Source organism: Lagenorhynchus albirostris, chromosome 18 (assembly GCF_949774975.1).
Source record: "Lagenorhynchus albirostris chromosome 18, mLagAlb1.1, whole genome shotgun sequence".
In the NCBI taxonomy this organism is placed as follows: Eukaryota; Metazoa; Chordata; class Mammalia; order Artiodactyla; family Delphinidae; genus Lagenorhynchus; species Lagenorhynchus albirostris.
The window spans coordinates 18,735,910-19,021,214 of record NC_083112.1 but is presented as its reverse complement, the minus strand read 5'-3'; the positions used below and the strand labels follow the sequence as shown (position 1 = coordinate 19,021,214).

At 38.3% G+C, this 285,305-nt stretch overlaps 4 protein-coding genes, 1 long non-coding RNA gene and 1 other non-coding gene across 18 annotated transcripts in view; 2 read left to right on the top strand and 4 right to left on the bottom strand.

Annotated features, from left to right (window-relative positions):
- ITM2B (integral membrane protein 2B) overlaps positions 1–10,267 on the top strand; it is a 24,532-nt gene extending 14,265 nt beyond the window's left edge. The window contains exons 2-6 of the mRNA XM_060129572.1: positions 5,040–5,168; positions 6,649–6,855; positions 7,649–7,759; positions 8,246–8,396; positions 9,533–10,267. Of these exons, the coding sequence (XP_059985555.1) occupies positions 5,040–5,168; positions 6,649–6,855; positions 7,649–7,759; positions 8,246–8,396; positions 9,533–9,618 (684 nt within the window). The 3' untranslated portion in view covers positions 9,619–10,267. The remainder of the gene's footprint in view (positions 1–5,039; positions 5,169–6,648; positions 6,856–7,648; positions 7,760–8,245; positions 8,397–9,532) is intronic.
- Positions 10,268–47,856: 37,589 nt separating this feature from the next.
- On the bottom strand, positions 47,857–50,066 carry LOC132508906 (uncharacterized). Its single transcript, XR_009536814.1, has 3 exons — positions 49,506–50,066; positions 48,500–48,555; positions 47,857–48,018 (listed from the first exon to the last, which is right to left on the bottom strand). It is a non-coding gene; the product is annotated as an uncharacterized LOC132508906 (long non-coding RNA).
- TRNAD-GUC (transfer RNA aspartic acid (anticodon GUC)) lies at positions 47,942–48,013 on the bottom strand. Its single transcript has one exon. It is a non-coding gene; the product is annotated as a tRNA-Asp (tRNA).
- Positions 50,067–52,081: 2,015 nt separating the features above from the next.
- RB1 (RB transcriptional corepressor 1) lies at positions 52,082–198,974 on the top strand. 7 transcript variants are annotated; one of them, XM_060129348.1, is made up of 28 exons: positions 52,082–52,396; positions 55,167–55,293; positions 82,761–82,876; positions 86,754–86,873; positions 93,850–93,888; positions 94,890–94,957; positions 97,704–97,814; positions 100,181–100,323; positions 102,495–102,572; positions 105,133–105,242; positions 106,185–106,262; positions 110,062–110,149; positions 116,027–116,143; positions 117,465–117,521; positions 117,606–117,637; positions 117,717–117,793; positions 118,844–119,040; positions 165,224–165,342; positions 168,266–168,411; positions 171,208–171,353; positions 174,193–174,297; positions 175,127–175,240; positions 175,339–175,502; positions 177,410–177,440; positions 179,942–180,084; positions 180,587–180,636; positions 185,781–185,998; positions 198,634–198,974. In XM_060129348.1, the coding sequence occupies exons 1-27, from the start codon at positions 52,266–52,268 to the stop codon at positions 185,954–185,956; spliced, it is 2,883 nt and encodes a 960-aa protein (XP_059985331.1). In that variant the 5' UTR covers positions 52,082–52,265; the 3' UTR covers positions 185,957–185,998; positions 198,634–198,974. The 7 variants fall into 7 exon arrangements, 6 of the variants coding, with proteins under 6 accessions (XP_059985331.1, XP_059985330.1, XP_059985334.1 ...); XM_060129347.1 differs by lacking the exon at positions 198,634–198,974 and adding an exon at positions 187,023–187,561; XM_060129350.1 differs by lacking the exon at positions 198,634–198,974 and adding an exon at positions 182,745–182,834 and having other exon boundaries at positions 52,085–52,396; positions 185,781–185,911.
- On the bottom strand, positions 141,404–143,289 carry LPAR6 (lysophosphatidic acid receptor 6). The gene has a single exon (XM_060128790.1). The coding sequence runs from the start codon at positions 142,626–142,628 to the stop codon at positions 141,594–141,596; it is 1,035 nt and encodes a 344-aa protein (XP_059984773.1). The 5' UTR covers positions 142,629–143,289; the 3' UTR covers positions 141,404–141,593.
- On the bottom strand, positions 189,570–226,875 carry RCBTB2 (RCC1 and BTB domain containing protein 2). 7 transcript variants are annotated; one of them, XM_060129352.1, is made up of 16 exons: positions 226,725–226,875; positions 219,022–219,121; positions 216,002–216,069; positions 214,702–214,752; positions 210,187–210,342; positions 209,811–209,961; positions 207,417–207,583; positions 206,479–206,637; positions 206,254–206,361; positions 205,055–205,197; positions 202,210–202,272; positions 200,544–200,734; positions 199,902–200,028; positions 198,789–198,928; positions 194,384–194,514; positions 189,570–190,831 (listed from the first exon to the last, which is right to left on the bottom strand). In XM_060129352.1, the coding sequence occupies exons 3-16, from the start codon at positions 216,053–216,055 to the stop codon at positions 190,691–190,693; spliced, it is 1,782 nt and encodes a 593-aa protein (XP_059985335.1). In that variant the 5' UTR covers positions 216,056–216,069; positions 219,022–219,121; positions 226,725–226,875; the 3' UTR covers positions 189,570–190,690. The 7 variants fall into 7 exon arrangements, with proteins under 7 accessions (XP_059985335.1, XP_059985337.1, XP_059985336.1 ...); XM_060129354.1 differs by lacking the exon at positions 226,725–226,875 and adding an exon at positions 226,589–226,652; XM_060129353.1 differs by lacking the exon at positions 226,725–226,875 and adding an exon at positions 223,407–223,436.
- Positions 226,876–285,305: the final 58,430 nt, after the last annotated feature.

Genomic DNA, 285,305 nt, shown 5'->3' with positions numbered 1-285,305 from the left:
AGTGTGTGCTTCAGCGTGTTCATTTATAAACTGGGGTAAAAACTTGAGGTTTTAGGAAGATTAATGAGGTGATAATTGTACAGCACCTGTGGGAGTTCTTTTACCTTATCAGCATCATTTAAGGTGCACCAGTTTTATTGCAGTACAAGGGGAGGAAATGTCTATGACTTGTTTTAAATTAGGCCAAGTAAAGTTTTATGTCCCAGTGAAGTTGCTCTTGTTCAGGAGTGGTTTTCCTTTTTCTTATGATTTTTATGATTTTTGTTGTTAATTATGAAATAATCCAAGCATATAAAAACAAAGAATTTATAGTAACATTTATATGTTTTTTAAGTCTTCAATATATGGTGTTTTTTTAAAATTTTTTTTGCATTAGCATTATGTTTCTGAGATTAATCTCAAAATCAATAGTGCTAGTTGGTTTCATTTAGACTTTAATTATATGAACCCATAATACTTTATTCTTTACTTGTGGACATTAGGTTATTTCCAATTTTTTTCCTTAATGACCATTCTGCAGTAATCATTATTGAGCCTCTTTTTGTGTACAAAAGTGTTTATCTAGGGTTATGTTATTAGGAATGGAATTACTGGGTCATAAGATATATGTATCTTTAATTGTATTAGGTACTGCCAAATTGTTATTCAAAACATTTGTACCAGCTCCTGTCTACTGTGCAAAAGTCCTCAATTCCCATTGTTCCACACTTTCTCCAGCACTTGGTGTTGTTAGACTTTCTTTTATTGCCTGGTATATAGGAACTCAGTTGGTATTTTTTTCTCTCATTCCCCATATTAAAATAAAATTTACATGCAGTAAAATGCACCTATTTTATGTGTACAGTTTGATTGAATTTATGGTCATTGTATAAAGTCATGTATCCACCACCATAATCAAGATATGGAACATTTCCGCCACCCTGAAATATTTCCTCATACTTCTTCCATCTTCCTTTCACCGTGACAGCCACTAAGCTGTTTTTTGTCATTATAGTTTTTCCTTTTCGTAGGTAGTCTTCTGCGTTGGAGTTTTTTTTTTTCACTATAGTGTTTTTGAGATTCAGTATGAATATACCACACTTTATCCATTCATCAGTTAGTGGATAGTTGTGTTGTTTCTGGTTTGGGGCTATTATGAATAATGATGCTAGGACTATTTATGTGTAAATCTTTGACTCAGTTGATTTTTAATTACTGATCTTCAGCAATTTTGCTGAACTCTTAATTAGTTTGAATAATGTGACTTTCTCAGATTTTCTACATAGACAGTTATATCATTTGACATAATCACAGCTTTATATTCTTTTTTCTAATCTTTTAATCAGTTCATGTTCTATCATTTGTGTACTACCTAGGATCTCTAGTACAATGTTGAATGAAAACAAAGAATCAGTTTTAGTGGGCATTCTCATATTCCTGACTTGAAAGGGTATGGTTTAATTCTGAAGTTTCACCATTACATATGAGGTTTGCTGTAGATTTTTGATTATTAGCCTTTTTCATGTTAAAGAATTTCACCTCTTCTGGTTTGCAAAGAGATTTTATTATGAATGGGAGTTACAATTTATCAGATGCATTTTCTACATATTTTGAGATGGTCATGTGGGGTTTTTCTTAAATCTTAACATGTGGCCTTTTTCTCTAAGTATACTCTTTCAAGTTTTAAAATTTAATCATTTAAAATGCATTTTTAAATCACTTAGGTTAACAACATTTCTATCTTGAATATACTTTAATCCCTTCTCTGTGACTCAGACTGTAACAAGGAACGTCATTTATTTGTCATGCATACTATTAATTTTGACTGTAAATTGCTTAAGATTTCAACCATGTCTTAGTCACGTTTGAATATCCCACAGGATCTAGCACAGTACATTGCAAATAACAGGCCCTTAATGTTGAACTGGGCTGCGTGCTTAGGGCTACTATTCTTCACTAAAAAGCCACAGTCTCCTGTGCGTCATAAATTCTTATGTTGCCCCCACCTTTCCTTGTCACGCTGGCTGCTGATGTGTAACTTTGGGGTCATTAAAAAAATAAATAACCAAGCTTTTAAAAACTTTTTCTACATTCTACTCCCTCATCAAATATTAGTTGAGTGCCAACTAAGTGCCACGGTTGGCTTGGTGCTACCATACTAACCTTATAGAAATTTAGAGAAAAAAAGAGATTAGACAGACTTTGAAGACCTGTTACCTCTTTTATGAAATAGATGATTGTGGTGCATGGACTTTGGGTCTGTAATTTGGAGATTCAGACTCTTATTTCCTGATTCTTAAGCCATGGTTTCACGTGGTTGAGGTGCTGAACAAATGACCTGTGAGTACATGAGGTATTTTATAAGTTAGATTCTCTTGAGAAATTTAAAATTTTTGTTTTATTGTCATAGTCCTGAGATGTGATTTTTGAATGAACATGAGAATTCAGACTCCATAGCCTGTTACACAAAGTCCCTCTGTGACCTGCCCCAGTAACCTCTCCATTCTCACCCCTGTACCCTTCACCACCATACTGGGCACTCCAGCCGTACCACGTGTGACCCGTGGAATGTCATACATTCTGGCCCCATGATTTTATTCATTCTTTGCCCTACACATAATGCCCTTTCACTCTGTCTTTTGCATGGGTAATAAGTATTCGTCCTTCATTCTTCTCCAGTATTTTCTCCCCTGGGAAGTCTTCTCCCAATCAGCCCTTCTTCTGTGCTTTCTACATTCTCCTGTTAGAGCCTATGGCATATTCATGTTTTTTGTATATTTGTTTTCCAGGCTGATCTGAGCGATCTCTTTCTTGGCAGAGGCTACATGCCCAGTCCTAGCACAGCTCTTGGCACATAGTAGATGTTTATAATTTATTCTTGAAAATATTGTTTGTTGACCTGCTAAAAATGGTAGAGCAAAAGGCCTGGACACTGTTAATCAGTTTAACCTTCAGGCTGCATATTCTTTTACGAGTGTCTGCCCATATGCTCTTTGGCTATCCCTTTAAGTGCGGCTAGTGAAGAGAGCCTGCCAAACAGGGGCGTGTTGTACACACATTTGACTGTCTCAGCAGCTGATACCAAATGTTTAGAAATGACTATTTCCATTTGTCATTCTCGTCTCCCCACCCTGCCTCCTCCCTGAAATTAATTATGCTAGGAACTGTTTCTCATCTCAGACAAGGGCTCAAGCAAAACACTACATGTACTTTATCATTCAGGTTTCATAATACCTTATGACTCCTGTGGAATTCTTGTAACTTTCTGTTCACAGATGGGTATCTTGTATGGCTTGATAAATTCCTCTAGGTTTATTCTCAGTACACACTACTTCCTTGCAGTGTACTTGTTGTCTTGAGTATACATACCATACACTGACAGGTATGCCTAGCAAAGTGTGATGCTCTCACAGTGTTTGAGCCAATCCTTAGATTGAATGGCATTTTTTCTACAGTGTTAAATTCTGTGTTGAAACGTCAACCAACCCAAGCGCCTTAAATTGTTTTTGGTTGGCTGAGACATCTGGGCTTGGGCTTTACCCCTGTAGTATCAAGTTAAAATTCCTTATCTTAGAATTGAAAACATAACCTTAGCTTTCATTCTTTCCTCACTGAATTCTTGCTTCAACCGTATCCAGCATTGTTCATACAGCTTTTCTTCCTAACTTTTAAGTTATATCCTATTTATCTATGGAGGTGTAGGTCAAGTCTACTTTCTCCCTTAATCCATCCCATATTGAGTTTTCCAAGCAAAGGATAGAGTTATATACTTGAAGGGCTCTACACACATACTACTTACTAGATCATCTTTTATTATGTTGGTTTCAAGTCAACTGGAGCCTTTCTTTTGCTGCCTGTACTATTTCTTGAGCCACTGGTTATATAATACCAGCAGCTAATCTCATTTGTTTGTCAGCTCTTTGCACATGAACATGGGCACAAATAAGAAATTAGCTATAACTCTGAAGCGACAGTAGAGGGCCTGAGTTAGAAGGGCAAGGAGTGTATCTGACTGAATATCCTGACCCTAGATGATGTTCCAGTGCTAAATTATTTCCTTGAGGGGGGTCAAAATCAGAAGTCTAAAATTGTGTGCTAGTTGTATTGTCTCTTGACTTAATAAGTTTTTCTTACTAAATCTTTCCTCAGTTTTCTACTGATATCTTAAAAATGAAGAACTTTGGGCTTCCCTGGTGGCGCAGTGGTTGAGAGTCCGCCTGTCGATGCAGGGGACACGGGTTCGTGCCCCGGTCTGGGAAGATCCCACATGCCGCGGAGCGGCTGGGCCCGTGAGCCATGGCCGCTGAGCCTGCGCATCCGGAGCCTGTGCTCTGCAACGGGAGAGGCCACAACAGTGAGAGGCCCGTGTACCGCAAAAAAAAAAAAAAAAAAAAATGAAGAACTTCGTTAAACTGGGATTCTTTAGGGTAGAGCAGTGGAATTACAGGATTATTTTAAATACATTTGTCCTACTTTTTTGAGATTCTAATTGTTTAAAGAATCTGTTTAATATTATTTGGTTTGTCCCCAGTTTTCGTGTAAATTTTTATTATGTTTGGTTAGGAATGGCTTTGTACCTAGTATGAAATACTAATTACCTGCAGCAGGCTAACACATAATTTTATAAATAATCTCATATACCCCAACATTGTAATACACAAGACTCAGCACCAGAATTTTGCACGACAAAGTTGTATTGTAGCCTCTTCTGAATTTTTAAATATTAGAAGATATTTTAATCACTAAAAGTTAGGCACAGAAAATAGAAATTGTGGAGTATGTAATTTATTGCTCTAGAGATATGGGTGGCAGGTGGGGTATTGAAAGTTAGAAGAAAGAACTCTCCCAAAAGACTGGTGTCCCAGCTCAGGAGGCATTAGGCTGGGTCCTGGTACCACCACTTAATCATTCCTGGGTAGATTTTGATTAGAGACCTGACTCCTTTGGTCTTTATATCTTTGTTTATAAAATGATAATTATTAAGGTTTCTTTCAAGCTTGACATTTCTGTGATTCTGACTGCAGATAAGATATTGATCATCAGTCTTTTTCATATTTTAGGACCCAGATGAAGTGGTACCAGTTGGCCAAAGAAGAGCCTGGTGTTGGTGCATGTGCTTTGGACTAGCATTTATGCTTGCAGGTGTCATTCTAGGAGGAGCATACCTGTACAAATACTTTGCACTTCAAGTAAGTGGGAAAATGCTAGGGACATTTTTGCCTTTCCTTCACGTGTATTAGAAAATTGACCCAAACCTGTTCTAAGCCTGTGCTTTTTTGTCTGTGGCCTTTAGTCAGAGTGGTGGTCCTATTTTACAGTTATGTTAAAAAATCTCCTGAGCATAAGTTTGCTGAACCTATTAGACAGTCACTAAAAGCAGAATAACATTGTTTTGCTGACTAAAGGGTATAGATTGCTGGATGATTTTTAAAAATTGACTAACCCTCAATTTTCCTACCATAATTAATAGCTAAGTTACAGTATTTTCAATTGCCAGTTGAATAGATACACCAGCCTCAAATGTCATATTGATAAACTATAATTTGATAGACATTTTGGGCTTCCCCACAATAGCCTTTTGCTCCTGGGCCCAGAGTATAGTGGTTCCACTTCTCTTTGCCTCTTCCCCAGTCATTGGTTTCTCTTAAGAATGTGATTTCAGCAATAATGATGAAGTAATTTAGGATAAAAGTTGTTTATAATTTATTACAGGATAGTAATCCCAGTGGATTAAGACATTGTTTTCTTCTGATTACAATGATTATGATTTATGATCTCTGTTTTGTGATATATTTCTCTGACAGTAATTCAGTATGTGTACTTCTTTTAACATACCAGAGTTTGGAGAAACTGTTGACAAATAGATTTTATTTAGAAAGTGAAATATTCTACATAGGATGTGTAAATTTTGTGCTCATTTTCTATATTTTTTGAGATAATGGCATGTTGATAGATATTAGTGAAATACTAGTCATCTTTCTAATGCAGTTTTTTACAAGAAATGTATTTTTATATAAAAGAAATCATTTGCGATTCCACTGTCCAGAGATATTTGTTGACCTAACATTTTGTTATATGCTCCTAATCTTTATTGTATACGCATACTTTTAAAAAAAATCTTTATAATGATTTGCTATAATCTGATATTTTCCACTTACTTGTGATATATTTTAAGGCAAAATCAGAACTACTTGTATGCCTGTGGAAATTTCAGAAGAACTATCCCTTTTGGCTAATGAGAGAAAAATCATGTAATCAGTGAATCACATCAAAAAGTTTTAGAAGTATGTTCTTTCAGAAAAACATTACTGGTTTCTGAATATATTCTTTTATAAAAATAAGGCTTACAGGTAGAAATAGGCCTGTGTGTTTCTTCAGATTTACTTGTCACCAGATGGATAATTGCTTTTATATTCTGTTTTTGTCGAACACAAAAAGTAAAGGAGAAATCAGCTGCTTTTCTCCTTCTGAAACCGGTTTTTTACAGTACTTTAAAACCTGATCTTAAAGAATGTGTTAACGCTGTAATTAAACTGTCTGACTTGTCATCTAAAAGTAAGAGTTTGCAAGCAAAATGCTATGTAGGTAAAGGTGGCAGCTTAAGTAATACTTACATTTAAAAACCTGTCTTCCACTGAATTGCTGAAATAGTGTTTAAACTCTCTGTAGCCAGATGACGTCTACTACTGTGGAATAAAGTACATCAAAGATGATGTCATCTTAAATGAGCCTTCTGCAGATGCCCCAGCTGCTCGCTACCAGACCATTGAGGAAAATATTAAGATCTTTGAGGAAGATGAGGTTGAATTCATCAGCGTGCCTATCCCAGAGTTTGCAGACAGTGATCCTGCCAACATTGTTCATGATTTTAACAAGGTGAGCCAGGTGCCCTGAACTGTAAAAGAATGCAAGTTCCTTAATTGATGCTTTTGTAGTTTCATTTTCAGTATTTGCTAATTTATTCTATTTATGGTTTACTTTTTACTTTTTAAAAAAATGGCCTTGGGTTTCTTCTGCCCTGCAAGATAAACTCCAACATTTGATGGGCTTTCTGTCTGAAGCAGACCCTCAGTGAACCTACCTTTCTTCCCCTTGCCTTGTCTGTCTTAATACACACCATATGCTGTTCTTCCTTTGCTGCTAAATTGCTTTTAGAAATCTAAATGTTTACATGGTTTAGTTTAACTCATTTTAATCCTCAGAACCATCCTATGAGATGGTCTTTCTCAATCAGGTTTCTCATCTGAACCGTAAGAACACAAAATCATTTAATTGACTTAGTTCTCTATGGATGGTAGTAACTAGTTAGTACTATTCTAGATGCATAGGAGAGAAGTTAATTTTTATATACAATAGATGGATGCCTTGGAGGGCATTAGGGTTTATAAGTGAGGGGACTGGGGACTAAGTGTCTTAATCAGGTGATAGTTTATTTGAGTTAATTTTAATAGTTTGTTGTTACCTGATAAGAGCTGTATTTACTAGTAGCAGAATTTCCTCTCCCATTACTATTTCTATTCCTACCCCACCAAATTCTTGATTTGTGGAAATGCAAGTGATTTACACATTCTAATAGTACAAGTTATTCTTAAAAATCCAGTTGCTGCCTGTCTGTATATTGGTAATATTTGTACATTAATCTAATGAAAATATATCTTTTTCTTCCCAGAAATTCACAGCCTATTTAGATCTTAAACTGGATAAATGCTATGTGATTCCTCTGAACACTTCCATTGTTATGCCACCCAGGAACCTATTGGAGTTACTTATTAACATAAAGGTATAAAACTTTCAAATACTTCTTATTATTGATGCTGTTACAGCTCTTGGAATTCCTTGTTGAGAAATTAGCCCTATAGGAGCCCATCTTACTGACAGTATGGCTAATAAGCATTTTACAACGAGGAACTAAGACTTGCAGTTTCAGGTTTTTTCCTTGTCTCTTTTCTTTTAATACTTTATATTTTGAAATTAAAATGTAATTTCTAAAATTATATTTAAGTTTTCCTAAAGGGCCAGAGAATAAATCGTAGGCTTTTAAAAAATAAGATCTGTGTTGCAACTAATCAATTTTGATACCATAGACAATATGTAAACAAATGGGCACAACTATATTCCAATAAAACTTTATTTATAGAAACAGATGGTGGGTAGTAGTTTGCCAATCTCTGTCTGTACTATAATCTCTAAGAATTTTGTCTGCTTTCCTTGTCTGTTCAATGTATGTTTTGAGATATCTGTGTAATATATTCTTTTCCAAATGTAGGCTGGGACATACTTGCCTCAGTCATATCTGATTCATGAACACATGGTCATCACTGATCGCATTGAAAACATTGATCACCTGGGTTTCTATATTTATCGACTGTGCCATGACAAGGAAACTTACAAACTGCAACGCAGAGAAACCATTAAAGGTAATACGTTCTAATGTTAAAATGTTGGCGAAAAAGTTTGTTTTACTTCATTGTGTTAAATTAGATTTAGATGTAAGCTAGTCATTGTTACCAATACACTTGCCGTGAGTGAGAAAATAAAACTATATTGTACCTTGTATAGTATTTCTAGATTTCTGAAGAGTCATCTTAATTCTAAATCTACTCTTTTCAGATAGAATAGGTGAATGTGAAATGTCATTCCCTTGAGGTGCTCTTACCTCACTTTGCATATGGCCACCCAGTCCACCTTTCCATCCTACCCCTTCGGTTGAGCTGTACTGCGCAAGGGTTCTGCTTATCCGGAGGGTCTCTGAAGTAGCTCTTCATTTGTATGCTCAGGGATCTAGGTTCTAAGCAGAGTTTGCCTTTTGGATCACATTGAAGATAACCACAGTCAGGTTAGTTCGAAAGGAATTTGGTTGAAGAATTAAGAGCATTGACACAACTAATGTAGCTTTGCCAAATCACTTCACCTTTGTTTTCTCACGTGATGACATTATCTCCCCATTTTTTTTCAAGATCATTGTAAAAATAAAATGAAAGTACACGTGACAGAGCTTTAGAAAGTAAGGAGTGCCATGCAGATACACTATGGTGTGATTTCTTTGAAATTGTGGCACCTAGTTAAAGTGCATTCCTGGCTTTCTGTTAGCACTTTTGATAATACTGTTCTCCCACATCGGGCTGGTGAGTCACCTGAAGCCTGCTGCTTGATTTCTTTCATTTTAAAATGATCTTATGGTTCATAGTTTTTTTTAAAGTCATAGTTTTACATATAATACAATTCACCCTTTTTAGTGTGTAGTTCTGAGTTTCAGCAAATCACCGCCACAGTCAAGACATAGAACATTTCCACTACCTTCAGGGTCATAAATTTATATGTATGGCATTATTATTGTTACTAGCGTCTGTTAAGATACTTAGTTTAGAAAAGAGAGGGAAATTATTTTCTGCAGTGTTAAATCTACTTCTGCAGTGTTAAAAAAAGTCAAACTATAGAAGTTAATGGAATATAGAGTAAAATATTTTTTATGTCTAAATAATAACTGTGAAAATTAACATGAATATTTATTACTGAAGAATCAGAAATTAAAAAAATTTTCCCTTCCAAACAGGTATTCAGAAACGCGAAGTCAGCAATTGTGCTATGATTCGGCATTTTGAAAACAAATTTGCTGTGGAAACTTTAATTTGTTCTTGAACAGTCAAGAAAAACGTTATGGAGAAAAATTTAACACCACAGCATAACCCCACCCTTTGTATTTTGTGCAGTGATTATTTTTTAAAATCTTCTTTCATGTAAGTAGAACACAGGGCTTCACTGTTTTTCATCTCATTAACTCAATTAAAACCATTATCTTTAAAAAAAAAATCTTTTTTTCTTTCCAGGTGTGGTGTCTTTTATCTTGAATTAGTAGTTGTATGAAGTCATAAGTAATAGTACACTTCACCGTAGATCTTAGGAAGAGTTTAAATTTCATTAATTCATTTATCCAGATTTTTATGTTTTAATTATGCATTTTCAAGAGGAGGGGTTATCTAATAATCATATATATGCATACGTAAAAATGGACCACAGTGACTTATTTGTAGTTGTTGCCCTGCAACTTAGTTTGTTAGAGCATTTGAGCACACATTTTAATTTTCCTCTAATTAAAATGTGTAGTATATTCAGTGTCATATTTAACTATTTAGAGTATGATTTCCACCTTGATGTTTTAATATCCTAGGTATCTGGTATAATAATATTTTAGAAAATGTTTGGAATTTAAGAAATAACTTGTATTACTAATTTGTATAATCTATACCTGTGCAATGGAATATAAATATCACAAAGTTGTTTGACTAAAGGACTGTGTGTTGTTTTTCCCACATAATAAAACCAAAGAGTAATTTGGTTCTTCATATCTTGAGATAATCCATGTTAAAGAAGAAACTATTTCTTAAAAATCCAGTTCTCTGTATACAGTGGGTAAAGTCAAAGTTTTTTTAAAAAATAAAAAACTTTTAAAGTAACTACATTCTTCATGGATGCTATTAAAGTAACATCTAAGACTCAACCTTGAAAGATGCTGTTTAAACATTGTAGAATAATGCTTTTGTATTTAATGGAAGGGCTGTCATTAAACCTGAACTTTCCAAGGAACATAAAGTACTTTCTTGAGAATGTCTTCTCACAAATGGAGCATTTTGAGTTATAGTGGTGATTCTTATATTTCTAAGGTAGTTTCCTATCTGAAATAATTTAGAATCCACCCCTATTTAAAATATCTAAGAGTAATTTCACTGTAAATTCCTGAGACAAATTCCAATTCTGAATTTAAGAAGTCAGAATTTTTAAAGCATCACAAACCCATAAAGGATTTAGTCTAGGAACCAGTTCTGGTCTAACAAGAATATTATTTGATTCCTGGCTCTTGGTTTCTTTTCAGTAATACTGTAAAAGCTTCAGCCTGGCTAGTCAGGCATTCAGAGATTGAGGATTTGTTTTAGAAGAGAATTTATTCTAATAAAATGAGAATTGCTTTTCCTTACCTTCAGGGCTCTGAAATTTCATAGTTTTTATGGGCTATGAACATTAGGAGCACATTATTAATTCATTCAGCAGATACTTAACTGAGCATCCTTTATATGCCCGGGACATGGCATGAAGCACTGAAGGTATACCTGTGAAGAAGAAAGACAACTGCTGCCTTAGTGGAAACTCACAGTCTAGTGAAAGGGACTGATGAATAACCAACTAATTACAATACAGTTGTGATTGGTACTGTAATGGGGAAGAACGGGTCCAGGAGCTTTGGGAGCCTTTATGAGGGACAGTGAGATTTTTGGAATGTGAAGTACATGGGACCAGGTAATAGAGGACCTTTTATGCCATCTTGAGGACTTCCTTCAATAGATCATGGGCTGCTGTTGAAGGTTTATATTTTGGAAGGTTGTATTTTAGTTTCTGTTTTCCTACGGATAATAGTAATGCTCTATTCGTTAGGACAGATGAACTGCTGTAACAATCCTAACATCTCAGTGACTTCAAACAGAAGGATTTTGTCTGTTTTCATCATTACTTCAATGTGGCAAGAAGTCTCCCAGGGACTCACACTTGCTCATCTTGTAACAATGCCAGCTTTGAATCCTCAAACTTGCCCTGGAAGGGGAGGAGCTAGAGTGCTAAATCCTGCAGGGGTTTATAGGCAGGCCTGAAAGGCACACATCGCTTTTCCCCATTTTCGTTGGCCAGAAGCTTCTCAGCCATATGACCCCAGGCCATATGGGAGATGGGGAAATGTAGTCATTGGGTGTGTCCAGGAGGAGAACCAAAATAATCTGCTGAACACAAAACATTGTCTTTACCACAAATGGACAATTTGAATGAAATGAATGAATGAAAAAAACTCACGAGAAAATAAAGATCATCCATAATTCCATCACCCAGAAATAATCATAATAAGAAATTGAGTGTGTTTTTAAAACTGTATTATCTTACTACAATAGCACACTCTTGACAGATTTGGAAAATATATAGAAACACAGGGAAAATAGAAATTATTCCACCTACCAAGAGCTCACTGGATTTTTCGTTTTTGTTGTTATTTTGGTCTATGCACTTGACTTCTGTGTCTTTACTGTTTTACAGTCTTTTCCTCCACTTAATATAAGCACTTTACAGATCGTTGAAAATTCTACATTTTAAAGGCTGCATTATATTTATCGTGGATGTGCTGTAATTTTCTAATAAGTTCTGTCTTGTTGGACGTTTCAGTAATGTATGACATTTTTGCCATTAAAAATGCTGAGATGTATCCCTTATATAGAGTCAGTTGAATAGGGGTGCCCCTCTCACCCAAGCTTGGTCAGTCAGATGGTGCCCAGGAGTTTTGGAACTCCAACTGAGATTCTGGGTTATACCCTTTGAACTCATGTGCCATGCCTGAGACTGCAGTCTTGGTGTGGGCATGGGCTTGGGAAAATCAGAAGGCAAAGGAAGTGAGTGAGAAGATGACATCATCAGGCAGGCACAGAGGACTGCCTGGTTTCCCGGTGGCTTAGGCGAGACTCAGCTGTACATGCGTCCCTGCCCTTGAGTTCTGTGCGGCACTCCATCTTGTGTATGTGCGTATTTACCTAAGATTGCTCTAACCCAGCTCCTTTCCAGGAACATTGTATCCCTATTGCGTGGTTGAAAGAAGAGCACACAAGTCAGAAGATTAAAATCTTTGCAAGTTGTTAGGACTCTGATCGTGATCATTCATCGGTGACACAGCAGTAAGACTCTGGCTTAAAAGGTGGAAGAAAATGAAACAATAAATGTGAGAGTGCTTTGTACAGGTCTGTACAGTTGTTGGCAGTTATGCTTTTTGTGAACCCTGATCTTATTTTTTAGTGCCTATTTTTTAAATTTCTGCTTTTCCTGTATCCATTTTAGATTCTCAACACACGTTAATAAGTGGGATGCAAAAACAAAACAAAACACAGTGTTCTAAATGGTATTTATCTCAAGTAGTACAAGTGGGGTGTAGAATATAAAGAAACTTAAAGGCAGTTTAATAATGCTGTTAACGAAAAGGAAATGGATTATGGGGAGGAACAGGTCCAGATTCCACGTTTGAATGCGGTTATGTCATACTGGCTGAATCTATAACATTCCTCGAAGGGCACATTTAATAGTTTACTAGACACCCCCTCTCCACCTAGTGAAGAGTGTTGCCCAGAATTATGTAAATCCTACTCTGATGGACAGCAGTCTTTGCACATTTAACTCCTTGAGACTCAGTAAGGGCTTCATATGTATATTTATAAAAAGGACACGGGACATGTCCTTTTTTTATAAGGACATGTTGTTGAATGTCTCGTCCAAAGCCAATGTTTGCTTTCCTCTCTCTGGGTCTTTCTCATTCATGTATTACATGAGGAAGAAGCATGGTTTAGTCTCAGCTCTCTCACTATTTATCACTGTTAGGCTTTTATCTTATTGAGAAAATATTAATCACAATTTAAGATTTATAAATATATATATACTGTAGCCTTTACTCAGAGTGGACTCTTAATCCTTCCAGCCTTCTATTGCAGATTAGTCCTGAGAAGCAGATGGGTGGGAGTGGGCTCTTGGGAGCTCAAAATCCATTTCTAAGTGGCATAAAACAAGAGCGTCCTAACTCTCTCACATATATTTGTAAATAATTTGATGGGATTTCTATATTCAGTTTTAAGCTTATATTTGTATTCACATTTTTATTGTCGAAGTCATATAGAAATGTTGATGGTAAAAAGTGCCCCCTTTTTTCTACCATCCTCTTCTCCAGTCCCATTCCCACCATTGTTAACAGTTCAACCTGTAGGGTAATTTTTAGATGACCTTATTCTTGCCCTAGTCAGTAAGAAGATGAAAACACCTTCCATCTGGTCAGATGATGATGAGGTCTTACGTGTGTTCAACTGGGAGTGTGTTCAAGAAGCCCAAGCCAGAAACCCCATCCTCTCCCCAGTCGCCAAGTCCTCCACCTTCCAGCATCTTCCTGCTCTTCTGCAAACATGGCTTAACATCCACTTCACCCCTGCAATCCACTCTTCATACTGCAGCCACAACAATCTCTTCAAAACACAAATTTGATGTTTTCTTTATAACACCCACGGCTTTAAAACACTCTCACAGCTTTCCCTGGCTCTTAGGATAAAGAGCAAATTACTTAATGCTGCATAATACAGCCCTAACCCACCTCTGCAGCCTCATCCTAACCATACTCCCCTTTGCTCTTTGCAGCCTGTCACACTGGCTCCCTTACAGTTTCTTGGTAAATGCTATTTTCCCTCTCTTGAAAATTATTCCCATTCATTCTTCACCATGCCCTTTCATTAGCTTCTAGGCAACCTTCAGAATTTAGTTCCCTTTCTCAAAGGAAACCTTTCCTGAAGCATTAGGAAAATTCTGTTTCATGATTTCACAGCATCACGTATTTCTCCTTCATGGCAATGAAAGTGATTAAAATTTTATATTTTGTCATTGTTGCTTATTTGATTAATTCCCCCACTAGACTCCTCAATATCTTGATAGGGTGCCTGGCACGTAGTTGGAGCTCTTAATTATTTGTTCAGTGAATTAATCATTCCTCCCCATTCCACCTTCATTCCCTAGTCTTGACCACCATCACCTTTATTATGGATAATATAACATTTCCCAGTTGTCTAGATGTCTCTTCCAAAATCTACGTTGGCTTTCTCAAATCTGTCCACTCTGGATCTTTGTGAGTTGGATCAAATATAAATTTGATCATGTCTTTCTTTCATAAAGCTGCATTTAGGAAAAAGTCCAAACTCTTTCCAAGCCCTAAAATTCTGCCCTCAGGAAATTTCTCTTCACCACTTTTATGTTTTCATCCTAACCTCTTCTTTCTGTTCTGGCCTTTATATAAGCTGGTGGCCCTGCCTAAAGTAATTTTCTCTCTCCCTGCACCCCTTCCTCCCCACAAACAAAACATTTAGTTAATTCCTACTCATCCTTTATACCTCGGATTAAAAATTTTCTCAGAAAAAGCCACTATACCTCTTTAATTCCAATAACTTCCATGTTATTTTACTATGTCTCCCCGAAACCTTCCATTAGACTATTAGCAAAGCTTACCACTGTGTCCTCTCTAGTTGGTGTGTAATAGGTCTTAACATTAAATGAAGGAATAAACTAAATTCTTGGTCAACTAGCTAGAAAAAAAAAAGTTTAACATCAACTTTATTAAAACCAAATTATTTTTGGCAGACAATCTTCATCATTTGAATGGACAATTCAATTAACATTTATTGAATGAATGAGCTACATTTTGTGGATCAGCTAATTCAGCTGGTGAGGGTTTTACTTGGAGGCTGTTTCATCCTGGCAGGCTCATTGTGCAAAGACATAGCCTCATTCTAAGTAAAATGTTCTGTGAGAGTCATATTAAAGTTTTTGCATGACAGAAGTGGATGACTGATATATATCCCCTAATGTTTCAAACCAAACTTACATCTTTGTCCATACTATGTCATTCCACTGAATTTGGGATCAGATGCTCTTCCACATTCAAAAGGATACCGACATTCTTTAGAGTCCCAGTGATTGCCAAAAGGGGGTGATACTAACTTTAGAGACGTAGGAGGACTATTTGGTTGTCACAAGGATTGGGGATGCTATTTATATTTCCTAGGTGAAGCCAAGGATGCTAAATGTCTTAAAAGCTGGGAGTCCTCCACAACAAAGTATTGCCCTGCCTAATTTGTCAATTATACCGCCGCTGGGACGCATGGAAGGAGCCGCAGAAGAGGTTCCTGAATGCCAGAGATAAAGTTATCCATTAACACCTGACTAGATAGACCCACGCATGGTTTTCCATTTGGGCATGAATACGGCAGCTTCTTAGAACATTTCTTATAACAAACATATAATTAACCAAATACAAGTTTAGTAGCTGAACCCCACATATCTAGTTCTAACCAACTCCAGAGAACATGACACTTTAGTTAACCCTTAATTATCTGATACCCAACTCCTGTCACAAACCCAGCTGAGGCATCCAGGAAGGTGAGCTTATGAAATCTGAGAAGCAGTTATTTCTCAGGAATGAGTCTCTAGATTCTATCCTTGCAGCTAGTTGCCACTCTAGAAAGCTACCTTGAATGCCTCCTTAACTCCCCATAGAAATGCCTTCATAGAACCGTAACGATATTCTCTTGACTTTTGTTGAGGATCGATAGAAATAAAAATGAGCCAAAAATGTCTCTTCAACTTTTATAAAGGTTTTATTGAAAAAAATTGTAATATTTTAAATCTAAATATTCTTTAATGTTAGGAAAAAATTTTTCTCATACTTGCTGATATTAGATAATAGGGCTAAATTAATTATTTATTTGCCTTTTGCCTTGATTGCTGGGAAACTCAGAGCTCCCATTGTGCTCAATTAGATTAATTGCTTTTAGCCTAGGTTCTCCTGTAGTATATAACCCTTTCAGTAGTTGGCTCATGCTCTGTTGTGTATTTTATTTTTTTATATTCTATTTTTTAACATTTTTATTGGAGTATAGTTGCTTTACCTGTTGTGTATTTTAGATCAAATTTCCATGCAATAAAATGTACATGTGTTTAATACAGTGAATTTTGACAATTTTGTATGTCTGGCTTAACAATCATCAGAGCAACTTCATTCCCCCAGAGAGTTCCCTTGTACCCCTTTCCAGTCAATTTTTCCTCCATCGGCTGCAACTACTTTCTGATTTCTATGACCATAGATTAGTTTTTGGCTGTTCTTGAACTTTACTTGAATGGAATCAGAATTTGTAATCTTTCAGTCTGGCTTTTTTCACTCAACGTTTATGATATCCACATTGTTGCATGAATCAGTACTTCTTTTTAATTGCTGAGTAGTATTTTACTTTTAAAAATATACTGTAATTTGTTTATTTCTTCTGTATATGGATATTTTTGTTGTTTCCAGTACTCGCTATTATGGATAAAGTTGGTATGAATATTCATATACAGTTCTTTGTATATGAATATTCATATACAGTTCTTTTTAAAATCTTTGTTTAATGATTTCATTATGAAAGTATCTTTATTGTAAACCTCACCTCTGGATGGGGGGCGGGAGTGAAAATATAGCAGTGCCAGTATGATTAGATTTACAGTCATAACTTAAACACTAAAAACAACTTATAAGTTTTAGTTTCCCATTGTTTTAAAATTGAAGGCCAAGCCAAATATGTAACTTATCCCTTCAGATAAACTTCTGCAGTTTGAATAGCTTCTCTTTTAAATTCACTTTAAGCTATAGGTTGCTATCTTTTCACATCTTCATTTTACTTGTCCAATAGGCATACCAGATTTAACATATTCAAAGCCAAACTTAATCCCCCACCCCTGCCCAAAAAAAAAAAAAAAATCTAGCCCTTCCATATTCTCACCTCAATTCTCTTCCCAGTTGCTCAGGCTAAAAATGTGGCGTCATCTTTGATTCCTCTCTTTTTCATAAACCTCGCACCTAAGTCGATTAGCAAACCTGGTGTGCCCTACCTTCAAAATACAGATAATCAGGAATTCATCCACTTGTCACTCTCTCTACTGCTAACATACTAGTCAAAGCCACTGTCATCTCTTGCTTGGATTAGTGAAATTTCAAGCCTCCTAACCAGTCTTCCTGCTTCTATTATTTGTTCCTAGAGCCTGTTCTAAACAGAGCAGCTAGAGTGGTCTTTCTCCATCTCAGTTACGTCAGTCACTCCTCTGCTCCAATCCCAACATTTTCATTCAGAATAAAAGCCAAAGTTCTTATGATGGTCTACAAGGCCATAAGTAATCTGGCCTCCCAGGACCTTTCCTTACATCACCTACCTCTCCGCTTTCTCATTCCTCTCCAGTCTCATGGCTGCCTCACTTTCCTTTGAACTCCCAAGAGCAGTCCTGCCTCAGAGCTTTTACACTGGCTGTTTCTGGGCCAGGAATTCCGCTCCTCCCACCACCAGCCCCTACCTATAGCCCAAGGCTCACTGCCTTACTTTATCCATGTCTCTACTCAGCTGTCACTTCATTAGATAGGTCTTGCCTGATCACCTTTTCTAAAGAGAATCCCACCTCCACCCTCAATGCCAGCAATGTCTATTTGTATTGTATTCTTAGCCCGACGCAGGCCAGACCACAAAGACTGCTTCAAGTTTGAGGATGGGCAAAAATGATGACAAGAGCTTGACTGAAGATTCCTGAAACAGCTAATAAGCAATGCAAAGAATAACTAAGAAAGTGACTGGGGACAATTTCCCACAGCCTCTCTCATTTTCTCATGGAGGCTCCTCTGGGATTTGGTGGTCTCCACAGCCCACTTGGAGTGAGAGGTCCACCAGGGGGAGAAGCACAGAACTGTGGGCTTTGCCTCACCCACCTCCTTTCACCCCCCAGCCATTCAACAACCAGAAGCAACCTATACTACCTTATTCTGCTGCGAAGTGAGACAGATCATCAAGGCTTTGTGCCTGGGTGTCCTTGTGGCTTTGACAGTCTTGCCTTATCTATGCCTGCACTCCAGTAGGATCTAAGAGTTTTCTAGCCTGCCCTGTTAGGAGCCATGAATTACCACAATGCCTCACTTTCTCCATGATTCTTATTATCACCCAACCTATTATATATTTATTCTGTGCCTATTTGTTGCTTGTCTCCCCAAGTAAATGTAAGTTCATGAGAACAGAGATTTGACTCTTTTTGTTCACGCTGTATGCCCTCCCCAGTACCTAGAATAGCACCTGACACATAATAATAAATATTTACTGAATGAATTTTGTTCAGTGTATTTAACGTGGTTCTATGTAGTCTCCTAAATAATTGGCATCACTGTATACACTTCAGTGGCTGTTGATATCAAACAAAACCTCTCTTGGCTTTTTTCTTTCCTTTGAGTTTCAGAATGTTACTTAGGGGTTGGAATGGCCATGGGAATGTAAGTTGCATACACCTCACACTGGGCACTGGTTTTGCTGCCATGTTAGGAAAGAGAGCTGGGCACTGGGTCTTCAGTAGCCAGAGTATAAGAAAATTTATTTTCTTATTTAATATCTAAAAGTTCAAATTACCTCTAATCTAGGGACTTCTTGAATAAGATCATGCTGATTCACACTGGAGAATAAAAGATGGCAAAGAATGTACTGAGATTCAGACTGATTCACAAGTAAAAGGCCTCTTGGAAGCAACATTCTGGGAAAGGTCCCGCTTGCTCAAAAATCTGAATGTTTTGGGGTCCGAATGAGTGTGAATGGTACGGAGACTCAAGCTAGAAACTCTAGCTTCTCATTGATTCAGTCCAACAAATAATTCTAGTATATCAGATACTCCCTTCAAATATGTAATCCTGACTGTGATCTATTTTTTTTTTAAGTCAACATCGTCTCTATAGTAAAATATTTTCTACTAGATGACCCAGAAAATCCAGCTCCCTGGTGGTCAGTAGGTAGCATTCATTGAGCACCCATGTGTGTAGATTACAGCACTAAACTCTGACCTAAGGGAGTCTGCAATTTCTATCTGCCTGTGGGTATTGGTTGAAAGGAAAATAATAAGCTTACCTCTCTTTCCCTGTAAGTCTCATTGCTTCCAGTGCAAGAAAAGATGTTGACTAATACAACTGTTTTATAGATCATCTCTTTTTGTAATACAGAAACAGCTAAATTTCTTTTGCAGATTTTGATAGAGTATTTGATATTGACCTAATACCAGTTTGATATTACATCAGCTCATTTTGGAGCCAAGGGTGGATCTCATGCCTGGGAGGGTAGTGAATCTTGTATATCTGACTTATCTTCCCCAAATACTCAAAGACCATGGTCAGGAAGATGGTTACTGTGGCTCTCGTAAGAAAAGGGCATTCCACACCAAATTCTGGTCAGAAATAATAAACATGGAAAACGGAATAATGAGCTTTTTAAGAAGCCATGTATAGGGACTTCTCTGGTGGTCCAGTGGTTAAGAATCCGCCTTCCAATGCGTGGGACATGGGTTTGATCCCTGGTTGGGGAACTAGGATCCCACATGCCGTGGAGCAACTAAGCCCGTGGACCACAACTACTGAGCCCGTGTGCTTTAGAGCCCTGCGCCACAACTAGAGAGAGGCCTGTAGGCCGCAACGAAAGATCCCACGTGCCGCAGCTAAGACCCCATGCAGCCAAATAAATAAATAAATAATAAAAAAAAAGAAGCCATGACACATAAAAACTGAATGTTCAAAGTCAGATATTCATGTGGCTCCTGTGAAGGGCTTTGCTAAATTAAACAAGTCTGGAATAGATTAACTCTAGGCAGAGGGGTTTGGCCAAGGATGAGGAGGCCCATCTCTGGTTGATCACAGAGCCACACAAACAAGGCAGGTAAGGAGAATTTTTTTTTAAATATTTATTTATTTATTTATTTATTTATTTAGGCTGTGCCGGGTCTTAGTTGAGGCATGCAGGATCTTTGTTGCGGCATGCAGACTTCTTAGTTGCAGCATGCATGCGGGATCTAGTTCCCTGACCAGGGATCAAACCCAGGTCCCCTGCACTGGGAGCGTGGAGTCTTACCCACTGGGCCCAGTAAGGAGAATTTAAACCAGCACAGAAAAGTCACAGATAGAGTTCAAACCAGAAAAACCCTAAACAACACAACAAAACATACAAACAAAAAAAACCACAAGTTAATTGGCAGAAACTTACTTACTTCAACTTTGATGACTGTCAATGCAGTTCACTTAGAACGATGAACTTCAGACCAGGTACGACCCCTTGACTAGTTATTTCACAAAGAATCAATCCTTAGAAGATGGAAGGTCCTTTCTTCTGTAAGTCATGCCTTACCCAGAAGTCACAGGCTTCTTGGAATGCCTATTAAAAATCCAAGATCTCCTGGAAATGACTTTGAAACACAATTTTCAATACTATTGACCCACCCAGCCATTCCTAGATGTAGAGATTGTACGGTCACATGCTGTGTGACTGGAACAGAGGACCAGGAGGAGAGAGCAGGAACAGAAGAGACACTTTTGCTGTTGACCACTACTTTTTGTCTTTAAAGGTCACATACGTCTTTGACTTTTAATTATGGAAAATTTCTAATACAGACACAAAAGTAGAAACAATAGTATAATAAATTATCATGAGCTCATTACTCAGCTTTACCTGTTAGCAATATTTTCTTTTCCATTTCATCCATCTCTCCCTTATTTTATTTTTATTTCTGTAGGAGTATTTTAGCAACTCTCAAACATTATATCATTTCACCCATAAATACTATATCTCTTTTCTTATTTTAGCAAAAGTCACAATACTGTTATCCCCATCCTCAACAAAATTAACATTAAATATTTTTATCATCTAATATATATCTAGATCTATGTTCAGATTTCCTCAGTTGGCTTAAAAATGGCTTTTGATAGTTGGTTTGTTTGAATTGGGATTCAAGGAAGGTCCACACTTTGCATTTGATTGCTATATCCTTTAAATCTATTTTTTAAATTTATTTTAACATCTTTATTGGAGTATAATTGCTTTACAGTGGTGTGTTATAAATCTATTTTAATGAGTTCATCTCCCCTTCTCTACCGTCCTGACGTTCATTGATTGAAAATTTGGGCCAAGTGTCCTGTAGTATCTCCTAAATTCTGGATTTTTCTGATTGTGTTTCCATGGTGTCATTTAAAACTTTCCCATATCCCCTATATTTTTTGTAAACTGAGTTAGATCTGGAGAAAGAATTAAATTCAGGTTACTTACTTATTTTGGCAAGAACACTTCATTAACTGTGCTGTAATCTTCCTATTGCATCATGTTAGTAGGAAGTGATAGCTTGATCGATGGGTTAAAGTACGTTTCTATAATTTTATTTAAAACTCTTAATTATAATATACTACATTCACTGTGGAAAAACTAGAAAATGCAGATAGCAATAAATAAGGAAATAAAAAGCAAGCATATTCCCACAATTCAAAAAAGACTACCATTTACATTTGGTATATGTCTTTCCAGGTTTTTTGTTTTGATTGATTAATCTTGAAACTTTCTCCTTTCTCTCCCTTATTAGACTAATGCTGCCCTTTTAAATATCATCCAATAAATCCTTCAGTTAACGAATATTTGGGGGTGCCTATTATTATTATTATTATTAATGATACTAGAAAGAAGAAAGGATGGGAGGAAGAGTGCAGTTTGAGCACCTGTATGTAGCAGTGCTTTTACGTTATGTTTTACTTATCTTCACATGACCTTCTCAGAGAGGAATTATAGTCCCATTTTATAAAAGAGGAAATTGACACTCAGGCCTCCTGGAGTCTTTAACTCTGAGTCCAGAGTCCTGAAGACTTCTGATTCAAATCCAAAGTCCTAACATTCATTTCCTTCCTGAATTTTGTGATACTGATAACAAACAGGACCATTCTATCTAGTCAGTTAAAAATGTACTTGATGGGCATGGAAAAACGTAATCGTTGCTTAAAATGCTTGAGAGATTTTATTTGATCTTTAATTTAGCAAGGTAAACTCATTTAGGCATGAAAACAAAGTGCAGAAAGTTCTCTATTTTTCAGAGATTTAAAAAAAAGTTTTGCATGTTTTCAATTTTCTACTTCATCTTTACTGTTTATATCTTTTCTTGTGGTAGTGATAGTTAAGAGTCTTTAACTTAAAGTAGGTAAAAGAACGGAAAAGTGGATAAAAATCTATGATGGAGGAGATTGGGTTTGGTGCTATCTATAAATCCTGAGTCATACCAATATCTTACATGAGTTAATTCAAAGAAGCACAGAATTTTAGAACTGGAGGGTATTTTAAAGCTCATGTTCTGGAACATTCTTAATATATAACAAAGAGACTAAAACCCCAATGGGTTCAGTGATTTTCCTCAGGTCACTCAACTGCTTTGATGTCAAGACATGACTTGAACTCAACATCTTTGACCTTCAGTTGTATGTTGCCACTGTGTGAGTTTAACGCATTTTGAGAATTTTTCCCTCTATGAACAGAAGGAAATGCTTAAACAATCTTTTCATTACACTTAGGGAGGGCACTGGGGTTACCGGATTCAGAAGCATGTCCTACAGTTGTAAAACATGTGCCAAGAATGTTTTCCTACTATTGTGAAAGCTGAGGGCCAAAGGATACAAAGAGGGACTTCAGACAGGGAGAGAAAACATTTAAATAAGGCTACAATTATATTTTTTCTAATTTCTTTAATCCTCTGCAGGAAAAGTTTAAATAAATGTGCCTTTTAGAACCACTTTAATTCCAAAATAAAAGTAGAAGAATATAAGCTGGTTTGTAATATTATATACCATACTTTTAAAAATAGAAATACTTGAATATAGAAAAGTACAAAAATGTAAAACTCACTAGGGAAAATTGAAGCAAAATCTTTTAGTATGCTAGACTTTAAAATGCAAACATGAAAGTTAAAAATAAATGACAGGAAACAGCTAATTGTTCACTCAGTAACAAGCTCTTGGGACAATGGTTTGAAGCAGCTAGATGATGTGTTTCATATCCAGTTTCCTACCATTTTGTATAAACATTGCCTCTCTGTTTCCTTCATGGATAAATTTAACCTAAAAATCAGTCTCAGTGTCTCCAGTGCTGTCCTGTTTGTAGGGCAATAATCAGTCCACAGGTTTTTGACACTTTGTGGCTCACAGGATATCCTTCAGCAGACATGCATTACTTACCCATTTTCTAATGATATTTCTGGACTGTGAACAGGGACTGATGATGCCATGTAGTATATGGCTATTTATTCTGGCTTCTAAGCAACTGGAATGCGAGGAACTATTTAGTTCCACCGCATTTGACAGAAGGGAACAGATTTGCTAGATGAGGTTGAAAACAAGCATGTCATAGTAGGCTGAGAATAAATTGGCATAAATGTAGTATCCTTCCTATATGTGTACCTAGTAGTAAAGAATAATATCAAATACCGCCAACTTTCAACCCAAAGAAATATTTTTAAAAATACATAATGGGGGAGAAGGAACACTGATGTACCTAACAACTAACTTCAACAATTATCAGCTCATAGCTAATCTATTTTGCCCCCACCTATTCCCCTGCCCTGACTATATTAAAGCAAATTCTAGACATCAAATTATTTTATCCATAAATATTTTAGTACTTATCTCTACATGACAGGGACTCTTTTTTTAAAAAGGCAAACACAAAACTATATCTCACCTAAAAATTGGACAATAAAAATTTAATTCATTAAACATACAGTTACTATTGAAATTTCTTGACTGTGTAGCTTGTGGAATCTTAGTTCTCCGACCAGGGATCGAACCCAGGGCCCCAGCAGTAAAAGCACAGAGTCCTAACCACTGGACCACCAGGGAATTCCCCTTCCTTTGTTTTCTTTTAACTTTGTATGTATGAATCAGTTTCCAAGTAAGATCCATAAATTGCAATTGGCCATTTCCTAAATATTTTTTAAATTAAAATTAAAAAAATTTTAATTGTGGTAAAATACACATAACGTAAAATTTACCATCTTAGCCAATTTTAAGTGTTCAGTTCTGTAGTGTAGTACATTCACATCGTCATGCCACCTTCGCCACCATCCACCTCCAGGACTCTTTTCATCTTGCAAAACTGAAACTCTATGTCCATTAAACAACCACTCCCCACTCCCCCATTCCCTAGCCCCTTGGCAACCACCATTCTACTTTCTGTCTCTATGAATTTGACTACTCTAGAGGCCTCAGATAAGTGCAATCATACAGTATTTGTTTTTTTGTGACTGGCTTACTGCACTTAGCATAATGGTCCCACGGTTCATCCATGTTGTAGTATTCAGAATTTCATTCCTTTTCAAGGCTGAATACCATTCTATTGTATGTATATACCACATTTTGTTTATTCATCTGTTGATGAATCTGTTGATGAACACTTGGGTTGCTTCCACCTCTTGGCTATTGAGTAATGCTTCTATGAGCATGGGTGTACAAATTATCTTCGAGACCCTGCTTTAAATTCTTTTGGATATACACCCAGAGGCAGAATTACTGGATCTTATTGGAATTCTATTTTTTTTTCTTTTCAGGGACCATCATTTTCCTTAGTGGGTGCACCCTTTTACATTCCAGAAATAGTGCACAAGTGTTCCAAGTTCTCTACATCCTTGCCAAGTCTTGTTATTTTCTGATTTGGGGGGCCTTTCTTGTTTTTGTTTTTTTTAAACAGTATCCATCCTAATGGTTGTGAAGTGGTATACCATTGTGGTTTTGATTTGTATTTCCATAATGATTAATGATGAGCATCTTTTCATTTGCTTGTTGGCCTTTTGTACATCTTTGGAGAAATGTCTATTCAAGTCCTTTGCCCATTTTTCAAACAGTTTGGTTTTTGTTGTTAAGTTGTAGGAGTTCTTTATATATTCTGAATATTAACCCCTTATCAGATACATGATTTGCAAATATTTTTTCCCATTCCATAGGCTAAATTTTCAATCTAATTGTGTCTTTTGGTGTGTAGAAATTTTAAATTTTGATGTATTCCAATTTATCATAATTTTCACTTGTGTTGCCTTTGTTTTTGGTGTCATATCCAACAAACCATTGACAAATCCAGTGTCATGAAGCTTTTCCCCCTATGTTTTCCTCAAAGAGTTTTTATAGTTTAAGATTTACATTTAGGTCTTTGATCCATTTTTAGTTAATTTTTGTATTTGGTGTAAAGTAAGAGTCTTAAATCTCTTTTAATCTATAGATCTCTCACTTTCTTCTTTTTCTCTCTTCTGCCTACTGCTCTCATTTTCCTCCCTGCAATTTATTTGTTGAAAAAACTCGGTTGTTTGACCTGCAGACTGGGTTTTGTTGACCGCATTCTTGTGGTTTCCTTTAACAGGTTCCCCTGTTTCAGTTCACTGCATTTCCCTATAAGCTGGTAGCTGGCTCTAAAGGTGTGATTTGATTCTAGTTTTTTTGCTTTTGTTTTTGTTTTTGCAAGAATACTTCATAGGTGATATAAGCACGTCAGGAGGCACATAGTATCTGCTTGCCTTTGCTGTTATGATGTTAACCACCACTGAAAAATAATTACTAGAATCTATTCGTTCATAAAGTTTACAAAAAAAGTGATATTTTAATTCTCTCATTCCCTTTTCACTTATTTATTGGGAAACTTCTATACAGAGAAACTTCTCATCAACTAATTAATTACCTTTGTTTAGAGGTCATATAAGAAATAAGATAAACATTTGATTCTTTCCTTTAACAATTTTCAAAATAATGAGTTGCTTCCCTAGTAGCCTCCAAAAGTGAGAAATGTATTTTCTTTTTTGTTTTATTATAAGCACATCATGAACTCATGAAAAATGTTTGACGTATCTCAATTCATTTTAGTTATTAATCTTATTTGTGCTCAAGTTGCCCCATCTTTTTCAGTGGAAGCCTCCTCAATTTGACTCTTGACTCTTTTTTGAAATAGTTATATTAATCTTTGATAGCTTTCTTCCTTTCTGTAATGATAAGCTGTTCCAGGCTTTTTAAAAATATTTTCTTCTCCAGATCAAGAATCAGCCAATTTCTGAGGATCCCTGATTCCTTTTACTGAGAAATTTAGAGATGAAAACTTGGGGTATAAAACCTGCTCATTGCTACTGAATTGGCCATTACTTCTAGACCTTTTCAATGGACTTATAGTGTGTGTGTATATATATGTATGTTTACGTATACATAATATAAAATACAATATATTACATATATATAGTATAAAAGATAACAAAACATTATTAATTCAGCCTGATACTGCCAATACAGGAAAAGCTTTAACTGATCTTACATCTGTAGTCCTTTCTCTCATACTTCACTTTATTCTCATAATGCACACACACAAGCCTCAACATCACAATAGAAACATTACCATCAGTAATAAGATTATTTAGGACTTCCCTGGTGGTCCAGCGGTTAAGATTCTGCACTCCCAGTGCAGGGGGACTGGGTTCAATCCCTGGTCATGGAACTAGATCCCACATGCTGCAACTAAAGATCCCACATGCTGCAACTAAGACCTGGTGCAGCCAAGTAAATAAAAATAAAACAAATAAAAAGATTTTAAAAATTATTAAAAGAATAATAAGGTTATTTAAAACAGTTTATAAAATATTTTCTTCGTTCCCTTGTCCTTAAAGTATATCTCACTAGGAATGTACAAGTAGATTGCTATACATACCTAACTTTTAAATAACACCTTTGTTGAGATATATGGATAATTCATACGTCATACAATTCACACATTTCAAGTGTAAAATTCAGTGGTTTTTGGCATATTCACAGAGTTGTGCAACCATTGCCACAATCCATTTTAGAACATTTTCATTATGCCAGAAAGAAACCCTGTACACATTAGCAGTCAGTCCTCATTTTCCCCCAACTGCCCTCCCAGCCCTAGGCAAACACTAACCTACTTTCCATCTTTGGGAATTTGTCTAATCTGGATATTTTACATAAAAGGAATCATATGTGATGTTTTGTGTCTGGCTTCTTTCACTTAGCATAATATTTTCAAAGTTCATCCATGTTGTAGTATATATTAGTACTTCATTCCTTTTTATTACAAAATAGTATTTCATTGAATGGTTATACTGGATTTCATTTGCCATTCATCAGTTGATGGACATTTGGATGGTTTCCACTTTTGCCTATTAGGAATAATGCTTCTATGAACATTTGTGTACAGTTTTTGCATGAACATATGTTTTTATTTCCCTTGGGTATATACCTAGAAGTGGAATTGACGAGCCATAGAGTAACTCTATGTTTAACTTTTAAGGAACCACTAGACTGTTTTCCAAAGTGGCTGCACCATTTTACGTTCCCACCTGCATTGTATGAGTGTTCCAAATTTCTCCACATCCTCTTCAACACTTGTTATTATTTGACTTTTTGATTACAGCCATCCTAGTGATAGCTCATTATGGTTTTGACTTGTATTTCCCTCATGTCTAATGCTTGCTTTACGCTTAATTTCCTCTCTTTTTCCAGTGTGTTAAAGTGGAAGTTTAAGTTTTAATTTCAGATCTTTCTTCTTTTTTAATATAGGCATTTACAGCTGCAAATGTCCCTTTAATCACAGCTTTTGCTGCATCCCAGAAATTTTGGTATGTTGTGTCTTCATTTGCATTAATTTCAAAGTATTTTCTAATTTTTCTTCTGATTTCTTCTTTTACTGGTGATATAGGAGTATGCTGTTTAATTTTCACATAATTTTTAGTATCCCAAATTTCTTTCTATATTGATTTCTATTTTCATTCAGTTGTGGTTGGAGAACATACTTTGTGTGATGTCAATCATTTTAAATTTATTGAGTTTGATTTAAGGCCTAGCATATGGTCTGTTCTGGAGAATGTTCCATGTGTACTTGAGAAGAATGAAGTGCATTCTGTTTTTGTTGGGTAGAGTTGTTCTACAGATGTCTGGTTAAGACTAGTTGGTTTATAGAGTTCTTCAAGTCTTCTATTTTCATGCTGATCTTCTATCTAGCTATTCTATCCTTATTGAAAGGGGTGTATTAAAGTCTCCAACTATTATTGTTGAATTGACTATTTCTCCCTTCAATTCTGTTGGGTTTTGCTTCATGCATTTCGGGGCTCTGTTGTTAGAAGCATACGTGTTTATAATCATTATATCTTCCTAATATTGATACTTTAGTCATTACAAAATTCTTCTTTTTATCAATAGTAAATAATTTTAAAGCCTCTTTTGCCTAATACTAATATAGCCACACCGGCTTTCTTATGGTTGTTTATATATCTTTTTCCATATTTTTCCTTTCAACCTATTTGTATCTTGAATCAAAAATGTCTTGTAGATAGTATATAGTTGAATCCTGCTTCAGTTGGGAATTGGGAGAATGGGAGCTCCAATTCGTTGGCCACAGTTGCTCAGAGTGGAGTTTTCTTTTTGCTGAACTAGAGAGGGGGGAAGAGGGGAATGGGTTGTGGCTCAAGTGCCATAGACTGACAGTTCTTACTGAGATGTAGTAGATTTTCTTGAGTAAACATTTCATTTGCTGTATGAGTTTAGGACAATTTACAGATTTTAAATGTTTTTTAAAAATAATTTTCACCATTTATGGTTGTTTCACTGGAGAGCAGGTCTGTAGAACTCCTCACCCTGCCATTCAGATCATCTCCTTATTTAAGTTTTGATTGTAAAAAATTTTAAACATATGAAAAAGAGAGAAACCAATATAGTAGACCTTCATAAGCTAAATATTCATTTTAAGCTATCATGAAACATGTGGTCATGTCTTACCTTCTTTTCCTTCCTCCTTTAGATTATTTTTGAAGCAAATCTTTAATATCATATAATTTATTCTATAAACATTGCTTTTAAAAGTCAGTTAGTCTCTCTCTCTTTCTCTCTCTCTCTCTCCCTCTCTCTCTCTCTCTCACACACACACCTCCCTCCCTCATTGCTCAGCAGTCCCACCTCTGTCACATATCAAATATCCATACATGTTTGGATCTGTTTCTAGGCTCTCTATTCTGTTCCATTAGTCTTTTTTTTTTTTTTTTTTTTTTGCGGTACACGGGCCTCTCACTGTCGTGGCCTCTCCCGTTGCGGAGCACAGGCTCCAGACGCGCAGGCTCAGCGGCCACGGCTCACGGGCCCAGCCGCTTCGCGGCATGTGGGATCTTCCCGGACCGGGGCATGAACCCGTGTCCCCTGCATCAGCAGGCGGACTCCCAACCACTCTGCCACCAGGGAAGCCCCCATTAGTCTTTTTATTTATTCCTGTGCCAATACCACACTGCTTAAATTATTTTAGCTTTGTAAACTTTAACACCTAGTAGATCAAGTCTTTCCACCTTTGCCTTCTTCGAAAGTGTCTGAACAAATCTTGGCCCTTTTCATTTCCATATAAATTTTATAAACAGTTTGTCATATAGCTTTGAAGATTAGGAAAATTTGGCTAAATTTTATCAAATTCAAAAACAAAAGAATGTATGGTATTATTTTAATTCTACTAAGATTTATTTTAAATAACAGATGTGTAATCTAAAAATTAAACTCATAAATATAGACTTGGTAAGTGTCTCCTACTATAGTACATGTACTTATTTATGCTATTTGTCCAGACAGTCATTGAAATCAGAAGGCATATAGCTGCAAGTCAATCTATGGTCTTTGTGGAAGGGAAAATTTAAAGGTCCTTTATCTTCCTCTAGCCTCTAATTAAAAATTTGCAGGCTAGGACTTCCCTGGCGGCACAGTGGTTAGGAATCCGCCTGCCAATGCAGGGGACATGGGTTCGACCTTGGTCTGGAAGAATCCCACCTGCCGCGGAGCAACTGAGCTCGTGCACCACAACTACTGAACTCACGCTCTAGAGCCCGCGAGCCACAACTACTGAGCCCACAAGCCACAACTACTGAAGCCTACACGCCTAGAGCCTGGCTGCACAACAAGAGAAGCCGCTGCAACACAACAAAGAGTAGCCCCTGCTCGCCGCAACTAGAGAAAGCCCACGCACAGCAGTGAAGACCCAACGCAGCCAAAAATAAATAAATTAATTAATTAAAAAAAAATGTGCAGGCTAGACATTTGTCACAAAAAGCAATTAGAATCTTAAAATTTAGCACTGCCTTATGGGATAGCTGAATGAAGGGCCATATAAATACATAGGTATAGAAGCTGAGTCAAATATGGTGCATATTAAGGGATACTTAAAGAACCCCTGAAGGAGCCCAGAGAAGGATATTGGAAATAAGCATTCATTGCCTGTCTATTCCACCCCTCCTTCTTAGTTTTAAATCTGATTGAGCCCCTAGTAACAAAGTAACAAGTGGGATGTTAGAAAGGTGTTGATCTCTTGTCTAGATTTTGGGTTTTATCCAAATACCCACTAAATAGATCTACTTTATTTTTCAAAATGCCTGGTGTTAAGGTGCTTAATTCAGTTGAACCTAGAAGGTGGGCTGTGGAGAAGTGGAGTAGCTTTGCGTCAAGTATTGACCTTGACCTCTGAGCAGAGCATTCTGTAGTACCTATCTTTTCTGCTTCTTGGACAACAGACTGAACTTGCTACTTGCCTCTGTCTATGATACCTGCCTTCCATGCTGCCAGCTCCTATTTCTTCCTAGGACTTATGCTATCTGCCAACTCCTAGGTTTCTCCTGGGTAAAATTATGGAGAAGCTAATCATATACCTAACTAGTGTACATGCTAGAAAAATTCCATGTTGGCCCAAAGAAAGGACTTGTCCACAGGCCCCACAGTTCTGATGCAAGGTTTCCTGGCACATCTGCCAACAGCCACACCTTATGTAGAGTCCTGAGCAGTTTGATACTCCCAGATTCCTTTATTTAGCTAACAGGTGGCCCTGGATCCTACAGCTGTGACCAAAGTCTCACAGACAATCAGCCTTTTGTTGGAGTGAAATGAAGACGGTTGGCTTCCTATGAATAACTAGAGTCCCCGATAGAGCCCTTTACATAGGGTTTTTAGGAGTTCAGTGATCCACCAGAGCTGGTAAACAGTCCATGGTTCCATTCACTGCAATTCTATAACGTTCGTTTCCTGGACCCCAAAAGAGATTGGCACAAACTTTACTATGTGACTAATTTCAAGAGTAATTCATGCTACATTTAAAAGAGTGAAAGGGATGGGTAGAACTAGTTTGAATAAGGTATTTTATTTAGTCACTGTATCCAAAATATTATCGTTTCATCATGTAATAAATCTAAAAATTATTAATGAAAAAATAAAAAGAGTAATTCAGGGATCCCAGCCACAACAGTGACAGCAGCTCCCCCAATTGAACCAGGCAATAAAACCAGCTGGAGCGAAAGTTTGACATCAGTTCAAGTTTCCTTTATCCAGCTCTCAAGTACTCAAGACTGACATCCCTACCCCTCCATCTCTAAGGATTCTATCCCCCAAACCTAACATCCAGGAGTGAGTGAATGCAGCCTGGCGCCATTAGCCCAGAGGAGGCTCAGCTCTGTCTCTATCAAATGGCCTCTCCACAGGCAGAGATCCCTGTCTCTCTTACTTCTAGCCATTCTGTCTTAGGCACTGTGTTTCCTGCAATCGGTATGCAGAACTCTTGCCCCACACAGTTCATCAGAGGTTTGGGTGCACCAGGGGACTTCATTGTCCTGAAAGACTGGTTGCCAATGAGCACAAGGACTGACCTGGTGACAGACGGATCTCCTGAAGGGCTTCTCCTCTATTATTTAGAACTTGGGCTTGGAGATCCAGATGAAAGAACAGGAGGATGGTCTTATCACAACAGGCAGTAATGAAATGGCTTCCTAAATGGTCTCCTCGTGTCCATTCTTTTCCTCTTTTCAACTCTCCACACAGCAGTCAGGAAATCGACTGTGTCCTTCCTTTATTTAAAATCCTTTCCTGTCTCCCACGATGTGGCCTGCAAGGCCCTGTACACCCTTTTCGACCTCTCTGATCCTATCCCATGCCACCTTCTTCCTGTGATGTGCTCTAATTTTCTTTTAGTTCCTCAAATGCCATGCTCCCTCCTGCTTTGAGGCCTCTCCACATGCCATTCTCTTTGATTCTTCGATTTATTGATTCCCACTCATCTTTCAGAGCTCAGTTCAAATGTCACTTCCTTAGGGAAGCTGTCCTTGAGTCCCCAGAGCAGATGAACTCCTCATTATACCCTTTATAGCTCTACATCCCATTCCTTCATACTCTGTAATTATAAAGCTGAGTAATTTTTAATGTCTTCCTCCCAATCAGCTTGTAAGATTCATGAGGGCAGAATCTCAGTCTATAAAGGCTCCCCGCTGGATCCTGAGTACCCACGTGGTAGGGGCTTGGTAAATATTTACTGGATGAATAAATTAACAAAAATAAATATGCAAGTTACTGTTGTAGGCTTCACCAGCTGGTGAGTACAGGTGTAGTGCTGTAAGTTCATGCACTTTCAATAGTTCCGTCACATTTGTGACAGCTATGAATTTTTTCCTTCCATGTGACATTCAGATATTAGACAGCTGCAGGAGTGGGTGACTGGCTTCTCCTCTAGTTCATTCTCCTGAGTCTCTCTCTTTTTCCCTCTGGTCCACCCAAAATACCAAGGCAAATGTGGGGACACACACACACAGCTTTTACACAGTATACAAAGGGCAAAGGTAGGTTTAGAACTCTGGCTTCTTGAATTCTACAAAAATATTTTTCCTCCTTATTTCTTTATTTAGTGAGATCTGTTAATTGGCCTCATTCTGTTAGAAAATAATGTCAATCAAAAAATAATATAATCCTTCTTTAAGAACCACAAATTTCTCAAAATTCTAGTTTCCTAGAGATCCTAATAAAAACTCAGACAACTTGGAATAATTTTCTAACAGCACATTTTGCGCTCACATCCTTATCTTGCCCTTTAACTTTTCATTTATGTCTAGATTTTGTTTCCTAAAAAGATCATAAGCTGCTTGAGGAGAGAGTTTATGGGTCTTCTACATTATACTTTCCCCATATTTGTGCATAAAAAGGGCTTAACAAATTTTCTCAGTTGTTTTCAGAAAGAGAAATTAAATTGAAAAGGGAAAGAAAATGAACTAACCCTTAGAACAAGTTATTACAAAATTGTACATTCTATAATTATATTTCATGTCCTATGACAAAGGAAAAGGAAGGCTGTAACAAGAAGGTAAACCTGTACTCTAGCTAGTTGAAATAAAAGCCATGTTAACTGTGAAGATAAAAGTTTCCATTCATAAGTGAAAGATGACAGATTCAGAAATTATATTTTTAATGGAAAATTATTTTCACAAACTTCTCTGGATTAAAAAGTCCTTGTGACTTAAACATTCTATTATGGCCAAATTTAACTCATTTTTTTTAAACCACTGGACCACCAGGTATGTCCCTTAACTCATTTAAAAAAAATTTTTTTTTTGCGGTACGCGGGCCTCTCACTGTTGTGGCCTCTTCCATTGCGGAGCACAGGCTCTGGACGCGCAGGCCCAGCGGCCATGGCTCACGGGCCCAGCCACTCCGCGGCATGTGGGATCTTCCCGGACCGGGGCACGAACCCGTGTCCCCTCCATCAGCAGGTGGACTCTCAACCACTCCGCCACTAGGGTAGCCCCCTTAACTCATTTTTGATTAACACTTTTTTAGATATCTCATTGAATCTTCATAAACCCTGTGAGGAGGACTCAGAGCATAAGCAATTATGTAAAAGAATGTAATGAGTCAGAGAAAAGCTTCCTGACTTCAGATCAAAGATCTTCTGGGTTGAGAGGAAAGGGAAAATCCAGATGGCAGTGGAACAAGGAAGAACTTGCCCTGTGGGTCACTGAAGAGGGGACTGATCTTGCCCCAGTGGGGAGGAGTGAAATGATAGAAACACCAGGTAAGTTTGTGGGAACCAAGAGGAGAGGTAATCTGGACGTGTTCTTAGAAAGAGGCCCAAAGAAACCCAAGATCTCAGAGACCGAAGGACTGTGTGGTGGGTATGAGTCTGAGACAGACCGAAGGACTGTGTGGTGGGTATGAGTCTGAGACAGAGTCCCATGTGTCACAGTGTAGCCTGGAAGCAGATGGATGGTTCTGTGGCCTGAGAGTGCCACAGGAGTGTATGGGGTTTTAGGTAGCACCCCACAGTTTCTGTGACTCAGCTTGGCAATGGCATGAGTTTTTTGCACCCCAGAGTCTGTAGAGAAGTTGAAAGGATAGTTGTCAAACCTGCACGGGCCTTTTAAATGGGATTGTGGCAATGTTGCCTGTATGTCCAGTAAACAAATATGAAACGAGATGATGGATGGCTACATAGAAGCCAAGGTGATAACAAACAGTCAAGGACCAGATGTCACAACTCCCAATGCTCTGACGCTCCACGTGCACCCCAGAAATTAGATATATCTCTTGGGTGTATATTGACTAAGTTTAAATTTTTGCCACTTAGAGGGTAGGGGCTCTAAATAGAAAATAATTTAGAGGAAAATAAGGTTACTATTTCTAACACAGCTGGTTTTGTGAGCTAAAAATGAATCCATTACTTTTATTAATAGCATCCCCTAACCTCGTTTTGCTGTTGAGAAGCAGATCTGAGTGGGATGTGGGCCTCCATTGAACTAGCAAAAGAATAAAAGGTGTTTGGGGGAAGAAAAAAGGAAGTAGGAGAGGCATTGTGAAAGGATCCTCTTTCTAACTGGAAGAGAAGGAAGAAAGAATCAAGAGGAAGAAGAAAGAAGAGAAAATAGATGAATACCCAACATCTCTTTTGTTTTCATTAAGATATTCATACTGACTTCATGGGATTTCCTGTTTTTCTAGCATATTCAGGAAGGAGACTTTACCCTAGACCACTGAAATTGGAATTTTATCTGAGGTGAGAAAAAGAGAATGTTAGATTTGAAATCACAATCCAGGTTGAATTTCTGGCTTTGCCATTTAGTAGATGTGTGACCTTGGACAACCTCTTCAAACTTCAGGTTCAAATCAATCGTAAAAAGGGTTTAATAAAATACATACCACTGAATTATTGAGAGAATTGAGTCAATATACATGAAAGAGCTTTGTAAACGGTAAAAACTGCACCATGTGGGGTACCATTTTGTGGTGGACATAACAAGGGGAACAAAGTGTACAGGTGTAGAAGGCACACGGGGGTGAAGGGTGCTATTTTGGAATTTCTGAACAGATAGTTCAACATGAAGAAGTCAGGCTTACTGGAAAATAGTGTTCCAGAAGAGGAGAAAAAGGAGAGAAGGACTTAAATGGGCAGCAGAGGTAAACCCAGGTATCCTGACTTGAAGTTTAGTAATTACGTCAAACTCTGTTTACTTATGCGTACCTATCAGAGTCTCTTGGTCATTTACCTTAGAGATCTACTGACAGTGGGAGGGAAAAAGAAATCTTGTATAAAGCTCCAGAGCCATCAAAGATGGGGCAGGACTGGGGAAAGAGTATTCAAGAGAGATCCCTGGTAGTGGGGAGCCAATTGTGCATTTTGGAGAACAGCTATACTGAAGGAGATTCCCACAAATGTTTTATTTTGAAAAATACCAAACTTTTAGAAAAGTTGCAAAAATAGTACAATGAACACTGGTATACCCATTACGTGTATAGAGACAGAGAAGGAGTACATTTTTATAGATGTGTGTGTATTCACATTTTGTATATAGATAAGCAGATAAAAAGTACATAGAAAAATTTAAGTACATATATATATATATATATATAGATACATGTATACTTTTCTGACCATTTGAAAATTGTAGGTAGACATCATGAAACTTCACCACTAAATACTTCAGTATGTGTCTCCTAAGAACAAGGCCATTCTCCTGTGTGACCACAATATAATTATCCTACTCAGTAACTTAAACTTGATGCAATACAATATCTAATATTCTGTATATATTAAAATTTCCCCCATTGTCCCAGTAACATCCTTATAAATCTCCAGTTTAAAGGGGATTTAAAAATTGTTGAAAAAATGTGTTCAACATAAATGTCTTCTCCATTTTCCCTACAAAATCATCAAAAATAACTACATTTCTTGTTAATATTTTTATGCCAGTAATTTGTTTGGGGGAACTTGTAGATGTCTCATGTCCAGATTGCCAGGGGGTGAAAACAGAAACAGTAGCACCTGCCAGAGGAGAGGTTGGTTGAAGCTGGCTACAAGCGAAGTAACAATTTGGAAGAAAGGAACTTTGTAGAGACAGTAACAGATTTAAACCACTGTTCTGTTCCTGGCGTGCTGCCCCTTTCCTTCTGACCCTATGATTTAAACCTGTCCTCTAGTCTTTTGTATGGGATAAGTCTCTTACAGTGCTTGTTTCCCAGATCCTACCTACCGTGATATAAAAGCTTGTTCTCATGGTCTTTTTTGTAAAAAATAGATTTTATTTTTTAGTGCAGTTTTATACTTACAGAAAAATTGAGAAAATAGTACAGAGATATCCCATATATCTTCTCACCCTTACACACAATTTCTCTTATTATTAACATCTTACATTAGTATAGGACATTTCCTACAATTAATGAACCAATATTTTCTGATTATTAATAAAGTCCATATTTTATTTAGGCTTCCTTGGTTGTTGTTGTTGTTTTAATCTTTTCACCACGCTGCACAGCATGTGGGATCTTACTCCCTGACCCAGGATCGAACCTGCACCCCCTTCATTGGAAGGACAAGGTCTTAACCACTGGACTGCTAGGGAAGTCTCTAGACTTCCTTGGTTTTTAACCGAATGTCCTCCTGTTCCAAGATCCCATCCAGGATATGAAATTACATTTAGTTGTTATTTCTCCTTAGGCTCCTTAGACGATGCCAGATTTTCAGACTTTTCTTGTTTTTGATGTCCTTGACAGTTTTTCACTCCTAGGTCTTTTGATAATTTAATCTCCATACATTGCTGGGCACAGCGCACAACAAATATTATTTTGAATTAAGTATTATCTCTGCTAATGGGTGAAAGTCAGATCTTGTTTGAAGTAACCACATGATAAGGATGATAAAGTTATTTCAGTAGCCTTGTTTGTGTATAGGTCATATTGTGACTACTTATTGATTAAATATGGGCTATAGAGTTCACAGCATTCATTGGGTGGAACAATCTTCTCTGGGTGGATTGAGTCCAGGCACAAAGCTCCAGGCACAAAGATCAACTGAGAGAGCAGAACCAATCAGAGGTGCCTTTTCCTCTGGAACCCTATGTTCTTACAGACTCCACATGGCAAATGGTCTATGCTTTTCTCTTTATCTTTACAAGCATCTTGGGATAATCTGGCTTGAGACATATGCACTAACATTTACCAAACAGGTATTTCCATTGTCCTTTGTTTTTTATTTTTTTCAAATTAAAGTACAATTTACATATAGTGATAAGCACAGCTCTTATGTGTACAGTTTAAAATGTTTTGACAAATGCATACACCTGCGTAATCCATCAAGCTAGGGAGCACGTTCATCACTGCAGAAGGTTATCTCGTGTCCTTTTCAAGTCAATGCCTGCCCTTGAATCCCCAGAGGCAGCTACTGGTTCAATTTCTTTCACCATAGATTAGGTTTGCCTGTTCTAGGACTTCACATAAATGGAATCATACAGTTTGTACCTCTTTTGTGTCTGGTTTCTTTAGCTTAGCATAATGTTTTTGAGATTCATTCATGTTCTGTGTCTATCAAAAGTTTATTCCATTTTATTGCTGAGTAGAATTCATTATATTGTATAAATATACCACAATTTCTTTATCTACTCTTGTATGGATGGAAATTTTTTTTCTGGTTTTTGGCTGTTATGAATGAAGTTGTTATGAATATTTATGTATGGGTCTTTTTTGTGGACTTATGTTTCTCAGGATTTTTTTTTGTTGGCCACACCGTGCGGCTTTCGGGATCTTAGTTCCCTGACCAGGGATTGAACCCAGGCCCTGGCAGTGAACGCACCAAGTCCTAACCACTGGACCACCAGGGAACTCCCGACTAATGTTTCTCTTGAGTATGGAATATCTGGGTCACATGGTTGGTGTATGTTTAATGTTTTAAGAAATTGTCAAACCATCTCCCAAAGTGGTTGTACCATTTTATAGTCTGTATTAGTTATCTATTGTTGCTTAATAATATTGCCACAAACTTAACAGCCTAAAGCAACACACATTTATTATCTCCCTGTTTCCGTGAGTCAGGAACAACTTAGCTTATCCTTTGCAAGGCTGAAATCAAGGCGTTGAACAAGACTGCTTTCTCATATGGAGGCTCACCTGGGAAAGGATCTGCTTCCAGATTCCTGTGGTTGTCAGCAGAATTCACGTCCTTTTGGATGTATCACCGAGGGCTCTAATTTCTTGCTGGCTGTTGGCTGGAGGTTGCCCTCAGCTTCTAGAGGCTACTTGTAGTTCCTTACCATGTGGGGTTCCTTAAATGGCCAGCTGCTTCCTCAAAGCCAGCAAAGGAGCAAGAGACCCCAGCAAGATGAGTGGTACAATCTTATAAAATGTAATCATGTAATCAAATACATTTAATCACGTACATCCCATCTCCTTTGCCACATTCTATTGCCATATTCTATTACAAGTTCCACCATATTCAAGGGGAGGGGAGCACATAGGGCATGAATACTAAGGGTCAGGGATCAAAGAGGGCCATCTTAAGAGCGTGTGTACTACATTCTCCCACCATAAATTGAATGAGAGTTTTGGTTGCTAAACATCCATACCATCATTTGGTGTTGCCATCTTTTTAATTTTAGGCACTTTATTTGTTGTAGAGTATGTCATTGTGGTTTTAATTTGCATTTCCCTAATGTCTAATGATACTAAACATTTCTCCATGTGCTACTGGCCACTCATATATCTTTCTTTGGGAAATGTCTTTTCATGTATTTTGCCCATTTAAAAAATTGGGTTGTTTGTCTTTTTATTATTGAGTTAGAGGAGTTCTTTATATATTCTGTTCATAAAGATTTTCACAAATAGTACTGAAATGACTGAGTATTTATATGGAAAAAAATGGACCGTAACTCCTACATCACACTGTATATAAAAATTAACCTAACTGATATTTACAGACTATTACAGTCAACAACTGCAGAATATACATCTTTTCAAAGGCACATAGAACATTCACCAAGATAGACCACAGGTTGGGCCATAAAACAAGAGTGAATAAATCTCAAATGACTGAAATCAGACAGAGTATGTTTTTTGAGCTTAGCAGATTGAAATTAGAGATCAATACAAAAACTCTGGAAAATTCTCAATTATTTTTGTGTACTTGTTTTATCAATTCCTGTGAAAGAAGTACTATTATCGCTAACTATAATTAAGGATTTGTCTACTACTCCCTTTAGTTTTGTCAATTCTTGCATCATGAATTTGAAGCTATATTTGACATATGCATATTTAAAACTGTTGTATCTTCTTGAGTGATCCTTTTATCAATATGAAATGTCCTTCTCATCTCTGGTAAAACTCCTTGTTCTGAAGTCCACTTTCTTTTATATTAAAATAGGCACTCTAACTTTCTTATGATTAAAGTTTTCATGGCATGTTTATGTCCATCACTTCAACCTAGTTGTGTCTTCATATTTAAAGTAAATCTCTTGTAAAAAGCATATCACCATATCTTCCTTTTTTATCCAGCCTGACATTTGCTACTTTTTAATTAGAGTATATTTGTTTTTTAGTTATGCCTTTTTTTCATTTTTTGGAGATTGGTTGCTCTAGTGATTATAATATGCAACTCTGATGAACTCATATTATAAAACTTTACATATAATGTAAGAATCTCACAATGGTGATCGTATATATTTTTAAATTAAAAACTATAGTTTTTTCTTATTATAAAACACAATACATGGAATTGTACAAATCTAAACTTACTGTATAAAAATAAAGTGAATGAGGATAGAAAGCCCAGAGATAAACCCACACACCTATGGTCAACTAATCTATGACAATGGAGGCAAGGATATACAATGGAGAAAAGACAGTCTCTTCAGTAAGTGGTGCTGGGAAAACTGGACGGCAACATGTCAAAGAATGAAATTAGAACACTCCCTAACATCATACACAAAAATAAACTCAAAATGGATTAAAGACCTAAATGTAAGACTAGACACTATAAAACCCTTAGAGGAAAACATAAGAAGAACACTCTTTGACATAAATCACAGCAAGATCCTTTTTGACCCACCTCCTACAGTCATGGAAATAAAAACAAAAAAACCAAATGGAACCTAATGAAACTTAAAAGCTTTTGCACAGCAAAGGAAACCACAAACAAGACAAAAAGACAACCATAAGAATGGGAGAAGATATTTGCAAACAAATCAGCGGACAAAGGATTAATCTCCAAAATATACAAATAGCTCATGCAGCTCAATATCCAAAAAAACCCAACACAATCAAAAAATGGGTGGAAGATCTAAATAGACATTTCTCCAAAGAAGACATACAGATGGTCAAGAGGCATGTGAAAAGCTGCTCAACATCACTAATTATTAGAGAAATGCAAATCAAAACTACAATGAGGTATCACCTCACATGTTAGAATGGGCATCATCAGAAAATCTGCAAACAATAAATGCTGGAGAGGGTGTAGAGAAAAGGGAACCCTCTTGCACTGTTGGTGGGAATGTAAATTGATATAGTCACTATGGAGAACAGTACGGAAGTTCTTTAAGAAACTAAAAATAGAATTACCACATGACCCAGCAATCCCACCACTGGGCATATACCTAGAGAAAACCATAATTCAAAAAGACACATGCACCCCAATGTTCATTGCAACACTATTTACAATAGCCAGGTCATGGAAGCAACATAAATGTCCATCAACAGACGAATGGATAAAGAAGATGTGTTACATGTATACAATGGAATATTGCTCAGCCATAAAAAGGAACAAAACTGGGTCATTTGTAGAGACATGGATGGACTTAGAGACTCTCATACAGAGTGAAGTAAGTCAGAAAGAGAAAAACAAGTATCGTATATCAACACATATATGTGGAATCTAGAAAAATGGTACAGATGAACTGGTTTACAAGGCAGAAATAGAGACACAGATGTAGAGAACAAACGTATGGATAGCAAGGGGGGAAAAGGGGGTGGGTAGGATGAATTGGGAGATTGGGATTGACATATATACACTAATACGTATAAAATGGATAGCTAATAAGAACCTGCTGTATAAAAAAATAAATAAAATTAAATTAAAAAATAAAATAAAATACATAACTAATGAGAACCTGCTGTATAGCACAGGGAACTCCTGTACAGTAGAAACTAACACAACATTGTAAAACAAGTATACCCCAATAAAAATAATAATAATAATAAAGTGAATGAAGAGAAATAACCTCTGTCTGTACATTGTTGTTCATCCTTTGAGACCTTTTCCTACATGTATATGCACTTCATTGCTCCTTCTATGAACTTGACGTCAGTAGGTATTATATACAACTAATTGCTCAGTCTTATGAGAGCATCTTTCGAAAGACAACGTAAATGACTCTAATCTCAGAACAAAGTTCTGGGAAGAAGATAAAGAATTTACCTGCTATATCCCCCTGTCAAACTTTTTCTTCTCAGACATTAAATCTCCCACATTTCTGGGTTGTGCATGTGTAGGTACTGCCTGGTCCTGCAGCATCTCATGCCTCACTGCCAAAAGAAAAACTCCAGGATAGGAGATGGGAGATATATCGTTTGGGTATAAGGTGAGCCACCGTTAGGTTGTGCTCATGTGAAGTCTGTTGCCATAGCAGTATACTCCACAGGAGTTGGTTGCCAGTGTTGCCTGGGACAAAACAAGTGGCTAATGGCCCTGCAGCCAGTGAGGCCAAGAGCATCTGACTTTAGTATAAGTGTTGCTGAAGCAAGCACAAGAGCATCCGAGTACATAAGCAGTGTTTGATAAAATACATCTCTTGCACCACTCATTTTCATTCATGCCTTCCCATTATATTCACCCCCATACTATAAGAAGGGCATCAGTTTTTGTGAGAAGCTCATGCCCTCGCTTCTTTCCTAAGGGGGAAGGAACAAGTCCATTTTGTCACAGAGTCCTATTCAAGATGGTGTCCAGCCACAACCTCTGAAAAGACTTACGGCAAGAAGGTTGAGTCAAGCTAAACCCCCTGCTGATAAAGATAACACCAAGGATGATAATCTTCATCTGTCTCTCCTCTACCCTTTTGTACCCTCATGTCAGTCAATCACTGGCTAAGGTTTGTTGGGGGTCGGGGAGTATAGATTTCATAGATGAGGCAACTCCTGTTTGGTTGAGGACAATTCTCAGTCAACACTCACGTTAGCTGGGGGATGAGTGTGCCAGGAGATCTAAGCAAAGCACTAACAGCATCCATCCACGACAAGGGGCTAATTCTATCTCCACTCTTTATTTCTTGCACCTTTATATTTTAGTTGTTGGGGGCCACAGCACCATATATTAGCTGTTGGTTTGTTGCTTGTATTGTATTTTGTAGGGCAGTGCCCAACCATGCACTAAGTCTGGAGTGTTTTGTTATGCAACAAGATCTAACTAATACAGATGAGTCACACAGCAAGACCATAGGGTCCTGTGGTCGTGTGTTCATTGTTTCTCTTCTTTTGTCATAAAATGGATCCTTTGATCTGAGCCATTGTTGTGAGAGAAATCATGTCAATATATCAGGCTTCCATAAATTCTTGAGTCGTGGTGCTGGCAGAGGCACTGAGGGCAAGGAAGGCAAATTCATAACCAGATGAGGTACTAGTCTGATAAGGATGAATCACTGCCTCCTCTAAGGTAGAACGGGTCCAATGTAATCAATCTGCCAACAAGTGGCTGACTGGTCTTCTCAAAGAGTAATGCCATATCAATGGCTCAGTTTTGGTCTCTGCAAATAGCAAGTTGGGAATTCTAGCTAGATCAGAATTGGTGAGGAGTCCATGCAAGACTTTCATCCTTGCCACCATGACCTCTCTATCATGGGATCTTTTTGCTAGCTGATGCCACAAGACCAGTCATCTTGTTCACCTGGTGCCTGAGAACCTCTTCTGTGATAGATGCTCTCGGGTGAAAATTAACATGAGACACAAAGATATAAACACCTTATCCTCACTCCCTTGGATCCATCCATATTCTGCTTTCCAGACCAAACTGTCCCTAACATTCTAATCATTTTTTTCCAGGTTCTGACCAACTAGCCAAGCCATTCATCTCTGCCCAGAAGTTCATGTAGATCCACATTTCAGGCCACTTCTTCCTCTTAAGAAGTAATCAGGTGTACTGCTCACAAGTCTGCCCAAGGGAGGATTTCTCATCATCACTGTACTTTGGGGCATTAAGCAGTGCATGTAAACTAGGTCCAAGATCTTTCCTCCTCCATCAGTTGGTCTTAGAGAGCCCCCTTAGGCCAAAGGACTGAACTGAGGGAGAGGTTTGAGATATAAGAGTTAGGATTATTTGTTCACATAACTTACTCATGCCTTGTTGGTCTCTGCTTGGGCCTGATCCTGAGTGTAGCATATCCATTGTACCACAGATTGATGCTGTGCCTGCCAGACCTTATAATTCAGTGGATCATAATAAGCTCATGAGCTATTCCTACTGCTTAGGCATTTGGTCTCCCATTCAGTCTGCACTCAGTCTGCATTTGGGCCCAGGAGCAAAAACAGCTGATTTTTCAAATAGAGAGTAATTCTCTGTTGTAGAAGACATTGCCTTGCTCCAGAAACTTAGGGCTATAACTGATACTAGGGCTTTCCAGAGACACTATACATCACTTATTCACATACCACAAATACCTCTCATCCCACTGGATCTGCTAGATTATACAGCTCAAGTAGCAGGGCATCTTGCACTGCAGCCTGGACCTGATCTAGAGATGTCTCTGGGCACCCACTAGCAATTATAAGTCATCTGATAAATGGGTTGTAGTTATATTCCCAGAGACAGTATATGCCACCCTCGAACTCCAAAGAGGTCCGCAAAGTGATGAGTCTTTCTCTTAATGGTAAGAGGTGAGAGGTGCAACAACTTGTTCTTTACATTAAAGGTGATATTCCTAGCATTCCCAGAACATTGGAATCCTAAAAACTTCATTGATGTGGCAAGCTCTTGGATTACCTTAGAGTCTATCTTGTGTTCTGCAACATGCATGTGTTTTACTAGGCCATTTAGACTGTGCTATTCAAAGTGCAGTCTACAGACTGGTGCTGGATGGTAAACTCTTGGTTACTGGCTCATGGTGAGATAAATTGAGAAATTTGAAAATCTAGGTTTAGAGTCTTTTATAGCAATTTGACATGGCTGTGACCTCCAAGAACATGATCAGAAGACTCATCTTATTGAACAGGGTACAGATCATCTTCGTTACTGTCAAACTCATGTGGTGATTAGCATGTGCAGTAAGTTATGTACCGGGTAAGTTCAGCAATTTCCAAAAGTACTACTTTAAGCATATTGAAAACAAACACACAAACGGTCCTTCACCACAGATAGCTTAAGAGGCATTGATCTAGATTACTTGCCCTTTCATGCTCACCAGGACAGAGGACAGAGTTAAAAGAGCTCTGAGGCTAGAAGGTAAATGTGTACTCCTATCCTTTCTATACAAAGGCAAAGTGGTTTTGATCCTTCCTACTGATGGAACTCAGGAAAATCACATTTACCAAGTAATACCTCTATACCAAATGCCAAAGTCCATGTTGATCTGCTCTAGTGAAGACACCACATGAAGCATGGCAACTTCTAATGGGGCTATCAACTGGTCAAGTTTATGGTAGCCTACTGTCATCTGCCATGATCCCATTTTTGCAGGGGTCAGACAGAAGAATTGGTTGAATGAGGATATAATGGAAATCATCAACTCTCCATCCTTTAAATCTTTGATAGTGATGTAAGTCTTCACAATTCTTTCTAAGATACTGTCCTCCTTCTAAATTACTCTCCTGGCTTGGGGGTATAAGTGCCAGTTTCAGGGACCTCTACGTGGCCCATCCTAAATAATGGCTAGTACTCCACAGGTCAGGGAGCCAATGTGAGGATTTTGCCACTTGTTAAGAGTTATCTGTCCTAATTATACATTCAGTGACTTAACCACAGAATGTGTTCATAGACCTACTGGACGTACTATAAGTTGGAGTTGAGCCAAAATTCCATTGGTCGCGATTCTAACTGGAGAATCAGGATGGTATCGTGTTAGCTCAGATGCTGTATCTAACAGTTCTTGAAGACTCTGGGCATTTCTTTTTTTCCAGTGCATAGTTACACTGGCAAATGGCTGCAAGTCCCTTTGGAGAGCCACTTGCTTCAGGAGTCACTGCATGATTTACAGGCAAGAGAAGAGATGATGTTTCTACCAGCCAGAGGGTTCAGGGCACTGGTGGGTTCGAGCTGGCTCCTATCAACTCTCAGGAGCCAATTGTGTGCATCTCTTCTCAACTCTGCTTAGGGACATTATGTTGGTAGTTTGAAATTGATTAAGTTGTGAGTGTTTATTCAAAAGAAATTGGCAAATGCTACAAATATGGCCCTTCCCTGCATCCCCCTCCTGAGAGCCGGTTGCTAATTTTTTTCCAGTGTCCCACAGGGGAGAATTGGGGGATTCAGTATTCTCAGGGTCACCCACTCAAATGTCCCATTCCTAGGTCTTAGCTCTCTTTTTCCTTTCAGGGACTAAATGTGGACATAGGAGACCCTTCAAGTCTATGCATTTAGTTGCTTTTTCAGCTCTGCTGCCCTTATAATCAGGTCCCAGGCCTGATTCTTAGTATAGTTTGCTTTAGGCTATAGGAAATCAGTCTTTTAAAACACTGCCAGGAGAGGCCCTCTCACTTGCTCAGGGTGCTTTAAGGTGACAGTTGGCTGCCCTGAGGTATCATTTTCTTTTGCAAGGTTTACAATTCCATCAACAGAATCCATTCTATCCCATTATCCCCATACTGTTCAAGCACCACAGCTATCACACGTTCCAGCGCCCCACTGTCTGTGTGCACTGCACCCCAATGGGCCACAGGTGGGAAGCTTAGTAATTATGATATCACTGTATGGTCCCACTTACCATGCCCTGGGTCTTTATCACCACAAAATCAGTGAGGAACTCAACTCCAATATCCCATCCCGATTGTCTGCAGGACACTCCTGATGCCGCATCTTTTAGCTTGGGTTCTCTAGAAAATAGAGCGTGAAGGCAATTTGAGAGAAACGGGAGTGAAAACAAAGGGGAGTGGGCAGGGAAGGTGGGGAAACTAATATAATAATATAGTACTAAATTAGCTGCCCTTTGGTATCAAGCCCAACTGACTATTCAGTGTGGTGGGTACATGCCAGGCATGGGGGCACCCTAGTTAGCAGAACAGACATAGATCTACCCTCACAGACAGACCTGGCTTTATAGGCACGTGAGCCATGCAGCTCTATAACACTCCATGTTAGACGGGCCTTGTGCTTGGTTTAGTGTTCTGCTGTCACCATCTTGAAAGTCTCAATAATTTTTGAACAAGAGGCTCTGCATTTTCATTTCCACTGGGCCCCACAAATTATGTTGTCTGATCCTGCTAGTATAAATTACAGTTTAGTAGGGAAATCAATCATATGCTCTCGCCTCATGAGTGTGAACTGATGGCATGGAGAGTAGGTCATTGTGGCAGGAGAACAGTACAAAGAGATGAAGAATAACAACATTCACATTGCCTGCTGTTGGATGGATGACAAGATACATGAATGCAGCAGCAGGGACTCTTTTTTTTTTTTTGTCTTTTTCACTTTTTTCCCCTAAACTAATCATAAACCCTGAATAATTCAGGTAAATTGAGTAGGTCTCTGTTTCCTGAAACCAGAAAGAATCTAAGAACACACATATGGGAGGTGATTTAAATCATGGAAATGAAATAGAGCAAGAAGAGAAGAGAGTTGAAGATCTCCTAGGCCAGTGCTATCTTACACTATCTGTGAAGGAATGAACTTTCCTTTCTTTTAATTTCCAATTTTTCATGAAAAATAAACTTTCGGAAAATAACATTTTGAAAAGTACTAGAAAAATCAAATGAAAACAAAAAAGGCATACCAAACACAAGCTCACGCTTTAAGTATTTTAAACAGACAAAAATTACATTTCAAAAAACAGAATTAAAACCAAAAATAACATAGAATAAAAGAAAAAGGTACAGAAACTGCACTTTGTTCACTGAAAGTGTACACGTAGGTGATTAATATAGAGAATTGCTAATACAACCTTAATTTCCTATCATTCCATGGTCATAACAACTAAACAAAAGGTTGGTACTGAATTGGCAATTTCTCATATTAAATACTATGAGAGTATTTAATATTTTAAGTTTGTCAATATTTAAAGTTTTTAACATGACAAATGAATGTGCTTCTTGCTTCTTAAATCCTCTAATCTAGGTTGGATTGCTGACAATGCCACTAGCAGGAGGTAATGTATATCTAAACTGTTTCTATGTTGTATTTGAGAACACTAATAGCAGAGAAATCAGTCTCTCAAAGGTATGTTTAAGGGAATGGAAGAAGAGATTTTATTTCATTTATTTATTTCTTTATTTATTTTGGCCATGCGGCTTGCGGGATCTTAGTTCCCCGACCAGGGATTGAACCCGGGCCCCAGCAGTGACAGTGCCGAGTCCTAACCACTGGACCGCCAGGGAATTCCCTGCAAGAAGAGATTTTAAAACAATTTCAGCAAGCTCAGATATTCACTTTTAATTTTTATCTCAAATGAAGCAAACGATGCTTTATTTTCAAAATTCATCTTCAATTCTTCATCAGTAGCCCATTCCAAAGACTTATCCTATTAAGTTATAGTTACATTTAAATTATCTTTCAATGAAAGAAATAGATTCTGGATCCATGAATTCCCTATGTGTGTTTATTTTCATGGAAAATAAAAATTCAAAATGTTTTATCACATTCATAGTTAGTTTCTTTATATTTTATATGTAAATGCCATTGAAATTTGATGGCTTTATTGCTTCATTAGTCAGTTCATGATTTTAGTACTTTACTATGAGTTATGGCTGTGAGCTCAGTAGATGGAGGATTATTTCTGAGTAAAATTCGTACAAACACTCAGATCTTTAACTCTTGGAATCACTTCTCTGGTTATTATTTGGTTTACTACTACTATTACTAACCCACTACTGATGTGTCTTTTCTTGATGAAACAGGACAGTGAGGCTTATTTCACCACCTACAATTTAGGGTTAAAAACAAATGACACAAATTTTACTTCCCAAGTTTGGCTATGAATTTCAAAAAATGGGCTTGATTAAAAATTAAAATGACTGTAAAAATAACAAGTTATAAAAGTAAATAAATATTTACATTTTCAAGATTTGTATTCACTTTTGGGTTACAGTTGACAAACTAACCTTAAAAATTTCACTCCTTCACTAATGTGGTCCTACGGCACATGACAAGGACACAATCATGCCACTGACTTGCAACTCACCACGCGGGTTGGAGAACATCTGAACCACTCTATACTCCGTTTAATGAGGGGTGTCCAATGATCACATGCTTGGATATTGCTTAAATGTGAAACTCCTATAAATGCTGCTAAGCATTTACTCTTAACCTCTGTACTTATCTCCTTGTGGACTAAACACGAGCAGTTTACAGACTGGCACTGGTCCAAGGACCACACTTTGAATAGCACTGCTGGGAGAACTAGTGGAGGAGCTTATGAAGTAACAGAAGAGAGGGGGTGAACAAGGAGATCATGGATTTGTGGAAGACTAGGGAAGTTTTAAGAAAGAGGAAGTGGTTAACTGTGTTAACTACAAGAAAGGTCAAGTAGGTCGAGGACCTAAAAGAAGCCATGAGTTGACAATTAGGACACCGGTGACCTTTGAAAGAGTGGTTTCAGTGGAGTGCTGGTGGTGACAGTCAAAGAGAGGCAGGCTGAGGAGTTGGGAGAGTGAGAGCACAAATGGGGACTACCCTTTCAAGAAGCTAGATGGGAAAGAAACGGAAACAGTGTGGTAGCTTACAAAAAAAGTCGAAGGAAGACTTCTTAGACTAGGGGAGACTAAAAAAAAAATTCTGATATCATTGAAGGGGCCTCATACTGAAGAGAGTTCTATCTCCAGGTATAAAATCTAAGAAAGACTTTTTTTTTCTGTCTTACAGTAATCTTACAAGTACTATGCAGGTAGAGGAAGATCAGGGGAAACTTCTTTGAAGAATCTGCAGAATTTCTAACACTTCTTTGGTGGTGCAACAGAAAGCTGTGGGGGAATATAAGGATGTTGATTGACTCAGTTCCCTCTGAGTTTGGTATGAGGACTTTATAGTAGGGAACATAGTTAAAGTAATCCATGGTAAAAATACACATCCTTTTATAAATTGAGAAATCTCTCTTGAGCTATCATAATTATAGTAAACCCAGGTGTCGATAAGTTGGGTTTAACAAAGCAAGTCATATCTATATATGAAGAGAGTTTACTTCAGTTCCTAGAACTTTCCTCTGCTTTCCTTCCCTCCCCAGTTTTAGCAAACAAGCAGTTACTGTGTGCCCAACACCGTGCTAGGTACTAAGGGCAACCTCAATGATGGCTGTCTATCCTGAAGGGGTTCACTGGAGCAATATTATCAGTTATGATGCTTTTTGGTGGAAACAACTGAAAACCCCAGCTCTGTTAAGGTCAGCTGCAGGGTTGGTCAAATCAGAGGCTCAGTTATGTCACCAAGGACCCAGATTTTCTGATTTTCCTACTGTGCCATCCTTAGTATTTCTGCCTCATCCTCAGGTCAGCTTGTCTTAAGTCACAATGGCTGCAGCAACTGCAAGTGTCACATCCTCCAAATAGTTAAGGGGTAGAAGAACTATGTCATCCTTGTATCTCTTTTCAGCAGGCTCCCAGCAGCCTCTCTTTGATCCTGCAAAGACCAAAACTGGATCCTGTGCTCCTGACTACCCTAATCCTGGGCAAGGTGAGTGGAATTACCACTGTGATGGTATGTGCTCTCTGTAGCCGGGCCTGGGCATGGACCCTACCACCAGATAAATTTTAGTCCCCGAGAGAGGGTTTCTGAACTTAGGCAGAACCAGCTGTTGAGCAGGCCAATGATTGCCACCCCTTTTTCACATTCTGGCATATACCATGGCATACACAGAAAGTGATAATCCATTGTACGACACACAGGGATAAACCCAAGAGCTACGACTTGCCTGGGGCTGCTGCCTCAGCCTTGCTCAGCTGTTCTAAGGATGGGGGGGGGGGTTCACACCGGAGCACAGCTGTATTTTATTCACAGCACCTCAGTTGAGAGGCTCTGAACCGGCAACCCACAGCATCTGCCAATGAGAGAAAAACATGTGCTCAAACTAGGCAATCTATTAGTATAAGCAAGTACCAAGAGACAAGAGACAGTTTCTAAGCCAATGCTTGATGGTGGTAGTTCCAGCAAGCTCTTCTCTGATGTCTTTGTGCCTTTGCACATGCCGTTTCCCTCTCTTGGTGTTTTCTTTAACACGATGTAATGGATAAGTGGAGTCAAATATACCTGGGTTCAAATCCTCTACCACCTGTAAACCCATTTAACATTGTTCAAAATAAGGTAACGTCTGTCAAGGGCCACTATCAAGTCTCTTTCAGACACCCAAGGACTGGAAAATTACTGAAGACAACAAGTCTATTCTCAGAAAAAACACATCCTATAGAAGCACAGCCAGCCTGGTGACAACTGCGGACCAGAATAGATATCAACCCATCCCCTCTTTCTTGCATCTTGCCCTTTAAGACTCAGTAAAAGACTCAAACGCCCACCCTTCAGGGCCAACGCCACTCTATGCTTTTGGCCCCTTTCCTCCCTAGGAAAGAGAATAAAAACTAACTTTTCTTCCCCTGTTAATATTTCGGTCAACTCATTCACAACACGCGTCGGCTCACCTAACATCACCCATCAGCTCTGTAATATTGGTTAAATTAACTCCTCCGAGCCTGTTTTCCCAGCTGGGAAGTGTAATAGGACTACGACTCATTTTAAAGGGTTGTTTCTGAGTATTAAGTAGGACAATTATGTAAAGTGGCCAGAACAGTCCCTTGTACACAAAGTCCTCCTTAAATGTTAGGTCCATCGGGCAAACTTCAAATGCCACTGCTCCTCTGAAGCTGTCCCTTATACATTTCGAGGGTGCTTCCTGATTTTACACCCCTGTTAAATCATTTAGCACCCTGTCATCAGTTCTTTGCCCAACCCCTTCCCCAAAAGAACTCTAAAAGGCCAGTCACTGTCCCATACTTGGTCTCTCCTAAGGGTTGGCAAAATTCAGCTCCTGAGAGGTGTTCCAGAAGTTTTTGTTTTTGTTTCGGACGACTTCGCTTAACGGATTGGGCGGTAGGACTGCGGGCGAGAGGGAGGGCACCGCCCACGGAGCAGAGGGGCGTGCCCGCCCCGGGTGCGCTCGCCAGATACTCCCGGCAGGGCCTCCGCCGTAGCTCCGGATCCACCCGCAGATAGTGATGGGACCTGCGCTCGCCCACCAGGCTGGGTAGCGTCCCGTTACCGGAACCCACGCCTGGAAGGGCGAGTTTCGGGAAGAGACAGGTTCAGGCGGCTGCAGCTGCCTCTGGGCGGGCGCCTGGGCCCAGGCCAGGGCTCCCCTCCCGACCGCGCCCCCGCCCCGCGCATCGCCCGGCACCCCGGTGCCCTCCCGACGCCGGCGGGCCCGGGAGCCTCGCGGACGTGACGCCGCTGGCGGAAGTGACGTTTTCCCGCGGTTGGACGCGGCGCTCGGTTGCCGGGCGGGGGAGGGCTCGTCCGGTTTTTCTCAGGGGACGTTCAAATTATTTTTGTAACGGGAGTCGGCAGAGGACGGGGCGTGCCCGACGTGCGCGCGTCCTCCCTCCCCGGCCCTCCTCCAGCGTCCGCCGGCGCCTGCCCTGCGAGGGCGTCATGCCGCCCAAAACCCCCCGTAGAGCAGCAGCCGCCGCTGCAGCCGCGGAGCCCCCGCCGCCTCCCCCGCCGCCTCCTCCTGAGGAGGACCCCGAGCAGGATAGCGGCCCCGAGGACCTGCCTCTGGCCAGGTGAGCGAGCCGAGCCGCCGCCGCCGGCGGCGCGCAGGAAGGGCGCCCGGAGGGTGCGTCGGCGGGCGCCGCGGCGTCTAGGCGGGGGCGCGTCTCCGCCGGGGACCGGGTCCCGGCAGGAGTAGGGACTCTCCCGGTGCCCCACCGCCGCGGAGCGCCCGGAGGAGGCTGACAGGAGTCTGGGTTCGGGAGCGAGGAGAGGGCGGCCGGGAGGGGTCTCGGCTCCAGCTTGACAGGTGTCGGGCGGATGGGGCTCGGGTCGCTGAGCGAAGTGACAGGTGCCGCCTTTCCTCCGCGAGACTGGAGTCTCGCAGGCGGCGGGTGATTTCGAGACCCCATCAAATGCAAAACGGAAAAAAAAAAAAAACCACTGGTGCCTGTTGGAGAGGTTTTTCTCATGTTGAGGTTTGTAGTCCTCCGGTGGTCATTTGATTTTCTGTTTTGGTCTCCTGCGATGCAGCAGTTGGAAAGTATTTTCCTCTGGGCGTGCAGCTGCATCTGAAGCCCAGTCCTGGGAGAGGCCAGCCAGAAAAGCCTTGGACGCTGCTGCAGAGATGCCATCGGACGTGAAGCGCAGGGTCCTGGGTGTCAGTTGCCCCCAGGAAACTCGGCTGAGGTGCTTTATGGCGTTCCTTTAGAAGAGTGCTTTCAGTACGTGAGGATTCACAGCCATCGGTAGTGACCGGTGGAACATAACTCTTTAGAGGAACTGGTGCATGGGCAAAAATATTGTGAGACATTTAGCCCAAGAGCTTGAAAGTTTCTAAACTTTTTCTTTTTTCTCGTTGCATAAAACTCTTCTTTCATGTTAGTCTGCTTCAGCGTGCCTCATTATTTCTTCCATTTTGCGTTTTGGCTTTGAGCCAGCGAGGATCCTGGTGTCCTCCTTTTTTGTTTTGTTTGTTTGAGTACAAAATTAGTGTTTTTGTGCTCATATGGAATTATTTTTTTTTCTCCTAAGTGGATTCTAAATTTAAGCAAGTCCATGATAATGCAGCAGAATATGACAAGGAGATATATATTGCAGCAGCTTATTTTTCTTGATTGTGATGCTTTATGGTTAGAACCCAAGATTGAACGAATACAGTTGTCATTATTATTGTCAGCACTAGCCCTACTTTGAGACTACACATTAGTTTCAAGGGAATGGGACACCTTTCTGTCCCTCAGTACTCCCTCCTGCAGTTCTAGTCTATCAGCAAGTCCTATTTCTCTTATCTCCCCAGACACTAACAGAATTCGGGACAAATTGTTAAAGATTGGAATGGGCTTTGGAAATGGCTTGTGAAAAGCTATTCGAAATGCATATATTTAGACTGTCTTATGTATTAATTAAAAATCATTCTCGCTAGTTTAAAAAAAAAAAGCCCAGGGATGTTCTGGGAGAAGACATTCGTTTCTGATTAGACTGATATATACAGTACTTTCCAGTTTCCCTTTGTAAAGTGCAGTGAAGTCTACTGTAAAGAACCCCATGTTATCCACAGAGCTTGGAAGCATTCTTGATTATTGTAGGGTAACCAGAAATATTGAAGTTCTGGCCATCACCTGGGAAAAGAGACTTTGTTTCTTTTATTTTGCAAAACTGTATTTTATATACCTTTAAATGATGGAACTATCAAAAATTCTCCTGTAAGTCAAAACCATGCAGTCTGTTCTTGATTATCCTTACCCATAAAATGTTTCCTTAGCATGGGCTATCAAACTCTACAGGTTAACTACTTAACAAGGATAGAACCACTGCCTGGCAATCTGAAGCGGAGAAACTTACTTGGGATGGATTCAGGGCCCAGTCCAACTGCATTTCCAGTGACAGAGCCCATGTCTACTTTGAGAGTTGAGGTCTTCCTGCTACTGTATTATCTCTGGCTTAAGTGATACAGTTGTAAGGGAAACCATCACTAGGAACAACATACCATCTTCATTCTTGAGATAACCAAAAGGTAATTATGTTTCGAAGTAGGGTTGGCAGTCTGGAATAGTGGTCAGGGGCATGGATTATAGAGTTAGGTTATTGGGTTTATATCAGGGTTTCCCATTTACTGGCTGTGATCTCAGGTGAGTACTTTTAACTTTTCTGATTTGGTACTTATCTGTAAAACAAGGATAATAAGAGTACTTACCTAATAGGGCTGATGTGGGGTTCCGTCTACCTTCATCCAGGGTACTTTGTATGGGGCCATAGCAAATACTAAAAAACTGTAAGCTATGCCTCGTACTACTATTATTATTATTAGATGTCAAATAGACGTTAAGTGAATGAAAAAGAATTAGGCAAGAAGAATTTTTTGACTGCTTGTCTTGGTTAAGAAAGATCAAGAAGAAAAGGCTGAATTTGGTCATGTAAGAAATACTAGTAGGTAGATTAAATGAAACATTGATTGTATTTTAGCAAAGTTACTGATATTGAATTGATTTTGTAATATTATCTAAGGCTTTCCTCTTGGCTAGTATCATCCCAGCTTTCCCAAACAGTTTTAGCTGTTGTACTTACTTTCCTTCACAAGGCTATTTTGCTGCTCTAAAGTATGTGATTCACCAGACCAGCAGACATTTTTCACTGTGTGGTATTCTTGTTTTGGAAAGACCGAAGAAGATAAACATATGTTTAAATTCTAAGTGTAATTTTTTTCAAAGATAAACAAGATCCTAAAGTATTTAGTGATGCTTTCTTTCAGGATAGTGCTATTATATGCAAAATATTGAAACAAATATTTAATTAATTTGATTGTAAGTATGTGCCTATTACATGTATATTTTCATTTGGTAGGCTTGAGTTTGAAGAAACTGAAGAACCTGATTTTACTGCATTATGTCAGAAATTAAGGATACCAGATCATGTCAGAGAAAGAGCTTGGTTAACTTGGGAGAAAGTTTCATCTGTGGATGGAGTCTTGGTAAGGATTGTCTTAAAATTTTTTGAAAACATTTTTCTAATTTTAAAAATAATTTTTAATCACTGTAGAAAATGGAAAATATAAAGCAAAGCTAGTAACAATTCTATTACCCAGGGGCAATTTACTTCTGATAACATTAAAAATTAAAAAGAACCCAAAACTCTCCATGTAGGCCCCCCACCAAAGTATTTTAAAGCAAATTTTAGGTATCATATTTTACTCATAAATACTTCTGTCTGCTATAAAGACTTTTTAAAAAACAAAAAATGCCTCATAAAATAATTTTATACCTCATAAAATAATTTTTTATATCTTATAAAATAATTTTTAGTATCTCATAATAGTGTTCAAATTTCCTGATTGCCTTAGAATTCAGGATATTTGGTAATATTTTGAAATATTTCTTCCATTTTTTCTTTGCATCTGTATGTGTATACCACCAGCAAATAATTATTGATGCTTTATATGTGCTGGGGAATATTATAAACACTTTTCAAAGAACCCATTTGACAATCCGTTAAGATGTGAAATATAAAATCTTTATTTTACATGTAAAATGTAAAACCTTCATTTTATAGATGAAGACACTGAAGTAGAGCAAGGTTAAGTAACTTAACCAAGGACCCTGACTAATAAGATCTAAAGCATACTGTATATAACTACATGTATGATCCCATACATGTAGTTATATGTAGGTACATGTAGTTACATATAGGTTTGTATCTTGTTTAAAAAATTTTTTTCTTAACATATGAGCATTTTCTTATGTTATTAAATATTTTTTGATATTTGATAATGTAGTTTCCAGTGGTAGTGTAATATTTTATTCATTATATGTATTTTAATTTGTTAACTCTTACTGTTATATGACATTTTTTCCTCCAACTTTGGAGCTGTAAAATAATGTGATTAAACATCCTTATTCGTAAGAGTGATGCCTGGCAGAAAGTAAGTCTGTGATAACTTGTTAAATAAATTCATGAACCAATCTCTGATTATTAGAATACATTCTTACAAGTTGAATTACTGAGTCAAAAGCTATGAACATGTATAAAACTCTTGGTAATTATTGCTAAATTGCACTCCAGACACTTTTCATGAGTTTACTTTCTCATCAGTATTGTAGTAGAGTACATGTATGTCTTTTTTTACTGATCAGATCAATGCAACAAAATGTGCTTATGTACATCCCATAAAAATAACTATTTAAAACCATTAAAAAAATCTATGATGTCTTAGTCTATTTGGACTATTATAACAAATACCATAAACTGGGTAGCTTATAAACAATAGAAATTTATTTCTCACAGTTCTGGAGGCTGGGAAGACCAAGATCATGGTGCTGGCAGATTCTGTGTCTGGTGAGGGCCCACTTACTTGTTCACAGATAGTGCGTTGTCACTGGCCTCACTTGGCAGAGTGGGTGGGAGCTTTTACTGGCTTCTTTTATAAGGGCACCAATGCCATTCATGAGGGCTCTGCCCTCCTGACCTAATCACTCCTGAAGGCCTCATCCCCTAATAACATCACATTGGGTATGAGGTTTTCAGCATATGAATTTTGGGGGGACACAAGCATTCAGTCCATAGCACCTGGTAACAAAAAAAAGGAGAAAACAAATCTCACAGTTCCAAAGATCTGGACATATTCAAGAACTCCATACTAAAAAGGAATACTTGAAGTATCTTGGATGAATGATATTATTGGTATCATCCCAAAGGACCTAATGTATATTTCCACTGATTTGGGTACTTCATGTACAGAGCTGTTTCTGTGCATGCCGTTAAAGAATCCTTCACTTCTCTCTCTTCCATAAATACTAGGCTTTTAGTTTTCAGAAAGTTGAGAAGGGGTATTTGATTGTAGAGAGTTTGGTGAGTATAGATAGTTTCCAACTTTTAAGCTGGTTGTGTTCCAAATCTCTTTGCAAGTACAATATGGTAGTTAGATTTCCGGGCTGGTTCACAGAAAACTTTTTTTTTTTTTTTTTTTAACTGAACTGTAGCAGTTAATAGTTTTGGGCTTCAGACTTGAATATATATATATACTATATATATATAAAAAAAATATATGTATATTTTATATATATAAAAGTAACATTTCATATATATGTGTATATATATGTGTATATATATACATATGTATGTGTATATATATGTGTGTATATATATATGAATAAATGTTACTGCTTTTGTATCCTACCCTTCTCTCCTCCTGGCTTTGTCCCTGCTTTCTACGGAAACTGGCACACTTTAAAACTCATCTCCTGATGGAGCTCATGATGGGGACTAGGACATGTGCAGTCATTCCTGGTTGTGTGCTGAGGAAGACAGGAAAGGAATTTCATGTTGCCTTTGGGATTTGGGGTACCTTTTTGTTGGGTACGACTGGATGATGTTGTGTTGTCCTGTTATAATTCACCAGACTTTTGCATAGAAATCTTATTTTAAGTGATAGTTAAGTTTTTGAGGGTTGACCTGATAATTTAACCTTCATTTATACAGTAATTTCTAAGGGAGAATATGAGCCAGTGTGTGCTGAGAAGCGAATGAATGACAAAATGAACCTGTTTCCTATGCAGCCATTCTAGTTGCGATTGGCTGTCTTCTTTGAAACAAGAAGAGGAATGTGGTAACTTAGGGCACTTTTTGGCAACTGAAAATAGATAATGTTTATTGAAATAGAGGATGGGTTAAGAGCAAGGATTTGTCATCAGACTGGACTGACTCAAGTCTCAGATCTACCATATACTGGCTCTGTGATCTCGAAAAGTTACCTAAAATCTCCAAGCCTCAGTTTTTTATTTGTAAAGGGAACTAACAATGATTTTTGGAACTTGGAGTTATTTTGTGGATTAAATAAATTCATGCATATAAAGCACTTACTAGTGTAAATGAGTGCCTATATTAGGTCATGCAAGAGGAATTATTTGACTTAAGAATTACTGCAGAAAATCTTACATTAATATTTTTTTAGGAAAATTTAAGAATCAGTTAAAATGGTTGAAGTTTTAAATGGATGTATAGTGATTCTGATGCAGTATTTTTGCTAAAATCCACATTTTTGAGTTCTTCAGAGTAAAAGAAGTTGTTTATGCATACATGAAAGCATACATTAATTCTTTTAAAGGAAAGGTTTGTGGTATTTTGTCTAGAAATTTCTCCTTGTATAAATGTTTAGTAAGTATGTAATAGGTGATTGCTGTTGTAAGATTAGATTGTGTTCGTGCTGCTTATAGCATATGAATAAAATAAGGAACTTTCCATCAAGAAATTGGCCAGGAATGCTTTTCATACTGTGACTTATGGTGAATCAGTTGTTGGAATTTTGGTTTTCTTTCTGTGTCTTGAATGACAGTGTGGTAGAATAGAAAAGACCTTGGACCTCAGAGCAAAAAACTTTGTAGTTGTAATGTAGCTATATGATTTTAGGCAAATTGTTTAATTCTCCAGTCTCTGTTTGCTCATCTGCAAAGCAGAAATGATGTCTGAATGTCAGTTTCTTTGGGCTTTGCATGTGTATGTGTGTGTGTGTATGTGTGTTTGTATATGTTTTTTGTGTGTATGTATTCAAGGGCTTTGAAATATATTGCCCTTGATAGAGGCATTTTTATAGGTCATTATATTTAGAAAGATAATTGAAAAAAATAGTTTGGAATTGGAGTAATACTAGGCATTCCAGTTAAGCTATACTGCAGAAATATGAAGGGGTTTGTTACTAACCTTAGAAAGCAGAATATCTATTTTAAAATTATGTGTAGTGAAACGTCCCTTTACCTGTAGTTTTCTAGTCCTTAGTAATATATGTACCCTTTCTGTTTGGCGATGGTGCTGGTATCCTGATTGTATGTGGATGTTGCTGAGCCAAGTGCACTTCAGAACATGTACGTGAACGTTATATTTGTATTACAGTTGTAGGATATTTGCAGCTTCTTTTATTTCTGTTTCCAGTCCTCAGATTAATTTTTTAAAACATTTTGTTACGGAGAATTGCAGATATTTATAAAAGTAGGTAGAGAAAATAGTATGACTTCTCATATACCTCTTAGCCAGCTTCAGCAGTTATCAGTCATAGCCAAACTCTATTTCTCCCTGACCCCAGATTATTTTAAAGTATCCCAGATATGATGTTTCATCTGTACATATTTCAGTATGTATGGGGAAAAAAATAAGAACTCTTAAAAAAATGACCACAGTTCATCACACCTGACAAAATTAATGAAAATTCCTTAATATCAAGTATCCAGCGTTCAAATTTTCTTGATTGTTTCATAAGTTCTTTTTTTTTTCAGTATGCTCTAATGAGGATTTAAATAAGGTCCATACAGTATGATTGGTTGACTTGTGTCTTAAATCTTTTAATCTGTTGGTTTCACGTCTTCCTTCCCTCCCCCTTTTCCTTTCTTTTCTTTTCTTTCTTTTTTTTTTTTCAATTTATTTGTTGAAGAAACTGGATTGTTTATCCTGTGGAATTTCTTACTGTGTGTATTTTACAGATTGTACCTCCTTCATTGTTTAACATATTTGCTAATTCTCTGTGTTTCCTAGAAATGGATCTAGAGGCCTGATCAGATCCTGGTTTGATATTTTCCAGAAGAAATACTTCAGAGATGTTGTTGTGTATGACTGTTAGTAGACACATAATGTCTTGCTATCTCTCTCTCTTTTTTTTTCTTTTTTTGATGTAAGCTATTATTGATGACCATTGACTAGATCCATCAGGGGTTGCTAAATGGTGAACTGATAACTTTATCATTCCGTTTTCAATTATTAGCTGTAATTCTTCTGTAAATGGAAACTTTCCTCCATCAATTATTCTTATTCTGAAGTACAGATTATTCAGGAAAGGTAGGATAAGTGCTTTATTCTTTGCTTTTATTGACTAGTTTTCAAGCTGATGAGTTTGTTTTGTAACATTCTGTAAAGGTGACCAATGATTATAATCATCTTTTCAAGTATTATCTTGACAGTACCAATAGCCCAGTTTGACTGTACATAGACATTTAATAAGATCTTTACTCAATGATATTATGACATACTGTTGACCCTTGAACAGTGTGCGGGTTAGGGGCGCCAACCCTCCACACAGTCAACAATCCGCATATGCAGTTCCTTCCTATACAAGGTTCCTCTGTTTCCGCAGTTTCACATCTGAAGGTTCAGCCAACCTTAGGTCACGTAGTAGTATAGTATTTACTACTGAAAAAAGTCTGCCTGTAAGTGGATGCACAGAGTTCATAGCCATGTTCTTCAAGGGTTAACTGTATTTTGTAACATCAAGAATGAATTGGATGTGAGGTCATATAGTATTTAACCTTTGGGATTGTCTTTTTTCATTCAGCTTAATTCCCTGGAGATACAGTGATGTTATATGTCAGTATATTAGTTTACTAAGGCTGCTGTAACAAAATACTACAGACTGGGTGGCTTAGACAGCAGAAATGTATTTTCTCACAGTTTTGGAGGCTGGAAATCCAAGATAAGAGCTGGGCAGCTTTGGTTTCTTCTGAGGTCTCTCTCCTTGGCTTGCAGATGGCTGCCTTCTCCTTATGTTCTGGAATGGTTTTCCTGTGCGCGTATCCCTGGCGCCTTTTTGTGTGTCAGATTTCCTGTTCATGTAAGGATGCTAGTCAGATTCAGTAAGGCCCACACTTCTGTCCTCATTTCAACTTACTGTACCTCTTTGAGACCCTGTCTCCAAATACAGTTACATTCTCAGGTACTTGGGGTTAGGGCTGCAACATAGGAATTTTGTGGGGGGAGCACAATTCAGCCCATTGCAAATAGTTTGTTCGTTGTTTTTTTTTTTTTGGTAGTATTCCATGGTATGGCTGGACCACAGTTTGTTTAATCATTCATTTACTGAAAGATGGATGTGCTGTTCATAGGTTTTAGCTATTATGAATAAAGCTGCTGTGAACATTCGTGTATAGGTTTTTGTGTGGACATCAGTTTTCCACTCTTTAAGTAAACACCAAGGAGTGTGATTGCTGGATCCTGTGGTAAGATCCTATGGTAAGAGTACGTTTATTTTTGTAAGAAACGTCCAGATTATATCCAGAGTGGCTGTATCATTAATGAAAGTTCTTATTGTTTCACATTCTTCCCAGCATTTGGTGTTGTCAGTGTTTTGAATTTTGACCATTCTAATAGGTGTGCTCTCTCATTGTTTTACTTTGCAATTCTCTAATGATATGTGATGCTGAACATCTTTTCATATGCTTACTTGCCATCTGTACATCTTCTTTGGAGCGGTGACTACACCTTGTGCCAATTTTTAAATCTGCTGTTTATTTTCTTATTGTTTTAGGAGGAGTTTTAGGAGGAGTTTATGTATTTTGGGTAACAGTCCTTTTCAGGTATATCTTTTGCCAATATTTTCTCCCATTCTGTGGCTTGACTTCTCATTATCTTGACAGTGTCTTTCACAGAGCAGAAATATTTAATTTTAATAAAGTCTGGTTTATAAATTCTTTTCTGAATCATGCCTTTGGTTGGTATTGTATCTAAGTATCATTGCTATCATACTTCCTGACTTCAAACTATATTACAAAGCTACATTAATCAGAATGGAATGGGATTAGCATTCAAACAGACACATAGATCAATGGAAAAGAATAGAGAGCCCAGAAATAAACCCACACACATATGTGGTCAATTAATTTGTGACAAAAGGAGCCAAGAATATACAACAGGGGTAAGACAGTGTCTTCAATAAAGGGTGCCGGGAAAACTGGACAGCCACATGCACAAAATGAAACTCACTGTCTCACACCATAGACAAAAACGAGCTTGAAGTGGATTAAAGACTTGAACATAAGAAACCGTAAACTCCTAGAAGAAAACAGGTGGTAAGCTCCTTGACATCAGTCTTGGCGATGATTTTTTGAATTTGACACCAAAAGCAAAGGCAACAAAAGCAAAAATAAACAGGTAGGACTACGTCAAAATAAAAAGCTTCTGTACAGGAAAGGAAAGCGTCAACGAAATGAAAAGGCAACCTACCAATTGGGAGAAAATATTTGCAAATCATATATCTGATAAGGGGTTAATATCCAAAATACATAAAGAACAAACAGTCCAGTTAAAAACTGGGCAGAGGAACAGAATAGACATATTTCCATAGAAGACATATGGATGACTTACAGGTACATGAAAAGGTGCTTAACATCTCTAATCATTGGGAAAATGCAAATCAAGCCATAATAAAATATCACTCACATCTGTTAGAATGGCTATTATCAAAAAGACAAGAAATAACAAGTGTTGGTGAGAATGTAGAGAAAAGGGAACCCTAGTACACTGTTGGTAAGAATGTATATTGGTGCAGCCGCTGTGAAAAACCGTACGGAGGGAGGAGAGAGAGATCAAGATGGAGTTAAAGGACACGGGCTCACCTTCACTCACTTGAACACATCAAAACCAGAACTACATACAGAGTGATGTTTGGTGAAATCGACCCGGGGACTAGCAAGATGACTCTTCTACAACCAAGGCTGTAAAGGAAGAACCACACGAAGGCTGGTAGGAAGGGAGGAGAAGCAATCTGGTCGGGACCTGTACCTGCTGTGGGGGACACAAGAGGAAGGGGATGTCACAGGCTTGGGAATCATCCCTGAGGGAGTGAGGGATTTGAGCCACATATTAGGCATCCTAGCCCAAGGGTCCAGTGCTGGGAAGATGACCCCCTTAACTGGTTTGAAAATCAGTGGGGCTTACTGGAGAGGTATAAGAAACCGAGACACCGCTTTTGAAGAGCATGCACAGACTTGCTTCCTCCCAGTCACAGCACAGAGGCAGCAGATGGAAAACTTCCTGGGGCTCTGGCCGGCTTCTCAGGACCGCCCCAGTGTACTCCCCAGCCTGCACAGGGCTCCTGCTCCAGCGCCTCTTGCTCTGGTGCTGCACCCGACTAAGGCGCAGGCTGTTGATGAGAGTGCGCACACGTGGAGGGATCCAAGCCTGCTTGGACCCAGCCCCTGTCTCTGACTGTGGAGGCAGCCATTACCAGCATGTGTGTCAGTGTGTACACTCGGCGGGGAGTGAAACCAGATCCCGGGCGGAGAATGTTGTCACTCAAGTGAGGCTTCCTTACACACACTCAAGAGGGAGCGAAAGTAGCTCTAGGGTGGAGCCCGCCATCGCAGGATTGTGTGCCCCTGCTCACACCTAGAAGGGAGCAAAACCAGGTCAGTGGCATGGCACCAGCCCCTCAAGCCCTGACCCAGCCTCTAACCAAGGCATGTGCACCAGAGGGTGGGGAGAGTGAAATCAGCACAGAAGTACAGCTCCATGCCCTCGAGCCCTGGATGAGCCCCAAACCAAGGCAGGGACTGCCACCCACCTAGCCGAAACCCAGTTCCCTCAGGACTCCTGTTCCAGCCCCTTGAGCCCCACCCCACCTCTCACAGGGCGGTGACAGCCATTGAGCAGAGAAGCCCCAGCTCTGACTAGCCACTCCAGCTTCAGCCCTACCTCCTACCAAAGTGTTGGCTGCCAGCACACCCTGAGGGAAGATCCAGACTGTGCTCACTTCAGATCCAGCAGCACTCCTACCAAAGCAACTGGACACATGCAGACTGCATAGAGACATTCCCACATGAGGACCTGCCTTCAAGACTGGGAGAGGTAACTGCTTCACCTAATTTCATGGCGACAGAGAAAGTTAAACAAAATGAGAAGACAGAGGAGTATGTTTCAAATGAAAGAGCAAGAAAAAAACCCTGGGGGGAAAAAAACAGACTCTAATGAAACAGAGGTAAATACCTGATAAAGAATTCAAAGCGATAGTAATAAGTATGCTAACAGAACTGGGGAAAAGAATAGATGAACACAGTGAGAATTTTAACAAGGAACTACACACACAAAAAAACCAGTCAGGGGGCTTTCCTGGTGGCACAGAGTCCACCTGCCGATGCAGGGGACACAGGTTCGTGCCCCGGTCCAGGAAGATCCCACATGCCGCGGAGTGGCTGGGCCCGTGAGCCATGGCCACTGAGCCTGCGCATCCGGAGCCTGTGCTCCGCAAGGGGAGAGGCCAGAACAGTGAGAGGCCCGTGTACCGCAAAAAAAAAAAAAAAAAAAAAAAAAAAAAAACTGAAGAACACAACAACTGAAATGAAAAACACACTAGAGAGAATTAACAGCAGGTTAGGTGATACAGGAGAATGTGTAAGGGATCTGAAAGAATAACAGAAATCACCCAGTCAGAACAGCAAAAAGAAAAACAGATTTTAAAAAATGAGAAGAATAAGGAACCTTTGGGACAATATCAGGTGCACTAAAATTCACAATATAGGGGTCCCAGAAGGAGAAGAGAGAGAGAAAGGATAGAAAATGTAATTGTTGGAATTATGGCTGAAAACTTCCCAAACTTAGACAATGAAACAGATATCCAGGTGCAGGAAACACCCAGAGTCCCAAACAATATGAACCCAAGACGTATCATAATTAAAATGGCAAAAGTTAAAGAGAGAAAAGGCAGCTAGAGAAAAACAGTCACATACATTTCTGTTATGAGTAATTTGTGTCTTCTCTTTCACTCTCTTTTTGTAGTTAATCTGACTGTAGGCTTATTGATTTTATTGATCTTTTTAAAGTAACAGATTTTGGTTTCCTTGGATTTTCTGTTGATTTTCTGTTTTCACTAATTCTTTTGTGTTTAGCTGGCTTTTTTATTGAAATGTTTAAATTCCTTTCTTATCTCCTTTTGTGTATATTCTTTCATTGTTTTCTTTGTAGTTAACATGGAAATTACATTTAACATCCTAAAGTTTTAACACTCTAATTTGAATTTATTCAAGCTTAACTTCAATAACATAGAAAATTATGCTTCTTCAACCGTCCTGTCCATACTCCTTTCAGTTGTTGATGTCACAAAATTATGTCTTTTTATATTGAGAGTCCAAAAACATAAACTAATAATTTTTAATGCATCAGTCTCTTAAATTATATAGAAAACAAAAAGTGAAGTTACACATTATTATTACAATAATAATATCTTTTGCAATTGTCCTTTTTTTTTTTTTTTTGCGGTACACGGGCCTCTCACTGTTGTGGCCTCTCCCATCGCGGAGCACAGGCTCCGGACGCGCAGGCTCAGCGGCCATGGCTCACGGGCCCAGCCGCTCCGCGGCATGTGGGATCTTCCTGGACCGGGGCACAAACCCGTGTCCCCTGCATTGGCAGGCGGACTCTCAACCACTGCGCCACCAGGGAAGCCCTGCAATTGCCTATTTTAAAAATTTATTTATTTTATTTATCTTTGGCTGCGGTGGGTCTTTGTTGCTGTGCACAGGCTTTCTCTAGTTGTGGCGAGTGGGGGCTACTTTTCGTTGCAGTGCGCAGGCTTCTCATCGCAGTGGCTTCTCTTGTTGCTGAGCATGGGCTCTAGGCACGCACGCTTCAGTAGTTGTGGCTTGCAGGCTCTAGAGCGCAGGTATTTGTAGAGCGCAGAGTATTTGTGGCTCACGGGTATAGTTGCTCTGAGGCATGTGGGATCTTTCTGGACCAGGGATTGAACCTGTGTCCCCTGCATTGGCAAGCAGATCCTTAACCACTGCACCACCCAGGAAGTCCTGCCCATGTATATACTTTTACTGAGATTTTTATTTCTTCATATGGCTTTGAGTTACTGACTTTAGTCCTTTAATTTCAACCTGCAGGACTCCTTTTAGCATTGCTCATAGGATATGTATAGTGGTAATGATAATTATCTTCCTCAACTTTTGTTTATCTAAGAATGTCTTAATTTTTTCCTCACTTTCGAAGGACAGTTTTGCTGCCTATTGCAATCCTGGCTGACAGTTTTTTTCTTTTAGCACATTGAATACATCAGCTCCTTCTGAATACTGCCTTCTGGCCTTCAGAGTTTCTGATGAGAAATCTGCAGATAATCTTATTGAAGATCCTTTATACATGATGGCTTTCTTCTTTCTTGCTGCTTTAAAAATTCTCCCTTTGTGGGCTTCCCTGGTGGTGCAGTGGTTGACAGTCCGCCTGCTGATGCAGGGGACACGGGTTTGTGCCCTGGTCCGGGAAGATCCCACATGCCGCGGAGTGGCTGGGCCCATGAGCCATGGCCACTGAGCCTGCGCATCCGGAGCCTGTGCTCTGCAACGAGAGAGGCCACAACAGTGAGAGGCCCGCATACCAAAAAAAAAAAAAAAAAAAAAAAAATTCTCCCTTTGTCCTTGGAACTGACAGCTTGCTTATAATATGTCTTGGAATGGGTCCCTTTGAGTTCATCCTACTTGGAGTTTAAGCTTCTTGGATGCTTATATTCATGTCTTTCATCACATTTTGGAAATTTTGGCCATTATTTTAAAAAATATTGTCCGTTTCTTTTTTCTCTCTCTTCTTCTGGAACTCCCATAATGCATATGTTGTTCCACTTAATGGTGTCTTACAGGTCCCTTAGTCTCTGTTCGCTTTTCTTCAGATTTTTTCTTTCTGTTTCTCAGACTCGGTACATTGTCCTGTCTTCAAGTTTGTTGTTTCTTGCTTCTGCTTTCTCAAATCTATCTCTGAATCTCTGTAGTGAATTTTTCATTTTGGTTATTATACTTTTCAGCTCCAGAATTTCTAGAGACTTCTTTTTTAGGTTCTATCTATTGATATTTCCATTTTGTTTGTACATCATTTTCTTGACATATCTTCCTTTAGTTCTTTGAGCATCTTTAAGACACTTGTTTTAAAATTTTCATCTAGTAAATCTGCCATGAAATCTTTTTCAAGGATACTTTCTTTTGGCCAACTTTTTTTTCCTTTAAATGAGCCATACTTTCTTGTTCTTTGTATGCATTGTCATTTTTTTGTTGAAAACTGGACATTTGAATCTAATAATGTGGTAAGTCTGATATCACATTCTCTCCACTTCCCTAGAGTTTGCTGTTTGTTTGTTTGTTTTCATTTTTGTTTGGTTTGGTTTTGATTGTTGTAGGCTATGTCTGTGCCAGGGATCAGCCTGAAGTATAAACTTAAGGTCTTCTCAGGCCTTTTCTGATTCTGTGCCTTTCTTGGGTGTGCAGTGTGACTTTCTAATTTCCTCCATTTATTTGGTTACTTTTGAATGTCTTAGTCCAATGTCTGACTCCCAAAAGAGGAAAAAGAGAAAAAAATGAAGAGTAGGGGGAAGGTGCCAACTTTTTAAATCTCCTGGCAGTCACTTCAACTAGAGGGAGAGGTGCTTACAACAATGGGAGAGGTGCAACAACAGTAGCCCCCACCTCTTTGCCTGCTCTTCCGTGATGAGCAGTGATAAGTGATCAGAGCACAGATCTGTGAAATTTGGAGGACTGGGTCCTTTCTGCACACCCTGGCTCCTGCAGATTCTGTGCAGGCTGTTCCAGGAACATGTGCATAGTTGCCTGCCATGTGGGTGACAGTTGGCTATGGGTACCTGTTACTGTGTTCAGAGCTGAAATTGACAGAAATTAACTATCATTCACCTTCTTTGCCTTCCCCTGGAAGTTGTAAGCCTTTAATAGACTCCAGAGTTCCAGAATAGTTATATCCGACAGATTCTGCCAGTGCAACTGTTGTCTGGGTGGGGAGACAGATTTCTAGTGCTTCCTACTCTGCCGTCTTCCCAGAATTCTCTCTTCATATGAGTTTTAGGATCAATTTGTCAGTTTCTTTCAGAAAGACAGTTGAGATTTCAGTAGAGGTTATACTGAATCTCTAGATTAATTTGGGGAGTATTGCCATCTTAACAATATTATCTTCAGATGCATGAGCATGAAATGTCTTTCCATTTATTGAGATATTCTTTAATTTTTCAACAGTATTTTTAGTTTTTAGAGTACAAGTCTTGCAATTAAAATATTATTCCTAAGTATTTTATTCTTACTGATTCTGTTATAAATGGAATTTGTTTTTGGTTTTTGGTTTATTCATTGCTGGTGTATAGAAATACAGTTGACTTTTGCATGTTGATTTTGTATGCTGCAAACTTGCTGAATTCATATTTTAATTCAAATAGTTTTTTAGTGTATTCCTTAGAATTTTCTGAATACAAGATCATATTGTCTGCAAATAGAGATAGTTTTACTTCTTCCTTTATAATCTGGATGCCTTTTATTTCTTTTTCTTCCCTAATTGCCCTGGCTGGAACCTTCAATACACTGTTGTCTTTTTCCTTATCTTAGGGGGGAAGAACATTCAGCCTTTTACCATTATTTATGATGTGGGCTTTTTGTCGATGCCTTTGTCAGGTTGAGGACGTTCCCTTTTATTCCTGTCGTATTGAGTGTTTTGTCAAATGATTTTGGATTTTGTCAAATGATTTTTCTGCATCTATTGAGATAATCATATGTTTTTTTCTCCTTATTGATATAATGTATTATATTATTTTAAGATTTTAAACAACATTGCATTTTTAGGATAAAGTGGGTCTTATCCTAAAAATCCCACTTGGTCATAGTCTGTAATTCTTTTTATATATTTGTAAATTTGGTTTCCTCGTATTTTGTTGAGGATTTTTTTTTTTTTGGCTGTGTTGGGTCTTTGTTGCTATGCGCGGGCTTTCTCTAGTTGTGGTGAGCGGGGACTACTCTTCATTGCAGTATGCGGGCTTCTCATTGTTGTGGCTTCTCTTGTTGCGGAGCACATGCTCTAGGTGCACAGGCTTCAGTAGTTGTGGCACGTGGGCTCAGTAGTTGTGGCTTGCGAGTTCTAGAGCTCAGGCTCAGTAGTCGTGGTGCACGGGCTTAGTTACTCCATGGCATGTGAGATCTTCCTGGGCCAGGGCATGAACCTGTGTCTCTGGAATTGGCAGGCAGATTCTTAATCACTGCACCACCAGGGAAGCCCTTTGTTGACAATTTTTATGCATATGTTCATAAGAAATTTTGGTCTCTATTTTCTTTCCTTGTAATGTCTTTGTATGATTTTAGTGTCAGGGTAGTACTGACCTCTCACAGAAGGAGTTGGGAAATGTTTCCTCCTCTTCAGTTTTTATGGAGCAATTTGGTGACTTGATATTAATTCTACTTTAAATATTTGGTAGAATTCACCAGTGAAACCATCTGAGCCTGGACTTTTCTCTGTGTAGAAGTTTTAAAATTACTAATCCAACCTCTTACCTTGTTGGAGGTCTTTTCAGATGTCAGTTTCTTTTTGAGTTGGTTTTGATCCAACTCTTTTGGAGTTGGATCTTTTTAGAAATTTGTCCATTTCATCTGTGTTATCTAATTTGTCAGCATGCAGTTGTTCATAGCATTCCTGTTATAATTCTTTTTTTATTTCTGTAATGTTGGTCTTAATGTCCTTATTTCATTCCTAATTTTAGCTAATTTGAGTCTTTCTTTTTTCTTGATCAATCTAACTAAAAGCTTCTCTATTTTGTTGGTTTTTTCAAAAAACCAGTCTTTGGTTTTATTGTTTTTTCTCTTCTATTCTCTAAAAAATTTAATCAAAACGTTTCCTTCCTATCCTTTTTACCATTTAATGTTTTAAACGTAATATAAATGTTGGATAACATTATTAAAGTTCATCATGAACTACTCAGATATATCTAACATATAATTATATATAATTGTTATAATAATATATAATTTGACTTCCTACTTTTAAAATTGCTTTTTCTTCATGAAAGTTTTTACTGTTGGCCAGTATTGTTTACTGCAGTATATTTTCTTCTTTCTGAGAATCCATGGAAGGAATTTTACTCTCATCTCTGAATGAAGACTAGCTAGGCTTCTTCTGAGAAGCTATTTTATTTTATTTTATTTTGTGGTCATTATGAATCTTATAACTTATTGTCTACTGTTTTGAATTCCACCTTTCAAGGTGTAGTATGTAGTTTTTCAGATACTAACATCTTGTCATTTTCTCCCACCATTTCTATATTTCCCTTTCAGCATTTCAAAAATATATATATTCATATATAAACACACACCCATATATATTCAAAACTCAAATGTACTTGTTTTAAAAAATTTTATAGTAATAGAGTGAAAAGTGAATATCCATTGCTCTCTTTGTATTCCCACTTCTGTAGAAATAACCACTGATAAATTTTTTGCTCATTCTATCCCTTCAACCCTTCCTCACTTCCCCTTTCACACCCACACACACAAAGGATTTTTATTTTACCTCACTGAGGTCTTATTATTTACTTACACTTTTTAGCCAATTTATTATCAGTGTGTTTGAAATAGGCAGTAGATTCAGATGGTTCAAGATTCAAAAGAAATAAAAATGTAAACAGTGAGAAGTCTCTCTCATTCTTTCCCCTAAGCTGCCTGCTTTTCCTCTGTAGGCAGCTAATAAAAGTTTCTAGCTTTTGCATTTTTCTGCACCTTGCTTTTTTCATGTAGTGATGTATCTTGAAGAGCACCTCTCCCTCTGTGTTTAGCTTAATCTTTTTAGTGGATGTATTTCCCATTGTATGGATGTGTAATTTATTTATATATTCCCCTGTTAGCAAACATTTAGTTTATTTTTGAACATTTGATACTACAAACTGCTGCAGTGAATAGCTTTTTATATACATTTAATGCACAAATGAGAGTACTGCTGTAGTGTAGATTCCTAGAAGTGAAACCACTGGGTCAGAAGACATTCACATTTTAAAAATTTAATAGATTATGTCTTTGCTCATAGAATAAAATCTTTGCTGATATCTCACTTTTCCAGTGAGGCCTAAGACTGTTTAATACTGTAATCTGCCCCTACTTCTCCCTCAAATTCTCTATTCACTTTACCCTGCTTTTTTTTAAATTGAAGTATAGTTGTTTACAATGTTGTGTTGGTTTCTAGTGTACAGCAAAGTGATTCAGTTACGCACGTGTGTGTGCGTGTGTGTATTGTTACAAGATACTGAATATAGTTCCCTGTGCTGTACAGTAGGACATTGTTGTTTACCTATTTTATAATTTTTTTTTTTTTTGGCTGCATTGGGTCTTTGTTGCTGCGTGTGGGCTTTCTCTAGCTGTGGCCAGCGCAGGCTACTCTTTGTTGCGGTGCTTCTCATTGAGGTGACTTCTCTTGTTGCAGAGCACGGGCTCTAGGCGCGTGGGCTTCTGTAGTTGTGGCCCGTGGGCTCAGTAATTGTGGCTCGCGAGTTCTAGAGCACAGGCTCAGTAGTTGTGGTGCATGGGCTTAGTTGCTCCGTGGCATGTGGGATCTTCCCAGACTAGGGATCGAACCTGTGTCCCCTGCATTGGCAGGTGGATTCATAACCACTGTGCCACCAGGGAAGTCCACCTATTTTGTAATTTATATATAGTAGTGTGTATCTGTTAATCCCAAGCTCTTTCCCCTTTGGTAACCATAAGTTTGTTTTCTGTGTCTGTGAATCTGTTTCTGTTTTGTCCATAAGATCATTTGTATCATTTTTTAGATTCCACATGTAAGTGATATCTTATGATACTTGCCTTTGTCTGTCTGACTTACTTCACTTAGTATGATAGTCTCTGGGTCCATCCATGTTGCTGCAGATGGGATTATTTCATTCTTTTTGATGGCTAAGTAATATTCAGTTGTGTATATATACCACATCTTCTTTATCCATTCATCTGTCGATGGACACTTGGCTGCTTCCATGTGTTGGCTATTGGTATGAACATTGGGGTGCATGTATCTTTTCAAATTAGAGTTTTATCCAGATTTATGCCCAGGAGTGGAATTGCAGGATCATATGGTAGCTCTATTTTTAGTTTTTTAAGGAACCTCCATACTGTTCTCCATAGTGTCTGCACCAGTTTACATTCCCACCAACAGTGTACGATACCCTGCTCTTTTTTCTCTCTTTCTTTTTTAAATTTTATTAATTTTATTTATTTTTGGCTGCACTGGGTCTTTGTTGCTGTGCATGGGCTTTCTCTAGTTGCAGCGAGTGGGGGCTACTCTTTGTTGCGGTGTGCGGGCTTCTCATTGCAGTTGCTTCTCTTGTTGCAGAGCACGGGCTCTAGAGTGCAGGCTCAGTAGTTGTGGCGCACGGGCTTAGTTGCTGCGCAGCATGTGGGATCTTCCTGGACCAGGGCTTGAACCCGTATCTCCTGCATTGGCTGGTGGATTCTTAACCACTGCGCCACCAGGGAAGGCCTCTTTTTCAAACATAGTATATAGTTTACTTATAGATACTGATTTTTGTTTATTATCGTTCTCTTCCCCCTAAAATGTCAGCTCCAGGAAACAGGAATGTTTATTTTGTTTACTGATGTATTCCCAGCAGTTATAATAGTGCTTACTGCTTGGTAGGCATTTAGTAAATATTTGCTGAATAAATTAAATGAATTAGAGAATAAGGTACAAAATTATCCTTCCTAAAAAGCCCAATTTCTTTACCCACATATTTTGGATTTTGGAGTCTTATTTTATATAGTTTTCTAAGATTAAAAAAAAATTCTTTTTAGTACATATTAGGATATAAATGACTGAAAACAGCTATAATGTATTTCTTTTAAAAAACTACCCCTCCCTCAATTCCCCACAAACATAGGGATGAACTCTAAGTTTTATTCTCCATATTAGAAGTAGATACCAGAAGGATACATCACACACTATATAGCATCTTCTTTTCCAAAGGATTGGAATGACTGTGGAGATTGTTATAGGCTTCCAGGTTTGCTAGGATATCTTCAATCTCAATTTAATAGGACTATTTGTTTTTCTGTACTTTAAACATCTTCATGCCCTATATAAATATAATTTAGATAAAACATATGTTGTTTTGAAATAAATGATTGTAAATGATCTATCAGTGAATTAATTAATGTTTTCCTTATTATGTGCATTATAGTTTTAGAGGCCTGATATTCATAATTATTGATGTTCAGATTGGTAGTTATTTCTGCCTGTTACATGTTCAGCTATAAACAGATAGTCAAGTTTATATGAGACCTAGATATTTAGGAGAGCTTTGAAGTAAATTATTTTATCAAAATTTCCTATTCCTCTTCCTGTTTTAATTTACCTCTTTTCAATATGTGCTCTGATTTTCTCATTCTACAAACTTTTTTTTAAGGTAAGTTGAATCAGAATTATCAATATATTGCAGTCAGAAACCACCAAATTTTCCCCACCTTGGATCTGTTTTAAGAAGTTTACCAAACTTAGTTTATTAAATAATAATTTTTCCTAGTTTTATTCAAGGCATACAAAGCTGCCAGCCAGTGTTTTTTATCAATGTAAAGGTAAATTGTGTTACCTTGCTGCATTGAATTCTAGCAAAAGTGAAGTATTTGGTACTTTAGTTACTGAGGCATTATTGAAAGTAAACATATGGGTTCTCTTAAGTTTTTAAAAATTTCAGCACATTTGCCAAAGATTATCATTTTATGATTTGGAACCCTAGAAACTCCCAGACCACAGGACTTGATGATCAATGATCCCTTTCATTTCCCTTCCAGTTGAGATTCTTTCATTTTAATGCCAACTCATTTATTCATTAGTTATGTTTTCATTTTTTTCAAGTATTATATGTGATACTGGTAGAAGGAGTTGACATGCAAACTTTGGAAGATACCTTTTATACATATAATTAAATCTGAGTTGTAGGAGTTGACTTCCTCAGTTTTTTTCATCTTTGTTTCTAAGAGTGGTAGACATCGATTTCATTGATCTTTTACAGAAAAACCAATTAATTAGTCGTTGTTTTAATATGGCGGCAGTTTTCTCTCCTCTGTGGCTATATCTTCTTGGGTGGGTCATCTTTTGGGCCTTTGACTCAATAAAGCAAGCAGAGAGCTTGACTAGAAACTAAATTCCAGGTCAGTTATGTATCACATGTTTAGGAAATGAGGTCTGTAGTATCATTTGTTTGTGTGAGTTAGTCCTGTTGATACTCACTAGGTTATCAATGTGTGATCAGGAGCTAAAGAAACTAGTAGAACCAATATTCTTACCTTATATTTTTTACTCATGATTCAGTTGCTGCTTGTTTCTCTGAGCATACTAGGAGGAAAAAGAGTAAAAAAAGTCATTCTATCCTATACGGGGGGATGACTGTTGCTACTGCTCTTTTAAAAAATGTGCATTTAACATCAAGTTAGTGCTGGACGTTGTACTAGGTTTTTGGGGGTATAACGGTGTATTAGATATAATTATGCCTTCAAAATGCTTACAGACTAGTTGAGATATGGACAATTGAGCAAGTAAGTAAGCTGAACTTAAGTTTACTTAAGTGCTTAAATTGGCCTATCCATTCAGTTCTGTAAGAGCTCTTAAAGGAGGGAGCCCCAGGTACTAAATTCTTGGGCAGAAGGCTAGATGAATCTCAACTTGCCAGGTACATATTTTTCTGGGAGTAGAGTCAACTGTCTCCCCACAAAGGCATTGTGTAACTGGATGGCTAATTCAGTTGGTGTTCACCCTTGAATATGGTATCAAAAATATGATTGAGTACAAATATGATTGAGCTTTCACATTCTTCTTGACTGTGCTACTCTTGCCTTTTGCTTCTGACCACATCAAAGAATTTCCTTAACACTAACTGCTGAGGGCTAATATTATGCAAGTGAGAGGAAGGATTTTCTGGCATATTAGCATGTTATCCCTTTTGCTCCTACATATAACCTTGGTAAGGAGGAAATCCAGGAGTGGAAGATAAAGGCAGCTCTTATCCCCTCTACTTCTCTAATACATTTAACTTGTAACTTTATGGCTAATCATGCATTACAGTCTCATGAATCTAGTGTAAGGATGTATCCTTTTGACCCTGAGATAAAGAGCATATTACTTATGGCTTATTTCCATCTTGGTCATGGCTGATATTTTAAAAAGGGAAGATAAGAGAGAGTAGTGTTTTTAACTTTTAAAATTTCAGTTTGAATTCATGTTGGTTATGATAGCATGACTAGTAAGATAACCTACTTTTCAGATGTTTCCAAGATGATTTATGTTACCACTTGGTGGAGCTCTTTTATAAGTTAGTGCTTGTGATAAAGCAAGTACAAGTCATCACTAATTCGGGGTTGTCAATTGGGTGGTTCAGGTGAACTAAATTAAACGACAGCTTAAGTAGGTAGCCTTTTAAGTGTTGATTGTAGATTTCTGTTTAAACTATAGTATATGTAATTACAGTTTTAATATTTTAAAGATTTTTCTCAAGAATATTCCTAATTTTTCTCTCTCCTGCTTTATATAAATTTAGTACTTTTAAATTGACTTACTTTCCCCCCATTTTATAGTTGTTAGGTAACTTAGAAAATGTATCTAGTGTTAATGAAGAAAATGAAAATCATTTGTAATCCTACCACCTAGAGATAATAGTTAACATTTTGATATATATTTGCCTTTCCTTCCTTTTAAAATTTTTTCACAAAATTGGAGTCAAAATATACACAGAATTTTGTATTCTGGTGTTTTTTTCTCTTAACATGTCTTTGGTATTTTCCCATGTCCTTATAATCTTTGAAATGTTTTGAGAGTTTTATGTTATTCCATGATATAGATCTATCATAATTTTTTAACCATTTTATTTAAAGATATTTAAGCTTTTCCCACTATTTTTACTCTTATAAATAATTCTTTGAACATATATTACACTAAATCTTGACTCAACACTCCAATTATTTTCATAGGATAAATTCTTAGAGATAAAACTGAACTCTTAAGGATCTTGATGCATATTTGCAAATTGTCCTTCAACTGACACTATTCTGAGGTTCAGTATTTTCAAAATATGTTTATTGGAAATTACTGTTTTTTCTTTTGCAAAATGCTTTTTCTTACCCTTTCCCCATTTTTTTCTTCTATTTATTTATTGGTCATTCTTTTGGCTGAGTAAAAATTACTTTTCCTCTGTTTTAACAATTTTTAAGGTGCTGTTCTGAGCCCATTTCGTAATTCTCAACTAAATTTTCAAGAAAACAAATCAGTTACAGATTTCAGGTTGTAAATTGCCATTGGAAAATAGGGCCTGGATCTTGAGAGAGCAGTGAGGGCTGGAAAGCAGGATGAGATATGAGAAACACCTGTATGGAGGTGATGAGGGTGCTATAGAAGTGGATGAGATTGTGGAGGAAAAGAGAAGGTTCTGGGAAAAAGTCCTTGGAATTAGGAAACACTGAAAAAGTTGGGAGAAATAAAGAGAATGCGGATGTTAGAGTGTCTAAAAAGCTAAGGGAAAAAGTTTCATTACAGTGGTGTTAGATGTTGTATACAGGACTTTGTGGATGAAACCAAAGAAAAGGCCATCCAGTTTAGAAAGAGAGCAGTCTTTGGAGACTTCGAGAATAGCGTCAGTAGAATAGTGCTTATATAGTAGATGTGTTCAGTGGATGCAGTAGGTGTGACTGTGAGAGTGTACATGATGAGTATGTATGTGAATAGTGAGAATAGTGAGAGGTTTAGATGTGTGGTTAGGCCAGTAGCTTGATAAAGTCCAGGGATAGGTTTTTTTCTTTTTTTAAGGTGGTGCAAGCTTATCTAAAGGGAAATAAGTGTTTAGAAAGAAGTGTTAGAGAAATTACAGAAGACAGAGGGAAGCATTAATAAACTAGGTGTTGAAGGAGATGAGAGGCAGTGTGATCCAAAGTGGGAGATACGGAGGGATTAGATATATTAATTTGAGAGTGGAGGAGAATGTCCATTTGTTAAAGTCAGAAGAGGAAGTTGAAGATGCAGAGACATTGGAGGAAGACTGAAGTTTATGGTGTTTAGAAATTATTTGATGTGGAGAAAAATGTTGAGGCTTTTGGTATTGTGATTCTCTAACCTTCTCAGTAAAATAGAAATGAAAAGTACAGAATAGTAAAGTAGTTAAGAGTATAGGACTCTTAGTGGGGTGATGAGATTAAGGATTTCAGTAGTGAAAATGTTAGGAACATCAATGTAGAAATGTAATTAAGGAAATATTCTTAAATAAATGGAACAATACTAAATTGAGTGTTCAGAAACTTGGGTTTTAGGTCTGTGGCATCGACTGGCTGTGTTGAGCAAATCTCAACACTCTAGTCTTTAATTTCTTAATCTGCACAATTAGAAGTAAATCAGATGTCCTTTACGGATTTAAAAATCTTGAATCAAACTGAACTAAAAAAGAACAAAACATAGCTACAGTAATCAAGACATTGTAGTACTAGTAAAAAGAAAGACAAGCAGGTCAGTGGAACAGAACAGAGAATCCAGAAATAGAATTCACACATATATAGTCAGTCTTTGCACACAGAGGTGCTAAGGTAATTCAGTGGAGGAAGGATATTCCTCTTAACAAACGATGCTGGAGCAATTGGACGTCCATATGCAAAAAAAGAACTTTAATCCCTATCTTGCACCATTTATAAAAGTTAATTCAAATGAATCGTAGATCTAAACTTGTAGAAGATGACATAGGAGAAAATCCTCGTGACCTTGAGTTAAGCAAAGATTTCATAGATAGCACCACCAAAAGCGTGATCTATAAAGCAAAGTAATAAATTGAGCTCCATCAAAATTAAAAACTTATGCTCTTTGGCATACAATATTTAAGAAAATGAAAAGCCACAGATTGGGTGAAGATTTTTGCAAAACACACATCTGTTAAGCGATTTGAATCCAGAATGTATAACTAATTCTTACAACTTAATAAGACAAACAACTGAATAGAAAATTGGCAAAAGATTTGAAAACACCCTTTACCAAAGAAGAGATATGGATGTTAAGTAAGATTTGAAAAAATACTCAATGTCATTAGTCCTTGGGAAAAGGTACCATTACATACCTACTAGGATGGCTAAAAAACAGGCAAGAACAGACAAACAAAAACTAAGTGCTAGTAAGGATGTGAAGCAGCTGGAACTCTCATTTGTTGCTGGTGGGAATGCAAAATGGTACAGCCACATTAGGAAACAGTTTACTAGTTTCTTATAAACTTAAACTTGTATTTAATATAGAACTTAGCATTCCTCAACTTAGATATTCACCCAAGAAAAATGAGAACATACATCCACCTAAAGATCTGTAGTTGAATATTTAAGGCTAGGGTTAGTAGCCTCATTCATAGCAGTGTATTCAGCTGTTGGAGTGGATAAATAAATTGTGGTATTCGTACAATGGAGTGCTACTCAGCAATTAAAAGGAATAAATACCAATATTATAGATACAACAATATGGATGAGTCCTCAGAAGCATTATGCTAAGTGAAAGAAGCCAGACGAAAAAGGCTACAGACTGTATAATTCCATTTGTATGATATTCTGGAAAAGGAATTGAAATCAGATCAGTGATTTCCAGGGGCTGGAGGTCAATAAACGTGATTTCTTACACTTACACACACACACACACACACACACACACACACACACACACACACACACACACACACACACACACACACACACACACACACACACACACACACACACACACACACACACACACACACACACACTCTCCTATAGCAAAAAACCTTAGCATTCCCAGGAATGGATGTTTTTGGTGTGGAGAAGGTTGGATTACGGATAGTATTGAGACAGATATGATACAGAGGAATGAGTGCTAGATTCACTGATAATAGTGCTGCTGCTGATGGTTGTAATTCAATGAGTATAATGCCGGTCACCATGCTGATTACTTAAGTGCATCCTCAGAGACTTCCCTGGCATTCCAGTGGTTAAGAATTTACACTTCCACTGCACAGGGCATAGGTTTGACCCTGGTTGGGGAACTAAGATCCTGCATGCCACCACGTGAGGCCCAAAAAATAAATAAATAAAAATAAAAAGTGTCCTTACTGTTAATTTTCATAGTGACTCTGATTAGATATTATCATCCCTATTTTAGTAGAAACTGAGGTCTAATTGGATTTAAGCACGTTGCTCAGTTATACCACTAGAGTATTCAAACTCTTGAATGTTTGACACCAAAAAGCATGTTCTTAACATAAATAAAAGTATAAGTGCCAGGGAGACAGGGAATTTTGTTTGTTTCTGTTTTCATCACTGTATCCCCAAAGTCATAAAACCATGGCAGTTGCATAATGAGTATTTCTTTCTTTCTTCTTTTTTTTTAATGAATATTTCTTTAAAAATTATTAGAGATATCAACTTTTGGAAGATATAAAAAAACAAACTGGAAGAGGCAAAGAAAACTATATGAAGATATATGATTTTTTTTTTTTTTTTTTTGCGGTACGCGGGCCTCTCGCTGTTGTGGCCTCTCCCGTTGCGGAGCACAGGCTCCGGTCACGCAGGCTCAGCGACCATGGCTCACGGACCCAGCCGCTCTGCGGCATGCGGGATCTTCCTGGACCGGAGCACGAATCCGTGTCCCCTGCATCGGCAGGCAGACTCTCAACCACTGCGCCACCAGGGAAGCCCTATGATTTTTAAATGATTGCAAATATGGTGGTTAGGCTGATGTTTTCCATTTAGGCATTTATTATATCAGATGACTTTGTGTTAAATTATGTTATTTGTGTTCCAGTATAATCTACTATTTTAAAAAGTGAACAGAATGATTATAGAGTAGGATCTTGTAGTTGATTCTCATCTTCATGGCTTTGTAAATTTTTTCCCTCTGGCAAATTTTGGTGGCATCCAGATATAAGATCAGACCAAGTGGATGTTATAGGTTACAACTAAAATGCAAGCCCTTTCCATATCTATCTCTATCTCTATATATAATTCTATATCTAGAATCTTAAATACTTTAATGTAGAAATTCTACTTCTAGGACTCTCTTAATTGGAAACTGATTATTTTCTTCACATAGATTAACAAAAATATTTGTGCATGAATCATTTGGTTTTATAACATTGATCTCATCTGTAATATGGTTCCCTCTAAAGAACTAAATCAAATGTAGGTGATTAAAATATTTAATATTCTCAAGTTTAGAAGGAACATTTATTTTTCTTCCATAGATAACTGTGTATGAAGAAGAAAGAACACTTTATCTATACATATAGTTAATTGGGATGCAGCTAGAACATCAACAATATCAACAACAAAAACAACAAGATTTATAAATCATCTGAAATAAAGGTCACACATTTTGCTTATAGGAAAGTTCCTCAGGTCCTTAAAAGTCAGAACCTATGTATACAACATTTTATTTAGGCATTTTATCATTTCAAATGAGCTTGTGTTGAATCGTATTTGCTATGTCCTAATAAAATTTGCTATGTCCTAATAAAATTTGCTATTTAAAAAAAATGAATAAAGTACATACTCAGTTTTAACAAGCTTAATACTTCATTTCCCAACTTTAAAAGAGTAAAAAAAAGATTGGAGTTGCTGAAAGAAGACACATTGAGAGAAGTTGGGTTCAACAGGTGATAGCCTGAGCAAAGAAGCAAACCAAAATCATGATAAGAATTAAGCATAAAAATTTAAAAATCATGGTAGTTTGGAAATTGTTTATTATAGAGACAACCAACCTTTTACATCTTAGTAGTTCCTGAGAAATTGACCATAGTAATGTAAATATTTATAAGTGTATATATATATATATAAAAGAGTTTATGTTCATTTTATTAAAACATACTTAATAGTCATTATAACAGTCAAGCAATATATACTTTGTTGTTCAGTTTCAGAAATAGTAAGTATGTAGTCTAGTTTCAATGTCAAATTTATTGAAGTATAATTTATATACACTAAATCAACCAGTTTTAAGTGAAGAGTTCAATAGGTTTTGGCAAATGTTATTTAACCATTGAGATCTAAAAATTTTTTATTACTCCAGAAAGTTGTCTCATTCTCTTTTGTCATCATTCCCCAACACACATCCACTCCTGTCCCCAGGCAGCCACTGATCTACTTTCTGACATTAAAGATTAGTTTTGCCTTTTCTAGAATTTTGTAGAAATCAAAGTGTACACAGCATGTACACTTCTGTATTTGGCTTTCTTTCCTCTGTGTAATAACTGAGATTTATCTATGTTGTGTGTATTTATACTTTTCCTTTTTATTGTTGAATAACATTCCATTGAATGGATATACCACAGTTTATCTCTTCACCTGTTTTTGGATATTGGGTTGTTTGAGTTTTTGGTTTTTATGAATGAAGCTGCTGTTAACATTCAGGTACCAAGTTTCCACTTCTCTTGGGTATAAATATCTAGGGGTGGAATTGCTAAGTGTTATGGCAGGTATATAACTTTATAAGAACTTGCCAAACTTCTTTTCAAAAATGGTTGTACCATTTTACGTTTTCATCAGTAATGTTTGAGTGTTCCATTGCTTTACATCCTTATCAACCTTTGATATTGTTAGTCTTTTTAATTTTAACAATTCTAGTGGGTGTATAGTTGTAATATAAGTTTTAAAATATTTATTTCCCAAGTAGCTAAAATTAAGGAAAAGTTTAGAGTTGGATAGTGATAAGCTTCATATTATCCATCAATTTTGATAATCTAGAATAATACTTTTTTCTAAAGCTTTTATATAATTGAGATTTCAGAACGATATAAAATTGCATCACATACTTTTCAGCTCCATTGTAATCTCCAGTTAAGAGTAATAAGCAGTTCCAGCTGTTTGATAGAACATCAGATTATTTGGTATTTCTTTTGTTTTCAATTTAATATAATCCAAATTTTACCTATAAAACTTACATATTTAAATAGGGATATGTGTTTTTCGGGATAAAAAGTATTCTAGTGATAATGAAAAAATATTCTAATGATAGTGGTAGCCATCATTCATTGAATATTAGTTATATGCCAGATCTAAGGACTTTATATATATAATCTCATTTAATTCTTACAAAGTGAAATATGTATTTCCATTTTACAAGGAAGGCAATTAGGGCACTGAGAGATATGAATTTCATAAGGTTAAAAAATACTTGAATCAGGACTTCCGTGGTGGCACAGTGGTTAAGAATCCACCTGCCAATGCAGGGGACACGGGTTCAAGCCCTGGTCCGGGAAGATCCCGCATGCTGCAGAGTAACTAAGCCCATGTGCCACAGCTGAAGCCTGCGTGCCCTAGAGCCCATGCTCCGCAACAAGAGAAGCCACTGCAATGAGAAGACCGAGCACCCCAACAAAGAGTAGCCCCCGCTCTCCGCAGCTAGAGAAAGCCCACGCGCAGCAACAAAGACCCAAGGCAGCCAAAAATAAAAATAATTTAAAAATTAAAAAAAAGACTTGAATCAATAGATTGATAAAAGAACAAGTGAATTAGAAGAAAAAAAATTTTGGAGTCCATTTTATGGAGCCTAAAATCTTTCAACTTGGCTTTGATGACATTGGAATACTAAAAAATGAAAATATTTACTTCAGAGAACTGACTGGCCCCTAGATTTTTTATAGAAAGTTGTAATTTAACTTTTTGACCTTTCTAGTAATTTTTTTGCCTTATAGTATAAAATTTAGTTACTAATTTTGTAACTAGTTTGTTTGTTACTAGTGTAGAATTAAATGCTCTCAAGTATATGACCTCATAAAGATTTAGTAACAAATTAATTTTGTTATGCTGAATAAGAAAAAAGTTGCATATAATACAGTTTTAGCACAGTATCCAGTGTGTGAATGATTTAATGAAATATTTGAACCTTTTTGTTTTGTTTTGTTTTGTCTTGTTTTGTTTCCAGGAAGGTTATGTTCAAAAGAAAAAGGAACTATGGGGAATCTGTATCTTTATTGCAGCAGTTGACCTAGATGAGATGCCGTTCACTTTCACTGAGCTGCAGAAAAACATTGAAACCAGGTAAAATTTCTTATATTAATATAGGCCTCTGCCATTAAAGAAAACTATTTCTGAACTATCATTTTAATAGACTTTAGGGAATTAGTGGAAAATGCTAAAATTAAATAAAACGTAGAAAACTTAGGTCAACCAGTAAACTCCTGTTCTCCATTAGAGCCCTTAATGAAGGTGTATTTTTGCCGCACTTTCTTAAAAATGTAGCAGTTTCTGTCCTGGGAAAATTTCCATTGTGTCTCTCACTATCTGTAAACTTTCTTAATTGTAGCTGTTGATAAAATGGACAAAAAAAGCAAAGATTTATGAAGTAGACTTATATATTAAAACCTTTGTAAAAGTAGTATGAGTCTATCTTAAAGGAATTTAGTTGATTTATTAAAGTTTAAGATTATTTAATATAATAGATATTATAATTATATATGTTTTGAGACTGTATGTTCAGTTGAGTATCTATTATAATACTTGTCCCTGTAATTACTTAATTAAAGTCTGTATTGAGTTTCTAAGCCTAATAAGAGGAGTTTACTGTTTCCAGTAAGTCAAGAGAAGCCTTCTGGGAATTCCAGTCATTTCTTTTGCAGTATATTTATGAAATGTAACAGTAAATAATTTTACCAAAAAGATAGTAGTATATGTTTTTTCTTGGATAAAACCGTCTAGAGTTAGACATAATTGGTATTTTGTGTAAATGAGATAAATTGTTGCATATTTTAGTAGCTTTTTCTTATTACCTCTAAATAAAATGTGGAAACAAAGGCCTTGTATGTTCATATTTAACTTATTGAATATGAATTGGTTTACCTCTCACAGATTTCACAGTTTAACTTTATTAACTAAAATCACTAAATCAAAATAGTTTTTATATAGCTGAAAAATAATCTAAATATAGAGGTAAAATTTTACGTTGATTTATTCATTTATTCAGCATATGTTTTCGTGACCTCTGAGGATCAGAAAGAGAATGAATGTTTGGGTTAAGATAGACTGGGTTTATTTTACAAGGTATATGACTTGGAGCAGATTGCTTATCCTTATTAAGTCTCGGGTTCCTTTCCTTTCCTGCGAAATAAAAATTATTAACTACTTGATAGAATTTTGAGAATTAAATAACTTATAACGAGCAGAGAAGTAAATAGTTCTCGAGTCAATGCCTGGAACACCATAGGTGCTGATGAGGTCTTGATCTCTTTTTTTCTGTAGATTCCTCCTATTACCCGCACCACCCCCCCAAACAAAAAGGGGGAAGGAAACAAAACTTACCAACTGCTAGGCGCTGTGTTACTCTACTAGGTTCTAATGATATAGAGGTGAGATATAGTCTCTGACCTCAAGAAACTCATCCAGTTTAAATTAAACAGATGACTGCAATACAGTGTTATATAGCTATCCATAGACTGCCAAATAAATATGACAGAGAAAGTCTATTACATCTTTTATCTATAAGGTGAAAGAATTTTCCCGGAAAAGATTTTCCTAAACTTTTTCTCTGAGTATTCATAGAGTAACTCTGATTTATAAAATGGGCATATCATAAATAATATCACTATAATAATTATAGTAATGTATTTGGTACAACTTTTTCTTAGGGCATCTCTCAGTGTTCTGATAACTATCCAGGAATGTTATCTAAACCACTGCTTCTTAAAAGTACTCTGGTGAAGGGCTAGTTTCTTTTCTTCCCAGTATGTCATAGACTGATGTTTTAAAAATAAGTAATATAAATTAATTACTAGAAAAATGAAACAAAAATCATACTAAACACAGGACTAAATTTTTTATTATTGGATTCAGCAGGCATTAAAATTAGTGTCAAATTGCCATAAAAGCTTTTAAGTGTTTACCCCCAATTTCTGTACTTAATTGTGGACTGGTAAACAGTTTATGGACCATTATCAATCCATGGAGCACTGCTCCTAGAATATGTAGTTATCTACAGATCTGTGTGTTTTAATTATGGCTTTTTATGTCTGTCTGCCTGCCTTCCTCTCACCTTCCTGCCTTCACTTCTTTCCTTCAGAGGAGGACTACAGAAGGAATAGAGACCCACTTAAGTTACCCCTAGAAAAAGAAGGCTTTTTAGTAACAATTCACAGTTTTCATGGTGCTCCATGGATAGGTATTGCCATATATCTCAAAACTGCAATTGAGAGTGGTTCCTGAATAAATGCCATTCTAAGTTTGATTTCTTTTTCTCAGCAGGTTAGCTCCATTCTTTTTCTTTTTTTAAAGGATCGATTTTTATTTATCTATTTATTTTTGGTTGCGCTGAGTCTTCATTGCTGCGTGTGGGCTTTCTCTAGTTGCATCTAGCAGGGGCTACTCTTCATTGCAGTGTGCGGGCGTCTCATTGCTGTGGCTTCTCTTGTTGTGGAGCACGGTCTCTAGATGTGCGGGCTTCAGTAGTTGTGGCGTGTGGGCTTGGTTGCTCCGTGGCGTGTGGGATCTTCCTGGACCGAGGCTTGAACCCGTGTCCCCTGCATTGGCAGGTGGATTCTTAAACCACTGCGCCACCAGGGAAGTCCCCATTCTTTTTCTTTTCTAAGCAGCATCATGATTATCTACTCTGTATCATTTCTATTCCTCCTTTATTTGCTTTCCCACAAAGCTTGTCATGGCTGCCCCAATCCCCTCTATATCAGTGGAACTTTTCATAACCTTCTTTTGTGTTCTGTGCCCTCTGCTGATTAGCTGAGGCTTTTATTTTTCCAGTTCCCAAGATAAATGTCTGAGTGGTACAGCCCTCTTTTTAGAATGAAGCCTGTAACTCACTGGTTGCTAGACAGCCTATGGATGGGTCTAGTGACTACCCTGTAGTTCAGTTAGCTGCTTTGGTATAACTCCTTAGACAAACTTGATTAGAAGTGAGTATGTGAGGTGCAGTTGATGATTGCTATCTGTAGCGCCCTATTTTTCAGAAGTCAAAAATGTATGTATTGATATTTCAAATAGGTTAATTTTTATAGAAAACAATAAACAATGATTTAAAGTTATTATTTAAACAACTTAAAATTTTTAATCAGTTTCCCTTTTCCCTTCCCCAACAATTCAGTCCTAAAACCGCTGGTGGGCTGAAGAAAGTAGGTGTGTGCATCTGTGGTGGGGAGCACTGTGGTGCCCAGAGGAGGATGCCAGAGCCACAGTGGGATGAGAAGGTCATCCACCAGGGGCCTGGGGCTTCTTGACATGGGCTGCTTGCTGTGCAATGTCAGAGACCAAGCAGGGTGTGCGGGCAGCTGGTATAGGGAGTCATGGCACATGTGGGGTAAGGGCAGTCTGGGGTGAGGAGTCAGAGCCCTACTAGGGTGAGGATGGTGTCCATGTGGAGGCGGGAGGGCAGTCCAGGATGGGGGGAGTCAGTCTGAGCAGGAGAAGAGGGTGCCCATGTGGAGGAGTGGGTAGCTTGGTACTTATATAGGGGGATTGATTAAATGAGTAAATTAAAGATAAGTGGGTCACAGGTTTCTCACTGTCAAAGAAGAGTTATGAATGTGGAAAGGGAAACACTGGAAGGAACCCTGTAGTTTTTGTGTTGGAATTGGGTAAATGGATGGGAACTTGTGATTTTAAAACATATAGATAGATATAGAAATAAATATATGTATATGTCTGTTATAACCCTTATGTTTTTTTTCTGTGTTCTTGATGATAAGTAGATGTAGGCATAGATGTATAGATATAGTGGTATAGGTTGAAGACTAGTTGATTTTTTTCCTCTTTAAATTCTAGTAAAATGCAAAATCTAAGTTCCTTCTAAAGGATATATAATAGTGATTTGGTGTAGAGCTAACGTGTTTTGAATTGAAATGTCTATGCTTTGAAAATGAAACAAAATGAATTTTTAAAGTTATGGATTCACTTTTTTCTATTCTTTCCTTTGTAGTGTCTATAAATTTTTTGACTTACTAAAAGAAATCGATACCAGTATCAAAGTTGATAATGTTATGTCAAGACTGTTGAAGAAGTATAATGTGTTGTGTGCACTCTACAGCAAATTAGAAAGGTAAAGTACAAATTTTATTAGGGTTACACCCTGCTTTTTCGTATCATTGTTCATGATTAGTTTCCATCTGGGAACTGTTACATTCTTAGTAAAGTTATTAAGTATTACACCTTAGATTTGTCCCCTTAATATTCTTTTTTTTTGCGGTACGCGGGCCTCTCACTGCTGTGGCCTCTCCCGTTGCGGAGCACAGGCTCGGGACGCGCAGGCTCAGCGGCCATGGCTCACGGGCCCAGCCGCTCCGCGGCATGTGGGACCCTCCCGGACCGGGGCACGAACCCGTGTTCCCTGCATCGGCAGGCGGACTCTCAACCACTGCGCCACCAGGGAAGCCCTGTCCCCTTAATATTCTTAACTTTCTTATTTGTCCAATCATATTCATTCTGAATGTTTCTTCCAAAATTACTTGTTTTACTCATGGTTCTCATTTTTTTTTTTAACAAACTTAAAGCTAGTTTCCACTTTGGCCTTCTCTGCCAGAAGACTTGTAGCTCTGAATGGAAAGGTGACCTAAATTTAGAATTCTTCCTAATGGTGATACTATGTTTAGAAAAAGAAAGCATGTTGGCACTGGAAGGTGTATGTGACTTATACTACTGAGCTATGACCTGTATTCTCCATGGTGGTTTAGAAGAAGTAGTTTTTTTGTGGAATATCCTTTAAGAAACTTCAGCCTATCAGCTGTTTTATTCCACATAAATTAAGAAACTACAACAAGCATTAATGAAGTGACTGTTAGTACCCGCTATGTGTTAGATGCTAGGGATGTAAAATCTTATGCTACTATGATCATCAATTAGCTTATAGTAAATAAATAAATTCTATCTTTTAATAAAAATAAGTGCAATAATCATTTGATGCGCTACTGTAGAGGATTATTTATAAGAAGTAGAAATTATGTAGTGGGCAAAATACTGTGTATATTTAAAGGTAAGAAGAATAATTATGGGGTGAAAAAACTATAGAAGAAGGCAATGTCTGAGTAGGGTTTAAAGGATAGATAGAAACTCAGCAAGCAAAATATGTGGAGACTGGGACTGAGTATCCTAGGCAGAGTGATTAGCATGTGTGCAAAGCCAGAGCAGTACTGTAAAGTATTTTGATATTGCTAATTGCTAAAAGGTAGGAGGGAATTAGACTGATAGTGAGCTTGGACTTTACCCAGCAGGAGATGGAAAGTTATTGATTTTAAGCTAGAGAGTGACATAGTCAGATTTGGCCTTTAAAAGGTCACTCAGGCCTTTGCAAAAGAGATTTGGAATTTTTATTGACTAGTTATATGAGATAATTTAGTGTATATTGGCCTTGAAGTAGATCAATAAGATTTCTTCTATCTTATATGTACCTTCTTTTGAAGAGCAGTTGGGAAGATTAACTGTGATACTAAAGCCTATTTATTTCAGGGTAGACTATATGTGTATATATGGCAATGTGCTGTAGTGATTATGATAACTTTTAAAAAGCTAAACAGATCTAGATATTAATAATTTTGTCATTCATTGACTGTGTGAGCTAGGGAAACATACTTAACGTCTTTAAACCTCAATTTGAATCTGTAAAATATAGCTAATAATGCTCTCCTTGCAGAGTAATTGTAAGATAATGTTACTGGTTAGCTCACCTCCTAGCACATACTAAATGCTAAATAAACAGTAGCTTTTAAAGTTATTATTAACTACATTAATGCTGTCACATAGAAATATAAAAATGCAAGCCATATATATATATATATTTATTATTTTTGGCTCTGTTGGGTCTTCATTGCTGCACGTGGGCTTTCTCTAGTTGCAGCGAGCAGCAGCTACTCTTAGTTGTGCTGCACGTGCTTCTCATTGCGGTGGCTTCTCTTGTTGCGGAGCACGGGCTCTAGGCACGTGGGCTTCAGTAGTTGTGGCTCGCGGGCTCTAGAGTGCAGGCTCAGTAGTTGTGGTGCACGGGCTTAGTTGCTCCGTGGCATGTGGGATCTTTCCAGAACAGGGCTCGAACCTGTCTCCCCTGCATTGGCAAGCAGATTCTTAACCACTGCGCCACCAGGGAAACCCAAGCCATATATTTTAAATATTCTAGTAGCTGCATGACAAGTAAAAAGAAACAAGTGAAATTAATTTTAACATTTTATTTAACTCATATATCCCAGAATATCAAATTTCAACACATAAATTTGTATACAGGTGTTCATGGCAGCATTATTTATAATAGCCAAAAAGTGGAAACACCCTGAATGTCCATCAGCTGATGAATGGATAAACAAAATGTGATCTATCCATATGGTAGAATATTGTTCAGCCATAAAAGGGAATAAAGTTCTGCTACATGCTACAATATGGATGAACCTTGAAAACATTAAGCTAAGTGAAAGATACCAGACACAAAAGGCCACATATTTCATTTTATGATATGTCCAGAACAGTCATATCCATGAGATGGAAGATAGGTTAGTGATTACTAGGGAATGGGAAGTGAAGGGAATGAGGGGTATCTGTTAAAAGATGTGGGGTTTCTTTTTGGGGTGATGGAAATTTTAGATAACGGTGATGATTACATAACAAAGTGAATATACTAAAAACTACTGAATTTATACAATTTAAAATGATGAATTTTATGTTAGGTAAATTATATTTCAACAGGAAAACATGAAACCAATAGAGAAGTTTTACATTCTTTTTCTCATACTAAGTATTTTTTTTAATACTTTGGTATGTAATTTACATTTACAGCACAACTTCATTTGTACCAACCAAAAACACTTCAGGTGTTCAGTAGCCATAGGAGCTTGTGGTTAACATATTAGACAGCATAGATTTATATTGTATGTTATTATCTTTACTGTATGATAACATTCTATTCTGAGTTACATTAAATTACAAAATGATATAAAACAACGCATCTGACATTAAACATATTTTCTATAATTATAAAAATTCCCTCTTGATTACCATCTGCTTTTTTTATATAAGATAGTAGTTTTCTCTGTGTAAATTTTTGATCTACATATTTTTTGTGACTGGCTTCTTTCGCTTAGCATGTTTTCATGGTTCATCCATGTTGTAGCATGTTTCAATACTTCATTACTATTTATTATGGAATAATATTCCATTGTATGCCTACATCACATTTTATTTATCCATTCATCTACTTATAGTCATTTGGGTTGTATGTCTTTTAAAGTAGTTGACAGTATAAAGGAGAGCAAGTGTATATAGAGTTTGTTATATTAACTTTATTATATATCATTTCGTCTTCTCTTCATTTGTTTCCATGGATTTGATTTATCATCTTGTGTCATGTGTTTGCTCCAATGCAGCTTTGCTCCTACCCACCTCTTTGTGCTGCTGTTGTCAAACACATTACATTTCATGTGTTAGAGGCCCAAGGATGCAATATATACATATTGTGTTATGCAATTATATTTTATATCAATTAGGAGAAGAAATATGTAATTATACCATCTTTCGTAATAACATAATTACCTTTACCAGTGCTCTTTGTTTATTCATGTGGATGTGAATTACTGTCTTGGGTCATTTGTTTTCAGCCTGAACTTCTTTTACTATTTTTTTATAAGATGAGTTTGCACATTCTCTGTTTTTGTTTGAGACTATCTATTTCACCATCACTTGTGAAAGGTAGTTTTGCTGTATATATGAGTCTTAGTTTACATTTTTTTCTTTCTTTGAGTATGTAATCCCACTGCCTTCTGATCTTCATTGCTTCTGTTGAGAAGTCACCTGTTAATGTTATTGTGTTCCCTTGGATATGATGGATCATTTTTCTCTTGCTGCTTTCAGGATTTTCTCTTTGTCTTTCAACATTTATCCTATGATATATCTAGGTGTGAATCTCTTTACATTTATTCAACTTGGAGGTGGTTCTGTTTCTTGGATGTGTAGACTTGGGAGTTTTCAGCCATTTACAAAATTTTTTTTTTCTCTCTCTCTCCATTCTTTTCTGGTACTCCCATTACACATATATTCGTGTATCTTTTGGTGTCCAAAAAATACACCAATATATTTTTTGGTGAGCCTCTTCTGTGAGCCTCTTCATTTTTCTTCTTCCTTTATCTCTTTGTTCTTTAAACCACATAATCTCTTTTGATCTGTCTTCAAGCTTAGTGCTTCTTTTGTTCTGCCAGCTCAGATCTACTTTTGAGTCCCTCTAGTGAATTTTTTATTTTGGTTATTATACTTTTCAACTCAAATTGCCCTTTGGTTCTTTTAAAGTAATTTCTGTCTTTTTATTGATAATCCTCTGTTGGTTGAGACATTGTCAGCGTACCTTTTTTTCTTCTTTAAGCATGATTTCCGTTAGTCCTTTGAACATATTTATAATTGCTGTTTTGAAGTCTTTGTTAAGTCTGACACTTCGATTCTCTTAAATAAAATTACTGTTATCTGCTTTTTTCCCTATGTAGAGGTCACATTTCCCTGCTTCTTTGCATATTTCATATTTATTTTTGAAAACCAGACATTTTTTATAACATCGTAGTAACGCTGGGAGCTGATTCTTTTCTCTCATGGGGCTTGCTGCTGTTGTTTTGTCTTTGTTATTTGTTTAGTGGCTTAGCTGTACTATCTCAATGAAGTCTTTTTCTCCCACAGTGTGTAGCCTCTAATCTTGCTCCTTAGTGTAGCCTTGGACAGGTGCATAGTCACTCAGAGCTGACAGTGGTTTTAGCTGGGTTCTCCTTGGCTATCCTTTCCCTGTTCTTAAGCTAACTGCCTCTGTTGATATCACACCTAGTTGCTACCTCTCACTATTTGCCGACTGATTGCTTTATTGTTTTTTTTTTAAATAAATGTATTTATTTATTTATTGGCTGCCTTGGGTCTTCGTGGCTGCATGCGGGCTTTTCTCTAGTTGCAGCGAGTGGGGTCTACTCTTTGCTGCAGTGCCTAGGCTTCTCATTGCGGTGGTTTCTCTTGTTGTGGAGCACAGGCTCTAGGTGCGCGGGCTTTCATAGTTGTGGCTTGCGGGCTCTAGAGCACAGGCTCCGTAGTGGTGGCGCACGGGCTTAGTTGCTCCGCGGCATGTGGGATCTTCCCGGACCAGGGCTCGAACCCATGTCCCCTGCATTGGCAAGGGGATTCGTAACCACTGCACCACCAGGGAAGTCCTGCTTAATTGTTTTTGACAATGCTCTGGGTCCCAAGTTGCTTTACAGTCTAATCCAATTAAATTTGGATCCCTCTGCAGGAGTAGTATTTGAGGCTAGCCTTGAGGCTTATTTTGATACTAGGAGAGCTATTCTTAGCTGTTTCTTTCTCTGGTTCTCTCCTAGATGATCTAAGATTTAGCTTTTTGCTCTCATAAGATCTGTTGGCTTTCTCTTACTTGCTTCCACCAAAGTCTGTATTGCTTTCAACAGTTCTCTTATTCTTGAGCATCCCCACACTCCATTCCAAATGAGTTCCCTTGGGGAGAGCTCAAGGCTCTGTGTTCTTAGGGCCTGCCTCTCCCCTAGGCACCACTTCTGTGCCACTGCTTGGGAGGTCAGGATGGGGGCAGTGGTCTCTTCTCTTGGAGTGATACCTCTGTTTTAAGAGTAGGGCACTGAGAAGAGGTGATAGCCCCTGGTCTTCCCAGATTGCCTTTCTTGGCTGGAACCTCTGTCCTATGAGCTGCTCGGCAAGAGAAGTCAGTATTTTTGATGTGCTCTGTGCCTGGAGTAAACCTTTACCCTATGAGTGGGGGCTAAGCGGAAGACAGGAGCCCCAGACCTCAGCTCCTCTTGCTTGGGATAGACTTTCTGCAACACAGATCTGGGGGCGATGAGAAATGCTGGGAGCCTACTCTTCCCAGAGAGATAGTTCTAGGCTGGGAGCTGGAGAGAGAAGAGCCCTGTGTCTTGGCTACACCTGCTGGGAGTAGAGCTTTGTTATGCTGAGCTGGAGAGGAGGAGGAAATGAGTTTTGCTTTGAATTCTATAGACTGTCATTGTTCTTACCAAGATTTAGTAGATTTTCTTGAAGAAATATTTCCTTTTTTTGTTGTATGCCCTTAGGAAAATTTCCAGAGACTTTAAATGGTTTTTTAAAAATAGTTTTACCAATTGTAGTTATTACATTAGGAAACAGGTCTGCAGAGAACCTTCTCCACTATTCCAGAAGTCATTGTCCTAAATAGGTAGGTTTTATACAGTAAGTCCCCTACATATGAATGAGTTCCATTCCGAGAGCATGTTCGTAAGTCCAATTTGTTCATAAAGTCCAGCAAAGTTAGCCTAGGTACCCAACTAACACAATTGGCTACATAGTACTGTACTGTAAAAGGTTTATAATACTTTTCACACAGATAATACATAAAAAATAAACAAACACAAAAAAATAAAGAAAACATTTTTAATCTTACAGTACAGTACCTTGAAAAGTACAGTAGTACCAGCTACGTCACTGCTACTTTTACGCTTGCTTCCAGACATCCTGGCCTTGAAATAAAGACACTGTACTACTGTACTCTATACAGTACTGTACAGTAAAGTACACAAAGCACAACCACTTGTAGAGGATGAACACAGGTGACAGTGTACGCCAGACACGTGAACTAACTTACATGATTGGACGTGTAAACTCACATTCACATCTTTGAAAGTTTGCAACTTGAAGGTTCGTGTATAGGGGACTTACTGTAGTACTTTCAGTTGTGTTATTTCAGTGACACTATTAGTTAAATAAGCTTTTATGACCTGATCTGAGATTCTAACCAGATCAAGGTTCAATTACAGAATGTATTCCAAGTTAGAAATGCACATATCGAATCCAGTCTTTTTGTAATTAGATATTACAGTGATATGTGAAATGTCATAAATTGGAAACATCTACTTTAACTTTGTTTTATAATGCTGTACTTGAGAAAAAATGTATCCTTCTTAAAATAAGATGAATAAAGCATGATAAAACTGATTTCTAAATTATGAAAAAAATTTAAAAGTAACTTTTAAAAAAGCCATAATGTTAACATAATTATTTCTTCCTTTCAGAACATGTGAACTTATATATTTGTCACAACCCAGCAGTTCGTAAGTACCTCAGAGTATGTTATTTTTCACTTTTGGGGTTTTTTTTTTTTTTTTAGAGATTTTTATGGAAAAATCCCAAACACGTTGATAGTTTCAGGGTTAGTTTGATTGACTGTTCTATGATACTTCATAAGTTAAGGTCATAGATTTAAGCCCTATACGGATTATTTATCTTTTCACAAAGAAAGTGGTATGAAATACATGCCTTTTACTACAAGGGAGAACTAATAAGGTCGAAGTTAATTCAGAGCAACATTTTACCAGCTCTGGGAAAAATGCCAATTCATTGACAAACTCTTTTTTCAGAGTATATTATAGACATTTTATTAACTAAGACTCAGAGCATAACTTTTGAGTAAGAATAAACATGAACGTCTATATTAAAATTTCTAAGTAGCCTTTTTAAATGCATGATACATGTTCCAACAGTATACCATTGTAAGAGCTCTAGAGTTTTTCTTCAGAAACAGAACGAGTATTATGTGAGATTTTCTGCCTCATTGAAGTAATGATACCGAAGATGATTGATACAAAGGGAAATTGTGTATTAATTAATTAACTCTATTAATTTCACTCGTTAATTCCAACAAGTGAATAACTTAACGTTTATGAAGACATAGTGTTAATTTGGTAGAGTCACCCAAACCTCTATTTTTCTGCTCACAGAAAATTGATTTTAATTAGAAAAGAGAGCAGAAAAGCATTAATTGGAAACCATGTATGTCATATTATACTACTTTCTGTGCATAGTTTTAGATTACAGTAGAAGATATTCAATATTTTCTTTAAGAAATGTATACTACTTTGGGAAAATATAAATAACATGGTGAAAACACTAACTGAATTGAGACAAATTGAATTCATGTGTAAATTGTGCATTTAAGACGGACTGTATTCTATTATGCGATCAACTCTGGTCTATAATTGTAAAAAATGAAAAAAAACGGTGTAGTTGGAAAACAGTGTGAGTTTTTTTTTTCTTCTTTCTATTTGTTTATTAGGATATCTACGGAAATAAATTCTATGTTGGTGCTAAAAGTTTCTTGGCTCACGTTTTTACTAGCTAAAGGTAAAGTCATTATGTTTGTTACATACTAATGTTTCAAATGTAGTAATTGATAATTCTTTCGAGTAAGCTCAAAATTTTAATTCTGGGCTTCCCTGGTGGCGCAGTGGTTGGGAGTCCGCCTGCCGGTGCAGGGGGCGCGGGTTCGTGCCCCGGTCCGGCCGTGGCCGCTGGGCCTGCGCGTCCGGAGCCTGTGCTCCGCGGCGGGAGAGGCCACAGCAGTGAGAGGCCCGCGTACCGCAAAAAAAAAAAAAAAATTTATTTCTATTTAATATTGTTCCTCCTTCCCCCTAGTTCTTTGTGTGACTTTTTAACTGTTAGCAAGTTCTTGTAATTCTGATACTGGAGGCAACCTTGAAAATGTCTCATTTCATTTCTTTTTCTAATATTTTTCATTCTTTCCTATTTTTAAGAATAATGTTACTGTTTTTATAAAAGTGATATATATTCATGATAAAGAATGCAAATAATACAGCAAAGCGCAAAGAAAAATGTAGAAAAATTACCCAAAACCCGCCTAGAAATAATCATCATTAAAATTATGTGGTTGTATGCACAAAAATGTATCTGGAGTAACATTCTGATTAAAAAAGGTGGGTGGATGAGTGCACTCACAAACATATATATAAGTTTCTAAAAATAATATATTGTCCTATGTTTAAAATATAAAAATTAATTTTACTCAAATTTTATAGAAGAAAATAAGAGAAATGGAAGGAATTGCTTAAATTTATGTTTTGTCACTTAAGCAGTGTTATTTCTTAAAATATTTCTCTAAGATTACGAAAACATTAAGAGGTTAGAATCTTTATTTAACTTTGTGTTTTGAGTTAAGGCAATATATATTAATCTGCTCTGAAGAAAAAGAATTCTCACTCTTCCTGTGACCTTCCTATTCCCTACTTTCAGATTTGCTTTTTTTTGTTATCATTACATTACCAAAGATTATAATATTTACATCCTGTTCTGTAATTATAATTATCACAGTTGTTTTGTCTCATTTATGTATTTAAAATGGATTCTAAGCTTATTGTCACTCCTGTATCATAGCTTCTCCATTTCTGAGTTCTTTATTTTGGTCTATCCTTAGCTGACTGGATTTTACCGTGAAGGAGTTTTTCAAAAAAGCCTTTTTGGCGCCATGTTTTCTATGTTTGACATGTTTATGAACCATGTCTGTAGTCTTTAGACTTGAAGGACAACTTGGTTGAGTATTCAGGGGTTTTTTGTGTGTGTGTAGTACGCGGGCCTCTCACTGCTGTGGCCTCTCCCGTTGCGGAGCACAGGCTCCGGACGCGCAGGCTCAGCGGCCATGGCTCACGGGCCCAGCCGCTCCGCGGCATGTGGGATCTTCGCGGACCGGGGCACGAACCCGTGTCCCCAGCATCGGCAGGCGGACTCTCAACCACTGTGCCACCAGGGAAGCCCGAGTATTCTGTTCTTGTATCATGTTTTTTTTTCTCAGGACACTATTTTCTGGAATTGAACATTGCTGTTGAGAAATCTGAGACTAGCTTAATTTACCACCCCCCCATTTTGTTCCTTGAATATTTGAAGAATTCCTTTTTTAAAATTTGAGATTTAATACATTAACCAGAAAGTTTCTATACCTTCAGTATTGGGATTATTAGTGGTTTAGCAGTCAGATACCAATAAGATAGAAAATTAATCAAATTAAACTTCTCTTTTAAAAATACTGCACAACATAGAGCCATAAGCAAATATGTCATAGCTATATCATTTGTATATTTTGTGTAGCTACACTATTTTTTTCTTAGGTGTTTATTATATGCATTAATTTCCTTATATACAGCTCTTTATAATAAATATACAGCTCTTTAGTTGTATGTTATATAAACTTTTAGGATTTTGTGCTAAATAATTGCTTTATAGATGACTTTACAATTATGTACTAATTTTATTATTTCCTAATGGCTTTGGTTATTTCTTAATATTTTGGAGTGAGTTGAAATTGAAAATATATGAGGTTTCATAAATAAATAGAACTGAAGACTAACGTGTATCATTCTTCAAAATGATTTTCAGAGGTAGTAAATTTTATAACTCTTACCAAAACTGGAAGTGAGTTTAAAGAAGGAAAAATCAAAATAAATTTAGACATAGGGACTGAATTATTATAATAATACCTAAATGTAAAATTCTCATGATAGACTTATACTTCATTCATAATTTTTTTTAGTAAATTTATTTATTTTATTTATTTATTTTTGGCTGCATTGAGTCTTTGTTGTGTGGGCTTTCTCTAGTTGCAGCGAGCAAGGGCTACTCTTCGTTGTGGTGTGCTGGCTTCTCATTGCAGTGGCTTCTCTTGTTGTGGAGCACAGGCTCTAGGCACATGGGCTTCAGTAGTTGTGGCAGGTGGGCTCAGTAGTTGTGGCTCACGGGCTCTAGAGCACAGGCTCTGTAGTTGTGGCGCACGGGCTTAGTTGCTCCACGGCATATGGGATCTTCCCAGGCCAGGGCTTGAACCTGTGTCCCCTGCATTGGCAGGCGGATTCTTAACCATTGTGCCACCAGGAAGTCCCCATTTATAATTTTATAACTTTATATATTTTTACATGTTGCAAATCTGACTGAATTTTTGCAAAAAAACAAACAAAAAAAGATCTTTAACATGCTTCTAGTGATTGTTGCATAAATGAGTATATGGATACAGCCATACCCACAATTTTCCCTGACTTAAAGACCTCAATCTCTACCTTAAGATGTGGACTTTCTTTGTTTTCAGGGCAAGTTTTACAAATGGAAGATGATCTGGTGATCTCATTTCAGTTAATGCTGTGTGTCCTTGACTATTTTATCAAACTCTCACCTCCCGCATTACTCAAAGAACCATACAGTAAGTATTTTAAGTAATTTATGCCCCTCCTGCTTCATCATTCAACATTTTTTTATGGACTTACACTAGATCCAAAACATGGTTCTAGAGCCAAGGGAATGATAAAAAAGAAATCAGACATGGGTTCTGCCCTTAAGTAGTATAAGATATAGGAGGAGAGATAAGTAAGCAAGTAATTAGAGTATGTGGTTGAAAATAGTCTGGGCCAAAATATAGCAAATACTATGGGAGTTGAGGAGATGAGAAAGTTTTCCCAGCTGGGAAAGACCAAGGAAGACCATAAAAAAGTGGTGGCATTTGAACTGAGTGTTGAAGGAGTAGTTAGGGTTTGAGTGTTGTGGTAAGTTGGGAGACTGCACTCCCAGTAAAGAGAAAATCAAGAGGCAAGGCATAGATATGAATGAGACTGCACAGGGAAGAGTAACGCATTCTATAGAAATGGATTAACTAAATTTTTATTATTGGAAGCTATAATGATTATGTGACTGGCTTTTTTTTTGCATATGAACTGTAATTGATCCACTTCAGTGGGTGATGAGATGGGAGGTGTATTTAAATAATAACTATTGCTGAAATAATTAGATAGCATTAAGCAAAGACAAGTATATTCCTCTTAGAATGGAATTGCTCCCTTTGGTGGCGTGTAGAGTAGGATTTAAAATCACTTAATACACTATAGAGAAATGTAAACTTAACTAAGGTTTAGCTGACTCCTTGCTCCTAAAATGTTGACAGTATTAGTAATACTAAAAATAATAGGGGAAAGATCAAAACATGGAAGTCTCAAAGTGTTGAAGTGGCTGAAAAGCTGAAGCCTAATTAATCTTCGTGAACAATAACTTCCTGGAAAAATGAAGCAGAATTTTGAAAAGATGTTGAACATGGCTTGACAGAAAAGGCAGGTCATTTAGCAGAAACCACATGCAACACAGAGGGGAAAAATATAAAACAATATATTTTTAAAATTTCTGAATCTTTAAAAATTTCCTTTATATGCCTTTTCCTCACTTTTTAAAAATGTTATAACTTTAATAAGTTGATATATAACTTTAGGTTGACAGCCTTTGTTCTTTTGGATAATTCAAATGTACATTTAATTCTGTAAGTGCCATCTTAAATAGAAAGCAGGATAAGGTGTTGAATTAACTGGCTATGATAAACTTGCAGTTAGCTTTTTATTATGAAGAATTTCAGTGAGCATAAAAGAAAGTCGTATAATAAGCTTCCATGTACTTATCACCTGCCCTCAGTGCATAACTTATGGTCAACCCATAGTCCTATCTACTGCTCAGTTCTACCAGCGATATTATTTTGAAGCACACTTTTGCATACCATTTCATCCCCATAAATTTCAGTATGTATCTGTGAAAGATAAAGTCTTTTAAAAAAGCATAATGACAGTACCATTCTCACACCTAAAAATCAATTAATAGTGATTCTTTAATTCCACCAAATATCTAGTAAGTATCCATATTTTCAATTGTTTTATAAAAGTAATTTTAAAAATTTTTACATGTTGACTAAATCAGAATTTAAATAAGATCTCTACTTTGTGATTGGTTGGTATGCTTTTAAGACTTAAAAAGTTCCTCCTCCATCTATCTTTCTCTTTTTTTCTTGTAATTTATTTATTAAATAATCAGGTGGTCTTGTTCTGTTGAGTTTTCCATGGTTTAATTTGTAGTGATTGCATCCTATGGTGTAGTCTTAACATGTTCCTCTATCCTGTCAGTTTCTTGTAAGTTGTTTGTTGGGCCTAGAGGCAGTTAATACTTTTTATACTTAGTCATCTGTAATCTCTTTAATAGCTATATTCACATTCAGTTTGAATTGAAAATGCTCAAAATAATCCAGGGTATTTTTTTAAAATTACAATTTAGTGTCACATGAGTATATTTGTATGCTTAATTTTTTAAAAGCATCGTAATTTATTTGCTAAAACTTCAAAAAATTTATTTTTTATCCTGTATCTACAAATTGAATCCATAAATATATGCTTATTATTTTTTAGACTCTTTTAAGATAGAAAACATTTTTTCCCCTTGCAGACTAGTAGGATACACTTAATATTAGTTTATAAGTTGGCTATTTCCCTTGCATTTTTCATATTTGTCTGTGGGGTTTTAAATTTCTTTTTGGGCTAGTTGGGGGCAGAAGAGAATAGGGATGGTAGCAACTATGACCAGTATATAACTTACAGTAGATATTCAATAAATAAAGCTGTTAGCTTTTTAATGAAGCCTAATAATAAAAGTAGCAGAATGTTACCAAGATTATTTCTGACCTTCCGAGTTATAATTAGAATACTTCATTATTTTATACAGTGGAATGTGCAATTGTTCTTATCTAATTTACCATTTTTACAGAAACAGCTGTAATACCTATTAATGGTTCACCTCGAACACCAAGGCGAGGTCAGAACAGGAGTGCACGGATAGCAAAACAACTAGAAAATGATACAAGAATTATTGAAGTTCTCTGTAAAGAACATGAATGTAATATAGATGAGGTAATTTAACTTCATGATTTCTTTAAAATAGTTAAAGTAGATTTAGATGTAAGTTCTTCCTAACAGTATTTAATTCTTTTATGATGAGCTTGCTTTTTGTAATTAGTGCCAACTCTTTTGCAGTAGCAAAATATTTAGAAAAAGTTTAATTTTCATATTCAGTTACTTTGATTTTAAAGAGAATAGCTCCCTCACTCTGGAATCATTGAAATGTACATGATTAAAGCAATAGTTTTCAAATGTATTTGTTCTTTGATTCCTCTGTGGTTACTGATACGCCTAATGTTTTCAAGTATCCTGCTCAGAAAACCCTAGTGTTTTGATTTAGTGCTAAGTGATACCAACATTAAGTTTCTGTTTAGCCTTCTGTAGTTACTCTTTTTCTAAATATCACACCAGATGTTAATGACTGGGAGGATACATGAACACCCAGGAATTGCTTATCTTGTCAATAAAATCTGGAATGTTAGAATTGGAAGGAATCTTACAAGTAATGTACTTGGCCTCCTTTTACTAATGAATAAACAAGCTTCTAGAGACTGATAGCTGATTACTAACAGAGTCTATGCTTTGGACCATCTGCTACCAGTGCTTCTTTCACTGTGCCATGCTCTTTCTCTCATAGACTGTTATATTGTCCAAAATTCACTACCACTAGATAGCTATGTGAAATGTTGCATCTTTGAAATTGCTCTGTCAACTCTGGGAAGGAATTGAGGGTATGATCTCAAAATCTAGTTTAAGAAGTGTTGGAATGATTTATCAAGATATCTGGGTTTTAGCACTGTGGCTTTTATTAATTTTAACAAATATATAGATATAGACATATAGCTGTATCAACTTTACACATGTAATATATTTACTTTTCTAGAATAACAAATTATCTTTGCTAATAAGCTGACAAATGTAGTTGAAATATTTTTTTTTACTCCAGTCTGTTGCTTACTCCCTCAAGGTAATGAATAGGAATAAATGTAGTTTTCTAGTTCCTGGTTGTTAGTTCTCTGTATTTTAGAACTACTTATAAAATTGCATTTCAAAAATCAGGAATAAATCATGTTTTTCCTTTTTATTTTAAATAATGCTTCTATAATTTAGAATGTAATAACGATTTGTAAAGTGTAGGTGATTAATAGCTTTTGGGGTAATTCATATTAATTTGACATTTGATTATTTACATGTAGCATTTATAGTTATATAACTATTGGTTAGTTATATTTATGGTTATATAATTATTGGTTAGTCACACTAATTGGTTAAATAGAACTACCCACCTTATAATTATTCCAGTTCAGTGGGAATTAATTAGAAAACAATACTAATATGTATTACAGAAGCTTAATTCTTAAAGCATTTTTGTGAAGCAGAAGATAGGAACTTATTAATAGGAAGATATTAAATTATTCTACCTTAATAAATGTAGACTGCAAATTGGAAAAGGAAGTTAAATGAAGAAAAGTAAGTTGTTTAAAATTCCATAACACTTTGCCCGTGTAAAATAGTTAGGGGTATAACTCCACGTTTTCCAAGGACGGTCTTTATTATCCATGTTAAATGTAGGGTTTTTTGTGTGAAACTGCATAATGACCAAAACATTTTCACTCGGTTTTGAATAGAATTGTTGGGTATTTGTATGTGAAATTATCTTCTTATAAAATCAGGTCATTTTCCTAAATTTATGCTGAAATAATTGACTCGATATTCCCTAAGCTAGGTATGTGTGTGAAGTGGCCCAAAAATATGCTTTGGGGAGAAATCAGAGGCAGTGTAGAGAAATTAAAAGAGTCTTGGCTTTGATGCTAGACAGATTGGGTTTCAATTCCAGCTCTGCCACTTCCTAGCTGTGTAACTTTGGTGAAGTCGCTTAATATTTTTGAGCCTCCCATGTTTTCACCATTTGTTAAATGTGGGATATTGAAGTTGGTTTCGATGGATTTTCTTCTTATAAATCCCATTTCATTAACAATTCCCCCCTGCACCTCCATTTTAGGACCTGAAATCTGCCTCACATGAATTAAAAAGTGAATAATTGAATTAATTATAAATAAGCATCACACTGGGTTGAATGTAACTCATTGATCAAAATGTCAGTTAACACTTTCATTCTATTGTTAATAGTGACAGATTTTTTAAAAAAAATTTTAATTATCATGTAACTTTATCTTTTTCAGGTGAAAAATGTTTATTTCAAAAATTTTATACCTTTTATGAATTCTCTTGGAATTGTAGCTTCTAACGGACTTCCAGAGGTAATCTGAAAGAAAACGTAATAAAAAATTAATGTGTTTCGGGACTTTAGCAAGGGAGGAATAGTTGCCTAAATTTCTTAAGATCACTTTACTGTATATTAAATGTTTTTTACTCAAGGAAAGAATCTAAGTAGAATTGTGGTGAATCAACTTTATATAGTAAGAAAAAACCCCTTTTGAACCCATTTATGCTCAAATGTATAAATAAGCAGCATTTAAAAGTTTGCACTAGAAGTTGGTTTGTACTAAAATTTTTCAAAAATCAGAATGTAGGCTTTTGAACTTCTAAATGCCATTAAATATTTAAATAGAAGTAAATATCTGTAATCAAATTTGATTCTAATTTACTTTGCTGCGCTTCTTTAAGCATAGGAGCCATGATTTGTGCCATCAACATTATTAGCATTACTGTACTTGGAGCAACTCTTTTGAGGCTTTTTTTTTTTGGCCACAGCGCGTGGCTTGCAGGATCTTAGTTCCTCCACCAGGATGGAGCCCAGGCCCCGGCAGTGAAAGCCAAGTCCTAACCACTGCACTGCCATGGAACTCACTCTTTGGAGTATTTTGAAAAAGCTGCTTAATTGGATGTAGCTTTGGTTGAAATGACTGTGATTATACGGTAGAAATGTTTTACCTTAGTGGTGTGCCATCCATCCATCTGTTGCTTTTCACATTTTTCCTCATATGTCTTGCTCTTCAGTGAGAACAGAACACCTGAGAACTTTGTGTGGTAATGTGTGGAGAAAAGAATGCTTAAATAAATGATGAAGAACAAGTACTCAGTGAGGAAGCAGCGTTTCAAACACACCTATTATCAGTCACCAAGACCAAAAGACATGAAATCAGAGAGCTAGATTGCTGATTTTATGGCCTGAGTTGGTAGCTAGTCCTCCTTGAATTAACTAACTTACTCATTCAGCAGTTATTTAGTGAGTGCTTAATATATGCCAGGCATTGTGCTGGATATCATCAATGCAGAGATTTAACTCACAGTCATTGTCATTAAGGTGCTAGTGGAAGAGACGGGCATAGAAGTAGAACATTAACAGGAGTCTACAAAAGTCTAATAGATGTGTACACAGGGTGTTGTGATATCTCAGAGGAGGACTCCCTAATCCAAAGTGGGCCAGATAGGTTTTGCGGAAAATTCTTTGGAGGTGATGTGGTTTCTGAGCTGAGTAAGATTTTTGAGAAGTGGCATTTCCAGGGGTTGGAAATTATAGATTTAAAGGCACAGTGATATGTGATAGTATGGTCTGTTCTGTAGAGTGAGTGGTAAGACATGGTACTAAAGAAACAAGAAGGGGCCAAAAGTTGTATTTCTGAGTTCTATTACCAACTTATATACCAAAAAATATGCTGTTTACAACTCTAAAGAATCTTGGACATTCATAATTTTTTTTCCCTCTGAAAGGATTACAGGGTTATTATTAGAAAATTCAAGATAAACTTTACATTATATAGCACTAATAGCTGCCAGTCAATAAATGATTGATAATTAATACCTAACTGACATAGGGCAGGAATGACGATTAAGCCTTAATCAAACATGAATGGCTGATCGGCCTAAAAAACTTATGCAAACAAACAAAAAGTTTACATTTAACTGGATTTTTTCCTACCACTCCTTTTAGAATGCAATTTTAACTCTCTCAGGTTGGAAACACTCTGGCTTTAAAAGTCACAGGAGGGCTTCCCTGGTGGCGCAGTGGTTGAGAGTCCGCCTGCCGATGCAGGGGACACGGGTTCGTGCCCCGGTCCGGGAAGATCCCAGATGCTGCGGAGCAGCTGGGTCCGTGAGCCATGGCCGCTGAGCCTGCGCGTCCGGAGCCTGTGCTCTGCAACGGGAGAGGCCCCAACAGTGAGAGGCCCGCGTACCACACACACACACACACACACACACAAAAGTCACAGGAGAAGGCTGCTAAATGGTTTTCTACTGGGCACTGGTTTTTATATTATGATTAGAATATTATGAATCAGAACTGATAAAAGAATTATAGTTTGTAGCATTTGGAAAAGTGCTAAGATTGGAAATAAATTGTGCAAGTATGTTAATTGGGCTAATTAATTGAGCTTATACTCTTGCCCAAGATACGTAACTGAAGGGAGTCAGAGTGAACCAAAGGATTTAGAAAAGATAGGAAGAATACATAATAAAGGTCTGTTACAGTGTTTGAAAAATTATTTTATATTGATAAGTGTAGTAGAAGATTAAAAGTGAGTGATGTGTAGGATGGAGGATCTCGGCAATTAAGTGGTTATAATAATGTCTTTTCATCTTACAGTTCCATTTCAGTACTGTTCTGTAGCATTGGTGATCCTTGTCTAGATAAAATGTGAGATATGTGCATAAAATAGGTTTAAAATTGAGTTGAAAAAAATCTGCAATTTTCTTTACTTCACTTTTAGATATGCCTTATTTATATTCCATGTGAAGTCTGTATAGTGTAAAATTAAGTGTATATTTTTATGAAGATTCTTTAATTAAATCTGTGTTTCTGTGTACTGAGAAGTAATGACATGAAAAGGATAATCATCAATATTTTTTGCCTTTGAGGTGGAAAGTCTCTCTAAACAATATGAAGAAATTTACCTTAAAAACAAAGATATAGATGCAAGATTATTTCTGGATCATGATAAAACTCTTCAGGCTGATCCTACAGACAGGTATTATACATGATATATTATTATTTGTTGATATGCTGGTTCATTTTTTAAAAAGTTAGTATAAAATTGTATTCTCTTGAATTGTCATATAGAATCCTAAAGTAGGAATGGTTGACGGTAACTACAGGCACCTGTGAGATATTGTGTTTTCCGTTCCAGGCCATTGCAATAAAGCAAATCACGCAAACTTTTTGGTTTCCGAGTGCATGTAAAAGTTATGTTTACAATGTACTATAGTCTGTTAAGTGTGCAATAGCATTATATCCAAAAAACAGTGTGCGTACCTTAATTTAGAAATACCTTATTTCTAAAAAATGATAACCATCATATGACAATGCAGAGTTTATAAACCTTCAATATGTAATAAAACACAGTATCTGTGAAGCACAGTAAAGCAAAGTGCAATAAAATGAGATACGCCCGTAAAAAATTTTTGAATGATTGTAAGTGTGGTTAATTTTAAGTCTTCAGCATGAAATCTTTTAATATTAACTAAAAAAATATGTATATATATAAAATTTGGAAGTTAAACACAAATAAAATGTTTCAGATTTTAAGTCAAAGTAAGTTTTTGGAAGGCGTAATGTTTGAAAAACTTGAGTTTTATTTTTTGATACTGAACAACCTTGCTAGTAATATCATCAACATCTAACATTCTAGAGAAAACAAACATCTAACTTTCACTTTCAAAAAAATTCTTAGTGATTGGTACACCGTTTGTTGTAAACCTAGTGGAAAGAAACCCAACTTAAAAATTATGATAAAAAAAAATTTTATTTATTTAAGCAGCTTCTGGATCATCTATTTCCTATCACTTCTATTATTTACTTAACCATTTTGTATGATGTTATGAGTCAACAGAAGGTACTTTACTGCTTTTTTGACTCATAAATCACAAATTGTAAGTTTTCAGTCTGAATGACTTTGTTTATCATTATTTAGTTTTGAAATGCAGAGAACACCACGAAAAAGTAACCCTGATGAAGAGGTAAATGTGATTCTTCCACAGACTCCAGTTCGGTATGAATTTTCTTACTTTTGATTTTCATTATAATTATTTATTCAGTACTTTATAGTGCTTCGGGTTTATTCATTTGTTTCATTATATATTTGTATATACATGCAGCAAATATATATTGAGTGCTCTTTGTATGCCAGACATGTTACTAGTTGCTGAGGATATGATTATTAGACGTAGTTCTGTCTGTCCTTAAGGTATATAACCCAGAATGAGAATGTGTTCCATTTCAGTATATAAAAAAGAGAAAAAAAAGTATCACCATTTGCTCTGTATATAACCTAGAAAGATTGGAGCCATTTTTTAGTGTCCTTTTCCTCACTTGCTTCCCACATCTAATCTGTTTTCAAGTCTTGCTGAGTCTGCCTCCTAAGTATTTGAGTTCATCTACTGTTCCCCATTCCTACTCTTCCCACCCTTGTCCAAGATATCTCTCTCCTTCTCTTGGAATTTTTGCAGTAGCCTACTAACTGATCTTGCTGTTTCTACTCTCATGACTATTCCTCTCTCCCTATCACCAAATATATTCTCCAGAGAGCCCCCAGAATAATATTCTAGAAATGTAAATCAGATCATGCTTTTTTTTTGGCTGCAATGCGTGGCTTGCAGGATCTTAGTTCCTCCACCAGGATGGAGTCCAGGCCCTGGCAGTGAAAGCCAGGTCCTAACCACTGCACTGCCATGGAATTCACTCTTTGGAGTATTTTGAAAAAGCTACTTAATTGGATGTAGCTTTGGTTGAAATGACTGTGATTATATGGTAGAAATGTTTTACCTTAGTGGTGTGCCATCCATCCATCTGTTGCTTTTCACATTTTTCCTCATATGTCTTGCTCTTCAGTGAGAACAGAACACCTGAGAACTTTGTGTGGTAATGTGTGGAGAAAAGAATGCTTAAATAAATGATGAAGAACAAGTACTCAGTGAGGAAGCAGCATTTCAGACACACCTAGTATCAGTCACCAAGACCAAAAGACATGAAATCAGAGAGCTAGATTGCTGTTAAGTTTGTGATTGCTTCCTACTGCAATTGAAATACAGTGCAAATCCCTTAACAGTGCCTACAAGACCTTATATGATCTAGCTTCTGTTACCTCTCCAACCTCATCTTGTTTTCCTGCTCATTATGTACTAGCCAGTTTTCTGAACTCTCCAAAATCTTCTTTTGTACTCAGTGACCTTCATATTTGCTTTTGTTTCTTCTGTTTTGTTTTTGTTTGTTTTTTTTTTGCGGTACACGGGCCTCTCACTGTTGTGGCCTCTTCCGTCGCGGAGCACAGGCTCTGGACGCGCAGGCTCAGCGGCCATGGCTCACGGGCCCAGCTGCTCCGTGGCACGTGGGATCTTCCCGGACCGGGGCACGAACCCGTGTCCCCTGCATCGGCAGGCGGACTCTCAACCACTGCGCCACCAGGGAAGCCCCACTTTTGTTTCTTCTGGAAACTCTTCCTTCTTTTCTATGAATTGCCAACTACTACCCTTCTTTTAGGTTCAGCACAAATACTACTTTTTTGAGGACTTATTTCTCTCTGAAGTATTTTCCTTTATTATTCTTTCTCACAGCATCCTGTTCTATTCCTTCAAAGTATGTATCACAATTTGTAATTATAAATTCATCTGTGTGTTTGCTTGTTTTTGTCAATACCCACAATAGTCTTTAAGTCCATACCACATGGACCATGACTTTCTTGTTCACCATTTAATCATTAGGAGCTAGGAGAATACTTGGTACATAGTAAAACAATCAGTAATCTTTTCAAATGACTACATAGATACATAAAAATACATTTTTGTTTAAATATGGTAAGAGACATAGGACAAGTTAATGAGATGGCACAGAAGGGACTTTATGAAGTGATATTTGAACTGAATTTTGAAACATGTAAGTTTGTGTCACAGGAGACTGACAGCATGTGCAAAGGCATGGAAGTATGAAACAACATGATGCATCTGGGGAACTATAAGCAGCTCTGTATTGATGGACTAAATGGGAAGATGAAATGGCAGGAGAGGAGGGTGGGTATTAGATCATGAAAGGCCTTATATTCCATACTCAGAAGTTTGGGCTTTAACTTGTGCAGGATATGGCCTGTTGCTATACCTGGGTGTTAAGCAGGGCTAGGATAAAATCAGACTTGATTTGTGAAAGTTTACATGGTAGTAGTTTGTGAAAAGATGGACTGAGGAGGGCGTGGTGAGAAATAGAGAGACCTGTCAGTCTGTCACAGTGGTTAGGCAAATTAGGATAACCTGAGGAGTTTTTTTTTGTTTTTCAAAGTACATATGCCTAGACCCTGCTGCCATAGACATAGTCAGAATCTCAAAATGCTCTATTGCAGTAATCCAGTTGAGAGATGCTGAAGATATGAACCAAGAGGTAGGCAGTTGGAGTGAAAGAGCAAGAACAGGTTTGATAAATAGTTGATGAATTCATATTTAGAATATTATTCTTAAGGCATTTATGGGATATGAAGAAGATAATGTAGTAAGTAGTAGGATATAACGATCTTATAGATTTGGGAATCATCAGGGAGAGTTAAATCAGAAAAACAGGGTCGGGGGGGGTGGTGTGATGAATTGGGAGATTGGGATTGACATGTATACACATACACTGATGTGTATAAAATGGGTGACTAATAAGAACCTGCAGTATAAAAAAATAAATAAAATTCAAAAAAAAACAAACAGAATGAGGTTGCCTGAAATGAGGGTGCATAATAGCAATAACGGTTGGCTAAAGGCCGAACCCTAAAGAATGCTAGCATTTAAGGATGAGATAGAAGTTAGATTAAAGAGAATGAGAGGTGTGATTGGGGAGGCCAGAGAATGAAGCCAAAGAAGCCAAGGGAGGAAGGGAGTTTCAGAAGAGAGCAAGTGTTTAAGAGTGTCAAATACCTCAAGAAAATCAAGTATCAGAACAAATAAAAAAGATATTTTGGTTTTAGCAGTTGGTCACTTATGGCTTTAGTCATTGTGGCTTAAGTAGATTAGTACATGTACACGTCACAGAAGCAATATATTTAAAAGTTGAGGAAGTGTAGATATCAGTTTAGAGAGGCTTGACTGAGAACACTGAACATGTTTTATTAAATAATATTTAAAGACCCTTTTGGCTATAAACATTCTACAGTTTTTTGCATCATTAAACAGTGCCTACAGAGTAGCAATGAACTGCTACTCCAAAATTGGAACATTAATATTTACCATATACCATACACAGACACGTGTGTGCGCACACACACACACACACACACACAAAATTATATAATTAAAGAGATCTCAAAGAGATTGACCTACTTTTATGTTTTTGTGATGATGACTTCTAAAATTATGTATCTTTTCATCTTGAAGGTCTCTGTAAAGGACAGTCACTTGGTTCTCTACTTGAGTTACTAAATATCTTACTGTCTTTATTTGAAAATTTTTAATATTTATTTGTAATAATGTTTTCTTAAAATATTACCATTTTGATGCCAGTTTATGTTTTATCCTTAAAATAATGTCATTACTTTTTCATCAATTGTTTTGTTGATATTTAGTTCTATTAGTAAATAAGCATATCAGTTCTTTAATTATAAACTTACTGATGATCGACATATGCTTTCTTAAAGATTTAAGTCAAATGTAATTCCTCATAAACAGCAGTACACTAAGGCTTTTATAAAGTCTTATTTCAGAGAACTTCTTAAAGATAAACAGGAGACAATGAGATTGAAGATATGTGTAACTTATGAAATAGATACTTATCATTTTTTCTTTTTATTCCTTCATTGCTTAACACTTCTTCCTATTTTTTTCTAGGACTGTCATGAATACTATCCAGCAATTAATGATGATCTTAAATTCAGCAAGTGATCAACCGTCAGAAAATCTGATTTCCTATTTTAATGTAAGCCATATATGAAACATTATTTATTATGATATTTTGGCAAATAAATTTGAAATTAGAAGTTAAAATACTGAGTGTTTTTTTAAACACCCATTTCCCAACCAACATGTAGTTGTCTATTATCTCATTTCTTGCTTTTTTTTTTTTAATTTTTTTTTTTGGCTGTGTTGGGTCCTTGTTGCTGCACGCGGGCTTTCCTCTGGTTGTGGCGAGCGGGGGCTACTCTTTGTTGCGGTGCGTGGGCTTCTCATTGCAGTGGCTTCTCTTGTTGCAGAGCACGGGCTCTAGGCGTGCGGGCTTCAGTAGTTGTGGCACGCGGGCTCAGTAGTCGTGGCTCGTGGGCTCTAGAGCGCAGGCTCAGTAGTTGTGGCACACGGGCTTCGTTGCTCCGTGGCGTGTGGGATCTTCCCAGACCAGGGCTCGAACCCGTGTCCCCTGCCTTGGCAGGCAGATTCTTAACCACTGCACCACCAGGGAAGCCCTCTTGCTTTTTTTAACTCTCCAAATTAGATATTATTAGTAGTATCATTTTATTTAGACAGTGTTGTTTTTAGATTTTCTCATATTTACTTTTTGTGTTGCTCACCATTCTTTTTTATAACTTAGACCTCACTTTCATAATTATTTTCTTCTTTCTTCAGATACATCTTCTAATCATTCCTTTAGTGGGGGTTAGTTTGGGATGAACTTACAAGCTTTTTGTTTTGTTTTTTGTCTTAAAATATCTTTACTCTTGGACTTCCTTGGTGGTCCAGTGATAAAGACTCTACTCTCCCACTGCGGGGGCCCGGGTTCGATCCCTGATCAGGGAACTAAGATCTCACATGCCACAACTAAGACCTGGCACAGCCAAATAAATAAATAAATAAATTACATACATATATACATACATAAATATTTTTTTAAAATATCTTCACTCTTATTTTTTGTAAGGTAGTTTACCTGGATCTTCAATTCTAGGCTGACCTTTACTTTCTCTTAGTAGTTTGAAGATATTACTTCACTATTTCCTGGCTCTCATTGCTACTAAGATGTTTTCTGTCAGTCCATCTGTTGTTCCTTTATAGTTTATCTTTTCTCTCTGGCTCTTTTAAGATATTTTCTTTGAATGTGACATTAGACAGGATTTAACATTTGCCATATCTCTACGGTCTTTTTTATTTAGCCCACTTTCATTTACATTTCTTGAGTGGCCCTGTGTGCATTGCAGTTGGCAACTCCTGATGGACCCTGAGTTTGATATCTGAAGGACCCCTGCTAGCCTCCCTCCCCTCAAAAAAGGGAGAGAGGAAGAGAGAGAATGAAAACTAGTGTCTATATTCCTTGTTTGCTCTTTTACTCCTTTAAAATCAAGTGAGGCTTGGGAGCCACTGAAATGCTCATCTGTGGCAGTTGGATGAGGCTAGGAGACTTACTAAAATTTGGCTTATCCGGTAAGTGCTTTGTGTGGTTAACATTCCATTTAATATCATAAGCTGCCTGTGGTTTTGTCATATTCTTTGTTGTCTTGTTTATATTTCCACCCCCCCAAGAATTAACAGAGTATTCTCTGTCATCATATTCATAATTGTGTTGGCTCAAAACTGATTTTGTTTGTCCAGTTTGCATAAAGTTGCTTTTATTTGTGGGTTATCTGTAGCACAAGAATATTTCCCAAACATAGCTACCCAGTTACTTAGAACTTTTAGAAGGGATAATGGTAGAAGTAAAAAGAATGATAATCTCTCTCTTCTTAAATATTGTTTTCAATATTTCCTCCAACATTTGGAGTATGTAGGAAGTCTTTTTTATTTTAAACTACTTCAGTTGGGTAGAAAATTCTGCCTCAAAGACATTTTCCAGAGCTCAGTTTAAAGCTTAACATTAAATGAAGCACAACAGTTTAACTGCAGAGTTTTATGTACACTACAAATGGCCTATCTCAGAGTGGGCATATCTTGAAGACCATTAAGTTTTTCTTTGAATTTGCTTCTTTATTAGTTCAGGTGTCTTCATTTTAAAAATTAATGGCATCTTTTCTTCTGTGTGTAAGTAAAATCTTAGAAGCTATAGACATTTTTTTCTTCCAGTTTTATTGAGATATGCTTGATGTACAGCTCTGTATAAGTTTAAGGTATACAGCATAATGGGTTGACCTACATACATCATGAAATTAGCATCACAATAAGTCGAGTGAACATCCATTATCTCATTTGGATACAAAGTAAAAGAAATAGAAAAAAAATTTTTTTCCTTGTGAAGAGAACCCTCAGGATTTACTCCCAACAACTTTCATGTATAACATACAGCAGTGTTAATTATATTAATCATGTTGTACATTACATCCCTAGTACTTATTTACCTTATAAATGGAAGTTTGTACCTTTTGACTGCCTTCATTCAGTTCCCCCTTCCCCTACCCACCCCCTGCCTCTAGTAACTACAAATTTGATCTTTTTTCTATGAGTTTGTTTCTTTTTGAAGTATAATTGACCTACAACACTGGGTTAGTTTCTGGTGCACAGTATAGTGATTCGATATTTCTGTACATCTCAAAATGATCACCACGGTAAGTCTAGTTACCATTTGTCTCTGTACAGAGATATTATATAATTATTGACTGTATTCCCTACACTGTACATTTCATACCTGTGACTCATTTATTTTGTAACTAGAAGTTGGTACCCCTTAATCTCCCTCATTTGTTTCTCTCTTTCCCCACATCCCTCGCTTCTGGCAACCATCTGTTTGTTCTCTATCTCTATGACTCTGTTTCTATTTTGTTGTGTTTGGTCATTTGTTTTTGTTTTTAGATTTCACATATAAGTGAAATCATACAGTATTTGCTTTCTTTGTCTGATCTACTTCACTTAGCATAATACTCTCTAGGTCCATTCTTGTTGTCACAAATGGCAAAATTTGTTTTTTCTTTATGGCCAAATAATATTCCATTGTATATATATACCACATCTTTATTATTCATCTATCAATGGGCACCTAGGTTGTTTCTATTCTTGGCTATTGTAAATAATGCTACAATGAACATAGGGGTGCATATCTTTTCAGATTAAGTGTTTTCATTTTCTTCAGATAAATACCCAAAAGTGGAATTGCTGGATTGTATGGTAGTTCTGGTTTTAACTTTTTGATGAGCCTCCAAACTGTTTTCCACAGTGGCTGCACCAATTTACATTCCCACCAACAGCGCATGAGGGTTCCCTTTTCTCCATAAACTCGCCAACACTTGTTATTTGTTCTCTTTTTGATAATAGCCGTTAGACAGACGTGAGGTGATATCTCATAATGGTTTTGATTTGCATTTCTCTGATGATTAGTGATGTTTAGCATCTCATGTGACTGCTAGCCATCTGTATGTCTTCTTTGGAAAGATGTGTATTCATTTCTTGTGCCCATTTTTTTAATCAGCTAGTTTGCTTTTTGGTGTTGAGTTGTATGCGTTCTTTGTATGTTTGGATATTAACCCTTTATCAGATATATCGTTTGCAAATATCTTCTCCCATCCAGCAGGTGGCCTTTTCTTTTTGTTGATAGTTTCCTTCACTGTGCAGAAACATTTTGGTTTGAAATAGTCCCACTTGTTTATTTTGCTTTTGCTGCCTTTTCTTCCAGAGTCAATTCCAAAATACCATCTCTAAGACTAATGACAAGGAGCTTACCACCCATGTTTTCTTCTAAGAGTTTCATGGTTTCAGGTCTTATGTTCAAGTCTTTAATCCATTTTGAGTTAATTTTCGTGTGTGGTGAAAGACAGTGGTATAATTTCATTTTTTTGAAACTGGCTTTCCAGTTTTACCAACACATTTATTGAAGAGACTGTCCTTTTCTTTCTTCTGTATATTCTTGGCTCTTTTGTGGTAAATTAATTGATCATATGCATGGGTTTATTTTTGGGCTCTCTATTCTGTTCCATTGATCTCTGTTTTTTTGTTTTTGTTTTTGTTTGCGGTACACGGGCCTCTCACTGTTGTGGCCTCTCCCGTTGTGGAGCACAGGCTCTGGATGCGCAGGCTCAGCTGCCATGGCTCACGGGCCCAGCCGCTCCGTGGCACGTGGGATCCTCCCGGACTGGGGCACGAACCCACGTCCCCTGCATCAGCAGGCGGACTCTCAACCACTGTGCCACCAGGGAAGCCCTGATCTCTGTTTTTATATCAATAACAAACTGTTTTGATTACTGTAGCTTTATAATATAGTTTGATGCCTCCAGCTTTGTTCTTCTTTCTCAGGATTGCTTTGGCTATTTGGGGTCTTTTGTGGTTCTGCACAATTTTGAATTGTTTGTTCTATTTCTGTGTAAATACCTTGGAATTTTGACAAGAAGTTTATTGAATTTGTATATTGCTTTGGGTAGTATGGGCATTTTAACAATATTAATTCTTCCACTCCATGAGCATGCAGTAGCTTTGCATTTACGTGTGTCTTTTAACGTTTCTTTCATTAGGGTCTTAAGTTTTCATTGTACACATCTTTCACCTTCTTGGTTAAATTTATTCTGGATACAACTGTACATGTGATTGTTTTCTTAATTTCTCTTTCTGAAAGTGTGTTATTAGTGTATAGAAATACAACTGATTTCTCTATGTTGATTTTGTATCCTACAACTTTACTGATTTTTTTTATTAGTTCTAACAGGTTTTTTGTGGAGTCTTTAAGGTTTTCTATATATAATATCATGTCATCTGAAAATAATGACAGTTTTACCTCCTTTCCAATTTGGATGCCTTTTATTTCTTTTTCTTGCCTAACTGCTCTAAGACTTCCAATACTATGGAATAAAAGTGGCAAGAGTGGGCATCCATGTGTTGTTCTTGACCTTAGAGGAAAAGCTTTCAGCTTTTCACTGTTGAGTATAATGTTAGCTGTGGGCTTGTCATGTATGGCCTTTATTATGTTGAGGTACATTCCCTCCATACTCACTTTGTTAAGAGTTTTTATCATAAATTGATGTTGAATTTTGTCCAATGCTTTTTCTGCATCTGTTGAGATGATCACATAATTTTAATCTTTTATTTTGTTAATATGGCATATCATTGATTGATTTGCAGATATGGAACCATCACTGGGATAAATCCCACTTGATCATGGTATAAAATCCTTTCAAGAATATTAATGTATTCTTGAATTGGGTTTGCTGATATTTTGTTAAGGATTTTTGCATTTGTATTCAGGAGGGATATTGGCCTATAATTTACTTTCCTTGTGGTGTCCTTGTTTTGGTATCAGGACAGTGCTGGCCTCATAAAATGAGTTTGGGAGTGTTTCCTCATCTTCTGTTTTTTTGGAATAGTTTGAGAAGGATTTGCAGTAATTCTTCTTTGAATGTTTGATAGAATTCACCAGTGAAACCATCTGGTTCTGGACTTCTATTTATTGGGAGGTTTTTGGTTACCTATTCTTTCTTCTTACTAGTAATTAGTCTTTTCAGATTTTCTATTCCTTATGATTCAACCTTAGAAGGTTGTATGTTTCTAGGAATTTATCCATTTGTTCAAGGTTGTCTAGTTTGTTGGCATTCAGTTGTTCATAGTAGTCTCTTATGATCATTTGTATTCCTGTGGTATCAATTGTAATATCTGTGAGGCTGTTTTTGATGGATAATGGAAAGGGCTAACAAATCTGTTCTTCCCTAACTTGCCAGCAGGAAATTTAGATAATAGTTTTTTAGTTGTACTCTAGTATTTTTGGTCACTATTATCCCAGAATGGAATCCTTTATGTTCCTCATATTTTCAGTAGTTGTATTTACCTAGTTTATTGTGGAAGTGTTTCCACAGTATAAACAATTGAGAGTGATAAGTCATGTAGTATAGAACAGAAAATGTTAATTCTCTGATTAAACAGTATCCTCAATGTTAATTCGTGTTTTTCCTTCTTAAAGAATTGCACAGTGAATCCAAAGGAAAGTATCCTGAAAAGAGTGAAGGATATTGGGTACATCTTTAAAGAGAAATTTGCTAAAGCTGTGGGACAGGGATGTATGGAAATTGGATCACAGGTAACTTGAGTTCATTTTGATTAGTGCCACTATATAGTAAATAATTTCAAATGCAACATCTGTCCCAGTTGTATAAATGCTGTAATAGTATCTGTCCAATAGTATAAAATATTGGAAGATACCATATCCCAGCTGCTTGTGTATGCTGCTGTTTATGGAAAGCTTTATGGGACAGCTCCTCTCACTCCATTACAGAAACCAAAAGTAAACATGCAGAAAATTTTAGAAGAACTGTAGAAAATTTAAAAAATACAGTAAGAAAAAAATCAAAATCTTGCTAACATTAAGTTTTTGGTGTATATTCTTTAACTTTTACATATATGAATATTCATGTGTGCATATACTTATACAAATGGAATCATATTATACATGCCATTTATCAGTGATGTTATTAAATGATGTTGTTTTTACTATTACTATTATTATTTCAGAAAATCTAAAACTAATATATGGTAAGCCAGTGGGCTCTGGATCAGAGCCCTGGGTTTATATCTGGTTCTATCATATATGAGCTGTCATCTAACTTCAGGTTTCTATATTTAGAAACCTGAAGTTAGATGACTTCTATATTATATAGAAACCTGAGATTCAGTTTTCTATATTTGCTCTGCTTTTCTCTGTGGCATTAATGAGGTAATATATAAAATATATTTGAAAACTGTAATCTACTATACACATTTATTTCGGTGTAGTAAGGTTATATTTTGATTCCGTCTGTGTTTTAAACCATTATATTTAAAAGTTCTTTTTGGTTATATATGAAATTTGTACTCATAATTTGGAATGAAGGATTTTGGTGTGTGTTTGTCTGTGTGTGTGTGTGTTTATCTAAAATTTGACTGTTCTTTGGACTAATGAAAACTAGTTGTTTGATAACTTTTTGCTTATAAGATCAGGTAGGTCTGATTTTTGCCTTTGACCAGTTTTATGGAAAGAGACTATTATCTTAATCCTGGAGAGCTATCTTGAAAATATGTGTTCTAGGTCACAAGAAGTATTACATTAGTATGTAAAATGGTTAAAATAGTACCAGGTACGTAATATATTCTTAGTACACATATATCTGTTGAATGATGTAGACTGAAGTGGAATGATAGAAAACCAACTACTGGACCCCTCCTCTTGAAAATTTATCAGGAATGTTAAAACCATCATTTTATACTTAAATCTTGAGTTTTAGACAAGCAAGCTTTTGTGATCTCTTGGTAGCCATATTCCTAAGAAGGGTCAGGAATGTGTCTCAAGAGAAAACTTTTAAAAAATCAGTAATTGTTATGGTTTTCTAAAATAGTGGGATCTAATTTTTTTTCTTTCTTTGTAGCGATACAAACTTGGAGTCCGATTGTATTACCGAGTAATGGAATCCATGCTTAAATCAGTAAGTTTAAAAGAATATAATAGAAAAAAAATTTAATGCTGACACAAAGAAGGCTTCAGTTAATTTTTTTTTAATCTGTTTTAGGAAGAAGAACGACTATCCATTCAAAATTTTAGGTAAATTTTTGTTTCAGTAAAACAATTTCTTCTTTTTTTAAAAGTAAATGTTACAAAATCATTCTTTTTTTTCCTTTAGCAAACTCCTGAATGACAACATCTTTCATATGTCTTTGTTGGCATGCGCTCTTGAGGTTGTAATGGCTACATATAGCAGTAAGTTAAATTTTAGTAAATAAACATTTTAGTTCAATTTAAAGTTAAAAAAAACTTACCTAATGTGTGGTATGGGTTTTTGTGGTGGGCGGAATGGAGAAGTTAAGGAGTTAAGGAGAAGAAATGCATATTTTAGATTAGTATATACTGAAGAATGTAATTGGTCACCGTAATGTGGTCACCATAAAGTGGTTTATTAACCTGAATTATTTCATGTCATCTTGGGAATAGTTTCACTAGACTCCTATTCTGGACTATCCTGAATCCAGGAAGTGTACCTATTGAAACCCCTTCAAAGACTTATGAGACTGTAAAATGCCTGAGGAGTACTACTGAGCAGATTCCACTGATATGGAAGCACTGCTACATATATATTCTGTGGTTATGAGACGAAAGGTTGGAGCTAGAATCCACCAGATAAACAGAACAGAGGTCATCAATAGTGTTTTTTTTTTTAAATATAATTTTAAACACATATTATTTTGCAAATAATGTTGCAAATGTCCAAAAAAAGTTTTGTTTGCAAAAAACAACAGAAGAAAATTTATCTAAGGATACAAATATATAATAAAAGAGGAACTTAAATTAGTAAACAAATATGGACAACTGTGAATCCTCATTTATAACCAAGAAATGCATAATTAAAACATATTTACTAACCAATCAAATTGTCAAAATCTTAAAGAATCACTTCCTCTCTTAATCGAGGATTAATGAGACAGTTAAAATGGATATGCTAATGCATTGCTGGTTAGATGTTAAACGTGTCCCGGATACAAGTTTAGGGTGTTTAAACCTTTGAAAATTTGATATAAGCTGTGAGCCTTCTATCCAGGAAAGACATATATATGCACATACACTCAAACTTTGGAAGCCTATTTCCTAGGAGTCTGTGGACCCCAGAATAAAAAATTATGTTCTAAATAAAAATTTTTGTTTAGCCTTTCTACTGTGTTTTAATTTTTTGTTTGATAAAACCTTCAAACCAAAAAATATGTCATTCAAGGCTTAACATTTCATACCTAAGTTACGTTTTTCTTTCATTTTTAGGAAGTACATCTCAGAATCTGGATACTGGAACAGATTTGTCCTTCCCTTGGATTCTGAATGTACTTAATTTAAAAGCTTTTGATTTTTACAAAGTGATTGAAAGTTTTATCAAAGCAGAAGCCAACTTGACCAGAGAAATGATTAAACATTTAGAACGATGTGAACATCGAATCATGGAATCCCTTGCATGGCTCTCAGTAAGTAACTAGCTAAAATAGTTAAAGATATTCATATGCATATGGATAACAGTTATCTGTTAGTGAGAGGTATTTGTTAACATTTACCTCAAGAACAAATATGAATTTTTTTTTTTTTACAAATATGAAATTTAATGAATAATGTTGTTTCAGTGTATAGCCCAAGAAACAAGTGGAATATTAGAATGGAGTTTTCTTTGAGCTCCCCAGACTGTCTGATACAGGGATTTATTTATGAATAGCTTTTCTTAAAGCTTGGCACTTCAAAACAAAGCAGAATTCTTTCAAGTATTTGGGAACTTTATTTAAAATAGAGGTGTCATGTATGAAAATTTAAATGTCTGCTCTTAAAATTTCAACAAAATGATGAAAAAAATTGAGATTATGCTATTGATATGATTTAAAAATACAGATTTTTAGTTCATTTTTATCTCATTTTTTTTGTCCCATTGTTAAAGGTAATCCAAAAATCTACACAATTATAGTTATTGTTTATAGCATTATAAGGGCACAAAGCATATTCTCTAGGTAGTCTATTTATAGCATATAACCTATTGATAAGGCTTTATTTTAGTAAAGATGACATTTCCTATGTAGTAATAGTAAAATATTTATATGAAGTTCTTCTGTTATGCTCTTTAAATCTTCATAGTTGGGTAATACTTTGTTAAGCATCAGGTTTTTAGATTAATATAGAGTTGGTTTCTTCTGAAATTGTTGCATATGCTAAGCATATATCTTTTCATTTTTATCAGTATGTAGAAATGGCAATAGAAAAATTAAGACTTTAGTTATATTAGAATCCTAATCTGTACATGTAAACCAAGTTTTACTTTTTTGATATTTTAAAAATGTAATGTCTAAGAGTAACTTGTTTCTTAGTGCTTTTCTTGTATTGCTGTATAGACAGAGTGGATAGAAAAGGAGAGAAGTATGGGAAGTTGATAGAAAGACACTATTGCTAAGATTGAATTGGGTAACTCCTTTATACAGGAGCTTCCGCTGTAGAAGAAAAGGAGTGGTTAGGAGAAAACTCTCAGAATCCGGGGGTTAAATGAAAGTAGCAAAAATAAATAAATAGATCAATAAATGAAACAAGCAGATAGAGTACTTTTCAGAGGCTGTTGTGCCCTCTCTTCCTAGAAATTGAAATCAAGACATCACTGTATTATCTGAAAGTGACTATTCTCATTCTTTTAGAGAACTACTTTTATTTCCATCAGTACACATCAGCTGTATGCCTTGCATTGAGATAGACATTGTGAGGATATAGAAAAGACATGAGCTCTGAAAGTTGTGGAGGAAATAGTAGAAATGTATGGTTTAACAACTGCTTGTGCTCAAGCCTGTTTAGTTCAGTTACTGGTGTTCTAGGATTCAAAACAATATTCCTTTATTTTTGGAGAAAAAGTGACATGCACAAAGTCTGGAAAAGGGTATAATTTTTTAATAATAGGATGATGTGGAAGTCATAATAAGCCTCTGAATTTAAATTCTAAGTGTGGTATTTCTAGGGGATGAAATTATAGATGATTTTTAATGTTTGGATTTTTAAAAAATCAACACATACTACTGTTTTAATTGTAAAGAATGGAGTGGTAGTGGGTAACTGTGAAGATAAGTCATCCTACACAAACACAATATGTGAATTTTTCCTGTGAGAATAATAGACATTTTAGAGAAGAGACATACTATAAATCTATTTCAGCTTTCACAGGCTTTAGGATTTTTTTCTTTATTGAAGTATAACATATATACAGAAAAGTATATATCACAAGTTGTAGTTCAAAGGATTTTTTACAAATTAAATATACCCACATTACCAACATATACAATAGATCAAGAATCAGAGCAATGGAACACATCCATGATAATCAAAATCCAGATCAAGAATCAGAGCAAACTTTCATGGTTTTTTGATTCTGTATTATAATGAATCTCTCATTAAACTGTAGTGATTTATAAGAACATATTCAGTGTTGTTTACCTAGGGAAACATCAAGTGATATTATTACTTACTTTTACCTGTTGATAATTTAATGAAAGAAAGAACATCATTGTATTTTTAATGGTTGCATAGGGAAAGGGTTCAGTATCTTTACTTCACAATCTTGAGAAATAATAAAGAATAGAATAACTATAAGAAGGAATAAGCACACTTCTGTTTATTTTGATCCCAGAGAGATTAACCGGCAATATATGAATGTAAAATGCTAAACAATCTATTGAAAAACCTAGTGAAATCTTGTTCTCTGGAAATTTGGAAGATTAGAGGTGGTTTAAAATGAACCATACCTAGGGCTTCCCTGGTGGTGCAGTGGTTGGGGGTCCGCCTGCCGATGCAGGGGATGTGGGTTCGTGCCCTGGTCCGGGAAGATCCCGCATGCCGCGGAGCCGCTGGGCCCGTGAGCCATGGCCGCTGAGCCTGCACGTCCAGAGCCTGTGCTCCACAACGGGAGAGGCCACAGCAGTGAGAGGCCCTGTACCACCAAAAAAAACAAAAACAAACAAAAAATGAACCATACCTAAGCGTTAGATTGAATGACCTCCGGATGTTTAGACCTCTTAAATCTGCTAAGCAGTTTATAATGCCAGCAGATGATGAGGTGAGATTTGGATATTTTACTTTCAGTATATTCAAACTGTATCCGATGTTTTTGGTAAAATCTTTGTAAACTGAAGTAGACCAGGTACTTTATTCTCTAAATGGTCTTTTTTGTGGGCGACTATGGACTTTCCCTGTTGATCTCCCCACATCTCTTGCTGCCTTAATACTATTTCTCTCACAGCCACCTGAGAAATTTTTTCATAAATGCAGAACAAATCTCATTATGCTAATTCCTCAAATAAAAACCTTTTGTAGGGGACCTATGCATCTGGTAATATTAAAGATAGAATCCTGGGGAGCTTCAACATTTAAGCGATAGACAGAAAAGAGAAGCCTATAAAAGAGATTGAGGCATCTGATATTCCTCCTCAGAGACGAGGAGTATCAGAAGTGGTGTCATACTCGCTCTCTGAAAGAGAGGGTACTGAAAGGTCTGAGTGAGCGCTTGCTGTTTCAGACACTGTAGGAGCAGTCAGTAAGAACTGAAGAGTGTTCATTAGTTTCAGCAATAAGGAAGCCACTGGTGAAGGTAGCGAGGACTGTTACAAGAAGTGGTGGGGGCAGGAGTAGATTGCAGTGGAATTTGGATGAGATGTGAGTGAGAGATAAAGTGGAGACAGTCATTATAGATAGCTTTCATCAGTCTCGTCTGAGAAGGGAAGTAAACGTATAGCTGGAGGTATGTGAGGTGGAGGGAAGATTAGTTTTTAAGATGGGAAAGGAAGGATTAAATGTTGACAGAAAAGAGCCATTAGAAATGTTATCTATTGCTGGATGACACATTAGTGGCTTAAAACAATCATTTTATTTTGCTCATGATTCTGTGGGTCAGGGATTTGGGAAGAGCTTGACTGTGCACTTCATCCCTGACCATGTAGTATCAGCTGGTGTCTGAGGCGGGATCCACTTCCAAGATGCTTCTTAACTCGCAAGTCTGGAACCTTGCTGCTTCTTGGTATGTGCTTACCTCTCCCTTCCTTTCTTTCTTTTTCCCTCCTCATCTCATCCTTCTGGGCTTCTCATGTGAGAAACTATGCATCTTATAGCATTTTGGTTTTAGAGTACTTGTGCTTCTTACACAGCAGCTCTTTATCACTGGTTTTAGGCAATTTGATTATGGTGTGCCTTGGTTTAATTTTCTTCATGTTTCTCTTGTTTGGAGTTCTGCTTCAAAAGGTGAGCTTATAGTTTTCATCAAATCTGGACATTTGGGGCCATTACTTCCTTAAAATGTTTTTGTTGACTCCCGCCACCCCTTCCCTCAGGGATTCCAGTCATACATGTATTAGGTCACTTGAAGTTGTCCCACAGCTCACATCATGATGCTCTGTTCTTCTTTTTTTTTGGTTCCAGATGTTTTTGTTTCTGTTTCGTTTGAAATAGTTTCTATAGCTATGTCTTCAAGTTCATTAATTTTTTCTGCTAAAATGTCTAATTTGCTATTCCATCTACTATATTTTTAATCTTAGGTATTCTGTTTTTCATCTCTAGAAGTTTGACTTGAATCCTTTTCTAAATCTTCCATATCTCTCTTTAACATATTTGTGCTTTCCTTTACTTTCTTAAACATATGGAATATAGTTATAATGATTGTTTTAAAGTTCCCGTTTACTAATTCTAACATCTATGTCTTTTTAGGACTGTTTCTGTTAACTGATACTTCTCCTTTCAAGGGTCATGTTTTTCTGGGTTTTGTTTGTTTGTTTGTTTGTTTGTTTTTGTCTGCTTGATGACTTCTTATTGGATGCCAGACATTGTGAATTTTACCTTGATGACTTCTTATTGGATGCCAGACATTGTGAATTTTATCCTGGATATTTTTATATTCCTTTCACTATTCTCGAGCTGTGTTTTGGGACTCAGTTTAGTTACTTGGAAACGGTTTGATCTTTTAAAGACTTTTGTTGTTGTTTATAGACAAAGCCAGGGCAGTCTTTAATCTATGGCTAATTTCTCCCCACTGTTGAGGCAGTCCCCTTCTGAGTACTCTACCTGATGTCCCATATATTACAAGGTTTTTCCACCCTGGCTGGTGGAAATCAAAACTCTTCTTGGCCCTATGTCAGCTCCTGGAATGGTTCTTTTTCTGGCTTTGGGTAGTTTTCCTGCACTGATCAGTACTAGGGTGAAAACTTGAGAGTAACCCTCTGCAGCCTCCTGGAGCTCTGTCTTTGCAGCTCTCTCCTTTCTGTGTAACTCTCTGCTCTGCTATTCTGTCCTGCTAATTTTAACTGCCTTAGCTTTCTTGAATTCTCAACTCTGTTTTCTCCAACCGGGCAGACCACTGGGATCTATTTCAGTTTTTCCTCCCTGTGTTGTAGCCTGGGAACTGTCTCCAGGCAAAGGTGGGGCTTACCATTTGCTTTCTTTCTCTCACAGATTACTGTCCTATACTGTTTGTTGTTCATTGTCTGAAAACTATTATTTCATTTATGTTGTTCGATTTTGTAGTTGAGACAAATCTGATCTCTGTTCCTTCATCACAGCCGAAAGAGTTATGTATAGTATTTAGTGATTGATAAAGTATTTTTAAATATGTATACTTAAAGGGTATCATTTCTATTTTCCTGTATTAAATGCATCATATCTTCTGAATAATATTGTTTCGGAGTGGTACTTACTATATGGAGAGCATAGAAGTACTAGTAATTAACTGTTGTATTTAATTTTAATAAGTCACAAGAAAACTGAGCCTCCTTTAAATGTTGTCAAATATAGCTGACTCATTAAATTGGGTTTTGTCGTACTGTTTTTTTTGTAGTCACTAAACATTAGCAGGTTTCTTCATTCAGTTGCACAAATGTTTGGCCAGAGCACTTTTACAAAAGAAAAGATTAAAACTGTTTCCATTTTATTATTTTTCCAAAATTTAAATGAAGACCAGTTTTACATGTCAGTACAGTTGTAATGAATAGCTTGTATTTTTAGAGTCCTGATTTGATGACAAACTTGTAAACAAATTTTTAAGCTTCTTTGGTATTCTTTGAAATGTCAGACTTGAGAGGAAATGAACACAAAAGGGAGAAAAGCCTGTGGCTCTGAAAAAGCCAGAAAGGATATCTGTTGTATATTTGGCTGGTAGATCATTAACCTCTGGTGCACTTTGCACAATGGTTTTAGTATTTACCATTAGACATTATTTTTTTCAAAAGTTATATTTTACTGAGAACTATGTCTCAGGAAGGTGAATGAAATGTAAGATAATGATTAAGCCATATTTAACACTTTTTAAAAATATGGGTAAGGATGGTGAAGTAATATACCATATACTATATTTATATAGCAACCATGCTACTATAATGAAAAATGTTTTATGTTGGGTTTTTAAAAGCTCCTCACGAGTTATTTTTTTTAAAAAACCATATATTTTATCTCTTTGCCAGCAAGAGAAAACATTTATTTTTAAAAAGTCTGATTCTCTCTGAAAATATCACTAAGGCTTTAACCTTTCACTCTGACCCAACATGTTCCTAATTTCTTGCCCTTAATTCCCGTAACTGACTAGTAGCTTCTCAAGTGATTTAGGAGATTTGACTTTACCTTTCAAAACTGAAATTATTTTATTTTGTTCTAAATACAACTTTGCTTCCCAATATCTATATTTTTATATTACTTTTCAAGTCATCCAGGCTTGAATACTGAGCATTTTTTCCTTCTTTTTCACTATAGTTAGATATAGTCTTGTAATTAAAAAAACAGAAACCAAACCCCAAAAAACTTTACCATGTCCTTTATATTTGTTTCATTATTATGTTAAAGATCTGTTTTCATTTACATTTCCCTAAATCAGATCATCACGTCCTTGCATTTAACATATTATTATAGACTCCTGCTTGGTCTCCCAGCTTAGGCACTACCCTCTATTTTATACTTTGGTGCTAAATTAATATTCCTAAATGCTTATTCATGCCATACTCCTGTTCAGGAACCTACAGTAGCTCTGCATTCCCATGTAGAAAAATGTAGCCTCTTTACTCTGGTTGTGATAATCTGGCCCTGCCTTACCTTGCTAGCCTTCCACTATTCCTCAGACACTTACTGTGTGCAGAGAGTTCTTTCATCTCTTGAGCAAACCACATTTATCTAGTGAGAGTGAGTATGGCCTAGTGTGGGACGTGGAATCAGAAGACCTGGCATTAGGGCCTAGCTCTTTCATGTACAAGTTAATGTCTTTGTCTTAGTTTCTTGCTTTGTAAATTGAGACAGACCAAAAGATTTGAATATTTCTAGCTCAAATATTTAATAAGTCTACAAAACTGTTTAAGTGTTGAGAATTATTTGCCACTGCTGAAGGTGGATCCATATTCTTTTAGATTGCTTCACAATTTATAACATTTTGAAGAAACATTTTTCAAAAAAAGGTAACGCAGAGGTCTCATTTCCGTATTCTCCTTTAGCTCAGTTTTTCTCAATTCTCTTTGGGCCATACCTGATATGTGTACACCAGATATTTTAAAGGAATTATACTTTCTCCTGTGAGGTATCTAAGGACATGGAAAATAGCCCCTATCCTTTAAGAGGCTTGGAACTTAGTAGAAAAGTAACTCACTGTAATATACTGTGAAATAAGATAAACCATGAGGGTCAAAGGAGGAAGTGATCAATCATATGCGGATGGGAAAAGACTTAACAACAGGTGTGGAAATGTGGACACAAGTAGGAAAGCCTAGCATGAGGTACTTTGGGGGAAAATTATGGCCCAGCATTGGCAGTGGTAGATGAGTACTGATTTAAGACTAGTAGTTTAGTCTTAAAAGTTAGAGTTTTTAGCCTTGTGAAAAGTGGAGAGCTAACTCTCTTGATAAATGAGATATTATAGAAAAATGAATGTACCAGATAATTTTATGTGCTAGTTGACAGTAAAATGTATGTGTATGTGTGTGTGTGTGGAGACACACACAACTTTTTTGAGGGAAATAATCTTGAAATAGAATACATGCTTTTGTCTTTGAAAGAGCGTGTTTAAAGTAATTTTACTTTTTCTTTTTGAGCCAGGGACATCATTATAAGCATTAATATATTATTCATGGGCTAGACTGCTCATTTGCCTGTGGAAAATATTGTGCTCTTTACCTAGTGTTTTAGTTTTTTCTGCCTTTCCCCTCCCTTTCCTTGTGAATTATTCTGTATTTCTCACTATTTCAAGTTCTACCAGACCATGATGCCTGCTGCCTCTAACTTGCTCTCCTAAGCTAATTAAATCAATATGCACTATTGTCAATGCCCTTTGTCCTTTTGGATTTTTGGCACAATGATATTGATAAAGTCCTTTTCTTACTTCCAGGCTGAGGGTTATTTTCTTAGTAGTAGTTTTCAAACTTCAATATCCATGGAGATCTTATTAAAATATACTTTCTTATCAAGTGGTTCTAGGGCAGGGCTTGCAATTCAGCATTTCTCACAGGCCCCCAGATGGTTCTGACGTTGCTAGCCCATGGGCCACTCTTTAGAAGAGCCAGATTCTAGATGCCCCTACGTTACTGGGCTTTAAAATGAAATACTCTGTTGGTTCTTTACACTAAATCCGCCAGGTAGGTGTAGGCATGAATCTAATTTCCCGTGTGAGGAAAGAGAAACACAGAATATTTGTGTCCCACCTGACAGCTAATTAGCAATGGATGGAAGACAGCTAATACTCCTTGACCGGTTGCAATGTGCTGTGCACCAAAAGTATTTGTCTAATTTAATTCTCATAATAATCTGTGATGTCACTAATACTATTTTCATTTTACAAAAGTGGAAACAGGCTCAGGAAGGTTAAGCAGTTTGTCTAAGGTCACACACTTGGCATTTGAACCCAGATTGGTTTGATTCCAAATTCCACATTGGTCTAGTAAAGTGCCCCTCTCATTGTACCACATCTTTTCTGTTTATTCATTCACACTTTTTATTACCACTGTAACATGTAGTCAAGCATATGAGACAGTATAAAATTTTATTCTAAGTGAAAATATATATAATACATTTTTTATCTTGAGTAACAAGGTGAGTGTTTTGCCCTAGAGCTAGTCAGTAATAGGAAGGAGGGAAGGTACTACCCTTTGTTGACCAGCTCCTTTGTGTAGTGCACACTCACTGTTGATCTACTGGATTCTTCAGGAAGAAAAGATTAGAAGACCTTACAAAAAGAGCAAACTATATTTTAAAAGGAGTTACTGCTGTGTCTATATGTTTCATTTAGGTAACTCTTAGAATGAGATTTTAATTTAATAATATAAGTATTTTTAGAATCCATGATAGTTTAGGGTTGATAAAATTAGGTATTTGGATCAACCCTCAAGGAGATTGAAGGGAAGGGTGGGAATGAGGTAAAATGGAAAACCAGGTCTCTTTTCATAGACTGAAATGTGAAAACTGAGTTTTTTCTGAGTTTTTAATGAAAGATTCCAGGTATGCCTAAAGTCTTCTATAAGAATGAAAAAATGTAAAGCCCAAGAAGGGAAAATAAAGGAAGGCAATATCTTAGAAATAAAATTTTTAATAGTGACCTTGTGTTCTCCAGTGGTCTAGAGAGAAATTAAAAAATATAGATATGCAGAAAAAGTACAAAAATAAGGATAGTAACTTACTTAGTTCATACGAATAATTATCCACTAAAATGTGAATAGATGGTTGCTTTATAAAGCGCTAAGACTCTAAGCTCAATTTAATAAAATAACTCTCTTTCTTCTTCATAATTAAGCCAGTGAAGAATCAATGAGGCATTAAATGTTTTTTTATGTTGTTCTTCATCTGTTAAAAAACAACAAACAGAAAACCCAAAGAAACTGAGATAGATAACTGTTATAAATTATTGCATGTCTTCTCCTGTATTGAATGTTTACGTGAGCCTGAGTTCTTGATCCAGATCTGTTTATGGTTTTAAGCTTAAAATTTTCTTCATATCTAAACCTTTGCTCAGGTGCCATCTTGTCTTGAACTCTGTGCTTGACCCCTCAGTCTATTCTTTTCTCTATGTACTTGTCTCCTTCTTTCTTTAGAACACTCTGACACACATGAGAAATTGCTAGAGTTCACTGTGGAGGACACAGTGAAGTATTCAAGACTTGTCTGTTCATGTCTCCCTTCCCCCTCCCCCACTGTCCATACTATACATTCTCCTTGTTCATGAATTGGCACAAGGGACTAAAGAAATTCAGGGATATAAAAAAAAAATCTCAAACTCAGAAATGTCCCTTAGGTAGCTCATAGAAACTTGCTTTAGAAAGCAGTGCTTATAAAAAGCTCATTACTAGCTTACATCTTTGGAATCTTTCCTAATCATCATACAGAGCTGCATCAAAATGACTCTCACTTATGCATATTACATTTCAGTGTAGAAGTCATAATAGGTAACATTTTTGCATGTATGCTGTTACAGGCACTATTAAAAGTGCTGAAATGTGTTAACTCATTTATTTTGCACAACTCTGTGAAGGAGATCACCACTTCATAGATGAAAAAACTGAGGTACAGAGAAATTGAGACTGTTTCCCTTACCCACAAAACTAAGTTGATAGCAGAGCTAGAATTTTAACTCAGACTATCTGGCGCCAGAGACTGTGCTCGTAACCTCTATGCTGTCTCACGGTGTGTATTAGTTTACTGCTGGGTATATGCACTATCGTGATTAGTTTCTTTATTCATGTTTTATCTGTGTTTGTGTCACTGTGCGGTAGCAGAAGGAGCCTGGGCTTTGGCGTCACCACATCTCATTTAATCTTCACAGAAGGTAAACATTGCTGTTCCTGTTTTATAGATAGGAAAAGCTGAGGTTCATTCAAAGATGCCAGGTAACTTGCTTTGGTGTGATTCTGAGCAAGTTATACCTCTGTATCTCAGATTTTCTCATCTGTAAAATGGGCATGATAATACTTATCAGAGTTGTTGTGAGGAATAAATGGACATTTATGAGAATGGTACATTTTAGAAACATCACAATTAATTGTTAGTTTCCTTCAGTTCATTGTCTTTACTCTACAGTGATGTCCTAAGAACAGAGAACTGAGAACACGGTTAAACAGTATTGGATCTGTTTATCCCAGCTTACTACAAGTATGTAGAACTCTTCTCTTCTCCCGAGGCACCTCCCCCTCCCTCACTGCCTTCTCAAAATGGAATAAGTTCAGGGAGAAAGAGGTGTAACTGAATTCCAGCATTGTTAAATGTGGGCAGTGTTCTCTGTTATACTGCAGTTGGAATTTGTTATGGTGCTTTTAGTTATGAATCATGTCAGTAATTACCCTGAGGGCAGTGTTCATTATTCAAGTACAGACAAGAAGGGAGATTGTAGCAGTTGTAGAAGAATAGCTTGGAAATATCCTCTGTACTTAACCTGTGGAAATGGAAGCATTTGTACTCTTGGTCAGAGAGTATCTTCTACAAGGTCATGATGTTAGAAAATTACCTGAATATAGTCTGAGAATTTTCAGTCTCTAAACTTGTATCATGTCATATCCTGACTGTAATAGTGAGGAAGGACTCTGGAATCTAGATGTGCAAGAAACAAAAAGTAGAAGAATCTTATGAGATCTCAGTTCTATTTAATGTATTTTCTGAATTCCTCCAGCCAAATCAGAGGCTGTTATTAATGGTGAGTTTAGTAAAATTTTAGAACCACTGTAGGGCAATTGTTCTTAAATCATCTAAGTTCAGTTACCTTTAATTATAAAATAGATCCAACTTTTTGGCATTTATCTTTTCCAGATATTTAGGTCATGTTTTTAAAATTAAACTGTCATAACCTAGTCTGTTTTAAAATGCATGTGAGTGACCTTTGCATTTGTGGTTTTATTAATTTACATGTTGATTCTTAGTATTTTCTGTTATTGTCAGAAATACCCAAATATCAAAAGTATTTTTGGTGTCTTCCTGTACTTGCTAGATTTAGAACATGATTAAAGAAAACTTACAATAGGAAACAGCTGTATTTGTGTCTCACTCTTTCAAAAAAACTTTTTATTATTCTTGCTCGGTTTCATTGTTTCTTGCCTCCATTAAATTATAACAGATAACTTCTCTTAGATTTTGATTATACTCTTTAAGAATTCTCAAAGGCTAACATTTGTCTTTTAGATTTTGATTATACTCTAAGAATTCTCAGGGACTAACGTAAGTCTATCTTGCTATCTTTTGTTTCATTTCCTTTTTAGAATTTAATATCTGGTCATTTTTATCCTCATTAATAAAGTAATAAAAAGTATTATTTTTATTACTATGTGGTCATTATACTTACCCTTTCCATGTTTTAAGATAATTTAATAGTCTAAAAGTTTTATTTACAGATTAAGTAATGCTAGTTTTTATAACTTAAGTTTTACCATTTTGATTTTTTTCTCTTAAACATTAAAATGAGAGAGGTAAAGTAAAATGACTTATCTTTTACTAATACATGAGTAATAAACAAAAATGAACATAGGATTCCCTAATCCAGTACTGAACTCGTGAAAATATAAACTTATTCTTGAAAATATAAGCTTTTGCATTATCTTTGTAATAGGCATACTGGACACTTTTAATACTGTGTACTTTTAGACCAGAACCTAACTCACGTATTCGAACAGGGTTGTCTGAACATAAACCTTTTCACAGTTCAGTTTCAAATAAAGAATGAATAGCCTGAGTAGATGGAGATGGGTAAAAATTACCATAATAATGCAAAAATGATATTCCTGACCTTTGTAATTATTTCTCTAGGAACAACTCTGTAATCTCTTGTAGACAAACTATTTATACATGGCCTTTTTTACTTTTTAGCACATGTCCATACTTTTTCCTTCGCTTAAGTAGCTAAGATTATATTATGTGTGTTTCAGTCTAAAGAAGTCTCATGAGACCACAACACAAAGTATAGCAATTTTTCCACAACAATTTTGAAACCAGTTATTTTGGCCATAGCAAAAATTACATATGTGACATATAAACCAAAAGGTGTAATTTTTTTAGCTCTGTGTTTTAAGTACTATTCATTTTTATTTAAATAAATGGCTGCTTCTGTTTTCATCAAATAGTATACATAAAATCCTTCTTCCTGAAAAGCCTAAATTTTAGTCCAGTGTAAATATTTTAAACTCATGTAATTAAATACATTTCTTTACTTTAAAATAAAGAATTATAATAAAATGATTCATAGATTTTTATGCCCTATTAAAATATGAGCTAACAATTAGTAATTGATTAAACAGTTGGAAAATTATCATTTTTTAAAGAAAATTAAATTGAAGATTATATCGTTCATAATATAAGAATTTGTTTTGTTTTGATGAAAAAGCCCTTTGCATGTTATTTGTTAGCAACAATGAAAGGGTTTAAGTAGTATAACTTTTTCTTGTGTAACTAAGACTGTGTAATTGCTTTTAAAAACAAGACTATCTCTGGTTTAAAATAGCAAAATGACCACACATTTTTACCTCCTTTCTCCCCCAAAACCCTACACAAGTGACAGAAAAGGGAAGAAACCACATGGCAGTGAATTTCAGCAGTACCAAGACTATGAAGTGGGAAGTTTAGAGGTTAATTCAATTTTGAGGATAAAAAGTAAAAGAGGTGTCTGTTTGATGGATACAACGAAGTAGAGAAAACTACTGAATACAGTAGGTGAAGACTCTCACAGTGGAAGTGGGATTCTTAGCCTCTAAGTTCAAAGTAATAATAGAAGGTACAGAGAGTGTGGCAGTAATCAGGAGAGTTTTTCTAAAGTGCTGTCTGCCACCGGCTCTCAAACTTTTGCATGTATCAAAAGGCTGGAGGGCTTGTTAAAAGACAGATAAAAGGGCTTCCCTGGTGGCGCAGTGGTTGCGAGTCCGCCTGCCGATGTAGGGGACGTGGGTTCATGCCCCGGTCCGGGAGAGGCCACAACAGTGAGAGGCCTGTGTACCGCAAAAAAAAAAAAAAAAAAGACAGATTGCAGGTTCCTGGGCCTAACCTCAAAGGTTCTAGGGTAGAATCCAAGAATTTGTATTTCTAACATGTTTCCAGGTGATGCTAATGCTGGTCTAGCCACCACATTTTGAGAACCACTGGTCCATGAAACATCTGGACCAATGCCTCACCCCAGGCCATGCCGGCTTATAGGAATCAGGAAAATGAACTGCCTCCCTCTGTACTAGTGAATTAGAAAAAGATGCCCCTCTGGATGCAACCACCCCTGGCTTGCTATGCAGAGTTTACAGTGAAGCCCCGTGCTTTCGTGTAGTGCACAAATTATATAGATGTATGCCTGGTCCTATCCCAGCTTCCGTGTACACATACAGGGCTGTGCTGTCCTGCTGGTGCCTGCAGGAGAAGCAGAGCAGAAATTGTGGTGAATCCAGACTTCTACAATAGACCTGAAGAAAAAAACAGAAATAGAAAGGTGATTCTGCCTAAAAGGAAAATATATAGAACTACTGTGCTGCTAGGGTATAGTTCCCTTATTTTGGTATTTTGGAGTACCTCAGTTCAGTATCTGTGTATTCATCTCTAAAAGAAAGACCAGAAAAAATGGAGGACACAAAATAATAATTTTTTAAAAATTAATGGGAGAGGGACTTCCCTGGTGGTGCAGTGGTTAAGAATCCGCCTGCCAGCGCAGGGGACATGGGTTCGAGCCCCGGACTGGGAAGATCCCACATGCCACGGTGCAACTAGGCCCGTGCACCGCAACTGAGCCTGTGCTCTAGAGCCCATGAGCCACAACTACCGAGCCTGCATGCTGCAACTACTGAAGCCCGCCTGCCTAGAGCCCGTGCTCCACAGCAAGAGAAGCCACTGCAGTGAGAAGCCCGCGCACCGCAACAAAGAGTAGCCCCCGCTCGCCTGAACTAGAGAAAGCCCGCGTGCAGCAACGAAGACCCAATGCAGCCAAAAAAAAAAAAAAATTAATGGAAGAAAAGTTTCTAAGCCAGTCAGAGATGGGAGGCATCAGATGGAGAGGGCTCATAGTACCAAGCAGGATGAATAAATACGGATACATCTTGGTGAAAATTCAGAATTCCATAGGCAATGAGAAAATTATAAAAAGGTTCTAGAGAGAAGAAGTAAATTATTTACAGTAGAATAAGATCCAGATCAGCATTGCAGTTCTTATCAGGAATACTGGATGTTTGATAAACTAGAATTCTGTAGCTGACCTACACGTCAAACGTGAGGGTAAAGTGAAACAGTTTTCAGACATGCAAGGACTTAGAAAGTTCATCTCTTAGAAATTTCATCTCTTAACATCCATTTTAAAATAAAATTACTAGAGAATATGCTTGAGCAAATGAAAAAAAGAAATCCTAGAAGGGAGAAATCATGAGACCTAAGAAAGAGTGAATCTGTCACAAGAGTGCAGAGAGGAAACAACTGGAAAATCCTAGGATGCAGCAGGCCTACAAAACAGTGATTCCAAAAGAGAAGTAAGATAATTCCATGAAGAATGTCTTCAAGACATAGTTTCTTTTAACAGCTGTATAACCTCATTTAAATGGTGGGGATTCAACAGATACAGTTTAAGATTCATAAATCGAGTAATAAGAGTTATGGTGATAACTGTAGTTATCAGAGTAGTTGTATCAGAGTACTATTGACAAAGGAAAATTTGCCTTTTTTTCCTTGGGTTTTTGAAGAATTGAATGAACTATAGGTTTGGTGAAATAAAAGTTTCTTTGCATTTTTGTGTGTGGGTACGTATGCGACATTTATTAGAACGACATTGATAAATACAGAGTAGGTACTGTGTAGGTAAATATTGGTTATTAAAAATGAATCTTCAGTCTGGCAGGCAAGTAACATCTAATTTGTTCTTAACTCTAAGCCCCTTCATTTCAATCTCTGATCCCTCTATTTTAATCCTATGTTATGTGCTATGGAAAATACAAAGTACAAAACATAATCCCTTTCCTCAAGGAGGTTGAGGTGTCTAGTTAGGAAAATAAGACATAGCCCATGTAAAAAGATAGCTAACAAAGGCAGTAAGAAGAAAAGATACCAAATAAGTGATAAAGACAATAAAAAACCTTCATTATCAAAGGTTTTGTTTAGGAGTTGAACTGGGCCTTGTAGGATGGAAAGGGTTTCATCAGAGAAGGGGGCAGACTGGGGTGGGGGAGGAGCAAGTAGTGTGTCATGTGTCTAAATATCTAGAGTCAGAAAAGTGAGAGTTATAAATACAGGACAAGTAGGGGACCAACCTGCAGTGGAAGAATCATGTTTGGAAGACAGAAACCAGAAAATTGAGTAGGTCAGGGCCATATTTTGGACAATCTGGTACTTTAAAGCTGGATTTTTCCTCTCAGTCAATGGAGAGTCTGACACCTTTTAAAATTGAACAGTAAGTGACCAGCATAAAGTGGTGATTTAATAGGTGAATCTGGTTGATCTGTCCTGGATGGGTTGAGGGAAGAAACTAGAAAGCAGGCTGAGCGAGGGAGCAACCGCAGTAGTCCCAGTGTTACATGGGAACAGTGGTGATAGTGGTTATTAAAAGGAAGGAATGGATGGACGTCTTAACTGACTAGAATGAGAAACAGTATGTGAGGCATGGCATGGACCTTACATGTTATCTAGTCCAAACCTCTTAGATGGGATGAAGGGGTCAACATAGTTATACTAGTTTGTAGCAAAGCCCTGACTAGAACTCCGGTCCATCTTTTAATAGAACTTTAAGGTTTATTCATTCAGCAGTGAATTGCAGAAACCTGTTATGTGCCAGGCACTAATAGAGGAGGAGTTCTAGGTATTTTCTCTTTCTCTCCCATCCGTGTTATCCTTAGTTTTCTGACTGTAGCACAGGAGGTGGCACACACAGCCCACAGGCCAGCCACTCGACTTCGCACATACAGTCTTATTGGAGCGCAGCCATGCTCGCTCATTTCTGTTGTCTGTGGCTGCTCTTACACTGTGATGCAGAGATGAGAAGTTGCAGCAGGATTGTGTAGCCTGCAGGCCTAAAATATTTATGTATAACCCTTGAAGAAAAGGTTTTCTGATTCCTGATGTACAATATTAACATGCTTCCCCAAATCTTACACATAGATAAGTGTCATAACCTTCCATATCTCTTCTATACTGTTTCCCATCCCGTTCCTTATTATTATTTTTTGTTTTGGTTTCTTGTGTTTCTTTTTGTAAAACAAGCAGATATATGTATGCTTTCTTATTTGGCCTTTTTCTTACAAAAAAGGTAGTATACTGTATGTACTCTTTTACACTTTACTTTTTTCATTTAACAACGCTTTCTGGAAATTACTCCTCCATATCAGTTCATAGAGCTCTTTTTAATTCCTTATTAAAGCTGCATAGTACTACACTGTGTACATGTGCAATAATTTATTCAACCAATTTTCTATGCTTGGACATCTAGGGAGTTTCCAGTGTTTTGCAGTTTCAAATAGTGCTGCACCTTGTACATATGTATTTTTATATTACTGAAAGTGTATCTTCAGGGTAAATACCTAGAAGTGGGATAAGTGTGTGTGTGTGTGTGTGTGTGTGTGTGTGTGTGTGTGTGTTAGGTATTGCCAGATTCCCATCCATTAGAGTTGTACCATTTTGTTTCCCACCAGCAGTATATGAATGTATCAATTTCTCCACAAGGGCTTCTCACTTAATTTTACCAAGTAACAACATTAAAATATTCTTCCCATCGTCATCTCCATCATTTCAAAAAGAAAGTCCATTTTAATAAGGGGGAAAGGATATAATCAAAATAAAGGATAAGAGAATCTCTTTAAATTTCAGTTGAATAAATATAGCTCTTATTGTGATTGTTTTTTTCTTTTTGCTGAAGACAGATGCATCTCTACCTTATAATCAGAGGGATGGGATTTTTTGAAATGCAAATGTAATCATGTCTGTCCTTCTACTTGAAATCCTTCAGGGCTTCCCACATCTCCTCAGATCTTAACGTGGCTATATCATGGCCTGTGTAAGATCTCAGCCCTAGATCTTCAGTCACTTTGGATTTGGTTTAATCCTTTCAATATACCATGTTCTCTCCAGCAGGGCCTTTGCATGTGCTACTCCCCTTACCACCATTAAAGGAATAGACAAGTCAGAAAAACCAGATTCTTACCTGGCTCTACCTTAACTTGTATGTGACCTTATGAAGTTACTTAGCCTTTTAGTTCTTCAGTTTCTTCTACCTAAGGTGAAGTAGTTGTATCAGATGACCTCCAGACTCTTTCAGTTTTAAATTATGAATTTACCAGAATTCATTTTGATAGGAAGATAATGGAACTCAGCACATTCACCCTATGGCTAATAACTGTAACTTTGCTGTAAAAACACATATTTGCTTCTCATTCTTTTTTTTTTTGTAGATATTCCTATTTTTATTTAGGTAAAATTGGTATATAATATTATATAAATTTCACATGTACAGCATTGTAATTTGATGGCTGGATACATTACAAAAAGATCATCACCAAAAATCTAGTGACCATTGATCACCATACAGTAAATCCCCTTCACCCAATTCACCCACCCCTTAGCCCTTTCTCTCTAGTAATCACCAGTCTGTTCTCTGTATCTATAAGTCTGTTTTTGTTTTGTTTGTTCATTTGTTTTGTTTTCTTAGATTCCACATGAGTAAAATCGTTTGGTATTTATCTTTCTCCATCTGACTTATTTCACTTAGCAGAATACCTCCTAGATCCATCCATGTTGTCGCAAATGGCAAGACTTTTTTTTTTTATGGCTGAGTACCATTTATTCAAACAAATATATAACAAATTCTTTATCCATTAATCCATTGATGGGCTTTTAGGTGGTTTCCATATCTTGGCTATTGTAAATAATGGTACAGTGACCATAGAGGTGTATGTATCTTTTCAAATGAGTGTTTTTGTATTCTTCAGATAAATACTCACAAGGGGAACAGCTAGATCATATAGTAGTTGTATTCTTAATTTTTTGAGGAATCTCCATACTGTTTTCCATAGTTGCTACACCAATTTACATTTCCACCAGCACTGCAGGAGGGTTCCCTTTTCTTCACATCCTCATCAACACGGTTTGAGAATAGTCATTCTGACAGGTGTGAAGTGATATTGTGGTTTTGATTTGCATTTCCCTAATAATTAGTGATGTTGAACATCTTTTCATGTTCCTGTTGGCCATAAATATTTATTTAACTTTAATTATTTTCAAAAGGTATCTGATTGGTTGAATCTATATGAGTAAAGCAAGTTTTGAGTTTGAAAACTGATTATTAAATTCATGAATTATCTCTACTTCTGCAGTCCTGCATCTTGAATTCTGTTTTGGCCACTGCTTCTAGCACTGATAATTTTGTACGCTTTTAAGGAGTTACTGGAATAAATCCTTTTTTTTTTTTAAATAAATTTGTTTATTTATTTATTTATTTTTGTCTGTCTTGGGTCTTTGTTGCTGGCTTTCTCTAGTTGCGGCGAGTGGGGGCTATTCTTCATTGCGCTGTGTGGGCTTCTTATTGCAGTGGCTTCTCTTGTTGCAGAGCACGGGCTCTAGGCGCATGAGCTTCAGTAGTTGTGGCTCACGGTCTCAGTAGTTGTGGCTCACGGGCTTTAGAGCGCAGGCTCAGTAGTTGTGGCGCACGGGTTAGTTGCTCCGCAGCATGTGGGATCTTCCTGGACCAGGGCTCGAACCTGTGTCCCCTGCATTGGCAGGTGGATTCTTAACCACTGCGCCACCAGGTAAGTCCCTGGAATAAATCTTTTTGAGAGATGGAGGAAGGGGAAAGACTTGCTAAAAAAGTTTGCCTGGAGTTAATTTCATACTCTTTAATTATCCCTGTCTGTTGCCCTGTTTAATTGATATTCTTTGTACTTTTATAAAATTGACTGTCAAAAAATGGGTAGCAGACATCAAGAAAAAAAGATGAAGAAAGAGATAAAATAGAAATTTGAGAATTAGTGATTTTTAGGACAGTGTATATGTTGATCTCTGGAAAATGCTATTTAAGAAATATTGTTGATCATTAAATAATCTTGTTGATTTAAATATATTCTGTGTCCTTAAATTTGTCCATTTGTTCTTTTTAATTTGGAATTTATTTCTTAGAAGTCATGTTATAAATGGATGATTTGGTTTTCAGGATAGCTCAAAAGAGCTTTTTAAAAACAATTTCCCTTAGGATTACCTTAAGATTCATCCACTAGGAAGCACTATTTATGAAATCTTATATATAAAAGTTCATTCACAACTAAGAGCACACAGGTCACATCTTCCCTCATTTGTGACATCTGCGGTTGGATTTGGCATGCAGACATTTAAAAAGTTTGGGTGTTGGGAGATAGTTAAGATTTTGCAAGGCATTGCAAGGCATTAATACATTGACAAAAGACCAAGTACCTCGTTCATCAGAGGTCCAAAATTGCAATTGCTTCAGATTCTTGCTAGCTGCATACCAGTCATAAATTAAATGTTTCTCAATTGGGTATATGAAATTTGCTGATGTTCAGTTTTCTATTTTATGTTCCTCAAATGAGTGACTGATTCTTTAAATACCAATTCTATAATTAAGATTTATACCTCAAATTTACTTTCGGTATTTCGAATGTAGAATATGAAGACAAAACGCCTTGATAAAGTAGTGTCTTAAGTTCCTTTTAATGTATGGATATAATACATATATTTTCATACATTGTTTTGGTAAACTAGCTACTTGGTTGATATTTTCTTAGAAAAGATCATTTCTAAGTTCAGAGCCCATCATTAGGATGCTGGAAAGCTGTTTTCCACACCTCGAAACTTTTTTCGTCTTACTTCTTTTACTTTGAGGGAAGTTAATATGGAAAGGAAGATTAGATAAATTATCTACTCTTTTATAAAGATGTTAAAAACAGTGGGCACAGTGTCTGCGGGGCGGGGTGGGGGGTTGTATTGTCACTCTAAGGAAACAAAAAGTGAATTCTCAGAGTTCCTTAAATACAGGTTTTCTGGGTAAAGGGGAAAGAGAAAACCTTCTAAATGTATAATTTACTTTAAAGTGCAGTGCTAACAGAGGAAAATAACTTTAGTACCCTTTCTGTCCCTGTAGTTAAGATTTACCCAGGATTTGAAGTTCTGGATAAGAAAACTAATATTTATCTGTTATATATTACTTTGTGAAGAATCTTATAAAACTTTTGATTCATCTTCCTGTTGACAAGCGGGCAACAAAAATTTCTCCAGTGAGCACAGTAACAACAACTATCTGATGACTATTTTGCTTGTATTTTAAAATAGCATCCATGCTTTGAGATCTTGCTTACAGATATTTAAGCCGAGGAAAGTTCTGAGAAATCTGTTACAAACTCACTGCCCCTTTCTTCCACATCGTTAAGTTGTTAGTTGCTTTCCAACTGAAAAATGTGTTTAGAGTGCTTAATGTATTTGTTTTATCTGAAGAATATCAAATAAAATCACTTCAGCATCAGTTGAAGAAAACATGTTTATAACATATATACTTCTATTGGGATATAAAGAACTATGCTTAATTTCTTCACTAGTTTTTTTTTTTTTTTAGGGATTTATTTTGCTTCAGGTTTATCTAAAGGAAGTTATAGCTCTGTAAAGAAAATCCCCCACTGTTATTTTTTTGAAAACAGGTTTGCTTATTTAGCTTACTTACTTACTATAATTTATTTGAAGTCATTGCAGCTCAAATCCAGAGAACAGCAAAAATCAAATTTAAATCTTTAAAACAAAGAGTGTTTGTCCAAAGTTGTATTCAGGACTTGGAAGATTGAAAATGTAAAAATCAGATACGTTGAATGCTAAATTTAATTATATGTCTTTCTTCTCAAGTAAAAAGAATATTTTTTTAGCTAACTTTGGAAAACTGCTTGAATTTGTAAAAAAAGATGTGTTGGAAAATGAAAAAGTTTCAGTGTAATTGGTGCTTTATATCTAAATTATAGCTCAAAGCAATACCTTTTTTATGTTTAGTGAAATGAAAATGTAATTGTACTTAGTTATTTGGCCCTGCAGTTTTGCTGCTTTTTATAGAAGGAACTATGTCCTTACTTCATAGATTATTTTGACATACAGTAACATTTTGCCTACTTGAAATAATATATTCAGCTATTCAGTGGCTTCAGTGGTCAAAAGATATATATTGATCACTTTCTAAGTGCCAAGTATTATAGCTCACTATCTAGGTTGCTTCTCATATCTAAAATACTTAAAATACAGGTTATTTATTGTGACATAAATATACCTTTAAAGTGTACCTGTAATAGTATTTTCTTTTAATTTACTTAGCAAAATAACATTTTGTTAGTTTCCTCCTTTCTCAGTTTTTGTGGCATATATCATTTTTAAATTGGCTGCTGTTAAATGCAGAAAATGGATCAAAAGAGTAATTTTAAAACATACTATACTGTGTGGATAGCATCTGCTTTTTACGAATTGCATACAAAGACAAAATCCTAAATATTATCTCTGAGCGTGACTGCTTGAGAGCCTCAAATAGTGTCAGTATGTCATTCTACAGAACACTACATTCTTTACTGTTTTTTGAAAAATGCTGTAAAAACGCTTACTGAATATTTCAAATTTCTCTTTCTCATTTATGTTGTTATAGTTTAAGAAACATGATTAGTAGTTTCAATTCAGATTGAAATCAAAATTAGATATATACTGAATAAAAGTATTAAACACTTAAATGAAACTTTTAATATTTGTTAATTATCCAGTATAAAATTACTAAGACATTCAAAGACCATACAGATGGTCACCACATGACTTACATCATAGTTTCTTTTAGAGTTTGAACAACTTTAGGGATTTTTTTTTTTTTAATGAAGAGGAAGGTACAAATCAAAATGGCTCAGAAAAATAAAATGGAGTATATACAAGAGTAGAATACGTTTTAATGCTTAACACATTGAATACATTTTTTTAAAATGAAAACTTTAAAATGTCCACATGTTTATTTTCTTTCAGAGGTGGAGAAATAGTTGTCCAAGAAAACACTTTTCACAGTTGAAGGAACTTGGAGGTTCTGTCCCAGTGAAGTCCCAGTGGTTTTATTTAAGGCAGCTTATATTGTAGATTCGTTGTCAAATATCTTATTTTTTAAGGTCTGTAGGTTATGTTGAATAAAGTTCTCTGTGCCTTGAACTTCAGAGAATCTGGAGTCGCTTCTCCTGGTAGACCAGTTTTTCATTTTTATTGAATTCTGAATCGTGTCTGACGTGAAGTAGTAAACTATAGGGTCAAAGCAACAGTTTAAAACAGCAATGCAGAGAGTGATTGGGTACATGGTCCTTACCGCTGTTGCTGCTGAGCAATTAACAAAGGTCTGTGTTCTCATAAGAGAATATAAAATAAGGTTGATGTTGTAAGGCACGAAACAGAAACAGAATATGACCAAATGTACAAAAATCATTCTTAAAACCTTAGTTTTGTTTATTTTGCTTCTACTTAATGTAAGAGGTTTATTTAAAGTTCTTAGCACCATACTAGAACAAGTTACGTTTAAAATTAGAGGAATAAAAAATCCCACTATTTCGATGAAAATTACAATCCTTGAGAGATATGTTTTCCATGTGGCTTCTGGGAAATTTTCAAAGCAGGCTTCTGAGGTATTGTTACCCTGAGAGTGGGTAGACTGAAAAAAAACTGCTGGTGCACTTCCTCCCATCACAGTTAACCATACAGCAATGCAAACGATTTTTGCATTTCGTTTGGTTCTTAGAGTCTTTGACTTAAATGGGTAGACGATTGCCAGAAATCGGTCGGCACTAATACAGGTTAAGAAAAGAATGCTTCCGTACATGTTGGTATAAAACAGCATCACTGAAATTTTACAAAGTAAATCTCCAAATGGCCAATTCCGTGTTGCAAAGTAAAATATCCTGAAGGGTAAAGTAAAAACGAAAAGCAAGTCTGACATTGCCAAGTTAATCATATATGTTGTTGTTTCATTTCGCACTTTGAGAGCGCAGACGAAAATGTGTATGGCAACACAGTTGGATATTAACCCAAGCACAAACACCATGCTAAACATGCACCCGTACAAAGTGTACTTAAAGGAATCATCATAGACGCAGTGGGAGCTGTTATTGCTTACCATTATAAAGTCACGTCCAGTTTACAGTGTTGAAGTCCTTTGGTCAGCTGCGGTCTCCTTTGGTATTCAGATTGTGACCCCTTTATAACCTCCAATGTATTTGCAAATCCTTTGGATCTTTGCGTGATTTTATAAATATTTCTTTTTCTTCCAAAAGAGACATGAAATTTGTTGCTGTAAAGTTTCCACTTGGTTCTTCAATAAGAAAATATTTTCATTTTCAAATCTCCAGAAAATCCGTGATTCCAGGGCTACGTTTAAAAAACGCAGTCAGTGAAGCCAATCCATTGGATTATAAATTTTAAATAAAAGCTGTGTTCTGAGATGGAAGAAAAGTATTCGTCTGGTAAACTTCAGTTTCAGTTGTTAAGATGAATATTCCAAAATGAAAGTTTCTTTATGCTCCAGAATGTTTAAGCTAAAGTTAGCAATCTTATTTTGCTTTTCAACACAAAGTTTCAGAGACTTAAACATTCCCAGTTCGGTGTCATTTACTTCTTTCTCCTTCCTTCTAAATGAGGTTTTCCTCTTCCGTATTCCTGCAGTGGATCCCAGATGGTGGTAAGCAGAGGAGTCTTTCAAAGGTTCCGAAATAAATTCCTAAGCGTGTTAGCTCTTGCTGAATCGAGGCCTTTTCCTCGGTTACCAGCTGTATTGTGAGATGGGCTTTCTCTGAAGAGAAAACGAAAGGCGTGCTAGATTTGTAGTATGACATCACAGGAAGAAGAGGCTGGACTTGGACAAAGAAAGGTTTCAGCCCAGTTTGTTTGCAGTTCCTTTAATCTGATAACGTGTCTGCTGGGAATACACCTAGGAGGCTTGCAAAGGGCCACTGACTGTTTAGCTGAGCAGTCTGCCCATTACCTCTTTTTATGCAGAAATGCCTCTGGAATGTTGGCCACCTCTCAGGGAGTTTTCTTTTCTTTTTTTTTTTTCTTTTTATTCTTTCTTTCTTTTTGGTAGTAGTAATTGAGAGAGGACAAAAATCAGTATGTGATTGCTTTTGTGTTTTGGATATGACTTTTTTTTGGAACTAAAATGTGTATGTGTATTTATAAACTGAAATTGTTAGTGATATCTTAATATGACATTTTAAAAATCTGTTTACTGACTGTATAAGAAAAATTGAATCGTTAGTTATAAAAAGGATTTGAGTTGAGAGACCAAGTTTTGCCACTCTTGGCTTCTGTTTTCCATAGTTGCTCCTCAAGATTTAATTTAATTCCCATGATTGTGAGTGGCTCCAATCCTGGATCTCTTTACTTTTTGATAAACAATTTTCTCACATTCTTACCTCTTTCCTATAAAATTAAACTAATATTTTATAGCACTTCCAATTTTTTAAATCACTTCCACCAAAGAATAAACTTTATTTTATTTTTTATAAATTTATTTATTTTTGGCTGTGTTGGGTCTTCATTGCTGTGCACAGGCTTTCTCTAGTTGCAGCGAGCGGGGGGGCTACTCTTCATCTTGGTGTGCGTGCTTCTCATTGCAGTGGCTTCTCTTGTTGCAGAGCACAGGCTCTAGGCACGCGGGCTTCAGTAGTTGCAGCATGCGGGCTCAGTAGTTGTGGCGCACGGGCTCAGTAGTTGTGGCTCACGGGCTCTAGAGCACAGACTCAGTGGTTGTGGCGCATGGGCTTAGTTGCTCTGCGGCATGTGGGATCTTCCCAGACCAGGGCTCGAACCCGTGTCTCCTGCATTGGCAGGCGGATCAAAGAATAAATTTTAAAATGTTTATGTTTGGTGTGGTATTAATCTTACAGAACAAAATTGTGTCTTTTAACAAAAAATTTTTTGCCTAAATTCATTGAAATAAATTTTGGAAAATAAAAGTTATACTACTTGGCTAAGTTTTAGGTTTGGAATTTTAATTCCCTCCAGCCCTCCCTTTACCCCTCTTAATATGACATTAACTATGTATTGGAATATGGGTCAGATTTTGTTTTCATTTAAAAGCTCATGTGAGTGGTTTCTCTCTATGTATTTAAAGTATACTCATTTTTTAAAGCCCAAAGAAATCAGAAGAAAGTATGTGTGGGAAAGGGGTAGTTGAATGTAGATGTTATTTCCTCAGGGATTGAGGATATCACAACCTGTGGACACATACATGTTTCTTTTATTTTAAATTACCATTTTTCAGAAAAGGCTATATCCAGTTGTGGTTTACTGTTATTATTTTTTAGTTTGGTTTCATTTGGGCTGAAGCCCTTCCTTTCGAGTATCAATTAAGGAAATTTGAGAAATTTAAGAGCAGTTTATTTTTCTTTCATAAATTACTTAGCTAATTTAAAACTAATATTTTTCAGTAACGTGTTTTGTGCTGATTTTGTACCTTTTTAATTTGGGCTTCACTCTCATGCTTAGCAACTTTTGTTGTTTGTTGATGAATCTCCCCCTGAATTATAATCTATTTTTGTTGTTTTGACTAGGAAATTTACCTATAATCAAGTGACACAAAAAAATATGAGTATTACTTACAACCAATAAACTTAAAACCTTAAGGGCTGAATTTCTTTGTATCATGTTGATATGGAAAAGAGGTAGTGTGTGTTCATATAAGAAGACAGGTGGATACCTAGAGTGAACAGTAATGAAGAGAGTAGTTAATGAGCTTGTGTTCTTACTGGAGAAAAATTTCTGTTATAGTTTCTCAGTAATCGACTTTCAGATTGATAATCTCTTCTCTAGTCATCATTAAATAATGAAATTTAAGCAGTTATATGCCCTGACTTTGTTTACTTTTACCTTCATTTTGAATATGGCATTGTCCCATAAAACGTACTAATTCTACATTGGAATATTCTTCCACATGTTGATGATGTCATTCACTTGACTTAATGCTCACTTAACTGTTCATTTGTAGTTTTTTCATGTTTGAGTTACTGGTGCTTAAAAATAGATCACTGTTCGTTGAATTAAACTTTTTTTTATTATCAGTATATTAGTATATGTTTGTATTTCCAGTTTTACACAATGCTTGACCCTTGGTGGATACTCACATGTTTGCTGAGGAATGAATTATACTGATAAACTGGAATTTTATTGAGAGTTGTTTCTACTGAGGAAGAGCAATAGCAGAAGGACTATATGTTTTAACAGGAAGAAGATCATTGAATGCTAGATTTTTCAAGACATTTAATTTGACTTCTAATTAAGGAGCCAAAGTGAAATTAGATACCTTTAAAATTCCTTAGGTTAAGATTTGAGAACCGTAGAGTAACTGCTTACAAAAGGGAGTTAAATGAATCCAAGGACTCGAGGATCTTTAATAGTTGCTTTTGTATGTGATAGAGACCAAACCAGTTTAGTGTGAGATTTGTATACTTCTAAAAGTTAAGTCTAGGAATCAGGTGGTTTCTTGAATGAGTTTTTTTAGGGGGTGAAATGACTACAGCTGATTTGAAATTTAATGAATCTCATTATATAACTCATCACTTTACAGATTTTTATTACATCAAGAAGCCAGGTCAATAACCAGCTAGCCTATAAAGTACATGTTTTATTCATCACTATAGTAATGGTATAGTTGTGTTTTAGTTGTGTAACTTATTTTTTGTTATCGGTTTGAGAGAGAGTACTCTGTTAACTATTATGAGTTTAAGGATATGAGTAACTTCTGAGTTCTTATCTAAATTTCTGCTACAACTGTGGCTTTGAGAAGGCAAGAAATCTGACTTTTTCATACCTGATTGAAAATAGGCTTTGGTCTGTCATACAGAGTGAAGTAAATCAGAAAGAGAAAAACATATACTGTATGCTAACACATATATATGGAATCTAAAAAAAAAAAAAGTGGTCCTGAAGAACCTAGGGGCAGGACAGGAATAAGGATGCAAACGTAGAGAATGGACTTGAGGATATGGGGAGGGGGAAGGGTAAGCTGGGACAAAGTGAGAGAGTGGCATGGACATATATACACTACCAAACGTAAAATAGATAGCTAGGGGGAAGCAGCCGCATAGCACAGGGAGATCAGCTCGGTGCTTTGTGACCACCTAGAGGGGTGGGATAGGGAGGGTGGGAGGGAGACACAAGACGGAAGAGATATGGGGACATATGTATATGTATAGCTGATTCACTTGGATATAAAGCAGCAACTAACACCATTGTAAAGCAATTATACTCCAATAAAGATGTTAAAAAAAATAAAATAAGACATGGGCAATTTTTCATCAAACAAAACAAAACAAAATAGGCTTTGTTGAACACCCGTTATAAACAAATAATGTGTAAAGTGGGCTCCTCAGCCATTCTTCCTTTCTGTTCTTTTTCATATTGGTTATTTCTAGCCTTGATAGTAATACCAGTTTTATGTTGTCCCTTTTTTATTTTCTCTGCTATCTTTTTAGACTAACCCTGTCACTCTTATCTATATAGTTGTTATGGTGTCTTATCTTGTCTTACTTCTAGTCCCACCAGTTTCCCCTGCCAGACAGACACAGATCAAGTCATGAATGAATCAACTATTTATTGATTTATACCCTTCTTGCTTCCAAAAAGGATTTAAAGCAGATTATAATTTTAAAACTGTCCAAACTGATGAAACTAAATATTTAAGATTTTTATTTTATAGAAATTATACCTACATTTAAGAAGTTTAAAAAGAAAGTCAGTGTGGAACAGTTAAAGTTTTTAAATGTGAGAAATGTGAGGAAAATTATTCTAAATATTAGTCATATCCATTATCCTAAAAATTATTCATTTTGAATGTAATAAATGTTTGCAAAAAGCAATAAATAAAAATCTTAAAACACAAATTCATTAACACATTAGTAAAAGAATAAAAGCCAGTACAACATGGGAAAGAGAAGGGTGGGAGGAGCAGTGTGAGAAGGGCAGAAAAATCTAGGCTAAGGGGAACTGCTGCATTTGACACAAGGCAGAAAAGGAAAATATAGTAGATTATGTAGTTTTCATTTAATGAAAGAAAATGTTCCAGGGTGTCAAGGAAAAAACTTTGCTTTATCTCAGAAATATATTGTGAATCTTTACACATGAACCATAGCAGATTGTGTTCTAATGGTAGAACGTGTGCCATTTCTTGTTGGCCCTCAATTTAGGAAAAGCACCCAATGTCAAATTGTGGTTCTGGGAGAATGTATTATTTGTTGGAAGATTAAGATAGTCCAAATATATGTGGTAGTGTGGTTTATGCTGAAGCAAATTTGACAATATAGTGCAAAGGATCTCACCTGATGACCTTAAAATCGCTGAAACCCCTGTTGTATACACTCTCCTGGGGACAGGTCTTGTGGCTTTGATTAGATTCTCAAACAAGATTATGACTAAGAACAGGTAAGAAACCACAGTCTAAAGAAATGAAGGATTAGCAAATCCTGTAGGCTATTCCACTGAAGTATCTGGAAGTTGAAATCTTTTGAAAGTCTTTTTCTATGGATAGCCTAAAAGGAATCTTAAACTGTTAGTTGCTAATGCAGATTCTTTATAAATGAAGTTAAGATGTGTGTATGTAGGCAATTAAATGTTAATCTGTGTATTTATTTATTTATTTATTTTTGGTTATTCTGTCCTTTTTACTTTTTCTTTTTAATTTATTTATTTATATTTGGGTGCGTTGGGTCTTCGTTGCTATGCGTGGTCTTTCTCTAGTTGCGGTGAGCGGGGGCTACTCTTCGTTGCAGTGCGCGGGCTTCTCATTGCAGTGGCTTCTCTTGTTGTGGAGCGCACAGGCTTCAATAGTTGTGACACGCAGGCTCAGTAGTTGTGGCTCGCAGGCTCTAGAGCGCAGGCTCAGTAGTTGTGGTGCACGGGCTTAGTTGCTCCGTAGCATGTGGGATCTTCCCAGACCAGGGCTTGAACCCGTGTCCCCTGCATTGGCAGACAGATTCTTAACCACTGCGCCACCAGGGAAGTCCTCTTTTTATTATAAATAGGAAAGTAAGAAAGTGTTGTGTTAAGAGCAGAAGCAGAGAATCAGAGAAACTTAATATGCATTCACTTGACCTTTCTAGGATTCTAGCTTCTTGGCTGTATAGTGAGGGAGTTGGACTGTTCAAAGGTGCTTTCCTGTTTGTATATCTGATTCCAGTTCTTTGAATGCTTAAGCTTTTAGGTTGGGTTTTTTCACTCTTAGGTATAACAAATCAAGAAGTCACTTTTCATTCTTTATGTTTAAGGATTTCTAATTTTGAAACCAGTTTGTATATGTACAAGAATTATTCTTTGCTTAAGCCAGGAGTCTCATTGTATGAGAAGAGTTTTGTTAATATCTTATCATGCTGTCAAGATTAAACATTTAAAAGAAAGCCCTTCCTTTATATTTCTATAACATTCTTCTCTAAAAGACCTTTCTTTTCCAAAACACAAACAAGATACTATGTTCTTTTACTATAAAATTGATCAAAGAGGAATTGTTCAAAACTTTAAAGTATTCTCTCATTAAAAGTTTTGATGGCCGTAATTGGAGTTGTACCTAAAATAACGTTGAGAATATGAGATACATAAAAAAAATGGATGAGAAAGTATGTGAAGTAAATATGTTCAAGTTTAAAAGAAAGTGTGGAACAGTGAAATTTTTAAATGTAAGAAAAATATTCTAAATTTATTTTATTCATTTTGAATGCAGCAAATGTTTGCCTTGATGAGAAGTGTTTCTTCAGGGCCTTTTTCCATCTCAAATTTGTACCTGTGAAAACAGTTTTCTCGTTTTGGATTTTTCTGAAGCCTGTTAATGATAAATTTTCTATTTAGATTTAGAAACAAAACTTTCTCAGCTTGAGAAAATATTTATAATTTATCTTGATAGAATATGTTTATTTTATATAAAAAGATCTTTTAGCCTAACAGGAAAATTTATTAAATTCTAGACAAACTTAGTATTACTATATTGATACCATTTGAAAATGATTTACCTTTCTGTCATTACTGCAAACACTTAACACTTTATGTTACTCTTTACTGGAGCATGAGTCATCTGCCCAAGTTCAAAGCGTTGAATCAGCTTGTAGGGTTGGGTAGGAGTAGAAGAAAGATTTAAAAGGTAATGGATAATGGTTTATAGCAAAGTAAAAGTGCACGGGAATGATGCTTGTAGCAGGTTCAAGCAAAGAGATAAAGGAAATTAAGAGAAGCAGGAATGCGGTATAAGACTTAAAACTTGAGCAAGCATGTTTATCACTGTCAGCACTTGAGTTGTCCCTTCCTCCTTTTTTCCTGTCTTCCTGTTCCCCATTCCTTCATTTTCCCCTCTTAAAATCTTATCCCATTTTTCTGTGGAGACCTTTCAATCTCATCAATTCCTTTTCTGTACTTCCACAGTACTTAGTTAAAATGTCTCACTTTTAAGACCTATTCATGCAATCACTTAGGGTTAAAAAACAAAGAAATAATTGCAGTACGGCTAACAACATATGTTTGTACAGCATGGAGATGAGAGTCAACCAAGTCAATTAAAAGGTCTTCAGAGCAGATGATGTCTAGAGAAGGCTAGCCTTTAAAGTTGAATAAAAGTTTCCAATTCCAAGTCTTAAAGACTAGAGCTGTGCCTGGTAATAATGTCGGTATAGTCCCACATACGTATAGTCATGTCTTTCTCAGCCAAAAACACAGAAAATGATTTGAGTGACTATCTCCTCAATTCTCTCAAGAATGCCTCATAACTAGTTTCACTCTAAATTCCTAGAAGAGGAAGAATATATAAATTTGATTAAATTTCTTTTTTTCCTTTTTTTTAATTTTTACAAGTGACAGATTTTTAAGATCTAGTTCCGTGAACACTATTGCAAATACATTTAAAAGCAGAAACACATCTGACTTTAAGCATTTATGTAGATGTTTTGCTTTTAACCCAGCCAGAATTCAAAGAAGAAGATTGACTCTTTGACAGATATTAATACCCAAAGGCATATGGAAGAATTAATCAGTAAGATTCTAAGCCACTAGTAATCCATTCCCAGAACAAAATTTCCATGATCACTTCTTTTTACTGGTTTTGCCAGTGTGTTCATTTTAATCAACTGATTTCACACTCTTGGAAATTTTGAGGATTTCCTGTCAGTGCCAGATGTTACCAGTGTTGCCTCAGAAAGGTTACAAACAAAGCCCGGAACGACTGACTCTACAAAAGGACCCCCTTTAAAGCCAAGCCTTTTGTTGTTCTAGTTTTTAGCTAAACAGAAGTGGACTGTTTCAGGCTGACCAAAAAAAAAAAAAAAAAGAAAGAAAAGAAGTTGCTGGCTTGTTGTCCTGGTTAAATGGATAGGTAAATAGGATAAGCACATTTAAGTTATTTTTCCTGCTTATGTTATCTTTATCTTTGGTATGCCGATATTTATTTGTTTATTCAAGAGCAAATATTTACTGAGTGCCAACTGTGTGCCAAGTGCTCTTCTCGGTGATAGATGTATAGCAGCAAATGAAACAGAATTCCTGAGCTTATATTTTATTTTGGAGAGACAGGCAATCAATAAACAAGCAGTTATACAGTTGGCCATATGGTGATAAGTTCTCTGAAGAAAAATACATTCAGGAGGAAAAAGGAGGTATTCTATATAGGGAGTTCTAGGAAGGGCCTGTTGATAAGGGGACACATGAAGAAAGACTTGAAAGAAGTGAAGGAATAAATCATGTGGGTATCTCAGAGAATTAACCTTTAACTGTTAAACAGTCTTATAAAAGGCTCTTCTCAATCTGTATTTCCAGCCTCATCTTCCATCACTTCACTCACCAGGTTCCTGTCCCCAAGATTTTCATGGCAATTGGAAATCTCTAAATAGTATTTCAATTTGATAAAATTCCGCATGTCTGTTTCTGACTTTTGTTTTGCATGACACATCATGAACTGGGAGTTTTGTTTTGTTTCGGTTTTGGCTACTTGACAGTGTTCTTCAAGCTGAATACTTCTAGGAAACTTACTATCTTAAATTAAAAGGATCCCCAGGTCAATAGCTGCATTTCAAGTCAGATCCCACCCTGACTTCTGTGTCCCTGGGCAATTATTAGGTTTGTCTTTTTCTCTTGATGTTTCGGCTAGTACCCTATTACCTCAAGGGACTGAATTTTCTTCTGCTGAGTTCAGTTTCCCAATAGCAGTGACATCTGACAGCCTATATTAACTTGTTGATACAACTGCCAGTTAAAAAATGTCACCCACCACCAGGTTCTACAAGAATTAAGTCCTTAGCCACTGTAGTTGTTGACCTTTAGCACCCCCTGAAAGGAGTTCAGGGCAGAATGAGGCACTCTGTGCTCTGGGAAAACTGGCAGAACAATCCTTCAGACAGTTAGATATTTTCAGGGGAAATTTTTTATGAACCTGGATTCTTGCATCTTTCCATACTTAGAAAAGCACGGAAACCATTAACTAAGATATGTGCTCCTCATGACTAGCAGCAACCTTCTACCAAAATGTGTGCTTGGTTGCAAGTACCACCTTTGCCAAAATCACATATATACTGACCTCTCCCCTTACCTCTTCAGAACAGTTTCTCAGAGCTGAGGGGTTATCTCCTGGGCTATAGTTGTCAGTAAGACACTGAATAAACTTGACTCACAGCTTTTACGTTGTACGTTTGTTTTTTTGTTTGTTGTGGGTTTTTTTGGTTTTATTTTGAAGTAGACACAACTAGGTCAGCTTTCTTTACTTTTGTTAATTATCTATCCTACATCTGGTTGAATGGACATCTAGGACCTTAAAGGTAGTTCTAGCCCACTTGTCTTTTTTCCTTGGTAACATGGTATCCTAAGTTTGGATCTACCTTCAGATTCTTGTCACCATGTCTGTCCTTCATAGAGCCAACTCTTGGCCTTACTCTCATTTTCTGACATATGACCATTATCCAGCCCTACTCGTGCCTGGAACCATGACCAGTTTTCTCTGACTCAACTCCGTTACTTTCTAAGCACATGTGACATCATTCCATGAGCTTTGTTTTTTAAAAATTTTTTTAGGAATATATTTTTTATTTATATTGTAGGAGAGATATTATTAAGGCTCTTAAAGAGTAATAATAAGAGAAATAGAATAAAATTAGCAGGAAAAAGATAATATAACTCTACTACTCTAATAAATCAACTGTTTATAATTTTCCAGACTAAAAAACTTTTAAAATTGAGATACAGTTGACATATAACATTATATTAGTTTTGGGTGTACAACATAATAATTCAATATTTGTATATATTGTGAAATGGTCACCACAATAAGTCTGATGAACATTCATCACCATACATAGTTATAATTTTTTTTCTTGTGATGAGAACATTTTTAATCTTTTAGCAACTTTCAAATATGCGCTACAGTGTTATTAACTGTAGTCACCGTGCTGTATCTTACATCCATGACTTATTTATTTTATAACTAGAAGTTTGTACTTTTTGACCCCCATCACCCTTTTTGCCCACCCTCCACCCCCTGCCTCTGGCAACCCTCAATCTATTCTCTGTGTCTACAAGCTCTTTTTCTTTTTTCTTTTTAACCCACATGTAAGTGAGGTTGTACTGTACGATCGTCCCTTGGTGTCTGCAGGGGATTGGCTCCAGGATCCCTGCAGATACCAAAATCTGTGGATGCTCAAGTCCCTTATATAAAATGGCATAACCCAATCAGCCGTTTATATCCATAGGTTCCACCTCCCACAATAGGGAAGGCCAACTCTATTTATCTTTGTCTGACTTATTTTACTTAGCATAGGGCCCTCAACTAAGAGACACCTGACAGCCTGACCTGGGGACAGTGTGCAGATTCACATAACCACCATCATAGACAAATATACTGAACAGTTGCCTCATAGAAGGAAATACACTCACATCTCTCCAGCCCCACTATGCATGTCCTAACCCCTGGCCACTATTATTCTGCCCTTTATTTCTAAAATTTCGTTATTTCAAAATATTATATAAATGAAATCAAATAGGATTATCTTTCTTCTCAGCCAAATTCTCTGGAGATTCATTTAAGGTACTACATGTATCGATAGTTCATACCTTTTTATTGCTGACTAATATTTCATAGTACGAACGTACTACAGTTTCTTTAACCATACACATATTGAAGAATATTTTTGACTATCACAAGTAAAGCTGCCATAAACATTTGTGTACATGTTTTATATAAGCATGAGTTTTCATTATTCTGGGATAAATGCCCAAAGAGTGCAATTGCAGAGTCGTGTGGTTATTGTGTTTTATTTTGTGAGACTGCCAGGTGTTTTCCAGAGTGGTTGTACCATTTTGAATTCCTATCAGCAATATATGGGTGATCCAGGTTCTCTGCATCCTTGCCATTGTTTGGGATTGCCACTATTTTTTCTTTTAGCCATTCTGATCATGTGAGGATAGTTCATTGAGGTTATAATTTACATTGCCCATCAGGATGATGGCTAATCGTATTGAATATCTTCTTCTGTTTACTTGTGATCTGTATTTCCTCTCTGGTGAAAAGTCTCTTTCATGTCTTTGCCCATTTTCTAATTGGATTGTTTGTGGGGTTTTTACCATTGAGTTTTGAGAGTTCTTTATATATTCTAGATACTAGTCTTTTGTTGGGTATGTGGCTTGTAAATAATTTCTCCTAGTCTCTAGCTTCTTTTTTCATCCTTTCCACATGTCTTTCTCATGGCAAAAGTTTTAAATTTTGATGAACTCCTGTTTATCAGTTTTTTATTGTATGGATCATGCTTTTGGTGTCAAGTCTAAGGACTCTAGATCCCCAAGATTTTCCCCCATGTTTTAAAAGTTTTATAGCTTCACATTTAATATTTAAGTCCATGATCCATTTCCAATTTATTTTTGTACAAAGTTTGAGATTTAGGTCAAGGTTAATTCTTTTTCCATTGATTTGCTTTTGCACCTTCATCAAAAGGGAATAAAGAACAGATGGAACAAATAGATGTAGGATTTAAAGTAACCATGTCAATAACTACATTAAAGGTAAATAGCCTAAACCCCAATTAAAAGACAGAGATTGTCTGAGTGGATAAAAAAGCAAGACCCAACTCTATGCTATCTACAAGAAACCAGTTTTAAATATAAAGGCATAAATATGTTAAAAGTAAAAGCATGAATCAAAAGTTTAGGTGCCTGGATGGAATTCTGAGGGTAATTCTAAGATTTGTACTGTGGGTGATTAGGTGATTGATAACAGTTAACCAAAGAGGATATTGAAGGAGTCATAGCTGATTGGTGATGAGGGTAATAAGTTCATGTTAATGTTTGAACATGTTAATATTTGAGATGTTTGCCGCATATACGTGTAGAGATCCAAGGTATCTAGTTGGAAATACTGGATCTGGAATTTGAAAGAATAGTTTTAGTCAGAAATGTAGATTTAGGGATAACTAGAAATATAACTAAAGCCATGACAGTGGCTCAGCCAGCATATATATTGGCAAAAGGATCCTGAGAAATATCAATATTAAAGAAGTAGTGAAGTTGAATGGGAAAGAACTGTCAGAAAAGTCAAGGCCTGCCCAAAACTTTATGTTTTGTATTCTAGTTTCCTTTTGCAAGGTAGAATGGTCTTATCGTGATTTGGCTTAGGATAGTACAAAAACATTTCCTGTAATGTAAGGCCAATAATATTTCTTAAAATACCCAGAAAACAATAGCAATTCCTGTCTTCCACTTCCCCTATTGTTAATTTTTCTACTAGCACTGGAGAACTTGTACGTACTTGGATAATCAGAATCTCTTTTAGGGACACCTTGACCTGATAGCCTTTAAGTCCTTTACTCTCTGGAGAAGTTCACATTTGCTTTAGATGTATGTTAATATGAAAGATCATGTAGAGTAGACTTATAGCTTTTTCTATCCATATTACTTGCTGACAGAGAGAGTCTGATTTCCTTCACATGATTAAGTGGCAAAATAGAGTGGAATGTCCAGAGAGTGATTATGCTGAGAGTTAATTTAAGTAGATAAGTAATGACATAAGACAGCTTGCCTGAGACCAAGAGTAAACTTCTGAGTCCTGAATGCGAACAGTGCTATAGATATAAATGCATAAATTTTCAGAAGTCAAATAATCCATTAAATACTTTCTTTAGATTAAAAAAAAATCAGATTCTGTATTAGTTATCTATTGCTATGTAAGAAATTACCCCAAACCTTAACAGTTTAGTAAAACAACTAATGTTTTACTTCGCACATAATTTCTGAAGGTTGGGAATCTGGGAGTGGTTTAGCTGTGTGGTTTTGGCTCCAGTTCTCTCAGGAAAGTTCCTCAAGTTGTCAACAAAGGCTGCAGTCAGCTTAAATATTTCCTGGAATTCGAGAATCCGCTACTAAGTTCACTCACACGGTTGTTGGCAGCCCTCATTCCTTCACTGGTCATTGGCCAGAGGCTTCATTTGTTTGCCACATAGACCTCTCCATAGGGTTACTTACTCCAAGGCAGCTGCTTTCGCCTAGAGCAAGAAGAGATCAGAGAGAGAGAGAGAAAGAGAGAGAGAGAGAGAGAGAGAGAGAGAGAGAGAGAGAGCGCGAGCGCGAGTGCGGGAGCGTGCGCCTAAGACGGAAACTGCAGGTTTTTTATAATCTCAGAACTGACATGCTGTCACTTCTGCTATATGCCATTGACCACACGGACTAACCCTAGGACAGTGTATAAGGGTGTAAATACCCAGTGGCAGGAATTATAGGGGTTTTCTTGGAGGCCAGATGCCACAGTTGATATTTAGTGTCAGTTAGAAAGCAAATCTTATCATCCACTTTCTTCTTTGTGCTTTGCTGTGTTTAATTAAACCTATGGTATGGTTATGTCATATAACAGTCTAGAAATATTTATTGAGTGTCCACTATATGCTTGGCACTGGGTTTTGTTTTTGTTTTTTCTGCTGCGTTGGGTCTTTGTTGCTGCACATGGGCTTTCTTTAGTTGTGTTGAACGGGGGCTACTCTTCGTTGTGGTGCGCATGCTTCTCATTGCGGTGGCTTCTCTTGTTGTGGAGCACGGGCTCTAGGTCTGTGGGCTTCAGTAGGTGTGGCTCGCAGGCTTAGTTGCTCCACGGCATGTGGGATCTTCCCAGACCAGGGATGGAACCCGTGTCCCCTGCATTGGCAGGCTGATTCTTAACCACTGTGTCACTAGGGAAGTTGCCGGCACTGGGTTTTTATTTTAAGAACTCTCTAAAAGTCCCATCTGGAGAAGAAGTTAGACTTGGGATATATTCTGAAGTTGGAGCCAATATGACTTGCATGGATTGGACAGTAGAGAGTGAGAGAAAGAATAATAAACATGATTCGTTTTTGCTTTGGGCAACTGTATATAAGAAGTGTTAATGATATGGGAAAACCTGAGGAGGAGTGGGAATTTTTTGGTGATAGAGGACGATTACAGTTCATTTCAAATGAACATGTTGAATAAGGTGGAAGAGGACAGATGCTTCTGAAGTGACCCTATCAGTAGCTGGCAACTGGAGGGTTGTTTACCTTTATGTTCCTACTTCCTAGTAAAGCTCCTGTTACAGAATAGACATATGACGAATAATGGGTGGATGGATGCATGGATAACTAGGCATTATTGTCATTAGCATCTCTACTTTACAGTTGAGAAAAGTGAATCGTAACAAGGTTAAGCAACTTTCTCCAGGGTCATGCGGCCAGTAAGTGGTCAGGACTTGAACCCTTGTGGTGTGGCTGCAGAGTCTGTGTTTCTATCCACTGCACCATACTTCTTCTCATTATTATTATCATGGCATAGTCATTATCATAAGCCTATATCTATATATCTCTGTGACCAATTGGGTTGGGGGAGATGGAGTAATAAAAGTTATACCTGCGTGAAACATGAAGACTGTTGGTGAACAAAATGCCACCTTCATCCTTGAAAGAGGCATTCACTTTGGTATAATCCTATTGTGCTAATTTAAGACACAACCAGGTAAACAGTCTATGGGTTAAACCATATCTGAAGAGAAAGTAAAATACCTGATTAGTAGCATACCTAAATCCTATTAAATGCTCAGGTTTACTTGCATATCTTTGTGAGTCTCAAGGTCTCCTGAAATGTCTTTATTTGAGAAAAGAGTGGGATTAGGCCACTCCTGCTGAATATATTTGAATTTGTTCCATTTATCCAATATGTAAAGATATTCAGTTTGTCAATGACTAGAAAATGTAAAACATTGAGTATGACATACATGCATTAGCTGGTGTTAATTGTTAGCAATATTTTACTCAGATGAAAGCCATTACTTAGCTCGCGCTTCAGAGTGCCCCTAATGAATACAGGAAATAATGCCTTGACGATAGGAATTAGTACATTATGGTGGTTGTAGAATAAATCAGTATTATTTTTTAAAGACTTTGTTTAACTTAGTTTATTGTGGTTTTAGTTATACAGAAGATTTCAGGTTCTGTACAGTCAGCTTGGTTCATCTTTTCCTTTATGAGTTCTGGGTTATGGTCAAACCTAAAAAGTCCTTTCTTATCAAGAAGTTATAGAAACTTACACAAGCCTCTTAGATAGCCTCATCCACCAGAGGGCAGACAGCAGAAGCAAGAAGAACTACAATCCTGCAGCCTGTGGAACAAAAACCACATTCACAGAAAGATAGACAAGATGAAAAGGCAGAGGGCTACGTACCAGATGAAGGAACAAGATAAAACCCCAGATAAACAACTAAATGAAGTGGAGATAGGCAACCTTCCAGAAAAAGAATTCAGAATAATGATAGTGAAGATGATCCAGGACCTCAGAAAAAGAATGGAGGCAAAGATCGAGAAGATGCAAGAAATGTTTAACAAAGACCTAGAAGAATTAAAGAACAAACAAACAGAGATGAACAATACAATAACTGAAATGAAAACTACACTAGAAGGAATCAATAGCAGAATAACTGAGGCAGAAGAACGGATACGTGACCTGGAACACAGAATGGTGGAATTCACTGCTGCAGAACAGAATAAAGAAAAAAGAATGAAAAGAAATAAAGACAGCCTAAGAGACCTCTGGGACAACACTAAATGCAACAACATTTGCATTATAGGGGTCCCAGAAGGAGAAGAGAGAGAGAAAGGACCAGAGAAAATATTTGAAGAGATTATAGTCGAAAACTTCCCTAACATGGGAAAGGAAATAGCCACCCAAGTCCAGGAAGCACAGCGAGTCCCATACAGGATAAACCGAAGGAGAAACACACCCGAGACACATAGTAATCAAATTGGCAAAAATTAAAGACAAAGAAAACTTACTGAAAGCAGCAAGGGAAAAATGACAAATAACATACAAGGGAACTCCCATAAGGTTAACAGCTGATTTCTCTGCAGAAACTCTACAAGCCAGAAGGGAGTGGCATGATATACTTAAAGTGATGAAAGGGAAGAACCTACAACCAAGATTACTCTACCCGGCAAGGATCTCATTCAGATTCGATGGAGAAATCAAAAGCTTTACAGACAAGCAAAAGCTAAGATAATTCAGCACCACCAAACCAGCTCTACAACAAATGCTAAAGGAACTTCTCTAAGTGGGAAACACAAGAGAAGAAAAGGACCTACAAAAACAAACCCAAAACAACTAAGAAAATGGTCATAGGAACATACATATTGATAATTACCTTAAACGTGAATGGATTAAATGCTCCAACCAAAAGACACAGGCTTGCTGAATGGATACAAAAACAAAACCCATATATATGCTGTCTACAAGAGACCCACTTCAGACCTAGGGACACATACAGACTGAAAGTGCGGGGATGGAAAAAGATATTCCATGCAAATGGAAATCAAAAGAAAACTGGAGTAGCAATACTCATATCAGATAAAGTAGACTTTAAAATAAAGAATGTTACAAGAGACAAGGAAGGACACTACATAATGATCAAGGAATCAATCCAAGAAGAAGATATAACAATTATATATGCACCCAAAATAGGAGCACCTCAGTACATAAGGCAACTGCTAACAGCTATAAAAGAGGAAATCGACAGTAACACAATAATAGTGGGGGACTTTAACACCTCACTTACACCAATGGACAGAACATCCAAAATGAAAATAAGTAAGGAAACACAAGCTTTAAATAACACAATAGACCAGATAGATTTAATTGATATTTATAGGACATTCCATCCAAAAACAGCAGATTACACTTTCTTCTCAAGTGCGCATGGAACATTCTCCAAGATCACATCTTGGGTCACAAATCAAGCCTCAGTAAATTTAAGAAAATTGAAATCATATCAAGCATCTTTTCTGACCACAACTCTATGAGATTAGAAATGAATTACAGGGAAAAAAAGTAAGAAACAAACACATGGAGGCTAAACAATACGTTACTAAATAACCAAGAGATCACTGAAGAAATCAAAGAGGAAATAAAAAAATACCTAGAGACAAATGACAATGAAAACACGACGATCCAAAACCTATGGGATGCAGCAAAAGCAGTTCTAAGAGGGAAGTTTATAGCTATAGAAGCCTACCTCAAGAAAGAAGTAAAATCTCAAATAAACAATCTAACCTTACACCTAAAGGAACTAGAGAAAGAAGAGCAAACAAAACCCAAAGTTAGCAGAAGGAAAGAATTCATAAAGATGAGAGCAGAAATAAATGAAATAGAAACAAAGAAAACAACAGCAAAGATCAATAAAACTAAAAGCTGGTTCTTTGAGAAGATAAACAAAATTGATAAACCATAAGCCAGACTCCTCAAGAAAAAGAGGGAGAGGACTCAAATCAATAAAATTAGAAATGAAAAAGGAGAAGTTACAACAGACACTGCAGAAACACAAAGCATCCTTAGTGACTACTGCAGGTAACTCTATGCCAATAAAATGGACAACCTGGAAGAAATGGACAAATTATTACAAAGGTATAACCTTTGTAACTGAACCAGGAAGAAATAGAAAATATGAACAGACCAATCACAAGTAATGAAATTGAAACTGTGATTAAAAATCTTCCAACAAACCAAAGTCCAGGACCAGATGGCTTCACAGGTGAATTCTATCAAACATTTAGAGAAGAGCTAACACCCATCCTTCTCAAACTCTTCCAAAAATTTTCAGAGGAAGGAACACTCCCAGACTTATTCTATGAGGCCACCATCACCCTGATACCAAAACCAGACAAAGATACTACAAAAAAAGGAAAATTACAGACGAATATCACTGATGAATATAGATGCAAAAATCCTCAACAAAATACTAGCAAACAGAATCCAGCAACACATTAAAAGGATCATACACCATGATCAAGTGGGATTTATCCCAGGGATGCAAGGATTCTTCAATATACACAAATCAATCAATGTGATACACCATATTGACAAATTGAAGAATAAAAACCATATGATCATCTCAATAGATGCAGAAAAAGCTTTTGACAAAATTCAACACCCATTTATGATAAAAACTCTCCAGAAAGTGGGCATAGAGGGAACCTACCTCATCATAATAAAGGTCATATACAACAAACCCACAGCAAACATCATTCTCAATGGTGAAAAACTGAAAGCATTTCCTCTAAGATCAGGAACAAGACAAGGATGTCCACTCTTACCACTGTTATTCAACATAGTTTTGCAAGTCATAGCCACGGCAGTCAGAGAAGAAAAAGAAATAAAAGGAATACAAATTGGAAAAGAAGAAGTAAAACTGTCACTGTTTGCAGATGACAGGATACTATACATAGAGAATCCTAAAGATGCCACCAGAAAACTACTAGAGCTAATCAATGAATTTGGTAAAGTTGCAGGATACAAAATTAATGCACAGAAATCTCTTGCATTCCTATACACTAATGATGAAAAATCTGAAAGAGAAATTAAGGAAACACTCCCATTTACCACTGCAACAAAAAGAATAAAATACCTAGGGATAAACCATCTAGGAAGACAAAAGACCTGTATGCAGAAAATTATAAGACACTGATGAAAGAAATTAAAGATGATACCAACAGATGGAGAGATATACCATGTTCTTGGATTGGAAGAATCAGTATTGTGAAAATGACTGTATTACCCAAAGCAATCTACAGATTCAATGCAATCCCCATCAAATTACCAATGGCATTTTTTACGGAACTAGAACAAATAATCTTAAAATTTGTATGGAGACACAAAAGACCCCGAATAGCCAAAGCAGCCTTGAGGGAAAAAAACGGAGCTGGAGGAATCAGACTCCCTGACTTCAGACTATACTACAAAGCTACAGTAATCAAGACAATATGGTACTGGCACAAAAAGATAAACATAGATCAATGCAACAAGATAGAAAGCCCAGAGATAAACCCATGCACCTATGGTCAACTAATCTATGACAAAGGAGGCAAGGATATACAATGGAGAAGACAGTCTCTTCAATAAGTGGTGCTGGGAAAACTGGACAGCTACATGTAAAGGAATGAAATTAGAACACTCCCTAACACCATACACAAAAATAAACTCATAATGGATTCGAGACCGAAATGTAAGACTGGACACTATAAAGCTCTTAGAGGAAAACATAGGAAGAACACTCTTTGACATAAATCACAGCAAGATCTTTTTTGATCCACCTCCTAGAGTAATGGAAATAAAAACAAAAATAAACAAATGGGACCTAATGAAACTTCAAAGCTTTTGCACAGCAAAGGAAACATAAACAAGACGAAAAGACAACCCTCAGAATGGGAGAAAATATTTGCAAACGAATCAGTGGACAAAGGATTAATCTCCAAAATATATAAACAGCTCATGTAGCTCAACATTAAAGAAACAAACAACCCAATCCTAATATGGGCAGAAGACCTAAATTGACATTTCTTCAAAGGAGACATACACATGGCCAAGAAGCACATGAAAATCTGCTCAACATCACTAATTATTAGAGAAATGCAAATCAAAACTACATATCACCTCACACCAGTTAGAATGGGCATCATCAGAAAATCTACAAACAACATTCTGGAGAGGGTGTGGAGAAAAGGGAATCTTCTTGCACTGTTGGTGGGAATGTAAATGGATACAGCCACTATGGAGAACAGTATGGAGGTTCCTTAACAAACTAAACATAGAATTACCATATGATCTAGCAATTCCACTACTGGGCATATACCCAGAGAAAACCATAATTCAAAAAGACACATGCACCCCAGTGTTCACTGCAGCACTATTTACAATAGCCAGGTCATGGAAGCAACCTAAATGCCCACTGACAGACCAATGGATAAAGAAGATGTGGTACATATATACAGTGGAATATTACTCAGCTATAAAAAGGAACGAAATTGAGTCATTTGTTGAGATGTGGATGGATCTAGAGACTGTCATACCAAGTGAAGTAAATCAGAAGGAGAAAAACAAATATCATATATTAACACATATATGTGGAACCTAGAAAAATGGTACAGATGAACCCGTTTGCAGGGCAGAAGTTGAGATACAGATGTAGAGAACAAATGTATGGACACCAAGGGGGGAAAGCCGCCGGGCGGTGGGGATGGTGGTGTGCTGAAATGGGCAATTGGGATTGAGATGTATACACTGATGTGTATAAAATTGATGACTAATAAGAACCTGCTGTATAAAAAAATAACATTAAAAAATTTTTAAATAAATAAAGTTATAAAGAAGCAGGTGAAGGGTTGAAAAAAAGTAACTATGTGAGGTAATAAATGCTAATTAGCTTGATTGTGGTGATCATTTCACAATGTATGAAGCCATCACGTTGTGCAGCTTAAATATATATGATTTTTGTCAATTATATTCAATAAAGGTGAAAAAAGATTTTTTAAAAGTTATAAAGATATTCTCATATACGTCTCATACTTTTCATTTTTGTTTTGTAACATAAGTAATTGACTTTCTATATATTATGAAAGTTTAATAATTTTTTTTCAAATTGCTAGCTAAGTTTTCACCTTTTGTTGAATAGACTATCTTCATATTTTCAAAATCTACTTATATTCTACAGTGTGTTGTATTTTTATTTACGGATACACTGCTTTTCCTTTTGAAATAAACCTAGCATCTTGGCCATCTGTCTGTTTTCTTGCCCTTTAGTTCAAGTACTAAAAGAGTAGAATATATATGGCCCCCATTTTTATGGACTTGCAAGCTTTCACCTCCAGAAAGTTACAATTTTTGAATCAAGGTTTTTAATGGTTTTTACTGCTGGTCTTACTTTTTTGTAAATGGTATTTTAAAAATTATGCTTTTAAACTGTTTGCTTGGTATATAGAAATATAATTATTTTTCATATTGATTTCGTAACAGTACAGAAACCTTGCTAATCTCTCTTATTCTAATAATTTCACTGTAGATCCTTTTGAATTTTCTTTATCAACAGATAAATCATTTGTGAATAATGGTATTTTTGTTCTTTCTTCCTTTCCAGTCTTTTTTCTTTGACTTATTGAGCAGACTGGAACTCCAAGTATAATGCTGAATAGAAAGCATGATAACTGGACCACCTTCTCTTATCTCCAATTTTTTAAGGGGAATGCTCTTAACGTTTCACCACTATGTATAATGTTTGCTGTGGTTTTTCTCTTTATTTGTAGATGTCATTTATCAAATTTGGAGTATCCTTCTGTTCCTGGTTTACAAAGAGTTTTCTTTCTTTTTTTTTTAATGACAAATGGGTTTTTAAATGAGAAATTTTTCTGCACTGATTTTGACAAGATTTTTCACCTTATATTTATTAGTGAGGTGAATTGCATTATAGATTTTCTAACGTTGAACTAATTTTGCAACCTGGATAAACTCAACTTGGCAAATGATATATTCTTTTTAACACTGCTGTTGTGGGTTGCTAATATTTCTGGTTCAGAATTTTTCTATCTCTGTTCATGAGCAAGAATGGGCTATAATTTACCTTTTTGTAATGTCCTTGACAGTTTTTAGTATCAGTGTTGTACTAGCCTCATAAAATGAGATAGAGAATGTTTTTACTTCTTCCATTCTCCAAAGAGTTGGAGCAAAAGTGGAATTATCTATTCCTTGAATGTTTGGTGGAATTCACTGGTAAAACCAGCGGTGCTTGATGTTTTATTTGTGGGGAGACTTTTAATTACTGATCCAAGTTCTTTAATAGTTCATAGGACTGTTGAGGTTTATTTATTTCTTATTGAGTTTGGTCAATTTATATTTTTGAGGAATTTTCCACTTGGTCTAAGTTTTCCTATGAATTGACATAAATTTTTTCGCAACCCTGTTATCTTTCTAATCTTCGTAATGGTGGCTCCAGTTTTGTCCCTAATGCTATTTATCTGTCTCTTCTCTTTTTCTCAGTCGATCTGACTGGAGTTTTGTTTAATTTTATTAGTTATTTCAAAGTACCAATTATTAGCTTAGTTGATCAAACCATGTGTTTTATCTTTGTTTTCAGTTTCATTAAATCCTGTTTATGTCTTTATTATTTTCTTCCTTCTACTTTCTTTGGGTCTCTTCTGTGTTTCTTTCCCTAACTTTTAATTTCTTTTCTAATACAAGCATTTGAAGTTTTACATATTCCTAGTTCTTTATTTTATGTGTAATACAAAAATTGGCCGTCATTATTTTCAAGGTGGAGAAAAGAATCTTATTCTGACTTCAAAATTGCTATTGTCGATTATGGCTAAATTCATAATGCTCACCATGTCATGATTTTGATATATACATTGGAGAATCATACTTACCAATGTTGTTTTAATGTCATCTTGTTTCATATAGGAGTCACCTTTATTTGATCTTATTAAACAAGCAAAGGACCGAGAAGGACCAGCTGATCACCTTGAACCTGCTTGTACTCTCAACCTTCCTCTCCAGAATAATCACACTGCAGCAGATATGTAAGTAGAATATCTGTTGTGTCAATCCATTCAACTTGCAAATAGATTCTGAGCATAGTGTGATGCAAGATGTTATACAAAAGCTGTAGGGAATAGAACTTTGAATAAGACATTTTTCCTGCTTTCAGGGATCAGGAGTATAAGATACATGACCCAAATAAAGTTCATATACAGTGGTACAGAGTGCTACTGAAATCACTCAGGTTTGGTGTAGTTAGGACACCTTTCATGCAGAGGTGGCAATTTAGATAGTCCTCAAAGGTAGAGCAGGATTTCAACATGGAAACTGGAGAGGAGGGAAGAGACCAAAATAGCATGAACCCCAAAGTATAGCAGCCAGGAAAGCAGGAAACATTTTTCAGGGAGTACAGCTCAGTGCATCTGGAGTGAAGCATAGGATGGGGCAAAGGGAGTAGTGTGGGATCCGAGACTAAAACGGTTGATTAGTGCATGATGGTGTGATGGAAGAAGAAGGAGATAACTAACATTTATTGAGGGTTCACTGTGTGCTGGACAGTGACCTAACAGCCCTGTAAGATAATAGACACGGCTGTCAGCCTCCGTTATCTATGAAGAAGGAATTAGAAATCAAACTCAAGCAATCTGACCCCAAAGCCCATGCTCTTAAGCAGTCTAGCTACATTGCCTTTCATAGAAATGTGCCTAATGTTATGTTCCTGTTTAGGAACTGACATTACAGGGTTCTGTGATTAGTGCAGGGACTGTTTTCCAGAGATGTCATTTCCATGCTAATTTGTACCAAAGTATTTCTGGCATATGGAGCTTCTGCCTTCATGTATAAATTTGTTTGCTAGGTAATACATAAATATAAATAAGTCAAGCCTTATCTTTTTCTTTAATTCAATAAGCAGTTGTCCGTTAGGTGCCAGGAAGTGTTCTAGGCACTGGGAATACAAAGGCGAATAAGATGGACTAGGTCCTTCCCCTCATAGAGCTTATGCTCTGGAGGAAGGAAATAAACAGTGAACAAGTAAACTAATACATAAGGTTATTTTAGAATATAATAAGTTCTGTAATAGAAAGAAAGAGAATGATGTGAAAGAGAGAAGCTAAGAGAGTGATAGAATGTTTAGGGAAGCTTTCTCTGATGAAGTGCTATTTGACCTGAGACTTCAAGAACAAGTGGGTGCTGGCCAGGCAAAATCTGTATGATGTGCATTACAGGCACAGCAAACAGTATTAAGTGCAGTGGCCTTGGGTGGTCAAACTTAGCTGGTCTGAGGAACAGAAAGAAACCCCGAAGCAAACAAGAGGAAAATGGTACAAGATGGGGCTGGAGAGGCAAACTGGAGCTAGACCTTGTAGGTTCTCATAGGCCGAAGGGAGGAGTTTGGGTTTTAGAAGGGCAGTGGGAAAGCATTAAGGTTTTAAGCAGGGGTGCAACTTGCTATAATGGGTATTGTTAAAGGGTCAGTTTCTGGCTGCTACTTGAAGTACAGGTGGGTTTGGAGGAGGGAAAGGAACAGGGCAAGGAAGAAAGTAGAAAGACCAGTTTGGAGAAAATTTCAGTAGTTCAAGTGAGAGATGTAAATGACTTGGTCTAAGATATGTCAGTAGAGATACAAAGAAATGGAAAGATCTGGGGTGTATTTTAGAGGAAGATTTAATAGAACTTTCTTTTGCATTGGGTTTGAAGATTGGGAAAAGGGAAAAATTAAAAATACCTCCTAAGTTTTTAACTTAAACTGGATGTAATGTGGAGCCATTTCTTGACATGGGAAGAATGGGAAAGAAATCAAGAGCTCCACTTTGGCCTTCTTAAGTCTGAGATTCAAGTAGCGAAGTCCAGGAGGTAATGTGGTCACGTAGAATTCAAGGGGGACTAACTTCTACCCAAGTTAAGTCAGTCTACAATATTGTTAGTTAGTGAATTGAAGGGAAATTCAAGGGTGATAATAGACTAGACCCTGGTACTTTTAAAGTTATGATGGTGATTCCCTTTTCCTAGTGTACTAGTAAATATATTGCATGTACTAGAAACATACATAGTAAGGTACAAATCCTACTTCCTGCTCAGAATGATTTCTCAGCTACTAAAACAAAATTAGAAAATTATGCTTTGGTGTTTACTCCCTAGTACTTGCTCTTCATAGTAGATTCTGGGATATTTTTAAAAGACTGTAAACCTTTTACTAATAGTGACCTTAATAAAAAGTGTTCTTGAAAAAAAAAAAAGAAAGTAGACCTGGATTATCCTCTAAAATAAAGGGCAACACAGAGCAGTAGAAGGTCAGAAATTGAGAAATAATTTTACTAATATCACTGCCTTGATTTATGCCTGACATATTTTTAGTATACAGGTATAAATCTGCCTTGATAATGTTACCTGAAATATTAATTCATATAATTGTGTACTATATAATTTAGGAGGGAGTATGTATGTGTAACTTAAGTGCAATGTATATGAACCATAGTTATCAATGAAATGTTTTTAGGAGAGAATCAGAGAAATTGATATTTTGATATCAGTGGCTTGTTCTTTTAAGCTGGAGGAAGGACTGAACCAGAATTCTGGAACCAGAAATTCTGAACCAGAATTTTATGAACTCAGTCCCACTTTAATTATTAGAATTGAACATATAAACATATGCAGCTATTTTTTAAATAACGCAGTAATTCCCAAGAAAAGCCATTTATTGAAATAGAGTTAGAAATGATAAGGACAAGCTTAGTTTTCCTATTAATCTCTCTTTTCCAACTTGTATTTAAAGAGGGATTTGGTGTAGAACAGTAGATTAAATAGACAAGATGTGTTTGGATGCATGTGTACAGCCATGAGTGTGTGTGTGTGTGTGTGTGTGTGTGTGTGTGTGTGTGTGTGTGTGTGAGCGAGAGAGAGAGAGAGAGAGAGAGAGATTCTTAGCAAACTTCAAATGAAGTCTTTTCCTTTGAATATACCTAGGTATCTTTCTCCTGTAAGATCCCCAAAGAAAAAAGGGTCAACTACACGTGTAAATTCTACTGCAAATTCAGAGGCACAAGCAACCTCAGCCTTCCAGACTCAGAAGCCATTGAAATCTACCTCCCTTTCACTCTTTTACAAAAAAGGTTAGTAGATGATCACTCTCAAGAGCATGGACTCTGAAACGAGGCTGACTGGATTCAAATCATGGCTCTTCTGCTTAACTAGGCGTGAATTTGGGCAAGTCGCTTTAATATCATATGACCCAGCAATCCCACTACTGGGCATATATCCTGAGAAAACCATAATTCAAAAGGACATATGTACCCCAATGTTCATTGCAGCGCTATTTACATTAGCCAGGTCATGGAAGCAACCTAAATGTCCAATGACAGATGAATGGATAAAGAAGATGTGGTACATATATACAATGGAATATTACTTAGCCATGAAAAGGAATGAAATTGGGTCATTTGTAGAGATGTGGATGGACCTAGAGTCTGTCATACAGAGTGAAGTAAGCCAGAAAGAGAAAAACAGATATCGTATATTAACGCATATATGTAGAATCTATAAAAATGGTACAGATGAACCTATTTGCAGGGTAGGAATAGAGGTGTAGATGTAGAGAACAGATATGTGGACATGGTGGGGAAGGGAAGGATGGGATGAATTGGGAGATTAGGATCGACATATATACACTACAATGCGTAAAATAGATAGCTAGCAGGAACATGCTATAAAGCACAGGAAGCTCAGCTCGGTGCTCTATGATGACCTAGATGGGTGGGATGGGGGTGGGGTGGGAGGGAGGCCCAAGAGGGAGGGGATATAGGTATAAATATAGCTGATTCACTTCATTGTACAGCAGAAACTAACATAACATTGTAAAGCAATTATACTCCAATTTTTTAAAAAAAGGGAAAAAACCTTTAATATCTCTATGCCTGTTTTCTCATCTGTAAAATGGAAATAATAATAATCTACCTTGTATGGGTTTTGAGATATTAAATGAATTAATACATAAAACGCTTCCAACAATGCCTAGCACATAGTAAGCACTCAGAAAGTGTTAGATGTTGTTATTGTCGCTGCTACTGTTATGCTTTCAAATTTATGCCTGGAAATATTTGCTCCTAACATTACTTTTGCTGTTCAGGTGTGTGAGTTGAGATTATACAATGTGTTGTGGCCTAGTGCAGGTGCATTTCCTGGTAACCAGGTTGTATAGCATTCTCTGATTGTGTGTGTATGTGGTGGGATGGGGAGGTCATTTGGGTGTCTGTGCATGTGTATATACATGCAAGTGCACACCCACTTGGAGCTCTTTGAAGGAAAGTAAAAGGCCACATTCCTCTGTGATAAATCATTTTTCTGATTTTTATTCAAGTCAGAGATATACTGAACTTTATAGGCATGTTATAAGCCCTTACGTTAAGAGCGTTGGTTCCAGAGTGTGGTCCCCAACCAGCAGAATCCACCTCACCTGCTAAGTTGTAGAAATGAGAATTTTTGTTTGAGCCCTGCCCCTAGAACTACTCAGTCAGAAGCTCTAGGATGAGGCAAAAAAAAAAAAAAAAAAAAAATCATTGTTTTTACAAGCCCTCAATGCAAGTCTGATATAAGCCAAAGTTGAGGACCACTGGGTTAAATTATTAACTAAAAAATTCTGATTACCTTATGCAAGTCTTTGAAAAGTAAATTTAAACCAAGGGTCATTATGTTTAAAGTAGATGGAGGAAAATTCAGTTTTGTGGATTACTTTTCTCCAACCTATGTTCCACTAGCATTTTTTAATAAACTCTCTAAATTTAATATCACAGTCATATTACCACTTAGGTAATCTACAAGTCTAGCATTTTTATAGAGAAATACACTATTTTTTTTTAGGATTGGAAAAATTGAGGGACTTTGGAAATTCCATTATTTTAAAAAATAATTACCCTCTTGAATATTGATAGTGAGAATTTTCAACATCTGTGATGAGAGATTACCAGTGGAACGGAAACAAACTCTATTTGGATTGTCTAATTTCACAAGATCTTAGGATCTTTCTTCCTCCGCCTCAACTTTATTTTATTTTATTTATTTAATTTATTTTTGGCTGTGTTGGGTGTTGCTTGCGGCATGCGGGATCTTCGTTGAGGCATACGGGATCTTTCATTGTGGGGCACGGGCATCTCTCTAGTTGTGGCGTGCAGGTTTTCTCTCTCTAGTTGTGGTGTGCAGGCTCCAGGGCGCGTGGGCTCTGTAGTTGTGGCGTGTGGGTTCCAGAGTGCGTGAGCTCTGTAGTTCGCGGCACGCAGGCTCTGTAGTTGAGGCGCAGGAGCTCAGTAGCACACGGGCTTAGTTGCCCTGCCGCATGTGGGGTCTTAGTTCCCTAACCAGGGATCGAACCCGCGTCCCCTGCATTGGAAGGCGGATTCTTTACCACTGGACCACCAGGGAAGTCCCTCTACCTCAATTTTATGCTGTAATAATTTAGCAAAAGAATTTTTTTTGCTGAATATACTTTCAGCAAAGTATTATTTTGCCTTCTCGTATCTAGGACAGTGCTAAGGCTACAAATCATTTATTCATAAGGAAAACAGTGGTAGAGATGAAGTTAATGTTAAAATGCTATTTAACAGCATTTGGTTATAGCAATTTAATGTTTTGAAAAAATCCACTTGTGATACAAAATTAAGAGTAAATGTGGGGCTTCCCTGGTGGCGCAGTGGTTGAGAGTCCGCCTGCCGATGCAGGGGACACGGGTTCGTGCCCCGGTCCAGGAAGATCCTGCATGCCGCGGAGCGGCTAGGCCCGTGAGCCATGGCCGCTGAGCCTGCGCGTCCGGAGCCTGTGCTCCGCAGCGGGAGAGGCCACAACAGTGAGAGGCCCGTGTACCGCAAAAAAAAAAAAAAAAAAAGAGTAAATGTGATTAATTCCCCTTATTTTTCCAGTGTATCGACTAGCATATCTTCGACTAAATACCCTGTGTGCACGCCTTCTGTCTGACCACCCAGAACTAGAACATATCATCTGGACCCTTTTCCAACACACACTGCAAAATGAGTATGAACTCATGAGAGACAGGCATTTGGACCAGGTAAGAAAATTATGCACTTTTCCTACTCGACTCACTTGTTAGCTGTGTACTGATTTCTTAAGAAAAGGTTAGATTCAAATGAGAAGCTGCATCGATTTAGTAGACTTAATATATATTTGCTTGTTGGCTACCCTTTATATTTTTGCTATACTTCTTACAAATGAGAGCTTTAGAGCTTGAGAATATTTCAATAACTTTATTTATTTAATGGCATGAAAGATCTCACTGCAAAACTCACTGAAGAAACTTTATCATAGGCTTTTTCTATGTTGTGGTAAGCTAGAATTCATTTAGTGTGGAAAAAGCATGAGACTTAAGGATAGTTGATCTAGGACTTCCCTGGTCCAGTGCTTAAGACTCTGTGCTTCCACTGCAGGCTGCAGGGGCATGGGTTTGATCCCTTGTTGGGGAACTAAGAACCCCCGGGGATCTTAGTTGATCTAAAAAAGATCTAAAAAAGAATAGTTGATCTAAAACATTGTCAAATGAATAAATGAATGAGTTAATTTACAAAGACCATCTCTCATATCTTCCTCTTTCTTCTCTGTTTATGGAATAATATTTTTGTAACAGTTTTATTGAGATGTAATTCATATACCATGCTAATTACCCATTTAAAATGTACAGTTCAGTAGTTTTTAGTATATTAACAGAGTTGTGCAGCAATCACCAAAATCAGTTTTAAAATATTTTCATCATGTCAAAAAGAAACCCTGTACCTGTAGCATACACGCCTCTATTCTCCTACCCCCTCTAACCACAGGCAACACGCTAATCTACTTTCTGTCTTTATAGACTTGCCTCTTCTGGACATTTCATATAAATGGAATCATATAATGTTATCTTTTGTGTCTGGATTCCTTCACTTACTATGTTTTGATTGTTCATCTGTGTTATAGCTTGTATCAGTACTTCATTCCTTTTTATTGCCAAATAATATTCCATTGTATGGCTATACCACATCATGTTTATTTATTCATCAGTTGATGTACATTTGGTTTCCACTTTTTGGCTATTATGAATAATGTTAATGAAAATTCATGTGCAAGTTTTTGGGTGGACGTATGTTTTCATTTCTCTGGGGTATTTACCTAGGAGTGGAATTGCTGGGTCATATGGTAACTCTTTGTATTGCCTTTTGAGGAATGGCCAGATTGTTTACTAGCATGGCTACCCATTTTACATTCCTGTCAGCAGTGTATGGGGTTCCAGTTTCTTCACATCTATACCAACTTCTTATTTGCCTTTTGGATTATAGCTATCTTAGTGGATATGAAGTGATATCTCTTTGTGGTTTTGATTTGCACTTCTCTGATGGCTGATGATATTGAGAATCTTTTTGTGTTCTTATTGACCATTTTGTATATCTTCTTTGGAGAAATAGTTATTCAGATACTTTACCTATTTGTTCATTGGGTTGTCTTTTTATTGTTGAGCCGAAAGGGTTTTTTATATATTCTACATGCAAGTTCTTTATCATGCAAATCCTTATATGATTTGCAAATATTTTCTCTCATTCTCTGAGTTGTCATTTCACTTTCCTTTTTTTTCTTTTCTTTTTTTTTTTCATTTCACTTTCTTGATTGTGTCCTTTGAAGCTTTTGGTGCTTTAGTGCTTCAAAAGCTCAGATTTTCTTTTTCTTCTTGAGTCAGTTTTGGTAGTTCGTGTCTTTCCTTAAATTTTTCCATTTCATCTTAGATATCTATTTGGTTGATATGCAGCTGTTCATAATGTTCCCTTTTAATCTTTTTATTTTGGTAAGGTTGGTAGTATTGTTCCCAGTAAGAATGATATTTTGAGCAAAAGATGAATTATTGTATAAAGGTATAACCTACAAATATGTATATTTTACAAGAGCATATTTGAACTCTAAATTCTAGTATGTTGGATTTTTTTTTTAGGTAGGCACTTATTGCCTTATGGGTCTACTGCTTTTCTATAATATAGAAAGATAGACAGTAGTGCTAAGGATTTCTAAAGAGATTAGGTATCTGGAATCAAGAAGATTTTGTGAGAGGTATCTTAGGTAAAGTATTGAAATAGGAGAACAGTGTGAATTAGCAAAGAGGATACTTGGATGGCATTCTAAACGGGAGAAATAGTAGTATTGGGGCTGTTTAAGATGCTAAACAAGGGATGTTGAGTAGGTATTCTTGGCGGTAGATGGGAGCAAGAATGTTGCAGAAGATATCAGTTCTTAAATTAGGTAGTAAAATTCAGACAAATTAAGAAAGTTCGATGTTTCAAAGTCACAGAAAATCACTTCAAATTTTATTTTTATGTTTAAAATACCCCTCTTTAAATGTAATATGTGTATAGAGTAATCCATATATCATAAGGATACATCTTAATGTAAATTCATCAACTGAACTCATCTATGAAAGCAAATCAAGAAACAGAACATTGTCAACAGAAGACTGCCTCCTGTCCCTTTCCAGTTACTGCATCCCCCTTAACACCACCACGGAGTATAGTCAATATTATTTTATCTAATAGTTTGAACCCTTTTCACACCTGGCTTTTTTTTTTTAAGTGTTAAACAGTTAATTGATTCCAGTTTCAACTTTTCTCTTCTGAGAAACATTTAAGGAACAGGAGCCAAAGTTAGGGTTATTTACAAACCAGATGATCAGTCCTGAATAATTGAGAGTTGGCTATTTGCATTCTGTCCTTTAAATACTTTACATGTACATTCAAACTGAGCTCAGGATGGGAAAAGATAATTCTGTAGGAAATTAAATTTCCATTTTTTGAAACTAGAAGAAAGATAACAGTGTTTTTTAGAGTACAACCATGCAACAAAATCCTGACTATTTTTATATCACATTTATTTACTAGATTATGATGTGTTCCATGTATGGCATATGCAAAGTGAAGAATATAGACCTTAAATTCAAAATCATTGTAACAGCATACAAAGATCTTCCTCATGCTGTTCAGGAGGTAGGTAATTTTCCATGGTAAGAATTTTCCAGATATATACATATCTGTAATATGGATAGCTTCAGTCATTAATTATATCATATGTTCTGACTGTATTATATAAATTTACATATCAACTTTTTACTTTCATATTATTGGTTAATTATTTGTAACTAAAATGTAATTGGGAAGTTAACACACTTTAGTATTCAAATTCATACTATAAAGTAAATAAAGAATACTATATCCCTGACAATAAGCAGGATATTTGTAATAAACTTTTACACAAATATATAAAAAACGTATATATCTATGACATTTCACTGCTAGTAGAGCAGCTATAATCCAAGCCTAAGATGGCTTTTTCGGATTGTTTTTGCCTGTAAAATATGCGTTTTTACTGTAAATAGTATTATGAACTATTAAAATAGAAAATCTAGGCTTCCCTGGTGGCACAGTGGTTAAGAATCCGCCTGCCAATGCAGGGGACACGGGTTTGAGCCCTGTTCCGTGAAGTTCCTACTTGCCACGGAGCAACTAAGCCCGTGCACAACTACTGAGCCTGCGCTCTAGAGCCCGTGAGCCACAACTACTGAGCCCGTGAGCCACAACTACTGAGCCCGTGTGCCACAACTACTGAGCCCGTATGTTACAACTACTGAAGCCCACGCACCTAGAGCCCGTGCTCCGCAGCAAGGGAAGCCACCACTCACCACAGCTAAAGAAAGCCCGTAGGCAGCAACAAAGACCCAATGCAGCCAAAAGTTAATTAATTAATTAAAAAAAAAGAAAGTCTAAGGAGTTAAATACCCAAATTCATTTAACAAGTGTTTTTGCTCTTCTTCCTCAGACATTCAAACGTGTTTTGATCAGAGAAGAGGAGTATGATTCTATTATCGTATTCTATAATTCAGTCTTCATGCAGAGACTGAAAACAAATATTTTGCAGTATGCTTCCACCAGGGTATGTTAAAAAGCATCCTTTGTTTGGGAAAATCTAATTATAAAGCAGTGGATCTCACTAAAACGTTAAGTAATCTACTTTTTTTGTTTTTCCTCTAGCCCCCTACCTTGTCACCAATTCCTCACATTCCTCGAAGCCCTTACAAGTTTTCTAGCTCACCTTTACGGGTTCCTGGGGGGAACATCTACATATCACCCCTGAAGAATCCGTATAAAATTTCAGAAGGTCTGCCTATGCCAACAAAAATGACTCCAAGATCAAGGTTTGTGTTTTCTTTTTAGGGAAGTGGTAAAGAATAAGAGGGACTTATTTTGATCCAAGCTTAAGAACACAAAGCTTTCTTCATTTAAAATAAGCTAGATTTGAGACCCTAATTTCCTCATTTATATTAAGTGATGTGATAAGAATTGGGGGTCCGGGGGTAGGTAATCTGTTTACTTAGATGGGTTTGCACATTTAGTCATCAGCTTTCCTGGCTGCTGGGGTCTGTTGTTTTGTAAACAGTCTGAGCACCAGTTTGATGACAAGTTTCAAAGTCACTCCCATGTTTTTGTAAGTAGCCAGTCTGCTAAACAAAGTAGGTTACTTTTGGTTAAGAATTTTTATTCTGGAGTTTACTGAATGTCCTGTGAACTCTTTCTGTGGATGTGTTCATCTTGCTTATAAAAATGTAGATGACTGATTAAATGTAGGTGACTGTAAATTAAGTCTTTAGAAGTCCATTCCTAATTCTGCCTGTGGCCTCTTTGTATTAACTTGGGCAGGTCTCAGGGTGCTGTGGCTCAGGTAAATGATGAGTGTGAAACTGTTTTAAATTCTCAGATGAAAGGTTCTGTGCAGCTACAAATCAGTATATTATCTTCCACATCCAACAGCAAGTGCTCTCTGGCTTTTGAAGTACTTCAGTTGACTCATTATGTGTTATCAAGGGCTATTTAAAACTGACTTTATTTGGGTAAAGTGGAGGCAGATTTGCTTGTAAAGTCTCAGAAAACGTTAGCCCATATAGTTGTACTTAATGGGCAAGAAAAACAAGAAGGGGATATATTAACCCTATAGAAAAAATTTGTGTGGTGTGTTTAATTATATAAATAATGCACACTCATAAAAATTTCAAACTCTACAGTAAAAGAAAAAGTAGAAAATAATTGGCAAATGATATAAATGCTCCCATGTGCCCCTGTATCGTCTTCTGTTTATTTGGTGTTCTTATAGTTGAGTATCTGTGTACTGATATTTACAAATTACATTATAAGCTGCTGAGATGCCACACCATGTCTAATTTGTACACATGAAAACGTATACTTAGCTAAATTTTTAATGGTGATAATTAACCCATGTTATGCTGATAATGATGGCTTTTTTGCTGATCTTAGTTAAATCACTTCCAGGTTGGAGTCCTTTAGCAAAAAAGTCACATTCTGAAAATCCTGATAAATCATTGATCAAGTATTAAGAGAGCATCTTAACACTCTACATATTCAGCATATTTAGTTAAATCAAATATATCAATATATAGAATGATGGCCACTTATCAAAGAATTGGGAGGACAATAAAATCCATATATTTATTGATTCCATGTACATATGATCAAATCTTTGTTGTGTCAGGCTAATGCTGTTCTTCACCTTTATTATCAGGAGTGTAAATTATATGGTTCAAGCAAGGACAAACTAATAAGAGATTTCTGATTCTAGGATATGTGTTAAATAGCCTTTACTATATATAGTAAATATATTTACTATACTATATATAGATCCTAATTAGAATTCTGATTATCACATATAAGTTTTTGCCAAATGTAACTTGAATTTTTAATGAGAAAAGGTGAAAGAAATTTTAATTGTTAGTCATTGATTTATGAAGAATTAAGTATGGATAAACTTAAAATTTTCTTTTACCCTTTTTAAATGTGAACAATGGCAGAATATGTTCTTGCAGACATGCAGGTCTTGCTTTAAAAAATCTAAGGAACCAGTTCAGTGTTTGACTAGACTAGCAGTACCAGAATAAGTCTCTAATGAGTATAATTTGTCAGTGGTTCCAGGGGTAGAGGAAACCTTTGATTTGGCATTCCTGATAGTTCAGAATGACGTGTGTATGTTCACCTCTGCACAGTTGGATATGATTTGCATTTTACTAATTTGTATTTTATATTAACTTGACAGGATCTTAGTATCAATTGGTGAATCATTTGGGGTGAGTACTTTTCCTGTGAAATACAATAGTATGCACTATAACTATAAAAGAAATCGAGAATTTCTATAATTGAATTTACAAATGCTATTATTCAAGCACCTCATTCAGGCATACTGCGTAGAATTTAGAAGACATCAGATTTATTTTCAAATCAGATTTAATTTTAAATCATATTCATAATTGGTGCATTTCAAAGTTGTTTTCTAAACATTTCTTTGAGATTATATATGTGTGTGTATACATTCATGTCTATACATACAAATATATGCATTATATAATCTCAAAGGAATGTTTTAAAAAACAGCTTTGAAATTCACTAATTTGAAATAAGATACTCCAAAATGTAATCACTGTGTCCAGATGTCACCAGCCAGTCCTTACCCACTGGTCTCCTTCTATACATATACACACTTTTGCTTTTCTTCCTCTCCAAATTCTAGGATATTCTTTCCCTTTTAAGTTGATAAGGAATTGGTTACATGCCCCAGTGTAAGTGACAGAGTCTGTGGTGGTCTTTGTTCCAGAGGAGTGCAGGGCAAAGCTTAGCTTTGAAATGGTTATTCTAGTCTGGGAACCCATTACTCTAGCTGGCCTTGCATTACCATCACTAATTCAGCAGTCCTGTATTCAGTATGCATTATTATTAATGTTTCATACTACCCACCCCTCTGCCTATATTTGTTATTTATTGCTGCGTAACAAATCACCCCCAAACTTAGTAACTTAAACCTTTTTTCATCTCAGTTTCTGTGGGTCAGTACGCAGGCATGGCTTAGGATCCAGGGTCTCTCCAGACAAGGCTGCAGTCAGTGTGTCACCTGGAGCTGCACTTATCTCCAGGCTCACCTGGAGGACGACCTCTCAGAGACTCATTCATATGGCTGTTGGCTGATCCTCGATGGCTACTGGTCCAAGCCATCAGTTCCTTGACACGTGGGCTTCTCCGTAGGGTGACAGGCTACTCACAACATAGCAGCTTGCTTCTCCCAGAGCAAGGATTCCAAGAGAGGGAGGCAGGGAACGAGGGAGATAAACAAGCGAAATGGAAGTCACTGTTGTTGTAATCTTGTAAGTGACTTTCCATCACTTTTGCCACATTATTTTGTCAGGAGCAAGACACCACCAGGTCCAACCCACACTCAAGGAGATGAGGATTAGTGAGAGCCATTCTAGCATCTGCCTGCTGCACTGCCCCAAATGAAATAACTAGAGAACCATAAATGTTTGTATACTAAAAGACCAAATGTTAAAATGTTTGTTACAAATAGTAAATGCTGTGACGTTTAGCTCAATATAGGCTGCAGCTGTCAGGCTTCACAAAGGGGATATGGACCACATAAATAGGATTGGATCTGGATAAGTATAGAGTAGTGGTCTTCAAACTTTTTTGCTTGCCATAGCCTCTAAAAGAATTGAGAAAATGTTATATGTACTTCCATATTTTAAAGCTGATAACTGAAAATCTTATAAATTTAATAGGTGCCCAGAATTTTGTTTCTATCATATTGTACATGTGCTCTAAATATATTTTCCATCAAAATCTGGTTTTGCATTTAATTTTTTTGAAACTTAGTTCATTTAATTTTTGGAAAATAAAGCATAATTAGCAAAGCTAATCCTTACTATCAAATCAGTCAAATCACATTTAATTTCTATCAGAAAGTCTGACTTCATTCTTGAGTTCAAATAAATGTGTTAATACACATCACTGAGATTATCACCTCACTCTGGTTCTGAAATAGATAGACAAGACATAGAGTTTTTCCATGTGTTTGTCCTTTGGATCAAATAAGGTATTGTGCCCCCTTTGGTATTTCTTACCAAAGCTTTCTTTGCTGTGAAAGGATTCTCCCTCAGGAGATAAATATCTCAGATCATCTCTAGTAATACTTGGATGGACTCAAATGCTTAAGTTTTTTGGATATTTAATATTTTATTTTAAAACTTTTAGAGTTAGGATATCAACAAATACTGATATCCTAACATTACATCAATAATGGCTTCAAATATATAGTATGACTTGTCAACATGATACCCATAAAGTGAGCCCAAAATTATTATTCACTAAACATCGCTTATTAAATTCCTGTGACATTCTTTCTGGTTATGCTGTGCTCTAAAAAGAAAAAAAAAAAAATCTGTCAAAAATAAGGTTCCAGGAAGCTGTTCCAACTTTGCATGCTTCTGAGAAGTAGCCCTAGTTTTGTGTGTGAGTAGGTTCTGAAAACGAGGAACTAGGACTTTTGGAGTAGCCATCAGAGTTGTTGGGAAGACATAGGAGGGTTTGAAAATAGCAGGTATTTAATTGGGGCAGAGTTAGGTGCAGTTAGTCTGATTTTAACATTTTTCACATCTCTTATTTGGTCCATAAAGGTAGAAAATTAAAATGCAGATATTACCTCTGCCTGATTTTTGACCCACCTCAAACCTGCAATTATAGGGGTTGCTAAGCAAAGTGGTGGCATTTAATGATTTAAAATAAAGAATTCCATAATTTGCAGACTTCTGAGAAGTTCCAGAAAATAAATCAAATGGTGTGTAACAGCGACCGTGTGCTCAAAAGAAGTGCTGAAGGAAGTAACCCTCCTAAACCACTGAAAAAACTGCGCTTTGACATTGAAGGATCGGATGAAGCAGATGGAAGGTAGGAGCCGTTTTTCAGGAGCTGAGCTGGTCATCGGGAGAACCCAGAGCGCCAGCCCTACTCCCGACTTACACCAGTCCTTCTCATGCCAGTTTTATTTGGAAATTATGAGGATTGCTCAAAATAGTAGGTGTGACTGCACCCCAAAGTTAAAAGCACCATGTAAATCTACTGAAATTAATTGAAAATATCAGATGTTAAAAATCTGGTCATTTTTTTACAAAGCTATTGATAAAATTTTGTTAGTTTTGATTAACATTAGATTTTTAAATGCTTACTCTTGAAAAATGCTGCTGTGTTTCATAAGAACCACTGGAAAAATATCTAGGATCATAAATTTGTGACATTTGTATTTTAGATGTTCGATTTATAAACATTTGAAATTAAAAGCTACTCACTAAAATAAGAGCATAAAAAGTCATTGAAAACATAGTTATTGGAAATCTGAGGTTTTCATTTGTACATATACATATGAAATATTTTGCATTTTTTAAATCTGCAGTAAACATCTCCCAGGGGAGTCCAAATTTCAACAGAAACTGGCAGAAATGAGTAAGTACTTATCATTAAACCTTATGTAAATGAACAGTCATTTACATTGCAGAAAGCCTTTTCACATTATAAAAGAATAAATTTATAGAATCTCTTCAATTAGTGACTTGCTTCTGCGTTCAAGATATAATTCGCTCAAGCATGTGTTGTTTACTAGCCTGTATGGGTTAGATGTGTGATGCAAAGTGAAGGTCGTCTTCATCCTTCCTAAAATCTGTGCGGGAAGACCAAGAAGTGAAACCAAATCTTCAACACGAATGGCTTTGGTTAGAAAATATTTTAGGATAGCAGAACTGTAATGAGGTACCTTTATTTAAGAGTATTGGATGTAGGCAAGAATGTTATAAACTTAGCATATATAAACATCATCACCCTTATTTAAAGAATAATCTTTTATTCTGCTATTACTGAACTTCCCTAATTTGCAAGTTTTAGAACTTATTTTAAACAAAAGTTTTTCATTACTGGAAATCAGAATTTTGATAAAGAACACAAGAGCATTTTCCAAGTTATACAGAGTGACTTAAGTTTGGAATGTTAAGGCAAATGGACTTCTCTCCTAAGCTACTCTGACACTATGAAAGATTAACCCAAGTACAGTAGATGCGAAGCACATTAAGAAAAAGATCCGTGTGCACTGACTGCTACTGCGATGTCTTAGAGAGGTAGCCGTGAGGGTGAGTGTGACATTTCCTGATAATCTGGTGCCAGACCCATTAACAGGAAGCAGAGCTGGGTCTTGGAAAGAAGACAAATATTTAGGAGATAATAAGAATTAAAACTGTCATTCCTAGGTCATAGGACATATCAGTAAGAACAGTACCAATTAAAATGTGACTTTTTAAAAAGGGGCTTTCTCTCAATATGTCTCTGTAGATACTAACTTTGAAATATAAAGTGTTTTTAAAAATACTTTTGATTTTTTAAACCATATTTCTATGTGTATTATTTTGAAGAGTACTGTTGAAACTAAATTAAATTTTGTGGTTATAAATGGATCTCTTTTTGGATTTTACATCAACTAATATACTCCTGTTTTAACTTTTAAATAGTTGTAGCTTTTCCCCCCAGTGCATGAAAATAGACATGAAGCTTATAACCAAAATCAGACCTTAAAAACATGTGGAAGCATTTTGGAAACCACAAATATGCATTTTAAAAGGAGCAGAAAGCTGTAAAAACGTGTATATTTTCTTATAGAAGAGCTCAGTTGCTGTAGTCAGTACATTTCGCAGTGACACACTTAGCTATGACCAGGAATTCCCTCTGCCGGGCTGAAGTTCAGGGCCTTTGTGCAGCTGAAAATTGAGGAGAGGTAGCAGGAGTTTTAACCCATGAGGATAAGGAATTCTCCAGGTTGCTCTTCAGCTTTCCTCAAAAAAACTGTATTCAGAAGAAGATCATTACACAGTGCTAGATTGCTCAGAGTGGAAGGGCCAGAAGGGGAGACGGAGTCACTCCTTTCTTTACCAAGCGTGAGTGTTTTGTGCTTCTTTATGAAGAGCCTTTGCCCACCTCTAAAATCAAGTTAAGATTTTTTAAATTATTTAAGAGAAGCATTCTGTTTTTGTGTTGTAATTAATAATGTATTTTTAAATGTCTATGTCCAAATTAAATGAGCTGTGAGCTGATGTGTTTGCAGTACTTGCAGCGTGTCTCCAAACACAAGGGAATTCCTGGCTTCATGAAGAATAACACTCACTTCAGCAGACCAGCCCAGAATTCTGTTTTGCTCAGGTGCCAAACTTAACCATATCATCTCTAGAACAGTGGCCTACAAAGTTGGGCACACTTGGGTGTGTGTAAGACCACCTTTTGGGGGTACATAAAGAGACTATTAGAATATTTGTCTTTATCTCATCTATTTTAATGTTTGGGGTGTGTGTGTCTTATAATTTAGACACATATGCATACATACATACATACATTTAGTGGTACTGCTTGGAAAAAAATTTGCTGATGGGGATGTATGATTTAAAAAACGAAACCACTGCTTTTGCGAGGCCCTGGGCTCCATCAGTTTGGCGTAAGCATAACATATATGGCAGCCCTTTACCAGCTTACCCAGCACCGTCAGTGCTGTTAACATTTCTTCATCCTTGTTTTAGCATCTACTCGAACACGAATGCAAAAGCAGAAAATGAATGATAGCACGGATACCTCAAACAGGGAAGAAAAGTGAGGACCTCACGACCTTGGTGGGCACCCTGTACATCTCCGGCTTCATTGTCTCCCACAGATCTGACTGTAGAACTCTCCCAGGTTCTGTTTACGGCCACATTTGATACATACCTTCAGCTCTTTTTGTGGATAGCACAGTTGAATATTTGTGCAGGGGATTCCTAAGCCACTTGCAACATTGTAGTCACTAGAACATGCATTGTTATTGTTCAAGATTGAAAATCCTGTGCCTGTCCTCCCATTTAAAAAGCTTTAGCAGATGTTTCCATTTCCAAAATACAGTAAGTCCCCTACATACGAACCTTCAAGATACGAACTTTCAAAGATGTGAACAATTGAATCCAGCAAGGAACCAGAACCTGTGCCATTAATGTCAGGCGTGAGTGAAATTGCAGCTTGCCTTCCGTCTCCTATTGCTGACGATCCTTCAGCTCTACCATCTCCCACCTCCTTTCTCTCTTCCAGTCAGTAACTCTTCTTGCCTCTTCGGGCGATGCCAGCCCCTGTGTGCCGGCTGTTGTACTACTGTACTTTTCAAGGTACTGCACTGGAAGATTAAAAATGTTTTCTTTATTTTTTGTGTTTGTTGGTTTTTTATGTATTATTTGTGTGAAAAGTATTATAAAGCTATTACAGTACAGTACTATATAGCCGATTGTGTTAGTTGGGTACCTAGGCTAACTTCGCTGGACTTACAAACAAATTGGTCTTATGAAGCACGCTCTGAATGGAACTCGTTCGTATGTAGGGGTTTTACTTATAATTGCTCTGCTTTACAAATGGTGGCAGGATCCCCTGGGAGTGAGAGTCCTCACAACCTGTGCCTATCTGAGTACTTTGTCTTCTCTTGTGGCATGTATGTGATGTTTGCTCTTATTTTTATTAATTTATATTTATTTTTTTTAACTTAACATGAACACCCTTAGAAAATGCGTCTTGTCTTCCAAATGCAATTTGGCTGACTGCCCCCATTTGCCCAAATGATCCTGAGCTCTTGTGCTAAAACATATATTAGAAACTAGGGAAAAATTACTAATTTTTACACATTAGATTTTAGTTTACTCATGGAAACTAAATGGATGTACTGTGTGTTTGTTTTATAAATATTAGTTTTTAAATACAAACAGCAAAGTATAAACATGTGAGATACTGTCATACTACTGATACAGATTTCATACCTCAGGACTTGTAAAAATTTATTCTTTTCTTCCTCCAACTCATATTTTAAAGTAAAGAGTTATTAATAGTACTCTTGGTTTTTATACCATTCAGATCACTGAATTCATGAAGTACCCATCTAGTGCTTGGAAAATAAAGTGTTCAGCTAGAGCTTTGCTGCAGAGGACCCTAATACAGTATATCCCAAGTGCACTTTCTAACGTTTCTGGGTCCCGAAGCATCAAGATACAAAATAATTTTACTCCACAAACAGACTGTTAACTATAGGAGCCTTAATTTTTTTCTTAGAGAGTTATATAATTACATCTCAGCAATTACTCTGCCCTCCTGAATGCGGGAAGAGGGTGTGTTTGTTCTGGAATGGTACATATCTTCCATGTATCTTTTGAACTAGCAGTTGTCCTTTTTTTTTTCTTAATTCAGCATGGTCTAACACTGGCATTTTCAAAGCCGCATCATTTCTCATCCAAAATGCAGGTAACAAAAGGTCTTTGGGTTAGGCATTAATGTTTCTCTCTGATTTTGTGCAAAAGCTTCAATTTAAAACAGCTGCATTAGAAAAGAGGCGCTCCCCCCTCCAACACCTAAAGGTGTATTTAAATATCTTGTGTGATTAACTTATTTAGAGATGGTATAATTTAAAATAGGTGGTATTTAAGGTAGCATCTACTAGCTTTTAGGAAAATTACTTTGTCTAAACTCAGAGTTCTTTTTAAAAAGAAACTTGGTCTTATTTGTTAGAAAACAAAACTTTATTTTGTGCTCAGTTAAGTTGCAAACTTATTTTTTTGACAGTTATCTTGATAGCAAAGGCACTAGAAAGCTTTATCTCATTTCCTCATTCATTTTTGCATGAACATCAAACAAATCAGTTAGTTTTTAGGTCAAGGGCTTACCACATTTCTGAGTCTTTTGCTAATAAGTTCATGTTAGAATTAGTGTCAGAACTTAAGGAACTTCAGAGATCATGTATTGAGATTTCTTAAATAAGGCTTCAGATATTGCTTTATTGCTTTTTGTATTGGTTAAAACTGTACATTTAAAATCGCTGTTACTATTTTCTACGATTAACAATAGTTTGTCTATTTTTAAATAAATTAGTTGTTAAGAGTCTTAATGGTCTGATGTGGTCTTTGTATTAAGTGCACTAACGTTCTCTTCGGTATCTAAATTCTCTCCTAGTATCTCATCCGTTCTTAGCCTTTAAGAATGGGCTTTATATGCTGATGAATCCCAGATTTATTTCTCCAGCCTGACCTCTTCATGGAGGTCAGAGCTCTCACAGCCAACAGAACCGCTGATTCCTACCCCTCCTCCCCACCCAGCTTCTCAAAATATAAACCAAAATCAAACAAAAACACCCTTTTCTACCCTAGTCTTTTCCCATGTTATTAAACACTTACTTGCTCAAGATAAAATCCTGAGTCTTCTATTAGCTGTTGTCTGGACCACTGTTAAAGACTTCTAACTGGTCTCCACTTCCCTCTCTTTCCTCTTTACCTTTCTACTCCTTAAAGACCCCTTTAAAATATAAATTGATTCACTTTGCTCCTCTCCTTGAAGTATTCAGACTCCTGATCGCGGCCTGGGAAGCGGCCCCTACCTTCTTCTCCGTCCTGTTCTCAGGCTACTTTCTCCCTGCTCACTGTGCTTTACCCCCACTGGCCTTCTTCTCTTATGACGCCAAGCCCATCCCTACCTCAGGCTTTTACATTTGCTGTTCCTTCTGTCCAGCGTGCTCCTCCCCCAGGATTTTGCTTAGCTGGTTTCCTCTTGTCTTTCAGGGCTCAGCTCAGAGGCCTTCCTTGACACCCAAGCTAAAATCCTTCCTCTGTACTGTGCCACTCTCCTTCAAAAGTGTAACAGCATTCATCACCGTCAGAAACTGCCTTACTTGGGTTGCCTATTGCCTGTTTACCCACCCCGGCATCAACCTGGCTGGCCTTACCTACTACTATAGTTGTAGCATCTAGAAGAAGCCCGTATGTAGGGGGGAAAAAAGGTATGTTTTCTGTATGTTTTCCAAGTATGTAGAAACGATATTCTCTTTCTCTTTGAAAATGCCATGTATTGAGTACCTACTGTATTTCAGGCACATTCTAAAATGTGATACAACAAGTAAATAAAATTAAGATTCCCCCTCTCTGTGGAACTTACATTCTAATTCTAGTTTCGGGAAAAGAGAGCAAACGAATAAGTAAACGAGGAATATAGTATATGTGATTGTAATAAGTTCTGTGGAGAAAGACGTGCCGGGGGGAGAGCAGGGAGTACCGGTAGGGAGAGGAATTTTAACACTTAAAGGACAGTGGTCAGGGCAAGACTTGCCGAGGTGCTATTTGAGCCAAGTGTTGCAGAGGGTGAGGGAGTGAGCCAGGCACCAGAGGGGGTAGAACAGAACACAGAGAGGAAGAAGCCAGTGCTCAGAGGTGGGTGTGCATCGGGTGTGTCTGAGGAAACATAAGATGTCATAGTAAGATGGAGAGTTTTAAGAAAAGGAGTTGGGGCAGGGGGGCAAGTATCTCTTTTCATCTAACACAGAGTTTATAAAGGCCTTTCCTTCCAAGCATCCTTCACATATATATATGTCTGCAGTCCTTTATCTGCAGTTCTGAAATCCAAAAAGCTTTCAAAACCAAGTGGTTCTGTGTGTTTGGTGCCAAAAGTCACATGGCATCAAAAACATCTAACCTGGCATAGGGCATCAAAAGCATATCTAAACTGGCATAGAGCTTTTGAGAGGCTTTATCCCACTTGTGGGAAGAGTCTTGTTTCACCATTAATGCATTGATTTGGGGGAGCTAACCTAGGCCCTGCTTAGGTAGATGTATATATATATATGTACATATATTATTATAATATTATATATATTATATTATTATATATTATATATATGTTATTATCACGTACATATATTATGTAATATATGTACCATATGATCATACTGAACTCCAAAAAAAATGAAGAAACCCGTCTGGTACCAAGGGATAATCTTGAGTTGAAGTAATATGATTTCTCAAAAACAGGTGGACAGTAAACGTCCCTCCTTCTGGAACAGCAGCATGTTTGTCCCTGAAGGAAGAAAGGCAAATAAGGAAGTTCCAGCAGGAAAAGCAGCAGGTATACCTCAGTACTGGGACTGTATTTACGTTGGATGCGGATCTTCCATGAAATGCAGTCTCTTAGGTCAGGGAAAAATCAAGCAGCCTTTATAACATTAAAAATTTTTAGTCTGGATGATAGAAAACTGATCACTTCTGGAGATTAATTTAGTATTCCAGTAATTAAAGGTCCTTATAATGAAAGGGACAAGTTCAAATTCAGTATTTACTTTATTCATTACAGTTTTCTGGTACAAATGGTGGGCGGCGGGGAGTATCAGTTCTATGACCGTCCGGATGATTTCCTAGAAACTTGCCCGTAGAAGCATATTTTTGTTCCTCATTTTTGGGCCAGACAGCGTACATGGCATTGGCAAGGATTTATTCGGTAGAATTTTCCTTTGGACTAAATAAATGTTTTACAGGACAACCTGAAACCTTGCCTCTAGACATAGCAAATTTCCACAAGTATGGGGTCTTAAATAGAAATATAGTAACACTGTATAATGTCTGAAAGGAATTAAAACAACTCTTTTAATAAGAAGCTGGAATAGTCATCTATTCTTAGAAATACTTTTTTGTGTCCATTATCTTGGAACTATACTTACAGTCTAGTATTGACGTATGATGACAATTTACTGTGAAAGTTAAATTTATTCCACAGACCAATATCAGTTACTTTCTAAACAAAATGTTATGATTTTAACTGAATTTAGTGAGAGAAAGTCATTATGGTTTATGTTTTTATGCTTTGGCAAAGACTGAATTAAAAATGACAGTACGGTATGGTTTTTCCTCTCTCTTTACAGTTCTCCCAACCTGTTTGTTGTGGTAATAGCACAGGGAGGACTCATAAGATAGATAAGACTATGTAGTTTGTAATTGCCTCTTTTTCATCATCACTGGTCAAGAATTCTGTGTCTAACACTCACCAGGTTATGGTCTAGAATGACTGGCAGTTTCTTCAGGTCTCAGATGAAAACATTTAACCCTTTTTAAAAAGCACTGAATGGTATCTTCACAAACCACTCTCAGCAGATGAGGATGCTACTTTATTCCTGTAAAACCTAAACCTCTCTCTGTGTAAGTTTGGGTGAAATTATATTGGAAGCACTAAAACATTGAATTTCTTGTGTGAGCAGAGAGGAAACAAAACTTAAGGATGGAAAATGTAAGATGAACTTAACGGATCCACTGACTTCTGATGTAGTGTCATTATGAAAATGGACCTTCCCTCCCACATATCCCTGACTAAACTTAGGGTTTCTGAGCTCTACAAACACTCATCTGTTAGAAAGAAATGAAGGAAATAAAGTGATATTATCCTTCATATAGGAGCACTGATGGCCAGCCTATCCTCAAAGACCAGAGAGAAAGCATGTTTTTTCAGAGAGATGTAACCACGGGACTCATCTGTCATCTCCAACTGGTCTAAAATCAGCCCTTCCTTATTGTTTGGCATCCGAGGTCTTAAGAGCTAAACCAATGATTCTCATCCTTGGCTAAACATCAAAATTACTTGGGGAGCTTCGTAAACATACTTAGAATCCTTGAATCTATATTTTGTAAAAGTTTCATAGATTATTCTGTTGTGCCCAGAGATAAGCAGCACGGAGATACAGAGCAGTGCAGCCTACACATAACAAGCTTAGAGGAAATCTAGATAAAGCTCCACCCACCCCTTCTTACTAACGTGTACTCTGGCAGAGCAGTGACCCGCTGGGGAGTCTCGTGGAGGGTAATCCATTTTACATCCCTAAATAAACTTACCTGTTCCCTTTGGGTGGTCCAGTATTTCCATGAAATGAGTTCATAAAAGAAAAAGGCATTGAATTCAGAAGACCCTGTCAGAAAAGGGCAAGAAAGAGGAAGAGGAGGTTTGGGAAGACTCTGTAAAATATAAAGGCTTTTTGGTCAGTGACAGTGAGCATAGTGGGCTGAGGAGAACGAGTCGGAAATGAAGCCTGTGGACGTCTGACTGTGAGAAGTGATGGCGACTGGTAATACCCAGGCCTCAATGTTTCTTTGCTGGAGAGAACAGCTAACCTACTAAAACTACAGACAAATGGTGTAAGGCTGTAACATCTTACGGAAAAAAACCAGAACGAACTTTCTGGCCAACCCAATAAAATAACAAATACTATACAGTTCCAAAAATGGGATTCTGATTTAGAACTGGAGGCATCGAGACTCCTCTGCCTCTACCAGACAAGGTCTGCAAAAACAGATAAACAAAAAGAAACTAAGGATTCAAAAGTGACCTCACCAATAAAGAACATGGGCAATCATACGAACAGTTGATTAGAATTAGTTGTTTAGAAGCCATTTGCGTTTTAGGGTAGGCTTCGCTATGATGCCTTATCTGAGTAACTGCTTTAAAAAATAAGCTTATATCAAATGGATTTGTGTACATCTAAGAGACATAAGGTTGACAGAATCTTGCTGCTTCTGAAGAATGAAAACACACACACATTTGTTCTATTATCTGCAAATAAGCACTTTATTATCAAACGGTTCAGCATCAGAACAAGGTTTCCAAAAGAGGTTTGTTTCCCTACATAGTATCATATTGTGAAAGTACATGTTAGGAGACTCTACATCCTACATCCTGTTCCATTTTCTCATTTGTAGTTGGGTAACTTGATCTAAACAGTATAAATTCATCTCTTTCTTACTAGTGCTGTCCATGAAATGTAAGCGTAGTTCCTTTTCGGCTAGTACTTTATAATTACACTGTGCCAAGTTAAAAGACCTGTTTTATAGTGACATAAAAGTCAACTACAAGAAAAACAAAATCATTTCTACTTACAGAGGCAAATCTCTCTTAACACAGAAGTAAAGGACATTGTGCAATTATGTAAGGCAAATGAGCCCAGAAACAACATTCATTCAAAGATAGTACACTTCTTATTCGATAACCCCGTGTGAGAAATTAATGACTCAGAGTAAAGACAGAATTAAAATTAGCCCTTGGGTCTTTGACAATTTAATTGCTAAGGCCTTTTGTGAATTCCAATTAACGCTCTAAATTAGCCACTATTTCTTAGAACGATGTACAGAAGAATATGAGCCTCAGACGTTTTAAATTTGTTTTGTGAAAGTTATTCCTTCATCCAGTATCCCACAAATAAAGCTGTTCTCGGGGCATAATTAAGATTTGTATAAGCTGAGTGCCTTACTCTATGCAAGACACTGTGCTGAATGCTGCAGGTGTGGTAGTGACAGCATTCCTTGTCAAGCTATCTATGTGGTATCAGCCTGTTGAATATGGAAATCTGGCCAGAATAGCATATACTTAGACCCATGTACCTACCAAAAGTCTCCAACTTAAGTGACTCGAAAGAGGAAACGGTAAGTATAGTAAGACATTTCAACTTTTTTCCCTTGAGCTTAGTCCCATCTGATGCATTTAATGCCTTCTCTCTAGATTGTGGATTTCAAAAGGTGGGGAAGACTGACCACCATCCTTCTTTTGACAGAACATTAAGTATTCAGCCAAATGTAGCTCATCATAAATACTATTAAAGAGAAATTATTCTCTGGCTTTTGCAGGGAAAATGGAAATGCTAAAAATTCTTTCCTGCAGGTGAGGATTAATTTTTAAAGGCTCCAACTCTGCTTGCTTTGCTGATAAAGTTCTTCAAGAGATCATGGTCCATTTCTGCAAAGCCTGACGTCTGTGTTACTACAGTCAAATGGTTTATGCAAAACCTGAAGCAGAATTCTTCTAAATCCTAGGAATGACAACAGAAATTTAACAAATAAAACAAATTTGTTTTAACAAATCACATATCCCAATGCAATGCAACGTAGCACAAAAACTCCTAAAACACATAGGCAAGGAAAAAGGATTTGATGGCCAGCAGAAGGCAATGGGACAGCAATGCCTAAAGAACAGCTGTAAAACTATATAGCTAATATGAATCTATGCTTGTAAAAATTTAAATAACAGAGTAAAGCATTCAAGTGCCTCCACACTAACCAATGCAGAAAATGAGACTTTTTCTTCCCAGATAGGCGCCTAGATGTTTTGTTCATTCCACTTTCAATATTTATGCAGAGTACGACATTCCTCTTGTTTGTCTAATAAATATTTATTTATTGCATGAAAGCATTGAGTAAATTGTTTAAAAGATTTTCTTTATGTTGAGCCCAACACTCCTCTTTTATATTCTTCTAGGGGCTTAAGTAGTTTTACCTGTAAGGAGTTTGTGAGAAAAGCTTAAGCCATAAAACAGTCATCTTGGGAAATGGTTCTCTGCAGTCATTAACGGGCCACTGCTCTTTTTCCTTTACAAGAAGATAAAGGCTGGGATGATTAGATTTCATCAGATCACACATAGCTTCAATAATCTGAAGTGGGAAAATGCTTTGAAGAAATCACGACTTTCTGCTAAGAGAAACTCCACAGAGTGGTGATTTCTGGCTTACTGTAATGTACACCAGGCCAAAAAATAGTACTGTAGGGATTCTCTTGATTAGATCTGCAAACCTGAGATCAGAAATAAGGTGGCTGGACACTTTTTTGGTCTGAGAGAAATGAGAGCTGAAGTCAGGCCAGCCTGCGGAGACTCTGATATGCCTCAGACCCGGGGCTCTGCTGCCCTCCTGACGCAGCTCCTGCCATGCTCCTTAACGTCTTTGCTTGAGTCTCCTTCTAAGTGAGACCTTCCTTCCGTCCCAGACCACGACTTAAAACTTCAGCTTTAATCTCAGCCTGCCCCCCACTGCCCCATTGCCCTTCTCTAACTTACTTTTTTTTTTTAACTTACTTTTTTATATCACTTATCACCACCTAACAGACCATGTATTGTATTCGTCATCTATTGCCCTCACCAGAAAGTTCCAGGAGGGCAGAGATTTTGGTCTGTTTTGTTCACTTCATGTACCCTTAGTGTCTAGAACCACGCCAGGCACTTAATGGGCACTCAGGGAATATTTGTTGAATCAATGAATAAACATTGCTGATTTTAAAATATGGGGGCAATAGAGAATTGTAGTAAAATGTGTGGTTTTGAAATCTGTCCAATACTGGATTGCATTCCAGCTTTACAATTATTAGCTTACTAAGAATTTACTTAATCTCTCTGAGATTCAGCTTCCTCATTTGTAAACTGGAACAAATAATAATAATACATATATTCTTAACAAGGTTCTTTTGAGAACTAAACGAGATATGAACTGTGCTTCAAATAATCCCTGGTGTGTATTAATTACGTATTAAGTGTAGTCAAGCATGAGGGATAATTTGCTGAAAAGGTCCATTTCTTGTTTATTAGAGTCAGCAAGTAACAATACTAGTCAACTCAAATATACTGTTCTTTATTTATAAAAACTTTTATATTAAGTATACATTGAGTCTATTTTACTTGTGGTCTATTATACTAATTTAGGGTACCACACACAGACAGCCTGTAGTAAAATACAGTGCCTCTACAGGCAAAGTTGGACATTCATTAAACAAATATTTAATGAGCACATACTATGTGTCAGGCACTATCCTAGGCACTAGGGATATGGTTGTGAGCAAAACAAAGTCCTTGCCATTTGCTCAGGGAGCCTGCTTTCTAGAAAACAGGGCTGAATGGTAACCATACAAATAATTCACATAAACAGGGAATATGAAAAAGTCTTGGACATTAATTCTAGTTCAGATGGAAACACTATATGCCCACAATCTCATCATCTGAGGCAGCCCACCAGAGTCCAGTATTATCAGCATGACTTTAACAAACTCGTGAAAAAGCACAGTTATTGTTTGGCCATGAAGCCTTCTCCCTATTGTAAGTGCGCAAAGTATTATTACCTTGATGAAAGACAAACATTCACTATGCTTGTAAATGTCAATGCTTCAAGGTGGGTAAGATTTTTTTAAATGTTAAGTGAAAAAAATCTAGTATTTAGAAATATATATTAGGTTGGCCAAAAGGTTCGTTCTGGTTTTTCCATAGGATGTTACAGAAAAACCCAAACAAACTTTTTGGCCAACGCAATACATAACCTAGGAAAAAATCAGAAGGAGCTGTATGAAAATGTTAGTGTCCTCTGGTTGAGGAGTCATTTCCTTCCTCATACTTTTTGTATTTTACAAATTTTCTTTAATAAGCACACTATTACTTATATAAGCAGAAAAGAAGTTATAACCTTTTTTCTGCCCACGACTAAAATGTCCCTGTTTTCTGACCAAAGGAAAGGATATCCTTAAGGAAATCGACTCCAAAAAGTATGGCCTGTTTCCTAAAGATTTAACTCTAAGACAAGTTTTCTTTCCTTTCTTTATTATCAAAACAATACATGGTCACTGTACAAACTTCAGGAAAAACAAGCAAAGATAAGGAAATAAAAATCATCCACAATCCCACCATTCAAAGATAACCACTGACTGTATTTTTCAGTCTTTTTTCCTATGTAGATAATAAATTTTGGTCTTTTTAAATTCAGCTATTTATACTTAAAAAAATTTTTTTTACTATTTTTATTTAAAAAATAAATATACTTATTAAAAAAATAGGAGTACAGTTCTTCAGTCAATGATATATGTTGAATAGTATTAACATTTTTTAGTTTAAACAATCCTTTCCTGTTCACACTGACTTTTTCCAATTTTTAAAAATTATAAACAACACTGCAGGAAACATCTTTGAAGCTAAAACTTTGTCTGAATCCATGGTTACTTCCTTAAGATAAGTTTCTATAACTGAATTCCTTAAAGAATTACATTTTTAAAGCTTTTAATACATATTTTACCAAACAGACCCCCAGACTGATTATATGAATTTGCATTCTCCTCAGCAGTTTAGAACACCCATTATCCTGAGCCTATACTATTTCTAAAAATAGACTCCCTTGTTTGACAGTTGAAAAATTATACCTTATTTTCATTTATATTTTTCATTTGTTCATAAATCCATTTGGTCCATTTTCTTCCATCAAACTGCTCATGTATTGTTTTTTTTTTAAGAATTATGTATTAACTATGGTGAACTTGCTTCGTGATATTACAAATATTTGCCCCAGAGTATCACTCACTTTGGTTTTTTCTGTTTATTTTTTTGTGTATAAACATCTTTGTTTTTTCGAGATCAGATCAATCCTTTCTTTATGGTTTCTGCCCTTGAGGTCCACCCTAACTTTATATAAACATTCCCTTATATTTTTTCTGGTACTTTATTTGTATACCTCAGATCTTTAATTTACTTAGACTTTCTTTTAGTTTAAGGCATGAAGTAGACAGCTAACCATTTCTTCCAGAAGGTGAGCTCCTTGAAAAAGGATGCTCTTCTTACCTGAGCGTCATACTTCACGGCGGCCGAGAGCAGCGCGATGGCATTCTCCTCACAGATTCCTTGCTTGATAGTTTGTTGGCAGAGTTTTTTCAAACGATTTTCTCTATAAAATGTAGCCAAATCTAGCAATCCTGGTGGAAAGAGATGTTTCTTAGGGGAGTGATCTCAAGCACCCTGATTTAAACTCACTCAGCCTGTCAGAGATGATTTTGAATATAATCCTCAGTGAAGGGCTGTGGAAACAGAGACTTGGGCTTACTCTGAGCATGTGGCTCTACCTGAGAACGCAGCTGCACTGAGCGAGTGCAATACACAAACAAGCAGCTGTGGAAAAACAGGAGCAAGTGAAAACGGCCCTAGTCTTTTCCTTAGAAATGCTCTAGTTAGCCCTCCCCCTGAATTATCAACATCTTCTCCAGCAGCATTCACACGTGCTGTAATAGTGTCCATCTTCTTCAAAAAGAAAAGAAATGCCTTTCAGGCCTCCTGCGACCCTGCCCCATCTCTCTGTTCCTCTCCTGAGCGAGCCTCCTGGGGAGAGAGGTCTCTGTTTTCTGCCTCTGTTCTCTCACCTCCTATCCTCACCTTAAGCAGAAGCCCAACCCCTCTGCTCCCTGACACCACACCTGTGATTGTCACTAATGGCTCCCATGGTGCCAAATCCAAGGGGCTCTCCTCTGATTTCATCTTACTCAACATTTACACAGAATTTGATGGGGTTAAGGATGCTCCCCTTCTTGAAATGCCTTCCTTCATTAGTTACTCTTCAGTCTCCTGGCTGGACCATTTTTCCTGACTTCCACGTATCTGAATGCCCCAGAGTTCAATATTCAGATTCTTATTTCACTTATTTCCCTAAATGATCTCCAGCTCCTCAGTTTTAAATACCGTCTGTAAAAACTGATGATTCCTGTTATATTATCTGTCATCTGCTTTCCAATAACTCAACATAGAGTGATTTAGATGGTTAAGTTAATTTTAATCCACCCCAAGGGATACTATGAAGCACTCCAATAAAGAATGGTTGGCCAGGGCTTCCCTGGTGGCGCAGTGGTTGAGAGTCCGCCTGCCGATGCAGGGGACACGGGTTCGTGCCCGGGTCTGGGAAGATCCCACATGCCACGGAGCGGCTGGGCCCGTGAGCCATGGCTGCTGAGACTACACGTCTGGAGCCTGTGCTCCCCAACGGGAGAGGCCACCAGTGAGAGGCCCGTGTACCGCAAAAAAAAAAAAAAAAAAGAATGGTTGGTCAGTTTGCATTTGAAAGGCCCTTGTCAGGGGCTTCAGTTATGGCTACCTAAATCTTCATTAGAGGACGTGTTAATTAGCATAAAGAATGCTACAAACACTTCGTCACTGGTGAAATGAGTGGCACTCAGGTTATGTGGCTTGGATAGAGATACTGTGAGGGTGCTTTTGGCCCCTCAAAAGGGTTTGGGGTTCAAGCACCATGGGCTCAGCAGTCCTACTGCACCCTTGGAGTGGTACATTCGCTGGGTCTAATTCAGTCCTGGTTGCCACCTGATCCAAAGGCTAGCTGAATCCTGATTCTAGAATATTGTCACGTTTACTTCACATAAAGGTTACTTTACAATAACCTTTCACGGAAGGTACTTCATAGAGGGCCCAAAGGACAGAGAGCCAGGATTTCATCAACCTTACAACATGAACTGTTTTTATATCTGCTAATAAGTTTTGTACATGTGGTAGAATTTGGTAGAAATTTCTACTAAGTTTGGTAGAAACTTGCTTTCACTATAACATGACAAATATTATCAAAATTATAGAAGAAAGGCCTACGGCCCTCTGAAATCTTTTGAAATCCTGAGAGTCGTGAATGGCCCGATTGTTTCTGGTCAGTTCTCAACAACTCCCAAATTCACATCAACAGCCCCACACACTCCGAGCCATCAGACTCCCATATGCGTGTACTCACAGGTACTGCCCTGAGCCTCCACTCCAGGGGGCCCAGCTCTGCACCCGTTCTAGGCACCCCCCTCTCCACAGGCTGGCCAAGGAGCCAAGTGCCCACTCCTAGATCACACTTTGTGCTCCTGGGACCCTGGGGTTCCCTGAATAATCAGCCCTGAAGCCACATATGTTGGTATTTCCTCCCCTCCAGACCATGTGCAGGCCCCCAGCGCCCAGGGGTGGCCGGGGGGGTGGACTGGAGCACGGACATGCAGGCTGGATGCCCACACACCCCTGGGATGCAGGATGTAACCGGTGGTGGGTAAAGAAAGAGGGCAGGTCCTGAGCTGGAGGCCAGAGGCCTGTCCTTCCTGTGCCACTGTGTCCCAGCACAGAACTCCACGAGTCCTACAACTCTAAATTCCAGCTGAAACTCCTACCTGGCCTTTCAGATCTTGATAAGGTATATTTTTCAAGGTATGAGGATTGAACATATTTTATCTGAAGCTTTTTAGCTTGACATATAACTTTAAATTTTTAGACAAATGGTGCATAGGCCTCCATTTAGACTCTTACCCAGGGCCCTGCAAATGTTAGGGGCGGGCCCATAAAAAAAAACCTGCCACGCAGACATCTGAAAAGCAGCTCAAACTCCTTTGATTTTTCAAACTCAAGAGCAAAACCTGGTGCTCTCCACACTCAAGCCAAATACCTCAGAGCAATCATCCTTCTCTCTTTTGCCCTCAAAACCCACATCCCATCCACCAACAAATCCTGTCAGCTCCCTATTTAAGATATATTCAGAATCGGATCTCTTTCAACACCTCCACTGCTAGACCACCCTAACCCAGGGCACCACCATCTTAAGCCTCAACCATTACAGTTACTGATCTTTTAAAAACAAATCCTCTCACCCCGGGAGTATAAGCTGCTGGTGCCTCTCCCTTCATATATGCAGAAACCCATTCTCCCTTTCTTCCAAAATCACAGACTACGTGGCTGAGCCATGACCATCTAGAAATAACCACCTCCCCCAACTTCCTGTGCAGCTGAGTTAAGGCCTTGGTTATCTCTGGTCCATGGTTTAAAAGAAGTGGGACTTCCTTAACCAACACTGGGATTTGCCCTTTGTCCCTTGTCACTGTCCCTTCCTCCATCCTGCTGCCTCTAATGCACATGTGCTCTTGGACATGAGTGCAGGGGCCACATGTAAGGATGCCTTGCACTGTATCCCTGTGTGACAAAGAGAAGCTGTCTTGTTTAAGCCACTTCCTTTTTTCATTTTACTCCTAAAGCAAATCCTAAATAACACAACCCTCGTGCTCAAAACCTTCCAAGGCTGTCCATCACGCCAAGAATAAAACTCGAGCCCTTCACAGTGGCCTCCAAGGTTGTACCTGGTCTTGCCCAGATCCAGCTGCCTGGCCTCAATTCCTCCGACTGCCGGTCTCATTCTCTCCCTCCAAACCACTCGGGCCTTCCCCCTCCCCACTCTTCCTCCTCCCCTCCCCCTCCCCCCTCCTCCATGTGCTACCTGTGTTCTTGTCTCAGACCCTTGCACCTGCTATCTCCCTTGTTTAGAACACTCTTCACCTGGGCGTTTGCATGCTTCCCCCAGCTCTCTGCTCAGCACACGTCCTCACAGAGGCCTTCCCTGACCTCCCAACTGACTGCTTTTATTTCTTTGTTTAGGGCTGGCCTCCCTCCTCCCAGCAGCAGCTCCACAGGAGCAGGGCGTCGGTCTGTCTCATTCATAGATGCAGAGGGGAGCACAGCACATAGTGGGCCCCAGGCGCTCAGGTAGTGTGGGAGAAAGGAAGGAAAACTATAAAACTTAAGAAATCAGACTTTTGTTTACCTGAGGAAAATTAAATGCTGATCTGGTAAAAAGTGTTATTGGATTTATACATGTAAAATGAATATTTAATTGAAAGATTTGAGAGCTGAACTCTTTCTTCAGTTCCTTACAGAAGTAACTCCTTAATTCTTCTGTCCCATGGGCCAACAACATAGCTGACAGCTGTAAACTGAAATTTAGTATGTTTTCACCTTGTGCCCGCTGGACGCCCTGTGCTGCTTTCCTGCCGTCAGTAACCCTGAGGTGCAGTGATGCACCAGATCACAGTGGGCCGTCCCGAAGGGACAGTCACAGTTACGGAGACCAGCAGGGCTGTCTGTTACATGCATTTTATCATTTTTATAATGTAAATATCTTGAAGGCAGCAGCTGTGTGGGAGCTAAAAAGTCGTGTACAGTATCTAGTAATTCAGGAAGAATGGCACCTGTCCCACAGTGCTGATGGTTTCATAATTCATCCATATCTCATTTTATCCATCCAGTCAACCTTTGTGTGAAGTGGGAACAAGGGAAAAGCATTTGGGTTCAACACACAAAAGGAGAACTGCTTCTGTGATTACCCTCACAGCCACTTCCTTTTAGGCTCTACACGAAGCACCTTTCTGCCAATCTCTTGGTCAAGTCTGGTGGCAATTACCTACAGCCTCCTCGGGGGACAGGCTGATGCTGTCTGTGTACAGGTACTCCAGGAAGGCTCGGTAAACAGGATATGAAAATTCACTCATTTCTACAATATCATCCTCACTGTCTTCCAACGAAGAGCGAAAGTGCTCACACCTGAAGGAAGAAAGAAGCATATCAGGTCCTGGCTTCTGCGCAAGAGCCCATGACCTTCCTGAGGAGTGTGTGCTCGTGGCAGTTAAAGAGGAAACAACTAACACGGAGAAAGGAAAAACACAGCACCACGCAACTTTGTATCCTTGCCTGGGCCCCTCGCTTCCCCTGCCGGCCGGAAGTCCGCAGTCGTTTATTCGACGAGGCTACAAATGCTAACCTGCTGCGGGGCGGCTGCCTCTGCGGCCACGAACTCCCAGGGGCCCTCCCACACCACGTCCACGGAGCAGCACTTATAGAAATCAGGTAGGTTTATTTTCATAAACTCTGAGTAATTTTGTTTCTTCTCCTCCTGTTATGAGTTGAATTGTATCCCCAAAATTCATAGGCTGGAGTCCTAACCGCACTATAACAGTACTTGGAGAAAGGACCTTTACAGAGGTAATCAAGTTAAAAGGAGGTCATTAGGGTGGACCCTAATCCAATCTGACTGGTATCCTTACAAAAGGGGGGATTTGGACACAGGGAGAATGCCGTGTGAAGACTGGAGTTAGGTTGCCACAAGCCAAGGGCTGCCAAAGACTACCAGCAAACCACCAGAAGCTGGGACAGAGGCATGCAACAGATTCTTCTTCAGAGCTCTCAGAAAGAACTCATTCTATGAACAACCCTGATCTTGAATTTCTAGCCTCCAGAACCATGTATACATATAGCTGATTCACTTTGTTGTACAGCAGAAACTAACACACCATTGTAAAGCAATTATACTCCAATAAAGATATATATTAAAAAAAAGAAAACAGAGAATACAGAAGAAATGCCACGTATAATGTGTTTACCCCACTGCACGGCACGCTCATAAGAGCAAAAAGAGCCTTACCTTTTTTCAGAATCACAGACGTGCCTAACATAGTTCCTTGGAACTAGAAAACAACAAACGTATTTATTTCAATTCTTGGAATAAATGATTCCTTACCTAATTTTGAGAAGGACTTTATGCGCATAAATGTACTTTCCATCCACCAGAAATCTCAGGTCTGCGGTGCTGGGATTGTCAAATTCTCTCTTCAGGGACTCAGCCACGGTGAGGTGGCCGTCAGGTTCTGGGGGGCAGGGGGCGACACCAGCGCTTTCTAAGGAGGATGCAGGCCCAGCACGGCTCTGCTGACACGAAAACACCAGTTCCCCAAATAACTGCCCCACTGAGCTATGTGCTGTTTTCCTAAATACAGATTCCCGCTGCTGCAATCATTAAGGATAAGAACCTCAGACACATCTGCTTATAAATCTGGCAAAACAACTACAGTCCCAAACCACCACACTAAATAAATTTTTTGAAAGTCTGAGTAAATATACCAGCTAAAAATAAAAGCTATAGTTTCCCAATCCCATCAGAAAGCAATCCAAAGGACTTTTAATTTAGTATGAGATACTGATTTCTAATACTTTTGAGAAAAATGAATCGATCCAATGAGTTCCCTTTCACAGGAGCTCATTAGAGGGAAATAAATTGCCTGATACTGCACTGAACAAAGTCCTCACTATCAAAAAATGAAAACACCAGAAGTTCTCGTTCTAGCTTTCAGGCCACCACCCCGATGGACAGCAATCAGCTCACCCACGGACAGGAGGCGCCAGGTGACGGCGGGCATGGCGAAGCAGGCGAACACGTCGTCGGTGGAGGAGAAGTGGGTGAGGTGAGGCAGGGTCACCGACTGGCCCCGGCACTGGCCCCACATGTACACGTGCCCTCCCTGCGTCTTGGCTGCAGACGTGTGGGTAGAGTGGCAGGCCGCAATCTCTGTAATTCTAGGTCCACAAACACACACCAAGTAAACACGGTAAACAGGAGAAGAAACAAGGTGACTTTTTCTTCCCTTAGGTCTAACTGAGTAAAAACAAAAACAAGACTTAAGACACCTAAGCGTCTCAACTGTCAGGCACCCAACAGTTATTTATATGTAAGCTATGCCTCAGTGGCACTTATGGAAGGTCTGCTTGTTACCACTTCTAGCCAGTAGGCCCAGAAAAATATGTACCATCCTGTTCTGAAATTCAAGTATTAATACAATCCAAGAGAGCAGAGACCAAAAACAAAGACGAAAAAAAAAAGTGATTTAATTGTTTTCTTAAAACATTACTTACTAAAGCAGATCAGAAAGATTTGGGCCATCTCAACCCAGGGTCAATAAATATTTTCATCAAAACTTTACCAATTTTAGGGTTAAATGAAGCCTGCTGTGGGTCACCCCAACTCACACTGCAAACAGTAAGTGCAGTGGTTCTGACTCACCGGACTATATCATCCGGAACCCAAGAGAGCAGTTTTCTGGGATCAACCACATGTTAGACCCTATTTCAGTAAGTTCACGATTGACAGGCAGGTAGTTCTCAGAACACTTCCTAGTGGAAACCACTGTTTTGTTGAGTTGAAAATAATTATTTTCTCTCAGACTAAGCCACCATACAGAATTAAAGAAAATAAACTATTTCCCCAAGTGAAGTACCATCTTGATTCTGTCTCGGGCAATGGTACCAGCATCCTCACTGACTTAGGCTCAGAACTTCAGGGTCATCTTTTACTTCTCCCTCCTCATGTATCTCTTTCTTCAGAACATCCGCTTGACGAATAACAGCAATTCTTTCTTTGTAGCGCCTCCCATTTGCCACACCCTCATCAAGCACCCATACCCGGACCAACACAACTCTTCGGTCTCCCTGCCTCCGACCTAAATCGCACAATGCTGGCAGGTTAATGATCCTCTTGAAACACCATTCTCATCACTACATTCAAACCTTCGTTGACTTCCCATAAGACAAAAATCCAGACACATGACCTTAAGGCATTCCCTAATTTGCCTTCCATCTATGTCCAGCGTTCTCTCAAATCACCTTTGCCCACACACTCTCTGTTCCAATCAACAGATGTACTCACTGCCCCTCAATGTCATTATGCACAAAGTCCTTGGTCAGGAATGTTCTTTCACACTTTGGGAGACCACTTACAATGACAGCCTCTCTTTTCCCTGATAACGTTCCATGAAAAATGTAACTGATTGGAACACAATTGTGTCCTTCTATGCTAAACTACTCAACATCAGGAAATCAAAATAACTTCATTCCCACATTCACTTCTGAAATGTTTACCATTAGCCTCCGGGAGAGGGGAACAGCCTTTGCCATTCATTAGAGGAGGTGGGACACTGCTTCCACAGCACAGGGGTTAAGGACGCAGAAAAGCTGGGAAAGCTGGCCCTCCCTGAGATTGGCCTTGGGGCATTTACCTGGAGCAGCCAGTGCCATGCGGGAAGTCAGGGGTGGGGCTGAGGCTTGGCTGACTGCAGCAGCTGCTAGAGCAACCAAGAATGGAGAAGGTTTAGAGGGAAGCTTCAGGTCTCAGCTTGGGACTCGACCATCAGCCAAGGCGCCCTGCCTTTGCCTGAGGTCATCTGTCCTTACATCTGATTCACACCAAGAAGCAAATGTGGAAGTTCAGATTTTCCAGTCATACATGCAACAGACAATGACTATAAACTGAGCTAACATTTACTGTCAGGATGTCTGGCATATTTCACACTTTATTTTGTAGCCATTCTTAATGGAAAAAATTACTATATGTTCATAATAAATAGGTTTGGTGTCACCTCAACGGAATGATCTGCAACAATGGCACAGCTTAATGTCTGAGAAGCACTAGACATGAAACAGCAGAGAGTGAGACAGAATGCAAAACAGAAAACGAGGAAAGAAAAAAGGTAATTTGTGAGGGAGGAGAATAATGGAGAAGAAATCATGATTATAAGAAGACCAGAGCACTGTTTCCCAATCCTGGTTCTGTACGAGGCCAACACATAATAATGACCTCAAGAAGTCACAAAATACACAAAAATTCAAGGCAAAGTTAGTTTTAGATCAATCTAACTTAAGCTGTGTTTTTAGGGAACTTTAAAGACATGCTGGTAAATCAAAGTACTAAAAATTCAGAAAGACTGGGAATGACTGGGTTAGAGAAGAGAATCATTTTAATTATTAAAATCACTTCTATGTGAACATAAACAGTGTTAGCATTCCTCACCATAAATAGACTTAATCAGGTTTTTCTTGGGTTGCTGTTTGAGCAAATAATTCCACGTAGACAAATTTCCCCTTTCTGCTTCTGTGAACACGTAACCAAGACCTGACGACCCACCCCGCCCCAAGTTCAATGCTGTTCGTTCTGATTAGCCAAGCCTCCCCGTGATGGGCCCCAAGAGTCAGGAGTTCCCGAGAGATAAGTCATAACATATCTGCAAAGTTTCAGTCACTGAAAAGGGCGGGTAGGTGCCGAACAAGTCCCAGCAAACCCATAGGTTCCTCCCTTGCAATATTTGTGCGATGGGGAGCCTGCAAGCTCAGCAACCACCACCTGAAATTCAAGCACGGAAAACTGAGAAAAGCGGGAGCATCTCATTCAAAACACGCACCCCTGACATCCGTAGCCAAAATCGTGTTTACGTGGACAAGACCAAGTGTGCAAGTATTTAGCTATTTCTACTTTTTTTTACATATATAATTCAAAGAAATGTTTTGAAGTTTTTGAAAAAGACAGAAAGCAATTGATAACTCTCCAGTGCCACGTGCCCTGACACTCACATAACTTCCGGGCCCTGCTTCTCTGCCTCTTTTGCTCTTTCCCACTGAGCCGCCCTACAGTCTGTCTGTCCCAGTGTGACCACAGTCAGAAGACCTGGCACTCACTCTGGGGCTGTCAGGACCAGCGGCGCAAGGTGGGGCGCGTCGCTGGTGGGCAGACGGCAGCGGACTGTGAGTCCAGATAGAGGAGTTCAGTTTATTTTAAATGTGGCAGCACGAGAAAAATGGTAAAGCGCCATACAGACAGTCCGTTTTTATACCCATGTTACCTCTGATCCTTTAACACTTCTTCGCTATTTTGTCTAAATACCAGAAGTCCCCACTGACTGGATTTGCTAGCTGGAGGCATTTCTGTGATTATTCAAAGCCTCAAGACTGTCTCTTCTCTTTTTACTGAGCGGCTCTGAACCACCTTTAAGAGAAACGAAAGTAACATGGCTGCTTGCATCTCCTGTGTGCCTGCCAGCTCGTGACCTTCATTACCTTTCCTCTTCCCCAATTCTTAAGGAGTCTAGGGTCTTACTGTAAGATATGGGGGAAAAAAAGGTTCTTTAACCAATTTAACATAGGTTAAATAAAAGCAGCCAGGTTCACAATACTCAAATGAAAACCAAGGGAGCTGAAAATGACCATTTGGTTCTTCATTTTCATTGCTAATATTCCAGTAGAAACATATAAAAGAACCTCTACAAATGCAAAATAATTTATCCATATATTTACTTAAAATCAGATATAGTAAAAATTAGTATGTGAAATAAAAATGAAAACAGCAATATTAACTTCCACAATGATTTCAACCCTGGCCTAATAGAACAGATAATAAAATGTTCTTGTTCTGTGCTCCTGTGTCAAGCAATGAAGAGTGAAAAGGCAGAGTGATATAGCCATGTTTGAGAAATTTCAAGAGACCTTCAAAAATAGTAGGATAATCTGGGGGAAAACTCTGGATATGCTACTCACTTAATACAACCTTGCAAACAGTGCACACAACTCAGTTTTAATTTTTTAACCATTTTGCTCTGCTTCACAGTGATAGCCTGGGAGTTGAAGTAATGAAACAGCCCTATTCTTTTCAACTGGCAAATTTTATAAGTAGCGGCCCCCATCTGAGATACTTTCATCTTCCTAAACCATAGAAGATAGACCTCCAACGTTATCAACTTCTTCTTAAGAATGTGAAATAGAAAACAATGAGAATGGGGGGGAAAAGGTCTTTTTTGAGCAAGAATAATGCGGAAAAGCTGTTGGAGGTTTAGTCATTGTAGTTTGTGTAAAGTAGCTATTGGAGGTATAGATGAAATACGGGTATGTGAAAACAAAATATTTAACATCAATCAACTTGCCCCAAAATTCTAAAGCCAATTTTAAAAAGGAATGAATGGTCTTGTTCAAGAATATTCTAATACTAGCAGTCAATTGCCCATAATTCTATACAATGCCTAAGTTTAGTTTAATCACGAAAGAACACTGAACTTATTTTGAAAATGCACATATTACCTGTCCTTTTCCACAACAACAGGAGTAGGGTAGGACTGGTTACTTTTATTGCCAGTGCCCAACTGGCCGTAAGAATTTGCGCCCCAAGCATACACTTGACCTTCATCTGTTAATACTAACGTGTGTGCATAGCCACAGGCAACCTGGAAAGAGAAAAACCAAATCCACTCAGGCCTGAAAACAGAAAGAAACATGTTTCACAAGATAGGTTAAGATTCAAAAACTGAAAAAAAAAAAAGGGAAGAGGCAGTCTGCCAGAGAGGCAGGCATTAGGTTAACCAACATCCCTCCAGATCTAGCTTAGGCCCCGTGTGTGGTGAAAACTGCAGTGAGAGCAACATGAGTCCTTCAGTGACAAAGAGTCCAGTTTATTCACCTTTAATACGGCATTCATTATGCTCACAGAGATCAAGGGGTGTGAAGTGAATAAGAAATAGACACTTCTATTTTTTAAGAATTATTTTCTCCTTTTATTATAAAAGTAAAAGATGTTCAATGTGAAAAAAATATAGGAAAGTGTAATTATGAAAGTCATCTCAAGATCAGGATTTTTTTCTATTTATATATAGAGATATACACTGATAGCTTTTTAAAAAAGTGATCATATCTGTATAAGTAGTCCTGTATCTTTCTTTTTATTTAACATTGCATATAGCATTATTTCCCTACCATTAAAAATCCTTTGTAAGCATCATCTCTGTTAATATAAATTTAGTCTTGATATTAATTTATTTAACCATTAACTTACTGTTTGATTAGGTAAATTGTGCTGCTATTATTTGTTATCAATTTTTTTCTTTCTTTTTTTTTCTTTTCTTTTTTGCTATATCTTTACTACACCTTCTGCAAGTCACTTTCTCTTTGGTTCCTTAGGATAATGCCCTAAATTTAAGTAGAATTACAGATCAAAGGGTATGAATATTTTTAAGGCTCTTGATACATACTGCCAAAGTTTCCTTGGAAAAGATGATAAAAATTTACATCCCAACAGCTATGTATGAGAGTGCACTGGAAATATAAATTTTCTGATAAACATCTACAACTAAATTCAGGAAAAGAGCTTTAACCTTTACTTCAGTCAAGATAGCCAAGCAGCTTACCTTATCATCCTGCTAAGACAACTGAGTTTTTAAGTACATTGGTATCCTTGCCCCTGTAGCCTTAAAAACAGGCAGCATGTGAAGCAACAGTGGACATACCCGCTGGACACGAATGCCTTGCAGAGCTGCTACCCTACAGGGGGTTGGCTGGTTGCCGCTGCTGCCGAGTCCCAGCTGCCCGTTTCCATTGTAACCCCAGACATAGACCTGAGAGAAGATGAGAGACTCAATGCCCACAAAAGATGAAAAGAAGCATTCCATGTCAGTATGACACTGAGAAGGTCGACAGGCTTTTTTAAGCGACACAGAAAATAACTTTCTTACCTCCCCAGTGTTCACCACTGCCATCGAGCACATCTGTCCACAGGCTATGTTCACAACTACTTTATTCTGTAAGCAGCCAGTGACTCTTCGAGGGATTGGCTGATTAGCTGTTGATCCAGACCCTACCTGCCCGGAGTTATTATAACCCCAGGCAAATACCTATTTGAAAGAAGAGATCAATAAATGAAACACACTACTATATAAAGTGTCTCAATTGGCACTTACGGTGCCTCATCTTTGCCCTCAAAGTGCTTGATAACCATAAATGCTCACAACACTGGCAGGGAAGTTTCCATAGAATGCATTCTTACAAAATGTATTACTTTATTTTTTTTTTTAAGATTTTTTTGATGTGGACCATTTTTAAAGTCTTCATTGAATTTGTTACAATACTGCTTCTGTTCTATGTTTTGGTTTTTTGGCCACGAGGCACGTGGGATCTTAGCTCCCTGACCAGGGATCAAACCCGCACCCGCTGCATTGGAAGGCAAAGTCTTAACCACTGGACCGCCCAGGAAGTCCCAAAGCATATTACTTTATAAAATTTGGTTACTGGCATTACCTACACAAACAGCAATGATTATAATCAAATATCATATAATCCTTACAAAAACATCTACTTTGCTTCAGCCATATTTTCCAGCATTTTGGGATTTTTCTTTTTGCAAATAATCCCCTTGAGTATAGCAACATAGAAGTAACAATACATCCTTTTAAATTTTGCAGTTATAGAAATCCTTACTATATACAAGCACACTTCATGATATAAACACCATGACTATGAACTGCTAACAAGAGTAAGACTGAATTTGAGGTAGGTGGTTATTTTAATCAAATGATCATATTTCCAGGACTGCTATAGGAATCTATATAATGTACTGAAATTAAAATCTTATTGAAATCTTATGATCAGTGGGATTTATGCTGACTATTCTCACCTCTCCATCAGATGTTAGCACCAAAGAATGGTAAGACCCACAGGCCACTTCAATGACTTGTTTGTTTGACAAATTAGTAGAGATATGACAGGGCACTAGACCATGATTAGTTGTCCCATTGCCCAGCTGACTGTAACCATTGTGACCCCAGGTAAAGACTTCTCCTTCTGAAAATAAAAAGAAACATAACCAACTTTCAAAACATCTATTCTTATATGAAAATATATATATTACACACTTCCACAAATGGAAACTAAAACTTCATATGCAAAAGCTAATCAACTTCCCTATTCCACAAAGCTCATTTTATAAAAGAATACATTTGGAAAGTTTAACTACATTCTACCTCAAAGCAACAAGATGAAATTTAAATGGATTCAGTTATAATAGCTAGAAGATAGGTTTTTAATAAACAACAGAGAAAAGGCTGCTAAGAGTAAGAGAAAAAAAAACAGATTGAAATTAGACAGACTGTAAGGTCATTTAACTTCTCTGAACCTTAATTTCCTTATCTATAAAATGATCTCCAAGTTAATTTTTTGAATCTTTGTTATATTACTTATTGTGCAGTATAATACATATTCAGAAAAGTTCTTAAACTGTATATACACAGTTTTATAAATAATTGCAAAGTACACATCCATGTACTACCACTCAGGTCAAGAAATACAATCTTATGATCACCCCAAAAGCCCCCCACATATACATCCTGGATAACAGGATTTAGTCTTTCTTGGTTTTGAACTTAACATAAATGGAATAATACAGTATATACGCCTTTCATCTGTATTTTTCTACCCTATTGTCTCTTTGTGCGACATTCCAGATAATTTCTTCTGATCTACCTTCCAGTTTATTAATTTTCTCTTGCTGTGTTCAAACTGCTGCAAAACTTGTCCACTGATTTTTTCATTTTGATAATTATATTGTTTATTTGGTTCTCTTTCAAGTCTTCTATGACCTCTTCAGGTATCTTCAAGCTCATTTTTTATTTTTTCAAACATAATAAGTACAGCCATCTTATAAGTGGTATCTGGTAATTCTAATATCTGATATTTAGTAGTTGTTTTTTGCTGTCTTTTTTGCAGGTTCTTATTCAGGGTGCCTTGTTTCCTTGTACCTGCTTATCTTTGACTATGTGCTACTAATTGCCATTGAAAAATGATTTTTCGATGGCATTATATTCCTTCAGGCCTAGAATGAAGGTACTTTCGTCTAGAAAGAATTTGCATTAACTTCTCTCATGTTCTTAAGGCACTTTAAAGGTACCTCTTTGATAAATCCAAGGCCTGAGATTTCTTGGACCATCCAATCTAAAGTGAATTGGAATACAAATCCATGGATACAACACCTCAGGGAGAGGTTTTCTTTCTTTTTTTCTCCTTGCTTTGCTCAGAGCCAAGGAATTCTTCTATTGAGTCCCTTCGAGATGAAAGAACTGACTCATCCTTGCCCTGAGAGTGTAGCCCTTTGTGGTCCCAGCCTAACATGTGAGGTCTTTGACTTGTGACCCCTTCACCTCATAAGTACATCAGACCACAACACTCTTTAAGTGCATAGGCAGATGGCTTTAAGGCAAAATTAGCTTCAAGGTCCCCTCTAACTTCTTAGTTCATACTTTCTCTTAAATATATTTGGTCTAATAATTCCTTTCTGCCTTATCAGTATTTTGATGCTTTTAGAAAATTAAAAAAGTATATTTTATATAGAATTTGTATTTGTTTTCAGTGCAGAAATGGTCTGAATAATCCAGCCTGCTACTACTGGCAACCAAAAATCCCTAAAACTTATTTTTAAAATGTGAAATAAATATACAAGAGTATTTATAAAATTTATTTTCCATTTAAAGAACACTAATAAAATGAATACCCAGCTTGAGGGAAACTCTAAGGTATGTTTTAATTATGTTGTCTTATAAGACTGAATGCATGAAATAGCCATGAGAATATTTAATTCTTTATACTATTAATACCAACTAGAGCCATCAGTCACTGTTTAAAGTCAGGATCACAGAACGCTAACAGTTAGAGGGGATCTTCGAATCTAGCTTTCATCGCTCTTCTCATAGATCAAGAATCTCAAGTTCAAAAAGTCCTGAGTGAGTTCAGCATTCTAATGCAAAATAATTACACATATCAACAAAAGGAGTTCACTGGGCTTATCGCATTGTCATTCTTACACCCAAAGTGCCAATAACTGCTAGATTCCGTCTGCTACATTATCTTACTTTGATATTGATACTGATATTTCATATTGTCCAAAGCACAGTCAAGTTCCCAGGGCAGAGGCAGAAAGCCAATCAAAAAGTATGTTCTCAGTGTAAGGAGTGGTCCTAGTCTTGTTCCTCAACAAAGAAAGCTATGGCTAAAATTCCACCCTGTGTTCCTAGGTTACCTGCTGTTGCAAGGACAACATGTGGACCACTCCCATAGCTGAGGCAGGCAATTTTTTTGCCACTTAAAGAATCCAGTCTCCGAGGTTCAATGGTGCTCTGGACATCACCTAATCCCAAACAGCCACAGCAGTTTGTGCCAAGCACAAAAATCTGTGGGAAAAACCAGAGTTAGTTCAAGCAGTTCTATTTCTGACAAACCTGTACATTCAAACAGGCACAATTCCCCTAGGGAAACTGCTTCATTATTTAATAAATAAGAATCTACTCTCCGTGCATTTTTTTTTACCTTAATTCCTTCCTTAACTCCTTAGTTCCCCCAAGATCTTCAATTCAGCAAATCCATTACTGAAAATGTAATTTTTTCTTCAACATTACCTCATCATTTACTGTAGTATATAAAACTTCATTGCCAGCACTGCCAAAGACACAGGCCTGACGAACTAACTGCAGTTCTTCCTCAGAACAAAGGGAGAAAATTGGCCACTTTCCCACATCTAACATCTTCAAAGATGACAGAGTAGCCTGTACTGGCTGAAAAAGAATTAAAAAAATAAGTAAATAAAATAAATCTATATATATATTGACTAATAATAAAAAATACATTTTCTTTGCCCCCTTCATTTCTGTAGAAGAGTTAGCATTGGTTTGAGGAGGAACAAACCCTATCTATATTGGGAACTGCCTTTACAAGCCTGATTGCTTCAGGACCCTCTCACTGCAACCAAGAGCCAGAGGTCCTGGATGGAATCAGATCTCACCTATTAATTTTCCTCAAGGACACAGGAATCACACAAGGCTGAACTCTGGGGAGGTGAATGTCTGGCAAGCACTTTCAGTGTCGGTTATATCTTAAATGTAGCTCTGGAAACTAAGCTGCTTATGAAAGCAGGAAAAAAGGGAGAAGACTGCTGTTTCATCTGCTGCCCAAGTCTTAGCAAAACAAGTCCTTGGGAAAGAACAATGCCAAAGGTGACACCAAGGAAAAAGTCCAGAAGGTTTCAGTTCATGGGTCAGTTCTGACCATTCAGTTTGAGCAACTGGTGGGTTCCCTCATCCCCCCACTCAGGTTTGGGGATTGGTAGGACGAAAACACCCAGAAAGGACATGTATTCGTTTGCTACAACTGCTGAAACAAAGTACCACAAATTGAGTGGCTTAAACAACAGAACTTTATCTTCTCACAGTTCTGGAGGCTAGAAGTTCAGAGTCAAGGTATCAGCTGGTCTGGTTCCTCCTAAGGGTTGTAAGGGGAAGATCTGTCAGGTCTCTCCCCTCGGCTTGCAGACGGCCCAATTCTCCCTGTGTCTCTCACATCATCTTCCCCCACATGCGTCTGTCTCTGTGTCTCAATTTCCCCTTTTTTATAACGATACCAGTCATGCTGGATTAGGTCACCCTCATGACCTCATCTTAACTAGACAATCTGCATCTGCAGTGACCCCATTTCCAAAAAAGGTCACCTTCAAAAATAATGGGGTATCTCGGTCAATTTGCTAAACCAAAACACCATAGACTGGGTGGATTATAAACAAGAAAAATTTATTTTTTATAGTTCTGGAGGCTGGGAAGTCCGAGCTCAAGGCGCCAGCATGATCATGTTCTGATGAAGGTGCCCTTCCTGGTTCAGAGCCAGAGTCTTCTCACTGTGTCCTCTCACTGTGTCCTCTCGTGCTGGAAAGGGCTAGGGATCTCTCTGGAGCCCCTTTTATAAAGCACTAATCCCATTCATGAGGTTTCTCCCCTCAGGACTTAAACAATTCTTGAAGGCCCCACCTTCTAATACCAATACCATCACGTTTGGGGGTTAGGATTTCAACATATGAATTTGGGGGGGATACAATCAAACCCACAACAGGATGCATTAAGATCATGAGCATTTGCACTCCCATAAGAGCATTCAATGTGGACATGATAAAGCTGTTTTTATTTATTTATTTATGGCTGCATTGGGTCTCCGTTGCTGTGCACAGCGAGCGGGGGCTACTATTCGTTGCAGTGCATGGGCTTCTTATTGCATTGGCTTTTCTTGTTGCGGAGCATGGGCTCTAGGCGTGTGGGCTTCAGTAGTTGTGGCACACAGGCTCCGTAGTTGTAGCTCACGGGCTCTAGAGTGCAGGCTCATTAGTTGTGGCGCACGGGCTTAGTTGCTCTGCAGCATGTGGGATCTTCCCGGCCCAAGGATGGAACCTGTGTCCCCCTGCATTGGCAGGCAGATTGTTAACCACTGCATCACCAGGCAAGTCCCTGGTGTTTAAAACAGATAAAGCTGTTTTAAAGAGAGCTTTTACTTATTTGCTACACTGGAAACATTTTTACTTACATACTTTTCAACTTCCAAAAATTTTTAAGATTATAATAAGATGCATAAATAGCCAACATGCCTATCAAATGCCACGTCTAGCCATTTCTCTCAATAATCACCAAACTCTAGCTTAATTTAAAGGAGCAAAGGATTTTCTAAGCCCTATCTTTCCCACCAGATATTAAATCAGTCTTACCAGATATATGTCTAGTAGAGAGCAGATCAGACTAGCTACTTGTTTTAGAAAGGATATTTGTGCTTTTCACCTTAGGAGTCAGGGGAAAAAATTATTTATTTATCCAGTCATTCATTCATTCATTTATAGGACTTGGCTCACAAGATTATGGAGGCTCAGAAGTCCTATGTTTGCATTTATAAACTGGAGACCTAGGAAAGCTGGTGGAATAATTCAATCCGAATCCAAAGGCCCGAAAACCAGAGGAGACAATGATGTAAATCCCAGTCTGAGGGCAGAGGATGAAATGAGACGTCCCAGGTAAATCAGCGAAGCAGGAAAAAAGGGATGAATTCTTCCTTCCTCTGCCTTTTGTTCCAACCAGGTTCTCAACAGATTGGATGATGCCCACCCACACCAGGAAGAGCCCACCCATTTACTGAGTCCACCAGTTCCAGTGCTATTCTCATCTGGAAGCACCCTCACAGACACACCCAGAGACGATGTTTAACCTGGGCACTGGGGGCCCACTCAAGCTGACATGTAAAGTTAACTATGTGAAGACACACAGTGAAGATGGAGGCAGAGACTGGAGTGATGCAGCTATATGTGCCGGAACACCAAGGGTGCCGGGAGCCCCCAGAAGCTGCAGGCTTCTTCCCTCAAGGCTTCAGAGAGCGTGGCCCTGCGGACACCTTGATTTCAGACTTCTGGCCTCCAGAACTGTCAGAGAGTAGATTTCTGTTGTTTTAAACCACCTGGTTTGTGGTACTTCATCAGGGCAGAAACTAATACTAAGAAACTAACACAGAGGGGAAGCAGTTTGTCACTGCTAACAGCATCACCCTCCGTGAGTGGCATAGCCTGAACCAGCGGAAGCTCCCCTAATGCCAAATCGGGCCACTTCCCCCCATGACACCACCAAACTGTAAGACCCTGCCTGGAGAATGACGTCTTCTATTATCTTTTGGGCAGCACCTAAGGCCACTGTGGGGCTAATGACAGAATCTTGTTCTGTTACCTTTTAGTCTAAGCTTCTACTTTAAATTACCCACCTCCTTATATTATGAAGGAATCTTACTTTCTGTGAGGTGTTCATTTTAATATTTTTTTTCTGATTTAAGTCTATAATTTTCAGAAAGAACAACGTTTGGGATGTGGCATCAAATATTTCATGTAGACGTGCTAACGTGCTAGTTAAAAGAGTTCTTAACGTAGTATTTCTAATCTTCACAAGTGCAGGACATACACATTGCTATCCTCATTTTACATATGAGGAACCTGAGGGCCAGAGAGACTGAGAAATATTCCAAGATCACCAGCTTCTCAGTGGGTAAGCCAGATTTCTTTCCACAAATCATCTGTTGCTAAGTAAAAAGTTCACATAAAAAGTGATAACTCCTGGGCTTCCCTGGTGGCGCAGTGGTTGAGAGTCCGCCTGCCGATGCAGGGGACCTGGGTTCGTGCCCTGGTCCAGGAGGATCCCACATGCCGTGGAGCGGCTGGGCCCGTGAGCCATGGCCGCGGAGCCTGTGCTCCGCAACAGGAGAGGCCACAACAGTGAGAGGCCCGCGTACCGCAAAAAAAAAAAAAAAAAAAGTGGTAACTCCTGGCAGGCCTAGTGTTTGCTTGCATTTGTAGGGCTTTGGCTGTTGTGCTCATGAAGTCCTTAATGAACAGGGCAGTAATGCCCACTGTGGGTTGTCTTCCTTCATGGAGCTCACAATTTAATAGAAAACAAATAATTCCAATATAACCTAAATACAACAGGTGTGAATACATTGCTTTTTAAATCTCTGCCAGAAGGCTGGCTACTGGAGGTTAGTCATCAAAAATTCATGTTTCTAAGTCTGTGGGGAAACTTCTTCATAGGGAACCAATGACTTCATTTATAAAATGCGCATGTTTATACTTTTTTGAAGTAAATATTTAATATCAGTCTCCAGGAATTGAGTATCTTCTCTCACAGAAGAAAAATACATTCTTCTGTCTGGCATAATCTTGAGCATATATAGTTATACACATTGTACATACTGTATACATATGTACATATATAGCATATATGTATACTCTGTATACATATATACATCGTATATAGTAAGAGTGTACGTAATATAAGGACGCACACACTTTAGGAGCCTCAGTCACACTACAGCCAGCCTGCACGATAGCAGGCATCTCCGCAGAAAGCACCCAACTACCTCTGCGCCCAGCTATTAAGTAAGGGACTGGCTGAGCAGAAGCCAAGAGTGGGCAATAAAAAAACTGTAGGGGAAAAAAAGCACTACCAGGGAGCAAGAGCTCGGCAATATACGTCATCAAGGTCGTGTCCCAGGAATCTGCATCCTAGCTTGGAGCCTCCATCCTGCACCTGTCACCAGCGTAGGTGAGAATTAACCCCAGGCCAGCTTACCTTCACTGCTTTGCTCACATCCAAGCCACCTCTCTCATCTTTCACTGGCATCTGTTTGGGAAATGCAAAGCAGTAAAATTTTTTAATATTAGCTCAAGGAAAACATAATTAAGGAAATACATCTCCATAAAGTTAGAGACCAAAATGCATTTTATCGTTGCTTTGAGTGTGTGCTCCCTGTATTAACTCTGCTTCTCCATCCATATGAAGAACCAGGTGGATTATGATACTTCATTTAACTATGGACAACTATTAAGTTGTCACAGTTCAATTTAAAATACCGCATATAAAAACAGAATTAAAATTACATGTTGGGCATGCCTAGCAAAAAAAAAAAAAAAAATTCTTAAAGAACAGCCAACACCTCACGTTTTGAGAATTTCCTGGCAGTATAACACCATGTAATAAAGTAATTTCTTTGCTAATTCCATGAGTTTTTTATTTTACAAAATCTGTGCCCAGAAGAAAAATAATGAAATTTTCTATGAACATTCTATAAGACTTTCAGGTTCTATACATTGCTTTTGTAAGCTACTTTCCTACAGGAGCTCACAAATGAGCACTTCGAGTCAGCACGCGGCAATACTATGGTTCAGTTCAGAAGCTGTGCTGTTTTTGTACACTACGCTGGCTGTGATGATGATTTACATCGTTTACTGAATTTTGACCGTATTTTATTTTTTAAAAAGTGGAAAACAGAAAAATGAAAGTGAATGGTGGCAGTTAATATTAAGCTGTCAGCAGTGAAGAGCAGATATTTCATAAATTTCATAAAATCAACATGAGATAGAGATCGATGCGCATGCTGAAAGATGTGAAACTTTTAACATCACTTGCACACTGACCGGACTTAAGCTGGCTGACTGTAATATTCAGATGTGATGGAAACGAAATAAAGAATATCTGCGATGAATTAAGAACATGTCATCTAAGATTAAGTATTTTGTCATTTTTTTTAAAAGCTCTGGCAGTGGAGCAAACATTGTTCAACTCAGACCCTTTTGCAGGACAGCATTTTCTGTGGAAGTAGGGGTGGTGTGGCTCCTCATCTAGCTCAAACGTCACCGCCTCTGGGGACCCTTTCTCTACTCCTCACACAATCCCCAGAGTCCCCTGCTGGTCCCTCTGGCATTCTCTACACCCATAACAGTGATGGGCCAGCCTCTCAGTCACTATACTGAGAGCCCCTCAAAGACAGACACTATCTCATTGATCTTCCTATTGGATGACCAATAGAGGTTTGATGAAGTATGTTTTATGTGACAGAAAGTATATGCTCCAAGGGCATGATTTTTCTAACCTTGACACTTTTTCCATAGAGAAGGAAAAGTTCTTCTTCCATATGGTCTTCCATGGTCCTGTGCAGTCCTTGGGGAAAAAGTATGTGGTAAAATCAAGATCCCATATGTCGAGTGAAACTGGGCAGGTTAAAATTACTTTACTTCTAATTAACAGAGAAAATAAGCTAAGCTCAAATATGGTGAAGGAAAATAAGGGAATTAAGTTTGGGGCATGGGAGTTCACAGCTGTAAAACCCAGTAGATGTTTTAACTGTTGTTCTCCTATGAGAATCCTCCTGCTGAGGTGTGGAAAAATAATCCCAAGATAAACCTATATTCTTAAATCTATTAGGGAATGAGTAGAAAATTTTCATTTCAGAGTTGACTTCCTATAGATAAGAAAAAATAAACTGTAGACCTTGGTCAAATTTCCCCTGGGATTGGAAAGTTCCAAATCACTGTGAAGAGTAGACTTATCAATTCTCAGCTCCACTGAAGAGTGTATGATTTGCTAAGGGGGAGGGAGGGGGGAATGAATGAAAAGAATAAAAGGATGAAAGAATGAATGAACAAATGTGACTTGTTATCTTAACAAAAAATCTGAAACAACAGCCATCCAGTATGTAGCTATAGCACTGAATGTGCTTGCCTTAATGAACCAGCTCCACAGTGACTACCTTCTACCACATACAAGTAACAGCAGAAGCAGCCCTATCACATAACAGGCAGTATGTCTGGACTGTGGTTAAATCATTACACAGTTATCACTAAAAATAAATATGAATAAATATTCTCTCTCCCCTCAGAAGCAATTTAATGAAATCATGTTTAATAATGTTGATATTCTGATTCATTAGGCTGGCTCCTATCTACTCACATACAACCCATATTTCAAATGCCTAAAATCAGAACATTTTATCTAATACTACCTACAAGCAGTTAGAGCCTTGCAATAGATAAAAACAATAACCAAAATAAGGCTAAGTCTTAACAGTGTTCCTTATCAATGTTTTATATTCACTTGAGGATACTGGTAAAATTCTGTTTTCTTCAGCTGTAAAAGGTCTCTCAGCATATAAGGAATAATAAATAATATATTCAGAATAATTACTACTCAAACTACGGCAATTAATACAAATCATTATTTCTAATGTTTGGGAAAGATATGCTTGTTGTGAAAAGGATCACTTAGACTTTTCTCACTTATAAATTTCTAAAACTTGATCTGGTTGCCATCATGGAAAAATAATTTCATGCAGCAGCTATTCCTATATCATCTGTCTTCTCTATGAATTTTCAAGCTCTTTAGGAGAGAGGACCGTGACTCATTCATTGCTATAACTACCACAACACATGGCTCAGAGCAGAACACAAGATATTCGTTGAAAGCATCTTCTGAATACAGCTTTTTGTAGATTGCAGACAGCCTATGTTGGGGATTCTTCTCTTTTTGGCCTCATCTTAACTGGAAATACCTTTTCCATACCTGCCCCAAGTTTACTGGAATAAAAAATAAAAAGATAAGAGAGGGAAGAGAAGAAAGAGGAAGAGAAGAGAAATTAGAAGAGTAGAGGAAGGGAATTCAAAGGCAAAAAGGAAACAAACAAGAGAAGGAAAAGGGATCTAATTAGAGAAGTGACTGCCCCTCACTGGACTTTAGGACCCCTTTGTGTCCCTAGCAGAAGGGAAATCTTGCTAATATGCTGAGATCACTGAACAGTAATCCTGGGGTTTGTTTTGTTTTGTTTCCCCACCCCATCCCTCTACCATTGTAGGTAACCAGCTTCACTGGTTTCTGGTTTCTTCTTCTGTTTCCTTTTGCAAAAATAAGCAGACATATGTATGTGTTTTTATTCCCCAGTTCTTTCTTGTACAAAATATAGCATACTTTGCATACCCTTTTGCAAGCTTTTTTTTTTTCACCTAACAATGTATCCTGGAAAGCACTCTATATCAGCTAATAGAAATTTTTTAACACCTGCATACCTTGGGTTTTTAAGGAGAAAAATAAATAGCTCTTTTCAGTGTCTTTGATCAGTTTCAAGTAGAGTAACTCTTTAAAAATTAGAATGGTGAAAAGCAGGTCATTCCGTTTATTTGACTAATCAGGTTAAGACATAATTACATGTATGGCATATGAAAATTACCATATTCAAAGAAATAACATTCAGTAAAATTCAATTAACACTAAAGATAATATTAACATCATTTCATTTTTGTCAGTCAGAATGTCCTTGAAGATTTAAAAATGATTCATGATTAATTACTATTATACAGTACTGTGAAAAAAATGATGTCAAAATCTGTAGCATTGTGGAAAATGGTTGGCTTTATTTATTTATTTATTTCCTTTTTGGCTGTGCTGCGCGGCTGGCTTGCGGGGATCTTAGTTCCCCGACCAGGGATTGAACCTGCAACCTCGGCAGTGAAATCACGGCGTTCTAACCACTGGACTGCCAGGGAATTCCCTGGTTGGCTTTTTTTTAACATTATTCCAATGTGATACAAATAAAATAGAGAAAACTAGCTTTCCCAATTTGCACTACTTGAGGAATATAGTTTGCGGAATATATGTGAGGATTATAGTTATCTCAACCTGTTATATGTGATATCACCAGGCTATTGTTATAGCAACGTTATAGTAATATATCAACATATACGTCTTAAAAATCCATAATACGCGTATAGACTACCACATCCATGATGTGATAAACATGAATTCTAAATAACAGCAACAATAATAACAGTTAAAATAAAGTTACCCGGTGCCAAGCACTAAGTGCCTTATATTATCTCATTTAATCTTTACAATAGCCAAAAAGAAACAGGTGTAATCATTGCCTCTGTTTAATGGACATATTTCAATACTTTGACTAACAGTCACCAGTCAGTCAGGGTCAGAGCCAGGACTAATTCCAAAGTCCTTGCTCTTGGACCCTCCCCTGTAATGCAGGGATATTTTAAGTTTTCCTGTGTACATTCCAGATGGTTTTACTTTGTACTGACTGGTTAGGAACATTCCCACCAAAAATGTTTGTACCTGATTGTTTCTAAATTTCTGGAGCCCAGTATTCAGTCATCTTTAACCCTGTTCCTTCTAGATCCTTGTGAAGTTGTCGTCTAGGGTAAGGTAAATGTGACTGAAAATGGAAATACATAAATAAATTCTATTAGAGAACAAAAGAAAAGGACAAGAATATACCATCTTGAAACTTTAACAAGCCAGTATTTATCTCAGAAAAATACAGTTAAAAAATTGTATCAGCTCTATTTACTGTTAGAAAGTCAGCAGCAGAGGTGCTCAATTATAAAAAGAATTAATATTATAAAATATAACTTTCAGATATTATAAGTTTTGGGAAAGGGCTTCAACAACTTGGATGCTGAAACCTACAAAACAACACTTAACGTTTAATCTATAGTATTTCAACATAAAAAAATGCAAGGGAAACCATTTGGAAAGGGAAAAACGCAAAATTTTCAAATTTTTGGAAGAAAGTATAGAAAACATCTTTATGACCTCAGGGCAGGGAAAGATTTCTTAAATGAGACACACAAGCATAAACCACAAAGGAAAGACTGGTAAATTTTACATTAAAGATTAAAACTTTGGCATAATAAAAGACAAAATGAACAAAGGGAAAAACATGCCACAGAATGGGAGAAGATATTTTCAACATATATAACTGATACCTAATTAGTATCCATAATGTATAAAGAACACCTAAAAATTAGAACAAAAAAGGCAATCCAATTTAGAAGTGGACAAAGGATACAGGCAATTCACAGAAGAAGAAATTAACAAACATATCCATGGAATTTATCATGGAAATGTAATCACAATCAGATAGATCTCACCAATCAGATCGGCAAAATTAAAGGGGATAATACATAGTGTTTGCGAGGATGAAGATCAGAAGGCACACTCATATAGCTAGAAGGAATGTAAAGTGGCACAATCACTTTTAGAGCAACTCAACAATATTTAGGTCAGAGCAGTGTCTTTCAATCTTTTTTGATACATATATGTACCTGAAACAAGAGTTTCACAAAATAATTCTTACCCTTCCTATATGAGATGCTAAGGGATATCCTCTTTCCTATTTTTTTCTATTTTACATTATTCTATTCTACCCTACCCTATTTTGTCCTTTTCTATTTCATTTTTTCAATGTTGGTTTCAGCCCACTAAGATGATTTCAATATCATTAATAAGTCATGTCTTGTAGTCTAGAAAACAATGGCCTAGATGAGCTCTAGTGCATATACAAAATTGTTTGCAATAGCAAAAAACTAGAAATAGTGGATAGAATTGATCAACAGTCTCCATCAACAGAATTTATAAACTGTGGAAAGTGTATACCACACAGCAATTAAAATAAATTATCTAGAATCAACACAGATAAGTCTCCAAAACAATTCTGATCAAAAATCACTAAGTCACAGAATGATGCATATGATACACTATTTGATAAAGTTTTAAAACATGCAGAAAACCATACTATTTTAACGTGTAATGGATACTGACATACACATGGCTGGACTTTGATGGAAATGTTTCATAAGAAAGTTTTGATGGAGATAATGTCAAAGGCAAAATTTGCCATGTAGTTCTATCAATGAATTGGTGTGATATGGCTTTTCCAATTAACAAGACAGTTTTCAAGATTTTAAGCTTCAGTTAATCATCTGAGTATGGGAGGATAAGATTACCCAATATTAAGGAAAACAAAATTGTAGAATCAGAATACCACCATTCTAACACTGCCTTTACTGCGAACATAGGAATTCAACAGAGCCTTGATAATGACAACTCATAAACCACAATTTCTTTCACCGTCAGTAAAATAAAATTTTACCAACACCATAGGAAGATAATAACTCAATAACATAGAAAAAGTACAGTATCTTAAATGCCATGGAAGAAAAATATGAAATAGAAAAAAGTGTATCAGAATGTGTTTTTTACTTCTTGTCTTAATCTGCTTACAAATTTCCCCCTTTTCTGCACAGGAGGGAGACCCAGGGCAGAGGCTGGCATTTGTATTGGGAAGCTCTTCTTCATGGTGACAGTGTCATGGCATAAGATCATCCCATATGATACGTACTGTATGTTGCTTTATTGTTTTTTTTCCTTACATGTGTTTTGGGATACACGACTTGGCTCATATATATACTTAATTACTCACATTAAAAAGTGCATTGTGTTTTGAAAAGTAGTTTCTTATGCATTTCCTCACTTTGTTTCAATGTAATAAAAAGAACTATGTTATTATAGAGTCTTACTGTACTGATATTTGCCTTACAATATAAAAAGAAATGGGAGAATAGGTACCTTCTTCAGCCAGAAGCTCCTGGCACTGACCTCTGCCTTCAGAGGCTTCAAACTGGACACTCAAGAGCCAATGTTCCAAGTTTTTGCATGAGTAATTTTCTTTTTTCTTTTTTTTTCTGGCCATGCCATGCAGCATGCGGGATCTTAGCTCCCTGCCCAGAGATTGAACCCATGCCCCCTGCAGTGGAAGCACAGAGTCCCAACCACTGGACCATCAGGGACTTCCCACAAGAGTAATTTTCAAAACCAAATATGTATCAACTAAGGTAATCTTTTGCATGACATTTCCTATTTTGACTGTTTTTCTAAACTTGTAGAGTTCAGTAATTTATTTCCATATTATCCCTGTTTGGGACAGATAATTCCTTTTCGTACATATTGTATTTTGAGAGTTTTCCCTATACTCTTAATAACTACACAGTTGAAGATCAGTGGACAAGATGACAGTCTTTCAGTAACTGAACAAGATAAACATACCCATCCCTAATCCTCTTAAAGAACAAATAATTCATTTCCCTGTACAAAGCATATAATAAGCAGTCTCTACATGTTATTAATGGTAATCAGTATTAATCAGTGTGTCTGCTAATATGACAATGTGTCATATTACTTAATAATGCTTCTGACCTAAATGAGTTAAACTGATTATAGGACATTCATTTGCCTAATTCATTCAACAAACATTGACTTAGTGCCTGCAGTGGGCACTAAATTGAAAGCAAATACATAAAAAAAAAAGAAGTAACTTGGAGCAAAAGGATATCCAGCTGGTAGCTGCCTGTGTCAATATTACCCCAACCCAGTAGTATGCAAAGGCCTTAAGAGCTAATAAACAAGATACACTGTATCTGAGAGCAGGCATTTTCCATGGAAATTGTTCTCTTGCAATTAACTAGAAGCTTCTAAATGCTGGTATCTGTTTTCTAAAAGTGATCCCAGAAGGAAAAAAGGAAGAATTTTTGCAGAGAAAGTCCAGTGTCATGTATATTTTAAAATTCAACTTAACAGTATGAGGTCAAATCTAAAGCTATGCTTGAGACACATAATGTATAGAAAAGTTTTCTTGCAATACATAACTCAATGCTCTCAACAAATTCTCCCATCTGGGCAACACAGTTGATGATGCTTTTATAATCAAAGAAACAAGGCATGAAGGAAAACCAATGTCTTTTAGGACACCAGCATACAGTTTACAGTATCAGTGTGTTAACGAGCTCCAGACCAAGTACATGTCAGTGGGATAATGAGGGTTCCCACCTATATGCTTAGCTGAGTCATTAAATGGTATGTCATCAGAAAGCTAGAAATAATATAAATACGTATAAATGTAATATAAAATAATTAAACATGATCCCAATTATCGCTTGCAAAAAAGGATGATAGGCATAATTTACCTCCACTTGAATGAGCTGCCATAAGTCAATGACAAATAACAGTAAGATACCCTACACAGCTGCTAACTAAAGTGGGACAATTATAAACAGGATGGACAAAACTAAAAAACTAAAAGCCGAACTAAAACTAAAGCACAACCTCAGTGGGAATGGTATTGCCATATGTGTATGATAAACAGCAAACTGACTTATGAAACACAGAAACATAGTTGCTATTTTAATGATTTCACTGTACAAAGGTTTCCAAACTTCGCCAAGAGTGATGAAGTAGAGCTTTAATCCAAACCAAAGTTGCATTTAGTTCGAAAATATTACTGAGCTCATTAAAGTTGGTCTTTTCGGCCAAGCACAGCAAAAAGTGTCACTTTCAAATACGAAAAATAATCAACGTAAACTATACAAATATTTTTAGATTGTTATACTAGCCAAAATGAACTGATACTTGAGACATTTGTAAATCCATTTGAATTTTAGATTCTTATATATCTAATACAATTTTTTTAAAGCCCTTAACATGCCTATTAAATAGAATACTAACTGTTAACCATCTCTGCCCCACAATGTAAATATTCATTCAACATGGTAGCCCCTCTTGGCCTTGGCTCATTTCCATTTATGATTCAAACTGTTCAGTCAAATACATTCAGCGTAATACAGAACATATTATAATGGGGTCACAATTCATGATTTACTCACATTCTGGTATTTGTCAATGTCTTGCTCCCCGGGGAGACAGAGGTACTATTGGGTTGGCCAAAAAGTTCGTTCGGGTTTTTTCCATAGAATGTTATGGGAACACCCAAACGAACTTTTTGGCCAACCCAATAGATATGAGCTCAGGTTAGATTAGCAAGGCTGAAGACACATAGAAGACACACCCCAGTGTCACAGGCATGCTGAAAGAAACTACTACACCTTAAATTCCCTGGAGACTTTCACGTTAAGATGAGGTCACTGTGTGAATTAGACACATGTTCCTTCTGGATAATGAAAGCGAGAAGGATCATATCAGCCTTCCATTGAAGGACACTATGAATATCCCTTTCAGGGAGGGAAGCTATTTGCTCCTTTTAAGTAAGTATCCTCATTTAGCCCTCCATTTTCATGAAAAGGAGTCCCTGATGCCAACCTACAACGCTGATCATTCCATTCCATCATTCCATTCTCTTCCAAAGATATTCTCATATCTCTTTCCTGGTCAATTTTGATTTATAGTAAGTCAACTCCAGTAAACCTCAAAAGTAACAGCATCTTAGGGGCATTTTAATTTCACTTTAACCACGTGATAAAACCAAAATTAAATATGACAAACTGCTAAAGTCATAAGCAAATCCCATGGGTACTCTACATTTATAGTTTTAGATTAATAGCTTTTGATATTTAAACACAGTGTTTGTAATCCACTTAAGTAAAGGACCCAAAGGGAAAAACACTTCACTTTCTAAAATTGTTCCTATCAGCCTCTTTCACTAAGCATCCTTTAATTACGGAGTGCAATTTGGCTAGGCTTGTCTGGTTCCTTCAGAAATCTCAAAGAGCAATAATTTAGTAACTTAAAGCATGACATCATACCAGGTGAATCTTCAACACAGTTCCAAATAAAGAAAATCAACAACCACTCTTAGAAAACAACTTCACCTAGTCATCCACAGTCAGCGGGACATTAAGAAGCAACTGCAAAGTGCAGTAAAACGTGAAGAAAATATACATGTTTTTTTTCAACCCATCTGTAGTATTCGTTTGGCCAGTCTTTTCCATTCAAGAGCCCAGTCTCTTCATTTAATTTGCTGCATTAAAGTAAAATCCTGAATAATGTGAACTTTTTGGAAAAAATATTTTTTCACCTATATACTACAAAGGACAGTTACATTTGTCACAATGGACATGCTGTGGGGCCCCATGAAACACACAGCAGAGAATGGTAAAACAAACAAAGTTCTCCCAGAAAGATACTGAATTCTAAAAACCAGTTCTCCATCATGAACATCACCTTCAGTTTATCCTTCAGACCCACCATAACCATGCTGTTGAAAATTGCAAGGCACACCTGTACTCAGTCCCCTTTCTCTGCTCTCCTTTTTTCATTTTTTATGGCACTTATAATTTTCTAACCCAATAAATAATTAATATGTTTACTGTTAATCATGCTTTGCTAGAATGTAAGCTCCAGAGGGAAGAGATCTTTGTCTATTTTGTTCACTGACATACTCTAAACAGCTAGACAACCTGATACAAAGTGGTCACTCAGTAAATGTTTTTTGAATGAATGAATGCACACTGCGACTTCAGTATAAAGTACTTCTGGAGCCAAATACCAATTTCATTTATACAGTTAACAAATATCTACTGAGCTGCCATTATGGGGGAGACAGCACATACACATACAAATCCAGAGTATCAGATAGTGATAAATGCTACAAAAGCCAAATAGAGCAGGATAAGGAGATGGACAGTGAGAGAAGTGGCTCTTTTAGATGAGGCAGTCATCTCTGAACTGATGGCAATTAATCTGAGATCTGAATGAAGTTGGGTGCCATGCAGATTTGGGTGGAGGGGGAAAGTGAGCTTTGAGCATCGAGAAAATAGCAAATGCACAGGCCTAAGGGTGGAGGCCGGCTTGGTAAACCCAGTAACAGCAGTTAAGGCCTGCGTGGAAGGAGTGGGGTGTGCAAGAATATAGCATTCCACCTGCCTTTACCTACTACTTAATAACGTGTATATTGCCTAGTGCCCTGGTTAAGAGAGATTACATTTCACCTTTGAGTACTCAGATTCTCTGATAGTTAAGGGCTTCTTCTATTCTAGCCTCCAAATGTCCGTATCATCACATCATATAAGATTACAAAGCACACAGTAATGACGTTAAAAATCATTCCAAGAACATCCCCAGGAGTCACGAAACTGACTTAAGTACCACTGCCCAGGAAGGTGTAAAGCTAAGCAGGAACGTAGTACTAGAAGGGTGCAAAGCCAGGAGGCTCAATAAACATTAAACAGGGACTGTCAATTCCCAGTCTGGGGGAAAGAGCGTCGTTTCAATTAAGTCGCCAAGCGCGGCATCAGGCAGCTCTACGACATGCATTTTGTTACAGTCCTCGGCTCTAACTGTTCCGACTTATTATGTAATTTCCCAAAGAACAAAAGCAAAAAGTTCACTCTGAACTAGCCTTCCAACTCAGGCAGGAAGTTCTTTCTCGGCCAGGGCAGAGCACTTGGAAAGTTTTCAGCGTCTGAAAATCCCTATTTCCGGGGCTAAGCAGGGTAGTATCTTCCGGCTTAAAATAAGGATTTATGGTGATTTCTCCCCATCCCTCCACAGCAGTTCGAAAACAGCTTCGCCGAGCTTAGTCAAACTTTCTGCGCTATCCCTCGACATCAAAACCAAATGTCGAACGCGTAATAATGAGTTTAGCGAGCCGGGGCCGGAAGCTGGGTGAATATAGATACACAGAACGGGAGCCGAGGGTCTAGGCGACATAAATGAAAACAGCAGCCTAACGAGGTCGGAGAGTGCGAAAGGAACTCCGAGGCAGGTGCCTCCCCTGCGCTGGCCGAAGGAGGAGAGGCCTCCAAGAAGGCAACAGCCCTGGTGCGAAGCCAGAGACAACCTTCGCGGCGGCGCGCCACTTCCGCCAGGCAACTCACGCATGCGCAGCGCCGCCTCGGCCCGCAGCCTGGGTCAAAGTACAATCCGGGAGCCGCGCGCCCAGCCCCAGCCAGCGACTTTGCGCACGCGCGGCGACACCTCGGCCCTAGGCCTGGGCGAGGGTGTAGCTCCAGAGCCCCACTCCCAGCCCTCGCCAGACGACCTGCGCACGCGCGGAGACGCCTGGGCTCGCGGCGCGGGCGGGGCTGTCGCCCCAGGGGCTACTCCTCACCGAAACCTCGCCCGGAGCTCGGGCGGCGGGGGCGGTGTGGGGAGAGGTGGCTCGCCGCTGGGGAGGTCTGAGAGCGGCCGGCTTCTAGCCTGGCTTCCCCCCCCGCGACTTCCTACGCCATCCCCTATGTCCTTACCACAACGCAGGCCCGAGCCACATCCGCTCCGCCTCCCAGGTCGCCGTTACTGCCCGCCGCCGCGATGAGTTGGCGCCTCCCCTTGAAGTAGCCCGGCCTCGGCGGGACGCGCTCGGGTGACCGACCGGGGAGGGAAAGAGGAGGGGTGCACGCCCGTAGGGAGGGGAGGGGAGGGGGCCGGGCGACGGCGCCTCGCCCCTCCTCTCCGCTGCCCCCTGCCGCCCCCTGCCGCCCCCGCCCCTTTCTCGCCGACTGTCTCGGCTCCGATCAGACCCCCAGGAGTGGACACTAGCTCTCCCGCTGGGTCCATCTCTGCCGTTTCCCCGGGGATTCCGCCGTGGGAAACCCCCACCTTCTCCAGGGTTCTGGTCCCCAGAGTCTTGGGAATTTGGAGATGCCTGACCCGGAAGGGTGAGGCGCGCGGATGATGCGGCAAGCTCTTACACAGTCCCTCTCCCCCCGTCTGTGCCAGCTCTTCTACTGGTGGTCCCTCCATCAAGGAGCTCAGATCACTTCTCCCCACGGTTTCCCTGCTTTCCCCTCACTGCTGTACCTTTCTAATACAGAGGCCGAAATAATGAGTGATGGGTGCTGAAGGGATGACCTGCCTACCTGGGGACCAAGGTCTTCTGGAACAACCACACTCTCTCTTTATTAATTTGCAGTGATTTCTTGTATTACACTGCACTTCTCTTGGCCTTAGTAGATTTTAGTAAAATGCATCACAGCCTGATAATGTGCAATAATTTCTCCCACTTTACTACACTTACTTCGGCCCCAGTGGGTTTTGGTAAAATGCTCCACAGCTGGTGTTATTAGCTGTTCCTATGGAGTAAAGCTGACTGCTTTCACACTGGCTTTTTAATGACGCAGGTTCAACGTTCAAATGATTTGCCAAAAGTAGAACAGCTGGATGGAATAACTGATTTCAACCCAGAATGACCATGTCAGTCTTTTGTTTGGTCTGGCTTTTGTCATTTCATTGGAAAAGCATCATTCGAGAATGTCTAGCTGCTTTTATGGCAGCTGCTATAGTTGGCAGATAATTATGTCTATCAGCGCACAGTCCTTTGAGCCCCAGAAGGAGGCTTGCATTTATTCGATTTTATAGGATATAAGCCGGGCAGAAATCTAACATGCACGGCATTGCATACGAAGAACTTCTCCCCCGAAACAATGTTATCCTTTGGCCTTTTAATGTAAACTGTGATATAGCCATAAGTGAAAGGACAGCTTAGAGTTTTCATTCGAAAAGGATAATCAGAAGGAGCTCCTTCAACAGTATTTATCTAAGGCGGAGGGTGGCCAGACTAAGGAGAGTAGTCAGATGAGGTGGGGTTATCACTTAAACATACCTTCCTTATACAACAATTATTTGTGATATGTCTGTCTCACTAGATTGTGAAACTCTTGAGGGCACAGATCATGCCTTATTAATACCTGTATCACAAAATGCTTAAGAATTGTTTGTGGAATCAAATTGACATTGATTATGTGCCTTTAGTTCCTCAAATATGTTTTCCTACTGCATTAAAAGACCTAAATAGGAGCATGGATCCATAGTCTACTTTCATTTTGGATGATTTGTGCCAGTTCTGGGCCTGACAGCCTGGATAGACGCACCTCTTAAGTGTGGTTGATACTAATCCAGATAGGCTTTAAGTCACCTTTTCTTACACCCTGATCAACCAGTTTTCTTCTTCCTCCTTTCCTTGTGGCAAAGCAGCATAACGCTGAGTCCACGTTAAAAAATCACTTATTTTTCTGTTCAGGAAAAGACTTTTCCTCTGATCACCATCAAAGCTAAAATTCATCATTAAACAAGTTTAGGAATTCTTTCTAATTCAAACATTCAATATTTCCTTCCACTTTGTCCCTGTATCCAGACTACATTATATTTAAGGCATTTTAAGGGATTTGAGTCACCATTTAGAGAGCAAAATGATAGAAAACCACTTTCATACAAAATGTCACACATAATTTACAAATCAACCTATATAATAATCCTTTCCCTGCAGAAATAATGTGCTTTACAAATTAGTATTTATTTTTTAAAATTAGGGTATTCTTAAAATAAGATAGATACTTCTTAAAAGTCCTGAAGTTTTTAGTCCTGAGATTACTCCTAAATGATGAAAAACGAAAAGACAGTTTATAGCATAGACTTTCTCTGATATCTACCACTGAAACCAATTGCTAATGGGGAACTTAATGTTAAGATGTGATTACAGCAAGAATGATCAGAACAGAGGATTCAACAGGTGTAGTCCTGGAATATAGAATAGGAAACTTCCTGCAACAAATCTGACCCCTAGAGCAGCTGGAATGTGGGAAGAAATTGTTAGAATATCTCTATTTTTATCTAAATTAAGAAATCAAACTTTACTAGTATTTAATATGGAGACTGACAATACTGCATATTTTTTGTGATCAGAGTACATGATCAAAAATGTGTAGAAAAAAAAATGTGTAGAAACCAACTTTCTTAGAGTACCATCAGCTCTGCAGGCAGGCATCTGATTTCACCACGTTTTGAATTTAAGTAATATCTTAAATACAATAATTTGGATTTATATAACATTTTAAATATTACAATCTTGAAATATATATAATATTTCATTTTACCTTTATATTATGTTAACTTTTACTATGCAATAAGTAAATGTTTATTGTTTAGTCACTTTTAACAGACATTTATTCAGCAAATCTTGGTAATTTATATAATGTTTCTTTGCAGTAACTGTAGCTTTGTACCATCAGATTTAGAAAATCATAGAGCTGAGAGAGATTAAATATAAATCTTCATTTTATAGATGCCATGATTGTGAAGTAAGTTGTCTCAAGTCCTTGGAATCGTAGTTGCAGTGCTTCTTCCAATCCATCCTGCCACTCGTAGGACAAATAGCAGGATTTCGTTATCTACCACATGAACGATAACAGCAACGCCATTGAACAAGATGCGAAGGTACAGGTACTTCTCATAGGACTCTAAGTAGAAGAAATTCTTTCTAACTTTTTACTTTAAAATAATTATAGATTCGCATGAAGTTGCAAAGATAGTACAGAGAGGTCCCATGTGCCTGCCCCATTATTCCCCCTAGTTATATTTTGTAAGTGGAGGAAATTTATCAGTTAATATGTTTGTTCTCAGAAAAAGCTCAAACTGATAGGTTTAACAATGAGAGCTACAATTTTTTAAGCACCTATTTTATGCCAGCAGCTTTACCTATATTACCTCATTTAGAGCTTACAACAGTCCTGTAAGGCAAGAGGTTATCCTCAGTTTACAGGTAAAGCAACTCAGATTCCAAGAAATTAAGTCACTCCTATCAACTCTCAAGGCCAGATCTTCCTGCCTTGCATGTTTCACTTTTTCCACATTATGGACAGTTGAAGGTCATACATTCCTTACACTGTATTCCAGCTGAATCCTGACAATTATCTAACAATAAAAACATTTTCTGTATTATTATCATTTTTTAAAAATTGTATGAGTATTTTCTCAGAAGTTAAAACTGTTTCTTTTTAAAAAGAATGGTTATATATGTATATGTATATGTATAACTGATTCACTTAGTACACCTGAAACGAACACATTGTAAATCAACTAAAAATTTTTTTTAAAAACTGTTTCTTTTTAGAAAATCTGTGTACAAAAGAGTGTGTTTCATTAAATATTTCCATTTTATTTGGGACCAATAATTTTCCCCAGGGAGTTCAAAATTAAAAGCAGGAGGGAAAGATCACATGTAAGTTCCTTTCCAAAATCTTTGATTACTTTGATCTATTGACTTAGTATTGCTAAATTCTTTGAACTAGAAAGTTTTACTCTGAGACATTATAGGTCACTATTTTAGAGATTAAAATTCCCATCACCACATCTGTCAAGTTTATCTACTGTCTTAGTCAGTTCTGGTTGCTTTAACAAAGTACCATAGAATGGATGGTTTATAAGTAATGGAAACTTGTTTTTCACAGTTCTAGAGGCTGGAAGTCCGAGATCAAGGTGCCAGGAGTGTGCAGTGGGGAGGATGGTGAGCCTGGGGCCAGGGGGACCATGTTAAGGCTCTATTGCATCAGCCCAGGCAGGACACAAGGAGTCCTTGAACTCAGTGTGACAGTGGGGTGGGCTTAAAGACAGAGGAGAAGATGGATTTGAGAAGATTTTGAGAAAATATTCACATGGTTTTCCATAATAATAGGTCAAAAGACTGCAGTATAGTATAGACATGGCTTTTTTATGCACTGGGAAACCAAGGAATGCATGTGACTCACCTTATTGCAATATTTGCTTTATTGTGGTGATCTGGAACCCAACCTCCAAGGTATGCCTAAGTGGGTTGCATGAGTTTTTTGGTTTCCCAGTGCATGTAAGAGTTGTGTTTGCACTGTACTGTAGTCTATTAAGCGTGCAATAGCATTATGTCTAAAAAATGTACATACCTGAAATAAAAAATGATAAAAAAAAATGACAAACATCATCTGAGCCTTCAGTGAGTTGTAATCTTTTTGTTGATGGAGGGTTTGAAATACTGTGAGAATTACCAAAATGTGACACAGAGACACGAAGTGAGAAAACGCTGTTGGAAAAAATGGTGCCAATAGACTTGCTCAACAGAGTGTTGCCACAAACCTTAAGTTTGTAAAAAAACACAATATCTGCGAAGCACAATGAAGGTGTAGTACATTTAAAAAAATAGGTCAAAGCAATAGGAATGTTTTGATTGATGCTGAGAACATCTTTGATAAAATTCAATTGTCAATATTCATTTTTGATAAAAGAAATTTTGCTAAATGGCTACATACACACACTGAAAACTAGCTTCATGTTTAATGGTGAAATCCTAACAGCATGTCCATTAAATATAGTAATAAAACAGTGGTGCTACTTATCTCTAATTAATGCTATAATGCTATTCTGGAAGTACCAGCTAATGCAATTAGATAAGAAAGTAAAGTAAGGAATATTGAAGACTGAAAAGGATACAGAAAATTTACCATTATTTATAGATGATGCAACTAGATTTTTTGGCTAAGGGGTGCTCACAGCCTCTTTTCCCTAACTCATTGTTCCATTCCAGTTTTTGGATTGATCTAGTTCAAAGGCACTTTACAGTTGCCTGCCCCCAGAGAAAGGAGCTGTTATTGTGCCATCCTGTCTAGTGGGAGGCACTGAGAGTGGCTCTTGTGGCTCCATTTTTTTAAGGCTTGAGAAAAAAAAGTCAGAGCTTCCTCTTGTGAGACAGCCAACATACTAACTCCATTTGTGACTTTACATTCCTTGTGCCTGAAAGGCAAGCTCAGTGAGAATCCAATTGCCCCAAGTATTGTAGCAAATGCTTTTTTACTCTAGTACATGCTTCTCCTGGCCAAGTGCTCTGGCTTGTCCTTAGCCCGCATTGCAGGGGCAAGAGCCAAGATCCAGGACAGGTTTCAGGGCCTGCTTTGGTTCTGTCATGTAGGCATATACAGGGTAATGGTGTAGCCTGATCTCCCTGAGTTCAACACTAGCGCCCAGGGCAAGTTTTCAGATAATAACAGTGATCACTTGCCTTGCTTTGTTTTTGTGTGCACGTGCATGTACTTTTCTTGGGGACTTTAAAGAAAAGCAGGTCAAGAGCTGAATTTGAGTTTTTCTGGATCTCTTTGTCAACCACCACCTTAATTGCTCTTACCTTTGGCATGACCAAAATATACCTTGAAAACCCAGGAATATAAACTGAAAAACTTTTAGAAATTATAGAGTTTAGTGATGTGGCCAGTTACAAACTCAATATACAAAAATCAATTAGAAAACTATAAAACTACTGAGACAGAGGAAGGCAAAATTGAGAGGAATACTGTTTTTTTGTTTTTAAATTTTTAATTTATTTTTTTAACATCTTTTTTGGAGTACAGTTACTTTACAATGTTGTGTTAGTTTCTGCTGTATAACAAAGTGAATCAGCTATATATATACATATATCCCCATATCCCCTCCCTCTTGCACCTCCCTCCCACCCTCCCTATCCCACCCCTCTAGGTGGACATAAAGCACCGAGCTGATCTCCCTGTGCTATGCAGCTGCTTCCCACTAGCTATCTATTTTACATTTGGTAGTGTATATATGTCAATGCTACTCTCTCACTTCGTCCCAGCTTACCCTTCCCCCTCCCTGTGTCCTCAAGTCCATTCTCTATATCTGTGTCTTTATTCCTGTCGCCTGCCCCTAGGTTCATTAGAACCTTTTTTTTTTTTTTTTTAGATTCCATGTATATGTGTTAGCATTCGGTATTTGTTTTTCTCTTTCTGACTTACTTCACTCTGTATGACAGACTCTAGGTCCTTCCACCTCTCTACACATAACTCAATTTCGTTTCTTTTTATGGCTGAGTAATATTCCATTGTATATATGTGCCACATCTTCTCTATCCATTCATCTGTGAATGGACACTTAGGTTGCTTCCATGTCTGGCTGTTGTAACTAGTGCTGCAGTGAACATTGTGGTACATGACTCTTTTTGAATTATGGTTTTCTCAGGGTATATGCCCAGTAGTGGGATTGCTGGGTCATATGGTACTTCTATTTTTAGTTTTTTGAGGAACTTCCATACTGTTCTCCATAGTGGCTGTATCAATTTACATTCCCACCAACAGTGCAGGAGGGTTCCCTTTTCTCCACACCCTCTCCAGCATTTGTTGTTTATAGATTTTCTGATGATGCCTATTGTAACTGGTGTGAGGTGATACCTCATCGTAGTTTTGATTTGCATTTTTCTAATGATTAGTGATGTTGAGCATCCTTTCATGTGTTTGTTGGCAATCTGTATATCTTCTTTAGAGAAATGTCTGTTTAGCTCTTCTGCCCATTTTGGGATTGGGTTGTTTGTTTTTTTGATATTAAGCTGCATGAGCTATTTGTATATTTTACAGATTAATCCTTTGTCAGTTGCTTCATTTGCAAATATTTTCTCCCATTCTGAGGGTTGTCTTTTCATCTTGTTTATGGTTTCTTTGCTGTGCAAAAGCTATGAAGTTTCATTAGGTCCCATTTGTTTATTTTTGGTTTCATTTCCATTTCTCTAAGAAGTGGGTCAAAAAGGATCTTGCTATGATTTATGTCATAGAGTGTTCTGCCTATGTTTTCCTCTAAGAGTTTTATAGTGACTGGCCTTACATTTAGGTCTTTAATCCATTTTGAGTTTATTTTTGTGTATAGTGTTAGGAAGTGTTCTAATTTCATTCTTTTACATGTGGCTGTTCAGTTTTCCCAGCACCACTTATTGAAGAGGCTGTCTTTTCTCCATTGTATATTCCTTCCTCCTTTATCAAAGATAAGGTGACCATATGTGCATGGGTTTATCTCTGGGCTTTCTATCCTGTTCCATTGATCTATATTTCTGTTTTTGTGCCAGTACCATACTGCCTTGATTACTGTAGCTTTGTAGTATAGTCTGAAGTGTGAGAGCCTGATTCCTCCAGCTCCGTTTTTCTTTCTCAAGATTGCTTTGGCTATTTGTTTTTAGACGGGAAGATTCAATAATGTAAGGATGTCAATTTTCCTAAGATAAATTTGTAAGTCTAATGCTATCCTAATAAGAATCTCAATTATATTATTTAAATAATTTAAAAATCCATTTGAAAGTGTGGTTTGGTAGAGCCCTTTTGAAGGCAGTTTGACTTTATGTGTTAAATTAGTCCTTTGACTCAATAATCCCACCTTTAGGAATCTATTAATATGAAAAGATGTATGCAGAAGGATGTATGTCACAGCATTTTTATAATTAGGAAAAAATGGAAAACAGCCTATATGTTCTATGACAAACTAATTAGATTAATTCAAGTATTGCAAATACTGTTGGTTGCCTACCTAAAAGCCGCTCTCTCTCCCTTCCTTCCTTCCTTTCTTTTCTTCTTTCTTTCTTTTACTTTTTATTAGGAAAAATTTCAAACATATACAAAAATAGGCAGAAAGATTAATAAGCCCCCAAGTACTCATCATTCAGCTTCAGCAATTAGCAATGCACAGCCAAAATTGTTTTATCAATACTTCTCTCCACCACCACATTATTTTGAAGCATCTTATCATTTCATCTGTAAATATTTCAATGGATGTTTCTAAAAAATAAGAACTCTTTCATAAAAAGCATAACCAAAATATTATCATACTTTCAAAAACTAACATGAATTCCTTGATCATGGGACATCTTTTCAGAGTTCAAATTTTTAATTACCTTCACAAGTACCATATATATTTTTTAACAGTTTCAGTGACTCAGGATTCAAATAAAGTCTACTCATTGCAATTGGTTGATATGTCTTTTAAGTCTCTTTTAATCCATAGGTTCCCTCTTCAGTTCCTTTTGTTTCCTTGAAATTTATTTGTTAAAGAAATCAGGTTATTTGTCCTCTGGATTTTCCAAAATCTGGTTTTTGCTGAATGCACTCTTCATGCTTTTCATAAATTGGTAATCTAGAGTCTTGGTTAGATTTGGGTTCTTCTTTTTTTCTTGGCAAGATGACTTCTTAGATGGTGGCGTGTCCTTCCGTCAGGAGGCATGTGATGTTGGATTGTTTCTTTCTGTGAAGTTAGTAATTGTTGATGCTCAATGCCTATATCCATACTATACTGGGCACAGTCAACTGAATTAGATTAACATCTAGTGTTATAAATGGTGATCTCCTAACTCCATCATTTCTCCTCCATTTATTAGCTGGAATACTTTTATAAACGGAAATTACTTTCCTTGATGATTTGGTTTCCCAGTGAGAGCAAGATAAGCATTTAATTCTTTCTCTTAACTTGCTAGTTTACAAAATAATGAGTTGTTTCACTAACAGTCTCCAACGGTGACCAAATGAGTTTGTCTGTTGGTATCATTGTGAATTCATGGGTTTAAACTTGCTTCATGTGTTCCTTCCCTTTTTTCTTGCTCACAGAACCCTGTTTTTGTTTAGGTAGTGATGCGGTCAGTCACAGAGAAGAAATCCTGGTTTGTGTGAGCGCGTCATATCAATCCATTCTCATTGGCAGTGTCTGGGGTCGGCAGGTGACTAGTCCCCGCTGAAGACACTTATGAGGAAGGTCACGCTGAAGAAAGACCTCTCCACCCACTCAGCTGCTCCCTTCTTCTCTTCAGGCTTTTTTCATATTGTCTCATGAGGACTTGATATTTGGAGAGCTGCTGCTGAAGCTTGGAATGTCCCAATGGATACACATGATACATATGCACAATTATGAACTTACACTGCAGTTCTAGACTTATTGACAGGGAAAGATATCTATGATATGTTGCTGATATGATACGTAACATTAAAACTATTTACATAAAATTGAACACAATTGTGTATATATGCACCAAGACCTGCCTGGAATTATGTTCATTTAAATATTAAGAGTGGTCATCTCTGAGTAGTGAGATGTTGGTGAATTTCTACTTTATTCCTTATATTTTTCTGTAAGGTTTAAGGTTTAGATTTTAATGTGAATAATCAACTTTTTAAAAAAGTATGATTCTGGGCAATTCTCATCTATCTCATGTTACTTATAATGGATTTTTTTTCCAAACAAATATGTCCCATCATAAAAATTCCTTTTTATAAGACCGCATAACTGGCATCACATGATTTTTCTCCATGGCATAATCATCAGACAGGAAATGTTTTGATTCTGGAATAACATTTCCTGATAAACATTTGTTGGAAACATTTAAGCATTTCCTGATCTGAAAATTTTTGAGATTTTTTTTCTTTGTGTATCTTATTGTTATAATTAACAATACTCTCTAGCCCAGTAGGACAGAATCAACCTGTTGCAGGAAAAAAAAAAACTTTGAGAAAAACATGGATTTTATTAGAGAGACATTTTCCAGTCACCAAGAAAATAAAACTGGCACAGTTTTCACCTAGTGGTAAAAATAATAAGTAGTCTCCCCTTAGCCTACATTTAAGAAATTTAAATTTCTTTGGCACATTTAATTCTCGAAAGAAATTGCATATGCTTAAAGCCAAAAAGATGTTAAAATCTTTTAGACTTTAAGAATAGTCTAGGCCTCTAGAGTAAAATTGAAAGAGGGCCTTTCTTCCAGTGATCACTTTGTTATTAAGTAGTGTATTGTTTAGCCTCCGTGTGTTTGTATTTTTTACAGATCTCTTCCTGTAATTGATATCTAGTCTCATAGCGTTGTGGTCGGAAAAGATACTTGATACAATTTCAATTTTCTTAAATTTACCAAGGCTTGATTTGTGACCCAAGGTATGATCTATCCTGGAGAATGTTCCATGAGCACTTGAGAAAAATGTGTATTCTGTTGTTTTTGGATGGAATTTCCTATAAATATCAATTAAGCCCATCTTGTTTAATGTATCATTTAAAGCTTGTGTCTCCTTATTTATTTTCATTTTGGATGATCTGTCCATTGGTGAAAGTGGGGTGTTAAAATCCCTTACTATGAATGTATTACTGTTGATTTCCCCTTTTATGGCTGTTAGTATTTGCCTTATGTATTGAGGTGCTCCTATGTTGGGTGCATAAATATTTACAATTGTTATATCTTCTTCTTGGATCGATCCCTTGATCATTATGTAGTGTCCTTCTTTGTCTCTTCTAATAGTCTTGATTTTAAAGTCTATTTTGTCTGATATGAGAATTGCTACTCCAGCTTTCTTTTGGTTTCCATTTGCATGAAATATCTTTTTCCATCCCCTCACTTTCAGTCTGTATGTGTCTCTAGGTCTGAAGTGGGTCTCTTGTAGACAGCATATATATGGGTCTTGTTTTTGTATCCATTCAGCCAATCTGTGTCTTTTGGTGGGAGCATTTAGTCCATTTACATTTAAGGTAATTATCGATATGTATGTTCCTATTCCCATTTTCTTAATTGTTTTGGGTTCGTTATTGTAGGTCTTTTCCTTCTCTTGTGTTTCTTGCCTAGAGAAGATCCTTTAGCATTTGTTGTAAAGCTGGTTTGGTGGTGCTGAACTCTCTCAGCTTTTGCTTGTCTGTAAAGGTTTTAATTTCTCCATCAAATCTGAGTGAGATCCTTGCTGGGTAGAGTAATCTTGGTTGCAGGTTTTTCTCCTTCATCACTTTAAATATGTCCTGCCCGTCCCTTCTGGCTTGCAGAGTTTCTGCTGAAAGATCAGCTGTTAACCTTATGGGGATTCCCTTGTGTGTTATTTGTTGTTTTTCCCTTGCTGCTTTTAATATGTTTTCTTGTATTTAATTTTTGACAGTTTGATTAATATGTGTCTTGGCATATATCTCCTTGGATTTATCCTGTATGGGACTCTCTGTGCTTCCTGGACTTGAATAACTATTTCCTTTCCCATATTAGGGAAGTTTTCAACTATAATCTCTTCAAATATTTTCTCAGTCCCTTTCTTTTTCTCTTCTTCTTCTGGAACCCCTATAATTCGAATGTTGGTGTGTTTGATGTTGTCCCAGAGGTCTCTGAGACTTCTGAGTTCTTTTCATTCTTTTTTCTTTAATCTGCTCTGCAGTAGTTATTTCCACTATTTTATCTTCCAGGTCACTTATCCGTTCTTCTGCCTCAGTTATTCTGCTATTGATCCCATCTAGAGTATTTTTCATTTCATTTATTGTGTTGTTCATCATTGTTTGTTTCATCTTTAGTTCTTCTAGGTCCTTGTTAAATGTTTCTTGCATTTTGTCTATTCTGTTTCCAAGATTTTGGATCATCTTTACTATCATTATTCTGAATTCTTTTTCAGGTAGACTGCCTATTTCCTCTTCAATTGTTAGGTCTGGTGGGTTTTTATCTTGCTCCTTCATCTGCGTTGTGTTTTTCTTCCCATTTTGCTTATCTCACTGTGTTTGGGGTCTCCTTTTTGCAGGCTGCATGTTCGAAGTTCCTGTTGTTTTTGGCGTCTGTCCCCAGTGGCTAAGGTTGGTTCAGTGGGTTGTGTAGGCTTCCTGTGTTCTGGTGGATGAGGCTGGATCTTGTCTTTCTGGTGGGCAGGTCCATGTCTGGTGGTGTGTTTTGGGGTGTCTGTGGACTTACTATGATTTTAGGCAGCCTCTCTGCTAATGGGTGGGGTTGTGTTCCTGTCTTACTAGTTGTTTGGCATAGGATGTCCAGCACTGTAGCTTGCTGGTCGTTGAGTGAAGCTGGGTAATTGTGTTGAGATGGAGAGCTCTGGGAGATTTTCACCATTTGATATTATGTGGAGCTGGGAGGTCTCTTGTGGACCAGTGTGCTGAAGTTGGCTCTCCCTCCTCAGAGGCACAGCACTGACTCCTGGCTGCAGCACCAAGAGCCTTTCATCCACACGGCTCAGAATAAAAGGGAGAAAAAGTAGAAAGAAAGAATTAGTAGAAGTAGAAAGAGAGAAAGAAAGAAAGAGAGGAGGGAGGGAGGGAGGAAGGAAGGAGGGAAGGAAGGAAAAAAAAGAAAGGAGATAAAGTGAGATAAAATAAAGTAAGATAAAATATAATAAAGTTATTAAAATAAAAAAATAATTATTAAGAGAAAAAAATTAAAAAAATAAAAATAAAATGGACGGATAGAACCCTAGGACAAATGGTGGAAGCAAAGCTATACAGACAAAATCTCACACAGAGGCATACACATACTCACAAAAAGAGGAAAAGGGGAAAAAATCATAAATCTTGCTCTCAAAGTCCACCTCCTCAGTTTGGGATGATTTGTTGTCTAAAGGAGGGAAGGAAGGAAGGAAGGAAGGAAAGAAAGAAAGAAAGAAAGAAAGAAAGAAAGAAAGAAAGAAAGAAAGAAAGAAAGAAAGAAAGAAGATAAAGTAAAATAAAGTCATTAAAATAAAAATTAAAAAAACAATTTTTTTTAAAAAATGGACGGATAGAGCCCTAGGACAAATGGTGGAAGCAAAGCTATACAGACAATATCTCACACAGAAGCATACACATACACACTCACAAAAAGAGGAAAAGGGGAAAAAATAATAAATCTTGCTCTCAAAGTCCACCTCAATTTGGGATGATCCGTTGTCTATTCAGGTATTCCACAGATGCAGGTACATCAAGTTGATTGTGGAGCTTTAATCCACTGCTTCTGAGGCTGCTGGGAGAGATTTCCCTTTCTCTTCTTTGTTCTCACAGCTCCCAGGGGCTCAGCTTTGGATTTGGCCCCGCCTCTGTGTGTCGGTCGCCGGAGAGCGTCTGTTCTTCCCTCAGACAGGACGGAGTTAAAGGAGCCGCTGATTCGTGGGCTCTGGCGCACTCAGGCTGCGGGGGAGGGAGGGGCACGTAGTGGGGGGCGGGCCTGCGGCGTCAGAGGCCGGCGTGACGTTGCATCAGCCTGAGGCGCGCCGAGCGTTCTACCGGAGGAGTTGACCCTGGATCCCGGGACCCTGGCAGTGGCGGGCTGCACAGGCTCCCCGAAAGGGGGGTGTAGATAGTGACCTGTGCTCGCACACAGGCGTCTTGGTGGCGGCAGCAGCAGCCTTAGCGTCTCATTCCCGTCTCTGGGGTCCGCGCTTTTAGCCGCGGCTCGCGCCCGTCTCCGGAGTTCCTTTAAGCAGCGCTCTTAATCCCCTCTCCTCGCGCACCAGGAAACAAAGAGGTAAGAAAAAGTCTCTTGCCTCTTCGGCAGCCCCAGACTTTTCCCCGGACTCCCTCCCGGCTAGCCGTGGTGCACTAACCCCCTGCAGGCTGTGTTCACGCCGCCAACCCCAGTCCTCTCCCTGCGCTCCGACCGAAGCCCAAGCCTCAGCTCCCAGCCCCGCCTGCCCCGGCGGGTGAGCAGACAAGCCTCTCGGGCTGGTGAGTGCCGGTCGGCCCTGATCCTATGTGCGAGAATCTCGCCGCTTTGCCCTCCGCACCCCTGTGGCTGTGCTCTCCTCTGCGGCTCCGAAGCTTTCCCCCTCCGCCACCCGCGGTCTCCGCCCGCGAAGGGGCTTCCTAGTGTGTGGAAACTTTTCCTCCTTCACAGCTTCCTCCCACTGGTGCCGGTCCCGTCTCTATCCTTTTGTCTCTGTTTATTCTTTTTCCTTTTGCCCTACCCAGGTACGTGGGGGGCGTTTCTTGCCTTTTGGGAGGTCTGAGGTCTTCTGCCAGCGTTCAGTAGGTGTTCTGTAGGAGTTGCTCCATGTGTAGATGTATTTCTGGTGTATCTGTGGGGAGGAAGGTGGTCTCCGCGTCTTACTCTTACGCCATCTTCCCGGAAGCCCCTGTATGATTCTTTTATGTAGTATGTTTGAAATGACAAAATTTTAGAAATGGAACACAGATTAGTGGTTGCCAGGAGTTAAGAATGGGGGGAGAGGAGAGCTGGATGTTGTTATAAAAGAGCAACGGGAAGGATCCTTGTGGTGATGGACTGTTCTATATGTTGGCTGTGGTGATAGATGCATGAACCTACGTATGTGATAAAATTGTATAGGACTGAGTACGTACAAATGTGTACATGTTAAGCTGGGGAAATATGAATAAGGTCAGTGGAATGTATCAATGTCAGTATCCTGGTTGTGATATTAGAGTTTTGCAAAGTGTTGAGGGAAACTGAGTAGAAGGTACTTTCTGTATTATTTGTTATAACTGTATGTGAATCTACAATTATCTCAGTAAAAAATTCAATTAAAAGTAATCTAAATCAATTTACTAAATCTAAATTTCTTTAATTTTTCTACTATAGTTCCATTCTTTATCCTTTTCCTGATTTATTTTGCACACAGTTCCAAGATAAATAATTATACACAATAACAAGATAAACTTATTTTGCAGATTACTTCTTAAAGAGGAAAAAAATAGGGAGATGGATACACATGCTCCCAATAACAAACAATAAACAGAACATTCTTGGATCTAGTGTTTTTTTCAACTGAGTCAGTTATATTAAGAATTATCTTCTTTCATTAAAGGAGTAGAATTTCAAAGAAGACACTTGCTTGGATGTGATCAGGCGGCACTTTTCTTTGATAATGAAGTGCTTAAGACCTTCTGTTCTTAGAATTCATAGTAGGCACAGCATCGTGGAATTGAAGGGACGTAGCTCTTCAAGTCTATCTGTTCCATCTCCCTACTACTGCAGAATTGTTCTCTATGCTGCACTTATAATAAATGATGATTACTATGATTAATACTAATGGCTCCAACAATATTATGCAGCATAATGGCTCCAGCAATTATACTGAGAAGTTTGATATAGGAATTATTTTCCTGAGCTCATGCTAAAATTTCTTCTTGTTCAATATTATCTTGTTATTTCTATTTATTTCTCTCCTAAAATACCCTCCCTATTACTTCCCCTGTAATGATAAGCTCACTGAAGTGAGGCCCTTTCATTTTGCTTTCCCCTTCACTGCCTGAAGCACTGCAGGCATTCAGTAAATGCTGTTTCACTTTTGATGTTGACATCTTCAAATGGAGACAGGTGGCTTCATGAGTTAAGACAGTCATTGCATCAACCAGGATTAATTTGATAATTTGCTTCAAGCTCATTATAATTTTGGCTCTTCTTCAAGCACCCTGATTTTTAAAAGATTAGTGCTGATTCCCCAGGCTTATTCATTCCTTTCAGATTTGAAAAATCTGACTCAAAATGCTCAGGAACTTTTTATGGTTTCATTATTTACAGTGATATTTAATGTAAAAAATATATAAGATCGTAATAAGGTTGACTTTAGCCAATTAAACATTGATAAATATTAATATTACTATTTTCAGATTTATTTTTTATTAAATAACACAGATCCATAGCAGATTAGCATATGAACTGGTAAATTTACAAACTCTTAAGCAGAAGAATAACATGCATAAAAAATTAACTAAGCAGCTACTGTACCACTTGCTGCTCTGATGTTTTAAAAAACTGAGAAACACAAGATAAAATGAGCAAATTACAGGAACTACATCTAATAACACGACAGGTTAAATAAATTAGATTCTATCACCTGAAGAGACCATATTTTCTACAGTGCCTGTCAGAACAGTGCGTTCAGTGAAGGTGCTTAGTGAATGTTCATTGAAATGAATTTACAGACCCACTGGATATACAAATTCTGCTGTTGAAAGCAAATCCATAATTATCCTGATGCTGATGCTGATAAATCAGAAACCAAATCTAACGCAAGTAGAGTTTATGTTGACCAGTGTGTCTTGTTTGCTGAATGTGACCTGTAAAGAAAAAGTGATATACTGACTTGAGATATTTTAGTGCCTTATCTGTGGGAAGCACCACTAACCTGAGAGAAAGAGAAAACATACACGAGAGATTCAATAAGAGGCAGTGAGAACTGGGTCTGAGCCACAGAAATAGTTACACACACAGAGTGTGGCTTCACATTTAGACGACCTGGGAGATTCCAGGTGTGGGTTTCTGTTCTGCTGTGTGGTCAACCTCATGGCTCCAAATTGCAGACCCGAATTTGGTTCAGTTTCTCCAGATCAACTAAATAGTTGATACCAAACTTAAAACACAAATTAAGGGCTTTCTGTATGCCCAAACTTGGACAAAGTATGGGAGAACACTAAAATTATTTTTTTTGCCACACCACGTGGCCTGCGGGATCCTATTTCTCCGACCAGGGATGAACCCAGGCCCCCGGCAGTGAAAGTGCAGAGTCCTAACCACTGGACCGCCAGGGAGTTCCCCAAAATGATGTTTAAATGGTTCCTTACATGGTGAACGGGAGGAGCCTGATGGTGTTAGTATAATGTGGGAGAAGGTGGGTAAGATTAATAGGCACAGTGGGTGTGGGTTGAAACTGGGAAGCGGAGGATGCAGAACGAGGGCTCCTGACCACGATTCCTGCCCTCTCCAGTGACTTAGATATTAGGATCTCCAGAATGGTTGTCCGCTTAACCATAATGATCTCCTTGCCTTGAATTCTTCTCATCGACCCCCTTTTCAGTGGTATCTCAAGATTGCTAAAACCAAGAGAAAAGGCAGAAAACATTTGGTTCCCAGAAATACTTGACTGCCCCCTCTGTTGGACAAGATGGTTTCTAGTGCAATCTATTCTTCAATGAGATCAGAAAATGTTGAACTTGGTTTTCTTCTTCTGAATCCCTCTCTGAATTTAAGTGCACCTACATGTTCCCAGAAATCAGTGTTTAAGGCCTAGAGCCATATGCCCTTTGCCCATATCTTTCTAGGAGATGTATATGATACCCAGCACTACGACTATAATAAGGTTGCAATTTAATTAACAGATATATCTCTTTATTGTCAAAATAGCCAAAAATAATACAAATCCATCATTTAATGGAAAAACACTGGGCCAAATCTGTTTTGTCCAGCAACTAACTGCTGGCCTTACATGAGTCCCCAGACTTCCCTGGCTCCCAGCTTCCTCATCTATAAAATAAAAGGCTTCTCCTTGATAACCCCCCCAAAGTCCCTCCCTGCTCTGACACTCCCTGATTCTGTAGAGCACTGAGAGAGAGTGAACTTTCCCTCATTTCTTTTTTTAAATTGGGGTATAGTTGCTTTACAATGTTGTGTTAGTTTCTGCCGTACAATGAAGTGAATCAGCTATATGTACACATATATCCCCTCTGTCTTGGACCTCCCTCCCCCTCTCCCCTCCCCCCTCCCCAGCCCCATCCCATCCATCTAAGTCACCACAGAGCACCGAGCTGAGCTCCCTGCGTTATACAAGGTTTCCAATTATCAGTTCCATTCTTCTGGTTGCTTTGTATCCAAACCCAAATTGCTTGAATTGTTTAAGGGGAATTATCACATTTAAATATGTGTTTGAACTATAAGGGACAGTGGCCAAAGGAATCTTAACATAAGGCCATGTGACCCTTCACTTAATTGAAACAACTTCCTGTTTCATCAACCATCCAGTCATCCACGCTTGCACTGGCCTTGAGATGCTTTTAATAAGCTGTGTGACTCACCAGGAAAACAAAAATAATAGGTTCTGTTAGTGTTTTAGACTGTTTGCTGGTAAAATTGTCCAAGGGAAGACATGATACAAAGGTGCCGATCAGCATCTTGGAAAGAGATTGAAACTGAGGTTGTGATAAAAAAAGCAGAAGGACTCTTAATATTCTTAAGTTTTTTAAGTAGAAATAAAGAATGATAAATAAATGCTATCCTTTCTCTGGGGTAATTGGTGATAACAACTCACACACACACAAAAAAAATCATGCTATTTCAGCAAAGAAAAGTGATGATAATAAGAGGCCATGGCAAATAAAGAAGGATGTTTACGCTGGTTTAAGGAGATCATCTTTGTCGGTGTTTTACTTCCTTTTCAGGCTGCTGACCTAGTCTATTTTGATAGTGATAAGAGACACTTTGAGAGGTTTTACAAATACTGACTCTGCATAAGTTTGCAGTTATCAGTAAGCTTGGCCCCATGCCACTTATGTAGGCAAAAGAAAATGAAAATAAATGGTGCAATGCAGAGTTTGCCTCGGAATTGAGTATTAAGGGAAGAAAGGGGGAAACGTATGTGAGCGTGTGTGAGTGTGAGTGTGAGTATGGGTGTGTGTGCGTGTGCCCCAGATGAGGCATGCTCGTGGGTGGGGAAGCTCTTCTTCAGAGGACCGTGAGATTTAGCCTAGGGAAAGCGTGAGGCCTCAGACTTTAGTTTCTGTAGACTTCAGGTGATATTTCATCTCTTCATATTTTGTAGACATTCTTACAACTGGGACCATGAAAGATGGGCTCTTAAGATTTGATGGGGCCCATCTGAGTTTGTCACATTAAATCAAAATGTCCCCCTTCTCAGAGACACTACAGGTGGGTTCCAGGCTTCTGAATAGGTGCTAGCAGAGTGACAGCCTCATCAATGATATTCTGGCCTTTCGTGCCCCAGGGTCCGTGACACGTAGGTCCCTTAGGTGTTATGAGACTTTAAGTCTTTTGCTGCAATGGGATAGGACATGACGGAGACAGAAATTTTATGTGTTTAATTCAGTTGCACTTGTTATTAAACTTCAATCAGTCTATTTACAATGCAGTATGAAACCTAAGGTGATGTCTGAATCAAATATTCTATTAAACAAATTGCAATATGTAGTGGAACTTTATTATACTCTTTCCATCAAGGTGATTATCTGCGTGCATTTACAAACGCCATATACCAACACTTGCAGTTTTCAGTTCTTCATATATATTCTATAACACATACATATATAAGTATGGGGTGTGTTCTTTCCTTTTAGAAAATCCTATACAGTAAAATCTGATGTTGGGAAACAGATAACCCTCAAAGTGGTTTTTTTGTATTATCACAGAATTCTTTACTTTCCAGAATAGTTTCCCTATTCAATTCCCTCTCCCACCCCAAATTGTTCTGTTTAGCATTCTGTAGTTTTGCCTTTCCCAGAATGTCATGTAAATGGAATGTAACCTTTTCAGACCAACTACTTTCACTGAGCAATATGCATTTAAGACTCATATGTCTTTGCATGATCTTTTTTACACATGCCTGCAAGTCTTTGCTTTTCTGCTTTCTGGCATAGCACAGGCTCATCTTGTATTCCATCCCCCCACCATCCTAGCCCTGAAACTCTTCCTTTTCTCAAGGAGTCCAGTATAATGGCATTTAGAAACCAGTATCAGGGCACACAGTGTGTTTATTGCTACTGAGGTATCATCGTTTCTAGGGCCCTTCAGTAGAGAGAGTTAGAGTATATATTTATTTAAGCCATGGCTGAATCACACTGAATCCTCTGTTCCTCATCCAAACCACAGGGTTCTTCCTTTAATGGAAAGGTATTCTACATTCATTAACTCAAATCAGTTCCCCCTAGTCAGGAGTGTTTCTTGTTTGGCATTCAAGTTTGGAACCATTTATTTCTTATTCTGCTCCCAGCTTGACTCAGTAAAGGGAAAGCTGATGTGAAAACTGATTAGCTTTTAGGGGAACCACTTTTCCCAAGCAGAATACAATAGTTTCCATCCCTTTTGCCTGGCTCTGAAAGTGCAATCTGTTATTTCTTTTAGTATCAATATCAAAAAAAAAAAAAAGCTTTTGAAGATCCTAAGTACTTCACATGTCTCCAAGGTTCTGAGGACAGCCCAAATTGTATAGCTTTCTCCAAGGAGAGCGCAGGAGAGAGAACAGAAAGGACACGGGCTGACTGTCTCGTGATCTCTTACAGTCTACATTTGTATTTCTTAATATTTGGAGTCCTAAGACTCGGAGAGTTTACTTCTGTTACCAGATAATTAAGATGCAATGTCTTAACTATCCTTCTTTTCTGTTGCACCTCAAGGGTGTGCTGTGGAGAATGTTGCAGAACTTTGTGTCTTCATTGGCTCCAAAAGGCTGCCCTATTTCCTCAAAAGAAATGTTTTTCGTAGCAAAGCTGGCTTAATTTTCAAGTGGCATGGTATAATTAAAGTGATGGTAACAGTGACAGAAGTGCAGGTTTCCTGCTTCTTTCCTTTCAATGACATCAAAGGAGGAAACAATATAGAATGCAAACATGCAAACGGAAGATTTCTTTGTCCTCCTACTGCGTTTTGTTTGAGGTTCCAAATTCAACATGCAGCTAAGGCAAGGAGGGCACGCAGCAGCTGCAGCCAGGATTAACTGCACTGTCTTGTTGTTTCGCCAAATCCATTCCTGAAACAAAAATGAAACAGTCGGGCTTCCCTGGTGGCGCAGTGGTTGAGAGTCCGCCTGCCGATGCAGGGGACACGGGTTCGTGCCCCGGTCCGGGAAGATCCCACATGCCGCGGAGCGGCTGGGCCCGTGAGCCATGGCCGCTGAGCCTGCGCGTCCGGAGCCTGTGCTCCGCAATGGGAGAGGCCACAACAGTGAGAGGCCCGCGTACCAAAAAAAAAAAAAAGAAAAAAGAAAAGAAACAGTCCCTGAACCTTCTTAATCTTTGGAGGTGAGGCCGAATACACGGTGCAGAGAGTGCTGCGCTTCGGAAAATCTCTACTTGGGGCCGGTTTTACCACTTAAGGCAGCAGTGGCTTTGAGCGCAGCGCTCGTTCGCTCTGAGCCTGTTTCCTTCTCTGCAAAATGAGAATAAAATTCACCACTTTGCTTACCTCATAAGGGCGCTCGAGGCTCAAATTAAATGCGATAATGTCAAAGAGCTTTGTGAACTCTAAAGAACTATAAATATAAGGTGTTATTAGAAGTGGTTGGAAGGAAATGATGAGACAGCTTAATTTAAGTCATTTCAAATGACTCAGGGTCGAGGAGAGCTGTGTGAGGGTTAGATATTGTTATTGCTCTATGGTAAGAGGGGAGAGAGGGCAGGGCTGGCAAGGGGAACGGGGTGATTTCTCCTCTCCCCCAGGAAGGAGGGCAGAGTTGAATCACTTTCTGAAGAAGGCAAGAATTATCACAGGGGTTTTGAGACTGCAACTATGATGATGAACCAGGATGTAATTAACAAGAGACATAAAGATGGTAAGAGGGGCCGAACGTGCTCCAGAAATACCGGAAGTGGAGCAAAAGATGGGGGAGTTGCCTAGAAGTGGAAAGAAAACAAAGGAAGTCAAGACTGATAAGGACAGAGGCGGGACAGCTGCTCACGGCATGCAGGGGCGGCTGCACAACTGAGAGGAGGTGAGAAGGCATTTTGAGACTCAGGACCAGAGGGCCCAGGGCGTCAGCAACCCCAGGGGCAAACCCTGGAGAATCAGCTGGAAAAGGGCTCCATATCCTAGACTAGTGGTTTTCAGACACCTAGAGATTTACTTATTTACAAGTGTCTCCTGTGTGCCAGGTACTGGACTATGTGAAACAGAAAAAAATTGAAGCTGCTTTTTTTTAAAACCCATTATGATTTATTCTCTACAATACTTTGCTGAAGAGTTCAGTGATTTGCACTCAGAAGTTATATGGCCAAGAGGCAACCAAGTGTAATACAAAGAATTGATCTAAGGTCTTTGCACTGAAGGCCATGCAAAAGGCTCTGCTTTGTTGAAGCCAGGCTTGGAGAACCCAGGGCCTCCCAGCTTCCCTCTGAAGCCTGTTGGCACCTTCCAAGACATCTGTGCAGGGACATAGGGTTCTACCGAGAGGTGGAGATAAGCCCACTCAACCTTGTTTCATCTCTGGCACCCAGCACCTGAGAGGTACTCAGTATTGCCCCAGTGAATGAATGTGATAGAGGATAGGTGGTCTACAGGAGAGAATTCAGATAAGTGGGTTCAGGGGATTCTGTAACTACATCATGAGGCTGTAACTTATCATCCACGCATAGTGGATATATGAAAGTTTTTCAAGCTTTAGACGTGGAATGTGGCTGGTTTGTCAGGAGTGCGGGAGGCCCCTAGTTAGGGGTGTGTGTCTAGCCACAGGAGCCAAAATTGGAGAGGGTAAGACAAGCCAGAATCAGAGGACACTTCTATGGAAAATATCTTGGTCATTTCATCATGAAAACACAACCAGTCCACTACTCGGCTCCTACACTAGTGGGGCAGAATCACAGATAAAAACACCTAACATTTATTGGGTGTTGACTACTTGCCAGGCACAGTAATAACCCCTTAATGCTGTGTAGTGACCAAATAATGGCCCCCAAAAAACATCTATGTCCCAATCCCTGGAGTCTGTGACTATGTTCCATTAGACAGCAATGGAGGAATTAAGGCTGCAAATGGAAAGAAGGTTACTAATCAGCCGACTGTGAGATGGGTTGATCATCCTGGATTATTTGGTGGGTCAGTGTAATCCCAGGCGTCCTTATAAGTGAAAGCAGGAAGCAGGCGTCAGTGTCAGAGAAGGAGAGGTAACGGCAGAAGCAAAGGTTGAAGTGATATGATGTGAGAGCTCTACTGGGCATTGCTGATTTTGAAGGTGGAGGGGGCCATAGTCCAAGGAATGTGGGCAGCCCCTAGAAACTGGAAACACAGGGAAACAGTTTCTCCTCCAGAGCTTCCTGGCCCTGCTGACACCTTGATTTCAGCCCAGTGAAGCCCGTTTCAGACTTCTGACCTCCGAACTGTAAGATAAAAATTGTGTTGTTTTTTAAGCCACTAACTTTGGGGTAAAGTTGCAGCAGCAATAGGAAACAAATACAGGTTTCCTCACTCCCCCTTTACAACTGCCCCATCAGATGGGTACTTAATATTGCTGTTTTGCAAATGAGTAGACTAAGGCTTGGAGGGGTTGACTCATTTGACACAGAGGTGAGTGTATGGCCTGACTCTGGAGCCACTTGAAGATGGTTTTACTTCTTCATTTCACAAATGAGAGAACCGGGGCCCGGAGATGTGTCGCAATCTGCCTCGCACGCAAGTTGCTGACGAGACTCACTGTTCCTCCATGGGGATAGGGTAGACCAGCGCTTCACAAACACACATGTGCCCACAAGTCCCCAGCAGTCCTGCTAGGATGCAGGCTCAATTCAGCAGGTCAGGGCTGGGATCCAGGATGCTGCATTTCTGACCAGCCCCCAGGTGAGGCCAATCCTGCCTGCCATAGAGTAGCAAAGCTGTACCAGTCCTGTGCCCTGCTTTGGGGGTTCTGAGCAACCCAGAGCCATCAGACTGCTTTGGGCATCTAGTGGGATGAGGGGGCCCTAGGGAGGGAGACACAGGAACAGATGCCTCACAGTTCTGTGGCCAAGGAGATTTAGGGTCTTAGAGGGAAAGGTCAGAGTTAAAGACAAGGCTATCACTCACTGGGTACCTTTGAGAAAGATGTCACTCAAACGTGATGATTATTGTTGTCATTTGAAAAGTCATTCAGAATTTGCTGGCATGGGTCTGGCATCACGATGGCCTTTATTCTTTTATGGGACAACACATGCAGGTCGAGGACATTTTCCTGCCGCAGAGACAATAGCTACATGTGATTGTGTGGGAAAAAGCAAAGGTCTCCATTCCCTGACATATGTTTTATGTAAAAATAATTTCTTTCGAGAAAAATAAGACAGTCAGTTTATCCTTCGAGAAACGTCTCTAAAGCTTTGATGAAATCAAGGAGCTCTTGCCCCTGGCCTCTTCCTCTCCTCAGCCACAACACCACGTACACAGTGGACTGCAAACTAGGACAGGCAGGTAGTTCAGTCTGTAACTGCAGTTGTGTTTCTCTGAGTCTTCATTTTGTGCTTCATTTTAAAAGAAGTATGTGACGTGTGTGGGGGAGCTGCTGGGAGTTTCCCTTACCCTTTTTCACTGCGATTGCGGAATTGCCAGCTCTCCGTGGCTCCCGGAGCTTCCTGAAGGCTGGGAACGTTCTGCTTTCATTTTGAAACGACAGCCAGGCACGCAAGCAAGAAATAGCAGCTTTTGTTTCAGATACAAGAAATCAGAGAAGGAAGCCAGCGTTTTGCTGTTTCCTAGGGGTATAGAGTGAAAATATGCCTCTGTGTACTTACAATGGCTCAAAAATGAAAGGATTTTTTTTCCCACTCATCTACCTCAGCACTATTAACCTTTAAAGCTCCCTAATCTACAGTTTGAAAATGGACCTTTAAAGTGTTTCTAGGGACTTCCCTGGTGGCGCAGTGGTTAAGAATCTGCCTGCCGATGCAGGGGACACGGGTTTGAGCCCTGGTCTGGAAGGATCCCACATGCCGCGGAGCAACTAAGCCCGTGAGCCACAATTACTGAGCCTGCGCTCTAGAGCCCGCGAGCCACAATTACTGGAGCCCACGCGCCTAGAACCCGTGCTCCGCAACAAGAGAAGCCACCGCAATGAGAAGCCCGCGCACCGCAATGAAGAGTAGCCCCCGCTCGCTGCAACTAGAGAAAGCCTGTGCACAGCAACAAAGACCCAACACAGCCAAAAATAATAAATAATAAACAAATTTATTTTTTTAAATAAATAAACAAGTTTATTTTTTTAAGTGTTTCTAAAATAAGGTTTCTACAGACTTTCTTAGCTCTAGGGTTTGCTTCTGAGGATAGTGGTAATTCTTCTGGAAAAGAATAAAATATATCCATTAGTCGTCGGGATCAGTCAGCAAGCACCGAGCAGCCCTGTGAAGTACAAGGGAGGTATCCGGCTGGGCTCTTTGCCTTCTTCGTGTCTGGATGCTCCGAGCATGACAGGTCTGGACACCAAGACCTTTAGTGGGGAGGACTCTGGCCAGCCTGGGAACTTGATGTTATGGGCAGTTTTCAGTTATCAGTGTGGGGTGGTGAGAAAACACAGTTTGGGAGTCAGACAACCCTTGTTAGTGTGTTATCTTGTCCAGGGCCCCCAACCTCTTTGGTTTACTTCACTATGGGCTTGTGTCCTTATCTGCAAAATACAAATAATCACACCTCCTCTCAGGATTATTGTGAGGATTAAAGGAGATAATACAAATGGCACAAAGTAAGCCCCTAAAAGTATTTGCTCGTCCACGAGCCAGAAATAAAGAGACTTTCAAGAATGATTTCTGTTTGACCATGGAATGTATTATGTTACTTTCTGCCTTGAATCATTTTCCTCATTTTATTTTCCTTGGCCTACCAATAATATCCTTTTTATTTCTTTTGCACATACAATTGATGATGGGAGAGACAGATCCAAAGGACAATTTGTGGCCATCTGTTGTGGTCACAATCCACGGAATGAATACATTCAGGCACATACTGGACAGATGGCTGTTTTTAGAAAAGTGGGTAATAAATCAATTAATTGATTTATCCTGGTGATATGAAACAAAGATTCAGTGCCAGAAGAGACCTTCTTTGGTGCCTACTAGTAATTGCTGGGGACCAGGAGACTTAGACTGGTTTTCCTTTCTTTCCTGTCTCCCTTCAGTTCCCCCCACCCTGCCCCCTCCCCTGCCAGCTGGCAGGGAAAGTGCTTCCAGGGTGATACTGATGGGAATGCTCCTTCCTTTGCCCTCTGCTCATATCCCTTAAGCCACATAGCCAAGGTCAGCTCAGGTGAGCCAGGTGCCAGCCCTACCTCTTCACCTTCCCCAAGCCCATTCCTCCCCCACCCCCATCCTCAGGGCAGAAGTTGTAACACTTTACATCGGGGCAGAAGGATTGGAGTGCTGGCCAGTTTCCTGCCTAATTACCAGTCAGAGCGAGTGAAGCTTAAACTGCAGGGCACTTCCTTTGCACTGGCCCTTCTAAGACCCTAGAAATAGGTTCTCATGATCATATGGTTTTTTAAAACATAAAATTTGCAAGAGATATTTTAACCACAATCGGTGAAGATCCTGTTTCTTCTCTGATTTCCCTTCCATCATTCTTTCCCATCTGGCAGTGGCATTGTGGGTTTCCATGGGTATTTGGGGGGAAGTTGAGTTGGAGATACATCTAGTTTGGGACTGGTTGCTCACGGGGTCTGCTACCCAGCTATGATTCCAACTTCTTTTCAACAGCACCCTGGGAATTCCCTTTGCTCACACTCTGTGTTGGAGCCCCTGTTTCCTAGAATCTGTGTCTTCCTCTTTCGTGGTCTAATTCCTTACTTTGGTAGAGCACATCCTTCTGGAACTTTCTGAGAAGGAGTCGGTAGAGGGAAATTTTGAAACACTTGCTGGCCTGAAAAAGGCTTTATTTTACTTTCATATTTAATTGATAGTGTAGCAAGGCAGAGAATTCTAGGTTGGTGAAGAGTTCCCTCAAAACTTTGAAGACGTTTCTCCATTCCCTTCTACCTTTTGGTGTTGTCGAGAAATCCAATGTCATTCTTTCTTAGTTCTTTCTGTAAACTTTCAGGATCTTTTCCTTATTGTGGGTGTTTTGAAGTTGTGCAGTAGCATGCCTTGTTGGGCCTTTTGTCTTTCAGTTTTCTGTTTCTGAGCATACTTCAGTTCTGAGAAATGTATTAGCTTCTTAATAAATGTGTCCTTGCCATTTTCTTTGCTTTTTCTTTCTGGAGCACCTAGTATTGTTTTATATTTTGTAGAGCTCTGCTTTATACCAAGAACAATTCTAGGCTCTTGGGACATAAGAGTGAACAAGAGATAAAATCCCTCCCCATGTGAAACTTGTATCCTTACAATGGTGGGTCAGATATTGGAGTCTCTGAATTAATCCTCTAACTTTCTTATCTTTCGTATTTCCCCTCTTTTCCTTTATTTTTCTAATTAAGACTGTACTTTTTAAAGTAATTTTAATTATAGAAAAGTTGAGCAGATTGTATAAAGGGTTCCCATATGCCCCTTTTTCCTGTCCCTTTCCTGCTTCACTTTCCTCTGTTATTAAAATTTCTCAGCAGTGTGAGACATTTGTTATAATTGATGAACAAATATTGATACATTTTTGTTAACTAGAGTCCACAGTTTTCATTAGGCTTCACTCTGTGTAGTACAGACCTGTGAGCTTTGACAAATACATGTCATGTACCCTCCATTACAGTATCATACAGGATAGTTTCACTGTCCAAATCACCTGTGCTGCATTTATAGCCTTCTCTCCCTCCAACAAGCCCTTGGCAACCACTGGTTTTTTTTTTTATATATATATATATAGTTTTGCCTTTTTCTAGAATGTCATATAGTTGGAATCATACAGTATGTAGCCTTTTTAGATTGGCTTCTTTCACTTAACAATATGCATTTAAGGTTCTGCCTTATATAACTGTTTATGGCTTGATAGCTCATTTCTTTTTAATGCTGAATAATATTCCATTATCTGGATGTATCACAGTTTATTCATCTATTCATCTGTCCAAGGACATCTTGGTTGCTATTCATCTGTCCAAGGACATCTTGGTTGCTTCAAAGTTTTGGCAATTGTGAACAAAGCTGCTGTAAATATTCGCATATAGGTTTTTGTGTAGACACAAGTTTCCAACTCATCTGGGTAAACACCTAGTATCATGATCGCTGAATCGTATGGCAAGACTGTGTGTGTGTGTGTGTGTGTGTGTGTGTGTGTGTGTGTGTGTGTGTGTGTGTGTGTGTTTCCAGCTTTAATGAGATATAGCTGACATATGACTGTGTTTAACATTTTAAGATACTGCCCAACTGTCTCCAAAAGTGGCTGTACTACTTTGCATTCCTACCAGCAACGAATGAGGGTTTCTGTTGTTCTGCATCCTTTCCGGAATTTGGTGGTGTTAGTTTTTTTGGATTTTTAGCCATTCCTAATAAGTGTGTGGTGGTATCTCGTAGTTGTTTTAATTTTCAGTTCCCTGGTGACATATGATATGGAGCATCTTTTCATTTGCTTACTTGCCATCTGTATATCTTCTTTGGTGAGGTGTCTGTTCAGATCTTTTGCCTATTCAAAATTAGGTTGTTTGGGACTCCCCTGGTGGTCCAGTGCTTAACACTCCGTGCTTCCACTGCAGGGGGGCACGGGTTTGATCCCTGGTCAGGGAACTAAGACCCCACGTGCTATGTGGTGTGGCCAAAAAAATAAATTTAAGAAAAAAAATTAAGTGGTTTGTTTTCTTATTGCTGGGTTTGAGTTCTTTGAATACAAGCCGTTTTTATCAGATATGTGTTTTGCAAATATTTTCTCCCAATCTGTGACTTGTCTCCTCATTCTCTTAACAGTGTCTTTTGTGTAGCAGAAGATTTGATTTTAATGAAGTCTGACGTCAATTTGGATTTCTCCTTTGGTGTTCTATTTAAAAATGTATGCCAAACCGAAGGTCACCTAGATTTTCTCCTATGTTATCTTCTAGAAGTTTTATAGTTCTGCATTTACATTGAGGTCTGTGACTCATTTGGGGTTAATTTTTGTGAAAAGTATAAAATCTATGCCTAGATTAATTTTTTTTTCTTTTGCATGTAGATATACAGTTGTTCCAGCATGACCTGTTGAAAAGATCTCTTTGTTTATTCTACTTTTGAGAGATTTTCTCATCAGCAACAGATATCTCCATCTTGGCTTAGAGTAGTTTAAAAAAAAAACAAACCCTGTCTTGGCCATGGAAGGACTGGACCCATGCCTTCAGCGCCCTCCTTTAACCCCCAGCATCAGCATGTGTTTCTGTCTGTACCTCATGGTCACTGTGTGGTGTCCATCCTACTGGGCTCCACCCTATTTCCTACTTTGTGGTTGATCATATTGGCAGGTCTTCCGTAGGTATGAAAATTCCAACTTGTGGAGAAAATAGATTATTTAAATTCAGTCCAAGAATAGGTACTGACTTCCTGACACAGAGAAATACTGAAATGACACAGAGACACGCAGAAAAGGGCACTCAGAGAGTCACCGTAGTTTAGCGGTTCCAAGTATAGACAGCCTGGGTGCAAATCCCGGCTCTGCCTCTGCCTGGCCATGAAAGCTTGGATAAGACATTTAAACCTTTCTTGACTCAGTTTCCTCATCTCTAAAGTAGGGGTAATAATAGAAATTGCTTCCCAGGGTCGTTTGTAGATTAAATGACTTATTTTGTGCAGAAGGAGTAGAACGATGCCTAGCACACAGGAAGAGGTGTGAACATGTTTGCTATTATCGTTACTGCCTGACTAAGCGTGTGAGTCACCAAAAGCTCAGAGTCACTTCAGTCCCCTTGTGTAACTGGTCATTGTTCACTTTGAGACAAGACAAGCTGGGGCTGGAATCACAGAGGCAGCTGAATCATTCCAGCTCTTCCAATCCTGACAAGCTTTCACGTTTCAGTGCTAATTTAGAATGAAGAAGTACCTGCATCAATGATAAGTGAAAAGGTTTACACAACTTTAGCGAACTACTCCATTTTAATGGCTTCCCAGAAGTATCAAGACTCCAATTAAACTAGTCCCAGGAATTAGGACTGTTTATAAGGTCACCATTGGATTGTCCCAACTCAGTACTGGATGGGGAACACTATATCTAGGTACCAGGGAAACTTCAGGTTCTTTTCTGATAACCTGACCCTATTTGCTTGGCTCTGCTCCTATCACCTCGTAACCCACACTACCTCTGGTCTTAGCTCCCACTTTCAAAAGCAGGATGTTGTCCAAAGCCCTCTCCATCTCCCCAGGAAGACCCCAGTTTTCACACCAGAATTTGATCTTTTATTGAGTTTGGAGGCGGAAAAGCTCCCAAAGGACTTGGGATCCAGCCCAGAGCACTAAGTTCAAAGGAAATAACACTCCTCCTTCTAATATCATCACGTAAACAGAAAAGGTCAATTTATGTAGTGAGACATTCTGGGAGAAAAAAATGAAATAATTTTTTGAAGAGTTCCAAGCTGTTTAAAAAAGTTTCTTTAAACGTTTTCCCTTCCCTCTTTTTCTGATATATCTCTTACACCTGGATTCAGGGTATGGTTGAAATGTCTAGGCTTGATAGCTGGAAGAATGTCATCATCAAGTTCAGGTGTATGAAACACGGATCTTTAAGAAATTGTGACTAACCCTCACTTTCTCAGTCCTTGATAGCAGGGTCACAAAGAAATGGAAAGTGGATTAGTTCTTTTAGAAAGTGTAGAGGAAGAGGTGGAAAGGTTAGAAAGGTCAAGTGTCTTGGAAGCTTTGTGTGGGAATTCCATCACTTTATCTTCAGGATACAAGGTAATGATGGTGATGATGGTGATGACGGTATGAGGATGATCCACTGTGCTCACCCTAAAGCCTTTCATCTGTAGACGAAAAGTGCAGCACAGCCACTAATTAATTCTGAGGACAAGGTAGGCAAACATCATTGTCTCTGATTTAATGGTTAGGAATCCAGGCAAGAGGAAATTAAACCCTTTACCCAAGATCAGAAATGAAGAGTCCCTGCCTCCTTACTTTCCACTGGCCACCCTAAAGGTAGCTACAGAAGGGCTTTCTTTTATTTCACAGAAAGAGCTAGCTCCTTGCCGCATCTGACCCTTCCCTTTACAGCGCTTGATAAGGGCAGGAAAGAGATCTGGTAGAATGACGCCTCTACCACAGAATGATTTTGAGGGCTGCTACATCTCTACGTAACCATGGAAGCAGAAGTGTGGGAGGTGTACATGAAACACTAGAGTCAACTTGAAGGTAAGAACTATATAACTTATACTTTTGTGCCACAGTACTCAGTACAGTACTCAGCATAGGATCCAGCCATAGATCTTCACCAATCTTGATTCTTTCTCCATTGATAGTTCTGTTCTTTGGCAAGGAGAAAAGATATTTCCTTTTCATCTAAAGTCTACTGAGCTAGTTTAATTTTCCTGTTCCAAGAAGGAATTTAGGGAGTGTGGCAGAGAAAGTATAGCTGACCACAAAGGATTCATGTTCCTTCCCATATAGAGTTGTTTTGGGGAAGAGACTACCCAACTGGGAAATATATTTCCCAGAAGTTTCGCATCTGGGTGACTACTTCTGGCCAATGGAATGTGAGAGGAAATGGTGTGTGTCATTTCCAGGTTGAAGGAGTCGATTATCTGATATCCTTCCTTATCTTTCTACCCATTGGAGCCACATGTTGAAAAGGACTTGGGTTCCTCCATCCCCCATGTACAGGGGAATCACCAATGTCTGCATTAGACTTAAGGCAAGTGAGAGGTCAACCTCTCTTATTGCATTGAGATTTTGGAGTCATTTGTGACTGCAGTAGGCCGACTCTGACTAATGCAGGTAGCCTTTAGAATACGTCCAATGTGATAAACAACAACTTAGAGAGGAAGCAATTAGGGCAAAAAGAAAGCAAGGGTAGGAAAATAGGATGAAAACAAGTGCAAAGCACATACGGAAGGAAAATACATGTCCTGTGGGACTGTACAAGTTGTTGGAAGTGGGCAACATTTTTGGCTTTGAATTTCCCAGCATCCAAAATAAAGAGGCAAATTCTCTGAGATGCAAGATTCATAATGCCCGGAAGAGAAGACACACTAACACTCAGGAGAAATACACATTTTCCTGGTTATTCAAACCGAGAGACATTTCTCCTAAGATGCCTGAAAAAGGGGATCAATGCTGTCAGCTGGATTCGGCCACATCCTCAATAGCACCGGTACAGTGGCTCTCACAGCAGTGTTCCTATAGCTGACATAATGTTCCTTGCTGCAAAAAGTGGCAGTCTATGAAAAGCCGGTTCAGAAATTGTACTTTTAGGAGAGGCTAAGAAAATGCAGGGCACAAAGGCAGATGTCTGACGGTCTGGCTTAATCCAGTGTCCCAAGACCCCAGTGGGGTGGCTTCCTCACTCTAGCACAGGCTCTGGGGGGGGTATCCCTAGAGAATCAAAACCATCTGCTTCTGGACGAGCCATGAAATATAAGCCCAGCCACACCATCCTGCAAGAAACAGCCTGACCCACTGCCGGATAATCTTGTCCTTTGATCGGATGTGCCAGGAGGTGACCCAACACCTGTCTTGCTGACCATAAAGTGAGGAAGTTCCCCTCCCTGACCTGCTTGTTTGAGTGGATGTCCCCAGTGTGGGTTTTCATTCCGTTTCCACATCTCAAGGGCGGTGATGGGAAGGAAATCAAGGCTGCGCCTACTGAGATCACCCTAGGTTTCCTAAGGTCCACAGGTGTGGATGAGAAACATCTGGTCAGGAAGCCAGTCCCTGGAGTGAGGGCTCTCAGCCACGCCATCGGGAAAGAGGAAAGCTTCTCAGCATCATTCTGGCCAGCATTCAAATCCTTGGGGTTTATGGAGCAATGAACTGCTTCATGTAGTTGCCCTGCCCAGGTCTTCAGGATGAGGTAGATTACATCTCCAAATGTCTAATCCTTCCCGCAGCCAGGTGCTTAACCGCACTGGCAGGGATCATACATCTCCCTCTGAAGGAAGTAACCAGTTGTTCTTGGGAGAAATGGGGAATGACTTGACATTTTCCCCAGAAGGCATGTTCTCCATTTGCCCAGTGGGACAGAAAGTGGACATGTGTCAAAGATCTCAAAGCTGCTTTAACTCCTGTCCTCTCCTCTCCTCTTTTCTTCTCCCTTCCCTTCCTCCCTTTAAGACACAGATGGAAACAATATACTAACTATAACCATGGATATTGTATTTACCAGTGATACTTATTTACAAAGGCTGATACCAGTAGGATACAATATCCTTCTCTTCTTTTTGAAGATTTTCATGGAATCTTCTTTTTTTTCACTCAACAAACATTTGTTGAGTGCATCCAGGGAGTTGGTGGAACAGTTGGTTAAGAACACTGGCTTCTGGCTGGCTCACCAGATCTAGATTTTATCCCATATGACTTTATCAGCTGCTGGACCTTGGCAAACCCAGAACTTCTCTAAGCCTTGGTTTCCTCACGCGATTGTCTGGGAGGTTTAAGGGAACTGATGCTGCACAATGCCTAGCAGGAGTAAGTGGGACTTCTGCTTGTTAGATCCGTTCTCTTCAGGCTAGATAGATATAGATGCTAATAGAGATATAGCTATAGGTATATACTATACATGATAGGTATAAATAGGTGGTTCATGGTCTTTAATTAATTCAGTCACTTTATTATTGTTATTTTGAGCAAGATAGATCGTTCACAGTCTTCTTCTGAACATATTGTAAAACATATGTTAATTTTTCTAAATCTGATACAGTTAAATTTGATTTACTTTAAGAATTCGGATGAATTTCAGACTCCCTTTGAGACTGTAAAAGAAACGATGACTATCTGAAAAAAAGTAAGAATCAAAACACTAAGCTAAAGCTCTGTGGCTGGTCATCTCTTTGCTACTTGTATCCTTTAGAGCCCTTGCCAAGACCTTTAATTCTTCGGAGGAAGGAGTGTATGGGGCTGACATTTTTCCTCTTCAACTAATTTTTCACAAGCTTCAAAACCATTATCCTACCCAAGGGTCACCAAACCTCCTGGGATCTGAATCACTGAGGAAGTGCCTGGAAGAGTGAAGTTCTGGGCTCCGGGGGCAGCTGATGCTCTTCCCTAGGGGCAGGTGTTATCCCGGCCTGGCCTGGCTGCTGCTGAGGCTTAGGATGTGGCTTTTAACCTTGTAAGTTCCCTCCTGAGAGCCTTCGATGCTGTCTCTCTGGCATCTCTGGGGCTAATCCTCTGCAATACTCTTACTGAGGGTAAAGAGAGGCCAGAAGGACTCTCAGGGAACATGGAGGATAGCGTCTTCCCTTCCCTTCTTCCTCTCACCCTCTTGACTTAGGGAACACCCTGGCTACAGCTCCATTTGAAGGTGGGCTAGGGCTGAGTCTTCCAGTTAACAGTAAACTGGAAGGAACTTTCCAGTAAACTTCCAGTTCACCAGTTTCCTGGTCACTTTCGTCAGTACCTGGATGACAGCACTGGTTTCTGGGACTCTGAAGCCTATGTATAATAAACACTGCCTTTACCTTGGGTCTTAGTCTGATTGAGCTGCTATGACAAAAATACCTTAGACTGCATGGCTTAAACAACAGAGATGTATTTTTCACAGTTTTGGAGGCTGGGAAGTCCAAGATCAAGGTACTGGCAGATTTGGCGTCGGGTGAGGGCCTGCTTCCTAGTTCATAGACAGCAATCTTTTTGCTGTGTCCTCACACAGTAGAAGGGGTGAGGGAATTCTCTGGATTCTCTTTTATACGTGCAGTAATCTCCTTCATGAGGACTCCCTCTCATGACGGTGCAAGAAAAACACCATCTCCCAAAGGCCCCACTTCCTAATACCATGACATTGAGGGTTAGAATTTCAACACAGGAATTTTTGGAGGACGTAAATATTCAGTCCGTTGTATTTGGTGTTACCATCTGGAAATAGGAAGCCAGTGGTTCGGTCTGGAATAAGCCAGTGCCTGAATAAGCCAGCTTACCAGTGGGTCAGGATCATAACTAGCCTATATTAAGTGAAGAAATAGGGCACAACCAAGGCCATGATGTCATGCAGTGTGGACGCTCGTCTCCACAAACCACAGAGTGTGTATGTATTAATTTGGTCAACTGCTTGGTCCTCGCCGTTCATTTCTCAGTCTGCCTTTCCCTGCCTGCCTTTCCCTCTATGGAAGGGCCCAGGCTGGTATTTAATACACATGGTAAACTCAGGGAGAGCTGCTGGATGTTTTGTATGCGCAGAGAAATGTCATGTGAATATGGGCATTTAGTCAGTAACTCTTTGCCTTTGGTGGTGGTGATGACAGATTCCTTCCTGGCAAGATATACAGTTCCTGATATAGTAAGCCTTATATTTTTGCAGTTAACTGTGTGCTTAAATATATGTATACCTAATACACTATATATAGTACAATATTTATGAATGTGTATATACACACACACATATATATACACATATCAGACACAGGCACACATGTAAGCACTTTGAGATGCTGACAATTTTAGAAAACACTAGAGGACTGGTAGTAGAAAGCAATCTTGTGGTTTTTCTTGTTGTAGGTTATATTCATAACTTTCAGTCCCTTGAGAGCAGCAAATCCCTTGACATTGATTTTCTGTCTTAGTGGTGCCGTGGTGCAGGCAAGCAGACAGAAGGGCTGAGTGGAGTCTGTGGCACTCCTTTTACACCTGTCCAGACGTCTCAGCAACAAGGCCCACCCTCTGGAAAAAGCCACCTCCCACACCAGTCCCTGATGCTGGAATTTCTTCCACCGGGAGCAAAAATTTCTATTTCAGTTCTAATTAAACAAATATCAAATACCCTAGTGGAGGCAGCCAACACTCACAAGTTAAAACTTCCCTGAAGGCAGTTTTTACATCTAGAAAGAGAAGTGTGTAGCCACTTAGCTGGGGGTGTGAGGGGGACACCATGGGGAATAGACACATTCTTGGAAAGAGGAATTGAAAGTCTCAGAGTCAAAACTCATTACTTCATGCTTGTTCTTTCAACCTCATCTTCCTTCCCTGTCTCATCTTTGAAGAAGCTTTCAATTCCTGACACAGCAGTGTCCAATGCGAGCCATGGATTATTTGCCTACATGCTTTACCTGTGCTTGAAATGTAAAATTTTGACCATTTATTCAAGACCTGGCAATAATTAACTCGCTATCAGGAAATCACATGATTTTCTTAGTGAAATGGCACCAGAAAATAATTCCCTGGAGTCACTGAGAACTGTAAACAACTATAGTTACATTTAGGTCATTTCGTGTCAACCAGTGCCAAAGTCCTCTGTAATTATAGATGGTGTCTGCCCTTTCTGGGCGCTGTTAGGCTCAAGCAATCTGAGTGAAGTGGGCTTTCAGGCATGTGGGTGAGTCTTGTAGACACACAATTGTCCTGTGTGTCTAACTAAAAGCTTCCCTGGAGCTGGAAGTAGCATGACTGTCCAAGTATCCAACACTTTTTTGAGCACCTACTTAGTATTGGTTACTGTTAGACTCTGGAAATCAAGAAACTGGTAAACAAACAAACAAAATCTACTGTTTCAGCTCTGAAAAGATTTGCTTGACACAGAGGCCTTTCTGTTACGATCAAACAGCTACTCTCTTCTCAAGCCCACAAATGCTAAAACTCATTCTTATTTGAATTAAAATTATCTGAAGGCAAATAAGGAAACTTAGCTTAGAAAGAACCACTAGAAAAAAAAAAATTTTCCAGCCCTGTAACGTTTTACCAACGCTGCCCTCTGCAGGGCAAAACTAGAATCTCAGCTCAGCAGTTCATACAAACTCCCCAACACTGGTCAGTTTGCAGAGACATTGAAGGTCCAGGGATCTTCAGACTTTGCTCATAACCCCCCTAAAATAGTTGTGAGCAATTATGCGCCCCCTGTACATTTCAAGGATGACATCTAGATTTGTATCCTCAACTTCATAGTTGTAAAGGATGAACTTTCCCACGTTTTCTAAGTAATTGCAGCTTGAGCGCCCCCTAGTGGATGAATAATGCTCTCCCTCTCCGTATCTCATCGTGGGCAAAGCCAGCCCTCACTGTCAAGCCAGTGGTCAAATTAGAATTGCTTTCTGACAGGAGAAAAAAGTTTACTTGATTGCTTTCCATTCAAGAAACTGTTTTTTGGTGGCAACCATGGCACTCTTGTCTTATATTAGGGCAGTACTGGTGACTGTGGCACTGCCCCGTTAGGATTTTCTTTGAGAAAGCTCCTTTTGCTTTGCTGTCATGGGACTTTTCTCTTAGATCTGAAGTTTCCTTTTGCACTGTTTGGTGCACGTTTTCACATATGGGGACCGTGTGTGTGGTTAAGATGTGGGACGGTTGGAGGTGTATGTCTTTCTTTTGTTAAGTGGGAGAAAGGGGAAAGGGGAGGCATACACAAGAGTGAGGGCAGCCCACCGACTGAGCTACCACAGGTACTTCTGGGGCAGTTTTCAGAGGGAGAACACGATTGTGGAAGATGTGGGAGATGATTCCTGAAGGCTGACCTAAGGGGTAACGTTCTCCAATGTGCTGTCCTAATTCACCCGAGGAGCATGGTCGCCTGGGGGTCACACTCCGGCCACAGCCGGGGTCCAATAGGTCACTTATATTCAAGTGACTCCTCTTATCCCTCCACGCTTGCTTTGGCCTTTACAGACAATGACTTTGCTTCAGGGTCACCTGGAGGGCAGGACTGTGATGTGTCTCTGTCATTGTTTAAAGGTTAGGCTTCCTGGAAAGTAACTTTTCCTTCTCTGTCTCTCTTGAGGTTTTGAAGATAACTTTTGGTCCCCAGGAGCTACTTGTCAAAAAGTAAATGCCACTGTACGGCAGCTCCCTGCACATATAGACGGGGCAAGAGGGGTGCCATCTGGATAAAGAGCCCGATGTGGATGCAGATAACGAAGCCAGAGGGCCTGGGTGAGAGTGGGGATGTGGAGGATGACCTACTCTCTGCCACAGGGCACCTTGAATGCCAGAGTAAGCCGTTCCAGGTCCTGCACCACCTGACCCCAGCCTACCTTTCCAGGCTCAGCCCCTGCACTCCCCTGCATCCTACTGATGGGACTGGCACGAGCTTCCTTACACACCCTATGCTGTTCCCTCTGTCTGGCTTGCCTGGACCCTCGTCTTGGTCGTCAAAAGCCACTTTCAAGGCTAAAATACTGTTTCCTAATTATTCCCCAGTCCATCCTCTCTCCTTCCTCTTAATCCTATAACATTCTGCACTTTTTTAGGGCATGCATTGTATTTAGCCTCGTGTTATAATTATTTGACTACATGTCTCATGGCCCTTTGAGGAGAGAGAGGCAAATTAATCTTTATATTTCCCAGCTGTCTAGCTCAATATCTGCTATGGAGCAGGGGCTCAGAAAGTATTTCCAGCCCCAAGTCCATCCCATACCACTGCTATGTGAGTTTATAAAATACACCTTCCAAGTATATGCAGATTTTGTTTCTTCAGATCGAAGCAAGCATTTTTTCTCATCACACATCTAAAGGATGACAGGATAAGTTCTGAAACTTGGTAGTTGCTTCTGGAATTCCAGCCAAAGGCATCTGTGAGAGTAGGGGAGTTACGAGTGTGATCAGGGATTTTTGTCATGGATGATGACACACTTTGGGTGACATTTGTAAAGCACTGCCTGGTGCTTCTAGGTCAGTAGACCTGAGTTGAGTGATGGAGGTCTGTGTATCAAAGGAAAACCAGGAAGCTCAATTTGATTCATGCTTTTTTTACCCCCTCTCCTATAGGAGATATTCTGCTCAAGACCCAGATTCATTGGTTGATTTAGGTAGTTTTTAAAACATGCCAATTACTCAAAGGTCTTTGGGAATGGTTCCAAACATTATCAAAGACATAGAAACATAAAAGAAACAGAAATCGAACTTCAGGGTAATGCCCTAAGCATATTCTAACCCCAACTAAATGTGTGGATTAGATTTAAATGATGATCATGTACCATCACTTAATGGAGACAGGATACATGAAAAATAGAAGTGATAAAAAATTTCCACCTAAATCATATCTAAATTGGCAGGGGCCAAGCTCATTTAGATATTGATAAATCTGCAGATAGAAAGGAGAGTAGCTGGAACGGCTCTGCAGTGTGATGGTTTTCCAAAATAAATCAGCTCAGTCAAACCAAAACGTTGAGAAAATGGAAGCTGTGTAAATTGTCTTATACACAAAGCATAAAGAATGATGCGTCTGGAAAAGTGTGATTTTACTTGACCCTGAGAGAATGAAAATCTCAGTCGTCCAGTAAGAAAGCAAATTTTTGAATGGAAATATATGCCAAGTCACATGGCGCAGCACGACTGTTTCTTGCCTGGGGGCTTCTTGTCCCAGCTCTACCGCTAACCAGCTGAGTTGACTTTGCCTGAAGATCTGCCCATTTTTATACTTAAAAAACTGAACATTGGCCTGTGAGTGCAGATAGGAACACTTTGGGTGGCTAATTAGTCTTATTAAAGAGTCAGCCGCTTTTTAGATGCTGAAGTTAAGAGAATCCATCTACCAGCTCTCTCACCCAACCTGCGCTTCTTCCCTGAGCACCTACTACAAGCTCTGCACGCCTGGCACTTGAGTATTTGACAGCCAGGGTGTTCCCATGGAAACCAGTTCTACTCCGGGAGAGTTTTCCAGTCTGGCTATAAATTGGGGTTACTGAAGACAGCCTCCATCCCGCTAAGAAACAAAGCCAGCCTTTCACAGGAGCAAGATGCTCTCAGTTTGCCGAGTGTTTATCCAACATCCTCTATAAAAACCCTTTGTGGTGTTCCCTGGACGACCTCTTGCTGACCTTTCTCTTATGTTCTAAATGCCATTCTCATGCCAAGCTTATTGAGAGTTTTCATTCTTACTGCAATAGTAAGGTTGTCAGATTTAACAAATAAAAATACAAGATATCCAGTTAAATTTTAATTTCAGATAGAAAACAAAGAATTTTTAAATCTACAATATTTGGGACGTACACTAAAAATTATTCATTATTTTTCTGAAGTTGAATTTAATGAGGTATCTTGTTGGCAACTCTATACAGGGATTCAAACGTCCTAATTTTCATATCCACTGGAATGTTTGTTTCTTCTGTTGCTCTCTCATTTCAGGAAATGATGCTACATAACCCAGGACTACTTTACTTACCTAAAAAGAATATGCACTCTCCCTCCCTCAAAAGTTATCAAAAACACATAATAGATACACTTTTCATTAATGACTGTCCTGAGGTTTGTGTATTCTCTTCTCTGATAACTCCTAAAATGATTGCCTTTCAGTCTTCACCTCATTTCCATCTCTGTCACCACTTGTCTCCCTTTCTTAAATAAAAAAAGAAAAATCCTTTTTTTTCAACCACTGAAGGACAGTGGTTCTCAAACCCTTTATTCGTGTGGGCTGTGGAATCCCTTGAGTTCTGAATCCAATAATAGAAGAGCTACCCAGTACCTACTCTTTCTGTCGCTAAGTAGCGCTTGTATGAAGTAAAGGGAGCCCTCACATTTTAAATATTTGGAAAAGACCCCTTATTTTCCTTTTTCTGAGTTAACCTGATAATCTGGGGGACGGTTTAGGAATCAGGAACAACCAAAGTCTTCACCGCTGGCTTCTGCCCTGACTGTTGCCACAGTCAAGCGTTTCCACCCACAGGAAGGCTGCAGTCCCTCTTCAGAGTTTGGCCTCCGACCAGCCTCTGACTGCAGCTGAGTCTGTGTTGGAACCTGCTGACAGTCTCTGGGTTAGCTGGCCTAACACGAGCTAGTGCCACACTCTGGGAGGCTACAGGGAGCTTGATGACACAGAAGAAACAGAGCCAGCAGGACGGGTCATTGTCAAGGGTGGACTTATTCCTGATAAACTGCGTGGGGAGATGCAACAGGAAGGTATAATCACAGGGGAGTGTTTGTACCATCAGAGATAAGCATGTGTAGGATCAGGCGGGTAAGCATACTCTGACTTCTGAAATGAAATAAGTTGTTTATAACTTGGCCACACACAAAGTTCAAAAACAACCACCAAAAAGCAACAACCAGGAAGTGAACACGGGTAGATACTGGGGCACGAGACATGAGGGACAGAGAAGCAGAATCCCCCGGTGGGTACTAGAAGCAAACTAGGCAGAAAGAACATTTTAGAAACACTTAGGAACAGGACATCAATTACACAAATCTCCCTGGATTGACTCATGACTCAGACACAAGAGAGAGGACTCCTCTCACAGGATCAAGTGCCAACGACCAACACCAACAGTCAAGGTCCGCACATGTCGCAGCCTGTCCCTCAGATCTCTCTTACTTGCCAACGGGTGGGGTCAGCCAGAAGGTCACAGGGCATTGAATCTGTCTCTGCTGGTGCTCTGTTAACCCAGACCACCTACTGTATACCCCACCTAGCCAGGCAGCATGGCCTCCTTGCATTCCCAGAACACTCCTGGTGCTTTTTCCTCCCATGCCTGTAATAGGAAAGCCCTCTCCTTTGCAGCTCTCTCTGCATAGTCCCCCCTCACCAACCCCATCTTGTCTGCCCCATCCAAGCCTCTATTCTTATTAGCTTGAACCCGAATCTAGCAGGTGGGTGAGTATGCATGGGCCTTCCCCATTGAGCCTCAAACACCTAAGGGAAGGAGCTGCCTCTTAACCTGTTTTTCTACCTACATCTCCTGGATTGGTACAGAACCTGGAACAGAGTAGGTCCTTAGTAAATGTTTGTTGTTGGACTAGGTAGATGGATGGCTGGGTGGATGGATGGATGATGGGTGGATGGATGGATGATGGGTGGATGGATGGATGGATGGATGGGTGAGTGGGTGGATGGATGAATTTGTGGGTAATGGCCGAGTGGTAGAAATCCACACTGACCAGGAAACCATCCCTAAGTTCTCCCTGGGCTAGGGAAGCCGCAGAGCAGGGGAAAGAGCATGCACAGAAGGCAGAAATGAGTTGAGGGTTTTCACCTTAGCTTCTTCATCACTGGACATGTAACTTTGGGTGAGTCACTGAACCCCTCCAGCCCCAGTTACCATTCACTTATAAATTGGTGACAAAACCACCTACCTGTCAGAAGTTAGGGAGTTAGCCTGGATGGTGTCTTGAAGTCTTTTTCAGCTGTTTCTCAGCATTTATTCTTTCCACACCTCCTCCCAAGACAGGCCACAGTGAGGAAGTTTCCCTTCACAGAGCTTCTGGGGTAGTATGTGGAATGGGGGAAGCAGCCTCATAATGTTTTATTGGGTGACGATCCACAGGGCCTGAAGTTTTCCAGCATCCTCGACGCTAGTATGCTAATAATACTTGTCAAGCACTTTTTAACCTCTATGCCAGCCGTACCTCAAAATACAATCTATGAATTTTTGCCCAGCTTCTACTGTTCCTCCTGGACTGAACACATTGAACACAGAGCCCAGCTTGTTCCTGTCCATCTCGGAAGGCAGAGCCCTCATTTATGAGAAGTTTCCCCCTTACAGACTAGAAGAATGTGTCCTGACAGCCTGAATGGGCTGCTCAGTCTGTTCTCCTTCCACAAGAGAAAGGATTAAATAATCAACTTGCCAAGTGATCAAGAACCAAGAGATCAAGGCTTGGTGAACACATTTTTCCAGAGCAGCAAAAAGTATTATAAAAATTCCAGTGATGCCTGAGATGCTGGTTGTTGGAGCGACCAGCTCTAGGCTGGTGTAAATCATTTCCCCGCAGAGTTCTAGGTCTGACCCTGGGAGGAGTCCCCCACGCCCACCCTCCCACTGCAGACTGACGCCCCCTCATCCCCCCCTCCCCCAACTTGGGGAGGTAGCCAAGTGTGCGGTGGATGGGTGGGTGGAGGTAGAGGGTGAGTAAAGAAAGAAGGATCAAACTCGGGTTTAATGGCAGCTTTGCTTGACCCCTGGAATTCAGAGGACCCTCCCTCAGCAGGATCTTTTGGTGGCTGAATATTGCTTTGGGGCAAACACTCTTTCCCCGACCCTGAGCATCATGCCCCTTCTGTGTATATCTTTGACACACCTGTTTTGACCTCTCTGTCACCTTGTTCTGCGACCTAATGAGGGTGTCAGGTAACGTGTCCACGTTTGCCTCGACCCGAGGGTGCACGTACATACCTGTTTATGTGACGTGTCTGTGGGCCTGTGAGCTTTGCCCTGGCTCCTGGTTGAGAGGTCGCCAGGCCAGAAGCTGGTTCTTGTGTCTGCTGGGCAGATCCTCAGAGCTGTTGGCCCCCAGACTGCCTGGACATAGCCTGAAGGAAAATCGCTGGGCATATTGTGTTTGGGGACATAGCATTTAAACTTCCATCCTCCACAGACTTAGGGGGTTTAGAGATAAGAGGTTAAACGGAAAGACACCCTGCGCTTTCTTCCACTACCATCCGCTGTAATCTTCCTGCGGTGACCCTGGCAGATAAGTATCATAACTTCTGCATTTTTCACGTGAAGAATCTAAGAAGCAGAAAGCTGAGAGAGGAATTCAAGTCCTTGGTTCCGGCTTCTCTGGTCTTATCTTTTTTTTTTTTTTTTTTTTTTGCCTGGAGGTCTCCCATGGCTATGATTTAATTTCTTTTATGCAGTAGTTGAAAGTAATAATGTATTTCCTGTAATCCTTTTGTGTGTGTGGTAAAGCAAATGCATGCTCTTTGTTTAACAAATGTTTCAAACCTCCAGGAGAATATAAAGTGGAGATTCCTGCCTCTCCTACAGCCTCCCTCTCTGAACCATTTCTCTGAGGTAACCCGTCGGAGTGTGGGGCTCAACCCCAATATTCATCGCGGTGATTCATTTCTTGAAGCTTTCTGTCTCTTATCAAGTTTCTGCCTCAGGGCTGCCCTTCCTTCACTTGATCATTTCCTCACAGCTTTCCGCAGTTTGTCGTCACAGCTGATGTCACACCAGTGTGTTCACTGTCTTGGGGCCCGGCTCAGCCCTCGAGGGGACTCGAGCTACCCTCTCGTGGTTTCTCATTTACGTCAGGAAAAGTCTCTCTGTTCTTGGGGATTTTTTTGCTTTGTAATCATAGTGTTTTCGCTTGGGGAGTGGGTACAGAGGTGGACAGGGGGGTAGGAAAGGTGGAAAGGGAAATCACCTCGTTGGAATAAATGAATGAGTCTTCCCACAGAGAACGAGTTCCTCAGCGTGTGAGGCTTAGGAGGTCTGTGCTGAGATTTTTGCAGCAGCCCAAATCATCCTTTCAAAGAAGGCGCACCAGGGTTTAGCTTTCTGGCTTTCAGGGAAGGATTTGTCACGGTAGCCAGGTGTTTTGATTGATTAACTTAAAGCTGGGATTCTCTATAAATGCAGATGGTCACACCTCCTCTCACCCAGGGACAGAAATGGGGAGTAGCTGAGGAAAACGATGTGGAGTTGCAGTTACTGGCTGGTGATGACTTCACCTGAAATGGAGGCCTCTCAGAGTAGGCGTCTCTGCTTGTGCTACTGCCTCGTCACAGTCTAGACATCGCAGAAGGTGACCACCTGAAATGGAGGCTCAGCTTTTGCCACCAAGGCCGGCTCATGACACTGTTGGAAATGGTAACACAGGGTGCCAATGAGGACTCTAGATCAGAAGGGGAAAACGTGTCACGACTTTCTGATCTCCGTAGATACAAAGGAACACGCATTTTTGGAGTTTTCTCGTGTATCAGATTCTGACCTCACTCTTACTGGAAACTGCAGTAAAGTGTGGGGCGGGGCAAGGACTCAGAGAGTGACAGGAACAGATGCAGACCCCCCCCCCCCCCCCCGCCACCTCATCAGAGAAGTTAAGGGGAAGGCAGGCAGAGCCAGGCTTGGCGGTCACACCACACTGGGCTGCCATTCACAGCTTGGTGAACTTGGGCGCTAAACTTAACCTCTGGGGCCACTGGACGTCAGCGGACGTGGGGTTTGCCTCGGGGGGCGCTGAGGGACCTCAACAGTATGTGTCAGCAAATTGCTTAGCACAACGCACATAGTAACTGCTTAACAAACACCAGCTTACGCTTGACCATGACTTTGTTCCATTTGGTGTTTATCATTTATTTCCTTTTGACACTTTTCTCCCAGAACCTCAGCAGAGAGCTGAGGTCAGCTGGCCTTTCTTCCTGCCATTCCTCAGGGCCTGTGAAAATGGTTTAATTGCTCTCAAATCAGAAGAAAAAACACATTTTAATGAATACATAACAGTGAATCCAGCCTGTATTATACTAATCTTTATACCAGTGTGGTCATCAAATATAATTTTTTTTTTTTTTATGAAGGAAGGAGCCATGAAGGTGAGGGGCCTTGGGCCCTCAAAAGTCATAATTCAGTCCTGCAGGTTCTAGAACTCACAAGAGTTGGCAGCTTGAGCTGCTTTTTGGCAAAGGCCGGGGAGGGACCAAGCCAACAAAATATCCCTTGGGGGTATGTACGAGACATTGTTCATCAGTTATGGAAAAGCACAAATCTTTTCCTGGAGAAAGCGCTCAGCGTCCAGATATGCAGAGCAAACAGTTTGCCCAGGTAACTGAATAGGTCGAGTGTGAGGGGACATCTCGTGGTGAGAGCTTGGGGACTCAGCATGGGGGATGACGGGGGCCACGTGCGGGCATTTTTCAAACAGCTGAAGCTTGCATCTTAAATCCTATGTGGGTGCTTGCTGACGCCAGCCATTTTTGAAGGAAATCTCTTTATAATGCACCACATTCCCTAGCCATCTCTGGGCATTTGTAACTTTTATCAGTGGTATGTATACACAAACATGTTAAGTCCAATAGTACTAAGAGATAAAGAGAAATAACAGTGGCTCCCTGCTTCACATTTCTGTCTTTCTGGCTCTGCATTCCTGCTCCTTGAAGGCAATCACCTTCAGCTCCTCTAAGCCCCTTCTATTTTTCTGGTATTGAACTGAATATTTCTAAGGAATATACACATACATCTATTTCCTGACTTGTCAGTTTCCGATGGGAGCTATTGTCGTCCTGTTGTGGTAGATGAAGATTTAGCTGCCTGGCATCCCCCATCCCCACCTTATTTCTCCTCTCCACTCCAGCTGCCAATTAGGTTATATCATAAGCTCTTTTTTTTTTTAAGTCTATATTTAGAATGTTCATTATTAGTGCTGTGGCAATGTCCACACTGGGTCAACCATTACATTCCTTCTTATACAATATTTAGATTGTCCAGAGTTAATATTTGTCTCACTTGGAATATTTGTTTGGTTACCTTTTTGTGCCACTCTTTAATGCTTCCTAAAGAGGCCAAGTAATCTGTAGAACATGATCAAAGACATCAGGCAATTTATCTGTTCCTTTTCTCCCTCTGGAGCCCTGTTGGGAAATGGGGTGATCTCACGCCATTCAGGGGGCTCCCCTGCTGGCCTCCCGGTGCCCCGCTTTGCTGCACTCCTGTGTGGGAGCCTAATGTTCTGGATCTACTGCCTTGCCCTTTCTTCTTTTCTGTATTCATTCTTTCCCTTTCTTCTCACATTTGCTCTCTTGATTGGTAGCTTCTTGAGAAAGCAGACATGAGACATAAATCTTGACTTATTGTGCACCTGAAAATATCTCAATTCTACGTAGCAATTGATAGATTGAGTTCCTAGAATTTTGGAACATCTCTCTGACATATTCTAGCTTCCAGCGTTGTTGAGAAGTCCAAAGCCATTCTGATTCTTAGTTCTTTACATTTGATTGGAAGCTTTTAGGTAGTTCTCTTAACACCAGGGATCCTGCAATTTCATGATGCTGTGTTGTAGGGGTCCTTTTCATTCACTGTATTTAGTGGACTCCTTTCAACCCAGAGACTTATTTCCTTCAGCCTGGTTAAATGTTCTTGTACTCGTTCCTTGAAATTTCCTTCCCTGTGTTTTCTCAATTCTCCCTTTCTCCCATCTCCTATTAATAAGGTATTACACCACACGATACCGAACTTTCTTACCCCTTCCCAATTATCTCTTTTTCTTATTGTGCTACTTTCTGCGTCATCATATTAAGCGATCTAAGTTCTACACAAATAAAAATCTCTGAATCTGTACAATCCTTTAGCATCTTCTAAAACTGTGTGGACACTTCTTGCCCATCATTGTTTCCTCTTGTGTTCTCTTGATCCCTGTGCATTTATACTTTTAAAATTCCTTGACTATCATTTTGGTAGGGGTTTTCAGAAGAAGGATTTTGGGGAGCAGTGTTGGTGGGGATAGGGACAGAGTGGAGGTTTCAACACTGTGGCTACCAGCTGGTTTTGTTTCTATCTTGCTGCTGATCTCTGTATTCCATAGGACCTAGACACACCATTGGGTTCGGTCACTACCTCCCCTTCATCCTCAGTTTATAGAGGGAGAGGATATAATGGAAGATTTCTAGATTGGGGTCCTACAAAATCAGCTCAAACTCTAGTTCTGTTCTTCATTAGCAGGGTCAGCTTAATCCAGGCACTAAATCTCACTGCTGCCATGTCCTCCTCTGTGACATGGCTCTCTCACCTCTATACCAGGTGGTCATTATGAGCATCAGATCAAGAGATATCATGTGTATACAGAGAACACACGAGTGGTTACCAGAGGGGAGAGTGGTAGGAGGAGAGGCAAAATAGGTGAAGGATATTAAGAGGTACAAACTACAAGTATAAAATAAATTACTTACAAAGACATAATGTACAGTGTAGGGAATATAGTCAATATTTTATAATAACTTTGTATGGAGTATATTCTATAAAAATAAAGAATTACTGTGTTGTACACCTGAAACTAATACAGTATTGTAAGTCAACTATACTTTATTTTTTCCTTAAAAAAATTTTTTTTATTAAAGTACAGTTGATTTACAATGTTGTGTTAGTTTCAGGTGTACAGCAAAAAAGTGATGTCACGTGTAAGAGTGTTGTTAAACTGTAAGAATTACGAACATGTTAGTTGGACTTGACAGTGAACGTAGAGCTGACAGCTAGATGCTCAGGAGGATCTCATGTCTGGAGGCAGAGCATGGGGTGTTTAATTTCCTGGCTGCCTCCATGACTCCTTCTGAATACTTGCTACAGACAATGGCTAGACTACTGGGAGCCTTGAACTTGGAAACTCAATTGCCCTTTGGGGAGGAAACGAGGATGAATCAACATATGCCGCAAAGGACTGACTCTCCCCAAGAGATACAGAGGAGCAGCTGGGGAGACTCTAGCAAGCCTCACCCACTCTCAAGCAAGATGACCAGGTGCCCAGGTGTAGTCACCAGGTGCGGTGATTGCAAGGTGGGTGCTAGAACTGGCTTGTACCTTGTCCAAAGAGAGAATGTGACACCCCAAGGGCAGATCTGCCAAGTAAAGGGAGGTCATGGAGCTAAGTGCTGTCGGTGTCTTCAGCACCCTCCAGTGAAGATGCCAGTGGGGACGCGTGCCCATCCCATCTGCTTGGCAGCTCTATTTTCTTAGCAGAGATGGCTGTATCACTCCACCTAAGCCTGTCACCGCCAACAGGGCAATTTTCCTTGTCCTAATTTTATGTTGATTACAGAATTCTTCGTTCATTCAACAAATATTCATTGAGCGTATGCTATGTGAGGGGCATTCTTTTAGGTGCCTGGGATACACTGGTGAAAAAGAAAGGCAAGATGCCCGTCCTCCTGGAGCTTACTTTCTACGAAGGGATAACTTTTTGAGTGATGGTTCACAGTGCTAGGGGTTGGAGTGAGAGTAATAAGGGCTCATACTGGCCCCCTAGGGACACACAGTTAGTGGATATGGTTTTCCAATTAGATTTTCCCATAAGGAGAGAATGGTTGATGAGCTAATTCAGATACCCAGTCCCTTTGGTACACTAAATATTAATTACCTGCTTTCTGGTCTCTTGTGAGTTTGGTTAGCTTGAGGTGATTTCAAGATTGGGTTTCCAGACACAAAGGACATATAACAAAAGCCTGGAAAGGGCTGACCCCGTACTGTTGATTTTCCTTAGCTACCCCAGGCCTGGATGTCCCTCCGTAGTTTCTCTCTCGTGTCCCTTTCTCTCTCTAACCTCAACAGAGATGTTCCGTTAGGTCATCCGTAATCACACTGTCTCTTGCAGAGCACACAGAAGAAAAGATAGAAGAAAAGAGCTTTCATATATTTAATTCTCTGGTATTTCTTGAGATCTATTATATACCAGACACTGTGCCCATCAGATGAACACGGCAGTTTCTCTCCACAGGAGCTCAAAGTCCCGCTGATGACAGGATAGGTAGAAGAAAGCTCTCTTGATGGACAGAGTTGAATTCTAGTCCTGGATCTGCGGCTAACTTGGGAGAGAGACCTCTGCTTCCTGGGCCTTCGTGATCTCACTTGCAATGGAGAAGTTGGACTAGCTGAGCCCCTGACTTTCTGTGTCAGGAAGGTATGTGGTGGGACTGTCTGGAGAGTAACCAAGAAGGAAAACAGTATGCCGCTTGGAAGACAAGGAGAGAAGAGCAAGGATGCGGGCTTCTGCTCTTTCTGTATTTTTCCACCACCAGAAGCTTGCCTCTTTCCTCAGCAGTCCTGAGGAGTCACCATCCCTCAGACATGCCAGCCTTGCCCGTGGTTTAAGTGCTGTCTGCATAGCCACAGAGTCAGGGAACACAGACTTCAAGGAAAAGGAGAGTTTTCCTTAGGAGAGTTTATCATTCAAAATCCATCCAATGGAGGCACACATCTTTATTGTGTGAGTTGAATCCTATTTAGAAATGTATTGACAACGGTGCTCACCAATGGCCTAACGAGTCAGCTCCATTTATAGGAGAGTTTTCTTCAGTCTGGTCACAGAATTCATTGTCATTTCCGTTTGCTCCTCATTGAACACCTATTACATGCAAAGCTCTGTATGTGTATTGTGGAGAGGAAGGGTTGTAAAGATCAGCATAGAAAGGCAGAGTTTTCACTGTAATGGAATTTATAATTCAGCAGGACTTTGACCAAACTGAATGTTACTGGAACCATGCATTGTTTAAAAAATTATAGACTTTTATTAGACAATATTTCCTGTGCTTGGGGGTCCACTTCAGATTCCCAGAGGGTCTTCCAGGGTCCACCCTCAGGTTCAGTGATTCACTAGAAGACTCACAGAAATCAGCAAAGCTGTTATAATCATGGTTATGATTTGTTACAGTGAAAGGATATAGACTAAAATCAACAACAGAAAAAGGGTCATAGGATGGATTTTAGGAGAGACCAGGCACAAGCTTCCAGTTGTCCTTTCCCAGTGGGGTCATGTGGACAATTAATTCTGTAGGCAACAACGTGTGGCAATGCACATGAAGTATCACCAATAAGGGAAGCTCACCTGAGCCTTGGGGTCCAGGGTTTTTATTGGGGTTCTATCACATAGGCATGGCTGACTGCTTGTGTGTTGACTTAACTCCAGAGATCAACCTGATACCACATGGCCCAAGGGTCCCATCATAAGTCACGATGTTAGCATAAACTGTCTGGTGTGGCCAAAGACCCTTAGGTAATCAAAGACAATTTTATCTGACAGGATATTCCAGTGACTTAGAGGTTATCTCCTAGGAGCTGAGCAAGAATGGAAGCTTTCTCTGAAGTGGGCAGGGTTTGGACAACCTAGAATTACTGATCCTTTACTGTACAGTACCCCAATGAATTCTTATTGTTCAAAAACTTCAGACATAACAGGTAGTTCTAAAGCACTCTTTCCCATGTCAGGAGCATCTTTACAAATTCAGCATGCACCAGAACACTGCGGCTAGAATCTCTGTTGTCATGTGCACTTGGATTCTTTCTCAGAGTAACTTCAATTCCTTGTTAGGAAGGAAGAGAGATGATGCAAAGTGCACTTAACATTAAAATAACCCTCATACGTATTTCCCAAGAAATTCTCAGAAGGACTTGACTCCAAGTACATTCCATTTGGATCCAAAAATAATGAGAAAAGCTAAAATAAAAATTTTCTCTTGGGAAAGGAAGACCACCCGTAAGAGGCACTTGTCTTCAAGCCAGCTTCAAATATAAAGTGGATTATGCTAGTTCCTCTGGGATCACTGTGGAAGGCTGTATGGACTTAGAATGCTAAAATCGGTAGAATTTGTTTTGATTCTTGGCTTTGCCACTTCTTAGTGACTATAGTGGGTTGACTTGTGCCCTCCCCCATAGATACATTCAAGTCCTAACCCCTGATACCTGCGAATGTGACCTTATTTGGAAATAAGGTCTTTGTAGATATCATTAAGTTAAGGATCCAGAGGTGAGATCATCCTGGACTTAGAGTAAGATGCAAATCCAATGACTGGTGTCCTTCTAAGCGAAAGGCTAGGGAGATTTAACGTACACACAGACACACAAAGGGGAAGACCTTGTGACGAGGGAGGTAGAGACTGGAGTGATGTGTCTACAAGCCAAGCAATGTCTAGGTTGGCTGCTGCCACCGGAAGCTAGGAGGGAAGCGAGCAAAGATCCTTTCCTAGATGCTGCAGAAGCAGCCAACCCTGCTGACACCTTGATTTTGGACCTCTGGCTTCAGAAACCGTGAGAGGATACATTTCTCTTGTCTTAAACCACTGAGTTTGTGGCAATGTTTTATGGAGCACTAGGAAACTAAGACAGCAAACTTGTGCTATTTTCTGAATTTATCTAGTCCATTGCTTTCATCTATAAAACGGTAATACCCACCTCCTGAGGGGATTAAATGAGATAACATATACATAAGAGTGAGAATTTTTTCTAATTTGAAATTTCTCTTTTCCTAGAAAATTGTAAATGCTTCATCAAGATACTGTACTGTTTTCAGGGGTTCCAGGGTATGGTTTTATATTTTATCAACATGGTGACCACGAACTCAATGGAGGATGAACTTCAGAGAGAGATTCTATAAAATCTTGCATGATTTCAGTGCAAAAGGATAAGAAGAGAGAAGTATGAATTAGAATAAGTTAGCTACCTAAGCTCTCCTTTAGGAGATACACATGTCCTTCCACTAAGACAGCTATGGCTGAGTGACTTCATTGCCTCCTGGAAAGGTCAGTCCCAGGGGCTGGGGGGCCCACAATGGGACGCTGTGTCTAGCGGCGCTCACTGTGCCCATGCATGGTGGTGAACAGAACCACTGTCTCTTTCCTCTGGGTCCTCTGTGTTGATGCTGTGCTTTGACACAAAATGCCAGAAGGCACTGAGGGGCAAGGACTAGGTCCTTAACAGCAAAAATTATCCCCCTGTGGAGCAAGAATTCCTGTTGCTGCAGGAACAGAATTTCCATAACGTACCACTATGGCTCTGCCTGTCCCTCATGTTGGCATGCCAGCATGTCATTGCTTAGCCTCAAGTCTAGAAGAGCAGTCTCTGGTGTAGGTGCCAGGAGCCATGTGATGCCATGGCCCCACATAAATTTGTCCTTGTCATTAGAAGGACTCATATTAAAGAAGCCCTAGGCTCTCCTTCAGGATAATCAAATCCTATGCTTATCAGAAAAGGGGGGTGGTTAGAAACTTAATTTATTGGAAACTATTCTGTGCCAGGAACAATGTTAGCTGCATTTATGTACATTTTCTCATTTAATCCTCATTTGATTAACTAGGAAAGATCCTAGTTTAAATTGGATCTGGGGGATATGGCCTAAAACTACATTGACCCAAGAATTCAGTCTTCACAGGCCATTGGGAGGAGGATTATCTACCTTAAGATGCCTTGTTATGGAATCACAGTTTTGTCCCAACAGAATCATTCGTTCATTTTGGCTCACTCATGCAACAAATATTTACTAATTTCTTTCTGCATGTCAGCTTTCATGAACAAAACAGGCAGAAGTCCCCATTCTGAGGCACTTATATTCTAGCTTGAGGAGAAGACATAATAGATTGGTAAATTATATGATATGTGAAAGGATGCTGTGCAAGATAGAAAAAACAGAGAAGAATAACAGGTTTGGGGAGTGTAGGGGTTGGTAGATTACAATTTTATTTATTTTTTGGCCACATGGCTCGTGGGATTTTAGTTCCCTGACCAGGACCCAAACCCTAACCCTAATCAGGGCCTTTGGCTGTGAAAGCACAAAGTCCTAATCACTGGACTGCCAGGGAATTCCCAAGTAGATTACAGTTTTAAATGGTGGTCAAGGTACACCTCACTGAGAAAATGACACCTTAGCAAAGACTTGAGGCAGGTGAGGGAGGAACCATATGGGTATCTGGGGAGGAGCCTTCTAGGCAGAGGCAGGGGTCCTATGGTGGGAGCATGCTTGGCTTGTACAAGAAACAGTAAGAAGCCATACAGCTAGTGAGGATTAAGGGGGAGGTGAAGGCAGGAAGAGGAGGTTGTAGAGGATCTGCAACTGTAAGTCAGCAACTGTAAGCACTTCGACACGGAGGATATTAGAGGGTTTTGACTGGAGGAGTGATATGATTGGAATCACCTTTTAAAAGGATCACTCTTGGGTCTGTGTTGATCTAGACTGTAGAGGGCTGTATTCACTTCCTTGGGCTGCCTTAACAAAGTGCCACAAACTGGGTGGCTTAAAATAAAAATCAATTCCTTCACAGTTCTGGAGGCTAGAAGTCTGAAATCAAGGTGTCAGCAGGGTCATGCTCCCTGGAAGAATCCTTCTCGACCGCTTCCAGCTTCTGGTGGTTGCCAGCCTTCCTGGATGTTCCTTGGCTCATGGTAGCAAAATTCCAATCTCTGCCTCTGTCTCCACATGGTCTTCTTCCCTATATTTTTGTGTCTCCAAATCTCCCTCTCCTTATTGAGGACAGCAGTCATTGGATGAAGACCCACCCGAATCCAGTATGACCTCATCTTAACTTGATTATATCTGCAAAAACCCTATTTCTAAATAAGGTCACACTCACAAGTACTGGATGTTAGGACTTCAACAAATCTTTTTTGGGGATACGATTCCACCCCTCAACAAGGGTCAAGGGTGGCAGCAGGGAATCCAGCTAAGAAGCAGTGGCAGCCCAGAGATAAACCCACACACATATGGTCACCTTATCTTTGATAAAGGAGGCAAGAATATACAATGGAGAAAAGACAGCCTCTTCAATAAGTGGTGCTGGGAAAACTGGACAGCTACATGTAAAAGAATGAAATTAGAACGCTTCCTAACACCATACACAAAAATAAACTCAAAGGGGATTAAAGACCTAAATATAAGGCTAGTCTCTATAAAACTCCTAGAGGAACACATAGGCAGAACACTCTATGACATACATCACAGCAAGATCCTTTTTGACCCACTCCCTAGAGAAGTGGAAATAAAATAAACAAATGGGACCTAGTGAAACTTAAAAGCTTTTGCACAGCAAAGGAAGCCATAAACAAGATGAAAAGACAACCCTCAGAATGGGAGAAAATATTTGCAAATGAAGCAACTGACAAAGGATTAATCTCCAAAATACACAAGCAGCACACGCAGCTCAATATCATAAAAACAAACAACCCAATCCAAAAATGGGCAGAAGACCTAAATAGACATTTCCCCAAAGAAGATATACAGATTGCCAACAAACACATGAAAGGATGCTCAACATCACTAATCATTAGAGAAATGCAAACCAAAACTACAATGAGGTATCACCTCACACCGGTCAGAATGGCCATCATCAAAAAATCTACAAACAATAAATGCTGGAGAGGGTGTGGAGAAAAGGGAACCCTCTTGCACTGTTGGTGGGAATGTAAATTGTTACAGCCACTATGGAGAACAGTATGGAGGTTCCTTAAAAAACTAAAAATAGAATTACCATATGACACAGCAATCCCACTACTGGGCATATACCCTGAGAAAACCATAATTCAAAAAGAGACATGTGGAGCTTCCCTGGTGGCGCAGTGGTTGAGAGTCCGCCTGCCGGTGCAGGGGATGCAGGTTCGTGCCCCAGTCCGGGAGGATACCACATGCCACGGAGCGGCTGGGCCCGTGAGCCATGGCCGCTGAGCCTGCACGTCCGGAGCCTGTGCTCCGCAACAGGAGAGGCCACAACAGTGAGAGGCCCGTGAATCGGAAAAAAAAAAAAAAAGAGAGAGACATGTACACAATGTTCATTGCAGCACTATTTACAATAGCCAGGACATGGAAGCAACCTAAGTGACAGATGAATGGATAAAAAAGATGTGGCCCGTATATGCAATGAAATATTACTCGGACATAAAAAGAAACAAAATTGAGTTATTTGTAGTGAGGTGGATGGACCTAGAGACTGTCATACAGAGTGAAGTAAGTCAGAAAGAGAAAAAAAATACCATATGCTAACACATATATATGGAATCTAAAGAAAAAAAAGGTTCTGAAGAACCTAGGGCAGGACAGGAATAAAGACGCAGACGTAGAGAATGGACTTGAGGACACAGAGAGGGAGAAGGGTAAGCTGGGGCGAAGTGAGAGAGTAGCATTGACATATATACACTACCAAATGTAAAACAGATAGCTAGTGGGAAGCAGCCGCATAGCACAGGGAGATCAGCTCAGTGCTTTGTGACCACTGAGAGGGGTGGGATAGGGAGGGTGGGAGTGAGACGCAAGAGGGAGGGGATATGGGGATATACGTATACATATAGCTGATTCACTTTGTTATACAGCAGCAACTAACACAATATTGTAAAGCAATTATACTCCAATAAAAATGTTAAAGAAAAAAAAAAGCAGCAGTGGCAGCAATTCAGGCGAGAGATGTTAGTGGCTTAGACCTGAGTTGTAATAGAAGAGTAGTGAGAAGTGGCCCGACTCTGGACGCATTTTGAAATCTGAGTAAAAGTATTTCCTGACATATTGGGAGTCAAAAAGAGAGGCATCAAGGATGTCTCAAGGTGTTTGACCTGAAAACCTGGAAGGTTAGTGTAGTCATTAATTGAAATGGGGAGGCTATGGGCATAGCAGATTGCGATATGAAGGCTAGATGTTTGATTTTGAACATGTTTAAGTTGTCTTTCAGACATCCAACTGAAGATGTTGAGTAGAAAATTGAATATAGAAATCTATGGTAATTCAGGGAGAGGTCTGAGCTAGAGATGTAATTGGGAGTCATGGGCATATCGACGGTGAACTCATCTTGGCCATTCTATAGACACTACATCAGAAAAATATTTACATGGATGCTATAGCTGGATATCTGGAAGTCATTCTGATGTTGAAAAAGCATTTGTTAGGCTTCTTAGCATAACGCTCAAAGTCACTTACCCTTTCATAGGAAATGAATATGACAAAGAAATGTGGTCACTTAAGACAGTAGGTAAAATTTATTGAGCTCCTACTATCTGCCAGATTTATTTCATCAGTTCTTTCATTTAACACTTAAAATAACCTTCTGAGATTGGTACTATTTTTGACCCCAAATTACAGAGGAGAAAACCTAATTTTAGTGTGATTAGGTAACTCACCCAGAGACATCCAGCTTCCAAGTGGCATGGTGGAGATTCAAAGCCACGTTTGTCTGAGGATGAGGTTTGAGAAGCTGGGGACTGTGTTATTTAACCTCACAAGTGTCTGTATTCATTTTGTAGCACTGTCCAAGGAAAGGACCTCTCATTTGGAGTACAATTCTCAAACTACCTCCAATTTCTTCTAGTTTGACATCAGGCCCAGCCATCACAACTCTGCTTTGTTACTCTTAACTAATGATTACCCTCAACCCCTCTTTTCTGACAGTGTGTCTGCATTTCGCATAGGTGAGTTTAAACCATTTTCTGTTCGGGAAGGAACGCTAACCAAGCTGTGACATCAGGGCCCGTCTGCCTCCAGCTGGAGCAGATGACTATGGCTGCTTGGACCCAAAAGGCCGGGGAAGAACAGCCTCCATCCTGGCCACACTGCCTGTCCCCAAGGTGTTTCCACAACCCCAGGGCAACCGTCTGAGCTGCAGGGCAGGTCAGAGCCTCTGGCTTGGGCTATGGCTCCGTGTTCTTTGGAGCAAATACAATGCAGCTGCACATGTTCACCAGGCACCTCCTGGTCTACCCACTCCTGACACCCCAGTCCCGGGTGGTGCTGGACACTGCCTTCGCCCTCCATCAACGCCAGGACCTCTCGTGGGGGAGCACAGTTGAATTTCACAGTCTGGCTTTGGCTGTTGGTTTGTTTTCACTCGACTCTCAGTGTTGGGTGATCGATAGCAGCCAGCTCTTCCTTTCCCTCCACTCTCACTCCTGCCCCTCCTCTGTGCCCCTAGGCTTTTTAAGGTGATAATAATTATAATTATGATGACAACAGCCAACATTTTTTCAGTGTTTATGATGTGCAAGGGGTTTTACGTATGATTACTTCTCCAAGCCTCACAAAACTCAATGAGGTAGATATCACCTTTTATAGGGAAATTGAAGCATAGAGAGATAATATAATGTCCCCAAGGTCATACAGCTGTGGATGGGATTGCAGGAGCTTGAACCCAGGCCCTCGCCCTCCAGGACGCAGGCTGCCAATCTGACCGGACTTCACCACATACGCTCCACCACCCCCCCTGATGTTTTCTTTGTAACGATAAGTATAATTATAATTCCATTCAGGAAATATGTCACTACTTGTGTCTACTGACCCCCTAAAATTTAGATAAGGAGGCCCAAGGAAAATTAAACCATATTCTGACTGTTGCTGGATATAGTTTACTCTTTCTTTCCTCCCTCCCTCCCTCCCTTCTCTCTCCCTTCCTTCCTCCCTCCCTCCCTCCCTCCCTCCCTCCCTTCCTTCCTCCCTCCCTCCCTCCCTCCCTTCCTTCCTTCCTTCCTTCCTTCCTTCCTTCCTTCCTTCCTTCCTTCCTTCCTCCCTCCCTCCCTCCCTCCCTTCCTTCCTTCCTTCCTTCCTTCCTTCCTTCCACTCACCCTTCCAGATAATAGCCTCACAAAAGTGGGGTCATGGGGATTGTCTCACACAGCGAACACAAGGTCAGCTTTGGCATCTGCTCACTGACCAACTACTGTAGATCTGGGTGACTTAGCAGTGACAGACCCAGGTGAACACATCCTCAGAGGTCACTTGATGATGATTTTTCTAACTTCATTCCTTTGGAATTTCCTGGGAAAAGTTGGTTCTCTTTCTGTCATCCCAGTGGCTAGAGGAGTCCTTGGCATTTCTATGCTGGCTGGTCAACCACGAGGACAGGATGATAAAAGGGACAGGGTGTGAGGTACATTTGGATGGATTATGATTCAATACCATTGTTATTATCCATTTTAGTTTCTATATATAACCAGTTTACTCAGGATCTAAATTCATGTGTCTAAAACATAAAATGGTCTTATTTTTTCTAGTAATTTTGCCCAGCTGGTCTTGTGAAACTTTACCAATGGGTAGCTCATTCTTTATTGATATCTTGGCCAAATTTTACAATTCTTCGGGCCTTTTTGTTTTGGAACAGTCTCATTTTGGCATTTGAAACTCACTTCTGTTCATTTCAAAACTTCCATCTCAAAAGTCATTTCAAGTTCTTTTTTCTTCATCCTTCTTGTAACAAGTAAACCTGGCTTGGTTCCTGGGGTTTGTGAAGTTAAATATGGCTTGTACAACTGTGGTTGAGAGCAGGTTTAAGTCCTCCAGCAAGATCAGAGTTTATTTATGAGACAACATTCCAGACCACGTGACTCTGTAAATGGTACTGGCTCCCTCTCCCCCCTTCTCACTGTCCCCGTCCACATGAAAGATGGGCCATCCCATAGCCTCTTGCTCCTGGGGTTCTTCTTTCCTGCACGTTAAGTGGCTTTGATTTGATATCAGCAATGTGACGCAGACCTGGTTGTTTTCACTAGAGTCTCTTTGACCTACTGGAAGCATATACATGTTTGCCTTGTCAAATGGTGGGTGTACTGGCTGTTCCACTGCACAGCCCTCTTTGCACATTGCCATCTTTCCAAGTTTCTCATCCGCTTGCTCAGGTAACAGGGGCAAATTAGCATCTCTAATAGATAAGCTGATGTTCAACCAGGGAATGAAATGCAACTCTCCCCTTTTTGTAGTTCCCCCCCCTCCGAATCTTTGGAGTCTTCTACCTTCCTTTGGAGAATGGGATGAAATATCTTTTTCTCATGAACACTATATTAGTCAAAAAGCCAAGGGTTCCTTTACTTCCCAGGCTTCTTCTTAGAGTCCGTGGGTGTGGGATGGGGTGAGGGAGGGAAGGTAGGATTAGCTCTGAACTGGTGCCTCTTGCCCTTGGTAAAGAACTAATGTCAACTGACGGCTGCTCTCTGAATGTGGGGTGCTTAATGTTTCTGGCTAATTCCAGGACCACAGGAAAAATCTCACTTGATGTCCTA

Coding starts and splice junctions, on each gene's coding strand:
- RB1 (XM_060129348.1), top strand. CDS start 52,266: ATGCCGCCCAAAACCCCCCGTAGAGCAGCAGCCGCCGCTGCAGCCGCG. Junction 93,889..94,889: donor TTGTCACAACCCAGCAGTTC/GTAAGTACCTCA, acceptor TTTGTTTATTAG/GATATCTACGGAAATAAATT. Junction 119,041..165,223: donor AATCCCTTGCATGGCTCTCA/GTAAGTAACTAG, acceptor TGTTTCATATAG/GAGTCACCTTTATTTGATCT.
- LPAR6 (XM_060128790.1), bottom strand. CDS start 142,628: ATGGTAAGCAATAACAGCTCCCACTGCGTCTATGATGATTCCTTTAAG.
- RCBTB2 (XM_060129352.1), bottom strand. CDS start 216,055: ATGGAAGACCATATGGAAGAAGAACTTTTCCTTCTCTATGGAAAAAGT. Junction 214,753..216,001: donor TCTATGGAAAAAGTGTCAAG/GTTAGAAAAATC, acceptor TTTCCCAAACAG/ATGCCAGTGAAAGATGAGAG. Junction 205,198..206,253: donor AAGGCATTCGTGTCCAGCGG/GTATGTCCACTG, acceptor TTCTCTTTCCAG/GTTGCCTGTGGCTATGCACA.